The sequence below is a fragment of the Dipodomys spectabilis genome, unplaced genomic scaffold, assembly GCF_019054845.1.
Source record: "Dipodomys spectabilis isolate Male_0828 unplaced genomic scaffold, ASM1905484v1 ptg000297l, whole genome shotgun sequence".
Classification (NCBI taxonomy): Eukaryota; Metazoa; Chordata; class Mammalia; order Rodentia; family Heteromyidae; genus Dipodomys; species Dipodomys spectabilis.
In genome coordinates, this window is record NW_024870974.1 from 15,156,432 (window position 1) to 15,444,789 (window position 288,358).

The 288,358-nt window shown below is 40.0% G+C and overlaps 2 protein-coding genes across 12 annotated transcripts; both read left to right on the forward strand.

Annotated features, from left to right (window-relative positions):
* Positions 1-6,102: 6,102 nt before the first annotated feature.
* On the forward strand, positions 6,103-55,624 carry Tmem154 (transmembrane protein 154). 2 transcript variants are annotated; one of them, XM_042701861.1, is made up of 7 exons: positions 6,103-6,233; positions 19,760-20,017; positions 20,102-20,140; positions 23,551-23,578; positions 24,717-24,802; positions 26,620-26,677; positions 55,570-55,624. In XM_042701861.1, exons 1-7 carry the CDS (start codon positions 6,170-6,172, stop codon positions 55,583-55,585), a joined length of 549 nt encoding a protein of 182 aa, XP_042557795.1. In that variant the 5' UTR covers positions 6,103-6,169; the 3' UTR covers positions 55,586-55,624. The 2 variants fall into 2 exon arrangements, with proteins under 2 accessions (XP_042557795.1, XP_042557794.1); XM_042701860.1 differs by lacking the exon at positions 55,570-55,624 and adding an exon at positions 35,221-35,787.
* Positions 55,625-112,063: 56,439 nt separating this feature from the next.
* On the forward strand, positions 112,064-225,302 carry Fbxw7 (F-box and WD repeat domain containing 7). 10 transcript variants are annotated; one of them, XM_042701640.1, is made up of 16 exons: positions 112,067-113,196; positions 145,649-145,696; positions 153,281-153,335; positions 157,500-157,628; positions 162,729-162,778; positions 163,360-163,932; positions 200,873-200,955; positions 203,751-203,892; positions 210,741-210,875; positions 213,012-213,135; positions 214,959-215,095; positions 216,661-216,774; positions 218,037-218,218; positions 220,060-220,285; positions 222,187-222,397; positions 223,388-225,302. In XM_042701640.1, the coding sequence occupies exons 6-16, from the start codon at positions 163,429-163,431 to the stop codon at positions 223,654-223,656; spliced, it is 2,127 nt and encodes a 708-aa protein (XP_042557574.1). In that variant the 5' UTR covers positions 112,067-113,196; positions 145,649-145,696; positions 153,281-153,335; positions 157,500-157,628; positions 162,729-162,778; positions 163,360-163,428; the 3' UTR covers positions 223,657-225,302. The 10 variants fall into 10 exon arrangements, with proteins under 10 accessions (XP_042557582.1, XP_042557574.1, XP_042557575.1 ...); XM_042701641.1 differs by lacking the exon at positions 157,500-157,628; XM_042701639.1 differs by lacking the exon at positions 153,281-153,335.
* Positions 225,303-288,358: the final 63,056 nt, after the last annotated feature.

Here is a 288,358-nt window from a genome sequence, read left to right on the forward strand (position 1 = left end):
CAGGTACAAGGTTGAAGGTTCCATCCTCAGCACTACAGGACAGAAAGAAACCAGGAAAACAAATGAAACCTCACTGAGACCACAAAGCTGCGTTCATCATTCTAGAGTAGACTCAGTTTAGACTCTATGCATATCTTGCTTGCAAAGATATTTTAAGAGACGTAGGGGAAAACACAGTAAGATAAGACCAGAACTGAAACAGCAGTAGAAGGAAGTTCAGTTCCTCTTAGCAGGTGTGGAAGGCCAAGTGGGTGAGATGAGTGAGCAGCTAGAGAGACAACAGATCTCCTTGATGCACTCCTGTGGGTGCAACTCAGCCCAACCTGGCTACATTATGAAGGAGGAGAAGGAGGTACTTTTTTTTTTTTTGTCAGTCATAGGGCTTGAACTCTGGGCCTGGGCGCTGTCTCTCAGCTCTTCAGCTCAAGGCGAGTGCTCTACCACTTGAGCCACAGCGCCACTTCCAGTTTTCTAGCGGTTTATTGGAGATAGGAGTCTCATGAACTTTCCTGCCTGGGCTGGCTTTGAATCTCGATCCTCAGATCTCAGCCTCCTGAGTAGCTAGGATTACAGGCGCCCGGCTGAGAAGTAGGTACTTCTTAGGTCTCCTGAACTAAGTCTTGAAAGGTTTAGTTAGCCACGTGAAGAAACATTCCTAGAAGTGATAAAGAAACCTGGGTGAATGAAACTACACATCAAACTCTACTATTACGGTCCAAGTTCCTGGAAGTTAAGGCAAAAAGGGGAACGCTGATGTGCTATTTATTTCTTACTTTTTGAGAAAAGGGGCATATGTTCCATGAGCTAAAAATAAAAATGTCTAGAATGATTTTGAATATTACTGTATATTTAAAAAAAGGCCCTCAAACATCATTCAAAGTAATATTTCTGGGGAATGGCCTAGAACTTTACATTTCAAGCTGATGTAGAAGTCCCTACTAGAGTACATTTCAAAAACTATTTCCATAAGAGGAATTTCATTTGTTTGTTCATTCAAAAACATATGGGAGAGGGGGGCTGGGAAGGTGGCTCAGTGGTAGAGCGCTTACCTTGTAAGCATGAGGCCCTGGGTTCGATTCCTCAGCACCACATAAGCAGAAAAAGCCGGAAGTGGCGCTGTGGCTCAAGTGGTAGAGCACTAGCCTTGAGCTGAAGAGCTGAGGGACAGTGCCCAGACCAGAGCTCAGGCCCCATGACTGACAAAAATAAACAAAAAAAATGGGTACTAAATGCTAGCTAAACTGGAGAACAAGACAGAGAAGCCCCTCCCTAAGGAAGGGCTGGTGGATCAGGGCACAGTGAGTCTCTGAGCAGCTGACAATCTCAGATCAGCTGACACCATGCCCAAAGTGCTGCCCAAAGTGCCCTCCAGACCTCTGCACTGTGTCCCACACACTCATGGTCCACTCACACTTGGCTAGTCACAAGCCTTTCACTTTCCTTTGTGGTACCTGACCCTGGGGGTCTCTCTTGTGGCGGAGGCATGGGCCAAGGCCTGTGGTGGAAGCCTGGACAATCCCTAAAGCCTGCAGCAGCTTCTCTAAATGACCAGCCAACCAGCATATGACCAGGCTGGCAACCAGGATGCAGGGATTGAGACCCTAAGGTTGCAGCCAGGCTGGTCAGAAGGAATCCAGCTGGGCAAATTCAGCTGCCACAGCTTCAAAGGCAGCCAACTGGCTGCAGCCTCCTCGTTTTCCTGCTGGGCTTCCTGCGTAGTCCGGGGTTCACTCTTGTCTTCCTGCCCAGCCCCGGCCTACTAGTCTCTTTGGGCCCACTTCAGCACCCGAGGCCTCTCTGCCTCCCCCATTCCTTCCTCACTGCACTGAGAGGGACTGACAGCCCCTCATGGCATCACCACATCTTATCTGAGGGAGCCGGCAGCCCCCAAGGAAAGCGGCAGCGGAAGGCTCCTGTCAGTGTGTGTGTGTGCCATGCTGGTGTGTGAGGGCAATGAGCACATTTCATGAATGGTGGACATCCAAAGACCAATACACAAATAAGCATCAAACCCACACTCTGCCACAGCCAGCGCAGGAAACCAACCCAGGATCTTCAATAACCAGCCAAAGAAGCAGCCTGTGGAAATCAGAGCTGCAAGAAGTCAGATGATGCTCTGAGAGGGCCTCGTTCCCACCCCACTTCTAATCTCACAGAAGCCAAGCATCAGACCAATGGAATCACTAGACTCCTCAAGCAGCACATGCTGCTATTCCCTGGAGCAACAGCCTGCATCAGGACCTACTAAATAGCTTCCCTTCCTCCTTCCCTTCTCTCCCCACCCAGAAGCCTGTTGAGGCCCCCTTCTGCCAAGCTCAAATGATGGAGGCCACATCCCTTGTACAGGAAGCTCCAAATGCTTACTCCTACTTATTCCTGTGTGTGTGTGTGTGTGTGTGTGTGTGTGTGTGTGTGTGTGTATGAAGGACTATATGTGTGATGATATGTATGAGTGTGTATGCGTTGGCAAGAACAAGGTTAGGGCACAAGAGGACCACAGAGAAGAGAGCAGGCATTCTGCTCCATAGCCTTATTTCCTATAATTTGGCAATACTGTGGTTTTGAACTCAGTACCTCACACTTGTAGGCACAAGCTCTACCACTTAGCCACACCTCTAAGCTTTTTTTTTTTTTGGTTGGTCGTGGGGCCTGAACTGTGGGCCTGGGCCCTGTCTCCCAGCTCTTTAGCTCTAGGCTAGCATTCTACCACTTGAGCCATAGCGCCACTTCCAGCTTTTTCTGCTTATGTGGTGCTGAGGAATCGAACTCAGGGCCTCATGCATGCAAGGCAAGTACTCTACCACTGAGCCACCTTCCCAGACTCTCTAAGCTTTTTTTTTTTTTTTAAACACCTGTTATTTAGCGATAGACTGTCTTTACATTGTAGCTGGAATGACAGGTGCATACCACCACACCCAGCTTCTTCTGCTGAGAAAAAGTCTCAAGAACTTTTTGCCCAGGCTGGTCCAGAACCACAATTTTTCAGATCTCAGCCTCCTGTGTAGTCATGAGCCTTTGATGCCTGTCTCATTTTGTGCACCATTTGAGATTTATGCTCACACTACTCAAAGCAACACAGTGGACTATATCTGTGATGTCCCTCTTTTATGGCCCATAGAGAGTTGGATGTGGAGAGGGGACAGGAAGAAGAGAGAAGGAATGGGTGAGAGTCATTTCTATAGTTCAAACAGTTGATTGTAAAAGACATGTAAGGTGACAAATGTCCCTAGGGTCTGTAACAGGTGACATCTCTCCTGACCTCCTGAGCATGTGGGGCCTCAGGACATCTCTTAGGCACCCCATTTCTTTTCTGCTCCTGTCCCAGCATGCACCAAGGTGACCTGACACTGCCTGTGAGCCTGCCCTGCGCTCCCAGGCACCTCCTGCATCAAGGTGGGGACTAAGGCTGAGACTCCCGGTTAGGAAGTGTCAGGATTTGACCTGAGGTCCAGCAGTCACTTGCCAAAATTAGTGGCTGGTGAAATTAGAACAAAAACAACCAAAAATAGCCATTCCCTGCACCATGGTCTCTGCAATTTTAACTGCAGAGGTTGGATCATTGGAACATTACCATTCTCTGATCAATGATGGTAATTTTTCTCCCTTAAGATCAGTTTCATGGCTGGGTGAGGATGGCTCATACCTGTAATCCTAGCAACTCAGGAGGCTGAGATCTGAGGTTCAAAGCCAGCCCAGGTAGGAAAGTCCATGACCAATGAACCATCAGAAAACTGCAAGTGGTGCAAAGTGGTAGAGCTCTAGCCTTGAGCACAAAAACTCAGGGACAGGGCTGGGAAGGTGGCTCAGTGGTAGAGCACTTGCCTTGCATGCTCGAGGCCCTGGGTTCAATTCCTCAGCACCACATAAGTAAAAAGCCGGAAGTGGAGCTGTGGCTCAAGTGGTAGAGCGCTAGCCTTGAACTGAAGAGCTGAGGGACAGCGGCCAGGCCCGGCCCAAAGTTCAGGCCCCACAAGCAGACCTAATAAAAAACAAAAACTCAGGGACAGCGCCCAGACCCTGAGTTTGAGCCCCATGACCAACAATAACAAAAAAGATCAGCTTCATCACCCTAAGGGGCTTAGTGAGCACAAGGGTCAAGAGACCATTCCATACTGTGCAGTTTTCTTCACAGCCTCCGTTTGTGGTGTGCACCATTCTAACAGATCAATGATCATACTCTTGTTGAAGCTGTGCGAGCTGTTTGGCTTGGCTCTGTGGCTCAGCAGGGGACTGCACAAGACAGACCTAGTGTGGTCCAGTCCCAGACACCAGACTACAGGAGCCCCCCCGCCCCATCCCACATAGAAGGACCCAGGTCCAACAGCCTCGCCCTTGACAAATTTATGCCTCAAGTTTCTGGGGATCCGGTGGGTGGGGGAGGGCAATGGTGCTTTTGAAAAAGTGGAAAAGACAAAAAAGAAAAGAAATCCCCAAGCCCTGGATCTTCTCTCTTGCACATGTCACCGCTGGAGAAACGCTTACACACACAGGAACAATTGTCCTATCTCAGCTGCACAGGGTCATGGAGCCAGCAGCCTAACTCATATGCTCAGCAAGTATGAAGGCGAGTTCGTTCTCTGTTGTTTTCAAACGGGACATCCCGTTTTCAACACTCTTTCTTCTGCTGTTCTGTATTGTCCCGTAAGGTAGAAAAATGCAGTGCTTAAGGAGTTGACTGAATTGCCAGTTGAAAAACATTGAAGTGCATACTGTAAATGCATGAACCAACCAATCCTTACATGACTCATCCACCTATTTGTTGTAGATAGGAGCCAAGATACACATGACTAGGGACACTGAAAAAAATGAGGTACTAGAGAAAAAGCTGAAGGCTGTGTCTGAGGAGTTCACATACCTTGTGCACTTACACCAAGCAAGTCACAGTAGTTGAGGGTCGGAAGGAGGTAAGGGTCGGAAGGAGGTATTCTTCAAGCTCTAGTGAAGGGCTTAGAGCAAGACGTGTCTGATGTGTTGACCCTGTCCTCTCCCTGCCTCTTGACACCACAGCAACCATGTCTAAGAAATGCCAGCAGGAGTGCTTAAACCTGAACTTGACCCAAAGAAAGGGCTTCAAATAGCATTCAGAACCCAACCTTAAGAACACTCCATTGTGCTCAACTGTCTAGACATCTCTTCCATGAAGTGTGCGCGTGCGTGCGTGCGTGCGTGCGTGCGTGCGTGCGTGCGTGTGTGCGTGTGTGTGTGTGTCCTGGGGGCTTGAATTCAGGGCCTGACCCAGCCCTCAGCATTCTTGCTCAAGGTTGGTGCCCTACCATTTGAGCCACAGTTCCACTTCTGGCTTTTTAGTGGTTAACTGGAGATAAGGGTCTCATGGATTTTCCTGCCTGGGTTGGCTTCAAATTGTGATCCTCAGATCTCAGCCTCCTGGGTAACTATGATTATAGGCATGAACCATCTGCACTGAGCTTCCACTTGCATTCTCCCCATTCTTTTCACCCACACTCAGAATTCTATCTAGGGCTATCATGCTCCAGGCTAACTTATTGTCACACAAGAAAGAAAGGCCAGATCCAACCTGGCAATAGCCTGCTTTGGGGATGGATCTTTGGGCTTGTCATTCTGGAGAGTCTGGGTTTCTACTAGTAGTTTTCCTCTATTTCCTGAGCTCCATCTATCCAACACCACAGCCACTAATCTCACAGAACTGTTTAGAGTTAATAAAGAATAAGACAAAAGGTTGTTTTGGCACTAGGCTCATTTCAAGGGTGCATTAGCCAATGTGGCTACGAGCTACTTGATTGGACAGCACAGGTGGAGCACATTACCATCAGCTCTGAGTTCGCCTGGACAGCCCCAGTAGCCCCAGACACTCACCTGGGGAATGCACATAATCACAGAGCCCAAATGCTTGTGGTCTAGGCACCTCTAACCCCAGATCCCAAATGCCATGTGAGCAACGGAGAACATTTCAAAGGTAGAGGCTGGGCAGGCATGCTAACTGAATCAGTATTAGGAGAACAACTTCTCTGTTGCAATCCTTGCTGGTCTGACAGGCTCCTGCAGTTACATCACTTCCTAAAAAACGCAAACACCTCTCCTTCAAGTGAGCACCGACCCAAACAAGCAGGAAACAGGAAATGTGAGTGTTTGAGGCAGGCTAGAGTGTAGCTCAGCACAGGCAGCATCCTGAGTGAGCGCCCGGGCTGACATGACCTCTCTGCGTGCTGCCCTGGTCTGGGCCCTAGGACTTGTGCTCCTTCACTCTGGCCAGGGTAAGCAACCTCCGGCTGGGAAGGAGGCTCTCAAAGGCTTGTGGGTGCTCAGGGCTACAGGACTCTGCCAGAGGAGAGGGAGAAAGAGAGAGAGGGAGGGAGGGGGAGGAAGAGAGGAAGGGAGGGAGGCAGAGGGAAAGGGAGACAGGGAGGGAGAGAGGGAAAGAGGGAGAGAGGGAGGCAAAGAGAGAAGGAGGTAAAGGAAGAGGAGGGAGAAGAGGGAGAGGAGGGAGAGGAGGGAGAGGGGGGAAAGGGGGGAGAGGGGGGAGAGGGGGGAGGGGGGAGGGGGGGAGGGGGGAGGGAGCGAGAAGGAGAGAATATGTCACACCCAGAAAGTCTAGTCCTTCCTGGGAGAAAGAACTGGAAAAAATTAACTGTCTTTTTGCAGGCTGGGGTGGAGGGTGGACTTTGCTTTCACTCCAACTCTCCCGAGCCTCCTTCAATCTGCTTTCTAAGACGTGAGGATCCCTGTAATTTACCAGCTTTAATGAGCACATTAAGAAAACCATAAACTTAACTTTTTGGTAGGTTGTGGAAGAGATCTGTTTCAATCAGTTGAAACAGAAATCCTGAATTCCCTTTCAAATCACGTGGGCTGAGAAGTCTGCTGGTTCCAAAAAATTCTTGGAAAAACGGGGGAGGGGGGGCATGGAAATCTACTACTGGAAAGCATAACTAAAGGGCTAAGTTTGAAAAAATGTAAACAGGAAATTATTGGAGGAGTTACCAGACATTTGCTCTTTAACATCCATAAAGTACTTTCATCTGCTTTCCTTTGGTTTTAACTTTGGGGGATACTTTCTTTGCATTTTACTGATGTAGGTTTGTTTGAAAAATGAATTTGAATGTAGTCCATTTAAAACAATGGAAAAGCTCTGGGTACCAGTAGCTTATGCTACTCAGGAGGCCGAGATCTGAAGATCACAGTTTGAAGCCAGCTCAGGCAGGAAAGTCCATGAGACTATGATCTCCAAGTAACTACCAAAAATCTGGAAGTGGAGCTATGGGCTCAAGTGTAGGGTACTACTCTTACACTCAAAAAAGCTAAAGGATAGTGCTCAGGCCTTCTGTTCAAACCCCAGGACTGGCATAAAAACAAATTAGTCTTTTAGACTAACAACAGCGATTGAGTTCTTCTCTTGACAGTTGCTACAACAAGCAAAATCACCCTCCATTGCCTCTTAAGGTTTGTTGACTTACCCTGGGTAAACAGACTTGCCAGCATGGTTTCTGTCAGTGAGTACTGCCTGCTTCCACCGTAGGGCAGAATTTGAAACAGTTCTTTAAATATCAGAGGTGACCGCTTCCTGGAAGTCATCTATCTGCCCCATCCTCCCCCGCCACCACTGTCCGTTTCCCCACCTCCTCCAGGTGCCCTCCACCTGGAGGGAGGGAGGGAGGGAGGGGGGGGGAGGGAGAGAGAGAGAGAGAGAGAGAGAGAGAGAGAGAGAGAGAGAAAGAGAGAGAGAGAGAGAAAGAAAGAGAATCAGAAAGGAGAAAGTGAAAGATGATTGGCTGGAACTGAGATGAGTGTTGAAAATGAGTCTGAGCATCAAGGTAATGTTTTGGCACAATGGTTCTGAGCTGCAAGGGATCTGGAGGGGCTATGCGCCCCAGGGGAAATCCTCTAACTTCCTCAGGTCCTGTAGGAGCTGAGCATAAAGTGGAGCTTAGTAATTGCTAGCAAATATCAGAATCATTCCTAGCATGGAGATGAGACTGAACGCTAAAGACTGAGGTGCTCTTGCAAACAGGTCGTGCTGGAATGCCAGGAGAAGTCCTGCAGTGGGCATGGACGGTCACTGCATCTGTGCTGAGCCCAGCCTGGATTTTCCATATGCGAAAGATACAAAAATGTCCACTTTTAAAACGCAACTCAATAAAATATTATTAATTTGATATTTCTCATGGAAAAGGCTATTCCAAATCAAGTCTTTACTTTTAAATTAATGTCTATCCTTTGGAGCTAGTGGGGCTTATGACTTCAGGATATGAGTTAGATTACAGGTGTCACACTTTATCCCCTGGACTTCCCCCACAATGAATCTGAGGATGTTTGGTAGAAACATCCAATCTCTTCCTTGAAAGCATATGCTGAAGTCTGTCTTAAACTGAGCATTTACAAACAGCAAAAGTCAATATTTTATGATACCTAGAGTTGCAGGAGGCTGGCATCTTTCCCTCTGAGTCAGCACCTCATCATACCCTGAGCCTAAAACAAGAAGGAGCAGAATACCAAGTGAAACAATCTGCTTGGAAGTCTCCAGGAGACAGGATTTTGACCAAATAGAGGATCATGTTTTTAAAAAATGTTGGACTGTCAAATATCAGCCCAATATAGGATCTTCAGAAAGTTCACATTCAAGGCAACATTCTGAGATGGCAGGAAGGGAGGCACTCTAGCTTTTCTCTTTACCCAGAGAACTGTCAGGGTCAGCTTTGTGCTGTCCAAAGAGCAAGACATTGGGGGCAGGGGGTGAGTGCAGAAAAGATAGCAGAGAGAAACGAGGAGCTAGCCCCTGCTTTGGTAATCAAACTCTGGGTTTAATAGAGAGGATTAGGAAATTTTCTGGGATGTCTTAGAAGACCCATGTAATTATTGGACAAAGCTTGAGATGGAAAGAAGAAGCTGCTACTTGCATAAGTGAAATTAAATTTTCTGGCACCGCTTGTCTCAGTGATGACTTCCACCTGCTAGTTCCTGTGACAGTGCAACCTTTCATTACCAAGAGTGATGGTAGCCACCAGATACACTGCTCAGTATATGTCAGGCACTGTTCTAAACACAGATCCCACCTCATTCATTCCTCAGAACAACCTTATTAGGTAGAGACTATTACCCCTGGTTTGCATATGAGGAAATCTGAGGCCTGGAGAAGCTAAGGGAGTTGCTAGGGATTGCATAGCTAAATAGTAGATGTTAATAGGATTTCTCCTTAGAATTCCAAGACACTATAGTGCCTAGGGTCAGGCTCTGCCAGGGTCCATGCGTAGTTTCTGATTTGGAAAGTTAGGGCTCTGGTTCCTGCGTTGCTGCAGGCCTATCATCTAACTCTTAGTGTCTTTAAGGTTGCTGCATTTAAACACAGAGCTGTATTTGTTTGCGTTGTGCTGAAACATGCTCAGAGAGAAGGCATGGTGAGGGTAGGGTTAAAACCTGAGAGCTGCTGAGCCGCCTTGGGGGGAGGAGGAGCTTTGTGAGGCCCTGGGGATTAGCGCAGTTAAGACAAGAAGCAGGAAAAGCAGAGTGTGAGGCCAAGGGATGTGGTGAGTGGCTTCAGGTGTGGGAACCAGGGAGGGAGACAGAATGGCTTGGGTCAGGTGGAGCCGCTGAGGGCGAGCCCTGCTAAGCATGAATCCCAAGGACCAAATGACCTCAGGGGGACTCAGACACACAGACCGACCAGACACAAGAGACACACACATACACACCTTCGAGTACATTCATGCATGCACACATTCACACACATACCAAAAAAAAAAAAAAAAACCCCACACACATTCTCCAAAACATACAGGACCAAAAATCCAAACGGGCAGAGAGCGGGTAAATGGAACATGCTTTCTTTCTACCATTCCAAATCCCAAGAAGCCAGAAGAGGGAAGGTCTTGGCTGGGATGAGCTCAGTCCCATAAAGAAACAATGTGGCTTGCAGTTTGCACCTCCCTCAGCGGTTGGCAGAGATGTGGAGAAACAGGAAAGGTGTGGGGCTGTTGTTTGGGTGGATCTGCACAATCCCAACGCCTAGGCTGCCCACTGCGCTTTGGATTTGAGTGAACACAGCTGGCGTTTCTAGAACCTATATCATGTTTTAATATCTGCAATGTCTTGGGCCTTTTTACTTTGGCTTGGTTATTTCTTTGTTATGTCTACTTTAAGCCTATTATTACCTATGTGCTTTTGTGTAAGGTTTGTAAGGCCCTAATCTGGCTGCTCCCTGTGTCTGTTGACTCCCATTCCTGAAGGAAGTCTCGTGGGCACTAAGGGAGGAAGGTGGCATGGCCAATCCCACTGCCAAGTTACAGTCACGTGCTCCAGTGTCCAGTACTTTGCCAGTACAACCTGTCTTGACATCACAAACTAGGCTTTGGGAGCAGAGGGAGCAGGGAGGAGAGCTCATGACTGAACCAGCTGGGGATGGGGAAAGCCTGGCATCAGGGATCAGCTTCCAAGAATTACATGAGGAGGCACCAAAACCTCAGGAAGGGTGTAAGCCAGCAAACCAGCCAGGCCACGCCAGTAACTAGGAAAAGACAACCGAAGGGCAGAAGTGATTGTTAGTGAGAAAGAACAGGCGAGTGGATGGCGCATTATTAAAAGTCAGAGAACCGCCAGGTTCCAGGGATGGCACGACTAGCTTACCTTATTGAAACTTTTTGTGTTCTGTTTTTAGCTTCACCTTTAACCCAATGGCTGGACAGGAGCCCCCCAAAAGCCTGATAGGAAATCCCTGCCTAATAGGAAAAGCCTGCATTAGGAAATCCCATTGGCAGACATGGCTTTGGACTTTCATTCTTCCACAATTTAAAAACAAATTTCTGGGCCCTCGGGATTTCCTTGAATTCTTGAGATTTCTTCATTACTTAACAGGTTGATTTCTTGTATTTCACCCAGTGTTTCTAATGGTTCTGCATTAGGAGAATTTTCAAGTTCCCAAGTATATCAGATTACTGGAAATGTTGATTTTTTTTCTCCCTACCATTCTGGAGAGTAATTTGGAACTATTTAGTACACAGATAATGTTCTAAGTGTATAATTCTAACACCTTACTCCAACTACACTCACAAATATGCAGCAAAGAGACACAGCAAATAATGTTAATTGCAGAAATGTTTGGAAAAAAATGGAGAAACAAACAAAGCAAGTTAAATATTCATTAACAGAAGAAAACTCATGCAGTAATAAGATTATACATGGCAGTTCAAATGAATTAACTAGAGCTACCTGTATCCAAAGGTATGACTCTCAAAAGTAATGTTGGACCAAAGAGCCAGCTAAAGATTAATGATGCACAAGTTGGGTGTTCCAAGCTACTCAGGGGGCTGAGGCAAGAGGATCACTTGAGCCCAGGAATTTAGGGCCAGTCTGAGCCACATATCAAGATCTTCCTTTCAAACTATTCACCACCACCCCCAGACAAAATACCCAAAGCAAGACTATGTGAAGAATAACTGCATTTAAAGTTTTAAAAACATCTAAACTATGCTATGGGACACAGACTTGTGAAAAGTAGGGCAATGATACATATTAAGAGTAAAGGAGAGGGGCTGGGAAGGTGGCTCAGTGGTAGAGTGCTTGCCTTGCATGCATGAGGCCCTGGGTTCAATTCCTCAATACCACATAAGCAAAAAGAAAAAAGCCGGAAGTGGTGCTGTGGCTCAAGTGGTAGAGCTCTAGCCTTGAGCTGAAGAGTTGAGGGACAGCGCCCAGGCCCAGAGTGCAGGCCCCATGACTGGACCCCCCCAAAAAAAACAAAACAAAAAAAAGAGTAAAGGAGAGAAAGACAAAGGGGTTTGATGGGGACTTCAACTGTATTTCTCTTTGCTAATGCTAGGCTAAAATGGGATACCAGTACACAGAAGGTTGTCAGATGGCCAAAAACACAGATAAGAGTAAGCTACTTGGGAAGTAAAGGTAGAAGGATCAAGGTCTAAAGCTGGTCCAGACAAAAAAATCATCTCAACAAACAAAAAAGGTATGATGAGTTGTGTCTGTAATCCCAGTTCAGGAGTGGAAGATAAAAACCACAGTCCAAAGCCAGCATAGGCAAAAATGTGAATGTTTATCTGAAAAAAAATAACCTAAAAAAGCAAAAAAGGCTACAGTTGTAGCTCAAGTACTTGCCCAACAAGTGCTAAAAGCCCCAAGTTCAAATCCCAGTACTGCTAAATAAATAAAATCAGTAAGGAGTGCTATAATGAATGGAAATTAAAATAATGTCCACTTGGCTATCATTTATTTCTCAACCAACATATATATTTACTAGAGTTTCATTTGAGAAGCTTTAAAAACATTCTTCTGAGTCTGGGGCCTGTAGCTCAGAGACAGATTGTGTGTTTAGTATGAGCAGGGCCCTGGGTTCCATTCCCCAGATCAAAATAACAACAAAATTGTTAGAGGCCACACCCCCAGATTATCTTCAAATCGCTAATGCACAGTATGTGGAAAACATGCAGACAACAGATGTGACTAACCATCAACCATAGCTAAGTTGGTACAATTTACACCAGGACCAGCAGCATCAGCACAATGTGAGAACTTTAGAAATGCCAGCTCTTGGGCCCTCCTTAGACATGCTATGTAAGAAGCTCTGGGAGTCTTTTGGGGCCTGTGCTTCTGAAGGTGGTCCTATGTTTGAAGACCACAAGTTTAAACCTTGAAGCTGCTCTATCAGTGGAACATCATTTGCAGATGCAGGCTGTAAGCCTCAGTGTGCATGCTTTCACAGAGACTTATGAAGAAAGGTGCGACTGCCACTGTCCTTTCTTAATACATCGTAGACAGAATCTTCCAGGGGCTCCAGCCATTGGATTCGGCCTCTAGGCAAGCCCTTGGCTGATCTCTGATTCTTCTCAAGTTCTCTGAGAAGACATACAGAGAACAAGAACAGAAGATGAATTGGGGCATCCCAGGAGAGGGCCAGAAGTGGAAGGGTATGAGGGATTCAACCTTGGCTGCGCCCTGCAGTCATCTGAAGAGCTGAATGAGAAAGGTGTTGAAGCCTGGGCCCTGCCCCACTTAGTGATGTGACTCTTTTGAGGCGTGGTCTGAGCATCAGGAGTGTGAGAAGGTGCCCAGATAATATAGAGGTGCGGTAAGGCACAGGACCTCTGCTCTCTGGCTTGCTTCTCTTCTCCAGCAAACATTAGCCATGCTCTTTGCCACACACTCATGTGGGAGAAAGAAAAGTAGGCCTCCTGCTAGGGTTTGGCTTCTTGACCACCCTGAAATCCACAGAACAGGAGAGATGTATTTTGTGTCACTCTCTGAATTTCAAGACTTTACATAACATGGGCATGGAGCCTGCAGATACAAAAGCAGGGGCTCTGATGGAGAAGTAACACACATCATGATATTCTGAGTCTGTTCATATTCCCTTACCGTCTGATCTCACATAGTATTAGTAGCATAACAGTCTGTCCATCAGCATCAATTATTTTCCACCCCAATTTTTATAGCTCAGTGGTAGAGCATGGATCTAGCACACATAAAGCCCTTTGTTCTCTCCCCAGCATCAGAAAAACAAACAAATGAACAAACACATTATTCCTTCCTAGGCCTTGGCACAAAAACCAAGCCAAGCCAAGCCAAACTTCTAGTTCAGGCATACATTTGCTCCACCTTCAGAAAAGAGAAGTTCGCTGGCTTGCTTCACTGAAAAGCAAAGTCATTTCCAGTCTGTGATGATGCGCAGCGCAGTGATAAAGTGGCTACAAGTGGCTCAGCAGTGGAACTACCCAGCCTCACCACATCTTCCCCATTTAGAAGGATACCCTTCCCCCACACCAGGTGTGAAAACTAGAAAGCCACACGTGTTTGCACAAATATTGTCAACAAACATTTATAAGGGACTGCACACCGCGGCAGCTTCCTAACCGGCAATTGTAATTTTTTCTTTATAATTTTTAATTTGCTTTCGCCATGAAAACATAAAAACAATACCTATGTATGGAAACCAATGTGATCTTTCAATATATGTATATACTGCGCAGTGTTTCAATCAGGCTAAACATAACTTTCTCCTCAAATGTTATCCTTTCCTTATGAAGATAGCGTTCAAAATCCTTTGTAGCTTTTTGATAAGCATGTCATTGTGTTATCTGTAGTGCCCAGTATCTGGTGATTTGGGGCTTGTCAGGTGAGGTATTAGAGTTAATGTCATCACGACCTCTCTCACTAATGCTGAAAAGCTGAGCAGACTAGGGGAGATGATAAAATGGAGAATTCCTGGAGGGAATCTGTGGTGGGGTCACTTGAGATAACCTTGGCTGGGCTAGGAAAGTCAGCTTCTGTTACACCTGCAGCCTGTGACATTCACCAGGTGCGTGTCACAGGCAGATGTGAGGCTGACTCTGCAGGGCCCTTTTCCACTCCTAGTCATTGTCTTCAGGATTTCTTCTAGCCTGCTCTTTGCTTGCTAATGCCTCTCCTTTCCTCTCCCCCTCCCTGGTCCCCGCCCCCCACCCCACCTTTGCTAGTTTGGTCCCCAGCCCCACCCTTCATGCCTTGAGCGTGTCCAAATTTTGATTCGAAGATAACAGCCACAAATGGGTAAGTCGTGCCTCGCAGATGACCTTCCTGGGGGACAGCAAAGAAACAGATGGTCTGGAGACAGAGGGTGGAGTAAAGAAAACACCACACACCTGGCAAGTGCAGGCCCTCCAGGGCTCAGAAAGCACCTTCACAAGGCACTGGTTTGCACACTAACACTATAGGAGCGGCAGGTCAGAAGGCCTACCTTTTAAGGCCTACCTTTCAGTCTTTTAGGAAACAGAAGGTTCTGGAAGGGAAAGTGCTCTTCCAGGCACCGGCGTGAAGGAAGGCAGTAGCAGCAGCAGCAGGTCTTCCGAACCCCTTTCTTCCGTCTGTCCTACCAGGGTTCTTTCTGTCCAGAGTCCCAGAGGCCAGCACAGGCGATGCCCCTGCGCGTCCTCACCGACTCCTATCCGTGTTCACTTCTGAACGAGTCGGGTGCTCCCACATGGCAGTGAGGAAAAATTAGGTTCCTCTGGCTACGCAGTTAGACCAGGACCAGCTCCAACATGGAGGAAAAGTGACTCCGCTTAAAAAACACAAAACAAAAAAGACAACAAACAAACCAGTCCCGCGCCCATGAAGAGCGCATGCGCTCTTTGTGGCTCTAGATCCCACCTTGGTGACCCCGCCCCGCCTCCAGCCTCCAACCAATCAGGAGTCTTTTCCATGCCTGTGCAGATGGGGGATCCAATCATAGGGCTGCTTCTGTGCTTGTGGCCCCAAGCAGGAGAACCAATCATGAGACTTCTCGCGGCACATAGCTATCCCTTGACCAATCAGAAGCATAACCTTGGGGAAAAGGACCCGGTCAAGGGGGTTGAGGTGGTGGGGGGGAGGGCTATATAGAGAACAGGCCCTGCTGGGGACTGTGGTCTTCAGCGCCCGGTCAGTTTTGCTGGTTTTTTGCTTTCAAGTCTGTCTGCTTCAGCGACTTTATGGTCCTTTAATTCTTTAATTGGTGGAGAAAATGAACCTGAACCTTAGACATCATCACTGGCGTTGATCTCGAGATTTGAGATGTTGTCTTTACTCAGAATGCATTCCAGGTTTACCACAGATACCATCCTGGACTATGACGGCCCTTAGCAAGCATTTCTTAGGAAAGGCTAGAGCCCAGGAGGGTTACATGAGGCGAACACAGTGGTTTTAAGGCCGTGTACGTAGGGTTAAAAAGTGCTGTTAGCTAAGCTGTGGGAAGAGCTGCTGCTGTATCTGGGGACAGGCTCTCCAAGCTGCCTTCTGCTGACTCCACCGACAGCTCTCCTTTTGTGACCTTCGCATCCTCTCTGGTTCCACCTGGGTTTTTGTCTACCTGTGACTTCCTTCCTCAGTCTCACTTGTGTTGCCTAGGTGACCCTCTCCTGCTTCTAACTTGAATTCTCAGCCCATCCTCGTTTGCCAGCCCTCCTTTCTAGAACGTTTAATTTCTTCCTACACAGACTCTTGGGGCTGACCCCTAGTGATTTCAACCTCCATGGGTGCCATGGGAGTCTCATTAAGGGATAAAGAAAAATAAAATGAAAGAATTTAAATGGTTCCTGGAAAACCAGTGCAAATGATGCTTAATACAGAACATGTGTGGAAATGGGAGTTGGTAGAAAGAACTCCCAACCCCTCTACCTTCACACCACAACCTGTGACCAGCCTTGTCTCATAATGAAAATGAATACCCTCCCCTCCCCCGAAAGGACCCTTCTTTCCCTTTCTCTTTCATTCCTGATTGTTGAAGTCTTCATTATTCTTGCTAGCTTGTGTCCTCTATTTCTCTTCTCTGGGGCTGTCGGTGGAGCAAGGACTCAGTAATAAATGTTCTACCAGGAATTTCACCCGCCTCCCTTGGAGAGATGCTGTGAAGGCTCCTGGGTTTATGGCAGCTTTGCTTGCAGTGCATCTGGGGTGAAGAGCCTGAGCAAAAGCCTGAGCAATGCCAGGTTTTCTGGGAACCATTCCCACCCTTGGCTTCAATCCAGAAGCTACCTCTTGTACCAAGGTGGCTGAGGGTTCAAGACCATTGGCTCCTCTCTCTTGCTTACCACATTCTGGCTATGCTTTATAAAGTATAATATACCTTCCAGTTTGGCAGGAAAGTAGAAGGTGAGGGTAATAGCTTGGGATCCCATATTAGCTCTGTAATCTCGAGAAACTTCTCTTTGTCTATCCAAAAACACACAGGGAACAAAGTGGGAAAGTACAGGCAAACACTGCATGAGGTTGAGATCTTAGTACTGCAGGTTCATCTTTTTGAGAATTTACTGACAGCATCCTCCACAGCAGAATGAGGCAGAAGAAAGAAAAGCAGGGGCAAAGGCAGAGCTCTCTAATAGAGGGTAAGCTGAGAATGTGTGAGGCCCTGCGTTAATCCCTAGCATCCAAAAAACCAGGATAAATAATAAAAGAGGAATCTGAGTGTTCCAGGAACTCTTACGCACTGACCTCCAGAAACAAAGGTCACCACCACCAAAGACATTGTGTACTTCTACCCAGCCACCCCCTCATTCACTGGAGGGGAGTTTTGGTCTGCTCTCAGTAGTTCTGCAAGCAGGATGACTTTAACAAGGTTGTCCTGGTGGACAAATGTCTTTCCCTGTCCAGGATTTTTGGTGATCTAGCAAAGGTTTATATTCATGTGACTACATCATTGACTTATTTCAAGGCCTTGAAAATAAGGAGGTATGGGACAAAGTCTGTCAATCGAAAAGGGTTGATCAATAAATGGTAGATATGTTTGCTTTGATCACAAGTTTGGCTTTTAATCGTGGTTTTGTAATTTGCAACAGATTCTGATAGAGAATAAATTAGATTCACCAAAATGATTATCAAATGGATTCCCTGGTCCTATGGTTCATCTATATAACCAAAATCACGAGGCTGTGACTGTCTCAGTCAGTTCAGTGGCCACAGGATACCACAGCCTGGGAGGTTTAAGCAACAGACACGTCTAGAAGTTAAAAAATCTAGGTGCTCTTCGGACTTGAATACAGTGAGGGCTCTCTTTCTGGCCATCTTTCTGCATCCTTAATTAGAATAGAGAGGGGAACTTGGTTTTGACCCCTTAGAAGGCCACCAACCTCATCAAGGGGCCTCATCTTTCAGTTCTGTCGCATCAGAGAATAGGGCTCAACACAGGAACAGAGCCGGAAAAAACAATGACCATTTTCTTTTATTGCTTTAACCTGAATCTAGGGGATTTGTTATTACATAATCACAAAGACAGATAAAATGTAGAAGTAGGTCTGCAGTGCCCAGTCTAGTCATTCTAGGGAGATATGGCTTAATCAGTACTGACAGAGGGGAGTATGGTTTAAAACAGCTGACTCCTCCATTGGCTTCACACTGCTCACCTTAGGAGGAACTTCTGTGTTCCTTACCTTATTTGGTATGACTTCTGTTGCCTGAATAGAGGTAATCTTTTCCTCAGTAAGGAGGGACCCTCAACCACATTACCATAGCCATTATCTGGCCAGGTGATCACAGGTGTTTTCCAATAGTAGCTAAACAGTGGTCCTTCCCTATTTATTTTCTCTCTATATATGTATAAATATATATATGTTCATGTATACATAGATGTATATACATCTATGAATACATATATGCATATATGGGCTATATATACATATACACATATGCATATATGTGTGTATATATGTAAATATACTCCATACACACACATACACATACATACACATACATATGGGCCTGGGCGCTGTCCCTGAGCTCTTTTTGCTCAAAGCTAGTGCTCTACCACTTTGAGTCACAGTTCCACTTCTTGTTTTCTGGTGGTTAATTGGAGGTAAGAGTCTCATGGGATTTTCCTGCCTGGGCTTGCTTTGAACCATGATCCTCAGATCTCAGCCTCTTGAGTAGCTAGGATTAAAGGCATGAGCCACCAGCACCCGACTTTTAGCATATGTTTTAATTGTACAAAGGGGTTTCGTGGTGATGTTTCCATACATGTACTTTGATCAGATTTACCCCCTCTATCCTGTGGTGTTTTTCTTTTTAAAAAATGCGATCTGAAGTTAAAATGGAATAATCTTGTTTATGCAAGACAGTTGAAATAGGGACCGTTCCACAGATGCATTTCATTAAGTAACTGTAAATACTGGTGGAATTTTTTTCATTCTCCAGTGATATAATTATTTAGAACCAGGAGGGTTTGTCAGGTAACTCCAGGGGCAGACAGTGCTGTGCACAGTGGAGAAAAACCCAACATCAAACTCATGCCATCACACCAACATCAAAACATTCTTTTCCATTCATGAGGACACAGGAAGGTAAGGAGGGGGCACAGAAATGGAGGGACAAAGGATGACCAAATACAGCAGTGGTACTCATAGACCCTGTGTTGAAAATGAACCATACACTTGGGTGTGGGGATGGGAAGGGAAAAACTGGGAGAAGGTGAGGGAAGGGGTGACATTGTCCAAAAAGAAATGTACTCATCACCTGAGTAATTGCAACTCCTCTGTGCATCACCTTGATAATAACGATGAACAATTAAAATTAAAATAGGACACACAGGCTAGGCATTTTGGCTCATATCTGCAATCCTAGCCAGTTCAAAGGCAAAGATCAGGAGGACAGAGGTTCACCCCAGCCCAGGCAAACATACAAGATCATATTTGAAAAATAACTCCAGTAAAAAAGACTAGCAGACCTGGCTCAAGTGATAGTACCTACCTAGCAAGAGAGAGGCTGAGTTCAAACACCAAACCTACAAAAAAAAAAAAGTAGGACACACAGTTCATTCCTGTACATTTATTTTTATTTCCTTGTTTATGCTGGCATTGAACTCAGTGAGCTTTCTTTCCACCCTGTTGCTTTATATTTACATGTATCACGTGGCAAGAACTATGCTTTCAGTATGTATAGATTTAAACTTATTCAGAAACTTTATTTAAAAAAAGAAAAAACTCCAGTACCCTACAAGCGATAACATGGAATATTCCACCACTTGGGAAATCACTTTTGATGTGACAGTGTTTCCAGTGTCCTCTGCTTAAGCAGGTCCAAAATGTCTGGTCAAGCCAAACCACCTGCCTTTTTGGGAATTTTATTTCTGGGCTCTGACTCTGTGTTCAATAATATACTGTCAGCTTGAGCTCCATTTATGTTAAATCAATACTCGGTGTCACACTGAGCTAAAAGGCCAAGTGCCCTGGATCAAGTTTATCACTGAATGCATCTAGGATAAATTTAAAAATCACTGGAACCATAACACACTAGCTTTGTCTCCATGGCGATGACAACTTCCTGGGTGATTCCACAGGTACTAAAGAGGATTCAGAGCAGTCGGGAGACACACTTCCAGAAGAAAAAACAACCAGCCAAGAGACCGTATTAACTACCTTCACCACAGTGACCACAGACCTGTTAACTGAAGAGACAAACTCCACATACCCGCCTGATGGTGAAAATCAGTTAGAGTTTCTATTGATGGTATTGATTCCCTTGATTTTGTTGGTCCTTCTCCTTGTATCCGTGGTCCTCCTTGCAATGTATTTTAAAAGAAAGAGAACAAAGCAAGGTAAGTATTCGTCCTATTCTTGTTTTTTGGATAAATGTCCACACATGTTCAGAAACAATCACAAATACTTTTTATTTTTCACAGAACCTTCCAGCCAAGGATCTCAAAGTGCTTTGCAGACATGTGAGTGTTATCTTGACATCTGTTTGTGGAGTCGCTGGGGATGAGATTGAAGGGCTGTAATGTTTTAAAATTAAGCAACATGGTTGGCTTAACGTAGATAGCAACTTGTAATATATGTCAAGGAAGATTTCCCAGAAGTTAATAAGAGACTCACTATCAAGTCTCTCACAAGAGACTTGGCTCAGTGTCCTTTATACCTGCTCACAGGGTACCTATGGCTTTGAGGTGGCCTTGCCCAGCAAGCCTTGTCTCCTGCCCCCACACCAGGCCAGCCTTCCAGTCCTCAGCAGGAGTGGTAAAGGCTGCTTACACAGCCAGCAGCGGAGGCAGCTGTGGGCTGTGGCTGGCAGCAGTGACACAGAACAAGTAGGAAATACTTGTTTCTGTACTGCTCAAAATTTCAGGGTGACCTAGGAACAGAAGTCACATGGGAGCTCCCTTGTAAGCTAAAGATACAAACAAGAGTCAACTGAGTTGCCTAGACTCCTCTTGTCCTTTCTATTTTCCTGTTGAGAGTCTCAGTGTGTTGCCTAGGGCAACCTTGAACTCAATCAGGTAATGACAGAATGATTGATTGATTGATTGATTGATTGATGCTGGTCCTGGGGTTTGAACTCAAGGCCTGGGCGCTGTCTCTGAGCTGCTTCTGCTTAAGACTAGTGCCCTTCCACTTGAGCCACAGCACTTCCAGCCCTTTCTGAGTAGTTTATTGGAGATGAGAGTTTCATGGACTTTCCTGCTTGGGTTGGCTTTGAACCACAATCCTCACATCTCAGCTTCCTGAATAGTTAAGATTATAGGGGTGAGCCACCAATGCCCAGCTTGTTTATTTATTTAAAGAACACCTTTTACTCTCAGAGGTACAAACACATTTGTACATTATCCTTGCTACATTTTAAGAAAATACAACATAGAAAATGGATTGGAAATTATTATTATTATTATTATTTTGGTGCTTGAGCTGGAACATGGGTCCTCAAGTTAATCTTGTGGATTGACCACCAAGCTACCCACCTGTATCCCCTAAATTATCTTTAGTCTTTCCATGTTCAGGAAAAGGGAGAAAAATCCAAAACCTTGTGTACTTGAACATTCTGCTCTCCTCCTTACTGGAACTGCAGACATGAAACTTGCAGTTGGTGGTATTTAACATTTCCTAAGTGTTTTCATGTGCTGGGTGTCTGAAAGAACTGCAGAGAAAACAGTTGGCAGGAAATCATTGCTCAAAACAGACTGGCTGCACAATGCCTAGCTATGCTTAGTACATGTCTGGGGAGACAGCCTATGTGCACTTGCCAGCAGAGAGCCAGAGCCTCCTGCCCCAGCTCCAACCCCAGCCCAGCCCAGCAATCCTGGCCAGGAGCTGGGTGATAGTGTCGTCAGGCAAAGGAGAGGGATGAGAGGCTATGAAACAGAAGGACTGGAAGAGGCAAATGGAATCAGGACGGGAGGGGGCTGCATAGAGCCGCGTTTGCCCCAAGTTGCCAAGGGAGTAGGTGGCAGTTAAAACCATGTGGGCCAGGTGGAGCGGAGTGGCGGGGCCTGATTGCTGAGGACAAGTAATTGGTCTCCCTCCTGGCTTAATGCTCTGCTCTGTGCGCTCTCCCAGATGTTTTTCTGTTGCCATGGTGGCTGGGCCAGGGGGTAATGGCCTTGGAGCAGGGAAGACGAGGCCACAGAAGGCTTTTTGCTCTTTTTTAATACTGATTACAGGAGCTCCCATTTGGTACATCTGGAGCACTTTGGTAATGGGCTTTTAAACTTCCATCATCTGCATGCGAGCTAGCTCCCGCTCACCTCCAAGCCTGCGGAGACTCAGATTATAGAGATAAATCCACGCTCACTGCAGTGGGGTTGTACAGGCGCTTGCTCTCTGGGAAGTCAGGGGTGGGGAGGGCGAGGAGGAGAGACCGACAACAGGAGGATCTTTATGAGTTACCTGTAGGGAGGTCTAATTGTGTAGGGGCTTTGTTTATAGTAACATCCCTTAAGGACATAGCCTATAAGTTTTAGATTAAAGCTATAATACATATACACATATGTGTGTGTATATATATGTACATATAATATATATTATATACGTGTATATACATACATGTATATATTATATATGCATGTAATATATATATTATATATATATATATATAATAGTCCTCCCTCGGGCGTCTACCTTCAGTCTAAGTTGGTGAGGACTCAAGCAGCTTCAGAAATTATTGGATTCCCCTCAGGTAGGGGAAGAGGGTGCTGTTCATAGTCCCCCCCCCTCCCCAAGGAGAGCACTAATGGCAGGAAGTTGTGCCCAGCTCTCCTGGACTAGCAGCGATGCTCAGATGTCAATAGCTGTCACCTCATAAAGGGTTCAGGAGTCCTGTGGTATTCGCTCACTAGATGTCCACTGTGCCACTTCCCCAGGTATGTGTGCCCTCCCAGCGAATGTAACAGCTGGGGCCAGGGCACCAGGCTCTCATTCTTTCCACATGAGTCTGATTTACATGCGAGTTATTTTGTCAACGGCTACCTGACTCATTCTCCAGCCAACAACAGCAGGCTGTTGGAAGATTTCATTATTAAAATAACAATAACACTGAGCCCCCAAAAGACTGCATTTAACCCCAGGGCTGGACCATTGAGATGAATACCAGCTCATTTATTTAATAAATATTTACAAGGCACTTGCCAGGGATGGTGTTAGCAAGGAAGGGGGTTGGGTAGGGCACAGCAGGCAGCACAGACGTGGTCCCTGACCTCTGGGAAATATGGACCAGTGGGAGCCACCAAATGAACACCATCACACATGGGCTGACCAGTGAGAAATCGTGGCCAATACTCTGAAGGAAGCAAGCAAGCTGGGGAACAATGGAAAAGAAATCTTCCTTGAATGGAGGGTGGAGAATTGAAGTCGAGACCCAGGGATTGTTTCTGCTGGTCCTGGAGCTTGAACTCAAAGCCTGGATACTGTCCCTTAGCTTTTGTGCTCAAGACTAGTGTTCTACCACCTGAGCCATAGCTCCAGTTCCAGCATTTTGGTAGTTAGTTGGAGATAAAAATCTCACAGACTTGCCTGCCCAAGCTGGCTTTGAACCGCAGTCCTTGGATCTCAGCCTCCTGAGTAGTTAGGATTATAGGCATGAGTCACTGCTGTCCAACCATTTTAGAACTATGTGTTGGAGCCAAAGCCAAAGTTCTCTGGTGTAACCTTTTCACTCTTTACCTCCTCCTGTGGATGTGCAGTGCTCTCAGGAGACCACTCCACCCAAATCTACACAGACGTTTCAATATGGCAGTCTGTACCTGGACCTTAATTCTTACCCAAAATGTGATTCACTTAAGCTATTGCATTCTCTTTGCAAAGGAGGCTTCAAGTTGCAGAGGAACCAGCTAACATGACCTTTGCATTGATTCCTTTTTAGATGAACTGGGAAGTGAAACTCTGAAAGTGTAAGTCCTACCTCCCACCTCCCACCTCCCACCTCCCACCCTGCTCCCTGTTTCCTGGGTTCCTCGGACTCTGAGTCGCTGGGGTCACTGGCTAGCTGAGTGATGGAAAAGCATAGTTAGGGTCCTCCAGTCTTTTTCTGTCTGTTACCAATGCCTAGTGCATAGTAGTTAAAAGTAGTTAAATATTCTGTCCCTGGATGTGTGTGTGTGTGCGTGTGTGTGTGTGTGTGTGTGTGTAAAGTTAGTTTCTATATAATGGTTAGAACTTTGATAACCAGGAAAGATACTTGAGCTGGTGTAGAAAGATTGCACTGTGTGAACCAGCAAGAGAAAAGAGAATAAGGGAGAGACAGAAAGGGAGGGACAGAAGAGAGGAGGGGGAGGAGGAAGTGAGGAGAGTTGAGATTCATGGAAGACTCCACCCGATATGTTCTGGGGTAATGCCACCCTTGCCCTTCCAATAGCCTCAGGTTTAGAAACTGCCCACATCCTTTCCCCAGTGAACCTCCTGGGCTGTGTTCACAGTGGATGGTCATTCCTCTCCTACCCCATTGTCACTAACTCCCTCTGTCTGCTGCCTGGAAACCCAGAGCCCTGGAGGACTGAGGCTGAGGGAGGTTGAGGGAGGGGTTTTTTGAAAGCAACAGCTCCGTGCCCTCTACTTAGAAAAACCTGTGAATGGAAAGATGTGACCAAGATTGCCTGTTGACCGTGGCCTCTTGATCTAGGGCACTGATCAAAAACCCCAAGGAAAGAGAAGTGAAATTAAGCAAGGCTAAAATGCTAAGTGTGGCAACTCCCCTGAGTGGCCTAGCAGTCTTCACTTCATACCTCTAGAGCTGCATGTCCTGGGGTCCCTTTTCACCCATATGGCTGGCTCGAGGACTAGTTTGGAATTAACAATAGAGGTGAGTTTGTGGTAGTGTCTACTTTGCTTCCTATTAGAGGCTGATACTCTTCTGAGTAAGGCAACTCCCCCCTTCCCTTACAGGCTAGCCCATTTTGTCAGATACTAAGTCAAGTTCAATTTCCTCCCAGTCAACATTCTAGAGTCCTCAAGTGAAGTTCAGCACACTGCACTTAAAAAAGAAGGAAACAAAAACAAAGCAAAAAACAAGCCTTTTTGTTCTTTGTGTAGACCTATTTTTGAGGAGGATACACCCTCGGTCATGGAAATCGAGATGGAAGAGCTCGATAAGTGGATGCACACCATGAATAGAAGTGGTGAGTGGAAACTGAAAGCATTTTGCTTTCCTCCATAGTAAACCAAGGCTGCAACAATGCCATAAGTAAATTCCTCAATAAAGGAATTTACTGGACGGAGCCCAGTTCACATTCCACTTAGTGCGTATTGACAATAACCTTAGGCCTGCCTGGTCCTTATATATCCACGTTAGGCGTTGCCATTTCTTTTTTTGTACAAGTTGTTGAAATGACCATTTTATTTAAAAAAAAAAAGCAAAAAGTGGTTTCTTTTTCTCTTCCTTCCTTTTTCCTTTCCTTCCCTTCTGCTTCCCTTTCCCCTCCCTTCCTACCCTTTCTTCCTTTTCTACATTGTTCTAGAGCTCAAGCTCAGCACTTTTCGCATGCTAGCCAAGAGCTCTACTTCTGAACTTCATTCCTAGCCTGGATCTTTTGAGTTTTTTCTTTGCAAGGAAATCTGAGGCCAAATTTTCTGGATAAAACATCTGGCATTACCATATATATTATAGAATTTAGGGATCTATTGTTTTAATCTGCATAAGGATTTATGCTATCCAATATAATATATATAGATATAAGATACTAACTCTGTATGGCTATTTAAATTAATCAAATGAAAATAGAATTTAGATTTAGCTGTGTGTTTAGGGCTTCTATTCAATGGTTACTATATTAGATATTTTCATCACTGTAGGAAGTTCTGTTGGGCAGGAGTGATGTAGATAGAAATATAAGTATTCTCACATAACGATTTCCAATTGATAGCTGGCAGTAGTAGTAGTATATATCTCACTACTTTCCATTAAATCAATGGTTGGTCTTTAAAATAATGACATCTGTGTTTTCTTTAAAAATCAATAAATTATTTTTCATGTGAATATATTGATATTTTTCACATTTATCTTAGATCATCTAAGAAACATTTAGGCTCAAAACTCTCAAGTGCAACTTTCTCAGATTCACATTTTTGTATTAGAAGAATGGTACTCTGCATTTGTCAAGATGCACTTTCCTAAAGATTAGAACCTCACAATGAATTTGTGCAATCTCCTATTTATTTTTCATAGTGAGGGAAAGTGCATTTAAAGATAAGGCAGGTCACTGAGTTAGGGCTTAGAGTTGCATGCTATTATTTCTAGTTGTCATATTCATGCATAGTAGAAATCAGAGAATGATAAAAAGTGGTAAGAAGAGACAAATTCATCCAAAGACAATCTTTTGATATATTTCCTTTAGAGCCTGAGATTTTGTGTAACACAAATCCACGATCTTGTCATGCTCACCAAAGCCAGGAAAATCACAGAGGGCATTTCTATTTGGCAAGGAATGCAGAGAGCTGCTTTGATATCTAGGGGATAGACCCAATAGAACTTTTCATTCCTTAAAAACAACAGGTGGTGTGAGAGAGGAGAACGCAGCTTCCTGTAAGATGGTTGCTCCCAGCTTCCCATTTCTCTTTGTGTGGCCTGACACTCCAGGACCTCAGAGGCAGACATATTTCTCCCAGCGTCTGGCCTGAAAGAAGCAGATTCTGTCTTCAAAGTGATGCTGGGCTTCCAGGGGGACTGGACCAGCATGCAGTGATAAATTGTGCCCTTCCCAGGGGGCGTGGGGGGTAAGCATAGGCAAGCTGAAGTCTTGTACGTGCATTGCTAGTGCTCGCTCCATTTCCAGAACCTTGCCGTTATGAATCTTTTAACCTCTAGAAATCTCCAGTGAGGCTCTTTCTGTGCAGGTCACCAGAGGCCAGAGAAAGTCAATGCTCAATAATGTCTGTTTTATGGATAGAAAAGAGAATTTCATTGACTAATGGTAAGTTTGCTTTTATTCTGTCCTAGCTGACTGTGAATATTTACCTACTCTGAAGGAAGAAAAGGAATCAAACCACAACCCCAGGTACTTTTAATTTCTGCCACAGATTCTCTGAGGATGGTGGGAAGGGGCTGGAAATCATTACAGAAATCACTCTGCCCATTTTTCCACGTCAATTTAATACAGCAATTTACATGGAGGTATGTTTGTATTGGCTGGAGAAGAGTAAGTGTGCATTGTAAGTGCAAAATAAGTATCCTAGTTGCTCTTTGTATTTAGCAGTAAGTTAATATTGGTATTTCCTTGTCTCTTCCAAAGAGACAAGTTGGCTTGTTTTAGTCATAGACTTTTCAATGATAACAAACGATTTGTTTACCTTGGATAGATGGATGTTTGGTAAGGAAACAGATGGAAATGATGGTTTCAAAGAGTGTAATTGTAAATAAGAATAAAAAGTAAATGTCAAAAGAACAAAAATAATCATCAAAACTGTAACCCACCTGGATGGAATTATTATAGGGGAAAAAAATTAAATGAAATCCCAAACTACATTTTCCATTCTACCACTAGGTGGCTCTGCTTGATAGAAAATTTCAGTGCATTGGGGCTTGGCTGTAATTTATTAGCACTCCATAATCTTGTTTCACTTGTATTATCTTTTGTGAGGATAGGAATGGCCATGTTTAGGGGGTTTTGTTTGGTCAGAATTGTTTGGTCACGAGCCTGAAGGAAACAGGAAAGATGATTTAACAAGTTGAGGATCTGCTCTGCCAAGCAGCACTGCGAGAGAGGAGAGAGGTGCACCAAGTTACTGGCAGGGAGGTGACATTGAGGAGCAGAGGACCTGAACCTGTGATGGGAATCCTACACTGCTGTGAGAACAGATAGAGGAGGGTTTGCAAGCAGGAAAAACATCCTCCACCTCCTCTTCTGTGATCATGAGAGTTATGTGTCAGTCATCTTAAAGGTTCCCAGAATGCAGTACGGTCATCAGGCAGCCCCTGAGACCCATTGCTGCCTCAAAGACTGGTTATGAGACAGCGGAATGGAGCAGTCAGATGCTCAGCCTCACCTAAGAGCTGACTACCCCATCCTACCCTTCTCTCTGTATAACAACATCATAGACAGCGACTCAGGCAAGCCTCAGTTTTTTTGTCGGCAGAGGGGCTTGAACTCAGGGCCTGGGTGCTGTCCCTGAGCTTCTTCATTCAGGTTAGTACTAGCTCTACCACTTTAAGCCACAGCTCTACTTCTGGTTTTTTCAGGCTGGTGGTTAGTTGGAGATAAGAGTTTCACAGGCTTTCCTGCCCTGGCTGGCTGGCTTTGAACCAAGATTCTCAGATCTCAGCCTCCTGAGTAGCTAGGATTACAGGCGTGAGCCACCAGCACCCAGCATCTCTGGGTTTTTTTAATGTTAAGATCTAACACTAGTGCAGAAAAGATTTGATCCCATTTAACTGAGTACAAAGAATTCCCTATATCCTCCAGCCCCGCACATGCATAGTCTCCCCTGTTATCGGCATCCCCTACCACAGTGTCACCTTTTTACAATCAATAAACCTGCATTGATGTGTTATTAGTACCCAGTCTCCCACTGGTATTCACCTTGGAGACTCATCTGTCCTCTATCGCTTAAGCAGTGTGCAGGTGAATTTAATGCTTCAGAAAGTAGGTAACGATCACTGAAGATTGAATTTAGTGACAACATACTTAGCCATCCTCCTGATGAACACAGACTTCCAGAATCCATTTACAGGGTTCATCTCTTTTGGGTATCTAACATGAAACCTCTGGCTGACAGTAAGTCCCCTTCACCATGGGAAAAAGAGAGGGTCTGATGATCATGCCATACATAAGATGCAGTGTGTGCAGGCTTGATCTCCACACTATTCCTTTGTTACAGATGTCCAGTCTTTCAGAACTTCTCGTGTATATTCTATCAGCTCTCCCTGTCTCATTGAATGGAAGGCTGTTGCTATTCTTTTGGTTTGGTGGCTGTTTTGAATCAGGATCTTACTGTGTAACCCTGGCTGGTCTTGTACTTGAGATTCTCCTACCTCAGCCTCCAGTGTACTGGGATTACAGGTATCTACCACCATCTAGTTTAAAATTATGTTTTACTATCATATATTAATTGTACAATATAATAGGTTCCATTGTGACATCTCCATATATGCACATAGAATAATTTTCTTTGATCATGCTACCTCTCCTATTACTCTCTTATGCCCCCTTCCTCTTGAATGGACATTTTTCTTAAGTTATAGACTCTAAAATCCAACACAAGATTTCTTCATTGGTCCTGGGGCTAGAAGTCAGGGCCTTGCCCATGCTAGGCAAGCATTCTACCATTGAGCACACCCTCCACTAGCACCACACTTCAATAAGGACCAGATGAAAACAATTGGGCAAGATAGCAAGGGATTGTGGGGGAGGAGACAATTCTCTATTCTTATTTTTCACCTTAGCATGTTTTTTCCCACAATCCCTGTTAGGCAGCCGGCATGGGACAAAGGAATAGTATTCTCAGGGGTGGGAGGAGAACAGTGGGAGAAATCTGTCCTAGCGTTGAAGAGAATTTCATCACTGACATTGCCAACAGATGATGAGAACCAAAAAAGAAAATCCATTTAGTTTGGTTTATGATTGATTGTTTAAGTTCTCCATAGAAACTTTATTGTCTCACTCCGCCCTCCAACACCCTCCTAAATGTCACTCGATATGGCACAAACAAGGAAGAGAGAGCTGCCTTTTATCCAGGCTCCCCACAGGCCAGGCGGCCTCTTCCTTTTCCCTTGAGGCATTTCTAGTTAGAAACTTTCTGGAACACTTGGTATTTCTCTCTATACTCTAGATAAATAAGCACAGACAAACAGTCATGATGACTAGCAAGCTTTCATCTTCTTCCCCTTTCTATTTCTTGGCCACATTGATGGTTTACAGTGAGGAATAATGTTGGGAAAGAAAGAGTTTGATTATATTGTATGATATTCTGGTGGTTTTATGATTCTGTACAGTACGGTATTAGTAATAATAATACTAACAACAACAATAAGTCATTCACATAATGTTTTCTATAGTCTAGATGCCCATGTACTACTACCTAAGAAATTAAGTCAGAGAAGGTATGAAAGACCATACTTATTTTTAAAGGACAGTAATTATATTATTTGTCCTGTCATTCATGTTTCTTAGCTCAACAGCATTTTATAAATGGGTTTCTTTAATATTTCTCCAGAAAACTCCAAGCTAGTTTAATAGAGCATTTAGAAGCAATTTCTTCCCTATTTTTTTGTCTTCTTTTATGTGTGTAGATGTGTGTGTGTCCAAAGTTATATCTGATATAGTTTTTCAAAAGGTATTATTGAACACCTACTAGGTGCCTGACCCTGTCAAAACAACCATTATAAGAGAAATAATCCACCTGAAAAGACACATTAAGTGGCTGGTTTGAGTCGGCATGGCAGATTTGTAATAGCTCCAATCTAGAGTGTCTTACAAAATTACATTTTCTTTTCCTTACTTAGTTAAAGCAAAAGAGATATTGCATACACTAAGGAAAAATTCTAGATTAAAAACCCTAACACTTAGTATCAAGGAAGTGAACCACCAGGTGGTAGACACATGACAGAATTTGGTGAATGAATGAAGTGTCTCCTACCCAGTGCCATTACTGACAAGAAAACAGCAATTTTGTCTAAATTGGCTGTCGTTGTTTGGACTTTCTGTTCAGGCAAATCTCTGTGGCCACAAATACCGCCCCCCCCTTTGTTTGTTTGTTTGTTTTTAGTTTCTTTTTCCCTTGTTCCCTTCCTAGTCCCTCAAAAGTCATTTAAAAGTATACTTGAAATCAACAAATATTAAGTGACAATCTTTCCTTCCCTTTACCGCCCCCCCCCAAAAAAAATCTAGACTTGTTCTCATGAGAGATACAAAGTAACACTTTATAATCCCACAGAATGATAACCTCAAATAACATTGTTAAATGTAGGTATGTGGGCACTTGTATTTGTGTCTCTGTGGGCATACGCCCATGCCAGGAGTGAGGGAAGGTGTGCTTTACTGTAAAAAAAAAACACAGCATTGCTTGAAAAGTGGTCCAGATCATGTCTTCACTACGGGCATGATGTATGTGCCTTGGACTAACTAGTAAGCCTGGCTCTGTTGTTTGCTAGATACGTGATCTCTAGAACTCCACCCAGGCCAGTCCTCTTGTGGGTAGGTAGGAGAAGGGACAGTATAATGATGACTTAATTGTTTCGTGACTTCGTGCCCCAACACTGAGTTTGAGAGCATTATGACATGAGAAAGGTTTAGCGCAGGCTTATTGTCTTCTTCGGAGGCAGGCTGCATTAGCTACGGTCACATAAAGAGGGATTGTTGCAAGATAGACTGGCCAGGAGAGCAGATGACATATCTGATCCCTGTGTAACAAAGACGCAGTCATGACACAAGGACTTGGAGTGGAATCTGTTCTGATTCAGTGGGGAGCATGCCAATTAAGTGTCTTCTTAAGGCTCCTATGGTGATGCTTTTTAGTCAGTGCAATTTGTTTTTATGATTAGTCAGCCTGTTGATAATGTATAGGGTTTTGGGAAAGGTGTTCCACGGTCTTAATGTATCCCTGCAACACTTCTAGACAAATTACTCATTAATGCCTCTGTCATAGATAAGTTGCTAAAACTACACTCGTTCACATGGAGACAAACCTTAGAGGTTTGAAGGGAAGAGCCCTTCATTTTATTTGTTGCAATTCAGTGGCAGTTTGCCAAGGTATTTTTTTTTTTTTTAAAACAGGAACTCTAGGATTTGCTAGAGTTAGAATTGTCTGGGCTTTTTTGATCATTTCACAGAGATGATACACAACCGCAGACAGCAGAGAACACATCTCATGAAACAAAAGAATGAGAGAAAATGCCTCCAGGCTCAGGTGGTGGGCCACATCCCAGGCTGCTGACTCTCCAGCCTGGCAGCCCCCGGGGACAACTACCCTTGGGGGTGACCTAATGTCCCACCAATGGTGAGAGGACTTGGATCCAAAGGGGGACAGTGTCATTGTGCTGATGAGGGTCCTCAAATGGTCCTGCCTGCCTGCCTGCCTTCCCCCTCCCTGCCTCTCTGCTTCTTTCCTTCCCTCCTTCTACTTCTTGCTTCCTCTCCCACCCTCTCTCTCCTTCTCTTGCCTTCCCTTTCCTTTCCCTTCCTTTCCCTTCCCTTCCCTCCCTTCTTTCCCCTTCCCTCCCTCCCTCCTTCCCTTTCTTCCTTCCTTCCTTCCTTCCTTCCTTCCTTCCTTCCTTCCTTCCTTCCTTCCTTCCTTCCTTCCTTCCTTCCTTCCTTCCTTCCCTTCCTTCCTTCCTTCCTTCCTTCCTTTCTTGGCCTTGTGTATTAACATACACAAGTGCTTTACCACCCAGAAAACCCTCCCTGGAAGATAATTTCTTTGAATATCTGAAACAGTGTTCAAGCTAGTGTTTTGCTCACAAATATTTGCTAGTGTAAAGTCTGCTAAGTAAAAATCACTAACTCTCATGTGTATCTCTGTCCAGTCTGTAGCATTGGGTTCTTTCGATATTTTCTCCTTTATTCTATATGTGTGTAGGTACTAAGGGTGGAACCTAGGGTTGATTCATACTAGGAAAGGCCTTTCCCCCTAAGCTATACCCCACTCCTTGTTTTTCTTTTACAACAACCCTGAAAAGCACATGGTATTACTAGGTATGCTTTGTAGATGAGGTGACACAAGAGCACTAAGGCTGCTGGGCACGGGAGGCTCATACCTGTAATCGTAGCTACACAAGAGGCTGAGATCTGAGGATCTGGGTTGGAAGCCAGCCCTGGCAGGAAAGTCTGTGAGACTCTTATTTCCAATTAACTACCCAAAAGCAGGAAGAGGAGCTGTAGTTCAAGTGGTGGAGCACTAACTTGGAGCAGAATAGATCAGGGGAAGATCCCAGACCCTGACCGACCCTGACCCCAGGACAGAGAGAGAGAGAGAGAGAGACAGACAGACAGACAGAGACAGAGACAGATAGACAGAGACAGAGACAGATAGACAGAGACAGAGACAGATAGAGACAGAGACAGAGACAGAGACAGACAGACAGAGACAGAGACAGATAGACAGAGACAGAGACAGAGACAGAGACAGAGACAGAGACAGAGGGAGGGAGGGAGGGAGAACACTAAGGCTAAGAAAGGTTAACTTGCCTAAGGTCACACAGCAAAGAGCTGACTGAGCTCTGATTCAAACCCTATCTGTGCTCTAATACTATGCTAGTGAAACCACTTGTGAAGATACCCACCATTATGATTATCACCACAGCAAATTAGAAATACCCAGAGATGCTAACAAAAACTAAATGCATGGGATGATCCATTTAAAGGTTCAAATATTTACTTGTTAATGGGTATGGAACATGGAACGTAGCACCTCACACATGCTAAGCATGCATTCTGCTACTGAGCTATGCCCTTCACCCTTGGATTTTCATTGAGGACAAATGGAGAGTCCCTGAATGAAAACAACAATGTGAAAATGACCATGTTGATATTCAAACCAGTCTCCTAAATTAAAGGAGCAGAAGAGAAAATTCCCAAGCAGTTTTCAAGTGTAGGTAAATCTTTTATATATCATTCAAGTTACATTTTGAAGCAAGTAAATAATTCAATGGTCTTGAAAGAAGTTATCCTGGGGGGAATCCCCATCAGATTTCATGCTGAAATTCCAGGTAAGTTTAAATGGTAAAAGGAAAAATGCAGAAAACATATAGGTCAGTAATCGCTAACCTTTTTGTTGTTGTTTGGTGTTGGTACTGGAGCTTGAACCCAATGCCTGGGGACTGGTCTCTTAGTTTTTTCACTCAAGACTAGTGATCTACCACTTGGGCCACACCTCCACTTCCAGCTTTTTTTGACTGCTTAATTGGAGATAAGAGTCTCAACAGACTTTCCTGCCTGGGCTGGCTTCGAACCATGAGTGGCTGTAATGTGAAGATAGGCCACACAAATGAAAGTGTGCAATCTGGAGACTTTGGGTCTGTAGAGATGGATCTTAGAAAGGTTCTCTCTCTGCCACCCAGTTTCCAAGAAATGAAACTTCTTTCCCCAGGGTGCCACAATGGAAGGGTGCAGTAACACCTGCTCTTCAGATCAAACATTTCTTTGTGCTGGGAGTAGGGTGTGAAGTATGAAACGGAACCCTTTGGGTAGGTCAGCCGTCTACCACTGAGCCACATCCCCAGTCCTCCGAATTTCTTCATTTGCAATCAGATACCCACACTAAGTACAGTTTGCTATAGAAGTTACTTTGTTCACTTCCCAGCTGTACATGAAGTCCTGCCCTCCTCCTCTTCCTCTCCCCTCCTCCTCCCCCTCCCTGTCCTCCTCTTCTCCCCCTCCTCCTCCCTCTCCTCCTCTTCTCCCCCTCCTCCTCCCTCTCCCTCTCCCTCTCCTCCTCCTCCTCCTCCCTTTCCCCTCCTCCTCCTCCTTCTCCTCCCTCTCCTCCTCCTCCTATTCAGTGGTTCACTGTCTTCACAACTGTACCCCAACCAGTACCACACACAGACATACACACAACTTCTCCTCCCCTGTCATAGACAAATCTATCTATATGCCTAGCATCTAAATCAGGTCTTTGTGGAAACATCTAGGATTTTTTTTTTGTTTCTTTATTCTTTTGAGACAGGGTCTCTCTATGCTGTCCAAGGTGACCTCCAGGAAAATCAGTCAAGCAATCTTCCTGACTCCCATCTCTAGGGCAGCAGGGATTAAGGCCTGCACCACTACTCCTGGCTAAGATAGGATGTCTTATTGAAGTAGGAGTTAGAAGACTACGTGCTGTATGCACACCTATGAGCTAATCATTCAAGCACTTCTTGGAGACAGAATTCACCGAAGTAGAGATGTCCTAGAATTTGGGTGAAGGAATGTAAAATTAAAACAAGTAAGGAGGGGCCTGCAGCCTGTAGCCAACTGGATAAAGGGGGTGGAGGGGCAGGTCCACTGGGGGAGGGGGGAGAAAGCTGTGAAACAAGGTATGTGGCAAAGATAGGTGAGCTCAAACAAAAGCCCAACTTAGCTAACAGCACAGCCATAGTCAAATACTGCGTCTGTAATTTTTGTCAACTCACATGACTGAATCTCAATTCTGTGAATTCAAAATGACATGGGAAAGGTACCCCCGATCCTCTGTGGGTATGCACAACATGGGCTTTTGAAACACACACATCACACACACACACACACACACACACACACACACAAGAATCACAAACTCTGGAGGGAAAACACACAGAGTAATAATCAAAAACATATTGGCATCTATTCATAAAGAATCGGATTAGATTTAATTAAAGGAGGGAACCCCCGATCCATCTGGTTCTCTGGGGAGAGGCATTCGAACGAGAGCTGGGGATTACTGCTTGGCATCTGTGGATTTTCCTCCTCAAGGATGGAATATGAAATTCAAACTGACCTTTGTCTCAGAAATTGGAAGCTGGACAGCGTTCGTGTTCTGACCTTTTGCGCTCCCCAGAGTCACCTCTGAGTGGAGTGGCCACCTCTGCATTGCTTCTTGGAAATTCACTATTGTTCTTTTCTTTTCTTTTCTTTTCTTTTTAATGTTACAGTGACCCTGAATCCTAACACTGTGTGTGTTGCTGATGTTTTCCAAAAGAAGCAACCCTGAGGGAGCCGCGGGGCTTGCCAACAGAGAATGGAGGGGATATGAATTTAATTAATTTCAAATCAACAGAGACACAGAACCTTTCCCTGTTTCTTCCAACGCCCACGCCTGCCCCGATACCATCACCTGTATTTGGAAGAATGAGCGATTGAGAAGTACTTGGAAAGGCTTGGCAACCAGCCTAGACTCCAAAGGTGGAAAAGGAGTCAGGGGAGCCGCTGGCTGCTGACCAGTGGGGGGTTCCCACCTCAACCAGCTCACATCTGACCTCACTCACTCTGGCCACCCGAAGTCCCCAGTCCCTTTCTGCTTTGTTCTCGGGATTCACATCAGGACACGGTTTCCCCTATGGTCTCCTGGGTTAGTTCATTACCTAACCCGCTTTGGGTAATTTCCTCTCATCATACAAGCCCTCTGATGGCTCAGTTCCTTCAGCAGGAACTTTCCTGTAGGCTGGGAAAGTTACGGAAAAGACACTGAACAAAGCAAACATTGCAATGTCTATACCATCCTAGTGGCGTCCTAAGTCCCTTCTTCTACCAAGAAGACAAAAGCGCGAGAGAGTACTCAGTCCCGAGAAGATGTGGCTGGATGATTTAGAGACTTGAACTTGGTCCCACCCCAGTCTCCCTTTGGGTTCTTCCTGAAGGAGCTAGGAATCTTTAAAGAAAGAACCAGCATTTTCCTTCTTGGCTGCATCCTGTTACTTGTCCCATGCAGCTCATCATACCTCCCTGGCCTGTGATGTGCAGTTGGGGCATTTGTCACCCTTGCTGCCTCTCAGAGATCTTGAAGGTCGTTTGAAAGACACAGGATTAGAATGGGCCATAATCTGTGGGAGGTGTCACTCGTGTGCTCTGCATTCTTTCCTGCCACTCTGGAACAAGTCTCTTGTCCTCAACCTGCACACCAGGGCCCCCTCAGTCCATCTCAGATGGCATTCTGTGTGATACTTTATTGCCATCCTTGTATTGAAAGCAATGACCCACAATGCAGAAGGGCTGTGAACCCTCCACCCCACCCCCAAATCACCTATGTTCAGAACTCCATTTAAGCCTCAGTTTTCAAATTCTGACCTTTTAAAAACAATCTAGTAAATTGAGAGTCCCTGGCTCTCCTCTGATGCTTGATATTGTGTTTCAGGAAAGGAACTTAGAGAGAGAGAGAGAGAGAGAGAGAGAGAGAGAGAGAGAGAGAGAGAGAGAGAGAGAACTTTTATTTACTTTGCTAACCACATATAAACTAAGGGGAGATGAGGTTAACCAAACCTTTGCTGTTGGATTTGTGTTTGAAAGGCTGCCTTAATGCATGACAGAACCCCCTAATCCTGCCTTTTTGAGCTCCTTTAATTTTAAAGGCAGAGTTCCAAGCCAGGGAGGTCTCTCTATTCAATGGAAGATCCAACTATTTGGTTGTATGAAACCACTACTCTCCCAACACTGCCTAAAGCTCTGACAAAAGACCATCTTCATGGTGTTCAACTTCACCAGATCATCAGTCATGTCATTAGCACCTTCTAACATGGCTCTTTGTTTTCATTGTTATTTTACATACTCATAATCAACTTATGGTCTGCATTGGTTCTCACATATTTATGTCCAAATTGGCATTTTCTGAATTATCCTAACTTGCCATTCTGGTCATGTTTGTTACTTTAATCTTGTTTTTTTTTTTTTTTTTCTTTCTTGGAAGCTCAATTTGCTTCTTTCTCTCTTTATTAGCTATTGAAGATTTTTTCTTCTTCGGAACATTCATGTCTTTAACCTTGGTTCCTATCAAATAATTAACTGTAGATGTTCTCAGAAGTATAAGGAGTCCTAGAATCTCACTTTGATGAAACAATATTGTATTCTTATTCAATATGTCAGATACCTTGAAATTCCAGAAGAAACAAGCTTTATCAATATGTCATTGACTTTATATCTGAGAAATGTATTGGCCTCTTTAATTGCTCAATGCACAGGCAAATTTAATTTTTTAGTTTATTCCGGCAGTATATATGGAGCATTAATCTTAGCACCTGCATTTTTATTACTATCGAATGTGTATCATATTTGTATGGCAATTCCAAGAATGACTCTTAAACCCAAACTTAATTTTGTGTTTTAGATTACTGTTTGTAAGAAGAAAACCTTATTAACTTGCCTGAATTGAAGAGCCCATCAAAGTACATTATAACTTTAAAATATTTGGAAGCTGGGACTGAGAAGTTGGCTCAGTGGTAGAGTGCTTGCCTCGCATGCATGAGTCCCTGGGTTTGATTCCTCAGTACCACATAAGCAGAAAAAGCCAGAAATGGCTCTGTGGCTCAAGTGGTAGAGCGCTAGCCTTGAGCTGAAGAGCTGAGGGACAGCACCCAGGCCCTGAGTTCAGCCCCCATGACTGACTCTCTCTCTCCCTCTCTCTCTCTCTCTCTCTCTCTCTCTCTGTATGTGTGTGTGTGTATGTGTATATATTTATATATACATATATATGTATATATATGGAAGCTACATGGTTTATTATATTTTTTGTCATTTTAAGCACATGTGATCAACATAGGATTGCTTAGTTGAACTCCTAGGAAACTTGTTTTGATAAATGTGTAAAAATATCCACCGGGACTTCTAACCCAGTGCTGTGGTCCCCCTCTGGGAGGGGTATTTGTATCACAGGCAAGCACACAGCTTGGATCATGCTCGAAACCCACAGGGTGCAGATGCTTCCTCCGACTTCTGTAGTTCTGGCAATGGAATTGATGTCAATGTAAATGGGTGCTTAAAAAATACTTCTGTCTATTCTTTTATTTGATCTTATAAACATCCATTTATACCATCTCTGGAAAAGGGCCTTACGTTGAGTAAACATAAAATGTAGACATTAGTTTCATCTTCTGTCAGAGTTAGTGCAAATTCTGAACTTAGTGGCGTGATAAGGCAGAGTTTCCCACTGGGAAGACAATGCTAAAATTCTCATAGTGGGAAAACATTGAAATTTTGTGCTGAATTCAATCATCCCATGTGACTTTTTTCACATTCGGAAGACATGCAGGATGACTTCTGGAGTTCTGTTTTCATCGTTTGTTACAATAAATATCCAGAGCATCAGCTTCACGTATAAATGCATCTCTACATATGTGACATCAGCCCAGAACACTGGGTATTACCAAGGATTGAGGTTCGTATATTCTGTGTAGTTGTCAATCATGGTAAACCAATCAAGTTATACAACCGATGGGTTGAATGGTTTATTTTTCCAGTCTCTCTTTGGCATTGTCCGATAATGTCTTATCTGGTATCCTAATTTAATTTTCCTCTTGGTCCCCTTCAGGCTATTTTGTTTTGGCTTTTGCCCTAAATAACATGTCATGCTCATGAAATAGTAATTTATATAATTACATAAAATTGAACTTTTAGTGAACTCTGCATGGTCTAAGTTCTTTTTGAGATGATATTTTAACAGGTCAAATTCCTAAAATGGTGTGATATGACAGGAGGACTTTCCTGTAAGCTTTGTACAAGAGTCTAGTGCGGTGTTGAATGTTAGGGCAATCAAGGTGGGGAGGGGTCTTTTGGTTTGTTGATGATGGAATGTCCAATGTCGCAGAGGGTCCAGATGACCATTCGTCTCAGTTCACATTGTCATCACATTGTCATCACTGGCCTTTGGCATTTTGTCAATAAATAATTGGACTTTGGCAAAAAGAATATTCCTGTTTCAATTTCTTTAGCCCACATGTAAAGAACTAAGCAAATGAAATGTCTCTCCTAGAAATTGTATGAAGCTTTCTTTTTCTAGGCTAAAAATCACTTGAGAGTATTGATCCTATTACTCTGTCTTAGATGAAACACCTGAAACTATAAATAAATATCGGGAACACATGAAAACTCAGCATATTAATGGTTGCCAGCTTGCAGAAAGAACAAAGATTACAGGTATTCAGGGGGTGAAAAAAATTTGTCTAGGCCAATAATAAATTAATACATGTGAATCTCTTATTTAAAGATGGCCGGGTAATGCACTCCTATGAGCCCAGCTATGTAGGAAACATAGGTAGGAGGATCATAGTTCAAGATTCATCTGAGAAATAATGAAGGTAAAAAAGGGCTACAAGCATGGTTCAACTATAGAACACTTGCTTACAAAGCATGAGGTCCTGAAATCAAAATCTAGTATGGGCCAAAACAAAACAAAAACTATAACAACAACAACAAAACACTGTGTTCAGCTCCTAACTTCCCTCCCTCCCTCCCTCCCTCCTTCCCTTCTTTCCTCCCTCCCTTCCTTCCTCCCTCCCTCCCTCCCTCCCTTCCTTCCTTCCTTCCTTCCTTCCTTCCTTCCTTCCTTCCTTCCTTCCATCCTGCCTTCCTTCCTTCCATCCTGCCTTTTTCCCCTTCTTCACCTTTCTTGCGACAGAGTTTTGCTTTATAACCCAGGCTGGCCTCTAACCCTATGCTACCCAGGCTCATCTTGAACTTATTATTGTCTTGCCTTGGCCTCCTGAGTGCTGGAATTACAAGTCTCTCTCCTTTTTTTTTTTTTAATAAGCAATGTAAAGTCTTTAGTAGGTCAGTTAGATCATCAGATGTCTAATTTATCATCTAGCTTTTATTCTAGCACTGTATAAATTCTGGCTTGTAAATGTCATATAAAAATTGTCAATGTCAGGTATACATCTATGCATAAATTATTCTATTCTCAGCTGCCAGGCTTTTAAAATAAATAGCATATGCATATTTGTATTCTAAAACGCTTACTTAGTAATGATAAATGGAAAAGTATTTTTGAAGTTAATTGAAAATAAAGCACTAAAAGGAGGAAAGGCTAGTTCATATTACTAGTTTCTATATAAGTGAGGCATATCAATACCTACAATAAAACTTATTTGAAGATAAGATTTTTTTGGAAAAAATCTTGTTTACTAAGAGTAAAGGGCTATGCATTTTACTGAAGGAAAATCCTTTAACTTCTGGGACTACAAAAAGAACTGTTCTATTTTGAGTTTTTAAAATTCTTACCTTTTCTAAATAAATGAAACAATACTAAATCACAAATTTCCCATAAAATTGAAGTGGCTTTATCCACAATTGGTTAGCCTAAAAATTAAATGGATTTCCCTTATATCTCAAAATTAGTTTTGTCTTTCTTGACCTTCCTATTAAAGAGTTTTTAAAGAATGAGACATTGTTTATGGAATGTAATTGTTTAAAAAAAAAACCTTAGAAATACTTCTTTTCCCTGGTTACTTTTCCTCAAGGCATCCATTCTGATCTCATCTTCCACAGTGGACATTATGCAGCGTATGCCTGAATGGTGGTCAGAACATGTAGTTAACATGAAGACCCCAGCCTAGGTGGCTTCTTGCAGGAAGAAGTCCCCCAAAGTTCCCAGCCAAACTAAAGCCTGACCAATCACAGCATCAGTAACTCTCTGCTGCATCCTGGGTTCCCTTCCTGTTTCAACCAGAATGTAGTCAGTGGTTGAACAGATGAGCCCCAAAAGTCAGACAACCCCTAGTCAAGGAACTGATCAAGATAGAATAATCATCTTCAGCTGCCTGCTGGTGTCTCACAACTGTAATCCTAGCTGCTAAGGAGGCTGAGAGCTGAAGATTATGCTTCAATGCCAGCCCAGGCAGGAAAGTCTATGAGATGTTTATTTCCAATTAGCCTTCAGAAAACTGGAAGTGGTGCTGTGGCTCAAAGTACTAGAGTGCTAGCCGTGAGTGCCTAGGCCCTGAGTTCAAGTACCATGACTGGAAAACAAAAGTATAACTATCTTGATGATCTTTTGTGTGTGTGTTCCCATTAAGAATCAAGTTCACCTTTAATACTAGAGACACCAAGTAGTTTTTGTTTTTTTAAAAAGCATAATTGTATTGTTATTATTAAGGTGATATACAGAGGGATTACCATCTTACATTACAAGTCATTATGTACTCATTACCAATAATGAGTACATTTATGTTTTGAACAATGTCTTTTCTTCCTTTGCTTTTCCAGTTTCCCCCTTCTGTTCCTGCCCACAAGTTACATAGATCATTTTCCACATAGTAGGAATAGCATGATTGCATTTGTTCACCCTCCATCTCTCCCTTTCTGTACCCCTAAGTAGTTGTTTTAAGGTAAGTTTATTACTTGCCCACAAAAGTATAGCTGAGTGAACTTCTCTGTTAGCTCCATGGCCAACTGCGCCTTCCCTCCTCTTCACTAGTGCAGGGAATCCTCAGGGTGGCCACATGATCCAAAATGGTGGCATAATATTCACAAGAAGGAGGAGGCAGAGGGAACTGGCTCAAAGCTAAGTCTCCCAACTAGGTCAAGTGTTGTACAGGGCCTTCCTTCCAGCCCAGGGAGGCAACTCTGCCCATGTCCCATTAGCCAACCTGTCTGTGAGGCTGCTGGAACAGAGGGCTCTGTGTTGGTGGCTTATTATGTCTAACAATAGGGAGTTGTCTATCACAAAGCAGGTATCTGATGAACTAGCAATCCTCACCAGGAAGTGCTAAGCGCTCACACCAATCATAACATTTAAACTCTAATATTCTATCGATTGGGTCGTTTAGGGAATTTACAAGCTTGTCCCATGCTTCCTCAGCTTTGAAGCACATGCTTTTAAGGCATTTCATTGCTCCCTCCCCACCAGTGATTAACACTAGGAAAAAATGTACAATAAGGCATTGGTCCAGTCAAGGAGGCTTTCCTGGAGGTGGGCACAGCCTGAAATGAGAAGCAGCAAACGCTGCAGGATGACCATGGAGGTGGGAAGAAGAAATGGTAGATTACACCATGAAAAGAGGATTTGTAATAACAGGGATAAGGGAAAAATCTGGCTCTTGAACCTAGGTGCTGGCAGAGGTGTGGGACTGGGGGGAGGAAGTGCGGGGGGGGAATCCCTCTTCCCAGAGCAGAAGTTAAGTCTGCAATACAGAGGCATGCCAAGATACCCTCAAGAACAGGTGTTCAGTGTTTGAATTTGCAAGAATTTAAAGTAGCATGAAATAGCACCTCTTTTACAGCCAGTCATTGTGGCTTTCAGAATTCCCAAGCTTGACTTGCAGACAGGAGTTTTGGAGAGCAAGAAAAGCCTGGGATTCGGCCTGATCTCAAGTAGCCCACCTCTGTGTACATCTAGCTTTCATATGCCCCATGAGAGCAAGCCTATTGAATTGGGATTTCAGCCATCTGTTGCTGCCTAACAACCCATCTCAAAACGTAGCAGTTTAAAACAACAACTGTCATTTATTTTGCTCATGTCTCTGCAGTTTGGGTGGGGCTGGGTAGAAATGGCTCATTTTTTTCCACGTGGAATTGGAATGGTGCTGGGCAGCTCAACTGGGGCTGGTGTGGTACTACCAGATGGCTCACTTGCCTGGCTGGCGAGCTTGGCAGGGAGTCAGATGGGAGCCTAGCCCTGTGGGCCCGGGACCTTCACTCTGACCACATGGGCTTCTCCATGGAATTTGGTCTTCTTGGAATCCGTCAACCATCCTCTAAGGAAGAGCAATGGAATGAGGGGGATGTTGCAAGCATCTTTGGAAAATATGACCTGCAAAATTGGTATGTCTCCATGCAACATGAAGGAAATATATTAGGTAATCTCCAGTCAAGTAACCTCAGGAGTATTTGGCCTACACTGAGTCCAGAGCCTCTGTGGCTGGCTTTGGCTCGGACTTAGAAGCCTGCCTGGTCCACATCTGTGACAAGTGGTTGAACTAGTTTTGCCAACTGCGTCGGGGCATGAACCGTGCACAGAATGAGTTGTCAGTGGGCCAGACACAGACATTCATGTCCGGGCTCCCTACTTGGGGTTGAAATGGCAGCAGATTAGATTGTGAGTAACTTGAGGATATGGACCAAGTCATAGTCATCTCAGATATGGAAAAGTGAGAAGCACTAGTGGGTGCTCCAGACTCTTGGAACCATGAAGCCTTTAAAGATCAAAGAGTTGCTGTCAGTTAAGTACCTAATCAGTGTTTGTCATTACTGTTTGCAGATCCCAACTATGAGATCACTCATTTTCTACCACACTTTTCTTCCCAAGTTGTCTGGTTTAAATTGCATTTCCCTTATCTTCCTTCTAATAGATCCTGATACCGTTATTTACCCTTAAAATTTTTTTCCTCTCTGGTAAAACCAAGAAAATGATTGTAATTGAAGTAAGAAAAGGTAGAAATTTAGAAGATAAAAGGAGAGTGAAGCCCAGCTGATCATTAAAACCATTTGACTGCTCTTTCTACTTCAGTTCTAGACTACTTTTATTTACCCTCTCGGTATTTCACAGAGAGAAGAAGTGAAAATTTTCTAAGAAAAACAAGGTAGCAATCCAAATTAGGTGTCGCTACAAATACAAGACAGTGACTGTATCATCTCTGGGCAAAAAGATATTAATGGGGCTGAGAATGTGGCTTAGTGGTCGAGTGCTTGCCTAGCCCACAGGAAGCCCTGGGTTCAATTCCTCAGTATCACATAAACAAAAAAGGCTGGAAATGGTGCTGTTGCTCAAGTAGTAGAGTGCTAGCCTTGAACAAAACAACCTTAGGGACAGTACCCAGGCCCTAAGTTCAAGCCCAGGACTGGCAAAAATAAAAAAGAAAGAAAAAGATACTAATGAAAGAAGAGGTACACCCTTCTTCCTTCTTGAGATGCCTCCCAGCCATCACCAAACGTAGATGAAGCCAGTTGATGGGGGTGATAGTAAACTATGGGACTAATCTATTTCTACCTCCACAGAAGGTGTATAGAAATATTTCCAGGTTGTTACAAATGGCAGTTGTTGTGTTTTGTTGTTGTTGCTGTTGTTTGTTTTTAACTTTTCTGTTTGTAACTTGAATGTCTTGAATTCAAGACAAAATCTTCAATGTCTCCCGAAGGCCCATGTGTTAAAGACTTGGTCTCAGGCTGGCTCTTCTGGGAGGTGGTGAGATCCTTAAGGGTGGGCCTTGTGGAAGGTATTTAAGTTATTGAGGGCATGCCTTCAAGGAGGATGGTAGAACTGTCTATCTCCTCTATTTCTCTTTCTTTGCTTCTTGGCTAAATAAGATGAACAGATTTTTTTTCTGCCTCACACGTCCACCATGATGAACTGTCTCACCCCACGCTTAAAGCCATATGACTAATGACTGGAACCTCAATACTGTAAGCCCCAATAATTTTCTCTTTGTAATTTCCTAGTATCTCAGGTCTTTCGTTATAGGGGTGGGAAGCTGACCATCACATACTTATCCCCATTCCATTCCAAAAGACCTCCATCTTTCCTCTTTGCTCAGACTATCACATCCTCAGCCTTCAGGCACCTGGGTAGAAATATTGGGTGAAGCAGTCAGGTGAATTAATCTGTGTCCTAAATTAATCTGGAGCATGAGTAAGAAGTGAGAACAAGTCCTCAGAGAGTTCTCTAAACACGACATCTGAGGTTAGTTGTTAAAACCACAGGGACAGAAGAGGACCAAAATGTGAGACACAAGAAGTTACAGGCAAGAATGTGTGGGAGCTACCTGGATCACTGGAGAAAAGGGACAATGCCACTACTCCTTTGGCCTTCTTGAGCTGGGACGTAAGCTCCACACTTCCTTTTGAATGGAAAAATGAATAGAAAAAACCTTTACAAAGCAGAAATTAGAAAATCAAAATTTCTTTAAATTCAATGGTGTGGTCTTTTAGATAAGAATCCTGCTTCCACTGAGAAAATAGTGAGTACAGAACAAAAGGAAAATGACTGTGTCCTGTAACCAAATTGGGAAAGGGCGGGAAGTTGTTGATTCTGCCTGAGCTAGGCCTAACTGAAACAAGGAACAACCAGACCAGGCACTCGAGCACAAGGCTTCTCCTATGTTTGTCTTCCATTTATGCTTGAAGACCAATTTCCTCCATCTATCAGGGAACTCTGACCCCCCTCCTCACTCTCCTTTGCCTCCTGGCTATAAGAAGAGCAGATTTTCTCTGCCACACACTTTAGCCTCACATCCAAAGCTCAGGGGAGCATTTCATCTTTACCACCCGAATAGAAGAGGATAGTTTTGCTGGGATCAAATCAACAAAATCCCACAGGAAGACTCTGGACAGCTGATCAGCGTTTTAAGTCTGCAATGCTGTGTCCCCATCAAAACTCATGTTGAGGTTTATTCTTCAATAGAGCTGCATTGGAAGATGGAGTCTAATGGGAAGTGCCCAATGATAGAAGTGGAGCCCTCACTGGACACTGGTGGCTCAACCTGTCATCCTAGCTACTCAGGAGGCTGAGATCTGAGGATCGCAGTTCCAAGCCAGCCTGGGCAGGAAAGTCTGTGAGACTCTTAACCAATTAACCACCAGAAAACTGCAAGTGGCATTGTGGCTCAGGTAGGAGGGGGCTCACCTTGAGCTAAAGAGCTCAAGGACAGTGCCCAGGCCCCAGAGTTCAAGCCCCACAACCACCACCACCACCAAAGAACTGGAGCCCTCATGAATGACTTTCTCTTTTGAATGAGTTCTTGGGTCTGAATTCACTAGTTAAGAGCAAGTTGTCATAAAGCAAATCTGCTCCTCATGCTTTGTCTCATTCACACCCACCTACCTACCCTTCTACTTTTCCACCATGTGGTTATTATCAGAAGCCACGTAGATGTTGGTGCCATATTTTGACTTTCCAGAACCATGAGCCAAAACAAACCTCCTTTCTTTATAAATTGCCCAATTGGAGGTATTGTGTTTTAGCAATAGAAAAATGCAGGAAGACATTGCCTAACCCAATGAAACAAAGTATTGGACTGACCAGAACTGACAGTTCCCTGTATTCCATGGTGGGTAGGTGGTGAGCTGGCTGGATAGGAGGATGGAGGTTGTTTGGAAGTGATTGGCTGGTTGGGTGAGTTTGAGGATGATTGGACAGCTGGGTAGCTGGTTGTGGGGAAACTGTGTTTAAAGGGAATCTGAGCCTTATGACCAGATGCTTGGTATTCAGAACCAACCACACCCAGCAGTAGCTTTACTCTGTGTTTCTCCTTCTTTTTACACTGAACTATCTATCCTTAGAATTCGATGATGGTTCTGGTGCGCTGGGTGCTGTATTTACTGATACTTTTCATTCCCTTCTTGGTGCATTTTTAAAACATTTTTCTAAGTATTTGAAAGTAAATACCTTTTATTTCTGTAATATAAGGATTTCTTCAAAAAAAAGTTGAAGAAAAAAGTTGAAGAATAAGTAGGTCAGTTTTCATTAACCAAGACAAACATAGCAAGAAATAAACAGAAAAACCCTAATTTTAGGTCTAAACTTCTTATGACACCAATGTTTACTGAAATATATTTGCAAATAGATAAAGGGAAGCGAGGTAGAAAAACCTCAGATTTGCTTTGTAGTGTGGTGAGTATAGTTCTTTTTACCGTCATTCTTGTAGAACAGACCGCACATACATATATTTTGCCCATTTCCTCTTGGAGGCTACAGGATGCTCAGAATTTCTGGGCTTCTGCATTTACTTGACTTCCCTTCAACATTAAGAACAAGATGAGAGGTACAAAGGCAGTTGTCAAGACTCTGACCATAATGGGAACAAGACCAAAATGGAAAGATTTTTTTCTCTCTCTCTGTAACATATAATGTCTAGTCGCTTGGGTTCCTTCCTTTTTTTTTTCCTACTCTAACAATCATTGAATCTGAATTAATATTTTAAGTAATAAGGTGAAAAAAACCCTTATTTTGAATTCTTTTCCTTCTGCATTTCCATGATGCCAAAATTTCTGCCATGAACATGTATATTTTCCATAGAATAAGAGTGTTGGAAATAAAATCCAATGAATTAATTTTAAAAATATTTTTAAAGGGCCAACATGGCAGACTAGTAGCAAGCAGTAGTTCCTGGCTTCTCAATGGCTTAGAAGCAAAGCAGTCAGAAATGAGTCGCTCAGCAAGGTAAGTGACTAAGGGAACAGCCTGCAGTTCAGTAATGGATTAAAAAAAAAAGACTTGGAGACACAGAGATCCTGAATAATGGACAGAGGATGGGGAAGAGCATATTAGCACAGAGCCCTGGCGCAGTACAGCAGAGGAAAAGAGAGAAAGAGAAGGAGTGGGAAAATAGAAATAAACCCCAAACTGGAATTTATGGCACAGTGTGCTGTGTAAACAGAGACCTTCCTACAGGGGTTCCAACATGTCAGTTCGGGTGTTGTGTCCCAACATTCCAACTAAAGAGATGATGAAGGGTACAGAAAGACTTATTACAAGGAACAAGTATATTGAGAGAAGAGGTAAAGTAATTATTTCAGCCCAACTTCCAGGTATCAACTTAAGCCTTAGGTTTCAAGAAAGAAAGAATTGAAAGTGTGTTTAGTTAAACGGTTCTGGACAAAGTATCATCCTGGTGTAGATCTTTCGTCTGTTATTTCAGGATTAGGCAGGCTGGGCTTTGTTATGAGAAGAAAATCATTGCTGCCTGGAGCTTATCCATCACTCTTCTCCTTCCTGGAATCCAAGATGGCAGCAAAAGAGAGAAGGCTCAGGGCAAAGTCATACAAAAAGAAAATGAGGCTGCCAAGCTTTTCCCCACTTAAAGCTAACTTATGGGTCCAAGTAAGGAGTTGGAGCCTTAGCAAAAGGAGTTTCTAAGTGCCTATTATACTGGTGCTTGAGAAGTGCTCTACGTTGCTCAGCATACAAACTGCAACAGTTTGTATGGTGGTACTGCAACAGGAAGCCATTTTAGGAAGATCCTGCCCAAGCTTGCTACCTTTGAGAACAAGTCCCCGCATATCAACTCACGGAAAAGTATTGCCAGACTGTCCTAGCAAGTGTCTCCCTTGTGACCCAGTGTGGCCCTGGTCAAACACCAATGGGGCAAGCTCATGGAAAAATATACACAATGGCATTCAGGTCATGAAATTCAGGCCAGAGACATTACACAGTGGAACACACATTCCCTTTCCAGACTAGCCTTTGGAACAGCCAGCTAAAGATGATCAGGAGACTGAGCAGGTGCCCATGATTGGATGCAGGGGCTGAGCCTCAGAAAACCATAGTCATGAGCAGTGAAAGAGTGCCCCCACACCTAGAAGACACCAGGTTGTTCCCCTGCCTTCCATGTGGGTAGGGGAGTTGGTATCATCAGGGGAGTTGGCACCATCAGTGCTGGGTGTATACTAATCTGATTCTTCTTTTGCAAACTCCAGCTGAATGACCTGGTTCCCTGCTACCTTGTACTGTAAGCAAGCAACCCCTCCAGATACCTGATTTCCCTCTTCAGACCCACTGACCCTAGAAGAAAGTAACTAGACCTGGGCTTCCTCTTTCCTCTTCTTGCTTTCTACATCCTGTCCCACCCTTCTTCCTCTTCAGCATCTACTTCCTCTCCCTTTCACGAGGCTGTGAATTTTGAGTGTTACACAGGACTCAGCTTATTGTAGAACAGCCTGCTGAAGACAATGGCTGTGGAGTCTGATTGAATTACTTAGCTATGATCACTAATGCAGTGGCTGTCATGTTGCTTTATAGGACATTATGATTGCAAGTAAGATATAGATCTCTAACTTTGCCCATCTTCCTCCTATAACTCGGACATTTTCATATCTCTCCACTATTATCTAGTCTTTGTTGTTATACCTGGTTTTATCTGTCATCAGGAATTCTTATGGAATTTTCAAAGCTAAAAAAGAGTTATATTTATGGTCCTTTCCTCATTGTCTTAAAAAAAAAAAGACGCTATCAAATCAATATCAACACTCAAGCATCAAATTACCAGATGAAACATGCAAAAATCTGTAAATACTCTAAGTGAGATACTCATTAAAATTAATTGATTTTCACTGGGTATGAACTAGATTCTAGTTACAGTGGGAAATGTAGAATTTATGTCTGTTGTAAAATATGCCAAGAAGTCCTATGTTGCTGTAGCCAGGACTAAATGCCAGCTGGAGCGGAAATGGAACTCAATATTTGCTTGTCTGTGAAGGTTTCACATCCAGAAAAGCCTGAAGCCCTATCTGCTATAATAACCCTTCTGTGCTTCCATTAGCTAGATGGATGACTTTGGAAAGGCCATTTCTCTTCTCTGGGCCTCAGTTTCACCCTCTGCAAAGTAAAGAGTCAAGGTTAAATTATTTTCAGGTCAACAGGTCTCACACTGAAATGTGCATATAAAACATCAAAAGAACTCCTTGAAATGGTGGAAGCTGGGCATGGTGGCTCATGCCTGTAACCCCAGCTACTTGAGAGGGGGAGATTAGGGTGATTCTGGACAAAAAGAAGTCTGTGGGACTCCATCTCAAACAATGGCACACATCTGTTATCTCAGTACCAAGAGGAACACAATGGATGGTTACAGTGGTGTGTGCCTGTCATCCACTGTGACACAAGGACGCACAAAATAGGAGGATCACAGTCCAGGCCAGCCTTGGCATAAAACAGGCCCCTAGATATAATGGTGTAGATTAAAATAACCAATGCAAAAAGGGACTGGAGGTGTGGTTCAAGTGTAGGAATGTCTGCCTTGCAAGGGTGAGGCCCTGAGTTCAATCTTCAGTCTCCCCTACTTCCCCAAAAATGTATCCCAGAAGGCAATATGTGAATCTGGATTTGGCCCAGGAGTCAGCATGTTTATGTGAGAATTGCCAGGTAATTCTCTTATTACTGAGTCTAAGGATTGCACTTTTAAAGCACCTCAAGTTCTTATCCAGCCTCATTATTCTGAAACATAAATTCTTGATGAAAAGAGAGGAGGAAGAAGAAGAGGAGAAGGAAATAGAGGAGGAGAAGAAAGAGGAGGAGGAAGAGGAAGAGCAAAATAAGACCTATGTATGAGAAAAGAAGACTGAAGTCCAATGGCATGGCTTACACAGGCTGGGCTGTTTGCACTGTCCTCTGTCCACTGCAAGCTCCTGAACATAGTCCCATCGCAGCCACATGCCAGGGAGTTGGATCAGAAGTTGTGTTGTAGATGATTCTTATCCCCTTAAGTGTGACTTTTTCCACTGGTAAAGACCTGTTGAGCATTTTGAGGGGCCCTTCAGCGTGGCTAAGTGAGCCCACAAGGCTCATGATAATACACAACCAAGCGGGGGCCATAGCTACTTTTGAGTCTTGGAGAGGAGTTCTTTTCAATTTTCCACCACTGGGAAAAATTTCCATATGTATTTCTCCTTCTGTATTCAGGAGTGATTACCTTCAATGGCACCTCACTTCATTATAGATCTGAAATGGTGAGTGCACATGCTTAACTTCCCCTCCTGAGATTCTCTTGTTGCTAGCAAAATTTAGAGGACAGGCCTAATGGGCATTTTTTTTTTTTTTAATGCTTCAGTGCAAGAGGTTGAAATAAGAGTAGTTGAACCTTAGTCTCTGCCAGGTATCTTACATAGTGCTTTTCTCAGTGTCCTTGTATGGCAGAAGGGGCTAACTAGATTTCTGGAGAGTTTTTTTTTTTTGGGGGGGGTGGTCGTGGAGCTTGAATTCTAGGCCTGGGCACTGTCCCTGAGCTCTTCAACTCAAGGCTAGTGCTCTACCACTTGAGCCACAGCGCCCACTTCCGGCTTTTTTTGTGTATGTGGTGCTGAGGAACCCAGGGCCTCATGCATGAGGGGCAAGCATTCTACCACTGAGCCGCCTTCCCAGCCCCTCTGGAGTGTTTTCTTTAAGGACCTGGGTTAGTCAGTTTGCCACCACTGAAAAAACACCTAAAAGAATCAATTTTAGAGGCTAATGGTTTCAATCCATGGTCACTAGGTCATGTTGCTTTGAACCTGAGGTAACACACTGCATTTCAGTGAGAGTGTGTGGTAAAGAAGACCTGTTTATCTGTGTCAGCTGAAAAAGAGAGACAGAGCAAAAGGGAGAGAGAGAGTGAGGGACAGAAAGAGGAAGGGAGGGAAGGGAGGAAGGAAGAAAGGAGGGAGGGAGGAAAGAAGAAAGGAAAGAAAAAAGGAAGGAGGGGGAGGGAGAGAAAGAAGGAAGGAAGGAAGGAAGGAAGGAAGGAAGGAAGGAAGGAAGGAAGGAGCCAGAATCTGATATCTCCTTGAAGGGTCCCAATGGCCTAACTTCCTCCCACTAGGCCCAACCTCCTAAAAGTTCTACCACCTCTCAATAACACCACACGCTGGGAACTCAGCTTTCAACACAAGAGCTTCTGTGATGTATTCAAGAACTATAGTATTCTTCCCTTCACCCCACACAAGGGCTCATGTCCCTCTCACAATGCCAAAAACATTTGTTCCATCTCCAAAAGTTTTTAAAGTCAACACTTTTAATATTGCTTCAAAGTCAGCATCCAAAGGCTCCTCTGAGACTCGGGACACACTGTGAACTATAAGTAAAAATCCAAATAACAAAGTTACATGCTCTGAAGATACAATGGTAGGGGCTAAGCATAGGAAAAGAATAAGGAGGAATTGAACAAAGCAATCCCAAAACCCAGCAGGGCAAACATTGAGTCCTCTAGCTCCATCTCTGGGGCACGGGAGAGCATGATGTCAGGTCCGTGGAGCTTGGGCATTCCTGTTCCAACAACCTCAGTGGAGTCTACCCACATGGCCTCTCTCTTGGGTTGACTGCCTACAGCATCCTTCAGCTGCAGCCAAGGTTCCTGGCATCTGTAACTCACTGGGTCTCACTGCAGCTTCAGCTTTACTCTCACAGCTTCACAAGTTGTCCTCTCAGTGTCTGCCTGTGCGGATCCAACACTGCCACATGCTGCTGCTGCCGCCTGGCTGCCCAGGCCTTCCTATGAAATCTCAATGGAATCTGTACCTCCATAACCTTTGCATTCCGCGCTGGTGTGAGGTGAGGGAATTCTCATTCCAGAGGGTGGAGCCCTTATGGCCTAATCACTTCCCAAAGCTCTTAATCCTGTTCTGTTAGCAGTTATGTATCAGCCTATGAGCTTACTGGGGAAGAAAAGAGTCAAGTCATAGCACCAGGCGATGCTCTAAGTAATTTGCCTGCATTAACCATTTAAGCCTTGTAAGTAAATCTTTGAAAAGGGGTAGTATTATGATTGTATTCATTTCTCAGAAGCGGAAGCACAAAGAGGTGGAGCAACTTTGTAGGTAGGGATGCACATTGTGTCAGCAGGAAACCCAGCATCTCGAGCTAGGCAGTTCACCTCAGGGGTTGTTAACTACTTGGTTCCACTGGCTCTCAAATGTGTTGAGAGGTGGGAGGCCTACAATATCCGCTGTGGCCTGTGACCACAAGATTGCTTTAACCATCCCATTCCCAATGTTCCCATGTGCATCTTTGCTCCTCAGGAAAGTTGAAGAAAGTGTGTGTGGGGGGGGCACGGGGGTGTGGGGGGGAGACAAGCAATAAAACGCAAGTTACCTGGAGAATAACTGCGGGCAAACTCAGTGGCCTATTGCGCAGGATCACTCAGAAATCTTGGAGAAACAAAAGACTTAGCAGTCAGAGAAAACATAGGAACTGTTCAGCAGGGATGATCAGGCCTCTCAGGTCACTGCAACGGCCATGCCATGGTGAGAGGCTGTGGAGATGGACAGACTACCCACTCTACTCTGATGCTGTTCCAAGGCAAAGGTTGCAGCTTCCTAGTATTTACATCTTTGTCTTGAAGCTTCCACGTATTGCCAGGAGGGGATTGGTTGGGGGTGGGGCCAGATGAACAGAGAAGAGGAATATAATCGTAATAGTCAAAGTATACATGAGAAAATGGAACTAGGTAACTTGAAGGGATGGTTGGGAGATATGGGGGAGAGCAATAAAAGGGGTGACATTGATCAAGATGCATTGTACCCATAAGTTGGTACGTTGAATTAAAGCCCCTTTGTACAACTCCTTAAAGATTATTAAAAAAATTAATTAAGGGCTGGAAAGGTGGGTTTGTGGTGGAGTGCTTGCCTGGGTTCCATTCCTCAGTACCTCACACACAGAAAAAGCCAGAAGTGGCACTGTGGCTCAAGTAGTAGAGTACTAGCCTTGAGCAAAAGAAGCTCAGGGACAGTGCCCAAGCCCTGAGTTCAAGCCCCAGGACTGGCAAAAAAAAAAAAAAAGACAAAGGTCTACAGAGACAGGGATGTGGGGGTGTAGCTTAGTGGTAGAGCACTTTAATATTCAAGACATCCTGGTTCCAATCACAGCACACGCACGCACGCGCGTGCGCACACACACACACACACACACACACACACACACATACACATCTCATGCTTTCCTTTGAGGATTGGACATTTTGGATTTTTTTTTGCTCATGTGTGTATGCTCTTATTCTTTGCTTGACTCTAAAAAGAATATAAAATGTCTGTGCAAATAACATTTTGAGTCACCACCTGGATTTGAAACAAATGCACCCTGAAAACACTCGGGGCACAGAATCAGTAGCCAGCTGACGGGCACCTCCAGAGCCAGGCTCTGCCCCACCTTCTTTCTCCAGGCTTCTCCTCTGTTTTCACCCCTTTGGAGTTGCCCATTGAAGCCTGCCACTCCCCTTCCTCTCCACCGCCATCATCCACACTCCAGGCAGAGATGAGAAATGAGGGCAGGGCTAAAGAGGAGCACATAAAAAATAAATGAGCCATTCATAAAAATGAATATTATCGCCAAAAGAGGCCGTCTGCCAGCCTCTCCGTGCATACATTAACTCAGCTGTTCTCCTGTAACACGGAATGAAGCCAATGCATCATCTTTTTAGTGGTTGCTCAGCTGATTTACCATTAACTTTGAACAACCAATTGTGAAATGAGTGCTTCACTTTTTTGCCATAATGATGATGAGATTTCTGTTGTTGTTGTCCAGTGCCATTTTTTTTATCATGGAAGTCTTAAAATTGGTTAAAAAGATTCCACTGTGCTTAGTACACTCTAATTTTTTTTTTATCACTTTGTAAAAGGTGATCTACAGAGGGGTTACAGTTATACAAGTCAGAGAGTGAGCACAGTTCTTTTTGGACAATGTCCCCCCTTCCCTTGCTCTCAGTTTTTCCCTCCCATCTCCACCCACAAGTTGTATAGTCCATTCACATAACGTCCAGTGGGTATCTCTGCTGCGTTTATTCACTGTTGGTCCCTCCAATTCTGTACACTCCCAAAGACAGCTAAACAAAGAGAACAAAAAGACAAGAAAAAAAAAAACCAGCAAGAATGAGAAAAACACAAACTCTTGTTTTCATTTCCTGGAGTTCACTTCGATAAATATTATTTTGTGTGACCAGCTCTGAGGACACTCTTAAAAACCTCAGAAGGAATGGAAGACTCAAGTTGGAGGGAAACTGCTTCATGTCACCGGTCTCTGAAAGTCATTCCCACAGATGCTACACGGTGCCTTTTTTCCCTTCCTTGAATACCTTTTTCCCTTTAGCATATCTTTCCCAGAAAGCCAGAAATGCAATTCACTGCACTTTTTTTTGGGTATCTCCATGAGCAAAGCACGATTGCTTTCTCCTTGCTCTGACACATGCACCTGTTAGACCCCTTCTGCCCTCTGAGTCCTGCAAGCTCCTAAGCGCCAACATGAAAGAAACCCCAGGGCCTTCATACTGACAGCTCTCTCGCCTTGCAGCCCCGCTGGGCACCTGTTTCTTATTGCTGGGTGTTTTCTGGGGGCACATGTGTGGGTTTCTTCTTTGTCTTCCACCCTCAGTGTTGTGCTCTGCCCCTCCTGTAAGTTGGGACTATAAAAGGTGACTGATTTCCACATGTGGCTGTGGAGTGAGTGTCATTACTTTGCAGCCACCCCTTGTAAATCTCCACAGGCTACAAGCCTGTGTGTGTCCCCTGCGGTTCCCAGAACAATCCCCAGCGCACACTGACAGGAAGGGTCATTATGGTCACTGATGTTCTCACCATCTGGAATGGTTACAGTTGTCGGGATCTGAGACGAGGCGCTGTGCTGAGGAATCATTTCTCTAATGGCAGTGCTAATCAGGAGGGATGGAGTCGTTGCTAAGAGCTGCTGTGGGAAGAAAAATACCCTGCCAGATGAAAAGGAAGGGCTGCGGATTTGTGTGTGCCCATGTTGAAGTGAAGTGGCTTGGAATGCCATCCCAGCTTCCAAGAGGCCATTCTTCATATCAGGACCGTGTGCCTGAGCCAGCCTTCAGGAGGTGTGCGCTGTTTCTGTGGGCAGAGGACCTGGACTGGATTCTTTGTCCTTGCTCTCAGGTCAGCTGTGCCCTGTAGACACTGGGCAATTGTCTTGTAGCCACTGGGCAGCGTTTGGTGGCAAGGGCAGGTGTGGATGCAGGTTTATTCCATTCCTTCAGCGTGTGTTCCCTGCTGTTCTGGGCAGATCCCTCATCTTGCCACAGGATTCTCCTACCATCAGGATCACGGGACTCAAAGCTGAAGCCGTGAGCCCAAAGGAACCTTCTCCTTCTTATGTGTTTTTATTTCAGGCATTTATTGCAATAATGGAAAGCTGACAAACACGGCGTCTTTGATTGCCTTCCCCTTCCCCAGCTGTTCACCCAAGGTTCTTAAGAACTCTGCTGTGCGGAAATCCACCAGGATCCTTAATGGTAAAATAAAAGCGAACACTTGCATAGATAGTAGATGCTACCAAGCGAACTCATTTCATCTTCACAAATAGCCTCCGTCACTATCTTTCATAGACAACCAAATTGAAATTGAAAGTGGCTGCATACTTTCCTCAAGGTTAAGAACCAGTGGGAGACAGGCCTGACAACAAACCTACAAAACCTAGCCCACGTCCCATGCAGTTTACCGTGCAAACAGCCTCCAAGCTGAGCCACGGAGAGACTAGCACCAGTGGGGCTGGCAGCCAGAAGCCTGACCTTTGCTTCCCAACATCCCCTGTCCCTTTGGAACTCTCCTGCTTGAGACGGAAGCTCAGCCTTGTAGCTCACCAAGCCAGGTGAAGACATGCAAGCCTGCCTTCAGTTCTTCACAGCACAGGCCCCACCTGGGCTGTGAATGGTTAAAGCAAGCCTGAACAAAACTTAGGGAGCTGCAACAGGCTATGAGGTCATCTGGCTAAGGGGTATGAGTCTTGCCTCCAGGACTACCCCTGAAACAGAGGCAGTGGGCTCTCTCCCCTTGTTAATCTCAGCCTGCGGCTTAGGGAAGCCAGGAGAAGTAGATGTTGCCTGCACTGTCTCCCTGCTCTTCCCTCCTCCTTCTACTTCCCACTCACGACCAGCCTCTTCCTGGGAATGACCACATAAACCCATGTACACACACACACACACACACACACACACACACACACACACACACACACACACACACACATACACACACACACTCTAGACACTGGCCTCTTGCTCCTCTTTTCTTCTTTGCCATTCTGGGCTTGAACTAAGGACGTTGTGCTTGCTAGGCAGAGGCTCAGTTCACTTGAACCACACTCCCTTCTTATCTGAAGCCTCAGAATACAACACCATAAACCTGGTAATCACCCAAGACCTTCTGGGCCAAGAGTAGAAAAAGGAGTGTTTCTCATATCCCCCCTACCAGAGAGGGGTCAGTTTCCGGTCAGCAGAATAATTGTTTCATCTTTTTACAACTGTTCACATGAGATCATTCTTATTTCTATAAGCCATTATTCACTACAATTATCAAAAGGGCATTCCACTAAAGAGGTGAAGAAGCCTAGGAAAGGAACAGCATTTACTGAGTCTAAGGAAGGTGGGATTGTTACTGTTACTGTTACATAGTCATAAGAGGCTGATGAGACCTCTGTGGGATCACAGTGTTGTTCAATTAGTCCCAGACACTTAGGAAGAAAACCTTACACTGTTTCTGGCAGGAAGAGTTAACACCTGGCTCCAAGCAAGCTGCTCTGAGCCTACCTGCTTTATTTAACCTGATCCACACTACCAGAAACCAGGCTTTGCCATGTCTCCTTGGTGTCTGTAGAAATGAGGACACCAATAGTTAACTCAGTGCCAGGGTGTGGTATGTCAGAAAATGATTTCAAATTTAGTGACACATCAGTGCTGGTCCAAGTCTGCCCTCACTGCAGAAATAAAGTATGGTGTTGGCTCTGAGGATTTTCTTCAGCTACTGCCAGATGAGCAAGAGAGGGCTACATTTGATTTTTCAGTTTCCTTCCCTCAGTGGAAACCTGTTTCTGAGTTTGAAGTACAAGTTGGATGCCATGTGGCAAATGGATTTATCTGCTATTCTTATCCACTTCTGGTTTAAAACAACAACTTGCTATTGTGGTTATGATAATGTTTTCGGTTTAAGCTCTTCAAAAGACAAATAAGATCTTCCTAAATGTTATCATGTTGAAATATTAAACATTAAAAGCTCCATTTACCTACAGTTCACAGTCCACGATGTTATGAAACCAATTTAGTCCACTTCAAGGCAGCCTCCTGCAGATTTAAGAAGGATGCTCAGAAAATGAAGGCTATGTTAGGTGCTGGTGGCTCAGGCCTATAATTCTAGCTAGTCAGGAGACTAAGATCTGAGATATGTGGTTCAAAGCCAGTCCAGGTAGGAAAGTCTGTGAGACTTGTAACTCCAGTTAACTTCCAAAAAGCCGGCAGTGGAGGTGTGGCTCAAGTGATAGAGCATCTGCCTTGAGCAGAAAGAGACAAGTAAAAGCTCAAGATCTGGATACAGAAGAACTTTACTGACAAGTTTGAGGCAGGGGAATCATCAGCCCTTGGAGGACAGGTTTTGAGCCCTATGAACAATTCACACCTGGTGTTTGAACAGCCCAGGTTGCACATAGAGCCAGGGCTTATTTCCAGGGATTGCCATAAATCGCAGAGCACCGTGAACCAGTCAAGGGCCTCCAGGTCATTCTGACACCTCCCTAGCTCACATAAAGCTGCACGTAGTTTACTTTTTGCTTTTTAAGCCTCAAGCCATTAGCCATGATGATAGAGATTTGCTCAATCTCTCCAGTGACGGGGTCCTTCCGGTATTCACAGCATCCCTTCTGTGATCTCTCTCTGTCTCTCTGTTTTTCTCTCTCTCCCTCATTGCCTTGACTTTACTTTCTTGCTAATTAAATTGTGCAGGACTCTCTGTCTTTATTTGGGGGCTGTCCACCAAGCTGAGAACCAGGCAGCCTGGATGTGAGGCTGTAATTCAGTGAGGCTGCCATTTCAGCATGCTGGGAATTTGGGATTGTCATCTAAACCCCTTCACATCTCATTTCCTCTTCTGCAATATAGAGCTCACGTACCAAAGAATTTGAAATTTGATGAGATTCTTGAAGCTTCTGAGTATAGCACAATATTTTCTGTCTGTCTCTTTTTCTGTTTTGAAATTGCAGATCCAAGACGTTAAAAGTATTGCCCTATATGTCCACTTCCCAGGGCTGATATTATGAATGAGGGCATATTTGAGGATTATGTGAGACTCAGAATTCAGAACTGCTTTTGGCAAAATATTGAAGTAGACAAAGCCTGTTTTCTTACCTTGCCTTTCAGCTCCCTTCTAGTCTCTGAATACCACTGCAATTTGCAGCCATTGGGTCAGGAAGGTTCCATAATACAATCATAGCAAGTGCAATGTGGCATTTGACACCATACATAAGGACAGCTGTATTTGTCCCCCTCAGGAAATACACCACAAGAGGTATTGTGAGTTAAGCAGCTTTCACAAATATGAAAGTTATGCTGCTAGCTTCTGAGTCTAGGCCTTTTCCTGCTCTGGTAGGATTCTTTTTCTCTTAGTACTGGGGATTGGACCCACTTGAGCCGCACCTTAAGCCCTTAACTTGTATTCTGTTATTGAGATAGGGTCCCAATAACTTTCCTTAGGCTGGCCTCAAATTCACAACCCTCCTGTCTTTGCTTCCCATGTACTGGGATTAGAGGTATGTAGTACCACAATAGGTAGGCCTTACTATAGAATCATAGCGGTAAAAATACTAGTGTACAAATAATGGCACCCAGAGATACATGGACCAAAGGATACAAGTGTAGAAAGCAAACTATGGGCATAAGAATCACTCTCTGGTCTTCTCAAAAGTTTGCTGAAACATAGTTAATGTAGAAAATGTACTGCAAGCAAGACAGTCAATGTCAAGGATAGACTTTGGACACCAACAGTACTAGAATTACTGGGGAACTCCTTTTGAGTGACTATTTTCCAGGTCTCGACATGAGATATTTTGAATTGAGGGAAGTAGAGTAGGGCTTGAGCATCTGTATCATTCTGAGGTTCCAAATGTTTGTCATGATCTGCCAGTGGAATGCACTGGCCATTTGCCCAGGTGTTTCTTGAGAGTTATGAAGTTGTTTCAGGCCTAAAGTGGAGACAGTTTACAGCAAAGATTTTGGAGAATATTGTGACAGTTGGCACTGTCACAATGGGGAACTTGGAGAAATGAATACAGAGAATGACAACAAATGAAGGTGTGTTTAGGGTGAGGGACACCTACAGGGGACGGTACAAGCTAGCAACAGTAGAAAGCCACCACCAGACTAGTTCTCAAGGGCCAAGCAAAGGAGTGGCTTTTGGAACCATATGGCATATAGCTGCATGGAAAAGGTTATCAGACAGGATTTACAGCCTTGGTAAAGGATGCAGCTATCATATACCAGCAACATGCACAAAAGCCAAAGGGCAGAGCAATCCAGATGTCCATCAACAGATCAATGGATTAATGAACTGAACTATATAAACACAATGGAATATAATTCAGCCTTAAACTGTGATGAAATTCTGATACATGCCACAACATGGATATACTAAGGAACAAATGGTGTATGAGTCTTCCCCTATAAGTACACTTAATAGATAAATTCATAGACTAAGGGGAGGACTATAGCCTGGAAAGAGTAGCCATAGAGAGCAATTGTTTGGCAAGTATGCATTTCTGTGAAGGATGATGAGAACGTTTTAGATGTAGAATGATGGTTTCAGACACTGAATCTACTTAATCTCACTGAATTATGCACCGGTAAGTAGTTAAGATGGTAAACAATATGTGTATTTTGCCACACATGAGAGAAGATTTAAAAAAGATAAGAAAGATGTAGCCAACCCAGAGCATATCTTATTTTTTTTAATGTTTTAATTAAAATTTTTTCCCTGGTTCTGGGGCTTGGGCACTGTCCCTGAGCCTCTTTGTGCTCAAAGCTAGTGCTCTACCACTTGAGCCACAGTACCACACTGGCTTTATTTGAATAGTTTATTGGAGATAAGAGGCTCACGACTTTCCTGCCCAGGCTGGCTTCAGACTGCTATCCTCAAATCTTAGCCTGAGTAACTAGGATTATAGACATGAACCACAAGTGCCTGGCTTCCAGAGAATATTCTTCAGGGAGTAGTCTGAAGGATAAAGACCCCAGCTTCATCCTTGCACCCGAAATCCTCAGCTGGAATCTCTCTTTGGTTGGACCCAGTTAGAATGCATGGTGCAATGGAGCCCTTTGGTATGGTTCATGAAGATCAGCCATTCATTGCACAGAGCAAGGTGGTGGATTTCTTTTTTTTTTTTTTTTTTTTTTGTCAGTTGTGGGGCTTGAACTCTGGGCCTGGGTGCTGTCCCTCAGCTCTTCAGCTCAAGGCGAGCGCTCTACCACTTGAGCTACAGCGCCACTTCCGGTTTTCTGGTGGTTTATTGGAGATAGGAGTCTCACGGTCTCTCCTGCCCGGGCTGGCTTTGAACTGCGATCCTCAGATCTCAGCCTCCTGAGTAGCTAGGATTACAGGTGTGAGCCACCAGCGCCCGGCTAAGGTGGTGGATTTCTTAGCCCACATCTGAAATGGCTTGGGTGGCTCATAGTACAGCTTCCTGTGATAAAATTTCTCCAGAGTAGCAGAACTAATAAAATGTACAAAATTGGAAGGGAGGATTTGTTAGACTGGCTCACAGGATCGGAGATGGAATGGTCCCGCCCTATCCATCAGCACACGGGAGAACAAGGAGAACCATTAGCTGCTTGGTCTAAGACACTGGAAGCCTCAGGCCAGGAGTGACCAACGACGCAGACCTGGTTTCAATCTGAAGGTCTAGAAGCTTCCTGGAGGGTCATTGGTATGAGTCTAGGTTTAAAGGCTAAAGAATCTGGAGTTTAGTGGCCACCAGTTTAGACAGCAGCAAAAACCACATCTGTTCAAGAATTCAAACCTGGGTGCACTGAGAACTCCCTATTCATCTTTTGTCTCACCTAGATGCTCTACCTTTTTGGGTGGCACGTCTATCTTTGGGGCAGGTCTCCCCTTGGTCTGCTGATGGAAGGCCAGTCTTCTCTGAAAGCATTCTCTCACACTCAAAAGTGCAATTTACCAGTTTTCTAGGTATCTTTAAATCAGCCAAGCTGACAATCAACCTTAACCATCACAGAGGAGGATCCAAGGGGGTGGGAAGGATGCTGGATGGAACAGGTCGGGTTCTATCTTTTGTTTCCCAGAGGAAGCTGAACCTACGATGTTAATTCGAAAAAGTGCTAGTGAGCCAGGTGCTGGTGACTCAGGCCTATAATTCTAGCTAGTCAGGAGGTTGAGATCTGAGGATAACAGTTCAAAGCCAGCCTAGGCAGGAACATTTGTAAGACTCTTATCTCCAACTAACCACCAAAAATCTGAAAGTGGTGGTGTGACTCAAGAGGTGGGCCACCAGCCTTGAGTGAAATAAACAAAGGAATAGTAAGTTCCTAGGCCCCTGTTCAAGCCCCATATCAACATAGAAATTTTAAAAAGTGCCAGTATGCGAACAGGTAGCTGATGGCAGCCCATTTTTTTTCTTTCTTTCTCAGAAACAACGGTACACAACAGTAAATACGCAACCAATACATTCAGTGGGATGTTTTCCAATTAACCTGGAAAATCTGAAGTGCCATGATGTTCATTTATTGACAGCCTTTGCTCTAGAAATCCTTTTCCTAGGAATCTGCCTGAAGGAAATAATTAGGAAGGAAATAATATAGACGGAACTTTTCATACAAGGGGATTTACAGAATCATCACTTATAATCACAAAAAGGATAACTAAAAAGTCCAGCATGTGCTATTTAATATTAAGTGAGAAGGCAGCATTCACACCGACTATATAGTACACTGTCATTTGTGTAAAAGCGCGATCAAACACACCAAAATGTTGGTGATGACCACTAAATGACTGGAATCGTTTTTCTAGCTTTCGCATTTTCCCTATTAAACTTGATTTTCTTTGATAAGCAAAACAACCCAACCCATGTATTTTGTAGAGTCTTGTGGCTGGCTTGCATGATAAATATTCCCAATAAAGGACCTATAGAACGTGCCCTGCCATCCTGCATAAAAGGCATTGATTTACCTGCTGGCTTTCTATTAATTTGAAGGAAAGCAGCCAGGGGAAGGGCACCACCTTCCCTGAAATAGACAGCGTGTGTGGCTGAGGCTGCAGCTTCCTTTGATGGGATATTGCTAAAGGACGAAATTCTATCTCCCACAAGAAATGATTTCTGCTGGCGGTGCAATCGGCAGGCTGGAGGCTGCCCTTGGAGAGGCGGCTACATTACTGAGTATTTGTAAAATCAGCAGAGCCTATGCATGAACGGTCACAGTGGCTGATTTTACAAGCTACTCACGACAGGCATCTACACATAGAAAGCTGTGGCTCAGAGCATACTTAACCTATTGTTATTCCTTCCTATTTTGTTTTGCTGTTTTCAAATTGAAGTCATTTTACCCAAGGGAGATAGCTGTTTGTGTAAAAGGACTCCATAGACATATAATAAGACTGTACATGAACCTGACCTTGCTATAATCTTGACCACTTTTTTTTTCTGGCTTCTATTGAACTATTTCTCACCTTTGTACCTCCCACAGTGGCTTGTCTCATGTGTGTGGGGGTATGTGTTTCTAGAAGGAATTGAGCTCTGGCTGGGCATGAACTTCGAAAGGCCTGCTCCACTGATACCCAGTTTGGTTCTTCTCAAAGTTTTGGGGGCCCTACTCATAAAAGGGACTACCTGCATAGATAACAGGCCCTGCAGGGTCTGCCTCAGGTTTGCTCTGTTCTAGGCTGCAAGGGTCTCATCTCCAAGATTCTGACCCAGTAGGTCTTGGTGTTGACTGCACATCTTTGTTGGAGATGTTCTATTAGCTGCATGCTGGTGGCTCACTCCTGTAATCCTAGCTACTTAGGAGGTAAAGAGCTGAGGATTGTGGTTAAAGACAGCCTGGGTAGGAAAGTCCTTGAGATTCTTATCTCCCAATTAACTACCAAATAGCTGGAAGTGGAGCTGTGGCTCAAAGGGTAAAGTTCCAGCCTTGAGCAAAAAAGCTAGGGATAATGTTCAGGCCTTGAGTTCAAGCCCCAGGACCAGCAAAACAACAATGAAAGAAAGAAAAAGAAAAAGAAAGAGAAAAAGAAAAAGAAGGAAGGAAGGAAAGAAGGAAGAACAGAAGGAAGGAAGAAGGAAGGAAGGATGGAAGGAAGGAAGGAAGGGAAAGAAAAAAAGAAAATGCTCAGAGTGTATCAGAAAAATCTCTAGAAGAAATGAAGCAGTTCTAGTAGCATTCATTGCTAGTAGAATACTTGCCCAACTTTAAAATCTAAAGATGTACTTTTGTTCTGTTTTATACTTAGTTGCTGTTATAGCTTATCTTTTTCTTTTCTTTTTTCTTTTTTTGGGCCTGGGCACTGTCCCTGAGTTCTTTTGCTCAAGGCTAGCACTCTACCACTTGAGCCACAGCACCACTCCTGGTCTTTTCTATTTATTGGGTACTGAGGAATCGAACCCAGAGCTTCATGCATACTAGGCAAACACTCTACCACTAAGCCACATCCTAGCCCAGCTTAGAGCTTTTTTTTCTCCTCTTCACACTTGGCCTTGTGCCTGTTGGGTAGGACACTACTACAGTCATTTGATCTTGAATGTCCTGAAAGGCCCTTGTGTTAAAAGGATTAGTCACCAGCCTGTGGTATTATTGGGAGGTGGTGGAACCTTTAAGAGGCAGGCTTAAGGGAAGGAAGTGAGGTTGTTGGGGCCATTCCCTTTCTACTTTCTACTTTCTAGCCACCATCAAAGGGAAAGACACCTCCTCCACCAAGTGTCCCACTGCGATGTGCTTCACTCATAGGCCAAAGCAATGGTACGGAGAGACCACTTACTGAAGTTTCAAATTCTTAGAGCCACAATAACCTTTTCCTGCTTTAAGTTGATTGTCTCAGGTACTTTGTCACAGTGATAGAAAGCTGACTAACGCAACTGCATTTAGAGAAAGGAGATTATTGCTATGGACCGCTGACATATTCATATTTAAGTGAAGACTGACAGTGTAGCTCCGCAGTGGAAGTCTGGCCTAGAGTACATGAGATCCTGAGTTAGGTCCCCAGCACTGAAGAAAAAAAAAAAAAGCGTCTGAGTGAGTTCCAAGGAGTAGCCTCTCAACATTAGTCACAAGGATTTTCTCCTTCGTTACTAGTATCTTTCATACATGAGAGCTTACTTTGCCCACGATTTTCCAAGTTGTAGCTGAGTGCTTTCTGATCTTCAGCCAGAGTGAAAGGAATTCACATTTCTTAATGACTAGCCTGGCATTATATCTAGAGTGAAATTAAGTGTGAATATAAATAACTTGGTTAAGTATACAGAAGACAAAGGCAGACATAGCTGAAGATACTCAGAGATGCAGAGCTGTGGTTGCATTTGAGTCTAAATATAATGCAGCAATTCAGAGGAAAGCGGAAGGTGTTTTGAATCAGTATTGAGCACCAACCAACCATTTTCTCCCTCCCTCTTTCTCTCCCTCCCTCCTTCTCTCCCTCCCTCCTTCTCTCCCTCCCTCTCTCCTCCTCCCTCCCTTCCATCCTTCCTTCCTTCCTTCTTCCTTTCATGCTTCCTTCCTTCCTTCCTTTCTTCTTTCCTTCCTTCCTTCCCTTCTTTCCTTTCTTCTTTCCTTCCTTTCTTCTTTCCTTCCTTCCTTCCCTCCCTCCCTCCCTCCCTCCCTCCCTCTCTCTCTCTCTCTCTCTTTCTTTCTTTCTTTCTGACTAATGCCTGCAGGCACTCTTTCTTTTCCTTCCTTGCTTCCTTCCTTTTTTCCTTCCCTCTTTCTTTCTTTCCCTCTCTTTTCTTGTTCTACATAGAAGTATCATGCTATCAAACTTATCAAAACACCATCAGAAAAGGTCAAAGAGAAGGAGGCTTGCAAGGCTGCCTAGGCCTTTTTATGTTTGGGAGCAGAGTTGTGAAAAAGTTGTTAACCTCCCATGTCAGGTGGTAAGTGTTCAGTTAACACAAAGGAAAATGTTGCAATCAAAGAACCATTTCTTCATTAACCTGAATACACAGAGCAGCAATTGTATGTTACTATTACTTCATAACCACTGATTCCCTCCATTTGCTTGGAACCCTCAGAAAAGGTCTCAAGAGCAGCCATTGCTGAGGACAAGACATAGATCCATTTTCAAGCAGCATTGCTTTCAAAAAACAACAATGCTTTGTGTCCTCTGCAAATACAAAGCGATCCATACAGAACACATCACAAAGTTATACTCTCAGGAGAAAAGATACGGCCAGCTTGAATAAGCCCTTGAAAATTATTCAGGTGTTGTGCATTTTTCTCTTAGGAAGGATAGAAAAACAGGATTCTAAACAATTGCCAGAGATATAATAATAATAATAATAATAATAATGGCAGGACAAGAAATTCCCTGGCATAGGAGGCTGAGCACCGTGCACCACAAGAGCCTCTGGACCCATCTTAAGGGTGCTGGGAGAGCCCATCCCCGTTCCCAAGAATGGGCACAGCTCTGCCCTGCCAGCCCTACAACCTTTCCAAGCAAGTTCTGTGGACCAGGGGCATGCGCAGAGCCACCATCACCTCATCCACACTTGAACTTGCTGTGATGAGCGCATTTGTTTGTCCTCATTAAAAGCAGTGTTGCAGGTGCTACCTGACGTGTGGAGACAGTGTGCTGGGCCAGGGCCAGGGAGCCCAGAAACCAGAGCCAGCTGAGGACTATGAGCAGAGCCTGGCTTTGTTTGGGGCTCTGTCCTGGACAAACTCACAGCCTCAGGAATCCAGCTGTTTCTCTTAAGTCCCAGGCAACTTGTCAGTAACAAGAGACATTTCGGCAAAGGTTCCCCAGATGTGATTTGCAACATCTGTCTGCCTCTAGAAGTGTCCAAGGTCACCCCAAGGGTCAGGAAGAAGTGCTAATCTGACTAATGCCTACCGACCCTCTTCCTGTTTCCAACAGAGCTTCTCTGATTGGATCCTTCACTGACACTGAGTTCTAAATAAGACTGAGGTTAAAGGTGTGAAAACCATGAGATTAGTGAACGTTTACAGTCTCTACTCAGAAAAAAAAAGCAAAGTCGAAGCAAAGTGGAGCCCCAATTGTTTTCTTCATGGTTAAATATAGAGTTGTAAGTATGGACTCAAGGGCTGGCTTGCCCGGTTCTCCCTCAATCTCTTTTGCCTAGAGGTATATGACTTTGAGCCAGTTTCTTTTGTTTGGCTTTCTTTTTCTTTTTCTCTCTTTTTTCCTCCATTCCTTCTTCCCTTGATCCCTTCTTCCTCCCTCCCTTCCTCCTTTCTTTTTCCCTCCTCTCTTTCTCTCTCTCTCTCTCTTTCTCTCTCTCTCTCTCTCCATTTTGAGCCACTACTGGGGCTCACTCAGGCCTGGGCACTGACCCTTAGCTTTTTCAATCAAGGTTGGTGCTCTACCATTTGAACTATATCTACACTTCCTGGGGCCTGAACTCTGGGCCTGGGAGCTGTCCCTCGGTACTCTACCACTTGAGCCACAGCGCCACTTCTGGCTTTTTTTCTTTTTGCTTATGTGGGTGCTGAGGAATCGAACCCAGGGCCTCAGGCATGCAAGGCAAGCACTCTACCACTGAGCCACCTTCCCAGCCCACTTCCTGGTTTTTTTGACGATTAATTGGAAATAAAAATCTCAAGGACTTAACTGGACTGACTTTGCGCTGTGATGCTCAAATCTTAGCCTCCTGTGTAGCTAAGATTACAGGCATGAGCCCAGCCTTTAGCCAGTTTCTTTTCTTTTTTTGGGGGGGGGGGTGCTGAACTCTGCGCCTGGGCGTTGTTCCTAAGCTCTTCAGCTCAAGGCAAGCACCCTACCACTTGAGCAACAGCACCACTTCCGTTTTCTGGTGGTTTATTGGAGATAAGAGTCTCATGGACTTGCCTGCCCGGGATGGCTTTGAACTGTGATCCTCAGATCTCAGCCTCCTGAGTAGCTAAGATTACAGGCGTGAGCCACCAGCACCCAGTGTGGGTCAGTTTCTTAACTTCTCTATGCCTCCATTTTCTCATCTGTAACACGGGAGTAACAATACTGATCTCAAAGGACAGTCATGAGGATTAAGTGAGTTAATATATATGAACCCCTTAGAGCAGTGTCTGGCACAGAAACAAGGATTTCTTATTATCATTGGCCCACGCTAGCAATGAGCTTTTGGCCAGCATCAATAATAAAGCCACGGAGGGGAATGTGGAAGAGCTCACTGGCTCTGTGTAAAGGTGCTTGGGAGTGTAATTGGATTTGCTGAAAAGTGCCTTTTTAAGCAGTACTGCGAGCTTCTGATTCACATTTGGGGAGAAAAGCAGAACAGAAGGTGATAAATTCCTTTATGGGAGAGCTTGGCAGGAGAGGCAGATGTAACTGTAAAGTTAATTGGTGACTGGGAGGCGGAACTCCTGGGCAGCGGAGACCCAGGCACGAGCATGTTCCCGCGCCCACTCCAGTTTATGGTGATTGCTTCATTAGGGATTCTGAAAGGCCCTTCTTGGGCAGCCTCTGGTCCTGTCTTTGCCCAGACAGGGATGATGTCAGCATATAGTTTATGGAGTTCTGCAGTCCTCTGGAGATTCCGGGAGCTCACAGAGCTGTCTCTAGGCTGCTTGCCAGCGCTCTGAACACTGAATCCCACCGGAATCTTCTGCATCCCAACTTGCTTGTCTCTGTCATGATTGTCGCTGCCCTTTCTGCCAGCGCTGGGACACGCTGAATGGCTTCAACAGATTCACAGGCAGCTCTTATTTTTCTGACCTCCTTGACTTGGGTCTTTGAGAATTCGGCTCTATTTCTCCTCCCTGCGCAGCATTGCAGAGGGTATAAAATGGGATAACACACCAGGGATATGCCAGTTGGAAGAAGCCAAACTTAAGAGAGTAGAAGGTATCATTATTTTATATGGAGAGAAGCAGATACCTGCTAATTAAACTCCAGCTTCTTTTTTCCCCCTTTGTAATCTGTTTGAAAATGCTTCTTCAAACTCAGATGCAGATTCTTAAAAAAAAAAAAAAAAGATATTTCCCCCTTGCACATACATAAAAAAGGAAAAAATAGCTAAGGCTAGGGTATTGCTAAAACTTTTAAATGTGAAGGGCGTATGTTTTCTGACTCACTTCTGTACCCACAGCTGACAATCTGGGTGTTTCTTTACATACGGGCTTGTGCAAGGTCCATGTCCACTCACAGGGCACTCTCTTGGTTGTTGTAAATGGTCTGGGAACTCACAGCGATGGCGCCATTACAGGGGAACAGCTATGACATGTTTGGGATTTTTCCAACAATGGTGAGTTCTATGTAACTGCTTTGGAAGGCCGGTAACAGCTGTAAGATGCACCCCAATTGACAGAGCATTTGAGTGTGAAAAGAGTACTTATCTTAGACTCTGTGATGCTGGAGATGAAGGCTTGATGCATGTTACTTTAAGAGGATAGGTTTAATCTCAGACAACCTTTCAAAAGTTGTGACAGAGCTTTCCCTTATTCTGTAAATGAGAAGGTACAGCATGAGTTTGGGGTGTGTTGTTCAAGAACTTGGTGATTTCTTCAAGGTCTGGGGAGGGTCAGAAGAACTCAGAGTGGGGAGAGAGGCTGGGGAGGGGACGACTGTTCTGCGATCTGCTTTATATTCTACCCAAGTATCTTCCCTTAAATGTGACTTATTATTTCCAGGCTGGCATTGTTATTCCCTGTTAAAATACAAATACCCTTTAAAAGGTCACTCAGTGCTCCTCCTGCTTTGATTGATCATTTTTTCCCCTTCCACAGTGGATTTCACGAGAGAGATTTTATTTAAAGGAGTCAAACTTTTGAGAAGAAAAACTCAGAATGTTTCTTAGATCATAAAAGGCCACATACCATATAATTCTAAAATATCCAGAGTAGGTAAACTGGTAGAGATACAAAGTAGACCAATGGTGGTCAGAGTCTAAGGGAGGAGGTAGGAAGGGAGAAATATACAGAGATTGCTAATAGAGACAGGATTTCTTTTGGAGGCAATTTTTTTTTTGGTGGTGGTGGTTGTGGTGGGTTGTGAGGCTTGAACTCTGGGCCTGGGTACTGATCCTCCGCTCTTTAGAGCAAGGCGAGCACTCTACTACTTGAGCCACAGGGCCACTTCTGGTTTTCTGGTGGTTTATTGGAGTTAAGAATCTCACAGACTTTCCTGCCTGGTCAGCTTTGTACCATGATCCTCAGGTCTCAGCCTCCTGTGTAGTTAGGATTACAGGTGTGAGCAACTACCGCTCGACAATAAAATTATTTTAAAGTTAGTTTTTTAGAAGTGGTTGTGTGATTCTGATTTGTACACTTCCAATAAATTGTATAGCATGGAATCACATTTAAAAAACTATTTAAAATATGTTACCTAAACAGAAATTCTTTCATAACTTTCCCAAAGATAGTTAATAAAAACCTACTAAGAATTATTTTGTTAACAGCAACTCAACAATCATAGCCAGCAAAACGCTAGGCATTGTGGCTCAGATAAGTCCCTTTTCTTTGAGAAGCCCTCCAGTCAAGGAGAAGCAATAAAGAAGGCCATATCTAAAGAACACTTAATTAAGGAAGTTGTCTGAGAGGTTGAGGGACAACTCTTAGTGAGCACGGGATTTGGTTTGGCCTTGAAGACATTGACTTGAAAAGTAGGTCTGGGAAGTTGGAAGAGGGGACAGAGAAGAGGAGAGAAAGATCTCAGATTCTATGCAAGTGGACAGTGGCTTTCTGGGAAGGAGCCCAGGTTGATTCCTGAGCCTAGCCAGGGAGAACAGCTCTAGGCAGAGTAGAAGAATGGATGAGATTCAGTGAGTGGAAGCCAATGGAGCCAGGCCAGAGGAGGCCTTGAGTCTCAAGGGTGAGTGGTCAGCAGAATTTGACTGGAAAGTGACATGAAGAAAACACCACCACCACCACGGGAGACGTGGGCAGGGTTGCTCAGCCAGCTGCGAATACATACTAAGGTCTTAGGTTCCGTTTTCCTGAAAGTCAGGAAACACCACCCCAGCCATGGGTGCCAGAGGTCTTGGAAATAGTAGTCTGGTTTCTCAGGACAATACATACTTTGAAAGGATGAAAGATGGAAGTGAGAGATGGGAATGACTCAAGGAAGGAACTGCCCCTTCTGTCCACACAAAACCCACGGAGACAGCGGCCCATCCCTCACAGCCCTGCTCTGGCGGGGCCTGACTGCCCCCACTGCCCACCCATCTGGGTCGCACTTAGCAGTCAGGTTGCTTACTCCAGCAAAGCCCCCCCCCCTCTATATATAAACTCAAAGCTCTATAGTCCCTGTTCCCATCAGATAAGCTGAGACTGATTAAATTGAATCGGCAATGAGCAATATAGAGAGGGAACCGAATCATTCAAAATGTATGGATGTACTAAAGGCAGACAGAGTGCAGAACAGCCCTTGGTTCCCCTTCACTGAGGATTCAATGTGATTCTTAACCAGACATCTCCGAGGTCCCCGTGTCTGTGTGGCCTCTCAGGATCTGTTTATCTCTCTTTGGATATTTCCATTATGAGCCCCCTACTAGGCCTCCCGCGGTTCTGCATTCATGCTTGCTGTCACCAAGATAGTTCTTTCCTTGCATGAAGGCTTTTTGTTAATTTTCTTTCTCCATCTGCAGCCGCCCAAAGTGTACTCTTGGAGAACAGAAGCTTTGTCAACTGTGTTTCTGTCATAGGCCAGAAATGGATGTGTGGGGAGTGGAGGGTGACTGATCTCTCCATTAGCTCACACACTGCAAGTGCTGCAGCAACCACCTGTAACCCAGGAGCACTCTCTGTCTCTCTCAATTGATTCTTTGTACTGTGTTGAGCTGGCTCTCAGAAAAGCAGAAAAGGATGCTTATTATGCACTGTTTTAATACTACCATTAAAATAAAAATAGTTTTCAACCTTTCCCAGAATGCATGGATGATATAAACAACCTACTTATGCTCTTCAATCTTTTTTGCATTCTGGGGGTGGAACACAGGGCCTTGTTTTGGCCATGCTATAGGCCAGAACTCCATCATGGAGCTACACCCATAGCTCCTGTTCAACCCTCCGATATGTCAGCTTTACTCTCTATCTAACCTTAGGGTGATGTGTTTGCTCCCCTGAGTCAGTAACCTTGTAATTCTTTGTGTCTTTTGGTTTGGGAATAGAGTCTCCCTGTGTTGCCTAGGTTGGTCTTGAACTTGTCAGCTTCAGAAGATGTGCTATGTTGACTATTCAAGTAGCCAGGAATGCAGACTGAGTACAGGCAGCTCAGTTAAGCTTGAATTCTAACAAGTTCCTCAGAGGAACACACCCCACTTCTGTTCTGTAGAAGGAAAAGTTGAAAGCGTCTGGGAGGACCCACTTCTCTCTCAGCCCAGCTGTCCTGAGCCCTGGATATGAATCTGAGCTATTTCTTTCCTTGATCATGTGGTGCATGCTAATAAACGGCAATAGCCAATAGTCAATTCAGACAACATGTATTATTGTCCCTCTCCATACAACGGTGGATTATCAAAATTAGCACACCTATATTTTCTAGGAAATAAAGGAGTTTTATAAATTACTTGCTCTATACATTTTATAATTTATTATTGTTCTATAGTATCTCTCACTGGACACTTTTTCCCTTTTCAAAACACTTTCTGGATAATTCACACTCTGATATTTTTAACTGTCTTCCAAATGAACAACATGGAAGAACTTCAAGCCAGCCCTTTAAATACCGGTCTGGAAACTGAACCCAAGCTGTTATACAAGATAGGCAAGTACTCTACCACTGAACTCAGACCTCAAACCGGATTATTTTCTAAAAATGCATTCTTCATGAACCAGGAATGACCCACACCTGAGGGAATTACAGATGTTTGATCATTTTTGTGTGGGCAAGGTCCATGATGATAAAACACTTCTGTTGAGTATTTGTCACCTCAAAGGACTTCTTTATTGCTCCTGCTAATTGATCAAGAGCAGCGTTGGCTAGCAACTTTATTGACATTATCTCTTGCCATAAACACCTGCAGAGGAATGCTCTGAATTCTTAGGGATGGTCTTACTCTTCTGAGAATATTTCCACCAGCATCCTCACTTTTCAGTGGAAGATAGAAAATGGAGGCTGCAATCTGATAAGTAGGGAATAGGTAGGGTATATGAGCTTCAACGAGAGGTCTTGGGGGAACATTTATAGCCATGAGAATAGATGAAGGGTACCACAGAGGGAATCTTATGACAAAAAAAATGAACAAGAGTTCTGGATGGGGCTCTGATTAACTCCCAATAACATTGACTAACCTTGTTGCAAAGGAGAGGCCTGGTAAGAAATAGCTAATGGATAGGTCACAGGCACCAGGGCCTGAAGACAGCAGGAAAGCGTCCTCAGAAGTAGATAAGGTTGCTCCTTTCATGTTGAGAAACTTTAATGGAGTGGGAGAAGCAGTCGTTGCATGCAGACTGGGAGAACCCAAAGGTCACTGTGCTTTTCAATGCTCTGTTTGGTCCAACTGTGCATAAAGTTTAGTTTATAAGAAAAAGCCCATTGATAGATCCATTTCCACAGTTAAGCGAAATGTCTTACATTCTGTATTACCTTTCTTTCTTAGAAGGAGAATAATAAAAGAACTTCTGTAGGACTTGTAACATAAAGGATTTGGCAATACATGTGGCAAATTTTAGAAAACAGATTGGAGAACAGGTTTTGGGGGCTTGGAATGTGGTAGAGTGCTTGCCTAGCATGCACGAGGCCCTGGGTTCAATTCCTCAGTACCACATAAACAAAATAATAATAATTTTTTTTTTTTTACAAAAAGAACAGGTTTTTGTTCATTTCAGTGTATTTATTTGCTGCTAAATATTTCCTCACAAAATGAATGCATACTATAAGTGAAGCTATATTTGAACCAGATGTATGGGAAGAAACAAACAAAATGAAGGTGTTTTGTTAGAGTTATAATATATACATGGTTTAAAAAATTATGTTTATATTGCTACTCCATATTTTTTTCTAAAATAAATTCTTATGGTCTAGATCTTAAATGTCCTCCAAAAGCCCGTGTGTTACTTTGTCTCTGTCTTGTTGCTCTAGTGGGAGGTGATGAAGCATTAATGAAGTTAGGTCATAGAGATGTGTCCTGGAAGGGGTTGTTGGAATCCCAGCCCCTCCCCCTCACTTCCTGTTTCTTTGCTTCTTGGCTTGCATGGGGTGAGCAGCTTTTCTCTACAATGTGCATTTTGCATGCTGTTCTGTCTGACCATGAGCCTAAAAGCAAAGGACCAATTAATCATGGCCTGAACCTTCTGAAACCAGAAACCAAGATAACCTTTACTTCACTGACAGTTGTTCAGCTCAAGAATTTTGTCACAGCTATGGTAAACCAATGGATGCAGGAATGAAAAGAAAACATTTATTTCACATGACATGGAGAGAAAGGAGTTCATGCATCTGTAGTTTCTGCTTAGCAGGTATGTATGTTTTGCAGAGGAGAAATCCTTAGGTCATTTAGGGCATAAATGACTTCAGGTCACATGATGAGTTAGTGTGGTAAGACCAATAATAGGTCCCAATCAACATATTGTATAATTCTTCTACTATTGCCTTGTGTTGCAAAATAACCAGTCCTAGTAGTTCTACAATCTATTTCTCATCTTATTTCCTAACTGCTTCTTCATGAGAAGACCAGGGTTGGCCTTCAAAGGATCATAAATAATGTGCCTAATTTCTTTCTTTGGTTCTTTCATGTAAGCTTGATTTCATGGACTTGCTTCTGGTAGCTGGACCACCATAGCTAATCTGTCAGATGTTTACAGCCCAACTATATTAGCTGGGAGAGAAGTAAGGGGACAGTTACCTTTATATGATCAATTAAATCTGACATAATTACTAACCGTTTCCTATTTAACAATGATTCAACCAAATGTATTTTCAATCTTACAATGGGGTAAAAGTGATATACCCATTCCGTAGAAACTATACTTGGAATTTTGAATTTTGATCTCTTTGCTACTCTGTTGTGATGTTGGGCAGAGGCACCAGGAAAAACAACTGGTACTCCATAATGTGTTATGTTGCTAAATTATAACGTTTGTTAAGTTATGGGTAGTGAATGGTTTCTTTTTTGTTGGTTTATTTTTCTGCCAGTACCAGACCTTGAACTCATGGCCTCACACATTCAATCAGCTTTTATACTCTTGGCTGGCATTCTACCTCTTGATCTTGGCATCCACCCAGTATATTTGCTGGTTAATTGGAGAGGGAGTCTCATCTCATTTGGAGTCTCATTTCTTTCTAGGCTGGCTTTGAACCTCAGATCTCAGCCTCCTGAGTTGTCAGGATTAGAGTTGTGATCGTAAATGTGGTTTTGACTTGTGTCTTGATAATCTTGTTGTAAGTTGCAAAAACAAGGTCATTGTAAGTCAAGGAACACTTCTATTGGCATCTTTCCCAGATGAACCTGCAGAAAGAATGTTGCTTTAGTCCCTGAGGGCAGAGGTAGGGTTGGGCAAGGGGAGAAAAGGGTCAGAGGTAGGGTTGGGCAGTAGAAGAGTCAACTGTGCATCAGCACTGACCTCTCAGGGCTGCAAAGGATAGCATTAGCCTTGTGATTGCTGAGGTCCTTCCTAACATCAATTTTTATTTCATAATCATTTTGAGTACTTTGATCACTTCGTTGTTGCTGGGCAGTCTTAGAGGAAATTACTTCATTATCATTTATGGGAGAAAAAAAACATGTCAAGATATGGTTCTGACATGAGAGTAACTCTGAGAAAAAGGAATAAACGTTGCCACAGCTGTTATAAACTTCAGAAAGCTCAGCCCAAGCTGTTCTTTAACACCTTTTGTCCATTCTAGCCACTCCATGAGAGGAAGTTGGTGATATGAAAACCACAAAGATTTCAGATCAAAAGAAATTTCAAGAATCCTTTGATGCTCCAAGATGAGAATTATTCTTAGATTTCTAAATGAGTAACATCTCTGCTCATTTCTTTTTTTTTTTGGTTTGGCTTGTTTTGCTGGTACTGGAATTTGAACTCATGGCCTCATGCTTCCTGAGCTGGTGTTCTATAAGGAAAGATCAAGCAGATGAAAGGGAAGTATGGGACCAGATCAGATTTTAGTAATCACTGGAGAGAGGCACCAAGTACCACCAAGCAGAGTGGGAGATACAAGGAGCACAGAAAGTGGGTATGGGGGGTAGTGATAGCTGGACCTTAGGGTTTAAGTTTACTCAAACAAGGAAGTCAAATCAAGCAATTGCAGCAAAAGGTTCTGCCCAGGGCAAGGTGTGCTTTCTGACAGCTGAATTGCTCCAAGGCAGGGACTTCTGAGAAGGAGCCTGCAGGGGTGGGTCAAGGGCGCAAGGAAGGCCCGTGGAGTTGTGAGAACAACGCAGATTCCCATCAGTTCTACCACTTGAGCCACACCTCTAGATGACTTTTTGCTGGTTATTTTAGAGATGAAGTCTTAACCTCTTAGAAGGTTAAGATATGGCAGGTCACAGTTTAAAGACACACACACACACACACACACACACACACACACACACACACACACGAGAGTTTCAAGTAAAAATGTCTGACTAGAGCGTTCTAGTGTAAACCTTTTCCAGTTCTCACTTTCCTCCTCCAAAGATGGAAAGTAGGTAAACAAGACTTCCCACCTCCTAGAGTTATTGTGAGGTATATAAGTGGCAGCAATGAGCAGGGTGACACCTGAAACTTTGATGGTGACATGGTTGGGGGAGCATCACATCTCAACTGCATCGTAGAAGTAATCATAGCTGTAAGATCCAACATGTAATTTTAGATTCAATGTCCAATCACATTCAGTGTTCTAGTCATAGGACATGAGAGAAAGGTCAACTCCTTGGTAGGAAGTCTTTTTTTTTTGGTCCAGTCATGGGGCCTGAACTCTGGGCCTGAGCGCTGTCCCTCAGCTCTTCAGCTCAAGGCTAGCACTCTACCACTTGAGCCACAGCGCCACTTCTGGCTTTTTTCTTTTTGCTTATGTGGTGCTGAGGAATCGAACCCAGGGCCTCAGGCATGCAAGGCAAGAGCTCTACCACTGAGCCACCTTCCCAGCCCGGTAGGAAGTCTTTTTTGAAAGAGAACCTTTACGCATTCATTCACCGAATACTTATGGCAACCTAGTATGTACCAATAATGCTAGTGCTAGGTGCTGGCTGAAGGAGTTAAACAGCCATTAAACTTAGATGAGTGGAAGAGACTGACTAACCATATGGTCACAAATGAATAATTCACAATAATAAAAATAATTCTAGAGAAAAATATCTTAGAGAATTGGACATAAAAATATTAATTTTGGAAAGTGCAATTTCTCAATCTCAACAATGTCTTTTCTAAGGCTAGTTATGGATGCTGGTACCCAGACTCACTTGGGGGTGGGGTGGGGTGGAGGCTAGTGAAGAGGAACTATACTGAACCCCACTTGAACTTTCAAGCTGTGGATGAAAACTTGGAATCATTGAAAGGACTAACTAGTGGAACTCTGAAGCTACAGTTTCACATCATGGACAAGCACATTTACAGGGGCCAGAAACTCTGGACAGGAAGCCTGGGGTGGAGCTGGGCAGTGAAGGGTAAGGACAGTAATGACAAAGGCCCAAGGTAGCTAGGAAGCCCAGAGTCAGGGAAATCCGGGTCAGTTATGACAAAAGGAAGGAAGCGGGACCAGGGGACAAGGTCATAGCATCCAGAAAGGAGAGTCTCCTGGGGAGCCATTTCTGTAAGCTTTGAATTGAAAGAATTTATCCTGAAGACTTTCTCCCACATCCTCCCCACGAAGCAGTGATTTTCAGATTGTCTGCCATGATCCATTCATGGGTCATAAAGTAACTGAGTAAACAATAGCACTTTATGAATGAAATACAAAAGGTTAAAATGGAAAATGCGTATCTGGCTACAGAAAGGGTGAGGCAGTCTATGGTATGGTGATGTGTGTGTGTGTGTGTGTGTGTGTGTGTGTGGTTCTGTGAGGTGGAGGGAATATTCCACAAGACCCATCCTAACCCTTACTTTTCTCTCCCTAAACTGAAAACCCTCTCCCAAGGACTGGGCTAAACTGCAGAGCACTTGCCTGGGCTGAAGTTCAGGAATCAAGCTGACTGAAGGATATTGTTACAGTATGGGTTTACAAAATCCCCCAAAGACACATGTGTTATAGGTTTGATTCTACCTGTGGCGCTATTAGGAGGTGGTGGAGCCTTTAAGAGGTGGAGTCTAATGGGAGGAAATTAGGTCCTTGGAGGTCAGCCCTTAAAGGAAAATCTGAGGATCAGGACCCTGACCCATTTCTTAGTCTTTTCCCTTCCTTCCTTCCTTCCCTCCCCCCTCTTCCTCCTTCACTCTTCCTCTATCCCTTCCTCCCTCCCACGAATGAGGGGAACAGCTTCCTCTGCTATGATGTATAGAACCAACCAATCATGGACTAAAATCTCTGGACCCATGAATTAAATAATCCCTCTTCAGGTATTTATCTCCAAAATTTTGTGATAGTAATGGAAAGCTGATTAGCACAGATGGCATCTGGATGTGGGGGCTGAAGCTGCAGAGGAACAATTTAGATGATATACTCTAAATGAAGTGAAGGGAATGGAGACCAAGTACAAGAGCAAGGCATCTTTCTCATGGCCCATGATGAAGAACACAGGTTTGGGTTGCTGGGATCTACAAATGTTGCTGTCTTATGTACTGGTTTGCTGAGGACTCCAGGAGAGGCCAGTGGTAGAGCCTTCCATGAGTGAGGAAAGAACCAATAACAGAGACCCCTACTTGTGAGATTAAACCAATGTTCACACCTACTTTTTCTTTGCTGGTCTCTTTGCCTGTGAGCCACTATTCTCTGCACCTCTTGGTTGTTTATAACTGAAGCCTTTGTGTTTAAAATAACCTACGCCTATAGGAAGATTCCTCTCCAGCATCTTTGTGACTAGGACTACTTTCAAATACCATAATTACTCTTAGTTTTATTTTCCCACTTGCTACAATGCTTCTTTTACTCTTGTTTAGAAAAAAATCAACTTGTCAGGCATGAAGTGGAGACAGGAAGATTGTGAAGTCCAGGGAAGCCGGACTCAAATAAAGAAAGGCAAGAGAGAAAGAGAGAGAGAAAGAGAAAGAGAAAGAGAAAGCAAGTAAGCAAGCAAGCAAGCAAGCTAGCGAGCAAGCAAGCGGGCGCCAGTGGCTCATGTCTATAATCTTAGCTACTCAGGAGGCTGAGATCTGAGAATTGCGGTTCAAAGCCAGCCTGGGCAGGGAAGTCTTTGAGACTCTTATCTCCAATAAACTACCAGAAAACTGGAAGTGGCACTGTGGCTCAAGTGGTAGAGAACTTGCCTGGAGCTGAAGAGCTGAGGGACAGCGCCCAAACCCCACGACCGACAAAAAAAAAAAAAGAAAGAAGAAAGGAAGGAAGGAAGGAAGAAAGAAAGAAAGAAAAGGAAAGAAAAATGCCAAGTGAAAAAAAAAAAACTAGCAAAAACAACTCAAACACAGAAACCTTAAATTATGTAAACCTTTGGCGTTTTGGGAAAGATCAGAGGGTTGATCCCTATATTTGTAGACATAATTCCCAACTTCCCACTTTGCTTTTGGATGACAGAATTCTCGAAGGAATGAGGAATGGCTGGCTGGCTTTTCTTTGAATTTGAGAGTATTCCTGGGAAGTCTCTTGATGAAAAAGTTTGGTGTTATAGTTTGAATCTTGAATGTCTCCTGAAGACCCAGATGTTCAAGGCTTGGCTGCCCATCTAGATCGTGGTTGAGAGATGGAGAACACAGGAGGGAAAGGGCTTAGCTGGGTGTGCCCCTGGAAGGAGAACTGGGACTCCAGTGTCTCCTTTTCCTTTCTTTGCTTCTTGGCTGCCAGGAGGTTAACAGTCCTCCTCCGCCTGTGCCCTCTACTACATTATTGGGCCATCACAGGCCCAAGACAACAGGGTTAAGTGACAGTGTATTGACACAAAAACTGTGAGCCCCAAAGTGAACTCTCCCTCTTTTAAAGTTGGTTATCTCAGGTATTTTTGCCACAGTGGTAGAAAGTTGATGAACACAAGGAGGCGAGGTCAAGGCGTGGCCACGTCTCTTAACAGGATGGCCGCTTTGTGTTGAATGCCAAAGAGAGAGGGCAGTGAGAGACTAGGCCGTAGATGAGAACATGGACAGATAAACTAGGGGAGGGAAAAGCTACTGCACTAATGAACAATGCCGCTCTCACCCTGGGCGGGGGTGGTTATCTACAGCAGCAGAGTCTCAGTCCAGGGACCCCAGGATGTGTTATCAGCTGTTACTAAAAGAAGAAATTACTTGGAAATAACCCACCCTGGAGTTACTACATAAGTCTCTCACTCTTCTTAAGAATTTTGAGTTCTTAAAAGCTTTCTGTGGTCAAGCCAAAGGCCTTTCCATTTTCCTTGGAGAGAGAGGGATGTTTCTATAAAACTCCTAAATAACATTTGGATGTTGGAAAAAAAAATGAGTGCTTACAAACTGACAGACCTGGATAGCATTTTCTTTTCTTCTTATAACACGTACCATTGAGCCCTTAGGTAAGATAGTTAGCAAGTTAGGAAATTCATAGAATTGCAGTGTCTTAACTGGAAAATTGGGGAAATAATGGGTCTTTTGTTGTACTATGGGGGAGATTATATAAACTAGTTTATATAGTGCAAGGCAATTGCTGGGCATTCGATTAATGAAATTAGCATGTATCATATTAGCAAGTGGCCCCCTGCCCACAAGCAGCTGGCAGATAAGCAGAATAGAATTTGCAACTTTAGCTGGGTGCCAGTAGTTCACACGTGTAATCTTAAGTACTCAGCAGGCTGAGATCTGAATATCGAAGCCCAGACAGAAAAGTCTATGAGGTTCTTATCTCCAATTAACCACCAAAAAAGCCAGAGTTGTGGCTCAAGTGGTAGAATCCTGATCACAAAAGCTGAGGGACACCGCCCAGGTCCTGAGTTCAAGTCCAGGACTAGTGAACACCCACATATGTGTGTGTACACACACACACACACACACACACACACACACACACACACACACACACAAATTTGCAACTCTTTTAGAAGACCAACTGGAATGTATTTACAGAGTTTATAATCCAAGGGGGCGTTTGTAAAAAGCTTTTTTATGAAAGTGGCACATGAAGTTAATTGCTTAGACAGCTGTATGAACACTCTATGTTAAAATCAAAGGAAATCCTGCATTCCCAACTTTAATTCTTGTGGGATTATTAAGTCTAAGAGTTATCCCAGTGGGTTTTCCCCCCATTTTATTCCTTTCCACTTTGCTATTTAAACTTCATCTGTTTTATTTAATTTTGGCTTGTCTATTGAGGTTAATGTGAGCAAGGTTTGGAAGGAAGGCTTCAAGTTTTATAAACATTTGAGACTATAGAGCTAAAATATACCTTAGGGATCATCCAGTCTAATATTTTTGTTGTTGTTGTTGGTTTTGCTTTGGCCCTAGTCAAATGTTTTCCAAATGTGACTGGCTTAAAAAACAACAACACACATCCCATTTTGTTCTATGCTTATGGCACTTATTGATATTTTATTTTATGGAGATGGTTCTTTCTGTGGGGGAGGTTATGTAAGTTTGAACTTAGGACCTCAGGCTTGCGTAAGTAGGTGCTCAGTCACCTGATGATCTACTACTCCCGTTGTCACATTGGGTATTTTCAAGATAGGGTCCTGGTATATGCCTGGCTAACCTAGTTTGCAATTCTCTCTCTCATTTTTGTTTGTTTGTTTGTTTTTGGTCGGTTGTGGGGCTTGATCTCTGGGCCTGGCTTCTGTCCCTCAGCTCTTAAGCTCAAGGTGGGTGCTCTACCACTTGAGCCACAGTACTACTTCTGGTTTTCTGGTGGTTTATTGGAGATAAGGGTCTCACAGACCTTTCCTGCCTGGGCTGGCTTTGAACCAGGATCCTCACATCTCAGCCTTCTGAGTAGCTAGGATTATAGGCATGAGCCGCTGGTGCTGGGCCTACAATTCTCTAACTTACGTTTCCATTTTTTCAGGTGTGTGCCACTGCACCCAGCCATTGTGCTTCCCTCATGACAAGTACACGCAGTCATGCTCAGTCATGGCCTGGGCTGGCTTCCAAACCATGGTCCTTTATCTCTACCTCCCAAGTAGCTTCTTGACTGGCTTTGAGAGACAAGGGAAAGAAACTAGTTTCCCAACTTATTTCTAAGCAGGCATATTCAGAAGCATCCCAGATTTAATACACCAGTAAAAGAAATACTTAAGGCAACTGTTCTTGTGACACCCCTAAAGCTTACATCCCTTATACTACCATTGGCATGGGTTTGCACACACTCCTCATTTTACAAATGGAGACACTGACACCCAGCCAAGTGAAGCCATTTTTCTTAGAGTCTGCAAGCATGGTAGAAGTCTGGTGTACTGAAGAACTCAGTAATTAGCAAACATGTATGCAGCCTAGAGATGTAGTAGGCCATGTGCGCAGTATACACAATATTCTGGGCCTAATATGCAGCTCCCCAAAATTAATCCTAAAAAACCCCCAGATATTTCTCTTCACTTTCAAGTTTCCTATATAATCCCAGAAATCCAAGAGAATAAGCCAAGTAAGGATTGACCTTAATGAAAACTAAAACAGTATCCATGAGTCCTTTCCCAAAAAAAACGTTGAGATGGTTCAAAGGACAAACAACTAATTTTGGTGATTTGTTTCTGGATGTGTTCATAGATTAATTATAATCACAGGCAGAAGTCAAAGCACATTTACTGTCTTGAGCTTGTTCATACTGACCTGATTAAGGTCAGCCACATTGGCCTCCTTGTGACCCTGGATGCCTTGTGCACTGAAACTCGAGTGTTAGTTCCTGTTTGCACCATTGTACCTTGTTAGAGAAGGTATTTCTATTCTCCAGAGAGTGAACAATAAGCTACTGTATGTTTGGTCTCTAGAGTTCATTTCTTCATGTTTTCATTAGTTTTATTCATAAGATTCTATTAGAGTCAATTGTTAAATAGCTGGAAACATCTCCAACAAAGGACAAAAAGGTTCTTCTATAACTCAAGAACAGTCCATCCCCTGCCCAGACTTGAAGAGCCATAAATTACTGTAATAAATTGCAGAATATAACTAAGTAGATTTTCTTCTTACTCTTTCAGAGACCTGGGATTTGTGAGTCCATGTCTGAAACTAGGTCAGTTAAAAAAAATCAAATCTTACTAAATACAGCTTTGGAAAACTATAGTTCTATCTAGTGAAATTATAATTCAATTTGTTCATTTCTGTGGATCTAGATTATCTTACAATACCTGAAATTTTTGTTAATGTTGTTAATTGTATCTTACTTGAGATATTCCTATATTTGAAAAAAAATCTTCAATTTTGGAGTTTATGATGAGAACATTCTTCAGTCAGTTCTGGAGATTTTATTGGACAATCCCATTGTGAAATCACATTTCTTTGGTGCTTTAAAAATCCTAGAATTCCTTCCTCTATATTTTGAGGTTAAGAAAGCATTTAAATATAAATCTATTTTGATTTGTTATTACAAAGAAGCACACTAGCCAGAAAGTGCCAAATTTCCAAGTATGCCTGGCCATGTAATTTGTAGCTAAGAACATAAAAGCAATTTCATCACTTAGTATTTATTAAGAATTAAGTACTCCAAGGGGGTTCATCTATGACGAAGACAAAAGTACATGCAATTCTCTGTCAAATGAGAAATTTTGCCATATACATCGGAGTAGGACCTAGTCTTTTTTTTTGTTACAATTTGAAAGAAAGCAAGCTGGAGGTAATCACAATGGGTTGAACAAAAGGCTTCTTAGGGGCTGGGTGGAATTCTAATGTATTAAAAACACATGCTAAATACTTCCTTGAATACTGCAAAGGGATCAAGCTGTACTATATGCTTTGCATTGTATTTTTAATCCTACTTTCCAATAAAGTATGAAAACATCCAGATAAGGAGATAGGGATAGGAGTTCTGCAAAAAGGCTGCCTTTAAAGCATAAGGGATGTTAAGTATTCCTAAACAGACGCTCTTTGTACATTTCCCTCCTTCTCCTCTCTTGTAATGTTTACCCACAGCTATTCCCCACCACCCCCGACTGCTCTAGTGGCTTCTCTGAACTCTTTAAACAAATGGCTAGCCATTTCTATAAGGCACTGGAAGAATGTTTCTAGAACACTTAGACACCCTTCTATGATCCACCAATGCCTCGCTCATTCCATAAATGTCAAGACCAACTCAGTTGCTTTTAGCGCTTTTCCCTGCAAATTCAGAAACAGCCTGCTATTCCCTTTGTACTCTGGAAATTAGGTAGTATGTGTAAAGCAATGGGTGATATCAGGAAAGAACGTTCTGCCTTCCATTGCACCTGTAGAGGAAGTGTTTTAGAAATGGCGGGCCCCTTCAGGCAATGCTTCCCCTGCAGACCTCCCATTTGATGTGGAAGAGGCCACACCAAACAGAGAACACCAGCCTTCATCACTTGCATTAAAAAAAATAAGACAGAAGAATGAGACTTCTGAGTGAAGACCAAGAGTCCTGCTCTAGCGTGGCCTTTATGAATTGCACAATTTTAAATAAAGCAACATGGAGATTTTATAAGACAGTGGAGAAAAAAGGACAATTTTCTGGCAATAGAATATATTGAAAACACTTGGTAAACATTTTTTCACCATGCATGGACTCAAACCTGTCGTCTTATCCCTTGCGTCCCTTGGGCTGGACTGTTTTTCATTAACTCCCAGAGCATCGAAACATTCTTTTGACTCCTTGCCTAGCCAGAACCTTGAGTTTAGTAGCCTACACTTTAATCATTTCTTCTAAGTCAGGTGGATGCCTCCTGACTTTTCTGTTAGTGAATATCTCACTTTGTGTTCTCTTTCATGAGTCCCTAACCTGTGTCAAAGTAGGACCTCCTGATGTCCTATTAGCCAAACAGACCCACATGAACTCATATTTTTAATCATTTTCTTATGGGGGAGGGTAGTTGAGTTGCTTCCCAATTTTAATTATTATGTTTTAGTTAATGCTCAACCTTGGCTCCTGAGTCTTTCTGCCTTTCTCTCTACTTTCTGTGATCTCATACTAATTCCTGTCCAAGTTCTGAATTTCTGAATTAAGGAATCCAAAAGTAGATTAAAATTCTGGATCTGATCACAAAAGAACAGTGTAATTTCATTAAAAAAAGTAAAATCCTTAGCTAATCAGTATCATTCAAAGTGATCATCTGCTCAGAGGAATTCATAGCTCATGCTGATCTGATCTTTCTTTGTATTATATTCAGGAAGGGAAGTCTTCAGATCCTCAATCTGAAGGGAGAAATTAGAGAGAAAGCAGAGGCCAGAAAAACATTTAGAAGACTTGAAAAAGTAGGTCCACTGGAGAGAGAATGTAGAATATTTGAAATTTCATAACTCCCTTTAAGAATGTTAAATTGCTACATAAACATCACACTGGTTTGATTTCCTTTTCTCTGTTCAATAAATACAAATGAAGGAACAAATAAAATATGGAGAGAACATATTCCTTCTAGTATTTACTTAGGTGAGAAGAGGCCTGATTTACAAAGACATATGTTGGAGATAAGGGAGAATTTCTTGAGAGAAGAGATAAGGAAGAATTGATTGAGAGTTGTTAGACCAGTATTTCCCAATGCCCTTATTTCTTCTTCTGTCCTCAACTCTCACTGTCTAAAGAATAAGTCATAATGTACAAGCAGAGAGGGAAATAAAGGAAGCAACCCCATTCACAATAACTTCCCCCAAAATAAAATACTTAGTAATTAACCTAACCAAAGATGTAAAAGAACTATTTAATGCAAACTATAAAAAGTTAAAAAAAGAAATAACAGAAGTCACTAGGAAATGGAAAGACCTCCCATGCTCTTGGATAGGCAGACTTAATATAGTGACAATGGCAATACTGCCAAAATTAATATACAAATTCAATGCAAATCCTATTAAAATCCCAATGACGTACCTCTCTGAAATACAGAAAACAGTCCAAAAATTCATATGGAACAACAAAAGACCTAGAATAGCCAAAACAATTCTAGGAAATAAAGACAACATGGGAGGGATATCCATGCCGAACTTCAAACTCTACTATAGAGCCGTAATAACAAAGACAGCATGGTACTGGCACAAAAACAGACCCGAAGATCAATGGAATAGAATAGAAGATCCAGAAATAAATCCACATGCCTACAGTCAGCTGATATTTGACCAAGGAGCCAAAGACATACAATGGAAGAAACACAGCCTCTTCAACCGCTGGTGCTGGGAAAACTGGGCGGCCACATGCAGAAAACTAAAAGTGGACCCCAGCCTATCACCATGCACCAACATCAACTCAAAATGGATTAAAGACCTTAACATTAAACCTGAATCTCTGAAACTACTGCAGGACAGAGTAGGAAAGACACTTGAACTTATAGGCACAGGCAGGAACTTCCTGAACAGAGTCCCAGGGTCACAACAAATTGGAGAAAGACTCAACAAATGGGACTACCTTAAAATAAAAAGCTTCTGCACAGCTAAAGGTACAGCAACCAAGCTAGAAAGACCACCAACTAATTGGGAAAAATATTTACCAGCAATATATCAGACAAGGGGTTAATATCCAGTATATACAGGGAACTCAAGAAACTAATCCCTCCCAAACCTAACAAACCAATTACTAAGTGGGCAAGGGAACTAAAGAGAGACTTCTCAGATGAAGAGATAAAAATGGCAAAGAAACACATGAGGAAATGTTCACCATCCCTGGTTGTGAGGAAATGCAAATAAAGACAGCCCTGAGATACTGCCTTATCCCAGTCAGAATGTCCCACATCCTCAAGTCAGCCAATGACAAATGCTGGCGGGAATGCGGAGAAAGAGGAAGCCTATTACACTGCTGGTGGGAATGTACACTTATACAACCGCTTTGGAAAGCAGTCTGAAGGGTCCTCAGAAAGCTAAACATTGACCTCCCTTATGACCCAGTCATACCACTTCTAGGCATCTATCCTGAACAACAGGAACCAGTATACAAGGACACGTGCACCTCCATGTTTATTGCAGCACTGTTCGCAATAGCCAGGCTATGGAAACAACCCAGATGTCCCACCACAGATGAATGGATCCAAAAATTGTGGTATCTATACACAATGGAATATTATGCAGCCATTAGAAAGGACAAAATAATGGCATTTGCAGGGAAATGGATGGAGCTAGAAGAAATCATGCTGAGCGAGGTAAGCTAAGAGCAAAGAGACAAACTGTACATGGTCTCCCTGATAAGTGGATGCTAAATGCAAAATGTTAGGTGATACGACAAAATTAACAGGACTTAAGAAACAAAGGACTTCCACTCATCTGGTCGAATCACTACTAAATAACCCCATGCTGCTGATCACATGTATGGTATATATGTGTACACCGGAGGGGAACCAGGAAGACGACACAGAACTAGAGGGAATCAGGGAAAAACATACAACAGCAGGACCCATCAGCTGCACTGAACATTGACCAAAATGAACTAAGCAACTCAATGGCAGCGATGGGAGGGAGGGAACAAGTGGGAAAGAAGGAATAGTGGATGCTATGCAAAACAAAAGAAATGTGCATATCACCTAATGTGGAAGAAATAACTGTATCGCAAAGCTCATAGAACTCATAAATGTTATAGACCATGATATACAATTTGCTCCAGGAAAGTTAGAATGTGTTTGTGACTTTAACTGAGCATCACTATCCCACAATACTGTGAAATTTGGGAAATTATGTAACCACTTAATCACAGTAAAAATTTTGAAAAAAAAGGAATAAGTCAGGATAATTTTCCAAATCACAGACCCAATAAATGCACTTTGAAGAACAGAACAAAGGAAAGAGGTATCTTCTACACTCTTGATCATAGCAGTATCACTCAAAATGTAATGTCATCTTTGAGGGGTCAGCCTAGCTCATGAATCATTCTTCTTCCTGCAGTTGCTTCTTCTTCTGCATCTACAAGGCTGGCTCCCTGGTAGCCATGCTTGATCATTAGCACTATTTAATGTTAAAAAGAATTTAAATTGATATCATAACGATGATGTACAAAAGGGTTACAGTTAAATAAGTTAGGTAAAGAGCACGTTTCACTCCTTCTCAAGCTCTCTCCCAATTTCTCTCTCTCTCTCTCTCTCTCTTTGCCAATCCTGGGGCTTAAACTCAGGGCCTGGGCACTATCCCTGCACTTCTTTTGCTCAAGGCTAGCACTCTACCACTTGAGCCACAGTACCACTTCTGGCTTTTTCTGTTTATGTGGCAGTGAGGAATCGAACCCAGGGCTTCATGCATGCTAGGCAAGCACTCTACTACTAAACCACTTCCTCAGCCCCAGTTTCATTTTTTAAAAAACTTCTTACTTTCTTTAGCACCAGTTTTAAAAAGCATATAATAATTTTCCAAAAAAATCTCATTAAACTTAGTAATGGTTTACTTCATGTATTCTTCCAGTTTTTGTTAACTAGATCTACAAATTAATAATTATAAATAATATGTTTATATAGCATAATGGTCTGTATTTTTCCATGTGGAAAAATTATAACTTGCTTAAAAATATTCAGCCATTCTAGTATGCACTAATTTATGTAATCCTTTTATTATTGGAGAGAGGTATTTGAATTGCTTCTATTTTTTAATTGAAACTAACTCTTGGTTAAGAGTTGGTTTTAAGCAAAACAAAGTATTTCTTAATACAACACAAGTTGTGCTAAGTTGAAAAGGGTGATTTATTATGAAAATAGAGTTAGAAGATAGAAAATCTTGGAGGTCTGGAAAAAGCCAAAAGTTATCAGTATATTCTGTATTTCTTTTCTTTTTACATCTTTTTTTTTTTTTAACCAGTCCTGGGACTTGAACTCAGGGCCTTCCTGGGCACTGTTCTTGAGCTTCTTTTGCTGAAGGGTAGCATTCTACAACTTGAGCCACAGCACTACTTCTAGCCTTTTTTGTTTATGTGGTACTGAGAAACTGAACCGAGGACTTCATGTAGACTAGGCAAGCACTCTACCACTAAGCCACATTTGCAGCCCTATTCTGTATTTCTTACGATGCTTTTGGTGAACTTGGTTGGTTTTCTTTGCCTTACCCTGATTGCCTTTCCTTGTGGGGCTTATCCCTTGAGCATAGAGATGTACTACTTTGACAACACGGAGAGAGTAACTTGTACATCTCTGTCCTCTTTCCACACTCCTGTTGGGTTAAACCATCCTGGGTGTTGTGGATCAGGAGATGGTATTGTACAATCTAAACATGGTGCATGTTGAGCTTGTGTTCTTCCACTGAGCTCCTCCATTCCCCAGCAATATCTCTAAATTTAAATTTCATCCCTAGGGTTTAGAAATAGTGATTTGAATTTTTCTGAGCATAACCATTACTCTGATAATGACTATCAGATTATCCTGATAATTCCTCATCAGTCTTCCTCCTAGATATCAAACTTGTTCTTGGGTCCTTCTTTTATTCCCCTCTTTTTTTCCACACATGTAATCCAACAGCATGTTCCGAAGACTATGACACGGATATGTGTTTTTCAATCAACCATTTCACTCCAAATCCTTTGTCACTGCCATGGCTCTCAACCGGACCTCCACAGGCCTCCTAACCAGTTTCTCCAGTTCCACTCAGTTCGCCTTTGTTCCAGTCTCCACCCAAAAAGCAAGGACACTTTTAAACATCACCCCGAAATGGGACTTCTAAATACTGCTATCCAATTAAAAAGAATGAGGGCTCCTTGGAGATGAACGTCTTTACTGATCTGGAGCAAGAATTAAAAAAAAAAAGACTAGAGGTTAAGGGAAGAATAGTAAAAGATTAGCCAAAAATAGCTTGTCATATCAGATAGCAATGAAGCAATTCAAGATGACGAAGGTCATTTCAAAGGACTCAGCAGGCAATTCATAGAGACTTCTATTAACTCAGCAAAGAATAACAAGTATGGATAAAAATAACAATTACAATGAATTGAGACAGATAATAAATATTTAAACCCCTACATTAATGATATATTAAAGAAAATTGGAAAGGTATTAAATGATTGTCTTTGCAAAAATACTCCCACAATCATGACTATGGCAAAGAAGTAGGTTATAAGGTCAATATACCAAAAGTATTTTTATGTATCATCATCAATAAATTTAAAATGTAAAACGAAGTTCCATTTGTACATTTATATTAGTACCAATTATAACAACATCACCAATAAAACCCTCCAAACAAAAATAAAACTATTTGAGTATTTACTTAACAAAATATTTTCAAGTTCTATATGAGGAAACATACAATTTATAAAGGTACAAGTTTGTGATGGTGGCTAATGTCTAATAGTCCCTACTACTCAGTGGGCTGAAATGGAAGCATCCTATAAGCCTACGAATTCAAGACTAGCCAAGGAAGCATAGGAAGAACCTATATCAAAAAATACAAATAAAAGCCATGTGTCGGTGGCTCACACCTGTAATCCTAGCTACTCAGGAGGCTGAGATCTGAGGATCTCAGTTCACAGCCAGCCGGAGCAGGAAATTCCATAAGACTCTTACCTCCAATAAACCGCTAGAAAACCAGAAGTGGTGCTGTGGCTCAAGTGGTAGAGTGCTGGCCTTGAACTGAAGAGCTGAGGGATAGTGCTCAGGCCCAGACTTCAAGCCCCATGACCGACAAAAAATAAATAAATAAATAAAAATACAGGACAAAGAAAATTTAGAATATAGATAAGTGAGGAGCTATTCCATATTCATGGATAGAAAGGTAAGTTGTCTAAATGCCAGATTTTTCCTGTTGGCAACTACAGAGAAAATTGTCAATCCCAACCAGATCTATAGAAAAAAAAGTAGCAGTCTCAATCAAAATTGTACTCAACAATTTTGTAGCAACAAACTGATTATAAAGTTTATATATATCAAAGAATTCTAAAAAGCCACTCATCTTGAAAATTGGTAAGAGAAAATGGAAAAAAAAATCTGAGATATCACATTTCAGATGAAAACTTCTCAATTGTTTTAAGTTGCACTTTAGGTAAAAGCCAATCACTTAATCAGGACCTACTTAATCTACATCTTTCAAGTAAGTGACATCTTACTTCACATCACTGAGTACCTGGCTTAAGATGTCACAGCTGAATAAGCTATCAAATAAATTCTGCTTTTTCCTGTTTCACACTGGTCTTCTTCCTGCTTCAGATCTCCATTTCCCTTTCAGCCAGAGCATCTCTGATCATCCTAGCATGAAACCTTACTCCTTTCCTTCTGAACATAGCAAAATTGTATTCATTTGTATATCTGCTTTTGTGTCTCCCAGTTCCAAATCCAAGATGGGAAGAATGCCTTGTTTATGCCCATGATCTACTACACACAATCACCAGTAACCCTTGATGGAAAATTGAATGAACTCCTTTATTAAATAGACACTAGTGAAGCCAGGCACTGGTGGCTCACACCTGTAATCCTAGCTACTCGGGAGGCTGAGATCAGAGGATGGAAAGTCCATGAGACTCATTTCCAATTAACCACCAGAAAGCTAGAAGTGAAGATGTGGTGCTGTGGCTCAAGTGGTAGAGCACTAGCCTTGAGCTGAAGAGCTCAGGGACAGCACCCAAGCCTAGAGTTCAAGCCCCATAACCGCCAAAAAAAAAAAGACACTAATAAAAAAACAAGTGAGGCTCAAATAAGCCAACAAAAGTGACTGTGGAACCTCTAAGAGGGTCAAATCCCTAAGGGTGTGTGTGTGTGTGTGTGTGTGTGTGTGTGTGTGTGTGTGTGTGTGTGTCTGTGTGTGTCTGTGTGTCTCTGTGTGTCTGTGTGTGTCTGTGTCTGTGTGTGTCTGTGTCTGTGTGTGTCTGTCTGTGTGTGTGTGTGTATCTGTGTCTGTCTGTGTGTGTGTCTGTGTGTGTATGTGTCTGTGTGTCTGTGTGTGTCTGTGTGTGTGTGTGTCTGTGTGTGTGTGTGTGTGTCTCTGTGTGTATGTATAAGACAGGAGCAGGGAAGGAACAGGAAGGAAAAAGGTCATGGTGGAGTTGAAGAAACAGATTTGATGACCTTACAGATAGGAAAAGAAAATGCTATAATATGGGTAATTTATTAATAGAAATTTATTTCTTACAATTCTTGGGCAGAGGATAGCTATAATGCTCATTCAATTTGCATAGGTTATTTTGGAGGGGAGGTTCTAAATAATATGGTATTATATGTTTCATTCATGTCTTTTTGGTCATTCCCAGTGATCACAATGCTTTACTGAGCCAATTTCTAGTTGTTATATAATTTGATTCCTTCTAATATTTCCTAGTCATTCTCCTGTAGATGCTCATAGTACTTTCCCTCTCAATTGATTTGTGATATGACTTTGTTGTTTGCTTTTGCTTTTTGTGCTGGGAATTAGACCCAAGGCCTCACACATATTAAACACATGGGCTATATACCCAAGCCCTTATGATACGACTTTTACTATGTATTTTATAGCTAATATAATCCATTCACAGGCTATTATGCGCCACATGTCATTTTGATTTGTATACTTGTGCACCAAAGTTTTAATTAGCAAGGCTTTATAACCTGGCTTAGTATATGTGATAGAGTTAGCTCCTTGCCTTACTTCTCTTTGCAATAACTATTTTCATTTCTTCCAGAGGAAAAACATGATAAATTCCTAATTGAAAAAAGCATCCTCTTGAATTGTTGATTGGAACTTCATATGCTTGTTTTTTTTTTGTCGGTCATGGGGCTTGAACTTAGCACTTTCTCACTTGCGCCACAGCGCCACTTCCGGTTTTCTGGTGGTTTATTGGAGATAAGAGTTTCACAGACTTTCCTGCCTGGGCTGGCTTTGAACCTCCATCCTCAGATCTCAGCTTCCTGAGTAGCTAGGATTACAGGTGTGAGCTACCGGTGCCCTGTAGAACTTCATATACTTTTGGGGAGGAAATTTCTTTGAAAATATCCAAATGCTCGGATTAGAGCTTTCTGCTGTGAAGTAGATCAGATCTTGGTACCATCTTCTCTTTAATACCATATTCTCCTCTTTCCAGTTCACTGCCTCTCTTTGAGAATGAAAGCCATTTGCATGAGGAAGAAACTTCCTGTTCCCCCAAAGCTATTACTTAGAATTTGTATTTTAGGGGATGTCTCTATTGTGGCTGATCTTAAAAGTTAAAGGTAGAACTTAATATGGTTTAGCATGTTCTTTGTATCAAAATAAGGATAATACCCACTTCAAAATAAGTTTTTGGCTAAAACTCCTACACTTTGGTTGTAATATTTAATCTTAGTATTTATGTATTTTTTTTAAAAAATCACTTAAAGAAGGCTTAGTAAAAGTTTCATAGGTCAACCACTTTTGTTAATGAAATGTATTGTACTTATAAAATTTATTTAAAAGTATGGGGGTGAAATGCCTTAGGATAACTAGTTGTCTGCTATACTTAACCATTTATACTTTTATTATGGAAAGTGGGATGTGAGATCTTGACCTATTAATCCTTAGTTTTTAGTCACAGATTCTGAGTTCTGTGAAGGATGCCACCTGCAGTGGTGCAGTACACCACCAGTGTGTCTGTTTTCGGCAGCCCTGGTGATAACCATCTGCTGAAATCAAGAGCATATCCATAGCTTCCAGTCTTCCAAGGTCACATCCAAGGTTGAACTATACCCTGAAACTACTCCACATTCCTGGATACCTCTTGGGCAATATCTGCATTTTTCCTGGGAGGGAAGGGATAAAGATGATTTACAAATCACTTTTCCTTTTTATTAATCTCTTTTTCTTTATTATATCAATCTGTTGTAAAGGACAGACACTATTCCAAACCTTACTCTGTATAGAGAAGAACAAAAGGACACACTGTGGGATTTTCCTGGCTGGTAAATAGCAAAACCAAGTCTTACTTCTACACAGTTAAGAAGCTTTGCCAAATGTTAGGAGTCTTTCACACTGCATGTGTGTGTGTGTGTGTGTGTGTGTGTGTGTGTGTGTGTGTGTGTGAATCAATCTTGAATAGGCTATAAAGCTGACAAACTCTGTATTCATGTTTAGACGTTCCTTATGTGGCAAAACTCATACCTCTTTCACAACTGATGTGCAGATAAAACTGGCTTAAAATATATATCCAGCCTGGATTGGAAGAATAAAGGAAGTCAGGAAAGGTCAGCCAGAGGAGTAGGTGTGGAAGCAGGAAGGGGCAGAACTACCTCTCGGCCGGCCTTTGGACTGATGAGAAAGATGTCCTCTTTGTATAGAGTGTTTGGCTTTGTTGGGCTTTACGCACCAGATGAGACACCTCCTTCTTCCGTACTAGTTTCCTCCCCTGGCTGTATTTCAATTGTCTGTTACTTGGAGATCCTCAGAAAGAGTACAACTTGTATATGCCTCCTCTCTCTCTCTCTCTCTCTCTCTCTCTCTCTCTCTCTCTCTCTCTCTCTCTCTCTCTCTCTCTCTCTCTGTATCAGAGTAGATCTGTGGTAGACAATGAGGTTGATTTCATGCCATTGTGAGTAGAACTCCTGCTGATGGATGACAGAGTCTCTGATGGTTTAGAATGCATACAAAATAAGCTTCTCCACAGCTTCCCTCCTACTCTAATTCCAGGTAACATGGGTAGTTTCATCTTCATTGTATTTTATTTTTGTGCCAGTACTGGGGCTTGAACTCAGGGTCTAAGCACTGACCCTTAGTTTCACTTAAGACTGTGGCTCTACCATTTGAGCAATAGCTCCACTTCTGGCTTTTTGTGGTTAATTGGAGATAAGCATCTCACAGATATTTCTACCTGAGTTGGCTTCGAACCTCAATCTTTAGATCTCAACCTCCTGAGTAACTAGGATTACAGGCATGAGCCATCAACGCTTAGCTTTCACCTTTATTTTTATGGAGACATTTTCTCTGCCTTCATGTGTTTAGCTAATTTTGAATCTCTGTTTTTGTCCCAATCAATGCTATTTAAAGCCTACTTAATTGTCACATTCTGTGAAGTGTCTCTTTTTTTTCTTCTTTGGCAGGTAAATATTTTACCTCCTGAAGAATCTTGTGATCAAGGGAATAAAACAATTCTGGTTTAAAATTCTCAGGATAAGGAGCAGCTTCTTTTCTTTCTATACCATAATTACCTAGTTGTCTTTTAAGTACATTTTATTTTTCAGTACTGGGGTTTGAACTTAGGGACTCATGTTATACAGATGCTGGACCACTGAGCCACTTCTCTAGCTCTCCTTTGCAATCTTCTGGTTACTCAACAGTTTTACTGTTGTTTGGTTTTCTTTTTGGTTTTCAGTGTTGGGAATTGAGCTTTGCACCTGCTAAGCTCACCTACCATCTAGCTACCCTAAGCATTTATTTGCTTAGTTTAATAGCTTCTTTTAAAATATTATTCTAGGGCTGGGAAGGTGGCTCAGTGGTAGAGCACTTGCCTTGCATGCATGAGGCCCTGGGTTCGATTCCTCAGCACCACATAAGCAAAAAGAAAAAAGCCGGAAGTGGCGCTGTGGCTCAAGTGGTAGAGCAGTAGCCTTGAGCTGAAGAGCTGAGGGACAGCGCCCAGGCCCAGAGTTCAGGCCCCACGACCGGACTCAAAAAAACAAAACAAAATAAAAAAAAAAAATTTAAAATATTATTCTAGAATATAGTAATTTAATTAAATAAATGTAATTAAGTTGCCATAATTAAAATATAGACTTTGCTTATTATAGCAATTTTAGGTTTACAAAAAAAACAAGCAGAGAGACTGGGAAGGTGGCTCAGTGGTAGAGTGCTTGCCTTGCATGCATGAGGCCCTGAGTTCGATTCCTCAGCACCACATAAGCAGAAAAAGCCGGAAGTGGCACTGTGGCTCAAGTGGTAGAGCACTAGCCTTGAGCTGAAGAGCTGAGGGACAGTGCCCAGGCCCAGAGTTCAGGCACCATGACTGGCAAAAAAAAAAAAAAAACAAGCAGAAAGCAGAATTCCGATACACCCTCCCTGCCTCATCATAGTTTCCTTTACATGTGCTTCTTGCATTAATTAGTATGATATACTTGTTAACACTGATAAACCAAAATCAATAGACCATGACTAACTAAAGACCGTGGCTACAGGATTCATTCTCGATGTTGTATCTACAATGGTTTTTAAAAAACATGCAATGTCATACAATCAGAATCTTAGGAAACTATCATTGTGCTGAAAATCCCCAGTGTTCCACTGATTTACCGCAACCCTCTTCCCTTCCCCCAAGCTCAGGACAGCCACAGAGTTTTTTCCTGTCTGTACTGTTTTCTAAAACGTCACATAACTAGAATCATACAAACCCTTTGCAAACTAGATCCTTTTATTTAGCAATCTGCTATTAAGGGTCCTTGTGTCCTTGTATGGCTGTGGATTCTTAAAAATTCATCAACAATGTATACTGAACAGCTGCTATGTGTCACACAGCGTTTAGGTGCTGAGTAGACAATACCAATAAGTTTGCCATTCTTGACTTAAGCTTCAAAACTGTCCAATATTCAGTAACAATGGAATTCCCAGGGCAATAAGCACTATCCCTGTTATGTTGAAGGCCTCTTCTTATCCCTGAGGAAATCCCATGTTTACATTACCAACCCTGAGGAGATCACCGTATCTACAACCGAATGACCACTTTCTAGACTCACCAGCTGCCTCTCCTAGTGTAATGAAAATGAAAATGAGGCCTCCTGCCTTACCATGCATATCCTGTGCTAATGCTCCACTGCAAAGCTTGATGGTCTAGAGGTGAGGTCAGTAGTCTAGCAAGTGCTCAGCATGCCTGAGAATCCTGGGTTCAATCCCTGCCCTCTATTGCATAGACGCACAAAAGAGGGAGAAAGCGGGAGGCCTGGCTCATGTGATGGAACACCGGCCTAACAAAACATGAGGCCTCGAGTTCAAACTCTAGTACTGCCAATAAATGAATAAATAATACAAATGCTATAGTTGTCAATTTACAGCATCCCCAAAAGAAGAGAAGCGGTGTGTGGGGGGGGTGGGAGGGGGCAACTGACCCACAAAGTTGTTTCTGCCTATTAGTTCTGCCTACAGTATATCTGGATCTTCCTTTCTAGCAAATAACTTACATCAGTTCATTCTTACCTATCATCAGCAGTCATAAAATCAGTAATTTGGGCTTACCTTTTCAAAAGACAATTTATGAATCACTAGTTAGTAATGATGATACAAATAAAAATACAAGACATCCTTCATTCAAGTCATTGGGTGGCTTCTACTGCCAAGATAGTCAAGATACATCTGTTATGAGTGAGATGTTAGAGGATTTACAAAACTAGAAATTTAGTCTTTGGTTAATTGCTTTTATTTTCTTTAGAATTATTTCATGTTTTATGTTCTCCTTGTTCATTACTTTTCTCAACATGAAACTAAAGAGAGGGATCTGTAGTTACTGACAGTTTTAACTTTGTAATGAGTGTGAAACATAATTTATATTAAGGAATGAATTTTTTTCTTTTATATGGAATACTTAAGCCATTTGAACTTTGCTTGTATTTATCTTCTGATAAGATTAGATAATGTTAAAAAGAAAATGTATTACTTAATAAAGCTGTCTAACTGTACATACACAAGTAGAAGAGAATACTGGAAAGAACAAGAGTCCTGCACAGATCACTACTTTGTCGTAGTTTTCTGTTTTTCTCACTTGAAGCACCATGGTTTATGTAATGTACATGTATTTAGAGTCAGGATCACCAAACCGGCTTTAACTAGATTAGAAAATAGACTACAGATGATGATATCACGATGCCCAAAGAAATGAAGTGAATAATTAAATCTCTGATTAATACATGAACACAAAGGAAATCCTAAGATCCTGTACTCATCGTTGAATACTTCCATGGCTTTTATTTTAAAGTCTTAGGCTTACAAAGAAGGACTGTCAAAATGGTTATTAAATCACAAAGAATGTGAACACCCACAAACAATTCTTTCTATTCAAGCTGTAAGAAAGAAATCCATAAGTGAAAGATAAAGAAAAGCTGAAGAGGGGCTATGTGTATTCATTTTTGTGTCAAGCATGTGCCTGTGGCAAAAAAAAATTTTTCTACACTAAGAAGTGAGCATAATGAGTTCAGTTATTTAGGATGATTATTATTGGTGTAACAAAGAGTATGTTAAAGTAAGGATATATTCAATATAATATTCCCTTTCCTCATTCTCCCATTCCTAGTTCCTGGGGCCTGTCTTCACATTTAGGATACAGTTAGAATTATTTGTCTTGAACATTATCCTTATTCTTTTTATGTACAAAACTATGGTAAATTTTCTTTCTTCATTTATTTAGATGTCTTTCTGAATCACAGTTGTAATCTTTGCATCCTTTTTTTTTGGTGGGGTGGGGTCCTGTCTGGTACTGGTGCTTGAATTTAGGGCCTATGCACTGTCTCAGCTTTTTCTGCTCAAGACATTTTCCCGCCTCAGGTCGCCTGGTCGCTTGGACTACAGTTGAAGACCATGGAGCCTGTCTGGCCCTTAACATGTGTAGTTAGTGCCTCCTTTGGCTTTATCTGGTCAGCCCTGGGAACATCTGAGTCAGGATAAAGACATGTAAGAGGTGTACCAAGGAGATGGGGTAGGAGGAAAAGAGGATGGGCATTTGTTAGGGGAAACCATAGAAAATTTTTGGTGAAAAGGTGGACCAACTTGAATTCTTGGATCATGTGAAATAACAATGACATGATTCTTTGCAAAACAGAAGAATTTTTTAAAAATTAAACATAGATGTATTAGACAACACAGACATTCAGCCTGTATGTACTTATTTACCCAAGAGAAAGAAATCAAATGTTCACACAAAACACTTACCTACATTTGTTCATGGTGACTTTATTTGTAGCAGTCACAAACTAGTAATCAACAAAATAAATTGTAGTATATTCACACCGTGGAACACAGCAATAAAATAGAAACAATTGCTGACATGGGAGAGAAAAAGCCCTCAAGATAATTAGCTAGGTGAAATAAGCCAGACCAAAAAAAGATTTACCTGGGTATTTCTCTAGTATAGTGTTTAATTTATACCTTGATGTTTTGGAAGTTATGCGAAAAGGCTTGATTCAGACATTGGTTATACTGTGTGTATTGTATTACATTATGTAAGGAAGGAAGTGGCCTGTTCACTGTGTTATGCTAGATTTGGTCACAATGTTAAGGAAATGATTGCCAGATCTCTTCTCCATGAAGTATAGTTTTTCTTTTGTGAGTCATCTGCAGGTTATGTCAGCGAGAAAGTGAATATCGTGTTTGCTGGCCATCTTCTGCCAGTTTTAGGTTCTGTTGTAATTGTTTAACTGATAATCTTTGACTATTTCATTATGTTTTTTAAAAAGCACTCATTTATAAATTCTGTTTTGGTTTTTGTTTTTTCCGGTCATGGGGCTTGAACTCTGGGTGCTGTCCCTGAGTTCTTCAGCTCAAGGCAAGCACTCTATCACTTGAGCCACAGCGCCACTTCCGGTTTTCTGGTGGTTAATTGGAGATAAGCCTGGGATGGCTTTGAACTGCGATCCTCAGATCTCAGCCTCCTGAGTAGCTAGGATTACAGGCCTAAGCCACCAAAGCCTGGGCTTAAATTCTGTTTTTTTCTCAATGAATCAACTGTTTTCTTAGTCAGTTGAGACTGGAAAGCTTTTGAATGAGACCACACCTTCCTTATGAGTCCCTTGGCAAATTCACATTCATCCTTCAAGGTTCTGTGCAATGAACCCTCTCCTCAGATTCTACCCTCCTTTTTTCCAACCTTCTAACCATAGAAGCTGAGTGTTTTCAAACCACATGGCAAATATGGCTTATTCTCATGCACGCATCCATTCAAAAATATTTATTATGCCTGTCCTCTGTTTTAGGCAAAGGGCTTCTGTGGTGAATAAACCAGATGAAGTCTCTGGCCTATATTCTAGTAGGGGTGGAGTGACTTTAAGTAAATAAATATAAATAGGACAGAATGCTAGGTACTACTGTGAAGAAAAAGGAAGTGGTTGAAGAGGAGCAGGTGATGACAGAGTCTGGGCTATTTTAGACATATAGTCCTGGAGTGTGACAGTGGATGGACAGCCTCCAGTGCCCTGAACACATCCTCTGGCCTCTCTGGAAAGGTTCTGAACAGACCAGCCTGGCTGCCCTCAACGAAGCACTCTCTACTCTGTGGTCTGATGGCTTCTTTTTGACTCTTCATGGAACAGGTCCAGGCTAGGACATCAACCTTGAACCAAGGGCAAATAGGAGTTGAAGGACAAACAACCCAGCCTCCCTCTGTGTGTGTGTGGTGTGTGTGTGTGTGTGTGTGTGTGTGTGTGTGTGTGTGTGTGTGTAGCATGGGCACACACATACACATTTTCTCCCAGTGTGTCTCCCAGACCTCCTCTTGTGGCATTGATCCCGTTGTTTTCAGAGGTCATCAGGTCATTACAATGGTCTGTATTGGTTCTTGCCACTGATGTCTCGGTTCTCCACAACCTTCACTGGTTCTTCTTGGTACCACAGTAGAAGACTCTACCAACTTGTACCCAAATTCTTAGTTTTAAAGGAACCACAATCCTCAAAATGAGAGTCTAGAAATGATCACTGGCTAGTCAACAAAGATTCGGTGACTGTTTCTAAGCATTGAGGTAATAGTCTTGTCTGGGATGAACAGAGGAAGAAAGTGCACCAGTGGATGGAGCAGCCTACGGCATCATGAGGGTAGCAATAGACCTCAGAGACTTGTGCAGCTGGTTGGTCATTTACAGGTAGAGAAGCCAGACAGAAGAATATAATATGCTCAGGAAACTATGACCTTACAACATGATTGAGAGCCAGAAATCTTCCATGACATCATTTAGAGGAGTCTCATCTCTGTAGACAGACAGTATAGTCAGCTGAAAAACAAGACCTAGTTTGATGGTAGGTACGACTAGAAAGCAAGTTGAATTCACAGCCCAACAGAATTCTTATGCTTGAAGTCAGTGAGTTGTTTGGTAGCCCTAATGCCTCAGATAGAGATATTTGGATGGATGGGTTTAAGGACCTTCAATCTCTAGCTCCTCTTCATGTTCTGAGTCAGGATATTCTGGAGCTTTCCCTTTGCTATTGGAAACCAGACTCTTATTTGTGGAGATTGTGCACAGGCTTCACCTAGGGCAGATACCTTGCAAGATGATGCTTGCCTGTGTTTCCCTGCCTCTCTTCTCTGCTTCTAGACTAGTAATTAGAAGTCTTATCATGAGCCAAGCAGAGAAATATTGTTACATGAAGAAAGGCATTATTCACCAGAAACATGCAACACTGGCAAGTATACACCAACAGAAACTGGGAGATGCTTAAAAATGGATCTTAAAGGTGCTGGATCACAGTGGTTTTCTAGGGAAGAGAGTATTAATATATATACAGATGTGTTACTAAGTAACCCACAACTTAATATCCTGGTAGAATTCCTTGAACTGTGCCTAACACATGGAAGGTCTTTGAGAAATGTGAAAGTAAAGTAGCAGTGAGATCGAGGTGTTGGAACTCCTTAGATGAGGAAGGGATCAAAAACTGCAAAGAATTTAGAAGTAAGAATGTTTGCTACATAATACAAGAGAATCTACCTGCTGACCCCTGGTAGGGCCTAGAAGACACTCCCCTTAGTAAAAGCATGAAGTATGTGTTGTTGCTTTCTGAGAAGCTCAGAACTACTTGGCCTGAGAGCAGCATTGGTGGTGAGAGATGCCCTACATTCATGGAATACAGGGTGCTGGAGGCCAGGATGGTATCTCTGGACCACCACAGACAATAGGGATGCAATTATGGCTACTTGTTTAACCCCAGTAGACTCTACTAGGGGGTAAGGATGAATGAGTCTCAGAAGAACACAGGAAATGTAGTGTGTGTGTGTGTGTGTGTGTGTGTGTGTGTGTGTGTGTGTGTGTGTGTGTGTGTGTGTGTGTGTGTGTGTGTGTGTTGTGGGGATTGAACTCTGGGCCTAGGTACTGTTCCTCAGATCTTCAGCTCAAGGATAGCGCTCTACCACTTGAACTACAGCGCCACTTCTGGCTTTTTCTGCTTATGTGGTGCTGAGGAATTGAACCCAGGACCTCATGCATGCAATGCAAGTACTCCACTATGGAGCCACCTTCCAAGCCCAAGGAAACATTTCTTTTTTAATGACAGTCCTGGGACTTGAACTCAGGATTTGGGCACTGTCCCTGAGCTCTTTTGTTCAAGGCTAGTGCTCTATTACTTGTGCCACAGCCCCCACTTCCAGATTTTTTGGTGCTTAATTGGAGATAAGAGTCTCATGGACTTTCCCACCCAGGCTGGTTTTGAATCATGATCCTTGGATTTCAGCCTCCAAAGTAGCTAGGATTACAAGTATAAGCCACCAGTGCTTGGCTAGCATATATATATATAATATGCAAATAATATATATAATCAAATGTATACTACATATATATATTTTTTTTGGGGGGGGTCAGTTGTGGGGCCTAACTCTGGGCCTCGGTGCTGTCCTTCAGCTCTTCAGCTGAATTCAAGGCTAGTGCTTTACCACTTGAGCCATATCACCACTTCTGGCTTTTTTTCTGCTTATGTGGTGCTGAGGAATCGAACTCAGGGCCTCATGCATGCGAGGCAAGCACTTTACCACTGAGCCAGCTTCCCAGCCCCGCATTTGTATTTTTATGTTTGTATTTGTATTTTTTGTAGACCCTAAACCAATATATCCATTATATAAAGGCACCATATGTGTATGTGTGTGTGTGTGTGTGTGTGTGTGCATGCACACGTGTGTGACAGGTGGATGGGCACAAATCTCAAATTACTTCTGGGAGGAAAAAATAAGAGCAGGGGAATAAAGAGGATGTATAAAGGGACTTGTAAGGTATTGGTAATATTCCCTTTCTCCAGCCAGCTGGTGAGTAGACAGGTGTTCCTTTTATTACCATTCTTTATGCACATGAACTAGCTTTGAAAATGTACTTAATATTTAACAAAAATAATTTAAAGGAATAGGGCATCACCATAATTCTTTGGTGACGGTGACATTAGGTAGATACAAATTTATACAATTTTAGAATGTTAGAATCTGAGTTTTCTCGCTAGTTAAAATGGTGTTCGTCACATCTGTCCAGCAAGGCAAATAGTAAAGAGTAGATGAGATAGTTTGTATGAATCTTCCAGACAGTGCCTAGAATATTATCAAGTGCTTATGAAGTATTTGCAATTCTATACCTTTGTCCATATTTCTGATTTTCTTTCACTTTTACAGTTTTTCCATCTCCTTCATTTGCCTGTATTCAACTTAATTATGTCCTGCAATCATGGTATTATGTGGGTGGGCCGGGCTTTCATTTAAAAAATACCTAATTTAAGTTTCTAAATATCTATTTTGTTAGTTTTTAATAGGGAATTATTTCATCCTGATCTCAATTTCAATTATTAGTTCCTAGTGCAGGTTAGGACAAAGGAGACAAATCAATCTTAGGGAATTGATGAGTGTAATAGGTAGATCTTATGAGCTGAATCAAGTTCTCTCCATATCTCTTATTTTGGTCCTAACCCTAGTAGCTCAGAATCTAAATGTATTCAGAGATAAGGTCTTGAAATGAGGCTGTTATGGTAGACCCTAAACCAATATATCCATTATATAAAGGCACCATATTGATACAAATACAAGTTTCTAACCAGAAGTCTACTTTTCTAATTTTGACTTCTCTTGAATAGTTACTATTGGGCAATAAATTGATAATGGTTTCTATCATTTCAATACAATGAAAAAAATTTGCCAGTTGTACTTGCCAATACTTCTTTTATACTAAAAAACAGCTTGGACTATTAGCAGTTAGAGTAGAGTAGTTCGTGTTTAAGTTCCACTTCTATATGCCTTTTCCTTTAGTAGGTTTTTTTTTTGGGTCCAGTTATGGGGCCTGAACTCTGGGCCTGGGCGCTGTCCCTCAGCTCTTCAGCTCAAGGCTAGCGCTCTACCACTTGAACCACAGTGCCACTTCCAGCTTTTTTCTTTTTGCTTATGTGGTGCTGAGGAATTGAACCCAGGGCCTCATGCATGCAAGGCAAGCGCTCTACCACTGAGCCCCCTTCCCAGCCCCTCCTTTAGTAGGTTTTTTTTCCTGTAGTGTCAGTGATCAAACCCAGGGCTTTAGGTATGCTATGAAAATACTGTAGCATTGAGCTGCATCCCCAGCCCTCACGTGTGAGTGTGTGTGTGTGTTCAGTGATATTGGTGTTTGAATTCAGGGCCTTGATCTTGTTAGGCAGGTGCTCTACCACATTATCCACCCTCTCACCCTTTTATGCTCTATCACTTTTTGGATAAGGTCAACCTTGGATGGTGATCTTCCTACCTATGCCTTCCACCTAGCTGGAATAACAAGGTGCACTACCACATCTTACTTGTTTGTTGAGATGGGGAGCTCACTAACTTTTTTCCTGTACTGGCCTGAAGATGATCCTCCCAATCTCTGCCTCCCTGCCTAGTGTTTTGTTCCTAGAGCAGTGAGAGGAAGGTAGATACAGCATCACCTGGGTGATGTAGTAAAACACACACTGAAATTGAAGGAGGGAAGATAGATTCTATACAGGATCAGGAGGACTTCTGCATCCTGGTTTGTGGTGTCAGAACCTGAGCAGGGAGCTCAGGGGTGGGGGTGGGGGCTGACAGAGGGCCCCAATCTCAAGCAAGGTGGAGAGGCATCTACACTGCAGTGGCCTGGTGCAGGGGCCAGATCTCAAGTAGAGTGAGGAGGGCAATGGTGGAGATGCATATCTGGTTATATATCAAGGGACTGATCAAATATATAAATAGGAATAATGTGAGCCAAATTTCTCACTCTAGGAGAAAAAATGAGAATAAACCTTGTAGTGTTGGATTGGAATTAGAAGTTGTTAGTGTGAGCTCAGGGATTGCAATACTTCTATACAACATTGTTAGCATTAATGTGTGTGTGTGTGTGTTCTAAGTCTGTCCATGCAGAATGTGAGACCTATGAACCCAAATTGCAATCCGCAGACAGACTCAGATCCTGTCTTCCAAATACCATTCACCATCAGTGACAATGGTGCCTTTGATCAAGGGTCAGATTTAGCAAATAAAATCAAGTAAGGTATTATTGCATGGACAGACCCCCCACTAAACATTTATTCATTATACTTTTGAAATTAAATTTAATGTATTATTTTGTGTTTTATTTGGCAATGCTATTCCTTGGAGAAATGACTGATTCCAACACTGGGATAAGGAAAGTACAGGATGAGCCTGGAACATTTTGTTGTGCTAAAATAGAAAGTAAGTCTTCAGAGAATAATGGGACAAAATGATATAGAAGCCAATTTAAAGGGGTCTCCCATAATGAAATAGGGGCAAATTTAAGAACTGAGACAAGTAAATAATAGTAACTCATAAAATAGGAAATCTAGTCTTCACTGATAAAATAAATAGGATATACATATCCAGATCTAAATTATCCCCTCACAAAATACTTATTAATTCCAAACACCAAGAACAAACTCATTGTCAAAGAACTTGGCAGATGCCATTTTAATCAAGTGATTAAAGTGATTGTCATCACTAATAGCATGGATTGAACTTATTACCTGATATGACATAGTAACAATATAGTATTACTTTGGTGATGATGGTCCTGCTTAACAGAACCCCACAAAATAACCAGCTGTCACCTTCAAAGGTATCAAAGTCATGACACTCAAAGATGAAAAGAAGCTTGCACACAGAAAGATGCTAAGGAGATGTGACAATTTAATGCTACACATTCTAAAGTAGGCCCTTTATTTTTGCTATAAGAAATGATAGAACAATTAATTTGATGAGGTCTCAGGATAGGTAATTAATGTTGGTAACAGATACTAACTCATTAATTCCCTGATTTTGATACTTGTATTATTTAAAATAATGCACTGTATATCTCCAAATATGTGGGGATGATGGGACATAAAATTGCTAGCTTACACTCAAATGATTTAAGATAAAGTTTGTATTTGAGTTGGAACTTTGTAGTAAGTTTTGGATTGTTTTGAAATAAAAATGTTTGCCTTTGTTTTAAAAAGGAAAGAAATACTTAGTACCTCATATATCTGTTTAAAAGAGAGCTTACAAAATTGCAAATGTTTTGCAATGATGATATAAAAGACTAAAGCTGACCCTTTGAGGAATCCATAATTTATTGAAAATGCTCTTGCAATTAAGTTGCTTCTTTGTAAAGAAGGAAAAAAAAAAGGAGTGTACATATTACTGATATTTATGCACCTAGTACCAGAAGAAAACTACTTTTGCAGAATAAGAACCTTTGGTAGCTATTTCTGGGGTTTAGGATTTAGACAATGGCTTTTCATCTCCAGGAGAGATGGTCCTTTTAAGGAAAAGATCTCTAAATGTGTCAGAAATGGGTAATTTCCTACCCTAGATCTGTTCTTCCTTCTTTCCTCATAAATAGAATGCAGCCTCACTTTTGGCTACAATGTCCAGATAAAGTGCTTATTACCCTTAGGCAAGACTCAAAGACATCACCCTGTCAATCAGAACTACATAGAAATGTTCTGCAAATATTGGGAAAGGAATTGTGGTGATGATTCCCAAGGCAACAGGACTGATAAGTCAAAACCCTGGGAATGGAAGGCAAAGGAAGAGACTAGCCTGGGTCCTTCATGGTATCTCTGAGCTACTCCACTAACCTTGGGATCCGTATCAGTGAATTTTTTATTAAGGCAGGCAGTGATTTTTCTGAATGTTTGTTATTCTCAAGTTGGATTTTTTTTTTTTTCTTGTGAAAGGTAGAAACCCAGTGTTGAATTGCTTGCTCAATAAAGTAAAAGGAATCTGTTCATGGAGACTGTCAGGAGAGATGTGACGGCCACTGGGGGTTAGGGTAGCAAACACAGTATGGTTAGAAAAAATTGCAAGGTGAAACTTCATCAGTGAGAATTTCCCTAAGACTATAATTGATCGAGTTTGACACTGAACTTGATATTGCTTCCTGTGCATAAGTTCGTTTTTATACTACAACAATGATTTGTCATCTCTAAACCTAAGTCTGCTATATAGACAAGTCTTGTGTTAATGAAAGAATAACAGTAACATATGAGGATAAGGCATTGGAATAACCCAAGGACAGGGTTTACAGTGCACATGGCTGGCTCTGAACTTCTCATATGGACTTCTCATAAAGGATGATAGATGACTTTTTGTTTAGTAAAAGAGATGTCAGCTCTGGACAGAAATCTTGGAGGAGCTTAACGTCTTTCATCCTTGAAATGGAAGCCTATTGGAAAAAGAGGCCTTGAAAACTCTTCTACTGGGATAGGTTCTGATATGCTAAGTGGCACTTCTTTGACCAAAGCCTTTCAGGTTTTTTTTTTCTTTTTCTCTGCAAGTTGATAGTTTGTATTAGAAATCATGGTTCTATAAAAATAGCATAACCAAATTCTGGTCACAAAATCTATATAACCAACCTATACAATTTGTTGATATACGCTTTACGTTTCTAAGTACAAATGTGGTGGCAGTCTTAGCGATTTAATGCAATACAACTCTATAACTTCCTCATATCACTGTTGGACTGGAGTTGGCTCATAGCCCCCCAAGCAAGGAGACTTGGATTCACTATATCATATATGATCCACTACCTTAACAATTCTTTTTTCTCAAATTCAAGATTACAGATTATTTCATGGGAAGATGTTCTCATTAAACCTTATTACTAAGACATTACTTCTTCCCGAATTCTACTGGCCAGCTTAACTGCAAGGTCCCAGCAAGGGAGGCTGGGAAATAATCCTTCTATGTGGCTAGAAAAAGATTGTTTGCTCCTCCTACATGGCAAACCACAACAAGCAAAAATTGAATGAGACTATTTAGAGCCTAATAATTTAAGGATCAGATTAAGACTGGCAAACAGAATAAAATAATTTAAAAATTATGTTAAGAAGAGCTTAAGTGGGAGAAAGATTGGTTTAAAACATATTCCATCCTTCACAATCAGTCTGTCACTAGGCTGTATTACTTTGGGTGTGTGCATTCTGATCCTGGGCTTAAATTCAGGGACTGAGCCTGGTCCTAAACTTTTCTGTGCAACACTAGCACCTTAGCATTTGAGCCAAGCTCCATTTCCAGCTTTTTGGTGGTTATCTGGAGATGAGTCTCACGGACTTTCCTGCCCCAGCTGGCTTTGATCCGAGACCTTCAGATTTCAGTCTCCTGAGTAGCTAGGAACACAGGAATGAGCCACTGGCACTCAAAGCCTCATTATTTTTATCTGTGAAGAATTTCACAGAAGAATCCAGTGTCAGTTGTTGCTTGAAAAAGCTGTTGGATTTGGTAACCAGGTCCATAGTAATTTCACATTGAGCTTTCTGGAGGCTATAATCCCAGAGATGTGAGGATTGTACCCTGATGCATCTGGGCAAAAAAAAAAAAAAAAAAAATGTGGGCATCTTGCACTTTTTTGTGTATGAAGGTTTAAATGTCAAAATAACATTGTTAAATAACAAAACAACACTGGTAAAGGAAAGCAAAGAATGAATTCTAGTGGTGAAAAGCAGTCTGGTGGCCCCAAAGGTGGGTAAAAAGTAAGATCCAACACAAACTGTGACATTCAAGGGTGCTCTGGAAGATTCTTAAAAAGTTGGGAAAAATTCAAGGAGAGGGAAGACTTTGGGCTGGAAGAAAGCTCAAGGTCATCTACAGGAGGAATGTTGGACAGAAATGGACCTAAGAAACACAGAGCTGTATAGACTTTGGGAATTAGTTTAGTTGACTGCTCCCGAAGACTGAGCCAATATGAGAAAATGGCAAGTATACTGCATTTGAAGACATGGGGGTGGAGCCCAGGCTTCCTATTTATTTGTTTTCCTGACTCTGTGTAAGTCATTTAATTTCTCTGGGTCTCAGCTTCCTCCGATTTTAAAATATCACTCTCTAAACAAAGAATGAGAGGTAAGAAAATAATCAAATGGAATATGCTGGGAAAAATGGGCCAGGCAGAGTAATCAGTGGTTTGTTTTATAGTAATACGGGGAATTAAACAGCAGCAACAACATGTATTTTAAGTGAACTTTAGAAGAAGCAAAAAAGAACCAATGTGACTTTTATAAAAATCAATGAACTTGGGAAATGAAATAACTGTGGTGGGAAAAGGTTTTTTTTTTAATGTACTTGCCTGTAAGCAAAACACAAATAAACAAAGACATCAGAAGCTTTACTTATATGTCTTCAAAAGAATAAAACTGTCTTAAGATATCTGGGAAAAATTAAAATACAACAAAACCAAAAATTATCATGAGAGAATTCTAGTACAGTTGAAAGATCAGTATTTTGGAAGATAAAGATCTTAAAAAAAGTTACTGTAGAACCTTACTGTTAAGAAGTTAGTCACATTAATTAAAGATCATTTGATAAATTACAATTATTCTTATTTTGGAAAGCCATGTATCAAACGTGCCTTATTTGATAGCATTACCCGAATTTCATTGTTCAAATGTGGACTACAAAAGGATACTGAAAACTTATTTCAGAGATCAGGTATTCAAATAACAATATGCTCCACAAATGGCTAGCTGACATATGAAAAGATCCTCAGTAGTGTCAGTCACTGGGAAAATGTAATTTAACACCAAAGTGAGACACTACTGCACATCCACTCAGCTGCAAAAATGAAAAGGGTGGACAATACTGAGTGTTGTGAGGAGTGGAGCAATGGGACTCATACCTGGCTAGTGCTGTGAGGGTGTTACCTTAGAAGAAGACAGTATAGCATTATTTATTCAAGTTTATGATACCTTCCCAAGTATAGACCATACAGAAACTGATGTAGATGGTGGATGGATACATATCTGAGGAATGCTGACAACATTTATTATAACTCCAAACTAAACAAGCAGACATCACTAACAGAATTCCTAAACTGTCACATATTGGTACAACAGAACACTGTAATAGATGGCAATTTAAGTGTATGAATTACAGCTGTATGAACAACCCAAATAGCCAATGGATTAAAACAATGTTAAGCAAATGCAACAAACATAATAGATTATATATTACGTTACATTTACATGAAGTCCAAGAGACAGGGCAAAACTAAACAATATATTGCTTAGGGATGAATGTTTGTGGTAAAACAATAGAAATACTATAGTTACTTTATGCATTTAAAATATTTGACAATAAAAATATATTTTTTTTGTTGGTTGTGGGGGCTGAACTCTGGGTCTGAGCACTGTCCCTCAACTCTTCAGCTCAAGGCTAGGGCTCTACCACTTGAGCCACAGCGCCATTTCTGGCCCTTTCTCTTTATGTGGTGCTGAGGAATTGAACCCAGGGCCTCATGCATGCTAGGCAAGCACTCTACCACTAAGCCACTTTCCCAGCCCTGGTTTCTTTTGAATTATGAATTAACTAGTTGATCTGTCCTCTAGAGTTATAAGCAATATGAGAATCAGAGCCAACAAGATGTTGAACAAGTTAGAAATCTATGCACTTCCTCCTCCCCAGTGTTCCTCCTCCCCAGTGGCTAGTTGCAGCTGTTTTCCTGAGTTAGCTGTTAGGGTTCTCAGGCGGAACTACTGGAGGTTCCAAGTTCAAAACATAGTCCTCAGAATTCTAGCCCTTTAAAAATTTCTGTTCCTAGAAAATTACACTTACAGGCCTTTGAAAAACTTTGTGAGATTTTGATGTGTAATTCTCAGTAGTAGCACATGTGTATAAAGGGTCTTATTAAAATTGATCTCTTGGAATAATAAAACCATTTTTGGGGTTTTTATTTTTTAAAGAAAAACTGTCGGGCACACTTTTTGGAGGTGTTCTCCGCTGGGTGATACAGCTCTGCTGTCTGTATTCTTTCGATTCAAAGCCCACAAAGTTAAACTATGTGGTGCTCAGCTTCACCAAAGTTTAAATTTGTGTCTTATTCCTTTAATTTCTGCTCAGTGTCAAAACAGAGCAAAACTGGAAGACTGTCAGAAGCAAAGGAAAAAAAAAAGATTCTGCTGCCACTGACCGTAGATCTGATTTCCTGTTAATGTAATCTGGGGTGCTGGTCACACAGAGGCGGTCAAATCTAGGGAATTAAGGCAGATGATCAGCCTGGCACTTGGAACTTTAGGTGAAGGGCAAAATGGTCAGGTTCAACTTTTGGGTGTCTCCTTGCTTTTGCAGCATCCTTCTCCCCTCCCCTTCTCATCCACTTTTCCTGCAGCACTTTAATAAAAACTAGTTGTTAAATCACCCATTAGAAGTTTCCCTGGCCTATTGCTTGCACATACATGGTGATGGGAGTGCAGAAACACTGAGCCTCTCGACTCTATTACACACTTGTTCCTATTTCCCTACCTCAGGTGGAGACTTGTAATATCCATCACAGCGGCTCCCAAGCCTTGGTTTTTGTTTTTTTCCTTTTCTTCATTGCTGCTGCTTTAGTCTCATGCTCACACTACTCAGCAGAACAGGTTTGACACATAGTTTTGAGGGTGGTTGTCCTTTCAAAATATTCCTAGAGAACTACACTACATTCCATGAGTTGTTTTTGAATTTTTTTAAACTTGAATTTACTTTCCAGGACAGCAACATCGCTGGTTAACTGGCAAACTGCAATGATATTTATTTCACAAATAGTTCAGTCAGGCCTGAGGCACAGGCCAAAATTTCTAGACGACTGCAAGGGGCAATGACAAAAAACCCCCAACAAACCAAGATCCGGCTCTCCAAAGCCCCAAACAGTAAACAGAGTGACTCTTAAATGGCAGCCACTACTACATTTTCTCTTGGAAATACAGTCGAAATTCCCTCTGTGATACCTAGGAGGAGGAATCTCTCTTCAGACCCCCTCCCCCGCCCCGACAATTCGCCTCCTTCTTCCGGAACACCAAGGTGGTGACTCCGTACTCAAGTCGCACTCGTTTCCTTTCCCCGGCTAGGGGGCTGGGGGAACGGGGGGGGGGGGGGGGAAGGTGGAGGGGGAGCCTCGCGGCTCGCATCTTCGCCACGTGCTTGCACCTCCATCATCTCCGAGCTCCACTAGTGCGGTTCACTCATTCATTCACTCACTCACTCATTCATTCGCCGAGTAAACATCTGCTCGGCCGACCACAAGTCTTCCGCCGCGAGGTCTCGCGCCACCACACGGGAAGGGTGGGGCGCCCGCTCCCCGGAGCAGGTGCACCCACCCGGGCTGCCAGACCACTTCTCCATCGATCCGGCGTTTCGAGGTCCCGGTGGTGGCCGAATGCCTCACCTCGGGGTGGTGCGCGACGGAGTCCGGCCGCGCGGCCCGGGCCTCCGCTCGCAGGTGGCGCAGCCCCCACCTTCCCCGGAGGAAACCGCCGCCGAACAACCTCTCCCCGCCGCCCTCGGGTCAGGGGCGAGGTCGGGCGGCGGCTCCGGCTCCGCCGGGCTCCTCCCCTTCCTCTCTTCAGTTCTGACGCGGTCGTGGAGGCGGTGGCGGCGGCCGCGGTGGAGGCGGCGGCGGCGGCGGCGGCGGCGGCGGCCGCAGCGGCGAGTCCCGCGGCCCGAGGCGCACCCACCCGCTCGCCGATCTTCGACTTCCTCTTCCCTTCAAACGTCATCAAGAAGCGCCGGAGTCGCCCAGGGCGGGGTGGCTGGAGTGGAGGGAAAAAAGGCCAGCGGTGGAAGCCTCGGAGCGGAAAGAGAAGGGAGGGGGCGGAGAGTGGTTGCTAGGCGACTTGCGTCATCCGCCTGCGCCGCTCTCCTCCCGCCCCTCTCTCTGGAGTGAGGCGAGAGCTCCGCACCGAGCGAGGCAGACAGCGAGCGGAGCTTCGGGCGCCACCGCCGCCGCCGCCGCTGCCGCCGCCGCCGAGGTAGTGAGCGCGAGAGGGCATCTGAGGGACCCGGCCACCGTGCGCTGGCCGCCGCCGAGACCTCTGCCCCAACCCGGGCCAGCGGGAGCTGCGGCCGCCCTCCTCTTCCCCCCCTTCACCTTCCCGGCCGGCAGCGGCGGCTGCACACGCCGGAGCCGGAGCCCGAGCCGGAGCCGGAGCCGGAGCCGGCGGCAGGGGGGCAGGGAGGCGGCTGCCGCGCTCGGCCGGGACTGGTAGCTACTTCGCGGTGAGAGGACGCTGAGGCGGGGCTGGAATCGCTGCCTCGTCCCGGGGCTTGGGGCGAAGGACCCCCAAGGTGTCGGGAGGGGGGTCCCAGCCGCCGCGACACATGCGGGAGCCGGGAGCGGGGGCGGCGCCGAGCGGAGCCGGCCGGGTCCCCAGCCTCGCCGCTACCTCAGCCACCCGCCCGGGGCCGTAGCATCGCGCTCCGAAGTGTATGAGTCGGAACCCCAAGCCGGGCAGCCACCCCCCGCCCTGGGGGGCGGGGACCCCGATGTGAAGCGGCGGCGGGGAGAGCCGGACCGGCGCCGTCGTCCTTTCCCTACCTTCCCCTCCCCTCCACCCCCTCCGGGGGGGGTCTTCTCCCTCGGCCAGCCGCCGGCCCCCCGGCTCCTCGGCTGGACTCCGGGAGTTCTTAGAGCCCCCTCCCCCGCCCCAGCCCTCCGGGCGGCGGGGCCGGGGGGGAACCGGGGGGCCGGCTGCAGCCTCCGCCCAGAGGAAACTTTATAAAAACAAAATCCGGAGCTTTCCAAACGTGACTGTCCCGGGACAAGTGGCCCTGGACGGGCCGGAGCCCCAGCCTGAGACCCAGGAAGAGGAAAAGAGGAGGTGAGAGGGACCGCCGCCACCTCCGCTGGCCGCGCGGAAGAGACCGGGGTGGCCGGCCGACGGAGCCACGGCAGCACCGCTTCTTGCACAGTTCCGCGCCCAGCCTTCCCCAGCTGTCCCCGCGGTCCCAAGGAGGAAGGGAACTCCAGCTACTTTCTTGGCGCTGCGGCTCATCCCCACAGCGTGAGTAGCCTCGGGAGGGTGAACGGCGGGATGGAAAGTGGGAGTTGCCGCAGCTGGTTGTGAGTTTTTTTTTTTGGCGGGGGGGGGGGGGTGGGGGGAGGTTGGAGTGTGTTGCCGGAGGGTTGGTGTGTAGAGGTGAGAAGATCTCTTGTGTCCCTTTCTTTGGCACAGAAGAGAAGACAGTAGGTAGCTCTGTGCTTTGTAAACCTCGTAGCTTGCAGGGTACAGGATGATCTTTGAGGAGTTCTGACTGCTCCAGAGTGGGAATACGCACCTTTCTTCTGGCAAGTAATTGGCAAATGGAAATTGAGGAAGCCATAGCCTCTGTGCGCACAAAGGATATCTCTGTACTGTACCTTTTCCTGCTACACCGGCTGTGATATAGCGTGGCAGTTGTTTCTGGGCAACACTTTTGGATTCCCACGTGGGAACCACTTACAGTCTGAACCCTCGAAAGTAAAAGAAAAACACTTTTTTCCTTTTAGTTTTCCTTGAGAGGATAACTGATTTGTTTTTTCATATTAGTACCTATTGGTATAAGGTTTTCTTTATCACTTCCTGACTCCACAATTCCTCTTTATAAGAGGACTCCAACAGATTTAAGTTGCTTAGGAAATTCAGTTCTTAATCACTACTGACTGGGGACTTATAATGGGGACAGAGCTGACTGTCTTTGTCATTTTATAAAAGTTGCTACCCTTGCCCTTTCATCCAACAACTTTTTTTTTTTTTTTTTTTGAGTGATGGTGTTTTACTTGACAGCAGTTTTTTTTTTTCTTGTGAATATGGTGTGAGACTGATTATATTTACCTCTCAGTTAAGAATGTTTTTTTTCCCCCCCCTATTACTTTAAAGTTGAAGGCTATAAAATTTTTGACTTGTATTCTAGGTATTTTCTCAGGGTACCAAAGTAAAAGTGTGTAAAATAATTAATGCTGGTTACCCGGTGGCTTCTACCTGTAACCCTAGCTTACTCAAGAGGCTGAGATCTGAGCATCCTTTAGAGGTCAGCCCATCCCAGGGAGGGAAGTCTGTGAGGCTCTTAACCTCATTTAACCCCCAAAAAGCCATGTGTGGCTCAAATGGTAGAATGAGAACACTGAATGTAAGAGTTAAGGGATAGTGCCCAGGCCTTGACTTCAAGCCCCAGTACTAGTATACACATAAAGCAACTACCACTTCACATATTTAAGGATTAACTTAAATACCTTAAAGGTTAAATACCCAGTGGAATATTCTGTAACAAGGCATAGGTAGTGTAGATGGAGAATTCTGGTCCATCTGAACAACTAAAATGTGGACTTTTGCTAACCCTTACTAATTTGCTAGGGTTAGAGATGCTTTGTGGGAATGAATAGAAATCTGTGCTTATCTATTCAAATTTTTCCATTCCTTATCATGAGTGAATTCATTTAAACTTTCTTAAATGTAATTATCCAAAACTTTTACCTCCTTAAAATAACAGTTCTGTAAACTTACTAGCTTTTATATTGTCTTAGACTTACCTCCTAGTTCCAAGATGAGATCGGAGTTTGTGTTTTGTGAAATGCTAAATCAGGTTTGACCTTATCTCTTCCTGGTTTTGTAGATGTTGATTTCTCTACTGTCCTCTTTCTCAGTGCTTTCTTGGAACAAGTTCTTTGACAGTTTTGCCTTGCCCTGGAACTTCTGTTTTGCTTAGTTTATGTACTTTGTTATTCTTAAGCTTTTGTAAGAACCATACATTGTATTTTAAATGAGAACTTGAATGAAAATATCTGGTAGTGGGATGTAAGGTTAGATCTATAATTGGAAAAATTGTTTTTGGTTATGTTTCCTTATTTTATGACATTGAAAAAGTTATATATTCCACTTTTTCCAAAGATGATGGAGAAATCTCATCTTTATAGGCTGATACTTGGAGTGGAGCATAAGTCATAAAACTACCATTTGAGTGTAGCTTGTACCTGTTCAGAATTGCTTACTTACTTTAGGACTTGTATTGCTTTGACTGTAATTTGGTTAACAGTCATGGTAATGTTGTTTTGAATATTTGGGTAGAAATGACAATATTTTGTGTATCTATGTTTGATATGTATATGGGTGGCAGAAGCAATCAAATACATATTGTTCAAATCTGTAGGAAAGGGAAAATGGACCAATACTAATTTAAGACCACTATATACCAGGTCCATGTGTTTGGTTCCTGTCTTATAGTTGTAAATGTAGTTGTGTATTTTCATTAGGGAAATGTTGATTTTGTCCTACACTACACAGAATTATTTGGAGCTGAATCTGAGAATGTATGTTTCAGGGAGAAAAGATCACATGGAGACAAAATCAAGACTTTTAGAATTTGAAGGAATAGAAGACAGGTCTGATTAAGAAGTTAGATTGATGTGAAGGAAATCCCTATAGAGGAAGGTTATTTCTTTCTGTCTTTATTTTGGTTGGTCATGGGGCTTGAACTCTGCGCCTGGGCTTTGTCCCTGAGCTCTTCAGCTCAAGGCTAGTGCTCTACCACTTGTGCCACAGCACCACTTCTGGTTTTCTGGTGGTTAATTGGAGATAAGATTCTCATGGACTTTTCTGCCAGGGCTGGCTTTGAACATGGATCCTCAGATCTCAGCCTCCTAGTAAGATTATAGGTGTAAGCCACTGGCACCCAGTGAGAGGAAGGTTTACTGAGTAGAGTTCCAGGCCAATTTGTGTTTGTGTAGACTGTATATGCTCTCTTATGGCCCAACAAGCAGTTTACATCAATGTTCCTGAGAGGGTAGTTTTAGATGATTACATTTTATCTCAAAGATTAGGATTTTTGTTTTTTTTTTGTGTGTTTCTTTTTTCTTTTCTTTTTTTTGGGGGGGGGGAACTGACATTGTCTAGGGGCTTATCAGGAGGAGGGATGGAAAAGATGTCTTTAATATTTTAGTGTGCCAGTAGTTTCTTGTTAAGAAAGAATTCAGAAACAGGGCAGTGCACTTTGTTTTAGATGTTACTTTTTGAGTTAAAAGTTAGATACTGATAATTTCAAGACAGTGAAATAGTTTAATGAGTGATAGGCTGATAGTGTTAGGAGATTTTCAAAACACGTTTCTGAAATTGTACATAGCAAGTGAAGAACTGAAAAATGGGTATTTTTATTTTGAGAGCTAGGATTTGTGTTCGACCAAGCAAATAAACAGTAAGAGCAGAGACTAGATGAGACTCTTCCTCAATGAAAAAGATATTTTATAAGTGGATAATACTTGAAAAGTATTTGAAAAGGAAGGAGCAGCCTTTAAACATGACCACTGTTTTAGTCCTATGGCATATGATTTTGTATTTTTGGAACAGCTATAGATTTTTAATCTGGTATTCCATTTTCTGAGATTAAGTTCAGCAAACAGAATTTCATTGTTAAAGAACTTATAGTAAATGGGCAGATTTGCTTCCCTATATTCATATTTTAAAAGTTTACCTTGTATTAATGGTCATCTTAAGTTTGGTCTTACTACTACCAAGTGGATCTAAAAATAGCTGACAGGGAATGCTATTTCCCTTGCTTGCAGTTGGTGTGCGTCTTTGTGTCCCATACAATGGAGGGGATATCCCTGTGTTGGCAAGGAGTGCTGAGAGTGCTTTACTTTTTTTGTTTTTAAGAAAACCTTTTTATTAAAAAAAATCTGACATTAAAAATATTTAGACTTTTTGTGGCTAGCATCTGGTGTTGACTTTATAACAAGGATTAAAGATTGCAAGTACTGACACTTTTTGTGTTTTGATTTTAGAACCACTGTAGAGCTTCTTTGGCTTCCTAAGAGAGTATTTGATTGGAAGATCCCTCTTGGGAACAGATAGTTGGCCAGGAGAAAGGTCACAATGATTCTAGGGTACGGGTGTAGGGATTAGGATATATGCTGCGTTGGGACCTTCTCTCTTCCGCTTTCCACAACATTTTCTTATGTTGGTGGAATCCTTTAGATGGACTGAAAAGTCAGTCTTTTAATAACTGTGAGAAAGGTGGGACTCTGATAGTAGGGGAGCGGTAACTTAAGTGTTTTGCCTTACAACTTTGGGATTAATATGAGATGATTAGTCAGCCTTGGAGAGTGTGTTTGTACATGTCTTAGCAGTAGATCACATCAAAGTCTATGTGTAGCTTAGCAGCTGCCCATTCCATTGTGCTTTGGAGATAGTTCTTGAAGTCTTGTGCTCCCTCTGACATCTTATTGTACAGAGGAAGGATTGGCAAACATTTTTTGTTACAGGCTAGTTAATATTTTAGGTTTTGTAGTCACGTGTTCTTTTAGTAACTGTGATCAATGGAATTTGCATGAAGATAAAAACAAGAGGCAGGTTGGATTTGATTTGTGTGGGTCAAAACTTACAGATCTGTGCTATGGAGGATTGAAGATCTACCAACAAAGAATATTGGCTTCATTATACTACAAAGCCAAAGCTGGCTATTTTAGGTGGTCTATCTTTTCTAGGTGAGATATACTCTTCTGTGCAATATTAAAATGTTTATTCATTAAGCAGAAGACCAAAATCATAATGATGAATATAGATTGAAGAGTAAGGGTGATATCATTGCTAAAGACTTGCAGGTAAAGAATAGAGACCTTTCCCATCTATCCAAAGATGGTGTATCGTGATAGATACTTTGGCTTTATATCATGGCCAAAAGGACTTGAAAAGAGGCTTATTGTGTATAATTTTGAAAGGTTCTAAAAATAAAGTACTTTGAAGATAAAAATTGAAGGTATTTATGCTTAGTTTGAATCAGACAAATGTTAGTCAAATTATAAGAACATTAAAGTTTAATGTACTTAAAGATTGCTTATTTATTTATTTGGCTTGAACTCTGGCTCTAGGCACTGTCCCTGCACTCTTTAGGGTGAGTGCTCTACCACTTGTGCTACAGTGCCACTTCCAGTTTTTTGGTGGTTAATTGGAGATAAGAGTCTCATGGACTTTTCTGCCCTGGCTGGTTTTGAACTCTGATCCTCAGATCTTGGCCTTTTGAGTAGCTGGGATTGATTACTGGTGTGAGTCACCGGCACTCAGCTATAGTGATTGTTTTTTAAATTTCAACTGCTTTTATTTCATTCAGTTTAGTCATTCCTCTGTGTCTGGGGGATTGATTGCCATAAGAATGTCCAAGTTTTTTCTATAAAATAAAGTAGTATTGGCATATAACCTGTACATATCCTCTCCTATGCTTTAAATTATCTCTAATTATTCCTAATACAGTGTGAATGTCATGTAAATAATAGTTGTTATGCTGTATTAAGTAGAGTGAGAAGACAAAAGATCTGCACATATGTGGAAGTCACAGGTATGGAGGGCCAGTTGTCTTCCAGTGTGCCTGTTACTTCAGTTTCTCTTCCTCTTCCATTTTTTTGGGGGGGGGGAAGGGTTTGGGGTTTTTAGGTTTATTTAAGAGCAAAATCTGTTCCCTTCTTTTCTTTTTTCTTTTTTGAGACAGAGTCTCACCTAGTAGCTCAGAATGGCTGGATCTCAGTCCTTTAACCTTCTGTTCCCTTCCCTCTCTCCCCCTCTGTCCCTCTTCCCATCTTCTCCCTTCCCCTGTCCCCCTCCCCCTTCCTTCCTTTCTTTTCTGAGACAGGGTCTCAGCTCAGAATGGCTGGATCTCTAACCATAGCTTCCCAAATTGCCCCACCATGCCTGGCTTACTTCCAGAGTCTTGAACCCACTAACATACGCATCATACTGAAGTCACAAGGCAAATTGCTGGTTTGTTTTTTAGAAGAATGCATAATTTGTCAGTCTTTTAGGATGACATGCTTTTTAGAGGACTCTGGAGGGAATAACTTTTCATGGCCTCCTAAGTCTCAGAAGAATTAGCTTCATCCACAGTAGTAATTTATAACTACCCAGGGCTTCAAATCACACACACCTGGAAACAGCAACAAGTTGCTGGTTCTCCTCTCATTTACCTAATAAGATACTTTCAAGGCAGAAGACTTGGGTAAAGAGTACATTTTTTAGCTACATGACCTTGGACAAACTACTTATTTAATATTGGCTTTAGCACCTGTTGATGGGGGAAAACATGTCCTTCACAAGGTTGTTACGAGGTTTAAATGACGTAAGACAACATGTAAAACTTTAGTCTAGTACCTACTGTGTTGTATATGACCTGTCAGTTTATTGAGTCTCATAAACCTATGTGTTGTAAATAAAAGAGTAAAAGTTAGGCTTTGTATTGTTCCATGTGTAAATTCAGGACTTGGGTCTGAAAAATACTATTGAATTACAGTGCTTACAAAAGCATCTAAAGCAAGTATGTGATTCATTAGCACTTTGTTAAATAGTCTTAAAAACTTTCTCTAGTTTTTTTTTAAAACTGTTGTCTTTATAAAGAAATAAAAGATTTTGGAGTTCATTTCTAAAGACCTCAGTTGTATATGGAACAGGAAGGAGGTTTTTTTTTTTTTTTGGTCGGCTATAGGGCTTAAACTCTGGGCCTGGGCGCTGTCCCTGAGCTCTTCAGCTCAAGGCTAGCGCTCTACCACTTGAGCCACAGTGCTTAAGTGCTGGTGTTGCATTGGAGTTAAGAGTCTAAGAATCTCATGGACCTTTCTGCCAGGGCTGGCTTTGAATGTGATCCTCAGATCTTAGCCTCCTGAGTAGTGAGGCTCACATGTGTGAGCCACTGGCGCTTGGCCAGGAAAGAGTTTTTCCCCCCAATCATTGATTGTCTCTATCTCTGATAAGTAACTTTGTTTTAAATTGTCCATTGGGAAATATGAGAATATAATTCAGTTATTAGCTCCTTTAATTTTCAGTCCCTTTATCTGTTGTAGATAAACAGCTTTAAAAGATCGTGGAATTGAAGACTTAATTATCATTTATATCAAATGAAGATAGAAAGAATTTTATTTATAAATTAATTTATATAATTTTTGTTGTCTTTTTCACAAAACTATTAATATGTATTTCTTCTTAAATATTCCTTGAATAGTCCCATTTTTCAGAAATGGGGCTGGAAAGGTGGCTCAGTGGTAGAGTGCTTGCCTTGCATGCATGAGGCCCTGGGTTCGATTCCTCAGCACCATAGAAACAGAAAAAGCTGGAAGTAGCTCTGTCTTAAGTGGTAGAGTGCTAGCCTTGAGCTGAAGAGTTGAGGGACAGTGTCCAGGCCCAGAGTTCAAGCCTCACAACCGACAAAAAAAAGATATTATTGCTTTAAGCCTGGTATAATTATTGTTTTACTGGCCAATGCAAGGAATAAATGATTATTGTTTTGGTATTTGGAAAGTATTTCTGTTTTGAGAACAATTTGATTTTACCTAGTATATTCTGTTTTATTTGATAAAAGCATATATTTAAGGTGAGTATATTAAAAATCTAGCCAGGCCTTATGCCTGTAATTCTGACTGCTCAGGAGACTGAGATCTCAGGATTGTGGTTTGAAGCTAGCCTGGGTAGGGAAGTCTGTGAGACTACCAAAAAAGCCAGAAGTGGAGCTGTGGGTCAAATGGTAGAGTGCTAGCCTTGAGTTAAAAAAAAAAAAAAAAAAAAAGGGCCAGGGACAGTGTCTAGACCCTGAGTTCTAGCACCAAAAAAAAAAAAAAAAAAAAGATCCATAGGCATGATAAAAAATTTGAGACATATTTCTTTTTTTTTTTTTTTTTGCCGGTCATGGGGCCTGATCTCTGGGCCTGGGTGCTGTCCCTCAGCTCTTCAGCTCAAGGCTAGCGCTCTACCACTTGAGCCACAGCGCCACTTCCAGCTTTTTCTGCTTATGTGGTGCTGAGGAATCGAACCCAGGGCCTCATGCATGCAAGGCAAGCGCTCTACCACTGAGCCATCTTCCCAGCCCGAGACATATTTCTTAGCACTGGTTAACTGCTTATCTTCTAAGCTCTTTATTCTCTCAATTTTTTTTCTTTTTTTCTTGTGCTGGTTCTGGGGCTTGAACCTCAGGGTTTTACACTGTGGCTCAGCTTCTTCCACTCAAGGTTGGCTCTCTACCACTTGAGCCACACACCCACTTCTGGCTTCCTGCTGGTTATTTAGGATCTTCAGGAATTGTTAGCCCCAGCCAGCTTCAAACCTAAATCTGTACTCAGATCTCAGCCTTCTGAGTACCTAAGGATTATAAGTGAGCCATCAGCGCTGGGCTTTACTTCTCCAACTAAGGCAAGTTTTCTTTAGATTTTCAGGTAAATGAAAAATTAGGTTGGTTTATTTGTCAACAGCCCTGGTTAATTTACTGAGTAGTTAAAAAAATTTCAGTATTTTACATATTTTTCTTTGCTGGTAGCATTTGGCCCTGGGTCTCTGGGGATCTTAGCATTTCAGAGCTTTTTAAAAAGAGTTTTATAATTATGACTAGATTCTGAATATTTGTGGGAAAAGCATGTTTGATATTTTCCTGATAAGTTATAATACCAGAAGGTTGTTTTTTGGGTAAGAATTTGGGCCATTTTATGTCATTGGTAAGTCTCTTAATTGATTTCCATGTGAATTTGGTAATATTAACTTTAGTAAAGAGTAAGTGGTAGCCGAGCACTGGTGGCTCAACACCTGTATGTAGGCTGAGATCTGAGGATCGCAGTTCAAAACCAGCTTGGACAGGAAAAGTCCATAAGACTCGTTTCTCATTAACCATCAGAAAACTGGAAGTGGTGCTGTGGCTCAGGTGGTTGAGGGCCAGCCTTGAGCAGAAGTGCACAAGGACAGCACCAGGAGTTCAAGCCCAATGACCAAAAAAAAAAGTGGGGGGGGGGGGGCGGGAACTTTTTTCCAATGAGCATTTTTGAGCCGAATTTTTTTTTTATTAGACAACTATAGAATTTTAATGTACTAGGTTTAGAAATGTAGAGAAGAAAACAGCTTCAAGCTTTTTTTTTTTTTTTAAACAACATAAGAACCATCCAGTAGGAGACTAGAAATGGAATGTATAAGGGATTGGTGAGAATAAGAGGGAGGGAATACTAGACACCGGTAATGGAGGGAATGGCTCTGGAAGTTTTGAGGTCTGTTTTTTTTTTTTTTATTGCCAGTCATGGTGCCTGAACTCTAGGCCTGGGCACTGTCCCTCAGCTCTTCAGCTCAAGGCTAGCGCTCTACCAATTGAGCCATAACACCACTTCTAGCTTTTTCTGCTTATGTGGTGCTGAGGAATCGAACCCAGGGCCTCATGCATGCAAGGCAAGCACTCTACCACTGAGCCACTTTCCTTTGGTCAGTGGTCATAACCTGTTATTTTTTGTGTTGTAGACTGGGCTGTTACCACTTGTTATCTACTACCCTTTGAAATGTTGATTAGATGACTGATTATTGTTCCTGGCTTTACAACATCTGGATTCTTTAAATCTTTGAATTTTCATTTGTTTTGGACTATCAGTGTTTTTGGGGGTGGAGGGGTGGGGGAATTTCCTCTAATACCCTGTAGGAGAAGGGCTTGGACAAAAAATTTTTGACTTAACACTGGAGTTTGCCTTTATTCATTGCTGGCCACATTTCTCCAGGTTTGCCTAAGAAGGATACTTGTAATTCTGTATGTGACTTAGTAGCTGAGAGGCAACTTTGGAGTTGATAAACCCAGTTTCCAGCTTGGCCACTTTGTGACCACTGGATAGTTATTTCATGCATTTCCTGTAAACCTTGGATGATAATAATAGTACCTACCTCCCTCATAGGTTAATTAAGAGGATTGAGCAGATAAAGCTGTGTTCTTTCAGCAAGCTGCTTCATTAATAATAAATATTGCAGTATTAAGTTACTGTGAGTTATTTCTGTGAAGTTGTGTTTTTTTTAAATGATGAAGGCATATGTGGTCTTTGTTTTTGAATGTCATTCATAATTTTGTCATTGTTTTTATTTTGCAGCATTATTTACTGAATACCAACTATGTCAGGCATTGATATAAGTGAACAAAGCATAAAAATACCTGCTTGATCCAAACTTTCTGGTTGGAGGAGACAAAGCATACCAATAATGCAAAAATAGATGATCTATGATTTAGCTTATGAAATTCGGTTGTTGTACTTTGAATAGTGAAGCTGCCATTAATTACCATTATTCACCTTTAAATTTATTTATTTATTTAAATTTATTTATTCATTCATTTATTCTTTCTGTTGCTGTGCTTCAGTGTTTGATGGTGGGAACACATAAAATGTGGGAATACATAAAATGGAGACTGAATGTCTCCAACTACAGCTAAATCTTATTTTAAGGCAACCTTAGAGTCTTCATTGTTTCCTTGATTTCCTTACAACATAGATCAACTGTCTCAAAACTTTCATTACTCCAACCTTCTGTTTCATTTTTCTAGAAGTGTTAAGCCTCCTCAGCTTCTCAATTTTTGCTAATCTATATCATTTTCTTCAGAGGAGATGCTAGTCACCCTTTTTAAGGTGTTTTCATTTCTTCCCCATTTTGTATTTTCTACCTTGTAGGTATTATTAACTGAGTTGGTGAGTCTCTCTTTTTTTAAATGTATATTTTTCTTTTCCCTTAAATTGAATTGTGAACCTTTTTAGGTGGTGGTGGGGGCACTTTTCCATTATGAGTCTGAGCTTTCTCATCTGAAACAAAACAAAACAAAGTAAAAGATAGTACTGGGTGCTGGTGGCCTGTGACCCTAGCTACTCAGGAGGCTGAGAGCTGAGGATTGCAGTTCAAAGCCAGCCCCAGCAGAAAAGTCCATGAGACTCTTGTCTCCAATTAAGCTCCAGAAAAGAGGAAGCAGCACTGTGGCTCAGAGTGGTAAAGTGCTAGCCAAATAGTATCTTCTCCCTGGATGTTGTCAGATTTCCCAGAGATAACATAGAAAAAAAGTTTTGGTAGTGAGAACCTTCATGAATGGTAATCTTTCTTAGTGCTACTCTAGTTCTTAAAGTACGACTCTAGTTCTTAAAGTTGGTGCTGCAAGGCTGTTCAGTACATAAAAAAATGTCTGATCATTTACCTGAGATGAATTTGTGAGATTTTGTGGCAGTACTGGGATTTGAATTCCCAGTCTTGAGCTTGTCATGCAGATGCCCTACCACTTGAATCATGCCCTCCAACACTTTCTGTCTTTGGAATTAGGCTCTTATTTTGTTCACACCTCCCATGTAACTTCAGTGACAGTTGCACAGATTTATGCCTCTGTAGTGTGACTTGAATTCTCTGGAATGCAGTAATCTGAATGGTGCTCCCTGAATTGAATTAGCAACAGAAATCTTGATGGTGTTTTCATATTCATTACTAAAACTAGTTTACTTTTTTTTAACCTATAGTGTTTATATATCCACTAGCTATTTTTTTATTGATATGAGTCCTAAACCTTTTGAAGTGTATAGTTAACTGGTTTTAGTTTATATGCAATTGAACAACTATCACTATTAAGTCCAGAGCGTTCTAGAAAAAAAATAACCCCAAAAGAAACTTAGACCCTCCCTACTTCACTTTTTGGCAACTATTAAAAGTTCCACATGCCTCTGTCAGATGGATGAAGTTCTCTTGAGGTTGGTGAAGTTAACTTTTATTGGCTTGATAATAGGTTCTTAGTGCCTTTAGTCGTTACTTCTTTTCCTCAATCATTCCCATTGTACATAGATTTGCTCTTTTGACAGTCTTCAAGATCTTGCATGTGCTCTTTGTATCTTCTAAGTGACTTTGTTCAATAACATCGAGTGTTTGATCTCTGCTTTATCTTCAACATCTAATTCTCTGTGATTTTTTTTTGGGGGGTCGGGGGGGGGGGGTGGCGGTCCTGAGGCTTTAACTCGCCTGGAAGCTGTCCCCTGAACTTTTTCACTCAAGGCTAGTGCTATACTAGTTTGAACCACAGTTCCACTTCCTGTTTTTGAGTGGTGAATTGGAGAGTCTCTTAGAGACTTTTCTGCCTGGGCTGGCTTTGATCCTTAGATCTCAGCCTCCTGAGTAGCTAGGATTATTGGCATGAGTCACCAGCACCTGGCTGATTTCACTGTTATTAAAACTTCAGTTTTATTGCCTAGGCTTTCAGTGCTTTTAGTGTGATTAAGCTCTTTTCCATCTCTGTTGAATTCCTCTCTTTTTGTCAGTTTTAAAAATTATCCTTAGTAGTTGTACAAATGAGTTTCAGTTCAACATGTTAGTTTATGAGTACTATGCATCTTGGTCTATTTCATCCCTTCTGTTCTCTTATCTCTCCCAAACTCCCCCCCCCCCCCCCCCCCCCAATACCTGGTTCCTTTTTCACATATGTACATATAATATTATGGCTATTCATCTACCCTTGCTCTTTCCATTTGTCAGCTCTGCTTTCTCTTGCCCCTTCTCATCTTGATTTTTATCTGTAGATTGTCTTTACTAGTGGTTCTCAAAATATGGTGCTCTGTGATTATTAACATCACCCTTACCTCTAATTGTGAAGAAATGTAGATTGCTCAGTCCCCACCTGGATTCAGTAGTTTATTTTAATCTACCCTCTAGGTGCTTAGATTCATGTTAAAAGTTTGTGTAGGTAGGGAATAAAAGTATCAATGTACTTATCTTTTGTGAAACTTTCTCTTCTACCTATCTTGTAAATAGATTAAGAGTCTAAAGAAATGTGTCAATTCAGCATTTAAGAAAATTCTACACTCTATTCTAATATTGGGTACGGTTCCTGGGGCATGAACTCAGTGTTCCAGGCACTATCGTCCCTCCCTCCCCTCCTTTTTTTCCCTTCAAGTCTAGCTCTAGTAGAGCAAGAGGTCTAGTTTGGGCTTTGTAGTGGTAACTTGCATACAAAAGAGTCTCACCTTCTTCCCAAGGCTGGCTTTTGAACTGTCAATCCTCAGCCTCCTGGGTAGCTAGGATTACAGGTGAGAGCCAGCATTTGGTGTCTGCACATTTTTATATATCTATTTAATTGTTTATTGATTGACTCCCAGTAATTAATATTAGTTGAGTTTAAATTTGTAAAAAGTTGACATGATTTATTAAAACAGCTTATGGGACACATGCATTGTTTTGTAATTTAGCAATTTTTTTTTTAGCAAGAGAACCTAAAATATACTATGGATTTGTGTAATTTAACTTGGAAGATATCAGGGACAGTATTTGATACAGAATTTTCTTTGAACGCAAGGTCTCACATTGGTTCGGCAGATGTTCCGTCACTTAAGCTATGCACTTCCAGTCTTTAATTGTTTAGTTATTTTTGAGATATAAGTAAGAAAACAAGGAATGATGTTAACTTTTGTTTTTGATTACTGAAAGACTTTCCGTTTTTTTTTGCTTTTGGTCAGTCATGGGGCCTGAACTCTGGGCCTGGGTGTTGTCCCTTAGCTCTTCAGCTCAAGGCTAGTAGTGCTCTACCACTTGAGCCACAGCACCACTTGCAGCCTTTTCTGCTTATGTGGTGCTGAGGAATCGAACGCAGGGCCTCATGCATGCAAGGCAAGCACTCTGCCACTGAGCCACCTTCCCAGCAAGACTTTCCTTTTTTGAATCAGATTTAATTCTGGAGTAAAATTTGTGAAATTCTTCCACTATTCAACTAATGAGCAAAGAACACAAGATCTTTACCTGTAGAGATCATAACTTCTGCTATTTTCAACATTCCCATGAACTGGTTTCAATTCTTATCATTGAAATATACATACTAAACAGTTTTAACAACTTGATAACCAGGCTGCTTTTTTTTTTAATAGTCTACTTCAGAAAGCTGAACCCACATATTTTCAGTGTGTATCATTAAGTGGGATAAAAACATGTTTCTTCTTTTGAAATTCCTGGCATAGCTGGAATTATCTGTTGTAATAGAAATAAATTTCTAATACCTACTTGATACTCCTCGACAGATTAAAAAGATCTATGCCATTATTTTAATTGTTGTAAAAATGTACATATTGACAACTTTTTTTTTTTTTTGTGATTGGTTGTGGGGGCTTGAACTCAGGGCCTGGGCTGTCCCTGAGTCTCTTTGTGTTCAAGGCTAGTGCTCTACCAATTCAGCCACAGGCCCACTTCTGGTTTTTGAGTGGTTAACTGGAGATAAGAGTCTCCTGGAGACTTCTCTGCCTGGGCCAGCTTTGAATCATGATCCTCAGATTTCAGCCTCCTGAGTAAATAGGATTACAGATGTAAGCCACCAGCTAGCTCTCTGCAACAAAATTTTTATACTTTGAAGTTCTTTCAAACAAAGCGTACCTAGAGTTCTGTTTGGCCATGTCTTATCATAGTGGCTCTTCTAAAACTAAAAATAGTAATATTTCAAATTTTGCATCTGTTGTATTTTGATATTGTCAGATCTTCATATGATGGGCAGTTGCTTGACTCAGTTGAAGTTCTTTCATTTTTGGAAAGTATTTCTTGTATTTCTCATAATTTTCTAACAAAATTTGACAACAGTTTTTACCATCTTGATCTAAATGTGCCCTTCCTTTACTTTCTCTTGTCTCCGCTTGCCCTATTTTCTTTTTAATATTTCAATAGAGTTATAAACCTAGATCTGCTTAAAAGTAATTTTAAATTCTTAATTCTACTATCAGGTAACTTTTTTTGCCCATTTAGCATCTAAAATAGAAACTATGTATTTGTTGAAAATTTTAATTATATCCACCTTATTATGTAAAAGCTTTTTACCCAAGAAACAACTTACTTTTGCTCTACTACAGCTAATTTTAATTGTTGTTCATTGTAAGATTTGTGACAGACCTCTTCGGTCTCTTTACTATATCTCTACTTGGTTCTGGGTAGGTGTATGCCTTTTTTAATTTTAAAATGTATCCAAAAGGTTTATATACAAAAGATACAAAAAAAATCTAAAACATTGGAAGTATTTTAATTTAGTTATCATTAAAGCTTGCGCTTCTTGTGAAAAATCTAATAAATACATTATGCTGTTATAACTATGAGATGAAAAACTTATTCCAACTGAGTTAGCTAATGGTTACTGATGATAAGATCAGTTTTGTGCTCAATGTAATTTTGGTCAGGTTTGTACTTACAGGAGCAGAACCAAGAGGCCTTACCAATAAAGGAACCTAGAAAGTTGTTTAGAACTATTTATGTTTTTTTTTGTGGCCTGCCTCACAACCCTAATGGATTAAAAGAAAAAAATAAAAACTTTGCTCATGGATAGGATACATAATTATTAAAAATGTGTTTATTAAAAATAATTATTTAAAATGTATATGTTTTTTCATAGATAACCAAACTTACAGCACATCTTTGGATTACCAAACTTAATTTTAGTTGACGGATTATGAGAATATTAATTTTTTTAGAACTTAAATACAAATATTTAATATGTTGCATTGGGATAAATACCTGTTTTTAAAATTTAGCTGTCCTCAGCCCTTCTGTGGATTTATCTCAAGTAGTTATAGCACCAGCCTTTTTTTTTTAAAATCACGATATTGCTGTCTTTTGAGAAGGGCAGGTAATGTTTTTAATTTCCCCAGAAACACATGCAAACTATTATTGCTAGTGCCTAATCCATGCTTCAGTATGGTCTGAAAATACATAGAAATAGATGACTAAAGATTTGCTCCAGAAGTTAGGATGATAAGTCCTTTGATAAAGAAGGAAGATAATTTTTTTTGTTTTTGTATGTCCTGGGGCTTGAACTCTGGGTGTGGGCAACCGTCCCTGAGCTTTGTGTCCAAGGCTAGTGCTGTTCAACTTGAGGCACAGCTTTACCTCCAGCTTTGTGGTAACTTATTGGAGATAAGAGTCTCACAGACTTTTCCTGCTTCATCTGGCTTCCAGCCTCTATCCTCACATCTCAGCCCTCTGAGTAGTTAAGATGACAGATGTGAGCCAACATAGCCTGGTGATAAACTTATTTTGAGAGAATTTGTCCACTGGTTTGTTTCCAAAGTGCATTCTGCGGCAGTAGCCGCTGGAAGTGGTTAGTCCTTTGAAAAAAAGGTTCTATGATTAAGTTGAAGAAACTATAACTAACAATGGCCTCTTGAAGATTCACAATGCATGTTAGCGTATTAAAGATTGTGAGATTTTATAAGACACTTTTTTTTTTGTCAGTCATGGGGCTTGAGCTCTTGGGCCTGGGCACTGTCCCTCAGCTCTTCAGCTCAAGGCTAGTACTCTACTACTTGAGCCACAGCACTACTTGCAGCTTTTTCTGCTTATGTGGTGCTGAGGAATAGAACCCAGGGCCTGATGCATTCAAGGCAAGCACTCTACCACTGAGCCACCTTCCCAGCCCCAATATGACACTTTTTTATCCTGCATTTCTTAAGTTTCTTGGACAGTTCTGTTTCAGACCTGTCTGTCCTATGAGAAATGCTGCCCTCTTGAGGTATAAATTTAATTGCTCTTAAATTTGAGTTACTATAATGCTATTTGATCTTAGCATAAGTTGCTAAGTGCATCATAACAAAATAGCCAAGCAGATAAGTATTGCTTATAATTTTTAGACTATTCCAGGAGATAGAATATACGGTTAAAATTGGACCTGTTAAATTTATTACTTTTCTTTGTTGTTGTTTTCTCCTCTCAAGGCTAGCATTCTACCACTTGAGTCACAGCTCTGCTTCTGGCTTTTTGGTGGTTAATTGGAGATGAGTCTAATGTATGTTCCTACTCAGGCTGGCTTTGAACCACAATCCTCAGATCTCAGCTTTTTGAGTAGGTAGGAATACAGGTTGCTCTTGTTTGGAATTGCTTCCTAATAAGGATTTGAGGTAGTGAAACATTCATTAGCTTTTTTAGAGGTTCTGGCAGAGAGGTTCTGGTGAATCCTAAGCTTATCTCATGCTGTCAATAGTGGTGTAAGAGAGAAATTAAGTTAAATCTTAATTAAAATGAGGTTAAATCTCCTTAAACTGTTTTTTTGTTTTTCATCAGTATCAATTCTTTATAATCTCCTACCTTACTGAGTACTATAGAAGTTAACAAAGTTTATACATATAAGGCATTGAGAACAGCGCTACTACCTGTCGCTCCTTGCATCTCTGGTAGATTGTACTTAGTTCTGAGAAGCAGCAGCGTACAGGTTCTAATCTCAAGATTTCATGTCCTACAGTAATTTTTACTGATTTTTTTTCATCTGTATGGATGACTCACCAGCATCCTGTCTTAAAGTGTTTTTTTTCCCTCCCTTCATGCTGTCCTACACATTCACATGAGAATTTCCAAGTTAATAGCTGTTCTATTTAGTAAATCGTTAATACAAACACCTGTATCCTTCAAGGATGCTGGATTAGCTGTTCTCATTGAATTACTGTACAAACTCATGGACTTTTAGTCTTTTGCTTATTTTCAGACATTAGCTTTCTGATTTTCTTATTTCTTGTCTTTTCCACTTCTTAAATTCCTTTTATATATTTGTCCACTGACTGCCAAAATCTTCCTTCTTTATTAACCTAATTAAAATTTTCCATTCCTATACCAATTGGAGGCTGCAGTAATAGATACCTGGTTATATATGATTATACATTCATGTAATTATAAATATAAAATACATGATTATAAATTTATAGTCATCAGCTACAATTGAATACCAAAATTGCTTGCAGCCTGTGTTGGTCAACAGATTTTCTTATCTTCCCTATGACTGTTTCATTCATTTTCTTCAGACCTCCAACAGTGTTTATTCTCTTTCTAGGTAAAACTTTTCCTTTTATTTTCCAGTAAAAATAGTACCCAGTGGTATTTCTAAGTAGATCACTCTTCCCTGTTTTTTTTTTCCCTTTCATCTTAATGTTACAATGAGGGAGTACTACTGTTATCAAAGGCTCTGGGTTACTTCCACTGTGCATATATGTGTGTGCATGCATGTATCAGTACTAGGCCTCTTGCTTCAACTTTTTCATTCAAGGCTGGTGTGCTATACTTGTGCCACACACCTCCACTTCCACCTTAAATATTGTCTCCTTTTATTGTTTTCATAAAATTCTTTATAGTCATCAATATTTGAATGTACTTAATTCTTTAAAAAGCAGAACAATATTGATCAAGACACGTTGTACATATTATAAACAGACATGCTAAATTGAAACCCCTTTCTGGAATTAGAGTAATGAAACAAAGCAGAACAAAACAACAAAAGTGGCTCAAAATAGAAGATTTCACAGGTGCTATATTACTTATCTGTTCTTAGCCAGGTGCTTGCAATAATTATTTGTTTCAGTTTCTCATTTTTGACTCACCTCTGCAGTGAATTCATTCTATCAGGATAGTATTTGCTAATGATACTAGTCACTTCTGTGCCATTAGCAGTAAGTGTAGTTTAGATTTGCTCTTGTTTTATGTCTGAGTCACTGTGGGACTGCCATCAAAGGCCACTTACTGTGTGGCTTGAACAGTAACAAGTTCTTTCTCACAATCTGGGTGTTGGTAGGTATGATTTCTTCTGCAGCTCTTCCTTGACTTGCAGAATTCTTTTAGTCTCACTCTGTCCTCACATGGTCTTTAATTCATTCATGATATCACATTGTATCAGATTTCCTTTTATAAGAACACTAGTTATCTTGGATTATTCATCTTTTTAAAAGCTCTGTCTCCAAATGCAGCTAGCTCAGAGGTACTTGGAGGTTAGAGTTTAAACCACTGAATTTTGGGGGAGCATATTTGGCTCATAACAGCCTTTTAGCAGGCTGTAACATTTTAAAAAATATTTCCTTTTCCCTTTTAGTTTTCATTTTGTCTCTCTATTATAGTATTCTTCACCTTTTAAAATTGTCCTATTCTTTGCCTTTGTCATTAAATTGAAAATGAAAATTTCTCTAGGCTTGACTTAATCTACTTTCTTCTTTGTTTTCTCCTGCAAGCATTTTTGCCACCCTGATTTTCTTAATTTTATATATAACTAGATAGGTTCATATAAATGTGCACAGCCAGAAAGACTCAAAAGAGGACTAACAACAAAATTTCCAGGAAGATTTTCAGAACTTTAAAAAATTGCTGGTGTTGTTTATAAAATGGTAGAGCCATTCTGGGCAACCTCTGTGAGCTTTTAACTTTAAGTATACTTTTAGATCTAGAAATTCTACTTATTAGTGTTTCCCCAAGAGGACTGAAAATATATACCCACAAACAGATTTTTAAAGAAGTGTTTATGACACTCATAGCAAACTACTGGAAGTAGCCAAGGTGTTAGTAGGTTAATGTATTACGAAGTTTTTATACAAAGAAATATACTACTCATTAATAAGTATAGATGTACTCAAAATAAGATGCATGAATCTCATAGACATACTCAGTAGAGGAATTTGGATGCAATACTGGATGACTCCATTTATACTAACTTTTAGAGCAGACAAAAGCTAATCCATGGTAAAAAAACAGAAGTAGTGAGCAACGATGGCCTGTTTGTTGTATAGAGTATTGATGCTAAGTGCATATTTTATATATTTTGTATTTATTGCATATATATATATATATATATATATATATATTAGTCTTTTTACCTTTCTGTCTGTTTGCTTCTATATCAATCTATATATGAAATACAGAAAATAGGGGTGGCAAAAATGCTTGTAGGAAAAAAAATGAAGACGAAAGCAGATTAAGTCAAGCCTAGGGAAATTTTTATCTTAAAAGTTTATCTTAAAATATCTTCAAGTTTATTTCTTAAAGCGTATCTTAAAATTATAAAATAGTTGAATTGAGTGAGAAGGGAAGTGGGAGGTGCAGGGGAATCAAGAATGGTAGAATGTTGATGGTTGTTCACTTTGGGATAGATACTCAGCATTTATTTACTTTGTGTTTGTTTGAAATTGTCCACATAAAATTTTGTTCAAAACTAAGTTATAACAGAAATAACAACTGTGCTCTCTTGATCAGGTTAATACAATTTTCTTCTTGTGACCCACATGCTGATTACATATTCTTCATCCTGCCTACTCTTAACTTGACCTACACTCCCCCCCCCCCCCCCCTTTTCCTGACACAAGGGTTTCCTGACACAAGGGTTTACTGTGTAGCTGTGGCTGTGCTTGAAACTTAAGATCCTCCTGTCTCAATCTCCTGAGTACTGGGATTATAGGTATCAGCCATCATACCTGGCTTCCTTCTTCCTTTTAAACATCTTCTACATGTGAGTGTAAAGATTATTCAGGCAGAGAAATCCTTTCTTGAGTCAGAATATTCACTAGGGTTAGTTATCCTAGTATGTTCTCTTGCAGTTTATACTTATGATTTGTTTAACGAGTTAATACCAATCTCTTCAGTAGAAAAATTTCAGAATGTACAGTCTAGTTGTGTCATAGTGTCTAAAACAATACAGTGCATGATTATTTTGTTAAAAAAATTTAAAGATATCATTGGATACTGGTGGCTCACACCTGTAATCGTAGCTATTCAGGAGTCATAGATCTGAGAATCTTGGTTCGAAGCCAGCCCAGGCAGGAAAGTCTGTGAGACTCTTACCTTAGTTAATGACCAGAAAACTGGAAGTGGAATTGTAGCTCACAGTTGCTAGCCTTGGGCAAAAGAGCTAGGGACAGTGTTCAGGCTCTAAGTTCAAGCCCCATGACCAACCCCCTCCAGCCACAACAAAAACATAAAACAAAAACAAAAACTATAAAGGTATCTAAATTTAAAAGCTGTTCTACACACATTTTTATTTTAGCAGTACTGGGTTTTGACTTACTGCCTTGCGCTTTTCAGGCAGGTGCTCTGCCACTTGGGCCATACCTCCCCACTTGGTGCTTGTTATTTTTTAAGTAGTGTCTTATTGACTCTGCCCTGGATTTTGATGCTCCTATGTACTTGTACAGGCACCCTCTACCACATTCAGCTTTTTATTGTTTGAGATTTGTGAGCTTTTTGCCTGCGCTGGCCTCAAATGACAGTCCTCCAAGTCTCAGCCTCCTGAGTTCAGAACTACAGGCATGAACTTTCATGCTTGTCTTTTGCTAGCCTATATTGTTGGGGACATATTATAAAAGGTTATAATTTAAATATTTTCTTACTAATTTTATTGGCATCTTATTAGAAAGAAAAGACATTAATAATGCCATTAGAGCTGAAACTATGTATATGAAAGGTGTCAGTTGATTCTCAAATGCTCTTAAGCTTTATTATTTTATCCTTTTTTTCTTACTTAAAAGCCATGTTACAAAGAGTATTCTAAAAAGATTCTGAATACTTCGTTTTCTTCTTTTCTTCCATTGCTTTCTGCTTTGCCTGTTACTTTTGGCCTAAGAATAATCTTTTTAAGGGCGTGTTTTCTTATTTTTTTTTATATTGATGGCTAAAAATTAAAATGGAAAATGTCAAACATAGAATAACTAGGATAGTATAATAAATGACTGTGCACCCAGAAAACCATCAACATTTTAAAAATTTTGATATATTTGCCAAGTGTAGGTTTAAGCTCTTAAGTAATAAAGATAAAAAATTGATTTGCTAAAACTCATGCCACTAACTGTGTTATATTGAAATGTACATTAGATCATTGGAGATGGGAGATTATCTTTTTGGGTTTTGCTATTTCATATTTTCATTAACTCATTGAGCAACTTTAACAATGTGTAAATTCTTTAACTGTTTGCTGCTTGAAAGAACATATTGAAGTGGTCATTAGTGTGGGTTTGGAAGAGTCAGACTGCCTGTTTCCTAACTTTACCACTTTGACCAAGTGACTGAAGTGCTTGTCCTTAGCAAATATTAGATACTCATTATTTTTTGGGTTCTAGGGAACTCAGTCAAGGACAGTCTTTTCTAAAGGATCTTTTTCTAAAATATATGTAAGATTTATGATTTTAACCATCTTTTAAATGCATAATTCAGTAGCAGTAAGCTTCTTCATTTCTCACAAAAACAACATAAGTCTTTACTCGTTAAGTAGTGACTACCCACTCTCCCCCTCAGCCCTAGGCAACCTGTTCTACCCTGTCTCTAAATTTGACTACTCTGAGTCTAGATGTAAATGAAATTATACAAGATTTGTCTTTTTGTGACTAGCATATTTCATTTGATATATTTTCAGATTTTATCCATGTTGTAGCTGTTGTGTTTTCTAGTGCCAGTGCCTATGATTGGAGAAAATACTTTTCCAATGGAAATGAAGGCAAAGGTCTACAAAGCTTATTTCAAGAATATTGTAGTAGATTTATTCATAATAGGTAACTACTGGAAACATTGATATGGCTGGGTTAAGTTAGACTGACTTATTGTAGCCCAGGGTTATGTTAGAGTTGAATTTCCCTGCGTAGTTTTTTTGGGTGTACATATGTTGAGGTGTGTATGAGTCTAAGAGGAGTGCTTGGAAGGGCACCAGCCAGACAGTATTGGAGAAGTCCACAATAAGGGTTACAGGGAGGTAACGTGATTTTATAGCATGATTTTACTATTTATGGGAACTGATGTTTACTTGATTTTTTTTTTATTCTTTAATTTTTAAAAATTCTTCTTTCATTTGAAAATTATAGCGTTCCTGTTTTTTTGAGGTACGTTAATTTCCAAAGGCTTTATGTATTCTAATCAAGTTGGAGGTTTTGGTATTTCTGGCAGCTAAGAAATAATCTGAAATGAAATAAGATGGATGTGGCTCCAAGTGGTAGACTACCTACCTACCTGTCTAGCAAGCTGGAGGCCCTGAATTCAAAAAAGCATTGCAAAATAAAGAAAACAACATCATATATACCATATAAGCTTTTAATGACTGCCATTGTCTAGGATAAAGTTGAAATTTGAAAGCAACTCAAACATGACCTTTTATGAACTGAGACATTTCTTACATGCATAACCTATTCTAGCCTTAATTACAAATCCATTAATTTTTAAAATGAATTAGAAATGTTTGGATTGGCTAAGGTGTTAGCACCATTTGTCTTCGTATATGTTATTTATTTGATTTTAATACATTGCTCTTCATTCAGCCTCAAAAGTCTCTAACCTTCCAAGCTTAGTTAATTTTTTCCTTTATGCTATTATATTTAGTAGTTAAGAATATTATAGATTCATTAAAGCAATTTTCCTAGATACCCATTTTACTCCCCGAGATTTGCTTGGGTGTAGGAGTTATATATTAGTCACATTAATCTTTGCAGTGTCATTTGTGCCTAGCTTGCTGAAACTGATCAATTAGTACTGATTGGATAAATGAGTTAATGCTTTTCATTTTGAATATTATAGGCGTTTTTGTTTAGTTGCTTAATTGAAGATGGCACAGAATGTCTTTATAAATATAGATAGATCCAATGGGAAAACAGGAAAACAACAGAATAATTAAATAAAATATCAGTTTCATCTAGGAATAATTTTTTGTAGTTATAGACTATTATTAAATTACTTAAGGTAAGAGGTTGAATTTCTGAATAATAATGTTTTAGTTGTTAAAATAAATTACATGTGAGAAAACTTTGACAGTTCTTAATGATGAAAACTGGGAAAAATGCAAAGAGAGTCTATGAGATTTCTGATGTTTTTATTGTCCAACAAAAGGTTGCTTTATCACCAGCATTAGTGAACAAATGGCTCTGAACAAATGGCTCTATTGGCTGTGGGATACTGGTAGCTTTGTCAGTCCAAAGAGCTAAGAGTTCTTATTTCAATTCATGATTATGTTAAAGTAGTGAAGTGAAAGAAGTTGACCTTCTCTGAAACAGAGTAGAAAGTTTTTAGAAATAGATTAAAACATTTTAAGGAATGTGAAGAAGTAAATTACTACCAAGTCACTTAAAATGTTTCATGTCTTTTTAAATACCAATCTTAATATTAATTGGTATTTAAAATAATATCTAATAGGCTGAATCCATGTGATCGACAAAAACTTAGTTTTTAGAATGACTAAGCCTTCAGTTTGCAAATGATATAGACATTATGAGCAATTTGAGATGTAGTTGTTATTAAACTCTAAAAAAGTGTTAATGCGAGTATGTTAATACCTTTTAAGTTTTCAGTGGGAGGAGGGAAATACTGAGATTGGAACTCTCGACCTGTGTACTTGCTAGGCAGGCTATTACTGAGCTACTTAAAACCCTCTAAATTATTTAAGTGAAAGGCATTTTAGAATCACTTTGGAAGTGCTGATTTGCTTCTCTTTATTTACACCAGAGGTTTAAGTAGAGGGAGTCAGTCACTGGGGAACTGCTTCTAAATTGAAGTTCTTAAACAACAGTATAGTGCTTTAAAACTGAGAATGCATTTAAGATTTTAAACACGGGCTGGAAGGTGGCTCAGTGCTAGAGTGCTTGCCTTGCATGCATGAGGCCCTGGGTTCAATTCCTCAGCACCACATAAGCTGGAAGTGGGGCTGTGGCTCAAGTGGTAAAGCACTAGCTTTGAGCTGAAGAGCTGAGGGACAGTGCCCAGGCCCAGAGTTCAGGCCCCCACGACTGACCAAAAAAATTTTTTTAAACAAAATGATGAGCTATCTAAAAGTTTGAATTGTGAACTAGCTGAAAGGATAGCAGCCACCTATACCATCGATTTCTATTATCTTATAAAACATGATGTACACTTCCTTTCATGATGCTTTCTTGGCTTCTAATGTTTATTACAAGTCTATGTTTCAAATATGTCTGACCAGATATCATTTGATTTTACTTGTACTATTTTTTCTTCAGTTTTAAAAGAAATTTGTGAGGTGTTTTTATTACCTGACTTAAATATGGGAATTTTAGTATTTGGCTGTTCAGATACAGTGTTTGTCAGTGGCTACCTTACTATCTGTTTTTGCTTTTCTTGCATTTCATGTGTGCTACCCTTGTGTTTGGTAGTGTGGTCTGGTCTCTGTAAAGGGAGAGGAATATTGCCAGATTAAGCATCAGTTTTATTTTAGAGGAAAAGAAAGTCAAGCAATTAAACTGTTAAGTCAATTGAAGACTATATAATCGAATGAATTAAAAATCTTATAGCCCTGCAACTGACAAAAAAATCTTACAAAGTTGAATGAAAATATGTATTAATCTTGAAGGTAAGTCAAGTTTTTCAAACAGTTAGGTTTTTGTCTTGTAGGCTGTTTTAGTTGATACTCCTTGTCACAGGTTAGCTGGTAGTGGTGGGGTAGAATAGAGTAGGATGAAAGAGTTAATGTGTTTAGAATGTTGTGAGAGGTATTGTTCTAAGTTATTTACCCCAGGTTCCCCAGATTCCTGTCAAGATAGCTTCTTTAATAGTTAGGATATCTTCTTAGGAAATCATTATGCTAGAACCCCTTACCAGGGGTGTGTGTGGCTTGTGTGTGGGTTGGCATATCTATAAAACCTTCCTCATTTGAGTTATAGGACAATTTTGCCTTCCTTTTTGTAGATCTTTAGAATTTTAGTTTTAGCTCTTGAGTATAGTCTTAGTCATTTCATAATTGTGCTGCCATTACTTTGCTTAGTTTTAGCTGGAATTTGTTTTCCACATGATATTCCTTGGGTGGTGTGCCTTTTACTTGACAAATCTTGTGTCCTGAGGAAAATTTTAATCTGAAAATTATTAAAAAGTCATTTTATATGATGTATATTTTATTTGAACAGTAGAATATAATTATGTAGTATAATTGTACTATATAATTGTAGAATAATTGGTTTTTCCATTCTGTGGAGTTTTTAGGATGTTGCTGATATTTTTGTTTGTTCTCTCCTCTATGTGAATGGCAAGTAATTACCCTCCCCTCCCTCCCACCTCCCACCCCAAATAGTTTTTGCTTTATCTGTGCTGTATTTCCTTTAATCTTTAAATGGCTATTGTGCATTTGGACTGCAAAGATGGGATTTTTTAATCTCTCTCTTAAAGGCAATGATTGATAACAAAAAAAATTTTTTTAACTGGGGTTTGAATTCAGGGCCTCATTCTTAGCTTGCTTGCTTTACTGGTGTTCACTTCAGCCATGCCTCTAGCTATTTTAGTTATTTTAGTTTTATGGATGTTTTTCTCATGTTGGCTTGGAACTGTGATTCTTTGGATCTCAGTCTAAAGAATAGCTACCGTTGTGGGTATGAGCCCTGGTGCTTAGCAATTTTTTTTAAAAAATTACTTTTATTAGCCTATTTAAACAAGTTATTCGTTAGCGCTTTCATCGTGACATTTCTACACATGTATACAATGTACTCTGATCACTCTGTTAGCACACTCTCTCACCCTCTTACCCTTATATCTATCTTCTTTTCCCACATTAGCCCAACTCCCTGTAATACTCTCCCTCCCCACAAAGCCTATTTCTTTCTTCTCTACCCTTATATCTATCTTCTTTTCCCACATTAACCCAACTCCCTCTCCCTAATATTTAATATTTTCCCTCTCCACAAAGCCTATTTCTTTCTTTGCCTGTCAGCAGCTTTCATTGAGGTTTTTTATACTGCTTTCATATGTAGTTGTAGAGTGTCTCTCAAAATAATTTACTTTGTTTTTCTCTTCACTTTTCCTTTTCCAAAGTAGTCCATCTGTTAGATAGTCAGATTCTGTTTATTCATACGTGTGTGTGTGTGTGTGTGTGTGTGTATAATGTCATATACAAATACAAATGTGTATGTATATTATATATATACACCTATATAGTGTATGTATGTTCATGATTATGAATATTATGTATGTCTTTTGAGCCTAGCTCCCATAAATGAGTAAAAACATGTGTTTTGAGCTTGGTTTTTCTTGCTCAATTGACGTTATTCAGTTCCATTCATTTCCTTGCAAATGACATGACTAAGGATTGTGTTTAGGGCCTGACATTTGATAGCCAGGTCTCTACCAAATGAGTCATACCTCCAGTTCCCTTATATTTTACTTAAGGGAATCTTATTTTTTATTTTATATACTTAATAGTTATTATGAAAAAATTCTCTACAAAACTGTAGTAATTAAATTATTCTATAGATGCTGAAATAAGACTGCAGAAATAATCTATAAAACAAATAGGAGGGCTGGGAAGGTGGCTCAGTGGCAGAGTGCTTGCCTTGCATGCATGAGGCCCTGGGTTTTTGATTCCTCAGGACCGCATAATCAGAAAAAGCTGGAAGTGGCACTGTGGCTCAAGTGGAAGAGCACTAGCCTTGAGCTGAAGAGCTGAGGGACAGTGCCCAGGCCCAGAGTTCAGGCCCCACGACCAACCTCCCCCCCTACTCCATACACACAAAAAAGGAAATTATATGGGGCTGGGAAGGTGGCTCAGTGTAGAGTGCTTGCCTTGCATGCTTGAGGCCCTGGGTTCAATTCCTCAGCACCACATAAGAAACAAGCCGGAAATGGCGCTGTGGCTCAAGTGGTAGAGCGCTAGCCTTGAGCTGAAGAGCTGAGGGACAGTGCCCAGGCCCAGAGTTCAGTCCCCACGACCGGACCCCCCCCAAAAAAGGAAATTATATATGTGCATATGTGCACATGAACATGTTTTTTGGTATAAAGAACTCTAGAGCTGAAAAGAGAAACAGATGAATTTGAAATGAAGACATTATAACAAGATCTGACTAATACAAAATGTTACACAAAGAATTAATAAACATAATAAAGAGCTTCTACAAATTAGAAAATGTTTATGAATAAGGAAAAGTTTACATGGATAATTTTACAGAAATACATGTAAAGGAGTATGTATAAGTATGTTAATGAATAGCATCATTTGGAATAGCAAAATGTTGGAACTAGATTGTCCAGCAGCAGATATAGTCCTAAATAAATTGATACATCCATATTTTAACATGTAGGCACACTGATTAAAAGGAATTGTGTCTCTGTGTCTGCCTGTGGAAAAATTGCCAAGACATTTTATTAATGAGAATATAGAATGAGTTCTAGAGTCTTTTCTCATATACTTAGCATAGTAGCCCTGTTTATGATAGTCTTTTACATAAAATTTTGCAGTATCTTACAGGAACAGGAATGTATGTTAATCTATTAATATTATTAGGAACAGAAAATCTAAGAGAATAAAGATGTAAAGTAGAGTTGAAGAAATTAAAAAAAAACCCTGTTAATTAGAAATACCATTATGAATTCATGAATCCCTCTCTCTGCTCCTCCTCCTCCTTCCTTCCCTACTTCTGTCTTGGAAGGGTCTGAAGGCAAGGACAGTCTCAAGCCACAATGATTTATACTTACCATCCATGTTACAGTTTCTAAATAGTTCTGTACTGCAAGACCTCAAGGCTTCTGGGAAAAATAGGTGATTCTAGTTTTGGGGAATGTATAGCAAGTGAGAAAACAAGTTCCTAAAAATGTTATTGGTTACATTATAAGAACCCAAGGAGTTCTCAGTGGCCAAATTAACTCATGTGCTAGTATTCATAGCAGTTTTATTTACAACAGCCAAACGGTGGCAATAATGCAAATGTTTATGAAAAAATGGACACACACACATATATATTTATATATTATTTAGCTGTTAAAATGAATGGGATTTTGGTACATACTATAAGAGATGAAACTTGAAAACATTGTGTTAATTGGAATAAGCTAGAATGAAAACAAATATTGCATCATTCTTCTTATATGAAGTACCTAGATTCATAAGGTCAGGAGTTTAATAGAGGGTAATATTAAGTTGGAGGGGGATGGGAAATTTTGCTTTTTGGTATGGAGGTTTTTTTTTTTTTTTTGAGATGATGAAAACAGTTGTATACTTAAAAATGGTTAAAATAACAACAAATTTTGTGTTTACATGTCTTACTGTAACAAGCAGTTCTAAAAAGTATTTGTGAAGAAAATTCTCCTTGGAGTGGTTAACATTTTTATTCTTTGCTATGGATTTGAATATATATTAAATAAAAACCATGCATTTGGAAATATAGCTATATAAGTGAAAAATGACATCAAAGGAGAATTTATATAATTTAATATAATTGAGGTAGTAGAGGAAAATTTTATATGATTATCTTTTCTGTTTTATGTTAATTTATAGACTAGCTATTTAAATTTATAAAATAAAAACTTTCCCCTCAGTATCATACAAAGCATACACACACAAGCAAGTGAGTGCACACACATACATCTCTTAGAAAAAGAAAAATGGTTTTTTTTTTGACCCTATAGAAAGTAATGGAATTTGAAAGTTTCTGGTTTCTTTAGTTTGTGGGCACAGAAAAAGAGGTGAACAGGACAAATAATAGGCACAATTAAGTGAAATAAAAATGTGAGTAAGCAAAACTGGGTAACACTGACATAACATTTGAACATGTAGTGGTTGAGAATTTGTGGTGTATTTTGGGACTTATTTTCTAATTTTAATTTTTTTCTAACCTTAATATTTCCTCTGTTCTTTTGTATTTTTTAAAGATGATAGTGCATTTTCAGTGTTTAACTTTATAAAGTTTCCAAATGCTTATGATATTTTAATTATGTGTTCAAAAGAGGGTAGAAAAGAAACAACAAACATTAGGTGACATGATTCTTACAGCTGCTGATACTTTTCCAAATAGCCTCTTTTGGGGCTTTTATCTTTCTCTCATAGTGACTCTACCTTTTTATTTGGAATTAGAGTTTCAGTGCCAAGAACTTAGAAGAATCTTGAGATTTTTATCCTTGCTTGCAAGCTAGTAAATTACTCAGCCCATAACTACAGGGATGTTGGTAGAAGATAGAAAACTCCAGAGTTGGCTGGGAAGGTGGCTCAGTGGTAGGGTGCTTGCCTTGCATGCCTGAGGTGCTGGGTTCGATTCCTCAGCACCACATAAGCAAAAAGAAAAAAGCCGGAATTGGCCCTGTGGCTCAAGTGGTAAAGCCTTGAGCTGAAGAGCTGAGGGACAGCACCTAGGCCCAGAGTTCGGGCCCCACGGCTGGACCCCCCCAAAAAAAACAAAAACAAAAAACCCTACCCCACAAAACTCCAGAGTTGATGGTGAAGGACAGTTTTTATCAAAAATTGCAATAGTGGTAGTCAAAATGTATCTTCTTCCTTATCACTTCTTCCTCTTTGCTCTTCTTTGCAGCCTGGATTGGCCTGAAACTCTTGATCCATTTGCTTTCACTTTCCAAGGGCTGGGATTAAAGGCAAGCTCTCTGCCCTCCCCCCCAACACAAAGTGCTCCTAACAAATGCTTGTAAGGTCTTTACTGATAGGAATTTCCTGTATTACTTCATTCCTCAAGTTTATGTCACTATTTGTGCCTTTTCTCCCTTTTTCATTTTACGAGTTGGTTAGTCTTGTTAGGGGGATTGTTGATTTTTTTTTTTTAAGCTTTCCAAAGAACCAGCTATTATTTTTTTCTGTTTTCACTTCTTGTTGTAATCCATTCGTTTTTTTCTTCATCATTGCTTTTCTGCTGCTTGCTTTGAGTTTGTCATAGTCATCTTGAGTCCAGTTTCATGAGATAGAAATAGTGATTAAGACCTCTTCCCTCCTCTTCTTCCCCCTCCCCATTTCTCCCTTCCCATTGCCCCCTCTTCCTCCTTACTTATTTTCCCCTCCTAGCCCACCTCTCCCCTCTATCTTCCCTCTCCCTTCTTGTGTCCTCCCTATTTTCCCTCCTTATTGGGTAGACTGGAAGTATAGTATCCGACTGGCCTTGAATTTGCAGCGCTGATTTTACTGGGATTACTGGCAGGCCATTTCTTTTTCCTTTCTATGTAGGCATTCAGTGCTGTAAATTTCCTTATAAGCAAGCACTGCCTTGACTGCATCATGAACGTTTTGATATGTTACACTTTTATTTTCATTTAGTTCAGAATGTTTTCTAATTTCCCTTGGGACTTCTTCGATATTCAGAGGTTATTTGAGTGTGTTGAATTCCTGTATTTGAAGTTTTTTTAATTTATCTTAGTTACTCATTTCTAGTTTAATTCTGATACAAGTAGATAATATATTTAGTATTATTTCAATTCTTTTCAGTAAATGTTGCTGTTTATGTAAACTTGGAGAAAAAGTATATTCTTGGAATAATTTGTTTTTGAATGGAAAGGAAAATCTCTTTGTAAGATGAGAAGGTCTTAAATTCTAATTGTAGCTAATGGGGTAATAGAAAAGGGTATTGGGAATTAGAATGCAATCATGTATTGTTAAATGTTGGTATTTTCTGGAGCATTTTTTGGTAGGCAGTTTTATCACTGTGTGAATATGATAGTGTGCACTTTGGCAAACTAGGATGGTGTGTAGATTGATCATTCCATGTGGCTGCTTTGTGTGATTAAGAGAGGTGGTGATGGCTACTAGAAGAGCAAGAGTATAATTTAAAATGATTACAAAACTATTGTACTATATAAACCAATAATGTAGTTCTTATCATTTTCAAGCAATATGCAATGTGTATAATTGTGTGTGTGTGTGTGTGTGTGTGTGTGTGTGTGGTGTGTGTGTGTGTGTGTGTGTGTGTGTGTGTGTGTGTGTGTGTGTGTGTGTGTGTGTGTGTGTGTGTGTGTTGGTTGTGGGGTCTGAACTCAGGGCCTGGATGCTGTTCCTGAGCCTTTTTGTGCTCAAGGATAGTGCTCTACCGCTTAAGCTACAGGGCCACTTCTGGTTTTTGAATGGTTTATTGGAGATGAGAGTCTCAAGGGGACTTTTCTGCCTAGGATGGTTTTGAATCACAAGCTTCAGATCTTAGCCTCCTCAGTAGCTAAGATTACAGGCATGAGCTATCGGTGCCTACCTTAGAATTGTGTTTTATACTAATACGTATTGGCAGCACAGTAGGTTTGCACCAGCATCACTGCAAAGTGAGTGAGGTAGTACTCACTGCTAAAACTGCTAATGTTTCACTAGTAGTCAGAATTTTTCAGCTCCATTATAATGTATGTGATCACCTTTATATTTGCAACCTGTCATTGACCAAAACATTGTGGTCATAATGGTGATATAAACACAGGGAGTTGTGCAGTCAAATGCCATTACCATATTTAAGTGGTGTCTTAAGTACTATAAGGCATGAAGTGATTAAGAATAAAAGAATGTGTTGTTGTTGTTTTCAAGTCCAGAGTAAAATGGAAGAGCTTCATAAATAAATATTTTGTTCTTTTATTCTTGAAATTTTTTACTTTGACTTGAAACTTGACTGAAAGATTTGTACTACAAGTTCATTTAAAAATATTTACAACTAACATAAATAGCAAAATTCATTTGAAAGTTTATACATTTCTTATTATAGCTATAATATGAAGTTTTTACTGCTAACAATAGATCTAAAAATGTCTCATCTCAATTTTTTAATAAAAAGAAATAGATATCTTACATTTTCCAACTTTATCGGCTCTCCTTTAACTCTATAGATATCTATTTAGATGCTACTTAGTGAAGTAATGACACTATGTAATAATTTTAAGAAAAACATGAACCTCTGCTACTCTGAGAAACTGTTAGTATTCTGTAGTTTTGATCATTATAATGCTTTAAGTCTGATTTGTGATCTAATAGACTCTGCCAACATCTTGATAACTTAATAGCTTGTGTGTATTACATGTATAGCTTAAATTATTTTTAAGATAATGAAAAGTTTATGCCAAGTTTTCAATGTGTGCTTTGGGCTTTAAAATGTAAATACCTAGCTAATATTTGGTGGGCCTTGTGCTTACTAGCCACGTACTTTACTACTTGAGCCATATCCTCCCTTCCCCCCACCCCCATGACCCATCATAATGCACAGATTAAATGGAATTCTTGGGTGGATTTTACAGAATAGGTACAACTCTGAAATTAAAGGATTATTTTTATATTTATTTATTTTTTTATTAGGGAGTCTGAATCATCAACAAGATTTTTAAAAGGCTGTCTAAATACTTGGTAAGTACTTATTTTCTGTGTAACTGTTTTGCATGTTACATCAATTTTTATATATGCTGCACTGATGTCATTTATAATAGTAAAATAGCAAATTGTATTTATTGTAATTTTTGCCTAGAATTTCTTTTTATAACAATTCTGATCACCTGATCCATTCTTTACACCATGTCCAGAAAATTGTTTTGGTATACAGTCTAAATATTAAGTAGTTAGTGTTTAAGAATGGTAACTTATGAATTAGACAAAGTCCCTACCTGAGTGTTTGTAATAGTTGTCTGTTAATTGCTGAAACTTGTTCAGATTTCTTTGGTCATTTTGCTCCTCAACTCTTTTCCTATATTAGATCTTGTTTGCTACAACATGGCAACATAAGCTCTATTAGCCTAGTGAGACTTTGTTATTTCTTATTTGGATTATATTGGTGTTGTTGTACTTAGATTAAAATAAGAAAAGTTTTGTAGACCAAAATATGAAACGTTTTGTAGACAGTTATATGTCACATTTGTAATTTTGCTAGGTAAGCTATTACTTTTTAATGTTTGAGTGAAGGTAAGTGAGTTAACCTCAATATTTATTTTACTTCATTTATGTAAAGTATTTCAGATTTGTGTGCTATAGTAATTATATAGATACAAAAATATGTTTTTATTGTTCATGGTAGATTTTAAAGTAAGTAGATACAGTTAAAAATGTTAGTGTTTGTAGTTTAAGGTTGTAATTTAAAGTTTGTAGTTTAAATCCCATAATCAGGTATCATAGTTTGTGGTTGTTTTAAATATACTAAAAAATTTAAAGACATTTATTTGATTAGCTAAGGGAGATTTCCTAGAAATATGAGGATGATATTTTATAATTTTTTATGTGTTTGAAACTATTCAACCAAATTCTAAACCAATTCTAAAATTCTATAGTAATTATAGCAAATATTTACTATTCAGAATTACACTATGCTATTTAATATATGCTTAAAATAAAGGTAATACTTTTTAGAGCAAATCCCTTGGCAAAGATCTCTATTTTTAAAAATTTTATCGTAAAGATGCCATACAGTTACATGAGTAAGCCAAGGAGTACATAACTTGTCACTGTTACCCCTTCCCTTCCTTCCTTGCTGTCCTGTCCCACTATCCCTTCCCTCTCCCACCTCCCGCACTCTTCCCCCAACCCCCAAAGTTGTAAAGTTTGTTTCCAAAATACTGTCCTCTGGGTATCCTTGTTACAATGGGTCATCCTGATTTTTTTTGTTTTGTTTTGTTTTTGTTTTTTTTTTAGCAAAAATCTCTTGAGCAGATTTTTTACTACTTTAAAATTCAGTAACTGATTTCTGGAGATGTATCAACTAGAAAAGAGTATACTGTCAATTTTCCCTGACTGCTATGTTTGAGCTACAACTAATTGTCTTTGCAGTGCATATGCTTGTCATGTATATTTTAGTTAGTAACTTTTTTTTGCTACTGAGATACAGGTCACATACCCTAAACTTCATGCTTTAGTGTACAGTTCAGTGATACTGTAGTGTATACACATTGTGTGCAGTCATCACTACAACCTTAGGATGCTCTTCATCGCCCTTCTCACTCCAGCTGTAGGCAACCTCTGATAGATTTTGTTTGTCTGGATTTGTTTATTATTTGTTTATAAGCATGGCACCACACAGTGTCTGCCCTTTTGAGCCTGATTTCTTTTACTTTGTGTAACATCTTCAGAATACAGTGTGTACAGTATTTCATTAACTTTTATGACAATAAAATTCATTTTGTTGATACAGTCAATAGATTGTATCTACTTTTTGTTATTAAGAATGCTTCTGCTCTGAACATTCTTTTATGATCATAATTTCATCATATAATTATAGTTTCATTCTTTTATAGTATTCATATATGTATAAATGTATATGAATGAGGTAGAATTGTTAAATGATATGGTAATTCTTCATGTACCTTCTTAGAAAGAGATAGAAAAGTCCCATTAGGCACAGTATGAGGGCTCCAGTTTCTTTACATCCTTAAGGACAGTTGCTGTACTTTTAACCTAGTTGGTGTAGAGTGATATCTTACCTTGGTTTTGCTTTTTTATTTCCTTGATGATGGGGGATAAGCATTATGCCATGTGATTTTTGCCCAGTAATTTGTCTTCTTTGAAGAAACATCTGTTTATATTCTTTGCCCAGTTTTAAAATTGTTATCTTTTAAAAAGTTGAATTGTAAGCATTTTTAAAAATATATATTCTGGATAGCAGACCTTTAGGAGGGGGGATTATCACTGCTTTGTTGATGGTAGTTATCGTTGAAAGCGTAAAAGTTTTACACTTTAATCAGTTTAGCTCATATTTTTGGTGAAATATTTTATAAATTTATCTTAAAGCAAATATTCATTGCTAGTCTAGGATTATGACAAGGTTTTAATTATCACAGGACCATAAGAAGCATTGGCATTTCCTGTGTTTGACAGCCAAAGCCCAAAGGAAGCAATTATTCTTGTATTTGTGCTTCAGTTATTCAGCTAATTGTTTCCAACAAAACCTTATCTTTGATCCCTTGTGTTACAATGAAAATGCTACTTGTTTATTGTTGTTTTATTAATACTAGTCTTGTGAATTCACTGTTAGTTTTTTGGATTGGAGTAGGGAGGGCCTCTAATGGTTTGGTTTATCCTGACGTGATTTTATACCTTAAGAAATTATTACAATAGACTTAACCGAGGTCTTTCAGTCTACTTAATCTGAAAAGTTTCCTCACCTTTATATTTTATGGTACTGACCTCCCCCTCCCCGCTTGCCCCTGGCCCATGGTCGTGGGGCTTAAACTTATTCGGGCCTGGGCACTGTCCTTGAGCTTTTGTGCTCAAGGCTAGTGCTCTACCACTTGAGCCATAGCTCCACTTCTGGCCTTTTGTGGTTAATTGGTGATAAGAGTCTCATTGACTTTCTTGCCTGGGCTGGCTTCAAACCATAATCATCTAATCTCAACCTTTCATAGTAGCGAAGATTGCAGGTATGAGCCACTGATGCCTGGCTGACATTCACCATTTGAAAGAGTTATTTTGTAAAAAGCACAGAATCCTTTGTTGGGATGTGTTATATTTAAAGTTTAATACTTTTCTACTAAAAAAGATTTATTTAAAACTGGTAATTTGTATAGACAAGTGTTTACAAACCTCTTGTACTTTTTTATATCAAAATATATAATTTCACATTTCACCTTAACAGATTTGCTTTTTCAGTGGATATATATTTACAAGCTAGACATGACAGTTACCATTTGTCTACCACTTGAAAGATAGATGCAAGTCATCCATAGAACTACTGTGAAATATCACTGACAGTAATTTTGCTCATCTATTGAAAATGACATCAGTGACAATTCAGAAACATTTTATATTTAGTATCATAAAATGAACAATTTTGGAGAAGTTTTTAATATTTTTGAAATAATTTTTGTAACCCAAACTGTTAATCCTGATGAGGGAAAACACAAGCAAAATTCCTAGAGAATATCAATTTGTTTTGGTTTTAGGATTTTTAAACACTCTTAAAAATTACCAAAGAATGCTGGGTGCTAGTTGCTCACACCTGTAATCCTAGCTACTCAGGAGGCTGAGATTTGAGGATTTCGGTATAAAGCCCCTGTAAGAAAGTCTGTGAGACTCTACCTCCAATTAACCAACAAAAAACCGAAAGTGGAGTTGTGGCTCACTTGGGCTAAAAAACTCAGGAACAGCACACAAACCCACAACAGTCAAAAAGAGAAAATTAAAAAAATAAAATTAAATTTAAAAAAAAAAAAGAAAGAGAAAATTAGTACCAAAGACTCCAAAAAGCTTTAATTTATACATCTTAATGTAAAGAAAAATAAAAGAAATTTTGAATGATTCATTTATTAAACTCACATGAAAGTCTTGTGTGTTTACACAGCTAACTTTTTTGAGGGGCTGGATAGCTATATTTTCTGAAACAATAAAAAATTAAAACAATGATACTTTAAAAAAAATTTCTGCCAATATATTTTGAATGTGGCTTAATGGAAGACACTGGATTCTATGTACTTATGTATTCAGTCAAATAGGATATTATATGCCATGTAGTCTTTGGAAAACTTGTCTGTATATTTACCGTGTGTTTATGTATAAGTATATACATATATATACACCATATACAGATACATTCATAAATACATATATGAGATTGAACTAAGTAACATATTGGTATTATTATAAATAGATTTCATGTAAGGGTCCCAGAAACACCTGGGGTCAACATTTTAGATTAACTAGTCATCTGTCACTGAGTTACTATTTGTGACTTATTTATAGGCTTATGTGCATTGTTTTTGTTTTTGTTTTTTTGTCCATGTTGTTGTTGGTTGTGGGGCCTGGATTCTGGGCCTGGGTGCTGTCCCTCAGCTCAAGGCTAGTGCTCTACAACTTGAGCCACACCGCCACTTCTGGCTTTGTCTGTTTATGTGGTGATGAGGAATTGAACCCAGGGCCTCATACGTGCAAGGCAAGCACTCTACCACTGAGCCACCTTCCCAGCCCCGTGTGCACTGTTTTAAGATAAAAAAAATCTTAAAAATTATGTCAGGTTTTTTTTTTTTTTTGCTGCGTTTTTACTTGAGGGGAATTGCTGACATTAGCTTATGTTTGCTTGTGTAATAAATTTGGTCATTGTGGAAGAATGGCCTGTTGCAGAGTTGTTTCTACACCTCACTTCATTCACTCATTCATTCATGCAAGGTTGTGCTGAAGATTAAATCCAGAGCCTTGTAGATGCTAGATAAGCATAATTTCACATCTTTTTAGACTACCATTTAACTGACTGAGCCCCATTTTTTGAGTAGAAATTACTATGAGTAGATTGTTAAATACTAAAGCAAGTTCTTGGCACTTAGAGTTATTTGAAGTTAAGGAGGAAAGCAGCCTTAAAAAGTAACTTAGTGTATTGAAGAGTAATTGTGGTACTTAATTTTAGTGAGCAAATATTAATGTTTCCTCTAGTTTTTAAATACATCTACAATAGATACTTAAATATTTTTTTTTCTGAACGATATTATGCCTGTTTTTCTGATGATTTTAAAAGTTTATCTTTGGTTTGCCTTCAAGCTCTATCTGTATACATCCTACAAATCAATAGTGTTTTAAATTAGCTGACATGGAAAGAAAATGATAAATAATGAAACTAGCCATATTGCTTACATTCTGTTTTATAGAACTAATTTAAGAGCCAACGGATATTGAGGGTACAAGCATAAGGAAAATAAAGTATTATGAGTCAAGCTATTTCAGAAGTATTCTATACTTTTGAGTCTTCTATTTCATAGTTTTTATTTAGAAACAATGGTGATGCTAAAGAGCTAGTAAAATAAGTTACTTTCATTAGAAGTTTTATGCATTTGGTGGGAGATTTTAATTAATATTTGTCTGAATATGTTAGATACAATGACTTATTTATAGGCTTTTGTTAATTATAAAATTACAAAATCATAAAATTCTCAAATTCTGATCATGCTATAGATTTGTTATCAATATCAGGTTTTAATACTTAGTACCTGTTCTTGAATTAATGTTTTCATTCCTTGTAGTTTCCTTATCTTGCATATTTGCTGGGAGTTCATGGGCAGCAATAATACCTTCTTCCCTGACATGGATCTGAAAATGTGCAGAATAGAATCATAGCTAGGCTTTAGAAGTTAATTTATTAAATCATATAAGAAACTTACATGGACAGTACTTCATGTTTTCCACAGAATGTATTCTTTCAATGAAATAGTTTGTGTAGCAGCAGCACAGGAAAAGCAGACTTTTGGCAATACCAGCTCAATTGCCTCTGCAGATGAGGATTTAAAATTCTGTGCAGCAGACAGTACTTCTAGCAGGCGAGTAAAAGGTTACTGCATTATTTTGTTTTTGCAGTCCTTATCTACAAAAGGTTTTTCTCTCTTTAATTCAGTGTAAAGTGCAGGCTTGCATTTAGATATTCTGGAAAAAATTGATTTAAGTATAACATGCATATCAAAAGGGCAGTACAAGGTGAAGGCAGAGGCAATCCTAGCATTTTTACTATTAAACCAGGGATGATATTGAACATGAGACAGACACAAATAAGGAACCTTTTATTGCCACAGAAGACAGGAAGTTTTAAAATTACTCACTTAGATTGAAGGTATTTTATTACTTTTAGTTTCTAGACTGTCTTCCCCAAAATGGGGCTGTTATCAAGAGTTGACATTTACTGAATAGATGTTCATTAGGTTAAGTTATTGAGGTATGATTATTTGTCTTTTATTCTGGGAATTGTAAAATGGATTATAATTACATGGCATTATAAATAATGATCTGTACTTACTATTGGGAGAGGTGCAATGCTTAACTATAAAAGATACTGGAGCATAGCTATTGCTTATATTTTCAACATGGTTTATTAGGTTTAAAAATTCTAACAAAATGAAATAACCAAGTGGGAAAAAATTCATCAAGATTCATGATAGCTTTTTGTTTATTGCCAATATCTATATCTATATAACCACTTGCCCATTTCTTCCTTACTAAAACTCTTCTCTCTAACATTTATCACGCTGGAGGGTTTTCTTGGATTATCTTTCTGTATTCCATTATTATCATTTGCATCGGTATTTTTTGCTATGGACTTTTACTACTCACTACTTCCAAAGTCCTTAGTATAGTATTCAGATAGAATTTTTTACTATGTCTATCTTCAATCACCCTCCTGCCCCTCTCCCACCAAACCTCAAAGTTTTGTATTGGCTACTATCTAAGTTTGTGTTTAACAAACAGGCCCATGTTTCAGTTTTCCTACTCAATGTTAGATTGAATAATCAAATCGGAAGTAGTTCTATAAATTAATCTATAGTATAGAAATAAAATCAGTTTGTTATTCTTACTGTGAGTGTTTGACAGGCTTCTTGAATTGTAGAGTCATAAGAGGTCAGCAGTTCTGATTGGTAAGTTAAAGGAATCCATCCAGTAATTTGCTCCCTGTTGTTTCTCAGAGTATTGCTGCAGCAGTTCTTTTCCAGATATTGAACGGTTCTTGAACGGTGTGTGGAGGCAGCAAGGGGTGGGGCTCATTCCTGTTGGTTGTTGAAATATTGTGCATTTACAGAGGGAACAGGTTGGATAGGCTGAGCTAAGGAGTAGACAAACAGAGCTAAACTGATGGGAAACAGAGTGGACAGTATAATTTTGGCATGTCTTGACTTTGTTCCTTTGGGCTTTAATATAAAACAGTTTGAAATATTAAAGCATCTTACCTTCTTAAGAGTAGCCTGGAGACTTCCGTTTTTAATATCCAGATTTTCTTGGCGATGAGTTTGTGGATATCTTCTGTAGGGAAGCTGTTGTTTTACTCTTTTTCTTTTTTTTAGCAGAGTTTCTTTCAGCCAGAGAGCTGCAGAATGAAGCAGTTAGCCAATTTTGAGTATATATGGGACATCACCAGTTCTTATTTTTTAAGTCAAATTCTCATCTAATGAGCAAGTCAATGTGTGGCTGTGGCTGCAGCTTTATTTCTTCTTTAATGAAGAGGTTGAGCCGTTCGACCTGCTGCTCCGATCTGTTCTCTTGTAGCCATACATCAGACCAGTTGCAGAGATTATCCATCGAATGTCCCAGGCAACCAAAGGTAACTACAGAGATTTATTTCAAATAAAAATGTACAATTGAAATGGCTGCATTATAAGTAGGACCAAATGATTAAAAATAAAAAGACCAATTAAAGATGTTCTTAGCAGTTTTCTTGACCTTGCAGTAGCTATCCAATATCATTTTGTCATCATCAGATTGTGTAGCAATGGAAATGCACTGCAGTAATTGATTTTGTAATAGGATCAGGTGATTTACTAGCTGCACTGACAACCACTTGCTTGCTTGCTTGCGCTGAGTGGTGGAGCACTCTAATGGATGTTGTGATTGCAGGCTGGAGTTGATGTGAGACTGCTGGCCACTTAAAGTAGCAATGACACTTATTTTTAAAATCAGAGTAGTTTTTCTTGGTGTTGTCAGTTTTGAGTAGCTCCAGTAGTCTCATATTTGAGTGCCTCCATGAAATTTTAGAGATTATCTATTATTTTAGAGATTATTATTTCACTTATCTTTACAAGTTAATTGGTTTGACTAGCTTTGAATTTAACAGGATAATCTGTTTACTTGATGTTTGGAGCTCAGCATCAGTAAACTTAGTAGTGAGCCAAGAGTACATGCCCAAATACCAGTTTTGTTAATTATTCTTTGTTATCTAAACAAAGTAAAGTATTCCTAGCATTGTAAATTTTACCAGTTTCATACTCTATAATTACAGTATTCAAGGTATGGGAATTTCTTGATTTAGTGCATTGTAGAAGAAAACTATTTTCTAGCCCTTTTTGATCTTTTGACTTCTTAGTGGTTTCATGGATTCAATACTTATTAATCTGGAGTATTTATTATTGCTAAGAATGTTGGTGAAACCTAGTTATTTTAGAGTCATGTTTTAAGGATATAGTAAACAAATAATTTCATATCCAAGGCTATGTAATGCTTCACATTTATTTCCAGTTATTTTAATTTTGTTTTCATCTTTCTCTGTTCCTTTTAAACAAATTATTGCTGACAAATATAGATGTACATTCCAGTACCTGGCACTTATGAATGTTTTAAAGATAAGGAAAGATTTTTTTATTTTTGTATTTTTTTGGGTTGGTCATGGGGCTTGAACTCAGGGCCTGGGTGCTCACCCTGAGCTCTTTTGCTCAAGGCTAATGTTCTACTACTTAGAACCACAACACCACTTCCAGTTTTTGAGTGTTTAATTGGAGATAAAGTCTCACAGGGACTTTTCTGCCTGAGCTGGCTTTTAATGCAATTTTCAGATCTCAGTCTCTTGAGTAGCTAGTATTACAGGCATGAGCCCCACTGGTGCCTGGTTAGTGGAAAGGTTTCTGTACCTTGCCTAAAACCATACAGCTTGGAAATAGCAGAACCAGTGTTAAAGCTGTACTTGAAAATTGTAAGATACTACAAGGTGCCTGTGGCTCATGTCTATAATTCTAGCTACTCAGGGCGCTGAGATCTGAGGATTGTAGTTTGAAGCCAGCCAGGACAGACTCTTATCTCCAGTAAACTACTTAGAAAAAGCTGGAAGTGGTGCTGTAGCTTAGATGGTAGAGTGCTAGTCTTGAACAAAAGAAGCTCAGGGGTAGCGCCTAGGTACAGAGTTGAAGCTCCAGCACTGGCACCAAAAAAAAAAAAAAAAGAAAAAAAAAGATTGTATTTTTCAAGTTTTTACTAACTACAGGTTTAGATATGGAGTATCAGATACACATAATCTGGGTATATACACCTGTGAGAACATTCTCTTATTGATTGGTTAATTGATTAGTAAGTTTCACATATTCATATTCTTTTGGTGATGATATAAGATTTTGGTGAGGAAGCTCTCTTAGTTCTTGCTTTTATTTGACTGCTGCTATTTTGGAGTGAAGGATGCTATATATAAGGTCATATCAGCAATTTCATTTGTACCTTGCTTGTACTTTTCCAGTCCTGAACAAGTTTTTTTCTTTTCTATTACTTAAAGAAAGTTTTTATAAGCCAGGTGCTGGTGGCTTTTTCAGGATTTCTGGTGGCTTTTTCATGATTACTCTTGTAATCCTGACTACTCAGAAGGCTGAGATCTGAGGCTCATTGTTCAGTGCTGTCCTTTATTTCCAGTTAACCACTAAAAAGCTGAAGTGGAGCTGTGGCTCAAGTGGTAGAGCACTAGCCTTGAGCAAAAAAGCTCAGTTATAGTGCCCAGGCCCTGAGTTCAAGCACACACACACATTTTTTAAAAATCTAAACTGTAGTACTCAGGAACTAGCAAGTTTATTGTTAACTTTTTTTTTTAAACAGCATTTCTCCAAAAAGTGATACAATAGGTTACTTTTTTAAATCCTATATTATTATGATCATTAATTTTCTTTTCTGTAACTTATATAATGAAATTGATCCCATTTTGTTTTTCTATACAATTTCTACTCCTTAAACGATCATTTTATTGTTACAAGTAAAACAAAGATGATTCTCTTTTTCTTTCTTAAGCCTCTTAACCTTTTGTAGAGGGAAGAAGGAATAGCTTCATTATTTCTAAAACTGAGATTTTTTTTTTTACACTATCCAGTTATTTTACTTAGAATACTTTTTCTAGTTTTGTTACAGAACATAGGTTTCTAGAGGTTGTAATTTCTTAGGTGTTTTGAAAATTTAAGAATTAGAACTGATAGGATTTGACGTTGCAGAATTCCTGACTTGTACTAAGTTTGAACTGTCACTTCAAAATTTTACATTATATATTCAAATTTGCAAATGTTGGGTAATGAGTTGGGAAATATATTGCATACTTTATTTCTCTCCAGAATCAATATATTTGTTCAACTCTAAGAACGCTAAGGTTATTTTTATCAAAAAGAAAAAGATATAGTTTAAATGTTGACATACCATCAGTTCTGAGAGGAAATGTGAAAAACATGAAAATGTGAAAAAGTGTACTTCTTAGAATTTATGAAATCTGGCAGATATGTATTATGATTTAAGGGCTCTTTTGGTAAGGAGCAAATCCATGTTAATTGAATTGATACAATTCAATATGTATTTATGCAACTGGGCCAATTATTTTTGTTTATTTACAATCAATTGACCACCTTTCATGTGCAGAACCATATACTAGGTCACGTAAGACTTTTTTTTTTTGCCATTCCTGTGGCTTAAACTTGGGGTCTGGGCATTGTCCCCCAGCTGCTTCCAGCCTTTCTTGAGTGGTGTTTCTGAGATAAGAAGTCTCATGGACTTTTCCAGCTGGGGCTGGCTTTGAAATAAGCTCCTCAGCTCTCAGCCTTCTGAGTAGGATTATAGGTATAAGCCACCAGCACCTGGCTACATAAGACTTTTTCTCTATTGGAATTTATATGGTCTAGGGAATATTACTTTGAGACTAAGATTTTTTAAAAGCATTCTTTTAAAATTATGACTAGTGAGACATTGTATTAACCCTTAATAAAATGACTGAAATACATTATACAGTAAACAGGAATATAGCTAGAGACAATTTAAATGCAACATTCCAAATACAGAATAGCTTTATAATTTGGAACTATCTTCACCTCTTATTATATATTTTTATTTAAAACCTTTAGATTCTTAGATCTTTTTATGTCATTGCTAAATAGGAAATGCACTACTTGTTCCCTATCTCTAATACCTTTTAAGCTCCTGGTGAGTTACCACAGTGTAACAGTGAGTGGAGATCTAAAAATCCACTTAAATTCTGAACAATCAATTTGGGGTTGCTAAGTGTTTTGTTCTTAGACAGCAACACAAGGAATTCAAATTTATGTCATCTAAATTACAGATTGCTGGGGCTGGGAAGGTGGCTCAGTGGTAGAGCACTTGCCTTGCATGCATGAGGCCCTGGGTTCGATTCCTTAGCACCGCATAAGCAAAAAGAAAAAAGCCGGAAGTGACGCTGTGGCTCAAGTGGTAGAGTGCTAGCCTTGAGCTGAAGAGCTGAGGGACAGCACCCAGGCCCAGAATTCAGACCCCCACACCTGGACCCAAAAAAAAAAAAAAATTACAGATTGCTGCATATCATACATAGGTTGATAGAGTCAAAGCCTCAAGTCTTAAACAGTGTTAAGGATTTAGAATATTAAAAGGTCAGCTAGTTATCAGCAAGTACAGCAACATTATGAAAATTAGAAACATCATATAGTCAAGAAAAATTGCTTTCTATTCTTGAAATTTAAAGTAAAACTAGTGTTCATTGCCGTTGCAGATTATTGACTCTGACATCAATTGACTGACTATGCATAAGATACATCTAGGAGTCTTGTTAAAACTGCAGGTGATGACTGGGTAGATCTGGAATGGGACCTGAGATTCTGCATTTCTGACAAGTTCCCAGGTGATGATAGTAGTGTTGATTGAAGCCTAGATTTTTTAATATATACATAGATAGGCTGTACTCACTTTTTAATTAGTTTTTTTTCCCATTACTTCTGAAAGAGTCTGTGTAGTGCATTGCTATGATAGTGTCCCTTCTTGGTCATAACTGTAGTAATTCCCAGTCTCAAGTTCATCTTCCTTATCTTGACACATCAGTATTTTCAAGTCAGACCCCACCTGTCTTGAACCACATCTCAAGTGTCTCAGCTTCATTTCCAGCAATTTCATGACCTACAGTTTAGTCTTAAACCCCGAAAACTGAATATCTTACGTCAGGGACCATGGACAACTAAAGTATGGGCATGAATTTTGGGGTGTGGTACAAGTTACTGAGACTCACTAATTCTAGCATAAATAGGCTTAGGACAGATACCATTTGGTTCGTTTTACTTATCTTTTTATTTATCTATTTACCTTTTAATCTATTTATTTATTTATTTTGTCGGTCATGGGGCTTAAACTCTGGGCCTGAGCGCTGTCCTTCAGCTCAAGGCGAACACTCTACCACTTGAGCTACAGCGCCACTTCCAGTTTTCTGGTGGTTTTTATTGGAGATAAGAGTTTCACAGACTTTATTGCCCTTTTTTTTTAAAAAAATGGGTCACAGTTCAGACTCATTGTCCATGATATCATTATTATCATCTGTGACTTCTGTTTTCTCTTGCTAATGCAAGATACTAATTATTGCATACCTAAAGACTACTTTGCTAAGTGGAATGTCTCAAATAATCTGAGTTTAAACATGGCATTACTAGCTGTAAATTTTTGAGAATATGACCATAATCTGAGGTTGTTTCCTGTTTTGTGAAATAGAAATGATGATATTTAGAGTTCTGGATTAAATGACTACTAGTTAGTATGGTGTTTTTAATGGGCAATCTAAATGATTTTTGCTTTAATGAAAATAGAAGAATCTATTAATTTGAATATAAAATGGCTTTATATCATTAAGTTTTTCCACTTGTATTTTGGTTTCTGTATCTTGAGTAACTGAATCAGTATTGTAGGGAAAGGAAGGCATAGTTTTTGTGGCTTTACTTCTTCTTGTTTTGAGTTCTTTGATTTTTGTCTAGGCAAGAGGAGTAACTTGAGAATGAAGAAAGCCTTCTCAGAATCTCCAGGATCTAAGAAATAGCCTTTTGAATAGCCCTGTATGTAAACCAGTAGTCTTCCTAGTTATTGGAATGGCTGAGTTTAGTGGTAAAATCCTTCAGCAGCCCTCACTGTGATAAGGAATTTGAGTTGTGACCCATCCACAATGCTTCATCTTAGTTTTAGGATGAGTGTACAACACAGCATTGTTTGTACCGAAATTAAGGGTATGTTGAAGTTTGAAAGTGCTTTACAACTGCTGCCTTGGTAGGTTTGTCCAGAAATACTATTCTATAACCTGAAAAATGTTTTAAATTTCTTGTGTGAAAAACTGCATATCCATTTTACTGATTTAATCATTGTGGCAGGGTTGCATTATTTCTAACAAATAGACATGTTTCTATACTAGAAAAGAATGGAAAAAAAGAACTGTCTTTAAGTGGATTATAATGTATCTTGTTGTTAGAATCATTCCTTTTGTTATTGTGGAGTTTTGTGGTGGTGATGGTGGTTTTAGATTTTATTTTTTTGTTAGATGAAGTCATCACTGGACAGAGATGGAACCAGGCTAGAATGAAGTTCATTTAGCCAGGTTTCTTCTATACTTAGATATAACTCCTAGAAAGTTTTAATATCCATGTATTTTACAAAAGTGTTAGTGTGTGTTTTTCCTAGTGATTTTTAAAAATTATTATTTTTTATAGTTACTAGGTCCCAGTGTCTAAGACATCTACCTCCCTCTGCCCCGCCTATAAACACGTGCTTTCTGAAACCTATGGGCAGCACAGTCCAGCAGTATCTTTCCCAGTATGTCTACTCAGTCTTTTTGCCAAGAATTTGAAGAGGAAGATTGAATGATTGTTTCTGGGAGTCTGTGCATAGTGAAGGTCTGGCATATTCATGTAAATGAGGTCATTGTTTAGCTTCAGCAGGGGAAGAAATCTAGGCAGGAGTTTTTGAAATGGGAAACAGATAAAGCAGCTAGTTTTGTTCACCTGCATTCAAATTGCATACTTTCCAAATGAAATCTCCTAAATGAGAATTCAATTTCTAACTTTCTTTCCTTTTTCTTTTCCTAATCCCTTTCCTCCTCCTCTTTCTCCTTTCTCCTTCCCCTTTCTTCCGTCTGTCACTCCCCTACCCCCCACCCATTCATTAGTTCTCATACTTTTAAGTTGGTGATTGTGCAGCTGAAAATGACCACCATGCATGGTACTGGATTGCCCTATAATGTTTTTGTGTGCTGAAAGACTGATGAATACCTTATGGAGAAAGTAACATGTTAGATAAAGCTTCATTCTGGCATGAGTTATATATATTACATAAGATAGTCTGTGATCAGAATAACCCATGAAAATGATGCATTAAGCTGTTTTTGTTTGTTTAGTGTTTTTTTTTTTTTGTCTTTTTGTTGTAGTATTTTGGTGCTAGTGTCTGTCTTGAACTTAGATATCTGGCTGGCATTTTTGCTCATGGCCGGCACTCTACCATTTGAGCTACATCTCCAGTCCAGTATTTTGGACTCTTCTGACAGAACACTCTTTGAATCATGTTCCTCTAGGTCTCATGCTCCTGACTATCCAGAATTACAAGCAGCCACCAGAGCTTGGCTTATAGTACTGTTCATGAAAAATTTTGTAACCAGAAGTTTATAAGAACCATTTTTTCCCTAGAACCTGGAGTTCAAGTTTATTAATTCAGTGGTTATATCACAAAGAAAATTAACTGTTTAATCATGGTTATTGTAGAGACTTTATGTGTTGGGAATATTGTAAAGACCCTGCCTTACCCCAAACTCTTGTTTCTGCTTTTTAAATACTTGCTTTGCAATATTGTATTGTGGAACCTGATTTTATTGTGGGTTCTGGTCATATAAAAGGTTAAGTGTTTGCATTAAAGAAAAATGTCATACTTTTTTGTTAAAAATTTTGTTTGGAATTGCTGGGGATTAAAGAAACATACCCGATTTTCTTCCATAATAATAATAAGTATCTGAGGCATATTGAGTGTGTAATGAATATTTGTTTAGAGTAATGATTATTTTTATTTGTTGTTTTTTTTTAAAAAACTTTTGGTCATCCTGGAGTTGGAACTCAGGGCCTCAGAGTTGTTTAGTTTGCTTGCTTTGCTGGCACTACCAGTGAGTCATCTCTCTAGCTTACTTTTTTGATGGTTGTTTTTTGAGATGGAGTCTCATGATCTTTTTTGCCTAGAATGGCCTCAAATTATGATCTTCTGGATCTCAGCCCCCTGATAAGTAGGATTACGTGCATGAGCCAACAGTGCCTGGCTTGAGTAATAATATATGAACACTATAATGATCTTAGTTTTGGAAAAGAAAGCAGTATTAATGTTAGAGAATAATCTTTTAAGATTTTATTATGTGTTACTATAGACTGAAGTACATGAAAGGTTCAGGTAAGTGTCGGTTCTTGTTTGCACTTTGCTTGAAGCTAGCAGTCTTGATCTCTTTGAACCTCAATTGCCTCAGTTTCCTTGTCTGTGAAGTGAGGAACATTTCAACTTTAGGATTCCTTGGATTTCTTTTATTGAGACTGTTCCTGCCCTGAGTCATTTCCATTCTCATGATGTCAGTTTGCCAAGAGTGCAGTTTTTTCAAAATTGTGCAATATGTCAAAATACATTTCCTATCAAATTTTATCATGTCACTAGTTATTGGTAAAAACATGAGTTATGTATTTGAGATGGTGAATTATGTTCTTGACATTGTGTACATCTGTTATAAACAGAGGAATATCATTTTTTTTTTTTTTTGGTCTAGTTGTGGGGCCTGAACTCTGGGCCTGGGCGCTGTCCCCAGCTCTTAAGCTCAAGGCTAGCGCTTTACCATTTGAGCCACAGCGCCACTTCTGGCTTTTTTTTCCTTTTTGCTTATGTGGTGCTGAGGAATCGAACCCAGGCCCTCATGCATGCAAGGCAAGTGCTCTACCACTGAGCCACCTTCCCAGCCCCTGTTTTTTTGTTTTTAGGGCATGGAATACTGTTTGTTGATATTTGTGTTTTATATGACTTAATGTTCTAAATCACACAAAGTTTTCTCTAATGAGAATTAGGTGTGTGTGTGTGTGTGTGTGTGTGTGTGTGTGTGTGTGTGTCTGTGTGTGTGTGTGTGTGTGTGTGTGTGGTGGTGGTGGTGGTGGTGTGTTTTCCTCCCAGTTGTGCGGCTTTAACTTGAGGCCTGGGTGCTGTCCCTGAGCTGTTTTGCTTAACCACTTTGAGCCACAGTGCCACTTCTGGTTTTCTGGTGGTTAATTGGAGATAAGCATCTCCTGGATTTTACTGATTGGGCTGGCTTTGGACCACCATCCTCAGATCTCAGCCTCCTCAGTAGTTAGGATTACAGCTGTGAGCCACTGGTACCGGGTGAGAATTACAGTTTTAAAAGCAAAATAAAGTTTAAAATATAAAACTTTTTTAGTAACAAGTTTTAGGTCATGGTGTTTAATTTTTTTTAATGTAGATAATGTGTTAACTTTATGCTCAGCAACCTTGAACTTGTCCACTTAAGATATATCATCAAAGGCTAAAGTTCAGTAACAAACCTGCTGAAGGATGCTCCATCAGACTCTGAGCTGAACCTTTGTTACAGAGCAAAAGTAAATATTCCAAATATAAAATTTGAGAAATACAGCTAAAAAGAAATACATTTAAAACATCTATCATATTACTTCTGCTTTAAAGGTGATTTTGAAAAACTATCTTGCAGTCAATATAAAAATCATATTGTACTTAGAAGATAATTTCTTAAAAGATACCCTTGTCTTCATATATGTTTATGAACATATTTAAGGATGTACACACATGACCTACCTCATGAATTATTTTATCTTGAACATCTGGCTTTTGGTTTTTATTTTATTTTTATTTTTGTCTCATTTTTATTCTTTTGTGGATGAAGCTGAAATGAGCATCTTCTGTATAATTTTTGTTTGTTTTTCTGTTTTAGGATTGCTTCCTTAGGATAGATTGCCAGAAGTGGAGTTACTGGGTCAGAGGGTATGAACTTAAGAACTTTTTCTTTCTTTTTTTTTTAATAGAATTTTTAAGTCTGCTGTCCAGTTGATTATATTCATCGAGAAAGGGAAAATACTATGACTGTATTTGTTATAGGACTATAGCTGATGGTAAGATTCTATGATTAGAAAAGTTTTGGGGAAATTTCTAGGATATATAAACTTTGTGAACATGATTTACCTCAGCATTCCCCGAACTTCAGTGGGCACTGAGTAATTTTTTTGTGAGGCACTTCTTAATATTTTGTGTCTTACACAGGGTAAAATCTTTGAACTGATCCAGAACTAATTTGTTTTATTGGTTAAATTATATTTATGGGCTAAAGCAGCTAGATTAAACTAGGAATAGTTAAAAAAAAGGATACTAAAGGATATTAAAAAGGATAGTATGAGTCTTTAAAAGGCCCAAAACTTTAATAATTTATACTTTCTACATTGATTACTAAAGATTATGTTAATACCTAGAGAGTATCAAATGCTTTTGTAGTCTTTAATAATACTTTGAATATAGACCTATAACATGAAAGTAGAGATAATATTTTTTTCCTCCCTGTTTTCTCACAGAATGTGAAAACCTTTGCATCTTCTGATAGTCTAGCCAAGGTCCAAGAAGTAGCAAGCTGGCTTTTGGAAATGAATCAAGAACTGCTCTCTGTGGGCAGCAAAAGACGACGAACTGGAGGCCCTCTGAGAGGTAACTCTTCCTCAAGCCAGGTGGATGAGGAACAGATGAATCGTGTGGTAGAGGAGGAGCAGCAGCAGCAACTAAGACACCAAGAGGAGGAGGAGCACACTGCAAGGAATGGTGACATTGTCCGAGCAGAACCTAGACCTGGAGACCAAAATGATTCCCAGCAAGGACAAGTGGAAGAAAACAACAATCGCTTTATTTCAGTAGAAGAGGACTCCTTGGGAAACCAAGAAGAACAAGAGGAAGATGAAGAACATGGTGGTGAACAAGATGAGGAAGATGAAGAGGAGGAGGAAATGGACCAGGAGAGTGATGATTTTGATCAGTCTGATGACAGTAGCAGAGAAGATGAACATACACATAGTAACAGTGTCACAAACTCTAGTAGTATGGTGGACCTGCCCATTCACCAGCTCTCCTCCCCATTCTATACAAAGACAACAAAAGTAAGTATATTCAGTTTATGGTAAACTTGACATAACTTTCATACTTCTATCTTAATTGGGACAATGGTATTTTCACTGTCTTTGTATTACTGCCAATGAAACTTCACATCTGAATTAATATAGTGAACTAATATTTACTTTATAGAAAATATTAGAAAGTATCACAAATAGAAATAGTGATCATGGGGTAATAAAAAAAGAAGGAAATTGATCTTGTTTGCAATGAAAAATTAGTAACATCAATTTTCTGCTCTCTGCTAGGGCAAAAAGGGATTAGTAGTTTGTGTGGGGTATAGAATCTTTGGGTGAAATGCAATTTGTGTAAAGCAATGAAAAGTCTTTGTAAAGTATGGCCAGTGTCATGTGTTACTCTTAAAAGGCAAAGGCATAAATTATTGGAAATTGCCTCAAATTAGTTCTTTATCATTTGAAAATTAAGTAGAAACCATTAATATTATTATTATTATTATTAATAGGTTAACTATAGTTGGGAACAGAATTTTTTATTTTGAATAATATTTATAGATGTAAAATAATGTTTTTAGTAGTCCACTCTTATTTGCTAATGTTTAAATTTTACAGTGAATCACTGATGTAGCCCATAAATAGTACATAACAGATTTGATATCATTTCCTTCCATCTAACTTGACCTACTATTGAAGTATCTTAATTCATATGGGTAAAAATTTGCATTGCTATGATATTTTTGCTTCAGTTTGTAAAACTTGGACTCTTAACAAATATGTTTTTATAATTTCTATAGCTCATGTACAGTTAGCTTTTATTTAGCTGCTGTGACTTAGGAAAGAAATGATATTATATGCTGGTTTTCTACTTTACCATCCTCTCCTCAAGATGTTAAAGCAAAAGCTTTGAATCTCTGCCAGATACATCTACTAATGGCAACTGTAGCCCCGTTTTCTTACCCAGCTCCTTGTCTCCTAGTCTTGATTTCACTTTCTCATGGCTACTATATCAAAAAGAAAATTTCTCCTTTTCCTGAAGGTTCAGCTGGAGGAATTGGGGCTTTAGAATTTCAGATCCCAGTGCATTATCTAAATAGGAAAAAGTTTAAGCAAAACCAAGACTTGTTGAAGAATGCAAATCAGTTAAGATTTTGGTTACATTTTAAAAGTAAAAGGCTCAGTGTGGTGGCACATACTTGTAATTCCAGTTCTTAGGAGGGGATCTTGAGTTTGAGGCTAACCAGAGCTGAACTGCAAGTGACAGACCAAGATCCTTTCTCAAAATCACAACAAGCAGAGTAAACATACCAAATCTAGATAGGTAACTCCCCCCCCCCCCCCCCCCCCCCCCAAAATGGAGACGTCACCACAGCATTCTATAGATTAACTAGAATTACTCTGATTTGACTGGTGTTTTATTTTTGGTTTCTCTATGTAGCCATAAAAGAACATTTAGGTATTCCTTATAACTGAAAATAACTTACTTAAAAAACAGCCTTATACTTAAAAAACAGCCTTATGGCCGGGCGTAGTGGCTCATGCCTGTAATCCTAGCTACTCTGGAGGCTGAGATCTGAGCATCGTGGTTCAAAGCCAGTTTGGGCAGGAAAATCCATGAGCCTCTTATCTCTAATTAGCCACCAGAAAACAGGAAGTGGCCCTGTGGCTCAAGTGGTAGAGCACTATCCTTGAGCTCAAGTGCTCAGGGACAGCATTCAAGCCCTACAACAATAACAACAACAAAAAGTAAACTAAGCCTTGTAAAAACTCAGGATATCTTTTTTTTTAGTAAGTTTTTTATTGTGAAAATACCGTATAGAGGGGTTACAGTTACATGAGCAAGGTAATAAGTACATTTCTTATCAAGCATTGTTGCCTTCTTTGTTTGTTTTTCCCCTAGCATCCCTTCCCTCCCACCTCCTCAACTCCCCTCCCCCATCTCCCCTTCCCTGCCTAAATTGTAAAGTTTGTTTTTTGACAGACTGTCTTGTACATACAGGTTGACCCATTGCAACAATGAGATGTACAAAAGACACTATGTCAAAAACTCACGGTGTCTTGATATATTTGTTTAAGCTTTTTCTTTTAAATGTCTCACTCATAACCTGTTAAGATTTATTTCAGATCTGTCCTATGAGGTTGTATTTCATATCATTTGCTGTTAGGGATGTTTCATTTAATTCTGAGAAAAATTCTGTCCCTCCTTTGTAACTTACATTGTAGTAATTAGTTACATTCTGTCTTGTTTTACTTATTTATGGGGGGTGACATACTATGATCTCAGTATACACTATATCAATGAGGGGTACATTCTTGGATCATTGTTAACTCTGCTTTCAAAAAAGTTGTAATTTGAAATTATTAATTGCTTAAGGTCTAAGCAAGTGAAAGACAAAGCTAGTGGTAAAATGTATCTTGCTTATAAATTAGTGTTCTGTCCCTTAGACACAAGTAGGAATACATACAAATATTTTTTAACCTATAACAAGTTTAGGGCCCTTTAAAAATTCTCAAGAATACCAGTTTTACAATCATTATCCAGTAATTGCTCATGTATGTGATGGCTCATGTCTAATCATAGCCACTCAGGAGGAGATAGGCTTGAGATTTGAAGCCAGCCTAGACAAAAATTACAAGACCTTATATAAAAACAATTAATTCAAAGCAAAAAGGGCTAGGGACATGGCTTTAGTTGTAAAGTGCTTGCCTATGATCCTGAGTTCAAACCTCCATACATCAAAAAAGGAAGCACTGTCCTCACCATCCCCATTTAGCATTGGGATCTTTCTGTAGGAAAAACTTAAAGCATCCTAGAATTCTTTTGTTCAAAATAGGGAAGTACTTCAAAAGAAAGTATGTAAATCTACAAAAGATAGAAAATAGCTTTTAGTAGAAGTATATTTTGCGTACTTAATAATGATTTTTGCTGTAGTTTTTCTACTAAACACTAGAGGGCTCCGTAGCACCTTATTTCTATGATAGAGCTGCTTTCATGGGTTTAAAAATACTATGCTTGTCTCTTGTTCAGAACTTGGAATATTTGGAGCAGTTATGTGCATTGTTTTATACCTACAGAGGATTTTTATTTTAAGTAACCCAGTAGGGTTTTTTCTGTTTGTTTGCTTGATTTTGTTTTTGCTAATTTTATTACAAAAACTGTTAGTGACTCTTGGGATAAATGTCTATTAAGTTCAAATTTACTGTGATTTGGAAATTTGAGTATACATTTTGAAAAAGTCTCAAGGATCTGCCTAAAATCAAAACTCTTTCCATGATTAGTTGCTCTGGGCTTCCTGAGCATATATATGTGAGAAAAGAATGACATCTAAAGTGTCATCGTTTCGTTTCCTTCCTTCCTTCCTTCCTTCCTTCCTTCCTTCCTTCCTTCCTTCCTTCCTTCCTTCCTTCCTTCCTTCCTTCCTTCCTTCCTTCCTTCCTTCCTTCCTTCCTTCCTTCCCTCCCTCCCTCCTTCCCTCCTTCCCTCCTTCCCTCCTTCCCTCCCTCCTTCCCTCCCTCTCTCTCTCTCTCTCTCTCTCTCTCTCTCTCTCTCTCTCTCTCTCTCTTTCTTTCTTTATTCTGGTACCAGGGTTTGAGTTCAGGACCTCATGCTTGCTTAGCCATTTGTTTTGGCTGGCTCATTTACTCAGTCAGCTGGCAGTCTACTTGTTGATCATACCACCAGCCTGGAATTTTGCTGGTTATTTTGGATATGGAATCTCACAGACTTTTAACCACCATCTTAAAGATCTCAGGTGTCCTGAATAGCTAGGATTACAGGCATGAGCCACCACCCACAGAGAGTTTCATTTATGTCCAAATTAACCCTATTAGCATAGAAGGTAAGGCTGTGAGGTTTATCCACGGAGGCATCTTGAACTAAAGACTATTTGAACAGTTCAGTTGATTTTCCTCATTTTCTTCTGGGATCTTTTAGGGAAAGAAATGAGGTTTGTAACCACAGGCCCTAAGCAGGTAGTTATGAATTGAAGTAAGCTGGTAGTAAAATATAGTTCAGCCACTCATAAGAAGCTACTCCAGTATTATTCAAAGTGGAACACTGAACTGGCTTCATGGGAAACATTTGGAGTGCTTATTTAAAAATGCTGGTTGGGAAGAGGTAGGAACATAGCCTGAGTGTTAGAGTGCTTATCTAGCATGGAAAAGGCCCTAGGTTCAATCCCAGTGCTACAGGATACTGCAGTAAAAATTAAATACGGTAAAAAGGAAAAAAAATATGGTGAATAGAGATGAAGACAATAGATAAGATTAGAGATAATATATGCACACATCAATTGTATGTGGAAAAAACATGGAAGTTAGTGAGAATATTCCACAATCATTTAACTAGACTCTAGGGTTAAGATGTTCATTTTTAATAAGCTTTCACATGATTCTTATGTAGATGTAAGTTTGTAGAAAACTGGCCCATAATTTAATATCATTGCTAATTTGTGATGAAATTATAACAACAGTATGTTGAGTCATCAAGTGTATTAGAATCATCAGTAGTGGTAGTCAGGGAGTGTCATCTCTGAAGGCACATGAGAGTGTTTTCAAATACTCATCTCTGCATAGTAAGTTGATTGTGAAACATTTAACCTCTTCATGTGGTACAGATAAGGATGGTGGTAGTAGCTGTCATACAGTGTAATTGAGGAGTCAGTGAAGTAATGTATGCAAGATACTCAGGTATCTTGATAGTTGTAAAGGTTAGCTTATTACATCTTTCATAAGGGCAATTCTAATTCCATAGGTGTATGCTAAAACTAGGTTAACTAGTTCAGCATAAATAACATAGTACCAAAATGTTTTTCTTTCTTAAGATGCTCTCTCTTAAGTGAGTTGAAACTGTCCTAGTGATTTTTGCCTGTTATTATGGCTTTTAGTGTAAGAATTTTAGCTCTTTGTTTTGTTAGTGCTAACTTTTGGTCCCTAGTAAGTAATTATTTGTTAATGCTAATACTATAGAAAGATTTTTTTGGGGGAGGAACCTAAAAGAAAAATTTGATAATCTTGGGCATTGAATCATAACATGAAAATGGTCAGTAGTAGCTACTCAGGAGGCTGAAACCTGGAGGATAGTGATTTGACGCCAGACTGGGCAGAAGAGTCCTTAAGACTTCATCTCCAATTAACTGGTAAATTGCTGTCTGGAAGTGTGGCGCAAGTGGTTAGTGTGCCAGCCATGTGTGAGATGTTGAGGCCCTAAGTTCAAGACCTGGTTCCAGCACAAAAGAATAAAAGAATATATTTGGGAGGGATGAAATACATGCCATGTTTCTTAAGGTGTTCTTGACTAAGTAGCTGACACTAGAATAAATGGAAGGGAAGACTTTGGCACATCTATAAAATTTTTCAGCACAGCGAATGGATGATTATGTAGAACAATGAAGCATTAGTTTCTGGCAGTATGAATTCTCTGTTTAGAATGCATTTTAGAGAACACATCTTGTAAATGCTGTGTAACTAAGAACTCCAGGATGTTAACTTCTTCCTCCTAACAGTATTGTAATAGTGAATTCATCTTGCATGTAAATGTTAACCTCTAAATAGAAGAATGATGACTGTTTTCAAGGATCATAAGCATTAAAAATGATATTAAAGATTGTTTTAAAACTTTTTTCCTTGAAAACTTTCTTCCTGTTTTATAAAAATGTGCTTTGCCAGGTTGTCAGGTAGTCTTTGCTGAAGCAGTTAATGAAGGCGGCTTCTCTCCTTTAGAAATAGAAGTTGCTTTTAGGAGAAGTTACTTTCAAAGCACAAGCATTTCAAGTTTTTAGGTTTCTGTTTGGTCTTAAATAGCAGCTCATGGACACTGAAATCAGATACAAATAAGGATAAAGGTACTGGTGAATCTAAGAAGCGCTAAGAGTTATTCATTTGCCATAGATGTTGGTTCTGTATGTCTACATTATACATTTAATTCTCTCTGTAAACTTGTTTATACTTTACCAATAATGCTGCCCAGTCTGTCTTAGGATTTAATGCGTAAAAGTTTTAAGTATGCCTAGGTACATCTGGATTAGAATTTAGTTCCAGAGTTTATTTCTGATCATTTCATTCTGTTACTTTGTTCAGAAAAGAGTAAAACTCTCAACATAGGAGATTTTATTCTCTATAAGTTAATTATCAACAGTCTTTTACTTCATTTTTATTGTATTTTGATGCTAGGCTTATTTCCCCCAGGAGAGGTAAAGAACAGAGCTTGCAAATTAATATCTCATAGACTTTTTTGAAGTACATTTAAGAATATCTTTGCAGATGTTTGTCATTTGTTGTCCCTTAGCAGACCACCCAAAGCTTTGTCAATTACAAATATTATCTAAGCCCAATAGTGGTAAACTTCCTCATATCTCCTGTTAATCTCCTAGTATTCTTAGACAATTTCTCCCGCTTTCCATTCTGAGCTCTTTCTGTTTCAGGAACATCCAAATCATGAGTATTGAGGTTTGCCTTAAAATTTTCTTGATAGTTTTACTTAATGAGAAAGAATAAAAACTTAGACTTTAATTATAAAATTAATATTGGTACTTATCAGACAGTGCATATTATTAAATATGAGTGATATTAGCCACAACCCATTTAGGAATGAGCCCTAAATATATATTTTTATAGCCTCATTCTATATTTAATGTAAGTAATACTAAAGTTCTATGCTAAAGTACTTTCATGAATATTAATAAATCTTATGTTCTTGTAGTATGCTATTGAAACTTATGAAGTTGTCTTGTGTTTGTCTTGCTTGAAATAATTGTGTTTTATTTATAATTGTATCAAAGCCTCAACAGTATGAGAAAGTTATCTACTCCCCTCCCTTTAGTTTGTTAAATTCGTAAGTTGTCAAAACACTATTGGATATTTTCAGCTTTGTAGTTTTCATGGAGAAATCCATATACAGTGTCAATTTGCTTAACTTTCTAAAATAGCTCAGAATAGTTTTAGTTAAAAATTTTAAAGACATATAATAAAACCACCCATATTAGTCATTGTTAACTCATTGATAACTCAAGTGAATTACTATGTCTTTATTTATGGCCTGCAACAGTATACAGAACTTTTTACAAGAAAAATAAATAGTAATCCTTAATTTAAAGGTTGATGAGCTGTTTATATTTAAAACTTGTCCATAATGATGGACCTTAATAACTACATAGTAAAGACATTAATGATAGAATTTAAAAACGAATAGTAAAGACCTTTTATATTTACATTTGCATTTTATTTTGAAAATTTGTAAAAAACCAAGTTTCTTTCAGTATCTCACTTTATTATTATGAGAGGTTTTTTGCATGACTGAAATACCTGTAATTACTGTGTCATTTTTGTCATACTTGACTTAAAGGTATTACTATAATAATCATCAACTAAATTCTTGGTGAGCAGCTGTTTAAGGCCAGTTTAACAGCTGGGATAACCCAGCATAGACTGGAAAAGTTAAACTTAATCGTGAAGTAACTTATGTTGTAGTCATTGAGGATTTGACACTGGACATTGCTAAAATATTTACAGAATTTACTCTGGTAGTCAGATTGTTTTAATTTGAATTTCTTTAAATGCCTAAGGAAAAAATGAGGAAAAAATTCCATTTCAAAGGTAACAACTGAAATTTTTACACAGATAGAGGAATAAAACTCAAAAGCTTGCTTATTTAAAAAGTAAAATATTCGTTGACCATCACAAATTAGACCCTCTAATGGGTAGAACATAGCAAAAATACAGATGACTATAGTATAAAATAAACAGTCCTGTTGTTTTTCTTGAATTTCATCTTTTAGTCAGCTTAAAAAATTATGCATGCAATTTTCTTCTTGTACCTTTGTGTTCTCTTTTTTTACAATGCAAATACCTGCCTTGAACACAGGCACAGATAGATAACCTGTACTCAGGCAGGTATATACAATACCAGGAGCTGGTGGCCTACCCTTGTAATTCTAATTACTCAGAAAGTTGAGATCTGATTATGGAGGTTTGAAACCAGTTCAGGCAGACAAGTTGAGCCTCTTATCTCCATTTAACCACCAAAAAGCCAGAAAGAAGTAGAGGCTTGTTTTGACTGGTAGAGTGCCTGTCTTAAGTGAAAAAGCTGAGCAAGGAAACAAAGTCCCAAGTTCAAGCTCCAGTAGTAGCAAAGAAGAAAACAAAAGAGGAAAGACACATACACACACATAGATACACATTGAGGTTTGTTTTTACCAATACAGGTGTTGGAAGCTGTACTAGATTAGCTTTCTTGCTCAGCATTTTGTTGGTTGTTTTGAAGATAGAGTCTTGCAGACTTCTTTCTCTGGACTGGCTTTAAACCATAGGTAAAATTACAGATGAGAGCCACTGGTACCCAGCAGCGTGGAGTTTCATTTGGATATATTATTTGACTATAATTTCCCTATTCACTAAAGGAAGGGTTACCATATTAACAATCCAGAATGTTACAAGAAGCTCTACAATGCTGTTAGAGCTATAATGTGCACTTCAAGCTGAAAAGGACTTAATTCTCAATCATCTGGTCATGGCTTGTCATTATGGAAAAGAAACTTTGAGAAGTCTTGATATAAAATGAAGTGTGATACTACATGCCTTGGGCCCTGGACTGAAGAGGTGGAGATGAGAGGATTCTCTTTGAGTTTTGGAGTTTGAGGCCAGGCTTGGAAACTCAGACCTCACTCCTGGAATACTTTATGAAAAAAGGGAGAATCTTCTGTTCTTAGCTACAGGTCTTTGCTCAGATCCTAGCCTTCTGTTTAATAATGACATGAAAGAAAAGGTAGACAATCCAGAATAAATTAGTATAACAGTAGTTTTGTAGATGTTACAAGAGGACTAGAGTGCTTGGATCTGTGATGTACTTTTACAAATACTCATTTGGTGATTATTATGTTACATGTAACATTTTTATATAGTAGTTTTTGTCAATATAAACTTTTAGAAGGAAGAAAAGCAAAGTATTAATTGGACAAAATGTATTAGTTAACTTTATAGAGATCATGTTTGAACAAGTTCTTTAGTTGGGAACAAGTTCTCTCTAGTTGTAGTCTTTTTTTTTTTTTTTTTGGGTCTGGTCGTGGGGCCTGAACTCTGGGCCTGGATGCTGTCCCTCAGCTCTTCAGCTCAAGGCTAGCACTCTACCACTTGAGCCACAACTCCACTTCCAGCTTTTTTTTTTTTTTGCTTATGTGGTGCTGAGGAATCGAACCCAGGTCCTCATGCATGCAAGGCAAGTGCTCTACCACTGAGCCACTTTCCCAGCCCCTCTAGTTGTAGTCTTTCTGGATAACATTTTGAGAACTGGAGTCTCAAACTCTCAAGACTAAGATTCTACAATACTTCTAGCTTCATTTTTAGGTGATCCCCCCCCCCCCCCCTCCCTCCCCGGTTGTGGGGCTTGAAATCTGGGCCTGGGTGCTCCTCCTTGAGCTCTTCAGCTCAAAGCTAGGGCTCTACCACTTCACCCACAGCACCACTTCTGGTTTTCGGAGTGGTTTTATTGGAGATAAGAATCTATAAGCTTACCCTAACTGATTTAATCTTCACTATGGTCATGTGAAGGTCCCGCCAAGATTTCCACTAGGCAGTTTGGATTCAGACTCCATGATCTTTAATGTTTTTGGTATCATCTTAAAAGCATTTGTTTTTAAAACTCTCTATTGGAGGTGGGAGTGTTCTTGGTGGTTTTCAGAATACTGGAAAGTAAGACTTGGAGCTAAAACTTACTTTTCCAGATGTTTGAATGTATCCTTAATGGGCGTTGTCAAATACATAGTTTATGATTTCCCTCATTGTTTAGGGTCTTTTTTTTCTATATTTAAAGATTTGCTAATTTTCCCATGTCTTGTCTTTACATTGTTCTTGTTGGTGGTGGTGGTGGTAGTGGTGGTGGAGATTGTACTGGAGATTAAATTTAGGGCTTCACTCTTGTGATAGAGCTCTACCACTTCACTCTGCCAGCTATTTTGCACATTTCTATATTTGTTTGGAGAAATTGCTTCAAAAGTATGGTTATAGCTGGGCGCCGGTGGCTCACTCCTGTAATCCTAGCTACTCAGGAGGCTGAGATCTGAGGATCAGGGTTCAAAGCCAGCCTGGTCAGGAAAATCCGTGGGACTCTTATCTCCAATAAAAACTATTAGAAAACCGGAAGTGGCACTGTGGCTCAAGCGGTAGCTTGCTCGCCTTGAGCTGAAGAGCGCAGGGACAGCGCCCAAGCCCAGAGTTCAAGCCCCACGACTGACAAAAAAAATAAATAAATATGGTTACTTGAATTATTGAACTAGATAAAATGTGTAGTACATCCCTTTGGAAATTAGTATTCACTTTGTTCATTTGCTACCTTTTCACAAAAATACATTGTTCAGACACAATTCCATTTAGGATTAAGTTTGCTGAGGTTGCAATGCCTTGTATCGTCCAGTTGAGGGCAGTGATTTACCAATTTATAAAATTGAATTACACTAGCACCACTTAGTGTTTACCAAAACCTAGGATTTAATGTAAAGCAGTCTTCATTTTCTTTTTTTCCACTATTTCTTGTAGATTATGTCTATTATGAAGGAAGACTTAGGAAAACCAAGACTCTTTTAGTTCATTAGAAACTATCACCCGAAGATTAGGCTCCAGTGATACGAAGATAATAAGAATATTCTTATCTTTATTAGATAATGTGAATTTAAAGTTCTTTGAGGGTTTTTAGCCTATTTGATTTTTAATGCAAAATGAATATTAAACTTAATACAGTACCCCTCCTTCAGGTTCTTTGCATTCAAGTCTCATTTACTTAATATTAAAGTAGGTATTATAACTAGGAGGCAGTTACATTCCATGTGAAATTTTTAAATGATATAAACTATGAATAAGGTTATAGTATACAAACCAAGCTCTGTGTTACAAAGTGAATGTCAAAGGAGATGCTTAAGCTCAAATGAGGCTAGTTTATATTTACCTTGAAGAGTAGTAATACTCTGGTCTCCCAGATAAGTCCAATAGTATGAATGTGTACATTTCCTGTACCCTTATACTATCTTTTCTTAATCCTTAATATCTGATGGGATTCTTTAGTAATGATATTTTTATTATCATTTACTTTTAAAAATTACTAATTTTTTATTGTAGTTGAATACTACAATACAATATTTCAATGTTTAATTTTATTTAATACCATTAATTAAATTCAAAATATTGTATAACTATTATCATTTTCTATTTCCAGAACCTTTTCATTTTTGTAACTGACTCAGTTCCAATTACATACTAACATTTTCCCCCTCTACCTATTACTGGCAAGCACCTTTATATTCTTTACCACTGTGAGTTTTACTGTTTGTTATGTAAGTGGCATCATGTAATTTATCTTTTTGAAAGTGTCCTATTGTGAATAACATAATATGTAATTTTCATCCATTTTGAGGCATGATTAGAATTTGTTCCTTTTTGAATACTCAGTTGTTTGTATATGACACAAGTTACTTCAGTTCATCAGTGTTTTAAGTTGCTTCTCACTTTTGGTTATTGTAAATAATACTGTTAGGATTATGGGTGTACAAATGCCTATTCTGATCTCTGCTTTTATCTCCTATGGGTGTATATACATTGCTGGGTTTATCATATGGTGGTTTTGTGTATAGTTCTTTTTGGACTGCCATACTGGTTTTCACAGCAGCAATGGACATTTTTACATTCCCACCAGTGATGCAGAAGGGGTCTAATTTACCACGTCTTGGCTACTGCTTGTTACCATCTTTTTTCCTTTCCTTTAAAAAGATAGCCATGGTACCCATGAGACACTTACCTCCAGTTAAACACCAAAAAAAGCTGGAAGTGCTTGTAGAGTGCTACCCTTGAGCTTAAAAGATGAGGGGCAGTGCCCAGGCTCTGAAAGCAAGTTCCAGGAGCAAAGTGCATGAGTGCGCGCGCGCGTGCACACACGGACACACACACACACACACACACACACACACACACACACACACCTCGTTGTGATTTTCACTGTCATTTCCCTAATAATTGATGATGTTCAGCCTCTTTTCATGTATATATTAGCCAGTTCTTTGAAGAAATTATTTTCATGTAACTAGAAATACCACCTCTGCAAATGATTTTCACTTCCTGATTTTATTTTAAGTTGTGGTATCAGAGAACGGTCTACTAAAAGAACATAGCCTCAGAGTGTGATTGGTAGTACTTCTTGTGTATGAATTTGTCTCCTCAGTGATGCATTTCCTATTTAGTAAGATAAATTTCTCAAGTAAAAAGTCACTTCTAACATTATCTTTTCTAATTCTCTCTCCCTATCACCCTTTGGCTTCCCATAATAAGGATCTGTAACAGCCTTTTGAGTTCTGTGGAGAAAATGGTGGGCTGTTTATGGGAAGAAAAATACATAAGGAGAGGACAAACGAGCTCACTAAATGTTGGGGACAGATAGTCCATACAGATAATCTGTTAATTCTCACACTCAGTTTTTATCCACTGTCACCATTTTTAATCAGCTAGGTATCCATTGTACTATAGAATCATGCTCTGTGTGCCGTTTAGTGAAGAAATGGTACACGTATGAGGGTGGGCCCCTAATTTTGTATCGTCGAGATGGGGGAAAGTATACAGTAGTATGTTCACATTGATAAAAATCATTTGTCAGCTTTCTTAAAGGAGAGAGGATATCCTTGTCATTCAGAGACCTATGCTTATGATTACTGTCCATCTAAGGTTATTTTACAAATAACACTTTGTTCACACATGTGCACATGATATTCTGGAGTTTACCTTAGGGTCTCATATGTCATAGGCAGGTGCTTTACCACTTGAGCTATATATCTCCAGCCTTCCTTTTTATATGTCTTTACAATCAGTCATGTAGCTATTCTACTTTCCAGAGAATAAGTGAGTTGTTTATAATTCTGGAGAAACACAGATAGACAGTTTCTGGTAGGAAGATTAAGGACTATGAATAGGTAGAGGCATGCATTTGCTATCTCATTGAACATGAGATAATGTTATGTATGGAAAAGGAGAGAGCACACTTATGAGAGCACACTTGAGAAGAACTCTTAACTAATGTTCAGCTGAGTCTGAACAAATGTGTTTGTAATTTTTACATGTGTAACCACTATCCTTAAGATTGAAACATAATTAACAATATTAAGAGATTAAGGTTGCTATAGTGTAGGTAAGGAAAAAAAGGCTTAACCTGATGTCCAAGAGAAGATACAGTGTGGGTATTTTTTAGTTTTTTAAAGGAAGTTTTACTTTCGCTTTCTAGGGAACACCTAGGTTAACGAGTTGAAGTACAAAAAGGGACTGGAGCACAGCCCTGCTTTGGTTGTATCTGCGCTACTGACTTTGTATGGGAGCTCACCAGCTGTTTGACTGGCAGGAGCAGGAGCTCTCACTTGAGGAGTTTATAATTCCTGGCTATTCTAGGATAGTTTGCGCTTCACCAAGCCTCAGACAGGCCAGGACATCCAGTAAGAGAAGGTTGAAAGACAAAAGCAGCAGGCCTTGGGTTCTCAGCCTTTTAAAACAATTATTAAGTTATAGATTATTTTAATTTGATGATTAGAGTTTTTAGTAATGTGCCTGTATTACATGTAGAGAGTATTCATCAACCAAGAGGAGTTTTAAAATGTCAAAACCGGGAAAAGCTACTCTAAACCATGGCTTGGTTCCTGTTGATCTTAAAAGTGCAAAAGAGCCTCTACCACATCAAACTGTGATGAAGATATTTAGCATTAGCATCATTGCCCAAGGCCTCCCCTTTTGTCGAAGACGGGTAAGTCTTACACATTTGAAAAATATGAATGTTTATTTAAATGATATAGTTCTGCCTCCTTTAGCAAAGAAATGCTTTGCATTTCAATTAATATTTATAACTAAAGCTAACAATGCATTGTGTAGCTAGGGAAAATTTACACTAGTGGTAGTTTTATCATGTACTATAGATCCCAGAGATTACCCAATCTGCTCTTTTGTCTCATTTATTTTTCATGAGATTAGAGTCCTGTCAACTTACTTAAAACCAGTGATGTGAAGGATATATTTTCAAATGCATTAATAAATATTAAGACCTCAAAATTGTGGCTTTTATTTGGCATGAGAAGCCAAAAGCTGCTTGTGATATTCTCCTTATCCATAGGAATTATAGCATGTAGCCTGAACAGCGTTCTAAGTCCTTAGGCTTTGTTGGCCCTTTAAGCTGGGTTATTTTTAAAGACTTTCTTAAATTAAAATTTAAATACTTTTTTGCTGTTACATACATGAAAGAACACATGCTGTTGAGTAGTAGTTACGATATAGTTAATGCAAACTGTTAACAAACATTTTGTGATGTTTGTTAACCTGTGCTAATGTATAATTGAGTTATGATCTCTTGGATGTTTTTCAGTATGATGTACTATTCTTTCTTACCAACTTGTGAAGGTGTTAGGGCTATGTTTTCTGAGTTAGTATGGCAATTCTTATTTACTTGTGGTATTTTTAGATCTAAGATATGTTTATGATACTAAACACATTTGAAGCTCAACACACGCATGGGCACATGTACTCATGTGACATACATATGTGAACATAATGTACACACACACACACACACACACACACACACACACACCTCTATCTCTGTCTCTTTGGATTTAAATGAGTGCTGTGTAATCATTGCTGTTAGTTTCCTCTTTCTCTTTTTTTTCCCCCGTTAGTGAAAAAGGAGCATTCTCGTAAACAAGAACAAATTTCCATAATGCCAGAAAAATAGTTTTGCTTTTTGCTGGACAGATAATCTTGTATGTAGTAAGACTTAGGTAACCTTCGTGAAGTACATTTTCTAACTAGCTTAGTTCCTACAAATCATTTCTGCTTCTCCAAACAAGTGGCAGCCATGTTGGAAAACATTTTGAGTGAGGTTAAAATGCTATTATTTGAGTATTGAAAGTAAGGTACAGATTTCCTTGTTTATTTTTTCTTGTTTACCCTGTCTTCTCAAAGCATTTATTTTGTCTATTTTCGCTGTGTCTGTTTATAGTTTCTGCTGAACGAGTCACTGATCTCAATGGTTTACAGAGGCCTTTGATAGTCTTAAGGTCATTATTATAATAATTTGTAAATTCAAAAGTTGTAAAAGAAAATGCCAAACTATAGATAAGTTTAAAAACTGAGTAACAGAAGTATGAGGCCTGTTTTAAAAGGTTAGGATATTAACAACCAAATTAATTTTTTTCTCATACAAAATATTTCTAACAAGCTCAGTTTTAGCGTATAGAGAATTACTTCATTATGTTACAGTGTAGTTTTTTTTTGCTTTTATTTTCTAACATAGTTATTAATTTTAAAACTTGCGGAAAAAGGTTCCATAAACAAATACAATAAAAATAACTTTGAAGTTTTTTCCCCTATGCGCTTCCTAAGGTCAGTATTCAATCTGACTTTTCTAGGTTATTGTGTTATGTTAAAATATAGCTTTGCCGTTGTGATAACATGATAGAATTAAATATGAAATTCATGCTAGGAAATTTAGAAAATTCCTGAAATTTAGAAAAATCTTAAGAAGTATTTGAAAGTTAACAAATTTGTTTTTACCTGACTGTTACTAGTTTACTATTGCATAACTCATTGACTTTGGCTGTGGGAAATGTTAGAGGGATTATGAAACTATATCCTCCCTTCTTTTTTACAACTGGTTAATTTAGCTAGATTTAAATGAACTTGTGTTCTCTATCATCTTAATTTTTTAACTTTTCCTTAGTAAAGCTTAGGAAGCATTTAAATATGCATCTGTCTTTATCAAGGGTTTGGAAAAGACTTTTGATATGATAGACTATTTTGTGCCAGACTCTTGTATAACTCTTATATTAGATATATTTAGCTAATTTCAAGTGGGGTTGCCATGTGCTTTGACAGTAATTTTTTTCTTAGAATAATGATATGGATGCAATATAATTATTACTTATAATAATACATGCAGTCTTAATTCATTAAAGTATTGTGGGTTCTGAGTTAATGTTTGCATGGTTAATATCCTGACTAAAGTTAAAAAATACAAAGTTTGAAACTGTAAAATATCTATAAAATTGTAGCCACAGCTCAACTACATATCTCTATCAGAGTTGAGGGAAAATTATTTACTTTACCAGCAAGTTTTATAATAATTCAAGTGGCCTAACACAATTACCATAAAATTTTCTAGACTATATGAACAGTGGATTTACTATAATGGTAAATAGTGAGCTAGCTATTTATCAGTTACTTTTAAAATAGAAATGTTTTTAGTGTTGAACTTCTCTTAATTAATTTCCATTTGCTAAGACTTCCTTTGTCTTAACTATAGGCTGGAATGCTTATTAAAAGTAACTTCTACTAGTTTTCCTTAATATACAGGAAATTTGTGAGTATAACTTGTAACTGGGAAAACCTTGAAGTATCCTTTAGGAAAAAAGAAATTTTGAAGAAATAAGAAATAATTTTATTTTTCCTTTGAAAAATTCTTTTGAAATTAGAAGACCTTCATTTACTAATATGTTTCTTAAACTATATTGCATAATATTTGCATTTGAAACATCTAAAATAAGATTGTAACAATTTTTTTCTTGTATGAGAAATGATGGTATCTTATAATAGTAGTATGTTGAAACAAAGTCACTTTGTGACAAATCTCATTTCTTCAACTCATTTTGTTTAACTTACAACACTTTTAAATACTTGGAATACGCTTTAAGTTATTCTTCAGTGTAAATATTTTGGTAGAAATTTCCAAGTGACATGAACTTACTTGGGCTTTTTATTTTAGTGTTTTGAGACACAATGTTGCTATGTATCCTGAAAATCTGACCTTGCTTCTGCTTTCTGAGTGTGCTGGGATTACAGATGTGTACCACCACACTTGACCTAATTATTGGATTGTATGGGACTTTTTTTTCTTCCTGACACCTGTGGACTCTGCTCATTTTAGACAGATTTATCTTTAGGGTTTGTATACAATAGACATGAGCAACATGGAAAACTATATTACTATATTAGAATGGAGTAGACCCTTGGTGGGAAGGACAGGGTATAGAAGTGGGACAGGGAGTTGTATATCTAAAACCCAGGAACCCAGGCAATAGTGAAAAATACCATTGGGATTTCTGATAGTTGAAGATAGTTTTATAGTGATTATATTCAGTATCAAGTTCTATTTCAAATAACATGTATTTTATGTTAAAATCCCTACTATGTTGGACTTAAGGATTTTCTTCATTATTCATTTTCTAATTGTAAAAAACAAACCTGCATTTGCCTTTTTTTTTTTTAAGTGCTGGGGCTTTGAACCCTGGGCCTGGGTGCTGTCCCTGAGCTTTTTTGTTCAAGACTAGCAAACAGCTCCACTTTCAGGGTTTTTTTTTTTTTGTTTGTTTGTTTTTTGTGGCTAATTGGAGATGAGAGTCTCATGGACTTTCCTGCTTGGGCTGAGTTTGAACTTCAGTCTTCATATTTCAGTGTTCTGAGTAACTGGGATTACAGGTGTGAGCCACCTGTGCTTGGCTGCATTCACAGTGTTACTGTTCTCATTAGTACAGAACCATATCATTTTCATCTCATAGGTGCCTTCAGTTGACTTTCTAGTAGGAATTACTAATTTATGAATCCAGATACAGACTTTTAATAGATTTATTGGGAAAACAAATTTAAGAGTTACTACTCTGCTGAATTTATTAGTTATGTAGTATCTCCCAAACTCTTAAGTGAATGGTTAAATAGTGGATTTTTATTTCACTCTTAATTTTGATATTTTACTTTTCTTTATAAAACTAGGACATGCTCATTATAGCAAACGTATGTATATATATGTATATATTACAATTTCCTATGTTACTCTACTGCTTGGAAATGACCACGACAATAGTTTTAAATGTTATTTTTAAGCAAAATTGGCACTTAAATCCATTTTTTAATGCATGGTTAATGTTTCCATGGCCATAGACATTTAAAAGTATATAATCTGCATTTAAGAGTATATACTTTGCCAAATGAATGTACCATAACTTCTACAGTTATTGATTTGGATAGTGACACACTTTGAATGTTTTTATACGGACATCTTTAACCACATCCTTATGCATAGATTTGTGGAAATAGAATTATTGAGCCAAGAGGTATGAATTTCATTAGATTTTTAGTAAATGTTGTTAAATTAGGTTTCCAGAAAATTATTCCAATTAAAAATAAGGACCACTATTTAATATTAACAAATTACTTTTAAACAAATTTATTCCTATCTTATTCCTTAATTATACTGTATACTGTATTAGTGTACTTTGATGCTTATTGTAGATTTTCTCCCCCTTCCCCCCCCCATAGATTTTTCTATCAAATGAATTTCTTCCATGTTTATTGTAGGGTTTTTTAGCCAAATACATTTATTTTTAGTTTGAAAAAATTTGAAAAATATGAAAGATTTTCATATATATGAAATAAATATCACATAGATACACATGCTTCATGAAGGAAAATTATAAGTAGATCAAAAATTATTTGTGATCTTATTTTTCATTCATATACAAAATTATATTTGACATAAACCTGTTACCTACATTATTTCAAAGAATAATTTTTTCTACTCATGCTTTGTTCTATGTGTGTATTTTTAAAAATACTAATTTAACATAATTTTTACTATAGTCTTAATAGCTGTCTCTGTTTTTATTAGTCATTATGCATGTTTGCTTCTGAATTTTAGTGAGATAGTTTTACAGTATAAATGACAGCCTCTCCCAAAGTGTATTGCTATTAATAATCTCTACTATAAGAGCACTTCTCATGATAGTAGAAACAGCTGCCAGATACTTGCCTGTTAGTCTAAAATTTCTGTCATAGATTTGCCAGTTAGCCCAACCTAGTTTACCTTTCTTTCTCTAGCCACGATTAATTCTTATTTAAAGTAGTTGTTAAAGGTTTGAATATTAACAAAGTGAATGAGGAGGAGCACTTTTCCTTTAGGAGGCCACAGGGTGCCTTTCTGTCTGTGATACACAGATCTCATTGTCATCATTCTGTATTCTTACATGGAAACCAGAGGAACACACTGGACTTAATGGCACATACTTATAATCCTAGCACTTGGCCATTTGGTTGGTAGCACCTCTTAAATATAGATAATAGTATACTTATTACTGAGCATTATATTGGTCCACTATGCCTGTTTAACATTTAATTAACCTGAAACATAATTTTATGGTGGGATTTCATGCATGCATTGTTTGAAATCTCCTTTCCAAACAAAAGATAGGGATAAAGGAACCAAGACACAGAGGCTTAGTATGGCCAAGTAGTGGTTCTCATCAAGAATCCAGCTACTAGGGAGGCTAAGATCTGAGAATCAAGGTTTAGAGTCAAAACCTTGACTTTCATTTCAGTTAACCAGCAAAGAATGGTGTGGGCTCAGTTAATAGTGTGCTCTGTGACAGAAAAAGCCAAGCAAGAGCATGAGGCTCTGAGTTCAAGCCCATAATTGGCATATACACCTATATGCAGACACATCACACACGCGCACACACACACACACACACACACACACACACACACACACACACACACACAGAGTAAAGTTTAAATATTGATCTCAAAAGCACAGGACTAGCCAGGTGCCAGTGGCTCACACCTGTAATCCTAGCTACTCAGGAGGCTGAGATCGGAGGATCATGGTTCAAAGCCAGCCTGGGCGGGAAAGTCCACAATATCTCGAATAAATCACCAGAAAAACAGAAGTGGCGCTGTGGCTCAAGTGGTAGAGTACTCACCTTGAGCTGAAAGCTGAGGGATAATGCATAGGCCCAGAGTTCAAGCTCCATGGAGAAAAAAAAAAAAGAAAAGCGCAGCACTAGTTAGCTAGTTGGTTTTGATTATGATCCACTAAAGAGGTGTTATGATAACATTTGAGAGGAAAATATTATTTGGGTAAAATTTAAATTTTTTATGAGTCTTGAATGTGAAAGTTAACATTTATTAGTTATTCATATGTATTTAATGACTTTTTAGTGCCCATCTTGGGGCTTGAACTCAGGGTCTGCGCACTGTCCCTAAACTTTTATGGTCAAGTGTAGCACTTTACTATTTGAGCCACAGCTGCACTTCTGACTTTATTTAGTTTTTGATGATTAGTTGGAGGTTTACTGATTTTCCTGCCTGGGCTGCCTTTGAACCACCATCCTCAGATCTCAGCCTCCTGAGCAGCTAGGATTACAGGCATGAACCACTGGCACCCAGCTTTAATGACTTTTTTTTTTCTTTTTTTGGTCAGTCATGGGGCTTGAACTCTGAGCCTGGGCACTGTCTCTCAATTCTTCAGCTCAAGGCATGTGCTCTACCTCTTGAGCCACAGCGCCACTTCCGGTTTTCTGAGTGGTTTATTAGAAATAAGAGTCTCACAGATTTTTCTGCCTGGGCTAGCTTTGAACCTCGATCCCCAGATCTCAGCCTCCTGAGTAGCTAGGATTATAGACGTGAGCCACTGGCACCCAGCTTTAATGACATTTTTATGTGTGAATAATTCAAAGCAGTTTACTTAGGAACAGTTTAAGCTTTTCAACAATCCATAGAACTGTCTTCAGTATTACTTTAGATTTAAAAATGACTACTACTGTTATGAACATGTAGGGGCAGTATAGTACTGCTTTTGTAACTCTCTTCTGCAATTTGGGGTTTTAAACTTTAAATGTCACAGGTAAAAGTTGGCTCTTTGAGAAAATGTAATTACCTTTTAAAAGAATAATTAATACCACTTTAAGTTCAGATTCTTATGTGTATTTACAAAATGTCTTGTGTTAAAAAAGCTCATGGCCTTGATTTATATTTCAAGTCAAGGAATATGTTTAGTATGAGAAGAAAATGCATTTGAAGTTAAGCAATAATATAAAAATAAACTAATGAAAATAGATGAAGTACTATAAGACCAGTGCTAGCTAGTGTGCTCTTTACTTACTACACTGTCTTTTCAATGTTAAATGTTTATTAGTGATTTTTTTTTTAAAGATAGCAAACAAATAAGACTTAGTTTTATTTTAGGATTCTTTCACTGGTAAATACTATTTTTCAGTATCAAAACAATTCGGGATATTACACATTTTATTACAAAACTTAGAGTGTTTTTCCCCTTCCAACTTACACTAAAAAGCAAACAACCAGGCAGCCATTGCTGTTTATTCAGTTCCTCCAATGTCTGAAAATGCAGACCTAAACAGCATGGATAGTAGAGCCAAGGTCTTGAGTTCTTTGCTCTATTTGGGCTTCAGTTGTAAACTTAAAGATGATAGTGTTAGAGTTCTTGTAAAGGCAAAATGAAATGAACTATAGGAATTATGTGGTATACACTCATGTGATAGAACAGTATTTTCTTATTTTTGTTTAAGCACTAGTATTTTGAAATTGTTTTTACTTATAATCTTTTCAGGTTATAAAGATATCTAGCACCAGTTTTGAATAGTTTTTTCTTGAACAGTTTCCAGAGTGATTGTTAGTCTTACCGAAATGGAACACACTAAAGCACATGAAAAGTTAATGTGATTAAGTTTTACTCACATTGTGTAGATTCATTCAGTGTAACTGTTTTATATAAAAAATAACCCCATTATGTCCACATTAGTGAAGAAAATGACACATGACATCTTGGATGTTTTCAAATGTTCAGAATAAATGTGTTGGCTTCAAATTAGATTTTTTTAACAGAACTGTATAGAATTAAAAGCAGAATTTATGGATTTGTGTATTAGCTGCTAAAATGACTAATCATTTTTTTTATAGTTTTAAGTTTTAACATCTTTTTTTCCTCCCAGTCCCACAAACTGGTAATTAAGAAATAGAACATACTTGTTAACATCTGTAAAGACTATTTTATGAAAATGGTATTCATTGCTCTGCAAGAATTGATACTTTAAAACATTTAAAAAACTGACACAGACTTTCCCAATCATGGTTAGGAATTCAGATCTTGGTTTGGTGCCCTGTACTCTCAGGTTTTTCTATTCATGTTTATATACCCAACCCCAAATACACACAGAGGCCCCACACAAACAAGAATCTAGCCTCAACCTCTGTTTAATAGCTTATCAACTATGTTCATGCTGCAACTGCTTCCTTGGGGGGGAAGTGTTGCTCTGCTGTTTCCATATTAGCTTTGTTATCGTGCAGTATTTTTCAGCTGCTCATACTCATTACCATACAGCTGGTGTGTAAAGTAGAGAAGGAAGCAGGCAGGAGTTACACTGGCTACAAGAATAAGAAGCTCTTGCAGATGGGGTGCTGGCAGATGGGGCATGTGTTTTGAACAGGTTTTTACTAATAAGAGTGCATTAAAAATCATTCTGAGAAAGTCCAAGGTCAGTGTTCTGAATTCAGAGCTTGAGAGGTTCTTCAGCTTTTTGTAGACCTTTTTAGAATATTAATTAATATAAAAAGTAATAAATGGTAAACCAAAACTACCTCCAAAGCATCAAATGAGCTTGTTACTTATTTTAGTATATTTTTAATGTAATTTAAAAATCACCAATGCAGTTAGCATCACCAGCTGTGCTGTCATAACTAAAATACATTTACCTAAAAAGTTCCAAACTGGTTTATACAGAAGAGCACATGTTATAATAGGATATTTATTAGAAGATGAAAGCCAATGATGATTTAGCAGAATATTTATGACATTGATGATGAAGTTGAGCTATATATTATCTGTGTCCAAAGTTAGGAGTATATATTGCATTGTGTGTGTGTGTGTGTGTGTGTGTGTGTGTGTGTGTGTGTGTGTGTGTGTGTGTGTGTGTGTGTGTGTGTGTGTGTGTGTGTGTGTGTGTGTGTGTGTGGTAGGACATGGCTCAAGTGGTAGCTCACTTGTCTAGCAAGCATAAGACCTTACAATAAAACCTTAGTACCATTAAAGGTAAAAAACAGAAAGAAAAAATATCCAAACAAGTGATAATATCTATTGTTAAAATTTTTCCTACTTATTTTGTGTACCTACAAAACCAAAGAAAATGAGATGTCATTGAGGTAACTGTCAGTGAGATCCTAGTCCTTCTGTGCCCCCCCCCCCCACTCCACTGCATAACTAATGAAATGCTACATACATCTAAATGGTAAATGTTATAAAGCTTCATATCTGTGTGAGTAAATAAAATAATTTAAGTGAGATCTTTAAGTTCTTTATATCTCTGCCCTGTTTTAAATTTTGTTTTTGTTTTTATGCCAGTCCTGGGGCTTGAACTTGGGCCCTGGGAGCTGTCCCTGAGCTATTTTACTAAAGGCTAGTGCTCTTACCACTTGAATCACACCTCCACATCTGTCTTTTTGCTGTTTAATTAGAGATGAGTCTTGTGGACTTTCCTGTTATGGCTGGGTTCAAGACATGATCCTTAGATCTTAGCCTCCTGGCATGAGCCACCTGTAACTGGCTACCCACTTACTTCTTTTTTTAAAAAAAAAAAAAAAAAGTTCCAGGACTAGAGCTTGAACTGAGGGCCTTGTACTCATTTGGCTTTTTTTAAAAACAGTTCACAGCTGGTACTCTACCACTAGACCCACACCTCTACTTCCTGCTTTTTGCTGGTAATTGCAGATAAGTGTCTCTTGGAGTTTTTCTGCCTAGTCCAGACTGGCTTTAAGCTTAACCTTGTGAGTATATAGGAGTGTAGGCATGAGCCACTAGTGCCTAGCTATATATTCAGTTTCTGTTAATCATTTTAAAGGCGCAGAAAGTCCCTAACAATGGAAGTACATTTTTATTACACAGCAAGTTATATTTCCTTTCAATTTAATTTATTAGACATACTTTACTTTTTCCTAGGAGGCAATAAATATGTAAGGTTATAAATAATGTAATGCTAAATAATAAGTTACAATATAAAATGTATTATTCACACATACTAACTCTGATTCTTAAAAGTTTTTCAAATGATTTTGAAGGTTAATATTTGAAATCATTTTCATAGTTTTGTTACTGTTTTATAGAATAGGTCTGATCTTACTAATACCTTGTAAGTCTTATTTTTTAATACCTTAGTACTGTAGAAAGCATGTGAGGAACTGAGATATGGAAGTGGTCACTGATCTTGTGGAATTTGGTCTAATGGGGAAAACAGACAAATAATTGATGTGGTCATATTGTGACAAGGTTTTGGCTTCACTGTTATTAACATCTTTAGGAAGGAGGCAAGAAGAAATTGGAGATGATCTGTATCAGTGATTGATGTTTCCCCCACTAATCCAGACTTTACTTCAGAGCTTTAGAGCCAGCTACAGCATATCTTCACCCGGAGGTCTCACAGATACCTTAAGATCTGGCTTGTCCTTGTATAAAACAAAACCAAATAGAAAACAGATCATTTCATATTGTCATCATCTTTTATCCAATTATACAAATGTATGGTACATCTCTCTCTTCTAATTCTCATGACTAATCTCTTCAGTCTATCCTATCAGGATTTTGGGGGACAGTAGTATGGGGAGTTGGACAATAACTGTGTTTGAATTCAGGGTCTTGGGCTTTCTTACCAGACAGGTTTTCTGTGAGTGATGCTTCTAGGTTGGTCTTTTTGCTGGTTATTTTGGAGTTTCATATTTTGGAGTTTTCTGCCTGGGCTAGCTTTGAACCATGATACTCAGGATCTTGGTCTCCGGAGGAGCTAGAACTGCAGGAGTGAGCCATGGGTTCCTGAGTTATCCTATGTTTTGACTCCTGTGTATCTCTGTTGCTACCCAATCAGTCAAAGATGCCATTAGTCTTCCTTAGTCTGGTGGAATATTTGTTTATGCAGTCTCTTCCATGTCCACTTTCATTTACTTCCATTCTACTTCCAAGACTGCAGTCTTGGGATGATTTTCCAAGAGACAGTATCTTGGAGTTTTGCTTTGTTTTTATTGTCTTTCTTCCCTCCAACCCATAATCGCCAGTGATTAAATTAAGACTCATACGTGGTTTAGCTAATATATTATAATAGACACCTAAGTAAATACTATAGTGAATGAATATCACAAAAAACATAAATCTTTGTCATAATGTATATTAAGCAGACAAACAGTTAAGACAATAAATCATAAGGACAGAATCAAAGAAATACACATATTAATGCTGATATTTACTGTAAGGAAATGATCATCACACAGGGGTCATTTTGAAAGTTATTTAATAGTAGATGAATTGGCTGTTACAAGGTCCAAAGCCAGGCATGATAGCTCATTTCTGTAATCTCAACACTTGGACGCTACTGCAGGAGGATTGCAAGTTCTAAACCTTTCTTCATAGCAAGTCAGGCCAAAGTGACAACCACATTCTATATTCTATATATGTGAATGTGTATGTATTAATTAATGAGTTAAATATTTTCAGAGTTTTTAGGCTTATAAAGGAAACTAAAAATATCGAAAATCAAATTGAAGTGCTAAAAGTTCAAGTATATTTCAAAGGTTTTTCAAGTTGGAGTAGCCATCAAAACAAAGTTTCTTGAGTTAATTGTTACAGAGTTGCATGACTTCTGTTAGTTTTCTATAAGATTCAGCATTTGGGTAAAATTTTGTAGCTTATTTGAAGAATTTCATTTGCAATCCTTTGGTATGTTCTGATCTTTTTCATTATGTTTTAAAGAAATAAAGCCTAACACCATGAAGGATGAGAGTCCCTTTCCATTCTGCAGAGGCTCTAATACAGATTTCTTCTACATATGACACATCTGCATACTGACATAGGGGATTTCATTGTTACATGTCCGTATATGTTTAAAGTATATTCCACTCTCATCCCTTCTATCTCTTACTTCTCTCCTCCCTTCCCTCCCAAACCGATTTAGTGGGTTTCATTGTTCTGTTTTCATAGATACAGTGTGCTTTTGACCATATTCATCCTCATTCATCCTCATTAACATCCTAGTTTTTTTAAACTACCAACATTTCTTGCTTCGCCTAGGAATTCTGTTTCATTTTCTATAAATTGAAGTCCAAGATATGCCTATATTCTATTACCTTACTTACACTTGTATGGCTCTGAGGAGGTTACTTAAACTTTCTTCACAAGGTTGTTCTGTACTTTCTATACAAGGTTGTTGTATGAGTTAATATAATTAAAGCACTCGAAAGACTGCTTAGGTAGATCTGTTCTCTGTATACTTTATTTCCCCAAGAAACTTGAATAAAGTTTACAGCATTGTTGATACAGGGCCCTGAAAGAGCATTCAAGTGAGTTTAAATAGTAGTGTTCATTTTTCCTTTATCCTGTAGGTTTAATATGCTGCCATGTGCATTTCCTGAAAAGTTACTTTCTCTTTCTAGCTCTGTGTATGGTCATATGAATTTACATTGTCATTGTCATTTACTATTTATATTTATTATGTTTCAATTGACTTGTCTACCTCCTTTCCCCCCACTTGGGAGTTTGTTCAGAATAGACTACCACATCTTGCCCAATTCTCTCTCTCTCTCTCTTGATTAGTGCTGGATTTTACTAACCTCGACCAAATACTTTTCTCAAATGTTGTAAATCTAGATCCAAAAATTAAAAAAATATGTTTTAAAAATGTGTTCTTAATCTCTTGTATCTTTGACTCATTATTTAGGAAATAGAGAATGAATATATAACCTAGAGGATCTTTTGGATGAAATTAATATTTGTGTAATAGAATTTGGGACTAGAAGCCCCCAATAAATTGTTCTCATAATTATCTTTTCTTGTGCTACCTTTATTCAGTGACTTCCACAATTAAAGCCTTGGAAATTAAAGGCATTGATGGGAATAAATTAAATCTTAGCCTTAGCCTTAACAGAATTTGTTTATGGCATTTGTTTAGTGAACGCCAGAGGAAAGAAAATGTCATTTAATTTTAATCTCTGCTGTTGATGTTGTGATCATGATCAACAGACATGTTTTCATATATTACCTCTTGAAAAAATATTCTAAGTTTTTCTTAGTATTCTATCTCTCTTTTTAAAAAAAATTTTTTTTTTGGGGTCCGGTCGTGGGGCCTGAACTCTAGGCCTGGGTGCTGTCCCTCAGCTTCAGCTCAAGGCTAGGGCTCTACACTTGAGCTACAGCACCACTTCTGGCTTTTTTTCCTTTTGCTTATGTGGTGCTGAGGAATTGAGACTAGGGCCTCAGGCATGCAAGGCAAGCGCTCTACCACTGAGCCACCTTCCCAGCCCCTCTATCTCTTGACAAAATAATTTTAAAGAAAAGGGTTGAAGTGAAGAAGGCAGTGTTTATATATGTATGTATGTCTTTAAGAGCTACCAGAATATGACTTTTAAGATGACATTAAAATTATACTTTTTTAAAAACTAGTTTTGAATTTTTATTCTTGGGGTAGATTTTATTATTTCTTATTGGCCCTTTTTATGGCGATTCTGAACATATGTTTATGAGATTTAAATACTCATATACTATATACCTAATACTTAAATACTTGGTATATACTTAAATACTCATATACTTACATCTCAAAAAGACTTATTCTATAGAAATGGTTCAAAAAAGACTTATTCTATAGAAATGGTTCATATCATGTAGCAGTTCTTAGTAGAAATCTATACACATTTGTGTAGACCCAGAGCAATTCTTAATTAAGTTATAATATACACTTGAGAGGAGTAGTAATCGTTCTGTTATTACTTACCACATCTCCATCCAGCTGGTAGAAAACTTACAATAACTCTTTGTCCCACAAAAAAAGACTTTTTAGTTACATCTCAAACACGACAGATTTCAAAGTTAATTTTTAAGTATTTAGAGGCTCTGTGTATGTTGATAAGTATTTTTAGTCATACTTTTTTAATTTAATAAAATGAATTTTTAAATTAATATTTCTATTTCAAACATTTTATGAAAGTAATAAAGTATTCCTAACCATTAATCTTCTAAAATTCATTGCAAATTAAAGACTGTTATACCTCAGGTACATTTCAAATTAATAGGTGTTTTTTGGGTTTGTTTTTGAAACTGTCTGTAGCACAGGCTGGCTTGGAATTTGCAGTGTACTGCTTTTATCTCCTGAGTGCTGGGATTCTATGCACACATCACCATGCCCTGTGTAAATTAATTTTGAAAATAATTCCATGGCAGGCAAAGTTATGTCAAACACTACTCATGGCCCTCTCATTTCCAGCAATATTTTTTTTTTTGCCAAATTGTTTGAGTCTTTGGAATCTCCTAAAAAAGTAGAGAGTCACATAAGCATTATGTTAGTCATATTATGCTTGATTTTTTTCATAGCAAAGAATACAGTTGGTTAAATTATATGTAATTGCTTTAAAATGTAAATGGATGTTTATAAAATGAATATTTAGAATCTTCCTTTTAAACATAGCAGTGACATGATTACTGGGTTCTTACCTACTCGACAGCTATGTCAAACACTTGAATACTTAAAAGAGCAAGCCACCTAAAATAAGTAAAGCATTTGATTAAAGATTACTATGATGTACATTTTTTAGAAGAACTTGGTGTCATTATTGTGTCTTACTATCTAGCATCAAAACAGAAGAGGTATTCGGTGTTTTCAAATAAGTAAGTTTCAGTGTATAAATCAACACAGATGTTGATTACCACAATGTTGTTACCACTGTATCTAGTGCCTTCAATAATTGGCACATAACAGGTACTCAGAAGGTTAAATCTGTGTATTGATATGTCAGAAAAGAGGAGAAAAATCTTTTATTAGGACACTGAGATGTCCTCTGGTAACATTTTTATATCTGTATCTGGGCTTTCTTTACTCCTCTAAATCTTTCAAATGGGCTATTATTTTTACACATCCTTCTAGTTGGTAGTAGCCCTTCTACTTCTACATATTCTACTTCTATAGATTCAAAATCAAAATGTTCTGTATTAGAGCCTGCTTCTTAGAATGAGGCTCTGAATCTTGGGCTTGTGGAGAGATTAGTAGGGGAGAGGAATGTTGGTAGAACACAATGACAGTTTTCCAAGAAAGCTATATATTTTTGAATGGCAGAAGACTTTCTGGCCACCTATTGGTGGGAATCTATGAATTGTATCTGTTTGCTTACCTACTTCCCCTGAGACTCACTGTCTTGAATTTTTGTAGAAGTATATTTAATAATGTTTAACAATTCCTTATGTACTATTCCTCTGTATACTGTATTCAAGAATACAACTTGCTTAGATGTATGATTCTTGATATGTGTGCCTATTGAAATAGAAAGACCTGGGCTGGGAAAGGTGGCTCAGTGGTAGAGTGCCTGGCAGGCCCCACAACCGACAAAAAAAAAAAAAAAGAAAAGAAAAAGAAATAGGAAGACCTTTATTAGTCGGCGTTTGTAACTAAAATAAAAAGTCAGCAGTCTTCCTACCCACACAGTAAAGTTCTCCTTGTACAGAAAGACTCTTTGAGCTCTTAAATGGGCAGATGAGTCATGACAGGAAGCACTTTTGAAGAAGACATTACTAATAAGTCAAATGACATTTTAATTCTAGTTTTAAATGTTTGAATTAGGAGAAAGAGCCCCTCATAGGTTATCCTACAGAGAACCTTCCAAGACCAGTAACTATTGTATAGATGTTGTTATTCATCCTACAAGTTTATAATGGTAATACTCCTACCTGTATCCCAAGTCCACAAATGGGAATTTCTTCTTTCTCCTCAACACTTAACTAAACTTCCATCTTTTAAACTTTTATGAAATCTTCATGGATTATTTAAATAATTTCTCCATTTTTCTTACCTACTCTACCCAATTTGACAATTCATATTTAGTCAGATAATTATTCTGTTAGTTTCTTATCATGCCTCCTGGGGGTGGAAACTTACTGTAATATTAGGGTCCTCCAAAGCATCTTGTTGACATTAGGGTATAACAGGCCAATTTCCCCACGTTTGCTACCTGCAAGAAAAACATTATAGAGACCAAAACAATCTTTTCATGAAATAAACAATTAAGATTTACCAGTACTTTTTATGTATATTATCTATACAACACTTTTCCTTCTTAAGTTTTATTTTCTCTTTATGTACACTTAGCCACTTCATATCTAATAGAAATCAGAAAGATATAATGAACTTGGGAACTAGAGCTAGCATTTAACCATGCACAAGGCCCTTAATTTTCTAAATTCTGAGTACTTTCTAGAATTTTATTGTGAGTTCTAAGTCAAAGGGTGTGTATATCACCTTCCTCTTTCTTCTTAATTGATTATAAATTTAATGGAGGAAAAAGTCTAAAATCATAGATTTATTCTGTGCCTGAGTGCACAAACCACACCTTATCAGTCAGTGCTGTTACCTATTTACATCAGTGAAAATGTAAATGCTGGGCATACTTAATATTTTAATTGATTGATAGAGCAACTGTAATAAAATGGGTTTATTAACTTGCCAATTTTAGTTAAGAGCCTTTGAATAAGAACTAACATCCCAGAAAGTTAATGACAGTGACTTACTGAAGTTTTGAAAAGATTCTTTCAGCCTCAACATGCTTGACATTCTTTCCTTTGATGTTGCATTTTGAATTGTCTCTAAATTCTGTGCTTGGGCAAGACAGCTAACTGTAGATGGTTTCCCATGGCTTTCCAGATTAGAGTGTTAGGAAAATAATAAAATCACCAACACAAAAATAGAAACATACCCTCTTGCTATTATAAAGTGGAAATGCATTTTTAACTATTAGCAAGGTAATGAAAACAGTAATAGTACCATCAGCTTTAATAAAAAATTTATATACTACATATATTAAGAAGTGTACTTGGGGCTGGGAAGGTAGCTCAGTGGTAGAGCGCTTGCCTTGCATGCTTGAGGCCCTGGGTTTGATTCCCCAGCACCACATAAGCAGAAAAATCAGAAGTGGCACTGTGGCTCAAGTGGTAGAGTGCTAGCCTTGAGCTGAAGAGCTGAGGGACAGCACCCAGGCCGAGTTCAGGCCCCACGACCGGACACCCCCCCCCAAAAAAAAAAAAAAAAAAGAAGTGTACTTTTCATTCTGTGAATATTTTATATCTTATACTTAACCAAGTAACACAGTAATTGCTGTTACTTACTTTTTTGTGTTGCCAGTTATTAAAGACTGATGATACTTGTTACATACTATTTTTCAGGATTCCCTACAAGTAAAATTAAGATGTGAACTTTTCAGGAGTAGGTAATAGAGGAGAAAATAATGCCACTGAGCTATAATAATAGAACTAGTAATAGTAATGATAATAGAACAGTAAGAGATCTATATATGTATAACATGGAAATGACGATGGTCATGGTAAGTAAAAATTGTTGTCTTTGTGTCGCCATGTTTATATTTTTGACATGATTAATAAGATTTTAGGTTTTTCTCATTGTGTATGTTTGGGTTCTATGATTTTTTTTGTTGGTGTTTATAATCTTAACCTGCCCTTTTGACAAACCTTGTGCTCTATAAGAGCCATTTCTCTTGTACTGGCTCATGGATTAGTCATTGTGTTGCCTTTAACCCCTAGAGCTTTGTTCTGGGGGTAGTATATCATCATATCTCTGTGGTATATATTTTCTCAAGATTCTGCTGTCATCCACTTTTACACAGTTGGCTCAGTGCAATTGTGATGAGATGAACATTGGGTCTTAGGTGAACTGTATTTGAGGATTTCATTGTTGATCATTTCCCTTGCTAGTAAATTTTCAGTAGTGTTTACAGGTTGTTGTCATCAATACAAGACATGATTTTTAAAAAAAAAATAGAATGGGAAAAAGTATTGCCTGGCTGAAAATAACAAGAAAACAGAGTCAACTGTAACAAGAAACTATTTAGTACGTTGAGATACTCTGAAAATTGAGATGATATATGTCAGGCATAGTTGACTAGATAGATAATCCTTTCAAGAAATGCATATAACTTTCTAGCATAAGGTATAAAATACCTTTAAAAATATAATTTTATTGTTACTATAGGTGTGGTACAATCAGGTAATGAGTATGTTTCTTTTTGGACCAATGTCACCCCTTTCTTTGCTTTTCTCCAGTTTCTTCCTCCCATCCCTGTCTACAAATTGCATTGTTTATTTTCCACATAGAAAATAATTTTAACAATTACATCAATTATAGACTGACATAAGGTTTGAAATGTCTACCACAAGTGTAAGACAGATAAGTATGGATACAAACACATGACCTTTTGAATATTATATAACTAGAAACTTACATGAAATTTTGAAACTTTTAAATATCTTTTATTTTAGCAGAGCTTACCAAAAATAGGAATATGAGAATGCCTTCATTTGTATTGTTCATGTGTAGATTTTTGATAGTAATAAAATTAGATAACAGTTTTCACTGATAGTATTTTAAGAGAGTGCTAAAAAATCATTCCCGAATGGAAGCCATTGTATATGCAGGAATTGTGGTAATATAAAAACTTCTTAAATATTCTTTTTGTACTATTTTTATTTTAAACTATTAAATATTTCATCTATTCAAAATAAAACATGAACACGTATGCTTACATATAAACAAATATTTGTGGAAGACAAATAGCACTAGTAAAAGGTAACCATGAAAATATTCCTTTCAATATACAAAATCTTGGTATTTTCTTCTATAACCTTCTAGGTTTTGAGAAAGTGCCCCTTATTTATGTTGGTTTCTGTTCCTAGACTTTGGAAAGGTCAGTCAGCTAGAAACAGAACAAGATTTTAGTTGAAGTCAGTGTATGTATGCTATGATGTCACTTGTTTTCTACTTTGATGAAAATCTAGTTACCACTGACAAATTCTAGAGGCAACTTCAGCCATTAGTTCTTTCCTTCAGATAGCCTAGAACAAGGCTATTTGTTGTTCTTTCCTAAATCATGAGTGTTCTGACCCCCTATAAGAATAAGGCTTTATTGGTCTATTTCTAGCAAGTAGGTTATTTTTTGCTTGAGAGTATTAGATTTCAATTTAAAAAGCATTTCTCTATGAAGTGAGCTAATTAATTATGTTGAAAACTAACTTTCACTGAGTTTGTGTGACCATGTTGTTTCTGAGGGAAAAGGGTTTAAGGATCATGTAGATTTTTAAAAAAGATACTAGAATCTAATTTCTAGGATAGTCAACAATATTTCTTTATAAAAATTTTGCACTATCTTATTTTCATTTTAAACTAAGATATTACATTGGTTTAATCTTTTTTAACATTTTTATGTAGTTTTTATTTTACTGAAATTTAAATGGCTGTTTGCATATCATAATTGTATACATTTACTTTTTTATTTAAATATTTTATTCACTATTTGAAATTATTTTAGTCATTTGCCTTCATTGCAGAAAAGCACTAAAATGTATTAAGTTTATATAAGTTTTTTCTTTTTTTCTAAGGAAACTTTGTAAGGACCTTAACTGTAGGTACATAGTTTATACACTTGTAATAAAGAATGTTAATGGAGAGAGGGTAGAAGTTAATTAACTAGGCCCTTAATAATAGACCTTTCTAGTCCAAGGAATCTTATAATTGCATTGGAAACTAGTTGTGTAGCAAGTTGGAAGATGAAATATTTACATTTCTATGGTAGTTGTTCTTAAAAAGATGTCTTCAGGCGAAGCTGGCATCTTTATTATTCTATTAAATGCCTTTTTAATGATAAGCAGTGTACATTGTTAAAGTAATTTTGCAGATACAAGTCCAGTGCTTCCTGTTGACCTAAGATTAGCAAATAAGGACAAGACCCTCCTTCCAAAAAGCACCTAGCCTTTCAGAGAGACTTTATGCAGTGGTTTAGTTATGTGTGTGTTAAGTCTCATGGTTACTAAGAATTGATGGAGTATGTGGTTATTTTCTTGAAAACTGAATTTTGAAAGAATGAAATGGAAAAGCATAGGGAATGTTTTCATCAAGTTTGCAATATAAGAGACATGCAAGTTGAAATGGAACTTGTTTCATGTTTCTGCAAATACTGTGTATTCCAAATGGATTTACTTTATTGTCAGTTTCCCCAAATAGTATTTAATTTTTCCTTTTTGATATTGCCATTTGGTACCATCCAAGCGGTTGAAAGAGCTGACCAGACTGTGCCAGCGTTGCTGTAGGGCGACAGTTAATAAAAATAGCTTGCTTTGCCTCTTCCTTGGAAGGGGCGGCATAAGAATACATTTCATTTCCAAATGTTTCTGGAAGGACTTATTTGTGGGAATGGTGCGTGCTCTTTAAGACTCTTAACAAATACAGATTTACAGAATACGAAAATAATCTGCTGAAAGTTTGAAAAGGGAGAGGGGCTGTCGTGTGGGGGCGGTCTCTGCTGCCCACATCCTCCCTCTGTTCAGTGCGTTGTGTGCTTGCTTACGAAGGTTCCCTGGAGCGGATCACCATATAATTGATGTGCAGTCTGCATTGCTGAATCCTGGACTGCACCATTCTGTGTTCAAGGGAAGATGTAATCTGATCCCTCTGCTGCTGAGGGAGGAATCTGTTCAGTCAAGGCTTTGACAGGGCACCGTCTCCTCCAATAATCTTCTCGGTTCTCTCTCATTATTCCCTCGAGTTCTCCTCAGTCAGGCTGCATGTATGTATGTGCGTCCCGAGAAGCGGTTTGATACTGAGCTGCATTTGCCTTTACTGTGGAGTTTGGTTGCCGGTTCTGCTCCCTAATCTTCCTTTTCTGACGTGCCTGAGCATGTCCACATTAGAATCTGTGACATACCTACCTGAAAAAGGTTTATATTGTCAGAGACTGCCAAGCAGCCGGACACACGGGGGCTCAGAATCACTGAAGGGGAAAAATACAGAAAATATGGGTTTCTACGGCACATTAAAAATGATTTTTTACAAAGTAAGTAATCTGTTTTCTTACTGTGCTGTGTGATTGTGTGTGTGCCTGCCTGGGAAGGAAAATCTGTATCATCAGAGATGGCTGCAGTATCCTCTAATTTTGGTGGGTGTCTGGATGTCTGGTATTCTGCTTTATTTCATGACTGTAAGCAAATGATGGAAAAGCAGCATGAGCTAGAAAAAAGCCTTAAATTTAAAATAAAATGTACATTTTAATCTGAGAATTTCTCATTAAAATTGTAGTCAGACTTCAGAAACGTGGCTCCGTTAGATGCTGACCTGGAAATACTCTCTCCTTAGTCGGCTTTTAGTGAACCATTTGCCTTCAATTTTCCTATACCTTATATGTTTCTTTTCTCATTACTTGACTCTTAACATGTAGAATCACTAAAATATTTGGGATATATATTTAAAGAGGAGGCATGATACTTTCCATGCCTCTCAAAAATTGCAGAATTAAATTTTGGTTATAAAAGAGTATTTTTCAATAAACAGTACAATATTTAAAAGAGTTCTGTCGCCATTCAGAAAGTGCTTTATTTTATAAAATTTAAAAATAAAACCCCTTTCTCAGTGTTTCTTTAATATGTATTTTGGGCATTTTTAAAAAATTCATTGAGAGGTTTCTAAGATGGAAATAAAGTTTGCCTTTACTGGCAAATGGCATTAACACCACTGTATTTACAAGATATACAGAAGTTCTGAAAGCCAGTATTACAGACTTAATTGGAATGAATATCAAAGTTTCTTGTAAAGATTATGAAAATATTCTGTGAAAGTTATTAAAATATTTACTGATTGACCTTCCTGATGTGTTCGTTTATAAATATGATACAAATACATGTGTGTGTTCCTACAGCTTATATACATGAAAACATGTGGCTGCCTGCGTGCTTTTATATTAATTATGTTTAAAAAAATAAAATCAGAGAAAGAAAAGAATGGCTTTTGGACCTAATCTCTTTAACACAATGTAATAAGTGCAGAAAGTTCTAAAGAAAGCAGACCAGTTCCATTTTTCCCCCCAGTAGTATTTCACAAACTGAGGTATAAATTGTGGATAAGCTTGTTGTACCCTCACGTCCAGCTCTAATGTCCTAAGTCATCCTTTATGGATAAGAAGATTTTCAAAAACATTCTAAGTCATCCTTTAATGTATAAGAAGACTTTCCTTTCATGGGGGCTGAAACAATCATTATCCAGTCTTAAAAAGATTTTGAGTCTTTTTGGTTCTCTTTAGTATTCATATTGTATCATTCTGTTTTATGGTGTTCCCATGTGAAGCAATAGGCTGCTGAAAAATAAGGTTTTCAGCTACTATAAAAATGAGCATAGCTGTCTATTCTCTATAACTTAGAGTAAAACAGTAATTAATTTGTGGGTACAAATCTGAAATGGAAAAAAGTTGCATCTTACCAGATCTTATTTTCTGGCTTTAAAATAAACGTATAGTCGATGACCTCGGTTAAACTGATAGTGAAATATGAAAACAAGTATTTCAACATTGATAAAATACAATTCTGAATATATTACTAGTATAACAGCATAATAAAACATGTTAAAATGTTAATATTGGGTATATATTTTAAAGGACATAATTTATTTTCTTAAAATACTTTTTTTGGTTCAATTATTTGTCCTATGTGTAGGAGCTGTACTCTATAGCTTTATTATACCATCTCCAAATCTATTGTGATGAATTTACTATTTTTTAACTGTCCATATTTATTATGATTATAACAAAGTTCCAAGATTATATATATTGCTGTCTTTACTCTTTTATATAATGATATGAGTGTTTACAATTCAGTTAGCTACTCCTTATTTCTGGTTTGGAAATTTTGAATTCTATTCCTTTCTTAAAACATGTTTTTAAAAGAAAAACAGAGATTAGAAAGGAAGGCATGGTTTTCTTGTATGTGGATGAACATGAGTTTTTTAAATGTTGGTTATTCAACTGGAAAAGATAAGTATATGATTCCCAAGGATTATATATGATGAATATCAGTTTTTAAATCAAGAAGCACTGCCCTTCTAGACAGAATACCCCAGGGATAATTTACCTTTCAAGACTCTTAATAGTAAAACAACATGGGGCAATTGAAAAATATGATACATTCGTTTTCTGTATTAATTACCAAATTATCACTGTAATCACATGAAAAATTTAAGTTTTTAAATATGAAGAATCCTAACTCAATAGTTAATAGTTAAACAAGTGACTTTAAAAAAAAGCACCAAACTATGTTATTTGTTTTACTTTATAGATGAAAAGAAAGTTGGACCATGGTTCTGAGGTCCGCTCCTTTTCTTTGGGAAAGAAACCATGCAAAGTCTCAGAATATACAAGGTAATATTAACTATCGTAATCTACTCTCCCATAGTCGTCATTTGTTTTAAAGTTGGTTCTGAAAACATTTCTTTCCTTTTATCCTTTTGAAGTAACACTACCAGTAATGTTGACTGAAATTAGGAAGTAATATCATTTAAATGAGGGAAGAAGGACTGCCATTATATTTTGCATTTTGTACTAGCACATTGACGTAAGATACAAGCAAAAGTTCTTTTGTGAACAAAAATTTTTAAATATGTTTTTAAGGAATTCTCAGAAGTAAACTAAAGTATGATGAGTATGAGCAAATGTATCTTGTTACTATAGCAACAGCTATTCTATGATGGATATTTTTATGTATGCAAAATTGAAAGAATATTTCTGAAATAAACATCTCATGCAAATTCCTACTTCGTGAAATTAATGTGTTAGAATTTACTTTTATTAGCTTGGTAGCTATTATGTTTTAACCACATACATTTCTATACCAGTAGAATAGTTTCCATAACAACTAAACACAATTGTAGTCTTGTTTCTTGCTTTAGTCCATCATTTTTGGATTTTGCATCAGTATAAAACTTTTCCCACTCTCACGCTAATTAGGCTAACTTAAGCACAATATCTATTTCCCAGCCAATTAAAAATGGCTTTGAATGTTACTTGGAATGCTATATTTCAAAATTTAAATAACAAAAGTATCTTAAGAACCTTTTTGGTCCCTTTTTTTTGTCAGTTCTTCAAGAAATTAATCAGAAGTTAGCAATGAAGACTTCCACAAAATATCTTGATTTAGTTATTTTTATTTTATAAGTTGCAATGACATTAACACTGCCCAGGGTATAAGATTAAAAAAATTATTACAGTTTTACATAAGAGCTCTTTGCCCCAAACAGAGGACCAATACATTTTTACTCAGTTAGGGATAGTATATTTTCAAATGCTCGTTTGTGAACTTTACACATCCTTAGTAGGATAATTTTACATAGAAAAATATAAAGAGATGACACTGATGAAGATGTTGAAGACAAAGCTCTTACTTATTCAGGATCTGCTTTTCTTTGTGGTTTTAATGTGTGTGTGTGTGTGTGTTAACTGTCTCCATTCCTCTGTCTGCCTTTTGACAATTTTGCTGTGTTTTGGTGCTTCACAGATGGGTGTAGGATAAAGAGACAAATAAAATCTAAACTTCATTTCTTCAGGTCTTGACAAAATATTTGAAGAAAAAGTTGAGTGTAATGTTAAACTACTACTGGTAATTTTTAAATATTTAGATTCCAGTCAGCTACGATATAATGGTCTTATATTAATATGATTCCAGGATGAGATATTAAGTTCAGTTTTTATGGTAGTTTATAATTAATGAGTGCTAGATTCTTATTAAAGAACACATTTAAGTGAAATTTGATTTATTTGCTTAATTTTTGTATTGAGAAAGTAACTTTTTTAACAGTAGCTTACCAAAGACCCAATAACAAATTTCTTCCCTCTTCTTTTAAAGGTTTTGTCAGTTACTAATGCTATATATTTGATGTTTTATTATATTTTTGACACATTTTTGACAGGTGGTAACATGAAACTGATTTTCTATTTTTTCTTTAGTAAATTTTAACACATTTTAAAGAAAATGCATTTGAAAAAAGGAAGGATAGATTTACTTGTTGAATATAAATATGAAATGTATAAATGTTAAAAAATTTTAAAGGATAGGTATGAAGATTTTCCTATAAATTATGATGGTTGAGGTTGAGTTGAACAACAACAAAACAGGAAATAAAAATAGAAATTTGTTTAATTGGTAATTTACCAGATTTGATTACTTACTAGTTGGTTCTCAACTATGATAATACAATTTGCATGTGTTCTTTAGACTTTAGTACTTAGTGAATAGAGGATTATTCCAGAAGTATAGTTTGTTAAGTAAACTTGCTTCTTTATAGTTTTTCAAGCAGTGATACTCAGTATTCTAATTTTTTAATTAGAGGAATTATAAAATATTGTATATTAATAGGCTAGCTATTATTATATTCTTTCTACTGGTTGCCATTGTTTAGAATATCTAGTCTTATTTTTCTTTTTGAAAAATTTCTGGTTTATTTGGCTTTCAGTTTCTCATCTTAAATTATTGATAAATATTTAGATGATCTTATTTAATTTTGCCCATAAGTTCTTTTTCTGCCTGTTTTGAGTAACTGTATTTCTAACCAAGACTAGTTCTGTCAAATGTATAGACTAAACTATAAGAATAAGAAAAATTAGACAGCAATAGTTAAATATTAGAAATTTGAAGCCATCTGAGGCAGGCTTCAGGAAGTATGTGATTAGTAATTTCCAAAACATTTGAGCGTTCACAGCTTTGATAGTCTCATACTTTTTTAATATAGTAAAATTTAGACTAAAGTGGTGTCACTGAAAACCATTCATAGAACTAGGGCCTACCTGTTGTAAGAAGAAAAACTTTTTTATTTGTTCATTTATTGGTAATTAGAGACTGAACACAGGGCCTTTTGTGTATGCTAATTACATGTTACCTTTAGTCCCAAGGAAATATGTTGACTTTATTTGTATATCAACTACTTGATCTTTTGCCCTTGAGATTTTTTTCATTTGGTTGCAGTTAGCTTTGCTGGATAGTAACAGGAGGGAGAAAACTTCTAAGAATAGCAGAGTAGGTTTTGGTATACTGCTCTTGAGAATAACCAAATAACGGACTAATTGAAATATGCCAGGTCATCATTCTTTTTAAATAACAGTTCATGATTCTTAATAAATATTTACCTTTGCTTCTATTATCATACTTTTTTTTCTTTTTGTAGTACCACTGGGCTTGTACCTTATTCAGCAACACCAACAACATTTGGGGACCTGAGAGCAGCCAACGGCCAAGGGCAACAACGACGCCGAATTACATCTGTCCAACCACCAACAGGCCTCCAGGAATGGCTGAAGATGTTTCAGGTCTGTAAACCCACTACTCGAAATGTTTTGCTTAATTGCTGCAAAATATTGAGGATTATTCAGCCTTAAAATCGAATGAAATGCTGTTATATACTATACCATAGATGAACCTTGGAAATACTATGCTTAGTGAAGGAAGGAAGTCCCCAAAGGGCACATGTTGGCCCTGTTCCTTCTGTTTATGTGAAATGTCCAGAACAGGCAAATCCATAGAAACAAAGCAGATGATTGGTTGCCAGACACAGAAGCAAGGGATTGGAATTGACTGCTATTAGGTGTAGGGTTTCTTGTTGGGTGATGGGTTCTGAACCACTGCAGGGTATACAATATCCTATGACAAATACCTTCAACAAAATGCTATTCAGAATAAGGAAAAACATTTTAAGTGTAATTATTAGAAAAGTCTAACTCTTTATTTTATATGCATTTGCATTTTTATTGCTTCTTTAAGACTTCTTATTTATGTTTAGATTCCTGGATTATTGTGCCACTGCTTATAAATTACTTATAAATCACACTGCTTATAAATTAGCAATTTAAGACTAATTTTAGAACTTGAATTAGTCACTGGAGGTAACTAACCTGTCACTATCCTAGTAGAGTTTGGCTTCTTCCCATCAGTGCCTAGACTGTCTGTACATGTGCTCAAATTCTAACTACTGTTTTACTAATATTTACATTTCTTTGACTATTTACTGGAAGATTGCTCAAAACCAAACCTGAATATTATTTATTTTATAATATATGAGTGTGTTCAAGCAAAATAGCATTGATTAAGTGCTCATCATTTCTTTGTAAATAATGTAGGTATGAGGTGAAAAATATCTGACATTAGCTACCACCCTAATGTAAAAATGATATATTTCACTATCTTGAATGATAGTTTGAATGGTTGGATGTAAAACAAATGAATAAGGAAATAATAATTCAGAAAGACCCTTGGATATATGGTATTTCAGATTTTTAAGATGTTTTCTCACATTAGTTCTAGTACTTCAAATACTTAGACATAACTAAAATAAATACTTATTTTCTTCTACAGCTGGAAGAACTTACTTGAAGCAGTGTTGCTTTTAAGTAGATTTAAAGTTACTTTCCTCCCTTCAAATGAGTTCAGAATCAGAAACACCTGAGAAATCTTTTCCCTTAATTAACTTTTTTGCCCCCTTTGTGAGGGGAAACTAAAAGGTTGGGGCTTTTGTTCTGAAAAGGATTTGGCTTTTCCCTGTTTGAGTGTCTCAATATGTCCTTGTTTGGTACAACTGAGTAGGTAGGGGGGTGGGACATTGCCGGCATCTAGTGAGTAGAGGCAGTGTAAAGAACAGTCTCCATCCCACAGCTAAGAATGACTGTCCAAAATGTCAGTAGTACTAAAGTTAAGAATACTATTATTATGAAAGTCTTTTAAGTCCTTCCTCTCCACCTATATTTTTTACCTCTAGTTTACATATTTTAAATTTTAGATTTTAATTTCTTTTCTATGTACATTCCCAGAATTTGAAGTTTTTATTGTTCCATCCTTAAAGGAAATGTATCCATCAACAAGAGGTGAAAATGAACTCAGATACCTACTTAAAAGCCTGGGAGATGGAATTGTGGTGTGTTGGCATGCTTGTGCATGCATTGAGTTTAAGTATCACAGTACTAAGAGTAGTACAGGACTGACTTTATGGCATTTTACCAGAATGACTGAAAAGCAAATGATAATTTTATTATTCTATGTAACTTAAAACGCTTATTTCATTTGTAAGGGTTTTTTCTTATTAGGAGGTAGTTCAGAATAAGATTTTAGTTTTTATGTAGTAGAGCCCATTTTTTCTAGTATTTTAGCATACCATAATTTTTTTTTAAGTCATTAATGGCGTTCACCAATTTTAAGGGAACATTTTGTAATAGTGATCTGTATTGGGGCACTTGCACTTTATTTTCAAGTATTTTAGAGCGTTTACTTGTTCAGCTAGCTTTTGATACCCTTGAGGAAATATCCAAATGTTATCACTTACCATATTTCATCAAATCTGAGACTCCATAGTTTCTTAGAAATATCTCAATTTCAGAAGTGTGAATTGTAAAACTCAAAAATACTTGTTTCTTGAGCTAGGGTTAGAAAATACATGTAATCCTAACAAGGATGAGAGTTCAAGGTTAGCCTTGGCTACATAGTGAATTCCAGGCCATTGTAGGCTACATAATAACTAAACAGCAACAACAAAACTAGGCCACAAAAAAAAAAAATTTGTTTCTTACACTCAGTGAAGGAGACTCAGTAAACTAATGAATGTGAGGCTAATGTTTGGTCCTATAAAAGTGTTTGGATGTTTTTCACATGAGAAGTAAATGAAGAAAACTTATTTTTAGTCAACAAATTAATGTGGAATTATCACTGCAGGTATTAACCTATAATTTTTTTGAGATAAATACTCTGCAGCAAACAAATTCATAGCCATAAAAGGTCAATTTGACAGGTAGATCAGGAACTTAATCTTCAGAGTGCCATATCTATCTCTGACATATCCGATCTCATTGTTCAGGGCTGTGCCAAAGTAACTAGGAATGAGTCACTTGCCTAAAGGCTCATAAGTACTTCAATGTCTAACTTGTAGGCAGATATAATTTCGTAGTAAAGTGGTGGTAAGTGTGAGCTGACCTCTAGTATAGCTGAGGGAAAATTAAACTGATGAGATTTCTACAGATACACTGCAGGGGCATTTAACATGTTTCTGTTGCATAACAAGCAAAATGGGAGATTTTGTCCGCTTACAGTCCTCCTGTTGCTCCTGAGGCAATGATACAGCATTGTTTTGGTCCAGCTCCATCTATTCTGACAAAATACTCCCAACTCAATTTGTAAATTGAATGAGAAACAAATGGTATGCCCTTTTGGATAAAGGAAATTGAAACAGACTGCTACTGCAAAATGGAAGTGCAAATTACAAAGAAAAATGAAAAAAGGGAATTTTGTACTGTTTTGAATTTTCAGTCGTCTTTGGTTCTCCTTTTTTTCCCCTTCATTTCCAGATTGTAAATTTTGAAAGAAAGTTCTTTTTTTAGTTTATGTAATTTTGGTGTTAATATATGCTTTCTCACTTGAAAATTTTAAACTAAAGGCATTAATGACAAATCAGCCTTCTTTCATGTTGGAATTTAGATTGAAAGGCATGTTGACAGAATAGTATGTATGACCTACACATCAAAAGCTTTTAGTTCAAATTTTGGATTTGCCGCTCAGTAAAAGGTGAAAGATTTGTACAATCTGAAGAGAAGCCAGATTTGGATTTGCTTCTTAGGAAGTGGATAATTTTACTGATGTTATGTAAACATTCCTTTTATTTTCATACTCCATGGGACAAATATATCACTAAGACTTTTTCAAGAGGAGGAAAATGTAAATTTGTTTAAAGCTTGGGAATGTAATGAAGAATCCATAAAATTTTTTTTTCCTTCATTGGTCAAGAAACAGCCTTTCAGTCATGTGTTTTCTGGTCTTAGGGGCTAACACTGGTTTTACTACTATTGTGAGAAACAAAAGATAAATTATATGGAAGTGTTACATGAGTATTTTTATCTTTATACTATTTTAGTAAGTTTTCTGAATATCTTCATACTATTTTAATAAGTATTTACAGCAAGCCCATAAATGCCCTTTAATAGTTCAAAGTTACAATCTTAGTATTAGAAATGATAAAGCTTACAATAATTTCCTTGATATTAAAATTAGGTAAAGCCACTATATTAAAGAATTACTCAAGTTCCTTGCTAACACTTAGAAATTGTGCATATATTGTATTTAAACCTTATTTTCTAGTCAACAAAAGATTAAAAACTACAGGATAGTGACAAAAGAATGAGTTTATTATTTCTTTGAAATGGTATTTGTACTGGGCTAGTCAGGAGACTGAGGATCTATGGAATGCTGAAATCTAAGCTAGCCCAGACAGTGAAATCTGTGAGAAATCTGTTATCTAAACTACCAGAAAAGCCAGAAGAGGATCTGTGTAATTCAGAGTGGTAGAGGGCTAACCTTGAGCAATAACAACTCAGGGATAGCTCCCACATCCTGAGTTACAGTATGATTAAGAAAATTTTCTAAACTTTATGTGGATGAGTTGAGGAAAGTCATCTATTTATACTGTTGCCTGTCTTTAATATTAAAATAGGAACAGACTGATTTTTTGTTTCTTTAGAAAGTAAAACATAAATCCTATTCAAGTTAGGTTCTGACATTGTTGAACATAACAACAATTTGAACTGGCCCATAGTAAAATGGGATCTGTTTAAGTACATTGGATAACCATGTGGAGGTCCTAGAGAACTGAGTTCCATATAACATTAAGGTGCAGTACCACCCAAGGTCTTAAAACCCTTTATCTGGATTGTTGTCACCCAAAGCAGTGGTCCCTGGGTTCTGGTGTGTACATCACATATGCCAGCACTATATAAGTTGCTTGGTTTGGTTATTTGTTTTTTAAATTTTAAATGTCCTCAGCCATATCCTGACTACTGAATCAGACCCTCAGGTATTAGTCTGGATTCTTCTACTCCTTGACCAGTATTTGGGAAACAAGCCCTTTATTTATGCTTAGATTAAGATTCTTCTCGCAGTTCTATAGTTTCCTAGTGAAGTCCAGGCTCCTGATCACAGTTCAGTGCCCCTTCTACTTATCTCTACCTGTGCACATAATTAACCTAACCAAAAAAATGCTATTTCCTTGGGGAATTTAAAAATTTATAATTTAGCCATAGATTAAGATTCTATTTCCTTGATTATTCTGAATCTGGAGTGTTTTTCCTAGCCTCATCAATATGTCCCCAAATTTTACTATGAAAGGCCAAAAGAAGAGCTTTTTTTTTTTTTTTTCTTATCCAAGACAATTTCTTTCCAGACAGAAGTAAAATAATGATCAATTATCCCTCACTTTGCTTTCACCAGAAGAAACCCAAAAAACCCAAGGCCCGAAGAGTTTACATTGTTACCTAATTAGTGACAATGTCTCCTTTTAAAAGTTGGGTTTCCTGATCCAACTTAATGCTGTATTCTGCAACTTCTCATTAAAGGCTGTTGTTGGTTTTGTTCTTTTGTTTTAATATAATTGTTAACTGCAAGGTTTTCAAGTTAATACATACTTCTCTTACTGCTCAATCATGTATGTTAGAAAATTTGAAACCATTCTTGAGCCAAACCAAGCAAGCAAGCCCCAAAGATACCATAAATATAAAAAAATATATTCTTTAGTGTTTTGAGATAGCATGGGTGTAGTCATACCTGAATGTTTTAGGATTCAAAACAAAGAATGCTTTTTCATGGAACTTTCATTCTAGTCAGTAGGTGGGTGGGTAAGCGGGGCAGGGGTTAGGAGGTTAGAAACAGTTGAAAGTTTTTTAGCACACCTAAATACTAGCTACTAAGGAGGCTGGGATCTGAAGATTGCCATCCAGAGCCAGCTGGAACAGCTAAGTACTTGAGACTCTACTTCCAACTAAACACCACCACCCAAAAAAAAAAAAAAATGCCACAAGTAGAGCTGTGACTCAAGTGATAGAGAGCTACCCTGAAGATTAAAATAGTTAAAGGACAGTACTCAGGCTCTGAATTCAAGCCCCAGGACTGGCCAAAAAAACCCCACCTTTTCAAACCTTTACCCAAAATATGAATTGGTTATGTATCTTTTATTCTAGTTCTTCCAGTTCTACACCCCATTCTCTAAAATATTGGTTAAGAGATACTTCTCAATCTGTTAGCATATACAGTCTGTGTAATGTATTTGGAAGTCTGTGAAATGTGTTTTGCTATTGAATACTTTTATTAAAGCTGAATTTTGATTGAGTTAGTGTAGTCTCTCAGTAGTAGTATACACAAACCCCATGATGTAAGTGGGGAGGAACAACATTAATTCCATCTCAGATCTTACAAGAAATATAAATCAACAAATCAGTGACTATACATTTTTATTTATAAACACACACACATATTCAGGTTTGGGTAGAGATTGGTTAGATTGTGAAACAGGTCAGTTTTGAGATATGCTTTAAGTAATAAGTTTCCCTTTCCCCTTCCCCTTCCCCTTCCCCTTCCCCTTCCCCTTCCCCTTCCCCTTCCCCTTTCCCCTCCCCCCTCATTCTCCTCCCCTCCCTCTCCCCTCCCCCCTCATTCTCCTCCCCTCCCTTCTCCTCCTCTACTCTCCCTCCCTCCCTCCCTCCCTTCCCTCCCTCCCTCCCTTCCTTCCCTCCTTCCCTCCCTCCCTCCCTCCCTCCCTCCCTCCCTCCCTTCCTTCCTTCCTCCCTTCCTCCCTCCCTCCCTCCCTTCCTTCCTCCCTCCCTTCCTTTCTCCCTCCCTTCCCTTTGTTCTTTTGTTCTCTTTCTTTCTTTCCTCATGGGGCCTGAACTCTGGGCCTTGGCATTGTCCCTCAGCTCCTTAGCTCAAGGCTAGCTGTGGTGACCTATGGTGAAAACCTTATTAAAACAAAATCCTGTCATGCCCACTAGAAAGAATATAGAGAAAGAAGAATCATCAATTAGAATTTCCTTTTTACTCTGTAACTCAAATGAATATTTCTGGAATAAAATTTTGGCATTGCAAGCTGTACCTTGGTGGTAGATGAACATGACAAAAAATATAATACAGAAATATTGTTCTGTCAGATCATGACTTTTTAAAGCCTTTACAATAAGATGGCGAACTTGACTACGCTGAATCATTACTTCATCAGTGGCATCTGTGCCTCTGTCCACACTTTTTTATGTCGTTCTGCCATCTAGACATGGCCATGAGTGATAGACATTTTCCTTTGTGAGTTTATAATTAGAGGCATCTGTCAAAATAATAAAAGTTTCTAATTCCTCTTTGGTAGAGCTGGAGCGGACCAGAGAAGTTGCTTGCTTTAGATGAGCTTATTGATAGTTGTGAACCAACACAAGTGAAGCATATGATGCAAGTGATAGAACCTCAGTTTCAACGGGACTTCATTTCCTTGCTCCCAAAAGAGGTAAGTTTCCTATTCATGTGCTTCTGGAGTCAAGGAATGCTTATGTGACTTTCATAAGCGGGTCTATTCAACAGATTCAGTTTTAGAAAAAACTAGCAAGCATCAAATTTGTTTCTGAGACAATGTAAAGTCAAGAATACCCATATATCTGTAATTGACGATAAGGTAGTATCAGTGTACATGATTTAGAAATGGTCATAACTAATTCATTGTAATTTGTAGGAGAAGTAACAGAAAGTAGGGGATGAGAAAGAGAGAAGGCAGAGAGAGAATAGGAGATGAGGACAGAGAGAAATACATACACATGTGAAATTCTGCATATTTTACAATAATTATACAATGCACATATGAGGAAAGAAATGCAGTTCAATATAATCACTAAACTATACTCTTGAAGGTAGTTACATTACTAAATGACAAAAATAAGAAAAAAAGTACCATTTCCAATTTGATGAAACTTGCTAGATAGAAATAGACAAACATAAGTGAAATGAAGTTAGCACTTCAGTTTTTCTTAGCACCAGTTTCTTGTTAATGCATGCATTTACTGGAATTGATCACTATTAATGAAGGAGATTTTACCTGTTGATTTAGGAGGGGGGAATGTACTTTTAACATCTTATTTGTTCTAGGTTTTTTTGCTGCTGCTTCTTGTTAATTACCAAACTTATTCTTCAGCCAAATAAACTAAAACATAGCCTTTTTTTCTATATGTCTCATAAATATTTTGGGCACTAATTATCATCTCCTGCACAAATTATCTTTGTGTCTGTTGGTTTCTGTTGACTTTACAGTTTCATAGATTGATAATACAGTGATGTCGAATTAGGCTTTGATTGACTGGTAAGTAGCAAGTCAAGTAGTTAATGAAATTAACAATTAAAGTACAATGTTGATGTGTGTATATGTATTATGTGTATGTATAAAAAGTGTCAGTGCACATAATAAATACACACCTCTTTATAAATAACATGTATACATATACTGAATAGTCTTGGATAGACAAACATCTTGTTTCATGAAGTTTTTTTGTTATTCATCAAAAATGTTAAGCTGAATACTGGTTAATAGTATAGTTTGAATATGGAAAATGCCAATAAATGATTAATGATTGACTCTATAAAGTGATTGATAGGGTGTAATTCCTATTTAAGAATTCAACAGAATAATTCAAGTCATGTTTTTACAACATGTATGACTTAAATAATAGTTCAATTTAATCCTTGTCTCTTAATTAAATAATAAACTTGATTGCTCTATTGAGATACATTTTAACTCAAATTTAAATTCTGTATTACTGCTTGAAAATAAACATGCTCAGAGGCTATTATCCCATACCTCTATGTGACCTGACCCAAAAAATCCTCATAAACAGTATTAAGTAACTAGAACCTATTACTTTTATTTGCTTATGGAATGGTTTAATAATAGGCAGTAGTTTTTCATGCTTGTAATTCTAGCTACTTGGGAAGGCTAAGATCCTGAAGATCTCTGCTTGAAGCCAGCCTGAGCTGAAAAGTCCAAAAGACTTACCTCCAACCAACCAGCAAAAAGCATGAGGCTGGGGGCTGGGAAGGTGGCTCAGTGGTAGAGTGCTTGCCTTGCATGCCTGAGGCCCTGGGTTCAATTCCTCAGCACCACATAAGCAAAAAGAAAAAAGCCGGAAGTGGCACTGTGGCTCAAGTGGTAGACCGCTAGCGTTGAGCTGAAGAGCTGAGGGACAGCGCCCAGGCCCAGAGTTCAGGCCCCACGACCAGACCCCCCCAAAAAAAAAGCATGAGGCTTGGAGGTATGGCTGATGAGGACCAGCCATGAACAAACAAGCAAGAGGAAGAACATAAAATTTTGAATTCAAGACCTGGAGTGGGCAAAAGAAACATATACGTACATATATACACATGTTGAGGCAAAGAGCAAAGGCGAGAGCAGAGACGTTTAGTCAGTGTTTTTAAGATATAAACAGTAGAGTGGGTATTTATTTTTGATTTAGTTTAAATTTGTTAAGATTGAAGGTATATCTTTCATAGTTTTAGAAACTTGTAGAATTACATTTACATCTAAGTATTCTGTGGAGAACGGTTAACTCTTCTGTAGTTTTTTTCATGTGAGTATACTATGCCCTTTCCTTTTCCACAGTTGGCCCTTTATGTGCTTTCATTCCTGGAACCCAAAGACCTGCTGCAAGCGGCTCAGACGTGTCGCTACTGGAGAATTTTGGCTGAAGACAACCTTCTCTGGAGAGAAAAATGCAAAGAAGAGGGTAAGGTTCACAATTGTAGAGAGAATTTGAAAAACAAGTAGACAAAATAGGCTTCATGTCCAGATAGAAGAATGGAACTCCACACTCATCTATCTACTTGATTCCAACAATGAAAGATAGATGGAGACAATTTAGAGGAAGCCCACAGATTATCTTACAAGTTATATACCCACATAACTTCCTCCCTAATTTCCTCCTGCAATACAGTGCCTAAGAAGTCGGCCTTTGTGAATACTGGGCCTATCCCTGCTCGGCCATTTTCTTCCTGCCATAGAGCTTATAGTCCTTGAACACTTTCATTGTGTTTTAAATCCTCTTTCTTAGAAGAGTAAGTGCCATGTACATTAATGAAAACAAGAGCTTTTTTTTCCAGCAGGCATTTAGAAAAAAATATGTAACATTTTTATATAGTTTGGCAGAAATGTGTAAAACTGCTGTTTTCCTTTAAGAAATAAAATTTTTGTGAAGAATCATAGAGGTAGAGGAATGCTGTGAGGGTGATTGCCATTTGTTGTGTATAGGCAAATGGGAAGCATTGATGGTTTGTCCAGGTTTATAAAGCTTTCAGGTTTAGACCCAGTCTGGGACTTAGTTTAATAGTGAAGTCTTCCTTCTGTATCTTTATACACGCAGTGAAACTAATCATTGCTGCCTGAACTTCTCTTACAGGATCATGTTTTAATGTCTTTTAAAACATGATTATACATATATTATAAAATGGGTTATTTTAATGATTCTAAGTATACAGTTCAGTGATCTTAAATGTATTCACATTTTTGCACAGCAGTCACTACTAACTATCTCTAGAAATAATTAATTTTGTTCACTGGGCTGCGCTTTCCCTTGATGACCTGACATATGGAAATAAAGACCCTTTTCCTCTTGGCCCCACCAAAAAAGAAAATAACAATAATAATAATAATAAATTTGTTAGCCTGGCAACAACTTTTTTTTTTTTTTGTTTGGTTGTGGGGCTTGAACTCTGGGCTTGGGAGCTGTCCCTGTGTTCTTCAGCTCAAGACGAGTGCTCTACCGCTTTAGCCATAGTGCCACTTCCTTGGCAACAACTTTTTATATCTATAAATTTGATTGTTCTAGATACCTCATTTGGTAAAACTCATATGATATTTGAGTTTGTTTTTGTAATTAATCTTGTTTCATTTGACATAGTATTTTCAAGATCCATACATATCACAGCATGTATACAGATTCTCTTTTTAAAGGTTGAATAATATTCCACTGTGTACATATATCATGTTGTTTGTCCATTCATCTAATAGACATTTTGACTGTTACAAATAACTGCTACCAGCATGGGTACCTGTTTGAGTCTGTGCTTTTAATACTTTTGGATTATATATCCAAAACTGAAATTGCTAGCCATGTGTACTACATTTTTGAAGAATTACATCACTAGTTCCCACAGTACCTGTACCAGTTTTCACTTGTACAAACCAGGCCCCAGCATTCCGGGCACTGTACATCCTCACCAGTGTCTCCTGGAATTACTGTGAGAAAGGAATGGAGCAGTGTGTTGTGCTTGTGTACTTGCTAACAAGATTAACAATTGGACAGGGCTCTGCAGTTTATGGATAACGCACAGCAGAAAATAACACTGGGCCTAAAGTTAACTGAGTCTGTCACAGTAGGAGATCAAGCCTCCTTGAGACAATTCTGGTTAGGTCCCATAAACTGTACAGGAGTGAGTGTTTCACTGGGGTGGGTCCTGTGTCTCCTGGGGAAATATGTGTGATTATAAGATACAGTATACAATATGTAATTGTTACTACTGGATTTATGCTGTTGAACTTTTAACACTACAGGGATTGATGAACCATTGCACATCAAGAGAAGAAAAGTAATAAAACCAGGTTTCATACACAGTCCATGGAAAAGTGCATACATCAGACAGCATAGAATTGATACGAACTGGAGACGAGGAGAACTCAAATCTCCTAAGGTAACTGAATTCTTGCACAATGCATGGAAGGCATTAATCAGTGGCTGAACCTAATGTACTGTTTCTTAGAAAACAGTGTCACTTATGTGAGAAAATGTGCTAACCATGATAGTTCACACCTGTAATGTCTGCTACTGCTACTTGGGGTGTGAAAGAGAATTGAAAGATTAAAGGATTGTAGTTTGAACCAGTCCAGGCAAAAAGTTAGACCCCCATATCTCAACAAACAAACTGGGCATATTGGTTCATACCTGTAATACCAGCTACAAAGGAGGTATAGGTAGGAGGTTTGTGATCAGAAGCCAGCCTGAACAAAAGTAAGAAAAATTTCTATTCCAAAAGTAAATGAAAAGACTGGGGACATGGCTCAGGTAGTAGAGAGCCTGCCTAGCAAATGTAAGGCCTTGAATTCAAACCTGAATACTGCCACCACCCCCCAACCAAAGCTACAATATATTGAAATAATGGAAAGTATAATTTACAGTATTCCTTTATTGCTCATTTTTTCACTGACAACAAATTTCACTTGAATCAAAGATGAGAAGAATGTCATTGTACGTACAGGACAATCTGAAAATATCCTTATATAAAATTCTATTGTGTTATATACATTCTCTATTTGTAACTTCTCCCCACATAATTTTTTTTTCTAATGCTGGAGTTTGAATTCATAACCTTGTGCTTACTCTGCTTGCTTGCTTGACTGGCACTCCACCACATAATCATACCTCCAGTTCAGCTTTTGCTGGTTATTTTAGTGCCTTCTCTCTGACTTTTCTGCCTGGACTGCTCTCAAACCTTGATCCTCCAAATCTCAGCCGTCTGGCTTAGCTGCTATTACAGGTGTGAGCCACTGGTGCCTGGCTCAACTATGATTTCTTGAGGAGAATCTTCCTCTTGGTTTTGGTGACTTTTCTGTGTTTTATTTTTGTGAATTGAAGCATAAATGAGGAGAATCTTCATTTTGGTTTTGGTGACTTTTCTGTTTTATTTTTATGAATTGAAGCATAATTCTAGTTTTCTGTTTTACAGCATGTAAAAAAAATGCTAAAAATGCTTAAAATTCTTAGATGTACTCTTATAATGAGGGAAGCAGCTGGTTTGGGAAAATGCTGGCAAATTGACATGTATAAGGTGTCACAGGTTTTTGATTCATAAGTTGAAAAAGCAGACAATTGTTACTGTTGTCTTTTGGTTAAATGATGCTTTCTTTTGTTCTTGTATGCCCAAATTGCAAATAAAGGATACATATTCTTTTGATTTAAACAGATAAAATAGATGATTATAAAATACATTGTGCTTGAACCATCTTTATGAGGTTTTGACTCAGATTTTAAAAGTGGGTATTTCAAATGTAAGTAATAGAATATGGATTAAAAAAATGGTCAATGCTTAATTCATCAGCCAGGGAAAGGAAAGATGGTGCTTCATACCTTACATAATTTAATTTTAGAAGTAGACTGCAGGTTACTGGTTCTGTTTATGACTTTGTTTTTCTTCCTCTCACCAGATTGTAAAGAATACAATGTGGTAGCATGTCTCTAATGTGTACCTCTACCTGATAGGTGCTGAAAGGACATGATGATCATGTGATCACATGCTTACAGTTCTGTGGTAACCGAATAGTTAGTGGTTCTGATGACAACACTTTAAAAGTTTGGTCAGCAGTCACAGGCAAAGTAAGTTGACTTCTTTCTGCACTTTACCAAGTTACCATTGTAAATGCATATTTTTGCAAATAATAACTCATAAAAGATTTGAGCCACACTTGTTTTGGTAGCAAATATCAGGGCTTCTAATTCTGCCTTTCCCTTCCTATTTAGGAAAGTCTCTGGCATGATGGAAATGGTGTTTACCATGATAAGAGACTATTAGGTTTCCTTTATGCCTTTGTAACTGAAGTATCATAAGGATTTTCAAATGCACCTTTTCTTTTTCTTGGCCTATTACTTCTCACCTTTCTTTTCCACATTACACTACATTATTTCTGAATGTCTTTCAAAAAGTATAGTTGTTTAGTTTTCCTTGTGAATTTCTTTGTTGATGAGCTACCTACCTATAACTTAGAAGTAAATTGTGTTAATCTAGAGTTATCTCCAGTGGAAATTAAGAAGAGTAGATGTTTAAATATGTGTTTGAAAGAAGAAGCAGTTCAAGGAATAGCTTTACTTCACATATTATGCTTTGATGATTAACTAGTAAATATTAATTTTTATTTTTCCAAAGAAGAATATTGTCATTAATTAAATAATTGGCCATCTAAAAACTAAAAGAAGAAAGTATGAAAAAATATGCTATGAAAATGTCTTTTATCATGTTGCTTCTTGGACAAGAATCTTATAAATATTCCAAGTCAGATGGTAAAATTTTTTAAAGCAACTTCATATTTGCATGGTGTAATATTAGTTTTGGATTTATTTCAGGGTTTTAATGTCTGTCTTTACTTGTCTAGAAGTAGCTTGTCTGGCTCCTAACTACTGCCTTGGGCAGATTAATGTGAAATGTGGTATGGAGCCACACCCAACTCTCTTGGCATTCTTTTATTGACTCTATTCCCAGGAAGAAACTAAGTTGCAATTTTACATATTATTTCACTAAGGAGGGCAGGCTGGAGCTATCATACTTTGCTTTCATCTCAGTATGTTTGCTTTCATTCACATCATATGTTTTATCTCATGTGATTCTTATCGTATGTGATTCTTATCATATGTTTCATACCATGTTTGCTTTCTGTGTGTTTTACTGATGTATCCATGTAAGTATATGATACTGCTGGATGAACAAAAAGGAATAGGTAGTGATAGAGCCATATTGTATTGATGTACAGAGTTTTTTTCTGCTGGACCAAATGGAATAAATAACTTACTATAAATTTTAACGAGCTGTTGTTATATTGTTTGAATTTTCTACCTCAAATTAATCAACTTAAGTGTTTTTCCAGTGTCTGAGAACATTAGTGGGACATACAGGTGGAGTGTGGTCATCCCAGATGAGAGACAATATCATCATTAGTGGATCCACAGATCGGACTCTCAAAGTGTGGAATGCTGAGACCGGAGAATGTATACACACCTTGTATGGGCATACTTCCACTGTACGTTGTATGCATCTCCATGAAAAAAGGTAAAAAAAAAAGTATCATGGCAGGGATTTCTCCCTATCACTTGTGAATTTGTGGCATTTATTTGTGGCATTACTGAGAACAGTGATAATGACCTCTTAAATTAGACTTTAATTTTTAGACTGCAGATGTTTCTAAACTAAGAGAGTCAGACAGAATTGACTTAAAACGGAGACGTTATCTTTAAATTTCCCTCCTTATTTGATGGTGTTATGGGCTTCCTCCTTAGTCTGTTTTATTGTTCTTTGATGATTAATCATCTTCAAAAAATGATTTTCTGCCTCTTGGTATTCATAATTTTGAAAGTATAAAAAATTTAGTCACTCAGCCTTCTGAGTCTTGAATTACCCACCTACCTTATCACCACCTGCCCCCCTCCATTGAGACAAAAGCTGAGACCTGTGGCTTTTAATATCTTCACTTATCATCTGTCATTAGAACTATTGGCATAGCTTTAAGCATGGTCTTTTATACAGCAGACAGAAAGCCCTCATCTAATTATGATAACATCACTGCCCTGTCTTTATTTTGGGAGCCTGCAAGTGTAGGCTATTGAATTGAGGAAGAAACCCTCAGTCCTGTTTTCAAGATGGTTTCAGCCAAACCAGACCCGTCTTGTAGTACTCTCCTGGTGAAATTCCATCATGTGTTTTCTATCCCATTTGTCATTGAAGTTCTCTTTAGCCAGACATACAGTAGCACATGTCCATAATCTCAGCACTCAGAATACTGAAGCAGGAGGATGTTGAGTTCAAGGCCACCCTGGACTACATAGTAAGAGCCTGAGTTTAAAAGAGATAAATCTCTTTATACCTATAAATTTGTCCATAGCACCATTATAGTAAGAAGATGTCTTTCCTGAGTTGTGAGAAAAGAACCCTTTTTACTCATACTTGGAATCTACTTCAGTGTGCTATGTAGTTTAAATTTGAGGTTGGTTATCAAGAGATCTTGCACTTCACTTGCAGTTGTATTCAGTCTCTCAGTGCTTCAATGTCCCACTCTTTCAAACTTGGAAATTGGCATTTGCTCAGGAATGATAAGAACACCTGGGTCTTCAGCTTTGTTTTATAATCCAGAGATAATTACATGATTGAAATCACTCTGGTTTTCAGAACTTTAATCATGGTAGGCCAAAGTTTTAAGGAATTTCTATACCTTCTACAGATCTATCTTTAAAAATCCATGGATCTGAATATCCCCGTAACCTATTGGATATTTAAGCATTATAATAAGCACAAGCATATTTTCCTTGAGCACATATCTAAATCTAGTACATTTTACCAGAATATAAGATGTAAAACAATACCTGTAGCTGTCTAAACCCCAAATTTTGGTTATAAATTTGGTTATAAATCTTTTGAGGAACCTTTACTGAATTTTTTACCTAGTCACAAAGGTAGTAAGTGTTCATCTTGAAATTTAAGGAAACAACAGAGAACATTAAAAAAATTTAAGTTGTTCAAAGTAATACTCCCTAGACTTGCATTAATATTTATATATATACACATTGCCATTTTATTTCTAAAATATTGTTTATATTGATAGTGGCCTTCTTTTAGAATATAATAAAAGAGGTTTTTTCAAACTCTGTTCCACGGAACCTCCAGGTGCTAGAACACAAGGTCCAAGTCAAGGAACCAACCAGGTAAAATTCTTGGCTTCCCCACTTAGCATTCCAATCTGAGTAACTCAATATTGTCTTTATATATGAAAGTTTTAAATAAGATTTCTTGTGAAAAACAGGTGTTGCTGCTTAAGAAAGGAAAAAATACCTACTGACTTGATCTGTTTCTTCATGTTACTAAAAATCCAATGCTTCTTTTTCTCTTTCCCCTTACAGAGTTGTTAGTGGTTCTCGAGACGCCACCCTTAGGGTTTGGGATATCGAGACAGGCCAGTGTTTACATGTCTTGATGGGTCATGTAGCAGCAGTCCGCTGTGTTCAGTATGATGGCAGGAGGGTTGTTAGTGGAGCGTATGATTTTATGGTGAAGGTGTGGGATCCAGAGACTGAGACCTGTCTACACACGTTGCAAGGGCATACTAATAGAGTCTATTCATTACAGGTAAGAGATCTTATCTCTCCATCTCTTACGTGCTCTGCTAATGAATCATAAGATTATTCTACTCTGTCAAATAATCACTGTCAACTTTGCTGATTCAATTCAGTCCTGTAAAGATGAGGATGAATCCAGTTAATCTCCTGTTTTACCCCTATACATTTTACATATGCTGGGGGTTTGAACTCAGCCTCTCTCTTGCCTGGCTGGTATGTACTTACTGCTCAGCCATGCCTTTTGCCCTGTTTTTCTAGTTAATTTTTAGGATAGAGTCTCACTTCACTAGGGTATACAACTAAGTCAAAATCCGCCTATTGTTCGGCTTCTCATTGTAGCAAGGATCACAGAATGTGTCATTGCATCCAGTTTCCCTGCTGTGGAGACCGAATCTCATGGGCTTTTCTTCTCTGATGTGGCCTGGCACCATGATCCTCCCAATCTCATCAGCTTCCCATGCTATGAGTTGAGAAAGAGATCTTGTGAATCTTCTGCCAGATTTGGCCTCCTTTTCTCAGCCTCCCAAGTATCTAGGATTGCAGACATAGGCCACCAATGTATAGCTTGTTTACATGTTTATAAAATTGGCATGAACAAAGCTAAATTTCAAAACTCTTTAACTGGTTTCAATTCTGCTATCCATTTTCCCTCCAAAGTGCAAATATTTGTCTTTAGAACCTGAAACATTGGGACTGTAAATTTTGCTGTATAATTTAATAGTCTCATAGGAAAATAACTTTGACTTTAATAAACTTCTTAGCAGAGGATTACTTTGGCCAAAAGCTGCCACTTTGCTGTGATAGCTAAAAGTTGATGGAACTTGGTGGTTGTGATCCTGTCCCCATTTACAGTAGCAGTGGAGCCTTTCTATACAGAGCCTTTGGTTGGTAGCCGTGAAGGAAATTTGACTAACCTAATTTTTTTTGTTGTTCATATTTCATAATCATTAACTAGACTAATAGCAAATTTAGAAAATAGATATTTTATTTCTTTTAGAGACAGCATTTTCCATTAAAAATGTTTTATTACTTACATAGTTTATTTACCAGTTATTGTTTGTTAATGATCAGCTAATTAGTACATAATTCCAGTGCTGACATTGCTGTTCTTAGGGTATTCATTTCTTAATTGATAAGGTAGCTTCTATATCATGAAATAGTGATATGAAAATTAAAGTGTTGATTAAATTGGAAGGAGATGGAATTTTTTTTTGGTTTGATGATAGGCTCAGAACCTAAATGAATATAACATTCTCAAAACAAGAGAAAAGAGATGGACGAATTTTTATATCTGTCTAGTGGGAACCAGTGGATAATTATTGACTTGTGATGTGACTAGGAAGCTAGAGAAGAGACAGCTATACGACTTGCTTTGTCATCAGAATGTCCAGATACCATTATCCTTCATACATTTTTAATTAGCATTAGCATCCTGTAAACTACTTTTATTTTACCTACAGTTTTTTTTTAATGGAACTCGCTTTTAAACATGATGAAAGGTATCTCTCTCCCTTTTAATGCCTCAGGTGCTGATAAGCACACCTCTTACGTCAAGCTCAAGCATGAGTTTCAGCTTCCTGTGGGGAAGGAACTAAAACTCTAAAAGCCTCACTGAATAGTCCATAGGACATAGCTACCAGATGATCCAGAAATACTGTTGTTGATTATTTCAGGAGTCAGTTTCCTTGTTTCTACCTTTATTTTGAAACTACTGGGTATATAAAAATAGCATTTATGAAAGTGGTGTCCTAGAAACTACACTGTGGAGTTGCTTGATGACAAGCAGGTTACTTTATCTGCCACACTTTGCTAGAACTGCGCTTTCAGCCTTACCCTTCCCCTAGAGGAATAAGTCAATAACTGATACAAATCATGCCCATACTTCTTTCTAATACAACGTGTCTGTTGTAGTTTGATGGCATCCATGTGGTGAGTGGATCTCTTGATACATCAATCCGAGTTTGGGATGTGGAGACAGGAAATTGCATTCACACATTAACAGGGCACCAGTCCTTAACAAGTGGAATGGAACTCAAAGACAATATTCTTGTCTCTGGGAATGCAGATTCTACAGTTAAAATCTGGGATATCAAAACAGGACAGTGTTTACAAACATTGCAAGGTAGGTACTGGTCTGTCTTTGATTATAGTCATCACAAATGCCATAATTACTCAGGAGAGAAAACTGGACAGAACTGTAGCATCACAATGTTAATCTCACGCAAAATGCTTAATATTGAAAAGTTAATGAGTATTTTCTTTTCGCATACAAAGTAGGTTCCTATAAGAACTTGTTTGAAATTGCATTTTTAATAGAAAACTGTTTAATCAGTTCCTATGTGTTCACTTGACTCTGCTTAACCTTAAAGAAAAGTGAGAAGAAAGATCTTCACCACCTCATAGCAGCAACATGTTTGTTGTATTTTGAATTTTATTCTTGCTGTTAAAAACCTACTCTGGCCTTTAGTTAGTCACCTGTTTAAACTGACTGAAAAAGCATAATAGTCACTCTAAGCTAAAAGAAGGTTATAGTCATTCCTATGCAACCAGGCACAGCAGTGGGGCACTTCATGGTTAACTTTTTCTGTTTTCTAGTCAGAGCTCTCAGAAACTGGGTTTTTGTTTTTTTTTTAGTGAAGCCATCTGGCGGGTATCATGGCAGCTTTCTGCATGTTGCTTTTACCTCTTCCTGTGAGTTTTAGAACAGTGTTCATTCAGCTTTCACCTTGACTGGTCAGTTCAGAATGACAGGCAATAGATCCCTCATGCTCATTTGTCCCTCAGCAGAATACACAAAGTTTCACCAACTCTATGTCATTGCTAGGCAAAGTTCTCCCTCACAAAGCCAGAGAAAAAAATGTGTGCCTGGTAGCTAACCAAGCTTCCTGGAAGATAGAACTCTTGAAAGATAATGTTTCAGTTACAAATAGCTACCAGACTTTCTTGTATCCATGCTGATCCTAAAATACTTGAGAACAAGGTTTCTAAATATGCAGCATTTTAAATGTTGCATTTAGTGTATATTGTAATGTAAAAAGTCTAGAAATTATAATGTAACAGACCCATAACTAGGATTTCTAACCAGTAATTAAATTCCTTTGGTTTTGCCTAGGTCCCAACAAGCATCAGAGTGCTGTGACCTGTTTACAGTTCAACAAGAACTTTGTAATTACCAGTTCAGATGATGGAACTGTAAAACTATGGGACTTGAAAACGGGTGAATTTATTCGAAACCTAGTCACATTGGAAAGTGGGGGCAGTGGGGGAGTTGTGTGGAGGATCAGAGCCTCGAACACAAAGCTGGTGTGTGCAGTTGGGAGTCGGAATGGGACTGAAGAAACCAAGCTGCTGGTGCTGGACTTTGATGTGGACATGAAGTAAAGAGCAGAAGATGAATTTTGTCCAAATGTGTAGACGATATACTCCCTACCCTTCTCCCTGCGCAAAAAAAAAAAAAAAAAGAAAAGAAAAGAAAAAAAAACAGAAAAAAGAATAAAAAGAAAAAAGAAAAGAAAATGAAAAAAAAATCCCTTGTACTCAGTGGTGCAGGATGTTGGTTTGGGGCAACAGATTGAAAAGACCTACAGTTCAAGAAGGAAGAGAGGAGCAGACAACAAATGCAACTGACAGGAAAGGCGTCCGTCAGCTGACTCTTCATTTGTGACTGAGGGCAGCTTTGCAAATTGAGACTTTCTAAATCAAACCAGGTGCAATTATTTCTTTATTTTCTTCTCCAGTGGTTATTGGGCAGTGTTAATGCCGAAATATTGTTACTGTCACCTAGCAAAGAGCTGCAGTAATAACAAAACAAGTACTGGTTGACTTTCTAACTAGAGAGCATCTGCAACAAAAAGTCATTTTTCTGAAGTGGAAAAGCTAAAAAAAAAAATACTGTGAATTGTTTTGTATAGTTATCATGAAAAGCTTTTTCTTTTTCTTTTTTGCCAACTATTGCCAATGTCAATCAATCACAGTATTAGCCTCTGTTAATCTATTTACTGTTGCTTCCATTTACACTCTTCAATGCATATGTTGCTCAAAGGTGGCAAGTTGTCCTGGGTTCTGTGAGTCCTGAGATGGATTTAATCCTTGACGCTGGTGCTAGAAGTAGGTCTTCAAATATGGGATTGTTGTCCCACCCCTGTACTGTACTCCCAGTGGCCAAACTTATTTATGCTGCTAAATGAAAGAAAGAAAAAAAAAGGCAAATTATTTTTTTTTATTTTTTTTCTGCTGTGACGTTTTAGTCCCAGACTGAATTCCAAATTTGCTCTAGTTTGGTTACAGAAAAAAGACTTTTTGCCACTGAAACTTGAACCATCTGTGCCTCTAAGAGGCTGAGAGTGGAAGAGTTTCAGATAATAAAGAGTGAAGTTTGCCTGCAAGTAAAGAATCGAGAGTGTGTGCAAAGCTTATTTTCTTTTATCTGGGCAAAAACAAAAAACAACAAAAAAACACATTCCTTGGAACAGAGCTGTTACCGCCTGTTCTGCGGAGAGACTTTTCTTTTTTGAGGGCTGTGGTGAATGGATGAACATACAAAATAAAACTGACAGATATTTTAAAAATACATAAAACACAAAGTTAAAATAAAGTTGCTGGTCAGTCTTAGCGTTTTACAGTATTTGGGAAAACAACTGTTACAGTTTCATTGCTCTGAGTAACTGACAAAAAAAGGAATGATTCAGTCTCTGTAGTGAACATGTCACACGCAAACCAGCGCCACGAATGAAAAGTCAGATGGTTTGCCTCATTCTCCAGGAGCCACAACTCAAGCTGAACTGTGAAAGTGGTTTAACACTGTATCCTAGGCGGTCTTTTTTCCTCCTCCTGTTTATTTTTTTTTGTTTGTTTTATTTATAGTCTGATTTAAAACAGTCAGATTCAAGTTGGTTAATTTTAGTTACGTACCAACCTGACATGATGGAGGAAAACAACCTTTAAAGGGATTGTGTCTATGGTTTGACTCACTTAGAAATTTTATTTTCTTATAACTTAAGTGCAATAAAATGTGTTTTTTCATGTTAGTATGCCTGTTTCTTCCACTGAGATAATACTGTTTCACTGTAAATGTTTAGGATGTATTTTTAACATTTTAGAAGCAAGGTCTTGGCTCCTTTGCACTCTATGCCATGACAGCAATCAGCTAGTGTTAGGTAAGAGCAGTGTGCTGCAGATACAGATTTTACTTCTCTCTTTAAACAGTAAGTGAGGGAGGGAATTTGCTTTCCTCTGAATATTGCTTCGGGAATCATAAACACAACAACTGGTTCTTCCACAGAGCCACAGAAGTTTTCATGATGATTACAGCTACAAGTCCAGTTTATTTTAGACTTCACCAGACATTTGTATACATTATCTCTCAAACTCCCATCTCCATCTCCGCCCTCCCCCCCCCCCCCCCCCCAGAAGTACTGTTACTACCTGCATTTGAAAGAAGAGCTACAAACTAAACATCAATATAGTTAGGTCATTTGCCATCAGAATGCCAAGATTCAAACCCACATTGCCAAGGTCTAGACAAATGCTACCCTGGAGTTCTGACAGGTGATTGTTGACCCACTACAGCAAGGTTTGAAATGTCATTTTGCTCAGTAAATCTGGTAAGGGAGAGGAAAATTAAACTTAGTTATTGAAACTACATAAGCACTAAATATATCTCATACTTCAGTAGCCAGAGAAAGGGTGTGTGTGTATGGTGTGGTTTCTGGAGATAGCTATCCCCAGCAATCTCAACTATCCAGGCCATAGACAAAAATCTCAAAAAAAAAAAAGAACTCTTTTCTTGAGAATGAGCTTCTCATAGTCACACTCAGGGCTGTCCATCCCCCAAGGCTGCTAAGCCAGAGATCAAGGCTGCATTGAAGTGAGTTTACCAAAAAAGACATGGACACTGAATTTAGTGCCCCTACCTTAGACATCATTCTGGTATCTTTGATTACTTGGCTTAGTAGGCCTTAGCAAATTACAGGCACAAGAATAACAGGAAAACGTGGAAAACTATGATTAAAAGTAAGGCATAGAGAAGAATGTTGAAAGAGGTGGTAATGATCAAGAAGCCTTGTATTCATAGACTGCTTTGTTGAATGGCAGCTTCTTTGTACAATGACTTAAAGAAAATATATTTAAAAAGTAAGATAGGGGCTAGAGGTGGTTGCACATGCCTATAATCCCAGCTACTTGAGAAATAAAGATGAGAATATCACTTCAGGGGAGAGAAGCTGTTGACTATTTAAAAAATGCAGGGTATATGACTACTTCTATTCAACAGTGATGACTAAATTGTCAAGAAAAAGTTGCAATCCTGTTTGATAGTTCTTGAAACCAAATTTTCACATACCATGTAAATAAGGCCTAACTATAATATAAAGAAACATCATTGCAACTATATATTTTAGTTGATCCATACAAGAATGTTACACAAATAGATTCCACATATATATGTAATATTGAGTGTTCATTCTTTGACATAGAGCCACATGGATTCTCATTGAATCCAGTGAGAGACAGGTATTGAGTGCCTAACAGTGGTTTTGTGTATATTTAAGGTTTATTAAACATTTTAGGAATTCATGAAAATCTATCATAGCAAGTATAACCCTAAAAGACAAAGTATCACCCTGATTTTAAAGGAATTAAAATGCTGTAGTGGTATGTAACTTTAAAAAATCACTAAGGGGGGTGCTGAGAAGGTTGACTCAGTGGTAGAGTGCTTGCCTCGCATGCATGAGGCCCTGGGTTCTATTCCTCTGCACCACATAAACAGAAAAAGCCAAAAGTGGTGCTGTGGCTCAAGTGGCAGAGTGCTTGCCTTGAGCTAAAGAGGTGAGGGACAGTGCCCAGGCCCAGAGTTCAGCCCCGTGACTGACCACCCCCCCCCAAAAAAAAAAAAAAATCACTAAGGGGATGTAGCTCAATGGCATGGCATTCTCTTAGCATGTATGAGGCCCTGGGTTCAGTCCTTAACACTGCACACAAACACACAGTCACCAAAGTCACCCCATGTTGTGAAATCTTTCCTGAATGAACATATTTAAGTAATTTTCACAACACTGTAAGCAGTCTCCATATGTAGATGTTACAAGTTCCTAAGATGTTACAAGTACCCTTACAGAGTAGGTGCCTTGTGCCATTGGATACAGCAAAGAGATTTGACTCTCATATCAGTGAAGTTGATTGTAATTTTGACACTTTGAAACACCCTTACTGAGATTTAATTACAACAGTATTTCATTAATTTGCAACAAGCAAGTACCTACAAGCTAGTACCTACCAAATGATTAAGCAAATGTTTTAACCTACCTATTGGCTTAATTTCAAACAAAAATTGACAATTATTTGTATTGGCTGATTTGGGCCATTTTATATCCCTTTAAAGCTACTCTGTTTTAAAGTCTTTTTCAGAATTGATTAGAGGCTACAATCAAGCAACAACCCTAAAGATCTGTGTCTCTGCTCCTTGAAATAGATGGGAGCCAGGGATGTTGGGGTCTAGAGGTGCCCTGCTTCTCTGTGCCCTTCTTGGGGGCACTCAGTCTTGTTATAAAAGGAAGGTGCAAAGGATAGTGGGGAGAACATAACTCAGGGGAAACCCACCCATCATGTTCCCACCCTTGTAATTCCTGTTGGATGTAGAAACCAGAAGTAAGGCTCTGTTGCTTTGCATAGCATAAACAGTCATATTGCAGTTTCTTTGATTCGTTCATCCCCTCTGGAGGGATGGAAAATTTTTGAATTCATTTTCTTCAATCGACAACTTCTCTTAGACACAGCTTCATTTTCCTTCTGTTGGTGGTGTCTTATCCCAGTAAAAATCAGTATTGTAACCTATAGCCTCATGTTCATCAGCCCATGAAGAATCTACACCACTTTCCCTTAGCAGTTGGAGAATATTTTGTAATTCTAAGAATAAAGGTGGCTCTGCGCTGCTGGTGGAGGAGGGAGGAGGTTGAATAAAGGCTTGTAAGGTGGGTTATTTCAATGTCCACTGCCTTTCCTGAATTTTAAAAATGGTGCATATGTATACGAGAGTATATAGGAAACAGGGATTAAGGCATTGTCATAACCACATCATTCCTTAAACCTTTTTTTCACCTACCAACCAAAACAAAACACAACAAAAAACAATCGTATAAAGAAGGGATTGGTGGCCAAGCGGAGGCTTGCCTATGCTTTTTCCCTTGATATCGGTGCCCTTGTGTCTGCAGAGGATGTTGTGTGTCCTTACAAAAAACAGACAAGGTATGAAGTGGCCACACACATGCTATCTATCTTTGACTAACACACTCATCCATTCATCTAACACTAGTGGTACCCAAACGAGAGAAGTTCTTGCCAATTTCTGCCATCTCTTTTCTAGGTGGGTAAAGCAAAACACATCAGAAAGTAATTTTCAAAGGTTTTTCAGGGAGACTAGCATGAAGAGTTGAAGGGTCTGGGAACACACCTTCCCCCAAAGTGTAAAGTATAAATACTCAATTCAGTTTAAGAAACTCATTGCTGATACGAAAGCCTTGGCGACTCCCCAGTTTACAGTATAAAAATAGTGGAGTTTCTATTTCAGATGATCTGATTCGCCCAGGATTCTTAAGGACAAGGAACCATGGAGTGGTTCTCCTTCAGTGACAAAACCCAGGCACACTTTGTGTCGTTAGGTTTTGTTTTGCTTCAGCAGTTAGGTTCTACAAAGAAAGATTATTTTGAAATCACTCTTAAAATCAAATTTTCAGTGTATTGTCAACTTACCCTTTTTTTCTCAAGAGCTTTGAAAAGTCAAAATGCTCTTTACTATAAGGAGGAAGTTACATGGCTTTTTTTTTTTTTTTTGTCTCCTTGTGTGTGGTACTGGAAGCTGAAATCATTTAAATCAGGCCTCCAGCCTTCTTGCTTTTAGTTTATTTTTCAGATAGGGTCTTTGTGATTTTTTTCAAGATTGACCTTAACCTGGGGTGTAGCTGAGCTAACAGGGCATGCATATACTACCAAACCCACTCCCCTACTCTTTAAATTGTCTCTGGGCCATGCAGATTGGTCTCCCCTGGGATTACAGGTATTATACCCACCATACCTGGCTGACTTAAAAGACTTTTCAAAACTTACATTGCTGTATTGTATTAAGATTTACTAAACAGCCACCCAAAAAAATGTTCCATTTGAGATTGCTCTCCTGTAAAGGGAGTTTGAGTAGCTTCAATGTATGTAGCAAAGACAATAAAAATGAGTAAAACTATATTACAGCTCTTCTAAGCACTGGATCTGGGTTTGGAAACTTACAAACTTAAGACCTCAGAACATTAAATCTAAAATGAAAGACTGAAACAAATGAGTGACAACTTGAATGCAGTTCCTTTTCTTTTGAGTGTGAAATTTCCAGGTTTGCTTGTTAAAAATGCTGCAGATTGCTGCCTGGTTTCTGCTTATCTAGAAAATGACAACTCCAGTAGCCCTCACTGTCACAGGGATGTGCTGAATGTGCTACCCTAAAGCTTAGCTTTGTCACTTTCAAGATGAATCCATGTCTGGCTCTTCAACTTTATTCCCCTCATCTATAAATAAAGTAATGTGATGAGGATTTCCTGAGACTCTGTATGTCAAACACTTGGAATTTTGCCTAGGACATAGTTAACATAAGGAAATACAGTAACTAGCTACTATTTGGTGCTTAATACTTAGTGTGGTTCTAAGTATTTTCAAATAATTCATTTAATCTCAACTGTCCAATGAAATAGTTGTTTCAGATATGTCTTAGTTATATCTAAGGCAGAGAGATGTCAAAAATTCACTCAAGAACACACACAGTTAAGAGGAAAAGACAGCTTGGGTAAACTGAGTGTTGGGCCCAAGATCTCTATATAATATATGAGTTCACAACTGTATGATTGCAAACATGTGGACCTGCTTTATAAGTCATGTACTCCTGGGCCTCCACCTATCAACTTGGAGTACTTAGGAGCAAACGAGGACCTGATTTCAACTGGGGAGGCTCAGAGAACAAGTATGGTTTACATTCCTGGTATGGTTGGACTGTATGAATCCCTCTCTCACTTTTTCCAATTAGAAAAACAAGGGTGAGTTGCCTGAGAAGAAGTCTCCACAAGAGTGAAAACAGGAAAAGTGGGCAAAATAGTGCATTCTTCAAAGAAAAATCTTCCCAGGTTTTTTTTGGATAAAGAAGATAGACACTTCGCTCATGTAAGAAATTAAAAGATAAATTCATCATGACTTGTGTCTTAAGAACAGCTGAGTAAATAATGTAGCAGTAAGCTTTTGCACTGTCACACAGTCATGAGGCAAGCAGGCTAAGCTGAAGATAGTGACATACAGTAAATCCACAGTTATGTTAGCAGCCTTGATTATATTGTTGTCAAGAATATGGAAGATATAGCCAGACACAGGTGGCTCACACCAGTTATCCTAGCTGCTCAGGAAGCTGAGATGTGAGGATCGCAGTTCAATGACAGCCTGGGCAGGAAAGGCCGCGCAATACTTAGCTCCAATAAACCCACCAGAAAACCGGAAGTGGCACTGTGGCTCAAGTAGTAGAGCGCTAGCCTTGAGCTGAAGAGCTGAGGGACAGTGCCCAGGCCCAGAGTTCAAACCCCATGACTGAAAAAAAAGTATGGAAGATAGTTGAGTTCAAATTATATTTCAGCTATGTATGTATGTGTGTGTGTGTGAGAGAGAGAGAGAGAGAGAGATGCTGGGAGGTTTGTTTAACTTTTTGAACTTCTTTCCTCACCCATAGGAGAGAACATAAAAGTTGTGACTATTGTGTAATATACTGTACATTTGTGGTACAGTGGGGGCTGATTGTGTTCAGGGCATACTAGTCACGTTTACATTATCACTACTGCTCACACTGTATTGATGATGGTTTCAGGTCATCATTACAAACTTAATTGGGAAGAGAAATCTGTAAAACTTCCAGTAAATGATGCTCAAACTACCTCCCAACATGTGCCAAGAACCTAAAAGCACTCTCCCGGGTCAGAAAGTCATATGCAGTGGAATCTAAAATGGTACATTGTCTCTCCGCCCCCCCGCCCCCCAGCACCGCCAAGAGCTTCTTTAAAGGAAAGGAGAGGCATTAAAAGGGCATAACTCCAAAAGAACAAGAGAAGGAGACAAAAGTTTTAATTAGCCTTGGGTGTAGAAAAGCACATGAAGAAGTTGTTTGCTATAGATGAATAGATTACAGTACTATCTGAAGTGCCCTAGATTGGGCAAGGGTAAATCCTGGGCTGAACATTGGAGTGACAGTTGGAAGGAAGGACATGCCTCTCTCGTAGCCAGGGTGCCACATGTGTACCCCTTCTAAATCTCCCTATGTGCACGTGCACACACGCGCGCGCGCGCACGCACACACACACACACACACACACACACACACACACACAACAGGCTACAGCCACAGCTAAGGAATGAAAGCAGAGATTGAGCTAAAGCCTACAGCTTTAATCCTTTCCCAGAATTCCAGTAGTCTGGCATAAACCAGGATATTCCTCACTAGAGAAGTGAACAAGAGTAAAATCTCTGTATACGGGCTTTAGGCAGGGAGGCCTTGGCATTGGCATTTTCCTGCAGGGTTAGAGGCAAGGCAACAGCACTGGCCTGTCTGGCTTCCTCTGATGGAACTGCCAGCCCCACCCAGCCAAGGAGACACTTCACTCAGCAAGCTGCAACGACATACAATTTCCTATTTGCTTTTAGCCTGTTTTTCTTTAAATATGAAATTTCAAAAAAAAATGAAATAAGCTTTCATAGAGAATGATAATACCATCAGAAGGACAAGATGCTTAGCTGGTACTATGGAAATAAAATTTTTGAAAAATCTCATGGAAACCAAAAGAAAAAATTTTAAGAGAAAAAGCTAATGGAAAATAAAAACTGGAGGAATCAAAAAAAAACTAAAGGAAAAGATGGAAATTAGAAGATAAAATATACAATACTTAGAGGATCAGTTAGGTACATCTAATATCTCAATGACAGGAGTTTCAGAGTAGAAAATAAAATACTCAAAAGCAATACAAGAAAAAGGAACAGAATCAGAGGACACAAAATCCCTAGATTGGAAGGGCCATTGAGAGCCCTTTGAATAAGTCAATGGAAAAAAATATCCACACCATGGTTCATAATGAAAATGATGATGTACTTAAACTCTGCTGGGTGCCAAAGGCTCATGCCTATTAGCCTAGCTACTCAAAAGGCTAAAACCTGGAGGATCAAGATTTGAAGCCAGCCTGGGCAGAAAAATCTGCAAGACTCTCCAGTTAACCAGTAAAACAACCTAACTGTGAGCAGAGGTCAAGTAGTAGAGTAACAGCAATGAGCAAGAAAATGCAAGACCCTGAGTGTAAGTCCTGTTACTAACAACAACAAATGTTCTTAAGCTCTTGAAGAAAAAAAGGTTAAGCTGGATGCTGGTGGCTCATACCTGTCCTATAATTATAACTACTCAGAAGGCTGAGATTTGAGGATCACAGTTCAAAGGCAATCCAGTCAGGAAAAGTCCTTGAGGTTCTTACCTCCAGTGAACTGCCAGAAAACAGGAAGTAGCACTGTGGCTCAAAGTAGTAGAGCACTATCCTTGAGCAAAAAAAACGCCTCAGGGGTCAGTGCTCAGACCCTGAGTTCAAGCCCCACAACTGACAAAAAAATAAGATGTAAAAAAAAAGAAAACAAGGTTAAAAAAAGAATTGGAATTTTAGATACAAAATGTTAGAAGATAAAATGCTGCAAACTTCCACAAGCAAAGTATTTAGTATTCAACGCTTGGCTGAATTGTCCCTTCACTGAGAGGGAACAAAAATGTATTTTCAGATGGGAAAAGACTCAGCACATCTACATCTCAGAAACCTTTTCTAACAGAAGAGGTGGTCAAACAAAACAATGAGATTTCAAGACAATGAAATATTCATGCAGAAAATCCCACAAGAGGTGAGTGCAAGGAGTTCTAGATGATAGATGCTTGTGTAGACTCAATAACAAAATCTAAACAAAAGCGCTGGGTGTTTGGCTTCAATGGTAGAGTGTTTGCATAGCATACACAAGACCCTGGATTCAATCTCCAGTATTGTAAGAATTGAAAAACTTCGACTCTGTCTGAAGGAAAAGGGGGAAGAGTAGTAAAGTATTGGAATGCTTTAACATTTGCCTTTATTAAAAATTATTACCAAAGCAGAAACAAAAAATCAGAAAGCAGATTTCAGAAAGTATCATTTCTTTCTCCATAGTACTCACCCTCCATCCAGAAGGTACTGAATCAATCAATCAATTAGAAGACAGGGCCTGGGGGGGTGGGGGGTGAGGAGGGCGGGACGATACTTCTGGAGGAGTTCTGTCAAATCAGAAGCTAGGACAGCAGTGGTGTGGCTACAAATCACCTCAATCCTCTGGTCTTTGTCCCAGTAATAATCCTAACCTGCTCTAGCTTGGATCTGGAGCGTAACTTGGCCCAAATGTTAAAGGCCTGGTTCTTAGGTCTATGAGAGGAAATGAAGTCATTGCAGATATTCCTTTGAAGGAAGGAGATACTGGGAGCACAACCTCTTCCTATTTCTCTTTTCCTTCCCATGAGGAAGAGCTTCCTCTAGCACACACTTCTGCCATGAAGTTCTGCTTTACTGCAGGCCTCAAAGCAATGGGCCTACTAACCATGGACTGAAACCTCGGCTACTGTGGGCTAGAATAAGTCTTTCCTTACAAGTTCTTTATCTGAGATTTTTTAGCTAACACATAACCTCATCAGACTATTGAAGGATTGAGCACTTGAATATATCATGAGTTTAATATAGCCTTTGGCTTATGACTTCTTAAAAAATTTTTTTATCATATATTAATTATACAAAGGTTTCATTGTGGTATGTCCATACACACACATGATATTACTCAAATTCATCCACTCTGTTATTCTTTCTTATTCCCACTCCCCCTTTTCATAGTTCCAATGGGTTTCATTCTATTTCATATCTATCTCTCTATCTGTCTGTCTGTCTGTCTCTGTCTCTGTCTGCCTGTCTGTCTATCTAGTACTTTGATCATGGTTACTACCCTCTCCTTCACCCTTCTTTCTTCTGCTGGTTCTCCCCTCTAAATGGTGCCCATTTTACATTGTCATGTTTTTTTAGGTCCAGATTTTTGCATATGGGAAAGCATGCAACGTTTGGGGGTGATCTCCAGTATCCTATTTTCCTGTAAACAACATCAGAACTTCTTAATAAAGGATACTTGATATTTCCAGCATCCTCATTCTTAAGGTTAAAAAACTAATGTACAATTAAGATCTGGCTCTACTAGGATAGAACTTTTTATTTCAGGTTCTGATTTAAGCCTATGAATATGATGACCTGTGTTGAAACCCTTATTAAGAAGACTCCCCTCCCCTCCACGGCCTGTTTCTATCACCTCTTTTTAACTTACAGTGAAATTTATTTCTACATTCTCCCAGGTGTTGGTTTATCATAGACTGTTTTCTCTACTTGGAAATACTTCTCAGGAAAATGAAAATGACTGACCTTTTTGGAAAGCAAACTGTCAGAGCCTGATCCAGAGCTCTGCTTTCCCTGCGGGAGTGCACCATCCCCCTGATGTCAGAAGACCTTTGCTCCCTGGGGCTGGGCCCTGTGAACTGATGTGTGTGGATGCCGGTAACCTTCCAGATCCCCTGGAAACAGTTGTAAGTATTGTTCTCTTGTGAATGCCTCACCTGTCCTGGGGTCTCCTGGAAGGCTCTAGGATGGGTGGGGATTGGGAGGACAGCAGAGGCCGAGGGGCTTGGGGGCTGTGACTTCTTAGCTTCTGTGACTTCACTGCTGACTTCTTAGCTCTCCAGGCTGAATCCTGAGGTCTAAGTGACAGACAGACACTGCCACCTGATCTTTTGAACACACCCATGCCTGTCAAAAAGCCCAGACCACAGGCATTCCTGAGTGCTGCATTCCGTGGCTTGTGGTAGGTATACTTGAATCCTCTAGCTACGGGCTACTTGTGTGTGATTAGTTGTGGTTTTCTGGTCAGTGACCTAGACTCCTTCCCAGTAACTTCACTTAACGTTTCAAAGCCACTGCAGACCTTGAAAAGCTGGGGTTTTTATTATTACTTGTTTGTTACAGTGTCTCCTTGTGTAACTCAGACTGGCCCTGAACTTGTGATCCTCGGCCTTTACCTCCTAAATACTGAGATTACAAGCTTGGACTGCCATACCCAGCTGCAAGGTTCTTTCTTTTCTTTTTTTTTTTTAAAGAATGATGTAACTATTACTTACCATGTGAAATTGACTGTTTGCTGAAGTGAGCAGCTTAATTTTCATAGATATTTCATCAAATTTGGTAAGGATGTGTGAAAAGATAGGGTCACGTATGACTACCTCCAGTATATATTTTTTTTAACATTAAAACAGTCTTTAGGGGCTCAGGGTCTAATTTAACTAAATAATGAGGTTTCATAATCAGAGTTCCAATGAAAGACTCTCCTAAGTCTTGATTTGCTGCTTTTGGATCTTGGCCAGAGTTCCCAAATAGGTGTACCTCCCTGAACCTTTGGAGAAGGGGTCTCAGGAGAAGGCACCAGGAAGCTTCCTCTTGGCTTAGACGTATGTCTCTTGCTTTGCTGACTACAAGTTTTTTCTTTTCTATGGTTTTCAAATTAGCGTATGTTAATAGCACAAAGGGGTTTTATGATAATTCCATAGATGGTTGCAGTGTGGCTTGGACAACTTCTTCTCCTCTATTATAGTTCTTTAACACCGTCTACCTCTCCCACATTTTCAAATACTATTTTGTGTGTTTCATTATGCTATCTTTATGACATATTACATATATAATAGATACATATGCCTATGTATGTATACGTGTGTATATAGGTACTTTATATATGCATGTATAAGTACACCTTTTATATACATATATGTGTGTGTTTGTGTGTATAAAACATACTTTGATCCTCTTCCTCTTTTTTGTTTGTTTCTAGACAGAGTCTCACTATGTAGCCCAGATTGGTCTGGGATTCTTGGTCCTCTGAATACTGGGATTACAGATACTGGCCTCCTGAATACTGGGATTACAGATATGTACTACCACTCTTGGACTGATTATAATGCTTTAAAACTCATAAGAAAAGGATCTGGTCCCACCCCTACTTCCTACCCAACTTCACACACACACACACACCAATTCGGGCCCAACCTTCCTTCCCATTTCCCCCTGCCCCTGCTCTTTCTCTTTCTACTCAGCAAAGGAATGATTGCAGTGGGGCAAATAAATTAGAGCTAAATGAGACTGAGATTCAGAATCCTGGAAGCATGACTTCCGATGAGCATTACTGGTTGTTTTATGTCTCCACTGCCTGGGGATGGGGGTAGGGGAGCCTCACTCAGAGCCTGCACCGTGGCTAATCAGTGCCCAGAAGGAAATCAGTAGTGAGGTCCTAGTCTATGCCCATAGTTAACATCTTCCCTCAAGTTGACTCCACCTCCAGAAACAAAACAAAACAATCACCTCCCTATAGAATGGTCTCAGGCCATTAAAAATATCTTACTTCACTCTTTTCCCTTGCTTACACTGGAAAAACCCAAATTAGAAAATTTCCTATTTAAAGTGATCAGCAGAGGAGAACAACAGATCAACTTGGGCTAATACCAGTAGCGGGGAAGACCAATTAACAGATTCATGAATTGTGCTGTTTACACTTCTATTCCTAAGGTTAATTATGCGATCAAGTAATAGCTTTTGCCTTGATTAGAGGGCCCTCAGGAAATAAAAGTGTGTTTCCACTTTATAAGTGTGTTTGCCTTTCAGTCCTGTTGCGGTAGCTCTCAACACACATGGCCTTGAACACTGCTATCATCCAAGGAAAAGGTCTTCATTTAAACAGCCCAAGACTTTGTACACATGCACAGAAACAGCACCTGAGTACTAACACCTATCTCTCTATTTTTTTCTCACTTGGCTTTGGGATGTTTGTAATATCAATGCCTTCTAGATTTTAGGGATGTCTCCCAATGCTCCATACTGAGAAAAATAAGTAAAATTAGTACCTTGGCCTTAAATATTACACACAGGAAAAAGAAACACCACCAATGTTTCAGAGATGTTCTCAATAAGGTTTTTTGTTTCTGTTCCTGTTAGTACTAAACACATTTGTGTGTGTGTGTGTGTGTGTGTGTGTGTGTGTGTGTGTGTGCCCATGCGTGCCAATCATGGTGCTTGAATTCAGAGCTTGAACGCTGTCCCTGAGCTTTTTTGCTCAAGGCTAGGACTCTACCACTTGAGTCACAGTTCCACTTCCAGCTTTAGGTGACTAATTGGATTTTGCTGCCTAAGCTGGCTTTGAACCGTGATGCTCAGCTCTCAGCTTCCTGAGGAATGAGAATTACAGGTGTGAGCCACCAGTGCCTGGTTTGAATACATACTTTTGAAAGATAAGTCCAAGCATGCTAAGGTCCCGCATGTGAACTTTTATTCATGTAATGTTCATGTTACTATCATTCCTTCTTCCCTACGGATGAGGAAACTGAGGTGTAGGTGCATAAAGGGCTCAAACCAATAGAAACTACCTGAGCCAGGGTTCGACCTCAGACAGTGTGGCTCTAGCACCTAACATATAGCCACATGGCGGTTGCTTCTCTCTCCAGGGCAGCTTTGATGAACTGTGTTAGTGAAGAGTGGATGATTTCAACATTAAGAAGGCCTAGTTCCTGATATTCAGGGTGTGGTCTGTGGACTAGTTCGGCAGCACCTCCCTTGGGAGTTCCTCAGAAAGGCAAAGTCTCATGTTCCTTTCCAGGCCTGCCAAAACATTCTATGCATTGGCTCTGGGGCTAGTACTGGAGTTTGAGAGGCCATGGTAAGTGAAATGTATCGTGTCCATTGTTTGCAATGATATAAATTAAGACTATCCACATCGAGTAACTTCAGCAATTACCAGCCTAGGCATACAGAGTTAAAGGGAAGAGATCCTAAAAAGGAGCTAGATGGCCATTCCCTGCTTCTACTGATCCTCTGTTCTACATTCTTAGAGTCAAAGGGAACCCACCTAAAAAAGATCACCGAGAACCTTGAGAAAGCCAAAGTCAGGGAAACAAACAAACCATGAAATTATACAACTTTCCCATCAGGCTTTGATGGAGGCCATGGAATGAACTGAAAATGCCTTATTGCTTTTCCAGTAACACAAGCCAAGGCTCCAGCCACATCATGGCTTTTCATTTTGAGTAGGTAGTTACTACTCAAAGTAATTCACAAGGCTTGAAAGAGCCATCCTCCTTTAGAAAGTGAGACTTGGAGATTAGTGTCAGGAGTAAAGCATTGACTACCTAAGTGTTCAATCTCCCAGCTACTTAGATATTTTACAACAAGAACCGATGCTCATTAAACTGTAAGCAAATTAGAGTTCAAGCCAAAGATATAAAGGAAGACATAATTAGTGCTCGAGAGCCATTCACCACCCCTAGACTTCTAGTAGGTGAGAAGCCTTATATCTCACAATTCATTTCTTGCACAAAAGAAAATTACATCTCCATTTTATGTGGCCGTACCGCTGTGCTTTATCGCTCTCGATTTACAATGAAATGAGGAACAAGCTGCAAGGCTGAATTAAAGCTTTAATTTTCTTGTTGGGTTTTACCTCCATTTTATCTTTAGAGGAACCTAGAATGGTTTGATAAGTCGAGCATTTTGCCAGTCAATAAATAAGAAAGAGCTATTTATTTTATTTTTTCCCAAGTGGCTATTCAATTGCTGTTGCACATGACAGAACTGTCCTGGGGATTCGTGAGGTGGCAGGGTACACAAAGCATCAGCCAAATTGATTTGGAGAAAAAAATATTGCTCCTTGACCCCCAAAACCAGTTGCTCCATGACATGGTTCTATTGACTTTTGATATTGCCTGGTGGATTTTTTTTTTTTTTTTTGAGGCAAGGTCTTTCCACGCCTCCCAGGCTGGCCTTGATTTTATTATCCTCCTGCCTCAGCCTCCTATCCTGGGACTATAGGCATGTACTACCATTCCTGGCTTCTGAGAAAACTTTAAGACCTAATGTCCCAGAGCAAGAAAATCTCAGCAGACCAATTGCAGACTGGCTGACCTGAAGGCCCAGGAAGAGCTCTGTAAAGCAAGACGTCCCCAGTTCTTCCCCCACTGCTGTAAACTTGTATTTGGAGACAGCCAACCAGGACTCCTTCTCCTGAGAGCCACATCTGAAGTTTTTGAATTGTCACATAGCTGGCTTTGTACTCCTTCTGCAATGAATTGGAGCTCATTTGGGGAGAGCCTGGGGGAAGGAACTCTTCCCTGGAAAGCAGTGGCAGAGCATCAGGTGGCACCCCACTGAAATTGGGGTTCCCAAATGGGAAGGCTCTATGCCACAATGTCCAGATTCTCTGCCTAAAGGCACCAGAAAGTGCATTTTGTTTGTTGTCTAAGATGTACATTCAAGGCTTTGAAATCATTTTGAAAAAGTAACATGGAGACAGCGTGGGGAGTAAAATAAACAGAAAAGAAGTCATTCTCCTAGTGCTATTCAGGAATCTGAAGTAGATAATGGCATACCTGTTCTTTCCTGGGCCTGCCCCATACCTGGCTTCCCCTTCATTCAGTCACGTTCCTGAAAGGCCCTCTTGTGCAGCAAAGGAGACTGTTCACTTTGCTGTCTTAGGGACAGGCATGGAGTTAATGCATCGTATTTTATAAGAAGAAAGCAGTTCTACTTACTGTGGAGGATCGGGAGCTGTGAGAACAAATGAAGCAGAACCAAGAAAACTGAGAGCAGCTACAAACACAGGCAAGGCCCTGCCAATAACAAACCAACAAAACAACAAATGATTGCACACTCTACAACTGTAAACTGAAAGCTCTCTCAGTGGCCGAAGCTGGAAGAATTTTAGCCTGCAACAACATGGCTTACCACAACCAAACCCTGTCTCCCAAAGTTTCTCTACTTCCCAGTAGTGCCACCCTGAAAACCCAGCCTTGTAAACATGGGCCTTTGGTGGACATTCCAGGTCCCAAAGGAGCAAACAACAATGACAACAACAAAACAACTGGATTAGATTGTAAGTGAAAATAGAAGATACATATTCCTGAGTGCATTATGAATGAACATATGGTTCAATAAGTAAATGAATGAGACAATCTTCTCATGTCGAGGAGATCCAAATAATGTCTAAATACTCTTCTGTCAAGGAGGTTGTATTAGTCAGCTTTCCTCGCTATAATGAAATACTTGAGATGATTGAGATGAGGAGTGTTTTTTTTTTTTTTTTTGCTTCACAATTTTGGAGATTTTGGTCTGTGATCCCTTGCTTCGGGCTACAGGGAAGCAGCACATCATGGCTGCAAATGGTGGACAAAATCACTCATGAGCCAAGAAGCAAAGATAGAAAGGAAGAGCCTGCAGTTTCCACAATCTGCTTTCCAGAACATTCTCTCAGTGACCTAAAGACCTTGCACCAGGCTCACCTCCTAAAGTTTCCTTCATGTCTCAATATCTCTACACTGGGTATCTGGCCTTATACACAGGCCTTTGGAGACATTGCAGATCCAAACTATCCCAGAGGTAGAGAGCATCACTCCATACTCTTAAACTGTGGGTTGCACGAAGTGACATCCATCCCACGAGTCAAATATGGAAAAGGAAGAAAAAAATCAGAAACTTTCCAAGTGTAGAAACCTGTCAAATATTATCTCAGCCCAGTGATCGAGGTCAACGCCAACGGTGATAAGTCATGCTGATAATATGTGCTCTTGCTGTCTGACAAAAATGGCATTTTTACCTCTGTGGTCTCCCTTCAAAAATCCTATCACCCAGTCTAATTATGAGAAAAACATCAGACAGATCTCTGTAGAGGGATCATACAAAAGACCTGACTAGTTCTCAGAGTTGCCAAGGTCATCAAAATCAAGGAAAATCTGAGAAACTGTCACAATCAAGAGGATCCTGAGGAGACACCATGACTGAATGTGCTGTGGTATCTGGGATGGGCTAGGGGGAGGAAAAACATGAGACTAAAAGAAGAAAACCTAAGGAAATCTAAATAAAGCATGAACTTTCCTTAAGCATAATATATCATTTGGGGGTCATTAGCGGTGACAAATGTACTATACTAATTTAGGTTGTTATTAATAGCAGATGCTGAGTATAGAGTATGTGGGAGCCCTCTATTCATTTCACAATTCTTTACAAATGTAAATTTACAAAATATTTTTCTACAATTCTAAAACCTTTTTAAAATGATTAAAACATGAAAGAATAGGAAGAACCTTTCAATAACTGTGTGTGTGTGTGTGTGTGTGTGACTGGTGTTTGAATTCAGGGTCTTGTGCTTGCTAGTGCTAGAACACTTGAGTCACACTTGTAGTGTAGTTTCATTCCTGTTAGTTTTGAGATAGGGTCTTGGGAAAGTTTCTGCCTCAGCTGGCCTTGAACCTTGATCCTTCCTATTTTTAGTCCTTTGAGTACCTTGGATTATTGGAGTGAGCCATTGGCTCAACATTTTTTTTTTTCACTTGTCCTGTAACACTCTGACAAGCTAGCAGAATTCAGTCCAGTGGACCAGTGGAATAGTCTGTGGCTGAGCAGGATGAAATGAGATGAACTCATGCATTTCCTTATCTCCACTCTTTCTTATTCATTCCCAGCCCTTCTCACCTTTCCAACCTTAACATCACTGAAAAGGCTGTTTAATCCCACATTCTTTTGCCAGTGACTTCCTTCTTTATTGTTGTTATTTATACCAAAAAACAGCTTACCCTTTAAAGTTCATTGTTCAGTTGATTTCTGTATGTTCTCAGAGTTGCACAACCATCACCACTGTATTTTTCTTTATCGTGAGTGTATAGGTGATGTACAGGGGGGTTACAGTTACATGTCAGGTAATGAGTACATTACTTTTTGGACAGCCATCCCTTTCCTTGTTTTATAGGTTTTTTTTCCTCCTGACATTCCCTACAAGTTGTATGGTTCATTTTCAACATAGTGTCTAGTATCACTGCTGCATTTGTTCACCTTTTGCCCCACCATTTCTGTGTCCCCCCTACATACACTCCTCCAAACAGATAAACTGACATACAAGACAAAGGTACAGAAAATGAAAACAGTGACAAAGGAGAAAATAAAACCAAAAACCAAAATAACAAAAAACTCTTGTTTCCCTTTCTTGGAGTTTGTTTCTATAAATATCATTTTATATGATCATATGATCATAGCTATTGAGCCTTTGATAATCACTGTATCTTTAGAACATTTTTGTCACCCCAAAGGGGATACCATAGCTATTAACAGTCATGCCCTCTTGCCTGTATCCCCGAGGAACTACTGATCTGTTTTCTGCCTCTATGGATCTATTACTATAGTTTGAATGTCCCCATCAAAATGCAAGTTGAAATTGAATCCTCATTATGAAATATTAAGATGTGGAACTGAGAAAACTTTGAAGAGCCCATTGGGTACGATAGTTCTTCTCTTATAAATGTATTAATTTATTTGGGGATTAATGAGTTAGTGAGTTAATGAGATATCTCAAGAGTGGCTTTGTTAGTAAAGCAAACCCTGGCTGGCCTGCTTTGTGTCACATGATGCCCTTTACCATGACCATGATCCAGCAGAGTTGCCAAGCTCCTGGGACAGCATCACATGTAATAGACATGCTCCTGGAGATCTAGAACCACGAGCTATACAACCTTGTTTTCCTTTAAATTACCTAGATTGACCTGGCACTGGAGGCTGATGCCTGTAATCCTAGTTACTCAGAAAGATGAGATCTGAGGATTGAGGCTCCAAGGCAGCCTGGTATGAAAAGTCCATGAGATTCCTATCTCCAGTTAATGATTCAAGTGTTAGAGCACTAGCCTTGAATGAAAAAGCTAAAGGAGAGTACTCAGGCCCTGAGTTCAAGCCCTAGTTACAGGCACAATGAAATGCCTTTTGTCTCTAAGCCTTATTTGGCTTAGATTTTCTTTCACTCACAATTAAAACAAAAATATACTTCAAAGAAAGCTGCTTTTGCCTTAGTTTTCTAGAGCATCCACCGGGGCCTTGGGGGAAGGGCTTGTGTCACATGTCACAAATACAATTGTCAATAAATACTTAGAAGAGAGTTGTGGTTTCAGCAGGCTAGAGGTACTTGTCACAATTTTATTTCAATAAAGGTTAAACAATTTCCCTAAGATGGTTTACTCCATGGCATTCTACTGTATACATAGTAGTCTACTGGGAAGATTTGTTATCTACTGACCTCATCAACCTCCCATTTCTTTTTTGTTTCTTTCAGAAGTAATATAAATAACGCTTGGATTGACATCTTGTGTATAACAATTGTTTGTGGGCATCTCTGACTATTTTCTTACCCTTGTTACTGAAAGTGGAATTGCTGGTAAGAAAGATGTGGTCTGAAAGCTCTTTATACCTATTGCCAAATTGCCTTCTGGACATAACACCAATTTATATTCCCTAGACCTGCTCAGAGGAGGACACCTGCCTGGCCTTCCAGAGGGGACCATCTTTGCCATCTTGGCCAATGGATAGCAAATGAGAGATAGCTCCTTTAACATGATGCTATTTCATTATGAATTGGTTATTTCTGGTCAGAATGATGACTAACCTATGGAGGAAGCCCAAGCCCCCGAGTCCCTAAAGCGATCAAGAACAGAGTTGGAAGGTCAACTGCCTGGGCCTGGGGCAGGGAAGAGAGAAAAGACAGGGCACAAGGAAGGTAAGCCTGCCAACCAGTTTCCATTGGGTATAAAATGTGCTAGAGAGAAATGGGAAGGAAGGAAGAGAAGGGAGTGAGAAAGAAAGGGAGACTCACATCCTGGCCAGAGGAGAAGATGGAATTCAGGGCTTTGTCCGGTGAAGTCATTGAGGCCCAGCCAGGTCTTCTCTTCCCAGGGCTGTTCTTGTGAATGGGAGGATGGCCGGGGCCTGGTGGCCCAGACTGGGCTTTGAAGGGAGGAGACCCATGCCCCGTGGCAAACCATGGAGAGCATCTTTCATTCTCAACACCCCTGCCTCCCTTAAACTTGAACTCAATGCCTTTCTCTTTTGTCATCTCTGGGGCTAAAGACAATTTGTCATTTCTAAAATAAAGCCAGTAACTTTTTCATCTTTGATCTGAGCGACAGATCCCGCAGGAGACTGCTAACACCCATTTTTCCTGGGCTCTGCTGCCTTGGCCCACCGAGCATCTTCTAATTCAACATCTCTCATCCCTGCTGCACAAACCCCACACCCTAAAGGCCCTGGGAGTTAAGACTGAGTATAAAAATACATCTTTCCCCCTCGAGTCCTTCTGACTATAAAATAGAAGAGCAAAGAATAAATACAAATTGCACAAAATTCTACCTCCAGCAATAACTGTTATTAACACGATGGTCTACGTATCTAGTGGTTTTCCTTGGCATAGATAAACATGTAATCCTTTCAAAATGTGATTTCCAAAGGAACCTATTTCCCCAGACCCCCACTCCCATCCCAGACTCATTTGCTCTAAATACAATGTGTGCTACAGACTAATGAGCTTATCGGAAAGGGGGAGAGCAATAGGATGCCTTTAGAAATTCTTAGCGATAAACACAAAGAAATTACTACCTTAACATGCCTCTCAAAGGTTTTCTTTTGTACAAATATGACCTGTCAGAAAGCTCCTGCTTCGTGAGCTTCCGGGAGGTGGTTGCAAAAGAGATTCTTTTCTTTCCTTCTTCTTCTTTTTTTTTTTTTCAACCATCATAAATGGAAAATAAGAGCCAGGCTGGGTAGTCCCAGGGGCTGAGAAATGGATGGGTAATGAGATCCGAACAGCAGCAGCAGCCAGCCAGGTAGTGGAGGAAATGATGATGTCTCCTGGTAGGAGGTGAGCAGGGATCAGGGAGCTTTCCAGACAGACACAGGGGGTCACCTGCATGTTTCCTGGCAGCCTTGCGGGTCCTTGTTCCTGCGACTGCTTCCACATCTGGGATTAGGGGTTGTCCTCAGGAAAGATGCACATCCCAGAGATCGTGGCTGCTGAAGAACTGCTTAGACTCAGGCATCCCTTGCCCTGATGTCACTGGGCTCAAATGTGGCCCTACCAGCGGGTCTCTCCCTCGAGGAGGACCCTTGCTCCCTCAGGCCTGCGCTGGAACGCTGAGAGTCATTGGGCGCTGCAGGTGCTGCAGGTAGCTGATTGAATTTGATGGGATTTCTTTCAGGGAATCATACGACTGTTGTTCTGACTCAAACAAGGGTGGCTTGGACTTAGATATTTACTCCATCCTCTCCCTCCCTTTAAGAATGCTTTAGGCCAAGGATCTAGAAGTGTGACCACATTCTATCAGGGTCAGCATGCCAGAAAGGCAAATTATGGCTTCTCTTCAGATTCTCTTCTGAGAATCAGAAAAATCAGAAAAAGGTGGACAGGACTGGCAAACTGTCATTTTGACTCACCTTGAGGACTTTGGGGGTGAGTTGTGGGTATGTCTCTGTCCATCTGCTGTCTCTGTCTCTGTCTCTCTCCCTCTCCATCTCTGTCTTTATCTCTGTCTCTGTCTCTCTCTGTCTCTCTGTCTCTCTCTCTCTTTCTCTCTCACACACACACGCACACTCCACCTCCCAAAGTAGCTAGGATTATAGCTGTGCACCTCCATGCCCAAACCAAAATGGTGAGATTTAAAGTCAATTCTCTTTCAAAGAGTAGACAAGGCAGTTTAAGTCTGTAAGGTAAATTTAGGGTTTTCCTTTGAGACAAGGACATCTTTGTCCTCCACCTTCACCCCCACCCTCAGTACCTCCATCATGAACCTGAGGTGTTAAACACAAGGACAGAGGGTACCACCCGTCAGCCAAGTGGCTGGAGGAGGGAAGAGGAAGGAGGAAAGGAGAAAGAAAAGGCCCAGAGCTAAATCAGCATTCAAGGGGTAATATGGTCCAACAAGACAAATTGGTCCCTAGTTTCCATTTTAAAGATGAATTATCACATTGATGTTACATTTTATTTAAATGGGTCCATTTCTTCACAGCAGGCGCTGGGTAAAATGCCCATGTGAACAGAACATTAAAAGACCAGAGGCCTGGGAGTCTGGGTAGTAGAAAGGCAAAGCCACCTTCAGCCATGCAGCATCTGCATCTTGTCTCCGTCACTGTGCAGGCACACACTCTGGCTTTTCTTTTTGCTTCTAGTTCTGCTTGCTTTTTGTGTGTGGTTAATGGTGAGTGCTTTCACATTCTTTCCTTGGCCATGCCCCCACTCAGCAAGGTGCATCCAGGTTTGCCCAGTCTCCTTGACAATTTCACTCTTTGTTTCAGGACTAGAAGTGTTGAGAGATGACTTTTGAAGCTTGAAAGCCTAGAATGGCCTTCACTATTCCGTCCTCCACCTCGCCTCCCTGCTTTGGTTCAATGCCAGACCTAGCTGGATGGCCCTGACTCATTGCTTCTCCTCCCTGTGACTCGGTATCTCACTCAGAGAATTCCCTCCCTGGTAAGCTTGCTGTGAGCATCAAAGGAGAGAATCAAGAGTGTGACTGGCATAGAGTCCAATATAATAAATAATAAAGCAATAAATAATAAAAAGAGGTGTTAGCTGAGGACTATAGAACATTAGACTTTCATTATGATGACGTTCTGTATTGTTGGTTTGTCATCAGCCCCTGCTCTAACCTGCTCCTGGCAGGCAGGGCTGAAGCCCAGACATGAACACTCACATGTCCCACATGGTAGGACCATCTCATTTTGCTCCTCTGTAGGAGAGGTTTCACTCCTCCTGGCCTGTATGTCAACTCACAGAGCCCTCCTGATAGCCCGACTCCCTAGCATGTTACAACTGGAGAACAACCCTGTATTCATACTCTCAATGAATCTTTGCTGCCTGGCTGGCTTGGCTGGCCAGTTAACTGGATGATGGACGAATGGATGGATGATGGATGGATGGATAGACAAACGGAAAGACTACCCCTACCTCAGCTCAGGTCATGTCCTCATGCCCTCATGCTTGGTCAACATATGGCCCATCTCTCAACTGGTCCCTCAGGCTGCTGGTTCTGATGGTGAGCGTGGACAGCTCCCTTCTCCTCTCTCTCTAAGCTTCCTACCAGAACCGTGAAGATCCCTCCTTCCCCAGGAACAGGACAAGCCTCAGTGGAGGCCCAGGAATGCAAAGGCAGGTCAGTGAACTCTCTTTGCTAAGGAAGAAAGTCCAGCAATGGCATATCGCTGCACCATTAGGACAGCAGCTCCAAAGGCTTGCTTTCTCAAATCTACCTTCATGCAGAAAAAAAACTTTCATTTGAGCATCCTTTGATTTTGCACATTATCAATCAATATGTACTTAAGAACGGTGGTTAGCATTTTACTGCTTGCTGAGAAAGGACTGTATTGTTCTGAATATAAAATAGATTTCCTTAAAAATTATAAGCTAGAACATCTTTACCTGCTATTGGCTACTCTTGCCCTCTGTTCTCTGGTGCACACAAACTTCATCTCCAGGAAGGGAGATGGCACAGGGGTGTGGAAGATATTGGAGGGTGAAGGTGTAAAAACAGCACAATTGGCTTCTTCCTGTTAGTAATAGCATTTTGGTAGGAAATAAGTGTATAGCTTCATATTAGACAAAACAAATTATAAATGTAAACTGTTATCCCCTAAGATTTAAAGGGGAAAGACATTTCCCTTTCCAGGTTGGCAGGGCCAAATCCCAACCAAGTCCCAGGTTGGTTCATGGAACTGGGAGGCCATGGTGTCACCTCACGAGACAGTGCGGAGGTGGCCGAGGAGAATTAAAACACGGAACTTCCCAGGAGCCATGGAGTGGGCCTTGCAGAGAGCCTGGAGAGGAGTCCAGGACCTGGAAGGACCTGGCTCAGCTCGAGAACTGGGCTCTCCCTGTCCTCTTGTTCAGGAGCTGATGGATCGCCTTGCATTGCCAACACTCAAGGCTGTGTTTCGTTCCTGTTGTTTCTTTCTAAGAGCTCCTCCATCCTCCCTAGACCCCGTGCCTACTACTCATTGACTTCGTGTCTGTTTACACAGAACGTAGCTCCTCTTGTCACCCTCCTTCGCAGATGAGGTGTTTTGTTTTGTTTTTGGTTTCTAGTTATGTAATCAACTTTCCCACTCTGGGCAGTGCCCAGGAAGAGAGATTTTGATTTCAGCAGTGGATCACCATTGTCTCTGCTTAGGATATGTTCTGTGTCTTGCCAACTGCCATTTCAGAGGTCACTGGCTAGTATATGGGTTAGCTGTCCCCAGCACTCTCCACCCCCCATAACACTCCCTCCCCCAACTGCACCATGGACTGGGGGTCAAGCACAACAGCTAGGGTGAGGGCAGAAGACAACATGGCCATGGTTGACATCTATCAGTGTGAGTCAGCTTTCCATTACTGTAACAAATACCTGAGGTGGCCAGCTTATAGAGACTAAAGGTTTATATCGGCTCACAGTTTTAGAGGCCTATGGTTGGTTATCCTGTTGCCGCTGGGCCTGTAGAGAACAGACAGGAGAGGAAATGGCCCATCTCACGGAAGCCAGGAAATGAAGAGAAAAAGTGACCATTGATCACCTAATTGCATTCTGGTTAGAAGTTTCCATACCCTCTCCCAACAGACTGAGGATCAATCCTGTAATTCGTGGGTTTGGGGGGAACAGAGTCCAAGCCATCACACCCCTAGATATAGCACTGTGACATTTAGCCTTCTAGTTCAGTCCTTGTGGCTTTCTTCCTGTTGCCCTGGGCCATGAACTCAGCCAGGGTAAAGCAGAGGCTTTTTAGGTCACAGCTCTCTCTTCAGAATATAGCACCTTATATAGTTCTTGAAATGAATCGTTTTTAGAATGTTGAATGTCAATGGTACGTTCTCTTCCTGTACTCCTTGGCCTACCTAAATGCTACTCAGTCAGTGCCCAAAGGACAAGATGAAATACCATGATGACTCCCTCATGCCAGATCACTAACACTCCTGACATCCCATGGCGTTCTGTGAATCCATCAGCCAGGTCATTCCCACTAGATAGTGTCACTGTTTAATAATTGATCATTCTACTGGACAGCGGCAGACATTCCTATCCACTCTTTCAAACAGCTTCTCCACATTCTAATAGTTCTCATGAAAGAATTCTTACCTTTTCTAGCCTCTCAGGCTGGGTGCAGATCATGATGTATTCTGCCAATCAGTACACCCAGGTGGGACTTGAGTTTGGATCTAGGTTCCATGGAAAAGAAGCAGGACATAGGCCAACCATTTTGCTGGCTTGGGTGATGGCAGATGGGAGGTAGATTCTGAGCCAGCAGTGGTGGTAACAGCTTCCTGATCCAGAGGTTCTTGTCTGTGGCAAAGTAAGCTTGTCTTTGGCAGGTTATTTTGGCAGGGTGCTAGATGCTCAAGCTAGAGCTTGTTTCTTCCCAGTGATTTTGTGAGATAATTCTAAACTGTAATCAGCCCCTTTCAATTTCAACTAACTAGAGTGGATTACATTGGCTGTACCCAAGAACCTTGACCAATACCCATTTTTCCTAGCAGCCTGAACTTCATGAAGGCAGGAATCACACTCTGTCTTCATATCTCTAGCACTTAGAACAAGGTGTAGCTTGTTCTACTAGATTGTCGATAAATGTCTATAGAAGATATTATTAAGCATGTTATTCATCTATGTATAGATCTTTACAACTAGTTATTTTTATTGACATATATTTGTTCTTTTGAGAAACCTAAAGTCTGTCTGCTTATATAGATTATTATACACTCTAGCCATCTTTGTAGGCACCAAGCAAGCAAAATTTCATAGTGTAGTCTCATTCTTCCCTCAAATCATCAGGGGAGAATCATTATTGCTACTGAGATGATACTTAGTCATGCTTAGATGAGATCGAGTGAATTCTCAAAACATTGTGATATTTCTAAAGTATTTCTCAGCATCATTTTTGGATTATTGTTTTCGATAGTGAAGAACACAGCTTTGGCCATCTTAAAGAAGCCCATAAGCAGGACATAGTGGTACACACCTATAATCTTAGCACTCAGAAGGTGGAGGCAGGAGAATTGTAAATTCTAGGCCAGCTTGGGCTACATTGAGATCTTGTATTAAAAAAAAAAAAAACCAGAACAGAATAGCCTCCCCTATCTGAACAAAGCTATTCAGCTAAGTAATGCTTAACTGGAGTTTTGGATCTTTATTCTGAATATGGCAGAATTGTATGTTCTGAGAACTTATTTTGAGCACTGTGATGAAGCAGAACTGGAAAGGTCTGATGTTTTGGATCTAGGAATCCATCAGCATCCCTAGTTTGCCCCTTGGTGCAAACCTTCCCTATTACAAGTCTTCATACTGGGAACAGACACTGTCCATGGCGTGATGCAGGGCTTCTCCTAGCACATAGCTGCCCTCGCAGATACCATTCTCGAAGTTGAAAATAGCTTAAGTGTTTCATTTCCACAGGGTTTCCTTGTTGGGACATAGGATTTGTATAAAATGAGAGAAATACACCATTGAGGTTTTAATGAAGGAAAAAGAAAATAATCCATGAACCTTGAAAGCACAAAAGATATAGTCTAATCTGCCGCTCTACCTTGGACAGTTTTTATGTGTTTATTTTCTGTGTTGCCCTGTTTAAAAAAAAAATCCTTTCCTTGAACTCACCTGGAATCTTAAGTTTCTCAAAATGATAGCTATGTCTTGCCAGGCACAAGGTAGGGAGCTTTCCTAGTATTGTCTCATTTAACCAAGTTGCTGGCCCTCTCTGAAGGTCTGGTCTCAGTGTCCAAGGCATCAGGGAAGAAAATGAGCATGAGGCCAAAGAGGCCAGAGTTTCCACCTGCCCCCCTCCCCCTTCCCGGCTTCTGGCCCCCAAACTTTGTCCTTTATCCTTACTTTAGGCTTTCCTAAACCAAGGACCATGAAAGTGGCTTCCAGAAACTTTCTCTTTTTCTTTGCAGCATCCTGAGGGACTTAAAAGTCTTCTGCAGCCTGACACTGTTTCAAAATTCAGTCCCTCTCTGCTCGATCTCAGTGGCTTGCCTAAAAGTACGAAAGTCTGCTTGTTACCTTTTTATCCTGATCCCACTTTTCCTAACACCACATCTTCCCTACATCCGGGTAGTCTTTTTGGGTGCTAGCCGGAGGATGCCATCCGTGTGGCCTCTTTCAACCTCAGGAGTGCGGTGAGGACAGCTCGAGTGTTCCTGGCACATTTTTGTTTGCAAAGAGATCATGAATCTATTTTTAATCGTTACTACTGTGTTGAGCAGTAGGCATTAGTGTTACATTTTGCACCTAAGAAAATCAAGACTCAGAGAGGGCAAACTCACAGGACCAGGCTGTGACCAATTCAGCTGGGTGCTGGCAGGCACCAGAGCACCCAGAAGGGCTGGGAAAGCTCCTCCCAAACTCCCCATGAACCCCAAGCAGGGCATCTTGGGATTCCAGCAGCAGTGCGCTTCAAACGCCAAACAGGAGCACTTTGGAGCAGGCAGAACAAAGCACAATTTCATATTTTTGACCTCACTTTCTGATTTTCCCAAGAGCTTCCTGGGAAGACCTGTGTGTGTGTGTGTGTGTGTGTGTGTGTGTGTGTGTGTGTGTGTGTGTGTGTTCATGTGCATCCTAAGGTCTTCTCCATCTCTAGGAAGAGGGCTCTGGATAATTCTCTCTCCTTGGCTTATTGCTGCAAAACTTCCCATTCTTTGTAAATGTCAGATGACAAAACTCCCAAAGAACCTTCTCATGGCTGTATTTGTCTGTACCAAGGGAAATTAAAATACCCACATTTACATGCTCAGAAATTTGAGACTTCATTTGCATATTTTATTGATTCCCCACACATGGTTTTCTGCTGAAGGAGGGAGTTGCAGCAATCTGTCAGCACTTACCTGTATAACCAGGTAAGCAGACTGCTTGGGGAGCCTCAGAGGGGAGGGAGAGTTAGCACTGCAAAGCTGAGGAGACCATCTCGAGTTCTCTACTGCCTTCCCAGCACCTGTGTTCCAGCTCTGCCCAGAAAAATCAGCCTTATAGTCAAATAAGCCTTATAGAAGAGTCCCTCTCCACCATGTGTTTATTTTGCAGATCCAAATGTTCTTTCAAAAATACAGGAAACAACCAAAAACAAACACACACAAAAAACCCCACAAAAGACAGAGTAGAGTTTATTCTATTTTTTTTTAGGTGGGGGCCTCAAATTTGCCTGATAATTTAAGAGGTAGACAGTTTCAGAACAGGGCTTAGGTAGATGGAAACCTATATTTGCACACACACATGTGCCTATGTGTATTTTGCATACATAATATACATATGTGTACATGTATGTGCACATCTACCTATGCAAACTATGTTGGATGTGACCCTCTCTGTGTGCTTACCTTTGTTAACTCATCTGCACTCTTTCCTGTCTCTGTCTTTTGCTTCTGGGTTGTGAATGCCCTTGCCCTCCCACACAGATTACAGGCCCCAAAGCAGTGTAGCCAGATGACCACGGACTGAGAACTCCAAAATGATGACCCAGGGTAAACTTCTCCTTCAGTGTGGACACAGCATTGTCACTGGAAGTCTAGCAAGAGATGCAGAGGCAAGTAAGCTTTGTTGAGCAGGAAATATGTGCCAGGCCTTGGGGGAGGGAAAGGGATGCTACATAGTCCTCCCCCTGCCATCTGCATGCTCCACACATGAGCAACCTTTCTGTCCCCTGCATTTTATGGGTGAAGAAACAGAGACTAAATGAAGATAAGATATTATTTGTATGGTTTCCAGGGTTTATTAAATCAGGGACGTGAAAGAAGGCACTTTTACATAAGGATAAACTCAAGTGCTAATATTTTCAATGTAGAAAGGCTATACGGTAAGACAAAAGCTTGTGTTTGACCATGGTCGAGCCCACGAAATCCTGTCCCTTACAATAGAGAGGGACACTTGATGCCCCTCAGATGGCCAGGTAGAGTAGGGGAGTAGTTGGTGAGGTCCTCTGCTTCTAGAGTCCTGCTTCCAACTCTCATCTTTTGAAGTGTGAATCCTTTTAAAACTCAGGCAGACTCTACTTCAGTTTCCTCATCTGCTTGAGAAAGGGTGGTGATGGCTGTGGCTGTCACTCATACGTTCTTGTCAGCCATGCCAAGGCCACTGGGTTCTATCCCCGGCCCTGAAGACAAAAAAACCCACACATGACAGTGCACATATCATAGGGCTTGTTACAGAGGCAGGGGAAAACATTAAAAAAAAACTATGGTATAGGATACCATAGGAGAATCCAATGAATGTCAGTTATTGTAATAACCAATATTATAATAATTAGCCAATATTATAATAGTTAAGAGTCCTAGTTTACATCCTTAAAGAGGTAAGTATAGATCAAAAAGAATTTTACATTTCCAGCATAGGGAGTAAACTCTCCAAACTTAGCCCAAGAAGTGGCACAAACTGAAAATATAATTAGAATCAAAAGGGTTAGATCATGAGTGGGAAACCTTTTCTCTTCCATAAGCTCATGACACATAGGGAAAAATATCCATTTCTGGCTCCATGTAAGTCAAAGATGCTATCACGGGCTATGAAGGGAATTCAATTAGTCACCGTTGCCATGCCAATGGAAACATCACTCTTCCACCCACTCCACCATCAACACATTTGAGTAAGTAACAATGATAATGGCATGCACTAAAAATGCTATTTTTTAAAAAAAAGCTAAACGTACTTCTGTCAGAAGTCTGGTTTTCAGAAATAATTACTGTGGACCAGATAAAGATTTGCATAGGATTTCTCAAATGGATTGAGCATCATCACAGAGGAGAAATGTTCTGTGGCTTATGAGGGGCTGGTAAGGCATTGGGGCCGGGCGGGGAAGTGCTCCCAATATTCCAAACACGACTAAGTACCCCTTTATGGGGACAGCCTCCACTTCCTTAGACCAAGGCTGACTTGTTCCCCAGCCTTCATCAGGACTGCTTTAAACCTTACTTGAAGCCAAGTGCTGGTAGCTCACTCCTGTAATCCTAGCTGCTTCCAAGTCTAAGATTTGGGAATCTGGGTTTTGAACCTAAGCTGGGCAGGAAAGTCCTTAAGACTTATTGCCAATTAACCACCAGAAGTGAAGCTATGGCTCAAGTGGTAGGGTTCCATTCTTGAGCAAAAGTGCTGAGAGAGCACAAGGCCCAGAGTTCAAACCCCACTACTAACCCCAGAGACAAAGCAACAATTACATCAACAACAACAAAAACCCTTATCTGATACCTACCATTCAGTGATATGTAGCTAAAACTTAAAAGGAACAAACAACAACAACAAACACTTTAAGGACTCAACATTTTAGCTTCTCAAAGTCAATCCTAAGAAAACCGTTACTGATGTACAAAAATATTTATAATAGCAAAAATAAAAATAAAAAATAGAAATCACCCAAATACTCAGATTGGATTTTTGTGCATCCATATGCCGGAATATGATGAGCTATTAAAAAACGGAGGTTGTCAAAGAACATTTGGTACTGTGGGAAAATAGTATGTATTGTTAAGTGAAGCAAGCAGGTTACTGAGCAGGAGGGGGAGGTTGGTGTAATCCAGATTTGATGTATGCAATTTTATGCAAATATATGCATAGGGAAAACTAGTAGCGTGTTACACAAAAATGTTAATAATGGTTATTTCTGGAGGGTAGGATTACAGGTGGCTTTTGTTTTTCTTTTGTGCCTTTCTGTATCTTCACAAAACACTTACGATGATTGTCTATTATTTCTGTAATCAGAAATAAACATCCTATCCAAAGTGCTGAGGCTCAGGATTGGGAAGGTCTTGGGGAGGCTGAGCCTTGATCTCAGGTCAGGCCCCTGCCTCTGAGCACCGAGGGTCATGTGAGAGGGGTCAGCAGTGAAGTCAAGTCTGAGCTGACCTGGACTGAGCCACATTCACCCCACTATGAATCGTGGCTTGGTGTCCCCATTTGGTCTGCACATCTTGACCAAATACCCTCTGCCCTAATGCTTTGTGGGTTTCTAAAGGAAGTATGAGGGGAGAGGTCATCATTGGACTTGTAGATGCCCTGTATTAAGTTTTTATGGCCAAGTGAACCCTCACCCTCAGCTTTTACCCTTGTCCTGGATGCCATCTCATGTTAAGGCTCAGGAACACCAAAGGAAAAGTAAGTTGAGAGATTGTTTTTGTTTTCCTAGGAGCACAATGTTGATTGCTGTATTAAGAAATGATTGTGTGTTCGGTGTAGTGGCTTATGCTTGTAATCCTGGCTACTTGAGAAGCAGAGCTTGGGAGGGACATAGTTTGAGACTAACCCAGGCAGATAGTGAGACTACATCTCAACAAAATGGACTGGGCATGGTGGCATGTGTGCATTCTAGCTATTGTGGTTTCATATGCTTTGTTCCAGCAATTCCTATTGACTACCCTAGCAGGGAGTTTTTAATCTACCTGAGGAAACTAGGAATCAGGAGTTCCTAGAACTCTTGAACTGATGAGTCCTTACTCACAAACAGGACTGCAGTAGATTCCTCCACAAATCTGGTTGCATGGTATGTGGTACAAGGCCAAATGTGTCTTCAGCACAGGGTGGACTTGTAACTAGGAGAGCTCTTGCTCCCAGCCCTTGTCACTGGATTTTGCTAAAGAGGGGGCACCCTGGCTCTCAGATCTCTTCCACATATCCCCCTAAGGTAGAATTTCTCTTCACCTGTACAATTAACTGGTCTGTGTGTGTCAGAGAAACTGAGGTGCCTGCCAGATGTCTACCTAGAAAAGATGGCATTTTCTAGACTCCTTTGAAGCTAGGATTAGTCCTGTGGATAAATTCTGCCCATAAAAAACAGAGATGAGAAAAGAGAGAGCTTGATTAGCATTGGTTTGGGACTGCCAAAATGGAGTCAGATCAGTTAGTGTGAATTCAGAAATGCCAGTCTCTAATGGAGCCATTCTTTTAGGCTGAACCCAACTGCATTTTCCTGAGACAGTAACTTCTGCAGCCCTTCTGTACAAGGAAGACCATGTTCCTCCAGACCCAGAGACTGAGAAAGCACTCAGTTCTGCCTTACATGCTAGCTTACATTCTTCAGCTCCAGTGACAACTACCAACTAACATGTGATGCTCTTTCTAATGCTAGAAGTACTGCCGCCATCTTGGAAAGCTGGCCTTAAATAAATCTCATTGTCTTTGTTTTTGATGAGGCTGATTTGATTTTTTCAACCCCTCAATCTGGCTCCTGTAATATGGACATGGTGAACAGAGTGAACAAAGTCCTCACCCAATGACAGAGCAAGGGGAGAAAAGGAGTATAGGTACCAATGTTTTGGAAGGGAATGGTAGAGGGTAGCCAGACTCCTGCAGGAGACAAGCAAACATTGAGTTTGTTTAAGGCAACTGTTAACTGGGGAGGTCCACAGATTGAAGTAAGTCAAATTGGTAGAACAAATGCATTGAACCAGTCAAAATTCTCTCCAGGAATTTAGGACCAACACCTTGGGGGTTAGCTGTCCAAGGGCCCAGGTCAGAACTTTGGGCCAGCCCAAAACAGAAGACTGAGGAGCAGGGGAAGGCTGTTAGTAGAGAGCAGTATGAAGAAGGCAGGCAGTGATGGAGGAGTAACAGGAGGGGGCAGCCACCCTTGTCAGGGACCTTGTGGTCCCCAGCACAGGTCCCTGGGGCTTTGCAGAGCATTGGCTGATACAGGACCCACTCAGGCTTCTCCTGACCCTGGGTCAGAGAAGGGCAGCCAGCAGGAAGGGAAGGGCTGGATTTGGCAATGTTGGAGACAGCAGTTTCAGGCTTCAGTCAACAATGCAAGCTCCTAACAGACATGGGGGACAGTGCAGAGACCGGGGCGCAGTCATCAAGGGAACTGGCAAAAGAGCTGGGCTGGGGGTGGGGGGAGAGGGTGAGAGGGGAGTGCTTAGGAACTCTCCTTGGCAGAAGCATGACCTCATGACCTTGAGAACTGGAAGAGGCTGGTGTCCCCTGAGCGATGTCCAGTCCTGGGAGCTGTGCTGCAGGACCAGGACTGGGTTATTTTTTCCCCCTGCCCTTATTGCTGCCCAGGCAGTTTTTCAGAATAATTACGGGGGCTGGTATGGAGAGTGTTTGCATATAATTTGCATGTGATTTGCACATGAATAGCCTGCACTACCTGTTCCCAGGAAAATTTCAAGTTAAATATTAATTGTTACTGCCCTCTGGGGTTTTTCTTTCTTGATTTTGCTTTCTCTGTTTCTTCTCTCCCACTCCCAATGACTCAGATGCCCGGATGGCAGGGGAGGGGGGAGGAGATAACTCCTCAGGGCTGTGGGAGGGCAGCTGAGGACCAGAAGCTCCGGTTGGCCACACCCACGCCAAGTGAGGGGCAGGATACAGGGGCTGAGTACATAAGGGAGAGAATGCTGAGGAGACTTGACAGGTGCCAGGGAGGATGGATGACTACTGTGTACAGAAAGCAATAGGCATAAAAAACAAGAACCAGCCAGCCCTGGAAGAGATGCTTCCCAGAATCCTCCTGGCTCTAGTCCACCTCAGATCTCCCATAGTGAGGTGAACTGCTCCAGTCCCCCAGTCCCGCCCCAGCCAGCCACTTCCTGCCAGCCTGCCTGCCTTGGCACATGGGTACCTCCCAGGTCCCCATGCTCCCGTCCTCCTTGTCACCAGAGGCCCCAGTGATAAGCAGCATGAAGACAAGGCAAGGACAAACCTTGGCTTGGCTAGGGTAGTAATGGTTAGCTCATAGGCTGAGGCTAATCTCAGCCTATGCCTGGATTTCAAGTCTGGCTCTGTATGCTATTAACTGGGCAACTTTGGGCAAGTGACTGCCAAGGTTACTGTGCTAGAAACTTGATCCTCAGTGCAATGCTATTGGAAGGTGATGGGACCTTTAAGAGTCAGGGCCTAGTGAGGGGTGATTGGGTTATGATGGCCCTAGGGAAAAGATGAGTGTTCTTCTACAATGGGTTAGGCCTCTGCAGGTGGGTTTGTTTCTTTGAGAGCAGGTTGTTATAGAATGAACCTGATCTCTCCCTTTCCTCTTTTGCATAGATTCTTGCACTAAGATGCCACTTGCCACAGGTGACACAGCCAGAAGCGACCAGATGAACCCACCCATCAGCCTCCCCCTGAAAACAGTGAGTCAAATAAATATTCCTATATAAAGTACTTAGCACTAGACCTTTCAGGACTGCAGCATGTAAAGAACTAAGGCAGTGACTGCCTTCCCAGGGCGTCTCGGTTCCCTCCTGTAAAACAGGACAATAAATAACACAAGGGCGCGTGACTCCTGTTGCTGTAATTCAGCTATGGTGGGTTAGGCCCTTGAGCCTTGAGCCTGTCTGGCTAGGCTATAGATATTCGCAGTACTAGCAAGTGTCCTCCGGTCCCAGCTCAGTTCTGGGAGCCTCTCGCCAGTATTTGATCATCCATCTCCAGCCTGAACATTTCCTGAGGCAGAGGCTCACTTGTTCCATTCTCTTGGGGGCAGGTTCTGACACATGTGTTCTAACCACATGAAAGGACCATGGGGAAGGGAGCTCAGAGCCTTCAAGGAGGCTTCTTCCATTCCTGCCTGCCTCTCTTTGGAGGATTGAACTTCCTCGGGCTGCCTCCTGGCTCTCCCCTTAAATAGCCTTATGGGGGTAGCAAACCTGTAGCTCCCTCCTTTCTGAGACTCATCAAAGATTTCAGTATAGCATTAGCTTCCTGGGTCTCTTTTGCCCAACCTGCATAGACCAAATAACTCATTCTTGTCTCCAAGCCTGGTGGACTACTGAGCCATTGATAAGGTGAAAGGATTTTCCTTTGGAGTTTTTTTTAACCCTAACTTGTGGAGTCCAGAGGTCCCTTGATGTTGACCATAGTTACCATTTGTTAGGTATCAATGCTAGGCATCTGTTGGAAGTGTTTTACAAATAGCTTCTGTTTTCACCTCATCTGAGAGATAGGCCTATTATTCCCACTTCACACCTGTGGAAACAGGCTTAACCAGACTAAGAAACTTGCCTCCCATTTTTATGTGGAGCAGGGGGATATGGCCTAGGTACAGGTTATTACCTGCAGCTGAGCTACCTTGCTAAGTATCTTTTCTCCACAACTAGGCTTTCTTTTCTCTTTCTTCTGTTAAGAAGTGACAATTCAACATATAAGGGCTTTTGGAATCTGCCTGTCTTTTTTTTTTTATCATATTGTGAGCACTCTTTAAGTATGTGTCTATCCTAGTTGTATTGGTTAGCTTTTCATGACTGAAACAAGATACCTGAGATACTCTACTTATAAGCAGAAAAGGCTTACTTGGGCTTTCAGTTCTGGAGGTTTTAGTCCGTGAACGGTGGGTTCTATTGCTTTGGTTCTGTGTAGAGGCAGCTCAGCGTGGTAGGCCCAAACTGTTCATCTCAGCCCTAAGATGTGAACGATCCCACAGTCCTCTTTGAGGGCATGCCTTCAATGACAGAAGGGCCTCCCCCAGGACCCACCTTTTAAAAGGTTCCACTGTCTCCCCAAAGTACCAAGCCTTTTGGGGAGACATTCCTGATCTTGACTACAGCTGTAATTGAAAACGGTGGTCTTTATGTGTTTTGGCTTCCGTTGTAGATCTGACTCTATTTTTCCTAGACTCTCCTCTCCATAGGATGTGTACTCTGACAGCCCCCTACACCCTCTCTTTTGTCGGTCGTGGAGCTGGAACTCTGGGCCTGGGCGCTGTCCCTCAGCTCTTCAGCTCAAGGCAAGTGCTCTACCACTTGAGCCACAGCAAACTTCCAGTTTTCTGGTGGTTTATTTGAGATAAGAGTCTCATGGACTTTCCTGCCCGGGCTGGCTTTGAACCGCGATCTTTACATCTCAGCCTCCTGAGTAGCTAGGATTACAGGTGTGAGCCACTGGCACGCTGCCTGACATATCTTTTCTTCAGAGGTTATCTCACTGTCCACTTGTACGCCCAGGAATCTTGGCATCTCTGAGTCAGGAACACCAATTTTCTCACCTACAAGCTCCAAACTACATTTCTCCTCCTTCCCCATGATCACCATAAAACTTGCTCACACCTGCTCTGCCTCGGGCCTGCACTTTTAACAGCTCAGGCTGGAATCCCAACCTCCCTGAAGAATAGTACTTTCTTCACATCACCAAGGAAACATCTGGAGAGTGGGATTCTTGTATAAAACACCAGGAGTTTGGCATATGAAGAGGCTCAGTCAGTTACTGGGAGCACCAAAAGAATGTCAGAGTCTACTTTGTAAATTTAAGAGACACCTGGAAAGAATCACACGTCTGTTTTTATGTCTATCTGGACAGGGCATGGGGACTGCCTATCCAGGTGGTTGCTGGGCAGGCTGAAAACTTACTGGGTTCTAGTGGCTCATGCCTGTAATCCTAGCTATTCAGGAGGCTGAGAGCTGGGAATCTCAGTTCCAAGTCACTCACTTCAGGTAGGAGAGTCCATGCAACAATTACCTTCAATTAACCACCAAAAAGCCTGAAGCAGAGCTGTGGCTCAATTGGTAGAGCACCAACCTTGAGTGATCAAGCTAAGAGATAGCGCTCAAGCCCTGAGTTCAAGCCCACTAGTGGAACACACAAATACACACACATATACACACATAGGCACACACACATATTGAAAACTCACTTTCTTTTTTATGTTTTTTTTTGGGGGGGGGGGGTCTGGTCATTGGGCCTGAACTCTGGGCCTGGGCACTGTCCCTCAGACCTTCAGCTCAAGGCTAGCTCTCTACCACTTGAGCCACAGCTCCACTTCTGGCTTTTTTTTTTTTTTTACTTATGTGGTGCTGAGGAATTGAACCCAGGGTCTCAGGCATGCAAGGCAAGTGCTCTACCACTGAGCCACCTTCCCAGCCCCTTTTATGTTTTTTATTGTAGAAATTCTGTGCAGAGGGGTTACAGTTACATGAGTAAGGTAATGAGTACATATCCTATTGAGCATTGTTACCTCCTCCTTTGTTTTTCTCCTACCATCCGCCTTCCTTTCCCACCTCCCCAAACTCCTCCCTTCTCCCCCCCCTCCAAGTTTAAAGTTCATTTTCAACATAGTGTCTTGTACATCCTATTGTTACAATGGGTCAACCTGTATCCTTATTTCAGCATTTTTGAAAACTCACTCTTTCAAGTGTCAACTTTCCCATGAGGAAAAGCCTAGAGCATCACAGAAATGAAAGCCCTGGGTTCAATTTCCAACACAAAAAGTTTTTAAAAAAATATATGCACTTTTTTCTTCAAAGGAAAATCTTTTGTGAAAGTCCAAAGCATATAACAGATCAAAGAGAAGCTGGTTTGGAGGAAACATATATTCTCTGTGGATGAGTCTCTCACAACCCCAGGGATTCTAGTAAGTAAATCTGGAAACCATGCTGCACTTGATCTTTGCACTGGATGCCCATCAGCTCCAGTGGAGCCAGAGGAGACTCTGGTTTTTCCAGTTTGAATTTGAACTTCATGTGCACACAGGCAGCCCAGCTTCTAGAGGGGAGGGCAGATGTGTACACCCCAATTGGAAGTATCTTTCCTCCCATTTTCCCATCCTCCTCCTTTTCCTTCTTCTCCTGACACTTGGGTCAGGGGTCCGGTGATGATTTCCATTGCTGCTAAATATCAGTCTAGAAAGATCCCTCAGGCCAAGTGAGAGGAGTAAATGGCACATCTCAATGACATCCCCAGCCAACTCCACACGAAGCAGAGCCATGGTGGAGTGCTCCTTTGGGTACGGGTGGAAAAGGGGAGGGTAAAACCACACCATTATTTTTTGAACTTATCACCTCTTGTACCTGAGGCTACTAGCCAGTATTGCTGGGAGAAATGTCTTTTGATGATCTGGATCATTAAAACCCGATAATCTCTTTGCAATGGCTTAACTGCTTCCTGCCAGGAGATAAAGTAAATAAAACTGTCATCTCTGTGTTCACCGTCATTGCATTGATACAGTATTTCTTATATATATATATATAATAACTGCATTCATTTTATTTCAAGCCCATGCATTGATGTCATGCTGGCGGTGTGCGGTTTTGGTAATTAAATCCTGTTATCTTGACACCATGGGCAGCAGCAGAAGCAGAATAAGGAGATGCTTCAGAGAGGAAAAATACTGAAGAGAGAGAAGGAGATTTGTTGTGTAATTTTTCTGAAGTCATTTTACCAAGTCTTTTTTCAGTCCTTGATAGTTGACAAATGCCTGAGTAACAGAGAGATGCTTGTGTGAGGAAGGACTCTAATGAATCCTGTGAAATTTGTTTTCACTTTATTATGCACCCTGGCAAAGAAGAGAGTGGAAGGTACTTGTAATCCCACAGAACTTGGATTTTCTCTAAGCTTTATGACTTTTGAGCTGTGGAACTGCAGAAAAGTTGCCTACCTTTCCTATCAGGGTTTTTTGGGTTACAATAAGAAAAATACCAACCCTGAATGGCCAAATTACTAAGCAAAATGTTTCACATCTATATAAGAACTTGTGATTTAATGTAACTTCAGAGATACTGAGTTCAGAAGTTCATTAATATACATACACACAGCAGCACAGTTCTTTGCAGTATTTCCCTCCACCTTATCCAGTGTATTGCCCTGAACTCTTTAGTCTAGCAGCTGTCACGATTGAAAAATGGCTGCCTAGATTTCCAGAAATCCCATGTATATCTAACAAGGTCCAGCAGCAAACTTTTCCTGAAAAACCTTTAGAAGATACACGCATCACAAAGTATTTCTAGAAGTGTGCCATGTGTCTACTTCTCAGCCAATCATGGTAAAGGATACTATAATTGGCTCAGATAAGGTACAGTGTTCATTCTCTTCCTTCTTGAGCTGATCATAGAAGCCCTCAAGTACTTGGCTATGCAAAAATAAAATCAGGGTTTTATTGCAAAGGTGAACAAACGGTGAATAGTTGTAGCTGATCGTATTTTCTACAGTTTTTTGAGCCTCCATCTTTTCTTAGGTAAAACTGAGATGATAATAGTGATAGAATCCTTTTGAGAGGATTCAAAGAGATAAATGATATATGTTAGTTACAAACCTTTCTGTCATGGACATGGTATTGTTAAAGGGATTGCTGATTTAGAGGGCTCAATGTATTTTCTAGAAGTATATGATTGGTAGTTTTGTTCCCCAACCATTCTTAAGAAGTCCAGAGAAGCAAGTTCCATTAAAAAATGGCGTATCACCATTTTGTCTTAGCAAACAAGTCATCTAGGTTCTTTTCCATGTCTGTCTGTCTTTTCTAAAATATCTATGACTCATGTGTCTGGATTACATAGCAAGGCCTCTTATTTTCTATATGAAAGAACGTCTCCAACAGTGAGTGGTATAGCTTGGACTCAGGTCTGAAACTGAGTCTGCCTTGTGATACACAGGAAGGGTGATGTGGGGGAAGCCACTGCCCTCTTGGAGTCAGCCTGTCTCATCATTCCCCCCAGGCCACACCAGACAGGTCTAAGCCCTGGGGATATAAAAGAAGTTCTTCCCTGAAGGGCCAGCAAGTTCCCAGACTACTGAACAGTACATGGGGGGTGGGGGTGGGGAGGGGCGGGGCAGAAGGTAGTCTTTCATGAACTTGGTTCTCCCCTTACATAGCATAAGAGAAGTGCTTTGGGAAAGAGGAGTCACCAAGGATCTCTCTTCCCAGGCAACCTCTCTTTTTCTCTCTCACCCTCCTGCACCTGAAGTCCCATCTCTTTGTCCTCTTGGTCACCTTCTGTGTAAGACTCCATCCTCTTCTAAGATGGTGAAAATCCTACCTGGTCCCTTAGATATCTTGCTGACTATGCAAAGAAAATAGGTTCCAAAGGCAGCAGCAGGAGGATTGGAGAATACATGGCCGATTCCTGCCATAGCTGCTTCCTCCCTGATTCATCTCTGAGGGAAGCAAAAGTCCTGTGGATAACGTTTCTTGGTTGTAAAGAATGTACAATCTTAACTTGAGTAAAGAAAAGAGCATTGCTTCCATTAGGAATGCTTTGTTCTTATCCTATGCATTAACCTTAGCCTCTGCCATTATGGAGCTGAGAAGCATTTAGCTTTCTCTTGAATCTGCTATTGAATGACATTTTCACAGCCCCACACCGGCAATTAAAAGGCTTTCTCTGTGGAACCCAAAAGGGATGGCCCTTGCATGGATAATACGCTCTTGAATTCCCCTGATTAACAGGGGAAGAGGACTTCCACTTGCTTTTACCACACGTGTTTTGCTTTCAGTCTGTGAGTGAATTATTTAGTTTGTGAAAGGTAGAAGTAGAAGTGGTTACCAGAATGAATGTGTGTGTAGGGGTTGGTGAGGTTGCTCTGAGGTATAAGAATTACAAGACATCCCAGCAAGATATGAATGTTTCATTTTTTTCCCTAATAGTGGGAAAAAATTAAAATTATGAATTTCTTTTTAAAAGATTATATCTGCCTATAGGATGATTATTTGTCTGGAAAAACCCTAAGATAAACTATTTGAATTAATAAAGTAACTTCATACAAAGGCCAAGTAAAGGAAAGGTATACAAACATCAGTAATATTTCTGAATACTTGTATTATTCAGTGAGAAATGTAAGAGATGAACAAACTAGTGTTTGGTGTCTTCCTTTTTCTATTTTTTTTCCTTCTTCCTACTGGTTTTGAACTTGGGACCTTGTGTTTACTAGACTAAGCAAGTGCTCTGCCATTTGAGATTTGCCCCCAGCCCTTTTGTGTTTTGGTTTTTGTTTAGACAGTGTTTCTCTCTTTTGTCCAGGCTGGTTTCTTGACCGCGATCCTCCCACTTCCCACATCCCCAGTAGCAGGGGTTACACACATACGCCACTATGTCCCACCCAAAGTTTTACTGAATGCCAGTAATGAACAAAAATCAAGCTTTACTCAAATATATAAACAAATGGAAAACCTTCAAATGTGCCATCTTGGAAGAAAAACTATAAACTTGACAAAAGACCAAAAGAAAACTGGAGATGGGATAATCAGGACTCTTGCCTTCTCTAACAACCACATAACAACTCTGTTGTCCTAGCCCAGAAAAATGTCAACGGCTTCATGTACCGCCCATGAAGGCCCTCCCTGACATAGTGGGGAAAATGTTATAAAATGATTCTAGAACGAAGAGGTCATTAGAAAAAGTTCTAGAAAACTAAACTATGAACTTCCTGTGGTAGGCCACGCCCCCTCCCACCCCAACTCTAAGCAGTCTCTCTCACAGCACGGGGATTTCCCTCCCCTGCTTGCCTGCAGGGTTCTAGAACAGCATTCTAGCCTCGAGGGAAGTCCCAGGACACATGAAATTGTACATCTCCATCTGTCCGCTCATGGCAGAGCAGTGAGAATTCAAATAGATGATGACAAGGAAGGTTCTTGAATGTTCTTTAGGGGTTTTCTGCTTACATGGCTTCCAGGATGAGGCCCCACAGTCTGGGGTGTTATAGGTGAGATACTGCAGAGGAATAGTGCTAGCAGGTCCATCCTCTCCAGTGATTTTTCTGGAAGTATCTTTCTCTCCTTGCTGTCCTCCTCTGCTTATTATTTCCAGATCAGTGTTTTGCTACAGAACATGTTGGGATAGTACCTCCCCAGAAAGGGCAATTCTGTGCCCTGGCTGTCTGGAATCTTTCAGAAGAGTCTTGTTGACCTTTGTAGAAATTCCAGGGAATTTGTGCAGTTGTATCTGAAAATTCAGACTATTTCACTCTGTGCAGGACCCCCATTTTCTGGGGCTGGGAAGGTGGCTCAGTGGTAGAGTGCTTGCCTTGCATGCATGAGGCCCTGGGTTCGATTCCTCAGCACCACATAAGCAGAAAAAGCCAGAAGTGGCGCTGTAGATCAAGTGGCAGAGTACTTGCCTTGAGCTGAAGAGCTGAGAGACAGCAACCAGGCCCAGAGTTCAAGCCCCACGACCAACCAAAAAAAAAAAAAAAAAAAATCCCCATTTTCCTTGGAGACATAGGGCTTCCTGGACTTAGCTGACGATCCCAAGACAATGACTTGAGGAGGAAACAAACACAAACAAATGAGACATTTAAATCTCTTCTTCTTGGACCCAACAAGTAAAGGATGAGACTGGGTTCTCTCCCTTCAACCTTCATTAAAACAAATTCTATTTAACTTCCTATACAAATATGAACATGAATACCTTATCACTTTACTTTCTCCTCAAGTCAGTGCATAGGTCATAAGTTGTACAGAACTTTGTTCTCAGAAACAATCCCATGAAAAGAACTCCTTTAGTTATAATGAAGTTATGATGAAGGACATTCCCGGTGATTCTCACCTGGACATGGAATCATTGGTATTCCTAGTGGCTGGAATTTTAATAGTATTTTTGGACTGGGTCAAGAAGATAATTTTGCCTTTTCCCATTTTTACTTTCACATGACTCAAGCTTGAAATCGTTGATTAAAATGGAAGAAAAGGTCAGCATTTGCAAGGTGTGAGATCGAAGGTCCAGGAAGGAGAAAAGAGGAATCTAGGGTAGCCTCTGTGACCAGAGTGTGGACTCAGAAGGAGCCTACAGGGAGCGGTGGGGAGAGGTTGGGAGCAGTTATCTGGAGTGGGTTCTGTTTGCCACTATTTCTGGAACACTGGATGGATGGAGTTGTGCATATACCAACAACAAGTAGTAGTAACAGAATTTGGCATGTTGGATTTAAATCCTAGCTTTGCCATCTTCTCTGTAGGTGACCCTGAGCAAGCTTGGGGTCTTCATCTACGAAGATGAAGTAGCACCATTGCCTCCTGGGATTGCTGCATGTGAGACATTGTCCAGGAAATCCACCTAGCTCTCTCCATCAACGAATCTTCAGTGCCATTCATAGTAAATCTATCATTCCTTCCAGGAAAGTCATCTTAACCTTTTGGATCACAACTGCGCCTTCCTTTCTTCCTCTTGGTCCACGAGATGGTGAGCTTCCTTGCAGGCAGGAACTGATGGAAACCCACAAAGTCAATCTCAATATGCCTCACCTGGGGCTACTGATTTTACTCCAGCCCAGAAACTAAAGCCCATGTGAGAGTCACTCAAGCACCCAGATGGAACAGCCCCACGGTCATACATCACATTCTACCTCCACGCTGGTGCTCACAAGAATCACACTGCTAGCAGGGTCACCCTTGAGTGAGAAAAGGACAGCAGAACTATGATCTACACACACCTACATATAGATTAAAAATACAACCAATATCAACTTGCCAAGGAGAGGACTAAGTTTTATTTTAAAGAATATATTTAGCTCTGACAGCAGAGCTCAGTGTTGCTGAGCTAGAAGGACCTGGATCTGACATCAGAGCTTTCTCCCCCTTGCAGCCTATGCGGGGCTCTGTGCTCTGCAGAGCTATGGTTTTGACAGGTGAGGGGGAGGTAGCTTCCAGAAGGCCTTGTTAATTTCCGAGGTGAACTAGCAGGATTGACTTGTGGAGATTCCCCACAATAAGACCATTGAAACAGGGTTCCTGAAGGGGGTAAGTGGAGATGGATTCTGACATCTTCCATACGTGGTCTGGAAGTTCACACCCAATAACCATTTTGTGCCCATATTTTCCCCTTATTTGGTGGCTTATTTTCTTGACATCCAGGCATAGCTTCTATTAATTGTAAGGATACAGAAAAGGGAATTAAGGGAAACTCATCCTCCAAAAGGTGATTTGGACCCTAGCTTAAGCTTTTCTTGGACCTAGTGGTTGGCCAGGGAGTTTCCTGGGAGGGGAAATTACTAAGTAGGTGTTTGGTGCAAAGGTCATTTCATGTCTAGGTGTCTCAATCCCACTCTGGGTAGCATAGAATATTTGGAGGTGGATTTCATGAAAGGAAGATGGCGAGACAGAAGTAGCCCAGTGAAGTTCTTACTCCCAGCATTGTTACAAGAGGACAAATTTAACTGGACATTTCTTGCAGTTTTATTTGGCAAAGAGAGAGTGTTTCTACTTGATTTTATTCCATCTTAGCACTGCTGCTAGGGTTGGATTAAGGGCTCTATCCAGAATTGAGTTTATTTGGTTCCTTGACTTGTTTTCTCATGTTTCTTGGTTTTTCAGGAAGCTCAGAGATGTTAGATCACAAACGCAGGCTGTTAGATCCATCCTGCCTTTCCATAGCTTTATTTATCTGCTGGAAGAGTGAGCCAAGACTTGACCCTCAGCCATCACACCCTGCTTCTAGGGGAGCAGTACCATTATGTGCTCAGGCACTGGGTGAACAAGGAGAGAGACTTTTTATCTTCAAGGTCTCCATTCTCCAAATCTTTCTTACTGGAACACCATTCCTTAGAAGGATCTCAGATCTGCTCTTTCTCCCCTGTAGGAACTGAGGTGCAGGGCATAGATCTAGAGACATATCCAGGCCTGGGATTTGGTCCATATGGCATGAATAAGCTATGTGTCTTTATTCCCCTGGGTGGAAAGCATTTATAGACCATCCCATCCTGCTTTCTTTTTCCTCTCAGGTTGAAAGTAGCCAAAGTGAGGAACGCTTTCTTTTTCTTTTTTTCTTTCTTTTTTTAAACCTCTTTGTTCACAGCCCTGCCATTGTCTACAGGAAAGGGCTAATTCCCAAGTTGCCGGTGATACTTTTGCAGATCACTCTGAGCTTTGGGCTATAATCAGTCTTCCTTTTCATCCTTCATCTCTTTCCTACTGGCGACATATGGTGCTCCCTGCCAGTTTCTACTTCCTCTAGCATTCATCTATCTCTACCTATTGGCCTATCTCTATATATCCAAGTGTCTGTCTCTATATATCTCCATCTCTGTGCTTGATGTTGACAGGTGCTAGCAAGATCCCTGAGAAAGAAGAGCTCATCTCAGCTAACGCAGCTGCAGTGTGCTTCAGCATCTACCTGAGATCACATACATATCCCTCACCAGACATCCTAGGGAGAGTTTGATTAGATTTTCTAACCTTCTGGGAAGAGATCAGGGAGAGAAGATTATGCCAATTTCTGGAGAGCTTCAGAGAAGCTGGGCCTCTTCTTTTGAGTGGTTAAAATCTTCTTTACTGCATTATTTTATTGAGTACTTTCCAGGTAGTAGGAGCTGTGCTAGGCATTAAATTCAAAGATGCAAAGGTCATAGGCTCTTACTTCCAGAGCTTCTTGCGAAGTCTTGTAGAGGCTGAGCTTTGACTGACTGCTGGAAACTGGCAGCTGTCAGGCAGCTTTGCATCACTGTGACAAAATACCTGAGATAGTCAGTTTACAAAGAGGAAAGGTTTATTATGGGTCATGCTTTAAGAGGTTCCAGTCTGTAATGAGTTGGCCCCCTTGCTTTAGGGACCATGGTGAGTCAGGTGGGAGTACATGGTAGAACAAGGATACTCACATTTTGGCTGAAAAGTGAAGAGAGAAAGGGGTTTGGATCCACTATGTCCACTGAGGACACTTTCCCAATGACTTAACTTCCTTCCACTAGACCCTGCATACTAACGGTTCCATCTTCTAGGTTGATTCCATCATAGGCTGGTGACTGACTTTGAGCACATGAGCCTTTCAGAGAAACTTGCTAAAATGATGGCACAGTGAAAGGCTGGCCACTCTACATGGGAAGTGTTACTGGGAGAATGGAGAAGGATCGGTGAAGAGAGAGAAGGAAACGCTGGAAGATAGAGTATACATCTCTAGATCAGAAGCTCACAAATTTGCTTCTCTTCTTCACTGTGTTTATCTAGGTTCCAGAATAGTACCTAGAATTATTGCTCAATAGAATGCATTGCAATAACTTCACTTCCTTTCTCACTCTCTTCCCTCTCCCCTCTTCTTTATGGCTAGGCCATTTGCTGGAAGGAATTCCACCCTAGGACAATGCCATTAGGTAGGTATATCTTGGGAATTTGCACCATCTGTTTGGAGCTCCGTGGCAAGGGCGCACCAGATGGACCCCAGGTCTATTTTGGTTTTTACTTTGCATGTTTCCTATTTTTTTGCACCCCATGCAGATGGATACTCTCAGGTTATTTATAGCTGGATTTTGCCCGCAATAATAGAACAGTTGCTCTAATTGCAATACCAATTGAATAGTTGGGGGTTTGCATTCTTCAGAGGACCTGCAGCAAACACAATATTAAATACCTGTGATACCAAGACTGTTCGAATGTAGCATCTGCAGCCATCAATTAGGATTGTCTCCCCCCAGACAGTTTTCTTTAGCATGGATCACACTGATTTTGTGTGCACACATTTCTCAGCAAGTTTTAGAAACAGCCTATTAATAGATGAAAAACTTCTAAATAGAACATAGTTCTGGAAAGCTTGATTCCATGAAGTATTAATTAGCACATATAGCTAAGAATTCAAGGATGGCTCTTTGTGTAAGGGTTTTTATGATTTTAGGACTTAGAGTAGTGAATATTTTTTTTAAAGTCTACAGGTTCAACAATGGGCTGTTCTTGAAAACTATGGTATAATCACTATACAGCTATCAAAACATACGTTCCAGGATAGTATTAAATGATATGAGAAATAGGTATGATATAGTACATGAAAATTACAGGTCATTTTATATGCACATATACATATACTTGATAGAACTAACCTTTTAGTCCAGATACAATGGCTGAAGTAATGATGAGTAATTTCTTAGTAGGGAGATGATGAGGAACTTTTATAATTTTCTTCCTATCTTTCTGTTCTAAACTATTTCTACAATGAACATTTTGGACTAGAAAAGAAATCTAGAAAAGAAATGCCATAGATGCCATTTTGAAGAATACTCCCTCTGATTTCTTTCAGGGCTGAGGCTTTCTATCTGAAGTTAGTATTAAAGACCTGCTCAGGACATCTACTATTAGAAATGACCAAAGGGAAAATAGAACCTGTGCAATCTCGTTCTTTAAAGCAGGCATTTAAAAGGTTGCTTTTAATTTAATGACAGAAGAAAGAGGTAGAGGGTATCTTCCCTGTAGAGATTTATTAGTGCTGGTTTGTACATTATCCAAAGCATCCTGAACATTCCCTAAAGCTCATCTATAAAAACCCAGCAAGCGTAGGCAACACATAAGTTTTCTGTAGGCATAAATTGTGTGCATTGTTGGAGGTTGGGCATCTATCAAGTCTTTCTCAGAGCGCAACCTGTGGAACCTCAGCTCTAAATGAATGGTGAACCACTCTGGGGCAGGAGTTTCTTGAAGCATAAAACTGTGGAGCCTATTTTTGCTTTCCAATGCCTTGTCCTGGAATTTAGCCCTAGTGACACACTAGGCAGCAGCCTCACTTTGCACAGCCTCGTGGGTCAGTACTTCTCGATTAGACATGTGGGTTTTCTAAAGACTGAGGGACAGACAGCCTGACCTGTGGTCACTGTTGTAACTTGAACATGGAGTTGTAATAGCCGCACAGTGGGCAGCAGTGATGAGCGTTGGTGCTTTCCTGGTTTGAGTCTACCTGATACTCTGTTATCTGCCCAGATACAATAACTAGAAAGTCTGTGGGCTCACACACACTACTTATAACCAGAAGAAGAGTCTTATCTATTGGAGTCTCTGCATGCACTATCACCAAAAAAATACGTCCTATAGGGAGAAAATCTCACAAATTTCAAGTGTTAAGTTTCAGAACAAACAGGTGCCAGAATGTTGGTCTGATCTAAAACCTAGCTCCCCCTGTATATCCTCCAGACAAATCCCTGCAATGAAGAAATGAAGCAGAGCCCTCGATGGCAAGAAAATGAGAGATTTCCATGTTTCTAATCAAAGGCAACAGCCATTGGCAAGTTAGTTCGCCCACACAACGTATTGGACAAACAATCTGGCATGAAAGGGCGTGGACTAATGAGCAAACCTATGTTGACTCTATTGTGAAGCCTAATAACATGTTTTATTAAAAACAATGAAATGTCAGCAACAAAATCAAACACACTCTGCTTCAGGCTCTAGAGTCAACTCCATGGCCATGGCTAATGGCATCCTATTGTCCTGCACCTGAGAATGTGAGGAAACACTTGAAATTTGCTCCAGGGAATTCCATAGATGTTTCTAGTTTCCTCTTGTGTTTCCTACACATTCTTTAAAATAGCTACTAAACAAAAAAAATGTATTTTTTTTTTTTTAGTCCTGTGAGACTTTTCATTTTCCAGTTGAGAGACTATGGTATGAACTTTTTTTTGCCAAAAGAGAGACTAGAATATACAATAAGGTAAAAGTCACGAAGACAAGCAAATATGCAGAGACTGCTGTCTGTGCCATTTTGATTGGAAGGACTCTGGTATCTGTCATCCCTCTCAGCATGAGGCCATCAGCTATGCCTCTGCCTATTATGAGTGGGAAATTTATAGCCTGCAATGTCCTGGTTGCAAGAGAATCGAAGTTCTGGGCACCTCTTTCAGATCAGCATCTGGAAAATAGACCAGATTAGTTTAGCACTTCCATTTTGGAACTGTTAACAACTACAGCTATGCACAGGGCTGAGAACCGTGCCACCTCCATCCATCTGACTTCCACAATGCCAGATTAAACATTTATTGAATGGACTTATAAATTAATGAACTGTGGAGGGAGAAATGAGGGAAAGCATCAATGAGCCCTGAGGCTGCGCAATTGCCTCTACGTGCCACTCTCCACCCTGTAAGTTTTGGCTTGTAGGTATGATCATTAAAGCTCATAATGGCTGTTATGATAGCTTCATTATCATTTTATTTTTGGCACCTGAATAATCTAGAGATACACTTTTAATTTTAAAATTGGTATTGTTGCAAGTTTGCTTTTTATTTGTTGAGTGATTTTTTTTTTTCTCATAGTCCTGGGACTTGAACTTCAGGATTCAAACTTACCACTTACTAGGCTTTCTATCACTTGGACCAAACCTCCAGTACCTTTGGTTTTAGTTAATTTTTGGCTATGGTCTTCTATTGTTTTGCTCAGAGCTGACCTCAGAAAATGATCCTCCTACCTACCTAAACCTCCCAAGTGGCTGGGATTTTAGGCCTGTACCTCTACTCCCAGATCTTTTGTTATTTATCTTTAAGTTAATTGCAGTTAGTTATGAAAAACAGTCCATAAATGTATGAATTCTTTGAAATATCTTGAGATTTGTTTCTTGACCTCTACTATGATGTACATACCATTTTGCACATGTTCTAAAGTAAATTCCCATAGCCATTGCCTCATATATCTCGGTAACTGTTTGTTGTGGGAATACTTAATGTCTCTTAGTAGAGTTCAGGTATATAGTGCAATCCAACCAGCTAGAGTCGCCATGCTTTATGTTAATTAGATCACCAGAACTTACTCATCTTATACCTGAAAGCTGAAGCCCTTGATCTACCACTTCCCTTTCTAGCATTCCTTGATTCCTGGCAACCAGACTTCTACTCTGCTTGTATGATGTCAACTTTTCTAAATACCAGGCCTCTGTGGGAGATCATGCCATCTTTGACTTCCTGTGGGTGACCACTATCACTTAGCATAATGTCCTCCAGGCTCACTCATTTTTTCCTTTTCTTCTTTTCGTAAGGCTGAATAACTTTCCATTATACATGGGAGCTTCACATTTCTTGACTTTCAGTTCTATTGCAAGACTAAAGTAACCTTTTAATGAAAATGGCGTATTGTCTGGTAAAGACATACATAGGCCAATATGTCTGCTTTTCCTTCCCTCCCCACATAGCCACCTAGCTTGTTTCCACACCCAGGCCTTGTGAATGGAGCCACATGGTGGTGGAGGGCAGATTCCTTTCTGAGGGACTTTTCCTTTAGATACCGGCTCAGACATGGGATGGCTGGTTCATGTGGTAGTTCTCTTTTCAAAAATTTGAGGAATCTTGATCTTATTTTCTACAATGGCTCTACCAATGTTTATTACCACCAACATGGTGTGCGGTGATAACTCATTGTGATATTAATGTGCACATTCTTGATGATTAGGATATTAAGTACCTTTTCATATGTGTCTTTGGCCATTTGTATGTCTTCTTTGGAGACATGCCTGTGTAGATCCTTTGCCCATTTGTTTTTCAATGTTAGGGTTTGAACTCAGGGGCTCAGGCTTGAATCATATCCTTGCCCTTCTTTTGGCTTTTTAGGTTTTCTTTCCTCTTTTTATCTTTTGTGGGGAAAGATAGGTTCTCTCTCTCTCTCTCTTTTTGCCCAATTTGTTTTCAGACTGTGTTCCCCTTATCTGTATATGAATGCCTCCCATATACCTAGCTTATTGCTTAAGATGGGGTCTTGCTACCTTTTGGCCTGTGTTGGCTTTGAACTGTGATCCTCCTGCTCTCTACCTCCCAAGTAACAGATGTGAGCCACTGCATCTAGCTTACCAACTTGTTGACCTTTTTGTTTTCTTTCCTGTTAAGTTGTGTCACTCCCCTATTTGCTACAGATACAAACTTCCTACTGTATATGTAGCTTTCAAATATTTTCTTCTGTTGTGTGGCTTGGGTTTCCTTTTCATTGTGTTGATTGTTTTGCTGCACAGACTTTTTTTTCAGTTTGATGTAGCTCCAAGTATCAATTTTTAATTTTTTTATTTTGCCTATACTTCTTTAGTCATATCCAAAAATTCATCACCAAGACCAATGTTATCACTATTCCCTGTGTTTTTCTCTATGTTTTAGGACTTACATTTAAATCTTCAATTTATTTCAAGTTTATTTGCATGTATGATGTAATTTAAGAATCTACTTTTGCTTTTGGTAGATAAGCCATTATCTCAATACCATTTACTGAAGACATTGCATTTGCCTCATTGTCTAATTCTTGGTGACTGGTAAACATTAATTGATGTGTTATTAGTTGGGTTTTTTCCCCCCTGGTCTTGGTAGTCTATCCTGGTGTTCTATTTTCATGCCAGTACCACACCATTTTGCTGACTATACCTTTGAAATATAATCTGAAGTCAAAAAGTGTAGTGCCTTCATTTTGTTCTTTTTTTGCCCAAGATTGTTTTAATTACCTGGTATCTTGTTTTTCATTCCATATGCTTTGTAGGATTTTTTTCTATTTCTGTGGAAAATCCCAATGGGATTTTGATGGAGATTTTTGACAATATTCTTCCAAACTCCAAGCATGAAATAGCTTTCTGTTTATTTGTACTCTATTTAAATTTCTGTTTCACAGTTTTTGGCATACCAGTCTTTTATCTTGTTGGCTATATTCCTCCCTGAGAACTTTCTTCAAAACAATATTGTGGTGTTTTGTTTCTTCTTACCTCTTAAAATTTCCCTTCCAAGATAATTCTCTTTCTCCCAGCTTTTGAAGTTTTCTTTGTGACCGTTCAATGTTGTTAAATGCTCAGCTTTTATGTGTCTGATGGAATTGGATGTGTCCTAGAGTGGAGTGGCAGGATTGGCTGGTGTCTGGGATAGAAGGAGCCAAGAGGCAGAGAACTCCCATGGCAGGCTCATGGGCGGCTGTGTGGCTTGGTCTAAGCCTCAGTTGTGTGTAGGCTCAAAGGATTAAGTTCTGGGTCTCCTCAGCAGGTGTGTTCATGCATCCGCCACTTCTTTAACTTAAAAAATATCCACTATCCATTCATTTGTTCATTATCTGATTTGTTTTTAAACACTTAGAAATCATCTACCAGGGACCAGCTATGATATGTGGGGAGCAGGGTATGAACGGGAGCAAACCCTCGCATGCGCTCTACCTTTTCAGATCGCTCAGTCCTGTGGGAGAGACACATAGTCAAAGGCGATCCCATCACATCAGTGAACATACATTTGTGATTGGGATGAGTGTGAGAAACATGCAGCACTCCAAGAACCTCCCATGAATGATGGGAAGCTGCTTTGTTCTCATTGCTCAGAGTGCTCCTATGGGTTGGCCCACTGACTACCCTTCCACCAAGGGATCTTCCCCAAATCCTCCAGCCCAGAATCTTAATCGAAATATGAAAGCCCACGCCCCTGCCCTCTCTGGTGAAAGGTCCCTGAGAGACAAGGCAGGAGACTTGCTCAAACAATAAGGGAGCCACGGAAAACACTTTGAACCCTCCAGCTCCCGGGGACCCTGCCCCTGCCCCGATTACCCCTACTGCAGTCCCTCCACCCTGCTCCTATTGCTCCATGCCTCTGTCTCCTCAAGGCACCATGGCAGCCCTCTTCAACTTTCCATTAAAGTTGCTCTGGTCTGTGGAGGTTGTTTCTGTTCTTTCTTTATTCTAATGCTCTCAGGACACAGTGTCCCAAGGATGAAAGGTTTGACATTTGGAAGGAAGGGAAAGGTTTCTCTGAGGAAGGAGCTGACCTAGGCACAAGAGAGATGTCAGGTGCCAAGGGCGCTGGCAGGCAAGGGCAAGTGCAAAGGCTGTATAGAGGAGAAAGGGGAGAAAAGGACATCTGTGTGTCCGCCCGAAACAGAAGAAAGATGGCATGCAGGTGAGGTCTGAAGTGAGAAGATGGGGGAGAGCATGGGCCTTTAAGAGTCAGGCAGGGAAATGTCTTTATCCTGAGAATAATGGCAGAGGGAGCAACCACCTGAAGAGAAACCTCACTGGCTTCCTTGCTGTTTGTCCTGACTTGGCTGACTTAGAAACTGCAGAATGACTCTGGGTTTTTCCATACAGCAGCTCCCCGCCTCTGCAGTGGGGCAAGTCCGGGCATGTCAGCTGCGGGGAAGGGGGTGGGAGGTTGGAGGCCCTGATGTAAAGGAATGGCAGAGATTTTCTGTTCATTCCTCTGCCTTGCTGGAAGTCAAAGGCTCAGAAATAACCTGCTAAGGGCCTGCAGGAAGTGCAGGGAGAATGAATTAGGAGCAGTACCGAAGCCCCCAGAAGCCTCTGGGGCTGGCGCGGCCCAGCCTCCCCCTCCTGGGCAGGGGTGTGAAAGGTCAGGGGCTGTACCTATCTGCTTCCTGTCACCTCTTTCCCCTCTGGACCCCTGAAGCCAGTGAGAATGTGAGAAGCCCAAGGTGGGTCGGAGGAGAGGGTAGGGGACTCAGGGGACATGAGGGGAGAAGATGGCCCCAAGGCAGGAGATCATCCTGCCCTGGCCCTGGCCTCACAGCGCCTTCTCCATGGCATGTCCTGGGGATACCCCTGGGCTTGTGGCCTGGACAAGACGCTTGGGAATAAAGAAGGGGTGATTTCTATGCAGGATCTATGTGGCCCAAAAGACCATTGAGGAAAAGCTGGCATTTTTATATTAAAACGAATGGTAGCATTTTGTGGGGGGCTGAGAATGCAATTTTATACTAAAAAGAAAAAAGTCGGTTCCTGCTCTTTGTTCTGCTGCAGGGGCTATCTGAACCAGGAGGCCGTGCGTGGGGCCGGGACTGGTGCACTCCAGGACCCCCGTCGGTCCTTGGCACTGTGTGTGTGGGCACTGAAGGATTTGGACGAGGCCTTTGGACGAGGAGAGTATTAATGTGGTGTGGGTGGGGAGAAGATGGATTTCAGCTGTGCTCTGTATCTTCACCCACCCTGGCTCTCAACTCCTGTTCCTCTCCCAGGAAATCCCTCATGCTTCCTGTCTGCCTGGCTCTTCCTTTGGATCCTCCTCCTAGTGGCTTCTCTGTCCCTTCCTCCTTCCTGCCTGTCCCAGAGCCACTGTGGATTCAGGGTCAGCATGGCATAGTCGGCTGGCAAGGAGCCAACTTTATAGCACATGCACATCCCAAGCTTGTCTGGCTGTTGTCTCGGAGAGCTGGGTTTCAGAGATGAAGATTCCTAGCAGTGTCCCTGCAGAGAACTTTGCTGGATTCTGTCTCAGCTTCTACAGAAGCTATGGGAGGATCCAACAACCAACCAACCACAGTGTCTTTCTGCCCACACCTGCCCGGAAGGATACTGATGTTTCAAATAGAAACTCCAGGAAGTCTCAGGAGACTTGCTGTGAGCATGTGCCATTGGGTGTTGGTGGGGGGTGGGGGAGCTGTCTTTCTGATAATGATTTTGGATGGAGTCCCAGATCCAAATTTCATTAAGTACACATTCTAGCCAGTTGTGCCGTGGGGAGGCCCAAGTGGGTAGATTTACAAATTTGTGCAAAGTAATGGGCATGGTAGGTGGAGGGGTATGTGTGGATGGAGAAAAGGGAGAAGAAAGTCCCAAGAGCTAGCATCAAGATGATGCTGAGTTATTACCTCAGACGTTTGCTCCACAAAGTATCTTCCGTCCTCTCCCTTGGTTCTGTTTTCTGACATTTAAATAAGATCTTGGAAATTTTTTTTTACCACATGAAATACCTTTGGGCAGAGTCTACTTTGTTGATATAATTTGGATGTGTTCTGTTCAAAGCAAGCAGCTGGGCATTGATCTGATTAGCCAGGAGTTAGAAGAGAAGACTTACCTTTCTTCTGTCTCCTGAGTCACAGGAGCCATTTGTAATTTCTCCAAATGAAATCAGCCTTGCTTGGTTTTCCTTTTGAGTTGTGCTTTTGAACAAGTTCAAACTTATCCTGAGGAATAATAGCAGTTATTTCTTTATTGGGAAATAATGTTCTGTGTGGGTTAGGCACTGTGGGAATAAAAAGATATATATATATATATATATGTGGGCTGGAAAGGTAGAGTACTTGCCTTGCATGCATGAGACCATGGGTTTGATTCCTCAGCACCACATAAGCAGAAAAAGCGGGAAGTGGCACTGTGGCTCAAGGAATAGAGTGCTAGCCTTGAGCAGAAGAACTGAGGGACAGAGCCTGGGCACAGAGTTCAGGCCCCACCACCAACCAAAAAAAAAAAAGATATACCATTACAATGCCATTATTAAGGTCCATGAGGGAAAATACCATGAGTGTCCAAGACTCTATAATGGAAAACAAAAATACTTGGATGATTTAATGAAAAGTCATTCAAAAGGGACATTTGGCCTTATGTAGAAAAATTAGTTGTCAGAAAGAATTTTCTCCATTTCTGTTGCTCTTTGCCCCCCCCCCCCCCACAATCTCTGAAGTAAAGTGAGGCGAGATGGGATTGAATTCCAATTTCTCTGTAGGAGACCCAATTGAAGTTATGGATATTTTGTATTTGTTTGTTCATTTTTTTTTCCTCCTGGATTCTATCTCATCCATTCTCCTATTTACTTGTCTCTTGCTTGGGTCTTCATCTTTGTCATTGAGAATGAGAGGGAGACGGAACAGGAGAAGGAAATGAGGAGAGACGAAGATCAGAGAGACAGGCCTTGCCGCCGGAAGGGAGCTGGGGGGCCATTGGAGCTGTGTGGTGTATGGGATTGACTCTGAGGTCTGCAGCCGAGACAGCTGGTACAGCTGGACGAGGAGAGGACAGGTCAGCTGGAGGAGGCAGATGGGGCTGGGTGGGCTCTGAGAGCCCTGGAGGTCAGAATCTGAAGGACAGCGATGAGGGAGGGAACTTTAGAAGTTAGTCAAGGGAATAGAGGGCCTTTCCTCTCCTTCTGGTATTCTGCTTTCTCCACTTGGCCTACTTCCCTAAGCTTTGTTCCAACCAACTGTGTCTTCTTCCAAGATACCTCTATGGCTCCCCTGAAAGATGAAATCCAGGCAGGTGTACTTCCCTCACAGAGGTCCCCCCACATCCAGGCCTGAGCGCTCTCCCAGGGAGCAAGGAGCCCACACAACGCTCCACTCCGGCTATGCGCTCATGAATATCGGATGAGAGGATGTCAAATAAATGTCAGACCCTGATAGATGCTGCTGGAAAAGGAAATGCATCAGCCCTTTCCCCGAGAAAATAAATTCCTATCAGAAGACTTCTGCCCAGTAATGCTTCATCTGTCACGGCGTAGGGCAGGCCAGTGCTGGCCTCCCCTTCCTGGAGCGGGGCTGGGACCACGCCGGGCAGCCTGCACACAGCCAGCCATGTTTGATTGCACTTAGTTGGACTGTTCCGTCTCTATTTGCCATCTGGAGCCTTCATATTGTGAGCAGAACATTCTTTAGACATTCGTCAAACTCCCCCCAAATCAAGTAGCAATGCTCTAGCTCATGACTTCCTGGAACTCAGTCCTGCCAATTTGTTACTAGTATATTAAAAATAAAAAGCATGCCCAGCGTGGCTTCTGCTTTCCCTTATCCTGTGACCTCCACCCGATGACTGGGAAACTGTGACTCAACCTCAGGAAAAAACACTGCCCGTGTCACCAACACAGAGAGGGCCACTCCCAGACTGGCCCTGGGGATATTAATAAACCCCCTAGACTGGATCATTGCACCAGCTCTCTTTTCTTTAGGGAATGCGAATGTTCAAGTGCTTTAAAGTGGAGATAAAACGACCCATGATTCATGTCCCTATCTTTCTGAAGAGTTTCCTTGCAGTTACTTGAAGGTTAAAACTATTCTTTTCCAAAAAGGAGAAAACCATTTCATTTTTCTCTTCATTGTGTTTCTCCTTCAACACCTTGAAAAGAGGTGAAATTTCCCCCCTCTTTTTTTTTATTCTTAACAAGAGAGAATCTCTTTCCTACTCTCAATCATCTGGTAAAAAAAAATCACCAAAAAACCCCCACACACAGTAGAATATAATTCTTCAGGTAATGCTAGAAGAAGTCTTTGGGATTGCTACCCCTCTGCTTCTTTTTGTTTGTATTTATTAGCTTCCGGGCTGGTAAATTTTGGGCCTGGAGCAGGTCACAGCCCAGGCTGGCAGCACACTTGAGTTCATTGTGCAAAGCTCATTTGCCACAGAGCATGCCTACGACTGCCTGCCTCAGCACAGTTTTTAAACAAAAGCCTTGGGTCTGTTTTTCTTACTAGTTGCCCCTGCCACTCCAGAATCACAGGCACTAGGGCAGCCACTGGTCCCCCTAGAGGTGGGGTGAAATCATTCAAAACCTTGAGGATGTCAAAGAGACGAGAGAGAGAGAGAGAGAGAGAGAGAGAGAGAGAGAGAGAGAGAGAGAGAGAGAGAGAGAGAGAGAGAGAGAGAAGGAAACAGGGAGACCTTCAAAGTAAGGCACAGCCAACTTCAAGGCCTTGTGGCTTCCCTGGGGACCAAGGCTTCGTGGCCATGCTCTTTCTGCTACTGGGACCCAGGACATACATGTCTTGCAAGATCCAAGCTAAACTGAAGAGCAATTCTAGTCCCCAAAGTTACCCATGAGAAGGTGTTGAGGTTTCAATTCGAGGACTTTCTTTGTAGATTTTGGACCTGCAGTCTTCCCTGGAGAAGTCCTCTTGGAAATAGTTCTTTCCGCTGGTTGGCTCTCTACGGGGGTCTGTGGCGCTCTCCCCAACATACTGGAGAAAAGTCCCCCGCAGCACTTCTTGTGGTGGTTTCTTCATCTTGACATCTTCTGAGCGGGCAAGGAGGCTGGTGCTATGCTATCATCCTTCCATTACTGTCACAAACCCTGAGGATATCCACTTGCAATGAGAAGAGGTCCAGTTTTGGAGACTTCAGTCTGTGATTGCTGGGCCATGTGGCTTTGGGCCTGTGGTGGTCCACCATGGCAGGAGCGTTTGTTGGAGCCAAACTACTCACCTCATGGCTAGGATGGGAAAGTGAGGGAGGAAGACGAGGAAGTCAGAGTCCCAGAGTCCTGTCAGCCCTGGAGATTGAACCCAGAGTCTCACACATGGGACTGTTGAGCTACATCCTTCGTGGTGGGGGGAGGGCCCCCATCACTAATCAGCCCCTTTTATCACTAATTCCTAATGGCTGAACGGTTTGGCTGTTCCCCAGTCTAGGATAAGGCTACAGTGAGTAACCCTGAGCAAGTTGCTGACAGATGTATGTGTATGCATAGTTCTGAAATATGTCTGTCTAGATGGAATTGCTGCATGAGACAGCACATGCAGGCAAGCACTTGTGCTGTGTGTCTGTAATTCTAGCCACTCAGGAGGCTGAGGCCTGATCAAAGCCAGCCCAAACAGACAAATCTGAAAGAATCATCTCCAATTCACCAGCAAGAAAGTCAGAACTGGATACATAGCTCAAGTGGTAGAGTACCAGCTGTTCAGTGACAAAGCTAATCAAGGGCAGGAAGCCCTGAGTTCAAGCCCCAGTGTGCATTTAAAAATTGGATATATAAGGACAAATTAGATTCCCTAAAAAGCTGTATCACATTATATACCATCATTTATGTGTTTCCTTATTAACATATGGTACATTATTTAACCTACTGATTTTCTCAACTTCTTTATCCAACATTGCATATTATTATTATTATTATTTCTTTTTCTTCTTCATTTCCACTTACTCAGTTTTAAATGATGAGAGTATGTTCCTTGTGTTGGACAGCCACTTGAATTTCTTTCTCTGTAGGCTATCTTTCCTTGATTTGTATCTATTTTTTTCGATGAATTGCTGGTTTTTCTTATTGATTGATTCAGGATCTTATATGTGGAGGAAATAGTGATTATGGTAATAAAGCTCTAGTTTTCTTCTAACAACTGGTTGTTTCTCCTAATTATCATCTCCTCACTCTTTCTCTCTCATTCATTCTCTCTCCAATTACTTCCTTATGTATTTATTTTATTCATATGAAGAGAAAATAATGAGGCAGTCATATAAGAAAATGCACTTTTGAAGTACACATGTATATTTATCTGTGTATAATATATGAGCATGTATTTTATATGATGCATATGAAGAAAATCTGAAGTGAGAAAGGCTTTTTGCCTGGTACATCTGTGGGTATCCAGCCAAACATTGTTCTTCCTCTTGATTGATTGATGGACATTTGATTGCTTTCTACCTTGTTCATTAACTACAAATGAATGTCCAAAGTAACAACTTCCTTAAACTTACATTTATACTTCCCTTGTTTATTCTTTTCGGCTTAACTTTCTTCCAATATTCTCTTGAGTAGTGATCACTTCTTTGGTGCAAATAATCTAGGTTCTCAAGACTTCATTTAGTATCAGAAGCAGGGTGAAATGCTGAGGTGAGCTTGCTCTGGGGTTAGTCCAGCCTTCCTCTGACTGATTCGCGGAGACAGAGCCTCCGGTGAAGTGTACTTCCTCCTTCCACCTTTCCAAATCATGACAAACAAAACCAACTCTATAGCTAACATGGTAATGATTTGTGGGAGCAGCAGAAATTCCTCTGTAATTATGCGTGAATTGATGTGTGATTTCCTAATGAGCTGAAGTGAAGAAATCATCGTTTTGTGATAAATGCTTTATATCTTAAAATGCCAGCAACGCATATCTAATAAATTCAATCAAACCACTCTCATTTTTGTAACATTTGCAATTATTATTTAACATGCTGGCTTTCTTTACTGCTTTACTGATTTTGGTAATTGCAGCATCTAGAAGTTCCTTTTCATAAACAAGGCCACAGAAACTCATTATGTTGGACTTTTTCCTTAATGCGATCATAAATGAGTTCGTTTAAAAAATACATTTGCATGCTGTGCAGGCCAAGATCCCTTTCTCAGAAAATGTTGTGTCTATTCAATGTGTCTGCTCAATCACAGACTTTTGTCTGTGGAGTAGGTCATTCTTCGATATAGCTTGAGCACCTATGCATGTCCAAACATGTTGAGAAAAATATTTACAGGATCAAAATAAAGTTCTTCTTCGCCCAAGATATGATGAGGAAAAGGGAAGTTCATTCTCTACATGTCTGTGGTCATCAGGTGAGAAGGACAGAATCCAGCATGGAAGAAAACAGATCATAATGATTAATAAATCCATTTGGGATTCAGATTTGGTATTTCCCTTAGTAGTATGGGGCCTCTAGATAAGCTACTCCCCCTCTCTAAGCCTCAGTTTACTGGAGATATACTCTTGTTGGACAGATGAAGTGCTTCAGCATATGTAAGAGCTCCAGGCGCACCGTTTAACATAGAACAAATGTTCAGCAAACTGTGGCTAGTCAAACAATTACTGATAGCTTGAAATATTGTAAATATCAGCAGGAACAAACCTCATACCCCTCAGGCACTTCTTCCAGTGGCCAAGATGGTAACATGTTCTGTTTGTATCTTCTGTGGAGCAGAGAGATGTCAGATGAAAATAGATTTAGTTCTAGAACTCAAAGTACCCTTCTGGTGGGTTGCACAGAGCTACTCATCAAATCCTAACTAGATCCTGCTTCCCTTGGGGTACCTTACAACTTGGGATTTGAAGAATGGAAGCCCAAATTGGTTTTGAGACTCAAACAAAAATTAGCAGCTGTAGACACAAAGCTTGTAGAACCATCCACACATTCTGTGGCCCCTTCTGAGAGTCGCTGCCCCAGATACAGGCCTGTTTGGGGTACGTTTACGAACATCCTTATGTGACTCCATCTATCTGCCCCCTGGGTCACAGCTGGTGAACCAAACATAGCCCATGACTAGGGGCCTGATGGGCTGCCCACTGACCAAGGGAAGCTAGGCTGGACTAGTTTTATTTCATTACTGGTAATTACACACACACACACACACACACACACACAGAGTAATGGAATTGTAAACTATGAGATGATGCGGGACCTGAAGAGGCCCAAATGCACCTTGTGTAAACCAGTCACAATAGAAGCTAGGATAAAGGACAGGAGCTGGAGGGGGAGAGGAGAGCCTCCAGAGCTAGAGGGGAGCACGAGGGAAAGGAAAGATCTGGTAGGTTCTGTGTGTTACTCTGGCCACAGACGGTTTTTCAGCTCTCCAGTGTGTCCAGCTTTCCACAGGCCCCTGCTCTTGAGCTAGCTTGACCTGAGGGTGAGTTCTCTTCTCCCCTGTTCCCAGCTGTTTGCTGTTAGGCGGCAAACGTAGGATAAATAGGCAATGTGGATGCAATGATGTGGAAATCATTGCTAATTATTCTGCAAGGAACCTTGTTATCCATTTATCTTATAGATAATAGCACGGGACCTTGTAAATTGGAAGAGAAGGTTTGGTTTCTGAACATAAATGAAGAAAACGATGTAAATTCTCAAGGTATTTGATTCTGATAGAATTCAAAGGACTTAAAATTCCATTCAAATAGAGAAATCTATTGTCTTTCTCAGACAATTGGCTTGTTCGTTGGTTCTTCCAAGGACATTAAATAGAAGAATCTGAATGTTCCTCTGTCGGAGTGCATAGATTTCACAGTGGCTTGTATCTTCTAGTAAAGAAACAGTCCCCGCAGCTCCCTATTTCCACTGCCACAATAATTCCACACAGCCATTCACCAGAACTATTTTTTAAAATGTTTTTGTTGTGATATATTTAGAGATACAAACATTATCAGATACATATAGGTACTAAGCTGTTTGCTGCTATTTCCTGAAGCAAGCAACTTACTATTTCCCATACTTCATATAGTTTGAGCGTGTGTGTGTATGTGTGTGTGTGTGTGTGTGTGTGTGTGTGTGTGTGTGTGTGTGTGTAAGTGAAGATCAGGTAAAATTTACTCAGCAAAAATCCTGATGATACACAATCCTGAATATGATCCAGTACCGATAATCACAGAACACAGATTGTACACAGCTTGCACACAGATCTATCTCTGGACTTGTTCATACTGCATTTCTGCCACTTTTTGTCCTTTGACAAAGGGCCCCTGGTTGGCCCTTCCTGAGAGCCCTGTATATAGGAAGTGCTCAGGTTGCATGCTCCCGTTGTTACAGAATTAACCAGATCTCTTTAAAAATATCTAGCCGGACACCAGTGGCTCATGCCTGTAATCCTAACTATTTAGGAGGCTGAGATCTGAGGATTGTAGTTCAAAGCCAGCCTGGGCAGGAAAGTCTGTAAAACTCTTTATTTCCAATAAACCACCAGAAAACTGGAAGTGGCACTGTGGTTTAAGTGGTAGAGCACTCTCGTTGAGCTGAAGAGCTGAGGGTCAGTGCCCAAGCCCAGAGTTCAAACCCCACGACTGACAAAAACAAAAAAAGACAAAAATCCCTTTCTTCACATAAGAAACAAAACATTTTCTAAAAAGTGTTTTAGGATAGGAAATTTCAAACACAAAATTGGAGAAAGCATTACAATGAACTGCCATATATCCACAATTTAGATTCTGGAATGATCAACTCAGGACCAATCTTGCTTCACATATTTCCCCCACCTCCTCTCCTCTCTTTTCTCATGCTGATATAGAAACAATTCCAAGACATCACATTATTTCACTAATGAATATTGCTGTATGTATTTCTTTTTTCTCTCTCACAGTTGCAAAGAGTTTATTGCGTACGGAGAAAGTAAAGGCCACTCAGGAGAGCGAGCAGCGGAAACGAGTTGTTCACCACCCGGTCAGGGACCAGCTGTTTTGCATTGCCCCTCCCCACCCTTTCCCCCCTCCCTTTTGGCAGTTCACCTGATGGTGATTGGTTTGTTTGAGAAAGCAAGACCTTCCCCTGGGTGGTGGCCACCAGGTGAGCGGGAGAGCAAGCTGGCATGCCTGGGTAGGTGGATGTTTTCCTTCGTTCCCAGCCTTTGAGTTTTCCCTGGTGGTTGTTGGGACATGGCGGGGGGGGCATTGATTTCTATTCTGGCTACTTCCTGCCAAATGGGGGTGATGAAGGGGACCCATGACAACTGCTAGAGGAGACTCAGGGGGACAGAGGGACTTTCAAGTGATGGCAGGGCTGCTGGTCCTCAGGTCCTCAGGTCCTTGGTGGTTAGTTTTTTTGGGTCTGGTCGTGGGGCCTGAACTCTGGGCCTGGGCGCTGTCCCTCAGCTCTTCAGCTCAAGGCTAGCACTCTACCACTTGAGCCACAGTGCCACTTCTGGCTTTTTTCTTTTTGCCTATGTGGTGCTGAGGAATCGAACCCAGGGCCTCATGCATGCAAAGCAAACGCTCTACCACTGAGCCACCTTCCCAGCCCCGGTGGTTAGTTTTTATATCCATGATTGTGGTTTGAATTGATCTCAGGGATGTGATGTAATGTCCTCCTCAGCTTTGCATGGCTTACGTGCTTAGTTAAAAGGTGACCACTGGAAGAACCTTTTGCTGTTTTCTGCACCAAGATGATGCACAAGCGCAGTGGGTTCTTAGTCTCAGGTAGTGTAGAAATAAACCCAGGAACAATGAGCACAGCTATGAGGAGTTTATTTAGTAAAGAGAAAGTAAAGGCCATTCAGGAGAGTGAGCAACAGGACCTGGAAACTGATTGTGCCAGCTGTGTGTATTTCTAAAATAAAATAATTCTTTTCAAATGGAACGAAGATATCATCATTACCAGGTGACTCAATTAATAATTATTTTGTGTTAGCGACTATTCAGTGTTCAAGGTTCCCAAATTATCCATGTCTCTCTATCATTTCTTTAAAAAATTATATTTTAAATAAGCTCAACCCCCCTATGGTGACTGATAGGCTGATTATATTGGCTTTGATTTCCAACCTTTTGTCCTCCTCCTCTTCCTTCTCCTCTACTCTCTCACTCTCTTTACCTTCCATTTCATTTGTTGAAAAGGATTGTTGTCCTACAGCTTCTCACATCTCTTAAGATGTAATTTAAATGGTTCCTTTATCCACTGTATTTTCCTTAAAATTGATTCTTAGTTCTAGGCCGAGGGTCTCAATCAGATTGAGGATCATCTCTTGGGCAATACTGTCCGGAGAATATTGTGTATTTCCGCAAGAGACACAGTGTCCCCCTGCAATGCCAGTGGCCAGAGGAGGTTTATATCAACTGCTCGGTATTTTTAAGGTAGAGTTTATGGAGGAGGTACAGAACTTTTGTTTGATTCCAAATTGTTGCTTTCCTCAGAACCATGCAAGTGGCTGGTCAATTGCTCTGTGTGTGGAATTATTGAGAGTATATTAGACTTTTCCAGAAAACCACGCGGACATCCCAGTACAAAGAACAAAGAAAAGGTTTGTTGCCAGAAAGAGACTGGCAAGACCCCTTCTCACAGAGAGGAGTGAGAAGTGCTGGCTATTGTCTGAAATGACCTATATGACCTACTGAGGCTAGAGGGGCCAGAAGGGGCTAGGAGGCGGAGACCCCGGTGTGGACTTGTGGACCAGGGGCTTCGTCATGGTGGATTAGGATTGATGGCTGCTGCCTAAGTAGTAGATAAGGGATCTTGCAGCTGCCCAGACCTGAAGGTCACTCTAAGGGGCTCTGCTGCCTTCTGTGGTGGTAGCTTCCCCTAGGGCAGTGCCAGCTTAAGGCAAAGGGGGATTGGAGGCTGATTATTTACTGCCTGTGCTACATGGGCTTAGTGTTGCCTAGGAAAAGAGCATGCTAAGCTGTGGAGAGGGGAAGGAGCGTGCAAAGCTATGGGAAGGGAGATGGTTGGGCTACCAATCATGGATTTAAATCTCTTTGGTGTGTTTCAGTCTCCCTTTGGGCCTGGGGAGTCTCTTTAAGTAGACTCCTGACTTCCCTGACCTGACTCTAGAAGCCTTGGATGTCTTGGCTGTTTTCTGAGGCCAGGTTTCCTGCACATTCTTAGCCCTGGCCAGGAGCCAGCA

Coding starts and splice junctions, on each gene's coding strand:
- Tmem154 (XM_042701861.1), top strand. CDS start 6,170: ATGACCTCTCTGCGTGCTGCCCTGGTCTGGGCCCTAGGACTTGTGCTC. Junction 6,234..19,759: donor GCTCCTTCACTCTGGCCAGG/GTAAGCAACCTC, acceptor GTGATTCCACAG/GTACTAAAGAGGATTCAGAG. Junction 20,141..23,550: donor TCAAAGTGCTTTGCAGACAT/GTGAGTGTTATC, acceptor ATTCCTTTTTAG/ATGAACTGGGAAGTGAAACT.
- Fbxw7 (XM_042701640.1), top strand. CDS start 163,429: ATGAATCAAGAACTGCTCTCTGTGGGCAGCAAAAGACGACGAACTGGA. Junction 210,876..213,011: donor TTTCCTTGCTCCCAAAAGAG/GTAAGTTTCCTA, acceptor CCTTTTCCACAG/TTGGCCCTTTATGTGCTTTC. Junction 216,775..218,036: donor GGTCAGCAGTCACAGGCAAA/GTAAGTTGACTT, acceptor GTGTTTTTCCAG/TGTCTGAGAACATTAGTGGG.